The sequence below is a fragment of the Salmo trutta genome, chromosome 12, assembly GCF_901001165.1.
Source record: "Salmo trutta chromosome 12, fSalTru1.1, whole genome shotgun sequence".
Classification (NCBI taxonomy): Eukaryota; Metazoa; Chordata; class Actinopteri; order Salmoniformes; family Salmonidae; genus Salmo; species Salmo trutta.
Genome location: NC_042968.1, coordinates 72,649,027 through 72,899,178, shown reverse-complemented (window position 1 = coordinate 72,899,178; position 250,152 = coordinate 72,649,027). Strand labels below are relative to the sequence as shown.

At 43.3% G+C, this 250,152-nt stretch overlaps 6 protein-coding genes across 12 annotated transcripts in view; 1 reads left to right on the top strand and 5 right to left on the bottom strand.

The window, feature by feature from the left end:
- Window positions 1-10,982: 10,982 nt before the first annotated feature.
- LOC115204121 (colorectal mutant cancer protein) lies at window positions 10,983-132,669 on the bottom strand. Of its 5 annotated transcripts, none has more exons than XM_029769446.1 (19): window positions 132,331-132,669; window positions 130,512-130,756; window positions 129,651-129,886; window positions 89,368-89,481; window positions 84,652-84,794; window positions 82,428-82,570; window positions 74,093-74,256; window positions 68,089-68,295; window positions 60,955-61,101; window positions 59,417-59,506; window positions 54,345-54,493; window positions 50,025-50,165; window positions 47,685-47,785; window positions 42,289-42,472; window positions 29,560-29,794; window positions 28,619-28,831; window positions 14,282-14,373; window positions 14,056-14,178; window positions 10,983-13,546 (listed from the first exon to the last, which is right to left on the bottom strand). In XM_029769446.1, the coding sequence occupies exons 1-19, from the start codon at window positions 132,444-132,446 to the stop codon at window positions 13,366-13,368; spliced, it is 3,024 nt and encodes a 1,007-aa protein (XP_029625306.1). In that variant the 5' UTR covers window positions 132,447-132,669; the 3' UTR covers window positions 10,983-13,365. The 5 variants fall into 5 exon arrangements, with proteins under 5 accessions (XP_029625306.1, XP_029625307.1, XP_029625308.1 ...); XM_029769447.1 differs by having other exon boundaries at window positions 129,651-129,874; XM_029769448.1 differs by lacking the exon at window positions 132,331-132,669 and adding an exon at window positions 131,531-131,545.
- Window positions 132,670-157,532: 24,863 nt separating this feature from the next.
- Window positions 157,533-185,318, top strand: ythdc2 (YTH domain containing 2). Of its 2 annotated transcripts, XM_029769445.1 has the most exons (32): window positions 157,533-157,670; window positions 158,295-158,466; window positions 158,570-158,660; window positions 158,870-159,066; window positions 159,239-159,441; window positions 163,258-163,424; window positions 163,519-163,621; window positions 168,250-168,406; window positions 168,675-168,782; window positions 168,884-169,038; window positions 171,181-171,316; window positions 172,555-172,681; window positions 172,779-172,844; window positions 172,946-173,124; window positions 173,335-173,431; window positions 173,712-173,799; window positions 174,268-174,348; window positions 177,282-177,364; window positions 177,488-177,593; window positions 177,739-177,858; window positions 178,038-178,310; window positions 178,458-178,584; window positions 179,007-179,215; window positions 179,461-179,656; window positions 181,273-181,379; window positions 181,556-181,675; window positions 182,101-182,306; window positions 182,823-183,024; window positions 183,144-183,350; window positions 183,419-183,601; window positions 184,028-184,114; window positions 184,382-185,318. In XM_029769445.1, the coding sequence occupies exons 2-32, from the start codon at window positions 158,301-158,303 to the stop codon at window positions 184,385-184,387; spliced, it is 4,353 nt and encodes a 1,450-aa protein (XP_029625305.1). In that variant the 5' UTR covers window positions 157,533-157,670; window positions 158,295-158,300; the 3' UTR covers window positions 184,388-185,318. The 2 variants fall into 2 exon arrangements, with proteins under 2 accessions (XP_029625305.1, XP_029625304.1); XM_029769444.1 differs by lacking the exon at window positions 184,382-185,318 and having other exon boundaries at window positions 184,028-184,337.
- A 1,154-nt stretch (window positions 185,319-186,472) lies between these two features.
- LOC115204118 (vasotocin-neurophysin VT 1) lies at window positions 186,473-188,079 on the bottom strand. Its single transcript, XM_029769442.1, has 3 exons — window positions 187,840-188,079; window positions 187,108-187,309; window positions 186,473-186,944 (listed from the first exon to the last, which is right to left on the bottom strand). The coding sequence occupies exons 1-3, from the start codon at window positions 187,957-187,959 to the stop codon at window positions 186,805-186,807; spliced, it is 462 nt and encodes a 153-aa protein (XP_029625302.1). The 5' UTR covers window positions 187,960-188,079; the 3' UTR covers window positions 186,473-186,804.
- A 23,321-nt stretch (window positions 188,080-211,400) lies between these two features.
- On the bottom strand, window positions 211,401-214,946 carry fastkd5 (FAST kinase domains 5). Its single transcript, XM_029769441.1, has 2 exons — window positions 214,811-214,946; window positions 211,401-214,369 (listed from the first exon to the last, which is right to left on the bottom strand). The coding sequence occupies exon 2, from the start codon at window positions 214,355-214,357 to the stop codon at window positions 211,925-211,927; it is 2,433 nt and encodes an 810-aa protein (XP_029625301.1). The 5' UTR covers window positions 214,358-214,369; window positions 214,811-214,946; the 3' UTR covers window positions 211,401-211,924.
- A 3,260-nt stretch (window positions 214,947-218,206) lies between these two features.
- On the bottom strand, window positions 218,207-232,873 carry LOC115204116 (leucine zipper putative tumor suppressor 3-like). The gene is made up of 7 exons (XM_029769440.1): window positions 232,703-232,873; window positions 223,190-224,014; window positions 222,006-222,620; window positions 220,986-221,114; window positions 220,543-220,734; window positions 219,926-220,156; window positions 218,207-219,672 (listed from the first exon to the last, which is right to left on the bottom strand). The coding sequence occupies exons 2-7, from the start codon at window positions 223,850-223,852 to the stop codon at window positions 218,860-218,862; spliced, it is 2,643 nt and encodes an 880-aa protein (XP_029625300.1). The 5' UTR covers window positions 223,853-224,014; window positions 232,703-232,873; the 3' UTR covers window positions 218,207-218,859.
- Window positions 232,874-249,875: 17,002 nt separating this feature from the next.
- Window positions 249,876-250,152, bottom strand: part of LOC115204114 (uncharacterized) — a 1,869-nt gene continuing 1,592 nt past the window's right edge. For both annotated transcript variants that reach the window (XM_029769436.1, XM_029769437.1), the window contains one exon: window positions 249,876-250,027. In XM_029769436.1, coding sequence (XP_029625296.1) covers window positions 249,953-250,027 — 75 coding nt within the window. In that variant the 3' untranslated portion in view covers window positions 249,876-249,952. The remainder of the gene's footprint in view (window positions 250,028-250,152) is intronic.

The following is a 250,152-nucleotide window of genomic DNA, read 5'->3' as shown; positions in this document are numbered from 1 at the left end:
AACCATAACCCTAGCCTCAACCATAACCATAACCCTAGCCTCAACCATAACCCTAACCCTCAACCATAACCATAACCCTAACCTCAACCATAACCATAACCCTAGCCTCAACCATAACCCTAACCCTAACCTCAACCATAACCATAACCCTCAACCATAACCCTAACCCTCAACCATAACCATAACCTCAACCATAACCATAACCCTAGCCTCAACCATAACCATAACCCTAGCCTCAACCATAACCATAACCCTAGCCTCAACCATAACCATAACCCTAGCTTTTTGCTATTGAAGAACTGTGGAAACTGGCAAGAGAACATGTACTGTAACTACTTTTGTCACTGACAAGTGGCCTTCTGTCAGAGCCGTTTGACGAGCTCTACCCAGCTGCAGGTAGGCTGCTACAGAGGGTGGGGAGGGAGAGTGGCTGCTGTGTGGCAGCCATTTTGTTGATTCCACATCTAACAAACAGGAAGTCCATATGACTATGCAAATTATACAGTGTTGCATTGGTGTATGGGTTTTTATTATAATGTTTAAGGCCAGGCACCACAGGCTGAAATTACATTTTTGCATCTACTTTTAAATGTTGGGGCATTTTGGTCCATTAATATTAGTATTTAAAAAAAAAAAAAAAAAAAATGGCAGGTTTATCCCAGCTTCATGTCCACATCCTGGTTCAACCCTTGCCTCAACCACAACTCTAATCCTAGCTAGCAGTTAACCCACTGTTCCCTGGGCGCCGAAGACGTGAATGTCGATTAAGGCAGCCCCCACCTCTGATTCAGAGGGGTTGGGTTAAATGAGGAAGACACATTTCAGTTGAATACATTCTGTTGGACAACTTACTAGGTATCCCCCTTTCCCTTTCATGGACACATCCCGGTTCAACCCTAATCCTAGCCTCATTCACAACCCCAATCTAATCTTGGCATAACCTAAGCCTTATGTTCAATTCCTGGGTCAACCCTTACCCTAACTCTTCTAAATAGGGCCAAATTCTCAATGTAACCCATGGCCCTGACTCATTGGATAAGGACACCTTATGCTATTTCATAAGAATGGATTTGAAGTAGATTTATTTATAGCCACGACCACACTAAAATTATTAATCATACATTTAAGATGTGGTTGAACTTGAGACAAAAATGGCACCAACCAAACAAAAAGACATCTGTGAGTAAATATACTTTCCAATTTTTCATTCTCTCTCTACATTTCCTCCATCAGAATGGTTTATTAGGGCTATCATACAGTTGAAGTCGGAAGTTTACATACACCTTAGCCAAATACATTTAAACTCAGTTTTTCACAATTCCTGACATTTAATCCTAGTAAAAAATCCCCTGTCTTAGGTCAGTTAGGATCACCACTTTATTTTAAGAATGTGAAATGTCAGAATAATAGAAGAGAGAATGATTTATTTCATCTTTTATTTCTTTCATCACATCCCCAGTGGGTCAGAAGTTTACATACACTCAATTAGTATTTGGTAGCATTGCCTTTAAATTGTTTTACTTGGGTCAAATGTTTCGGGTAGCCTTCCACAAGTTTCCCACAATAAGTTGGGTGAATTTTGGCACATTCCTCCTGACAGACCTGGTGTAACTGAGTCAGGTTTGTAGGCCTCCTTGCTCGCACACACTTTTTCAGTTCTGCCCACAAATTTTCGATGGGGTTGAGGTCAGGGCTTTGTGATGGCCACTCCAATACCTTGACTTTGTGGTCCTTAAGCCATAACTTTGTAAGTATGCTTGGGGTCATTGTCCATTTGGAAGACCAACTTGTGACCAAGCTTTAACTTCCTGACTGATGTCTTGAGATGTTGCTTCAATATATCCACATAATTTTCTTTCCCCCATGATGCCATCTATTTTGTGAAGTGCACCAGCCCCTCCTGCAGCAAAGCACCCCCACAACATGATGCTGCCACCCCATGCTTCACGGTTGGGATGGTGTTCTTCGGCTTGCAAGCCTCCCCCTTTTTCCTCCAAACATAACGATGGTCATTATGGCAAACAGTTCTATTTTTGTTTCATCAGACCAGAGGACATTTCTCCAAAAAGTACGATCTTTGTCCCCATGTGCAGTTGCAAACCATAACCTGGCTTTTAATGGTGGTTTTGGAGCAGTGGCTTCTTCCTTGCTGAGCGACTTTTCAGGTTATGTCGATATAGGACTCGTTTTATTGTGGATATAGATACTTTTGTACCAGTTTCCTCCAGCATCTTCACAAGGTCCTTTGCTGTTGTTCTGGGATTGGTTTGCACTTTTCGTACCAAAGTACGTTAATCTCTAGGAGACAGAACGGGTATCCTTCCTGAGAGGTATGACGGCTGCGTGGTCCCATGGTGTTTATACTTGCGTAGTATTGTTTGTACAGATGAACATGATACCTTCAGGCGTTTGGAAATTGCTCCCAAGGATGAACCAGACTTGTGGTCTACAATTTTATTTCTTTTGATTTTCCCATGATGTCAAGCAAAGAGGCACTGAGTTTGAAGGTAGGTCTTGAAATACATCCACAGGTACACCTCCAATTGACTCAAATGATGTCAATTAGCCTATCAGAAGCTTCTAAAGCCATGACATAATTTTCTGGAATTTTCCAAGCTGTTTAAAGGCACAGTCAACTTAGTGTATGTAAACTTCTGACCCACTGGAATTGTGATACCATGAATTATAAGTGAAATAAATTGTCTGTAAACAATTGTTGGAAAAATTACTTGTGTCATGCAGAAAGTAGATGTCCTAATCAACTTGCCAATACTATAGTTTGTTAACAAGAAATTTGTGGAGTGGTTGAAAAACGAGTTTTAATGAGTCCAACCTAAGTGTATGTAAACTCCCGACTTCAACTGTATGTTTACTTATCGTATAATTTTAAGAAGTGCATAAGATTGCTGAACAATGTTGTATTTAGACTCCGACACCTGGGGTGCATCGCAATAGTCTAAAGGAGATTCCTTTCTCTGTCTGCTTCCCCTCGTCTGCACTGATATGAAAGAACCTGAGAGGTAATATCACATTTCTGAAATCCCCCATATTGCTATGTCTTACCCTTTGTTTTCAGATTAGTTCAGATGAAGTGCAGAAGACTATGAAAGGAAACCAATTTAGACTACCGTGATGAAGCCTCCATACAGGTAGTAGCCTACAGTCTATTGGACAAAAGCATTTGGATGAAGTCCACTAGGAGTCAAGTATCGAGTTAAAGCAGTCTCACTCTCGCCTATAAACCGAAACAGGTATCAGTTTACAGTCAGTGAAGATAATATAACAGAGCTACGTCAGAGAAGTTGGCCTAAATATTATGACGGAGTCAACAGAGTAGTCTTTATGACCAGCAATGAGAATGATGGTACAGTGATATTTCATGTATGATGTTATTTCCTTTTATCTTAGGCCCAATGTATGTGTTCAAGATTGTATGGTATATATTATGGACATAAAGTATACAATACAAGCATCTTTGTCTTTTCAAAAGTTATTTGAAAATACCTCAGACAAATTTAGAAAAAAAACTAAGCAGTTGTGTGGATCTTATGAGTTTAAAGTTGATTCCAGTCAAAGATGACCCTTCTCAGAATGATGATGATGATGAAACAGCCTTTCTTAAGCTGGCAGTGAGTGCTGAGGAGTCCTTTGCTCTGCCTGTACTGTCTGACAGGGCATAGGTGTCCTTCAGTCTGCCTGTTAAAATATTATTTCTTAGGGTGGGGACCTCTATTTAAATGTCAGTTTGTTGCTTTAAACATTTTGACTGCAAAAAAACAACAGGAAGAATACTGTATCTATTGCTACCCATTGCCCAGCTCAGGGTCCAATAACATCTTGTGCTGCTCACAAGATGCACACAGGAAACTGGAAGATCACACATGATCCCCAGGATGTCACTAAGACACCATTACACACTGACACTGTTCCATGTGAGGGTGTCATGAAACAACGTGAAGCCCTATCAAACCATACTACTGGTTCCTGGCCCACCATTTGGGAAATGTTGATTTTGATGAGAGAGATACAGGTAACTGCCAAAATAAAGCAAACACTTGGTTAAATGAGGGATACAAAGTATATTGAAAGCAGGTGCTTCCACAGAGGTGTGGTTTCTGAGTTAAGCAATTAACATCCCATCGTGCTTAGGTTCATATATAAAAATGCCCAGTTGCCCATTATTTTGGCTACCATTTATTTTGGCTGCAATCTGAGGTGCAGTTAACTTTAATGAACGTATCCTCTGCAGCAGAGGTAACTCTGGGTCTTCCTTTCCTGTGGCAGTCCTCATGAGAACCCGTTTCATCATAGCGCTTGATGGTTTTTGCGATTGCACTTGAAGAAACTTTCAAAGTTCTTGAAATGTTCCGAATGACTGACCTTCTAGTCTTAAAGTAATGATGGACTGTCGTTTCTCTTTGCTTATTTGAGCTGTTCTTGCCATAATATGGACTTGGACTTTTACCAAATAGGGCTATCTTCTGTATACCAATCCTACCTTGTCAGAACACAACTGATTGGCAACAACAACAAAAAAAGAGAGAGCGAGGACGGCGCCGAAGGAGATGGCTGCCATTTTACGATCCCGTAATCCCGTAACCAATCCCATAACTAATGTTTTTCATGTTATTTGCAAGTTAATTTGTACATAATGTTACTGCCACTGTGTCTTATGACCAAAAAGAGCTTCTAGATATCATGACAACGATTACTCACCCCATACTGTCGGACGGGAAGGATTTACTTCAGACGCCCGACAAGGCCCTCATCCCCGTCATTCGCAGGAGAAAGAGACAGAGGTATTGTGGACGAAGATCCGGGTGCCTTGTAAGGATCCGTTGCTGAGAGGGTAATCTACCTTTACCATTGGTCCTATTAGCCAACATACAATCAATCGATAATAAAATAAACAAACTATGATCACGTATATCCTACCAACGGGACATTAAAAACTGTAATATCTTATGTTTCACCGAGTCGTGGCTGATGGACGACATGAATAACATACAGCTGGCGGGTTTTAAGCTTTTTCAGTAGGATAGAACAGCGGCCTTTGGTAAGACAAGGGGTGGCAGTCTATGTATATTTGTAAACTACAGCTGGTGCACAAAATCTAAGGATGTCTCAAAGTTATCAAAGACTATCGCATAAGCTGTAGACCACACTTTTTACCAAAAGAGTTTTCATCTGTATTTTTCGTAGCTGTCTACATAACACCACAAACCGATGCTGAAACTAACACAATGCCCAAACTGGACGTGCGTGTGCGTCCGCAAATTGATTTTGTCCCCCCACACCAAACCCGATCACGACACGCAGGATGAAATATCAAAACAAACTTGACAAAGCCTATTCCCCCTCAGCAGACTGAAAAGATTTGGCACGGGTCCTCAGATCCTCAAAAGGTTCTACAGCTGCATCATCAAGAGCATCCTGACTGGTTGCATCACTGCCTGGTATGGCAACTGCTCGGCCTCTGACCGCAAGGCACTACAGAGGGTAGTGCGGACGGCCCAGTACATCACTGGGGCCAAGCTTCCTGCCATCCAGGACCTCTATAGCAGGCGGTGTCAGAGGAAGGCCCTAAAAATTGTCAGACTCCAGCCAGCCTCTCTCTCTACTACCACACGGCAAGTGGTACCGGAGAGCCAAGTCGAGGTCCAAAATAATTTTGCACTCCCAATTTTTCTGTTTTTTATTTGTTAAAAAAGTTTGAAATATCCAATAAATTTCGTTCCACTTCATGATTGTGTCCCACGTGTTGTTGATTCTTCACAAAAAATTACAGTTTTATATCTTTATGTTTGAAGCCTGAAATGTGGCAAAAGGTCGAAAAGTTCAAGGGGGCCGAATACTTTCGCAAGGCACTGTACGTATTACCTCAATTACCTCGACTAACCGGTGCCCCCGCACATTGACTCTGTACCGGTACCCCCTGTATATAGCTTCACTATTGTTATTTTTCTGCTGCTGTTGAATTATTTGTTACTTTTATTTTCCATTTTTTACTTATCTATTTTTTTTAACTTAAAACCTCTTAAGGATCTGACCCTTTTTTTCAATTTTCCCTAAAATGACATACCCAAAACTAACTGCCTGTAGCTCAGGACCTGAAGCAAGGATATGCATGTTCTTAATACCATTTGAAAGGAAATAAATGTGAAATTAATGTAGAAGAATATAACACATAGTTTTTTTCTTTTAGATCTGGTAAAAGATAATACAGACGCCTCACAAGTCCTCAACTGGCAGCTTCATTAAATAGTACCCGCAAAACACCAGTCTCAACATCAACAGTGAAGAGGCGACTCCGGGATGCTGGCCTTCTAGGTAGAGTTGCAAAGAAAAAGCTATATCTCAGACTGGCCAATAAAAATAAAAGATTAAGATGGGCAAAAGAACACAGACACTGGACAGAGGAACTCTGCCTTGAAGGCAAGCATCCTGGAGTCGCCTCTTCACTTTTGACGTTGAGACTGATGTTTTGCTGGTACTATTTAATGAAGCTGCCAGCTGAGGACTTGTGAGGCATCTGTTTCTCAAACTAGACACTCTAATGTACTTGTCCTCTTGCTCAGTTGTGCACCAGGGCCTCGCACTCCTCTTTCTATTCTGGTTAGAACCAGTTTGCAGTGTTCTATGAAGGGAGTTGTACACAGTATTGTACCAGATCTTCAGTTTCGGGCAGTGGAATGAAGTAGTTTGACAAGTGTTCAAAAGTCAGTAACAAGTCTTTAAAATGTAGCTTCAAATATTTTTATTTTATTTTCTAGAAACCTAGCTAACATGAGCTACACTGCAGTGACGGTGGAAGTTTGCTAGCTAAGTTAGCTTTCCCCCATCAGTTTCAATTTAGCTATCTTTGCTAATGACAATTATAATCAACTAAGTCAATCAGATGGTTAACTAACTTGCTTAAAAATCATTTGTTTTCCCTTCACATCTTAAGCTGCCTGATAAAGCTGGCCAGTTAATAGTAAAGCTGGAATGAACTAACGGAATAGCGGCTGTCAGTGCAATGAACCGAGGTAAAGACGGTATTCAACGTATATTCGCCTGTAGTTTTCCTTACGTCCACCAACAGAAGTTAGGGACCGTCAACATACATGTAGAGACAAATCACATTTTTCAAATTTCAATAGCTCTTTAACCATTACTCCTAAAAAAATTCAAACTGGTTCTAGCTAACCCGATGGCATAGACACACATTGCACACACTTGTTTTTTGTCGATTTACATCTCGCACTGTTTTAAATTATTTATTACAATAGTGCCTTGGTCATGTGACCTACTGACTTCAAACAAGGTTCAGAATGTCCACTCAGTGGGCCTACACATTGCACACCCTTTAGTTTGTCCATTTTCATCTCACTCAATTTGACATTAATTTTCAATGTTTCTAATTTCAATTGGTCCTTGGTCATGTGACCTACTGGACTCAAACAAGGTTCCGAATGTCCACTGACTACCCTTCTATATTGCACACCCTTTAGTTTGCCAATTTTCATCTCACACAATTTTACATACGTTTTTCAAACTTTCTAATAGCTCCTTGGTAATGTGACCTACTGACCTCAAACTACTTTCAGAATGTCCACGGGCTGGCGGAGACGGGCGCCGAGAGGCATCCAGTGCAGTAACGTGACCGGTCCCGGAGAAGCTGGTGGGAGCCACGGGGAGAGTTCTCTTTTCTTTGTGAAGGACAGGGCGCCCAGGAGTGGGTTTGCCCCAAGCCCTGGAAAGTGTTGCGGTTTTGGCTCTCCCTTGAAAATCCAGGGGAGAGGGTGTAAATCTCACGCCGGCCGTGCCCATATCCACAGCAGGTCTCCAAGGTGAACAGCCTCTGGCATGTGAAAACAACGTAGGTAAGGGAAGTTAGCTAAAAAGATCCGTAACATCGGGATAAGGATTGGCTCTAAGGGCTGGGTCGGTCAGGCTGGGGTGCGAAGCGAGGCTGGGCTCAAGCCGTGGCTGGGGGAGCAGTCGCTCCGTTGCCCTCCTCTCACCACCATTGGAAGTTATACCGGTGGGGGGGTTGGGTCCGGCGGTTGGCGGCGGCAACTCTGGACGCACGCCGGGGCCTTCTCGCGGATCTCCCCAGCTATGGCACTCGCCAGCCCCATACATTGTAGGTGGGGAGGTCTCCTCTACGCTCACTAGACTCAAGGCGGAGACTAAACCCATTGGCCCCGCAGTGATAGGACATTGCATGGATCAGGCTCATGCCCTACGAACTGGGGAGAGGTATCTCCATCTTGTCTGGGGAGGGAGGCCTACATCTGATGTGGGTAGTACCATCCACGCCCATTGATTTGCTACAGAACCATAAAAATGGACGGAAGAAGCCTAGCCACTGGGCACAGATCACTGAATGTCAACTTGATGAAATTCAAAAGGAGCGTATCTACCTGTCGCGGTCACACTCAAATCACCCGTGGGGTAACTGTGACCCCATCATGTCAAAGTAAGGAAATTCAATGAAGCGGGGGTAAACGGCGGGACATAATTTAGAGTCTCTTGAGGTAGCCAAACGCCTCGTCATCTAATTAGTGACCCGCATGAATGGATGAATGAGATTCCCACTGTCCGTACCTACTATCTAGCAAAACCACAGCCAAGGGAACGGGCTTGACGGAATCAGTGGGGAAAGAAGACCCTGTTGAGCTTGACTTAACAGGGTCTTGACTCTAGTCTGGCACTGTGAAGAGACATGAGAGGTGTAGAATAAGTGGGAGGCCTCGGCCGCCGGTGAAAAATACCACTGCTCTTATCGTTTTTCGCGCTGGGTGCGACCCACTCCGGGGACAGTGGCAGGTGGGGATTTTGACTGGGGCGGTACACCTGTCAAATGGTAACACAAGTGTCCTAAAGCGAGCTTAGGGAGGACAGAAACTTCCCCTGGAGCAGAAGGGCAAAAGCTCGGTTGATCTTGATTTTCAGTATGAATAAAGACCGTGAAAGCGGGGCCTCATGATCCTGCTGAATTTTTGGCTTGAAAGCAGGAAGTTTCAGAAAAGTTACCACAATGATAACTGGCTTGTGGCGGCCAAGCGTTAATAGCGACGTCGCTTTTTGATCCTTCGATGTTGGCTCTTCCCATCATTGCGAAGCAGAATTCACCAAGCGTTGGATTGTTCACAAACTAATGGGCAACGTGAGCTGTGTTTAGACCATCATGAGACAGGTTCATTTTACTTTACTGATGATGTGTTGTTGGAATGGTAATCCTGCTCAGTACGAGAGGAACCGCAGGTTCAGACATTTGGTGTATTTGCTTGGCTGATGAGCCAATGGTACGAAGCTACCATCTGTGGGATTACGAATGAACGCCTATAAGTAGCGCCATGGAGCTTCGGTTGGCCCGGGATAGCCTGCCTCTTTTGGCAGGTGAGTAGAGCCGTTTGTGACCGGTTTGGGGTGTTGCCGCCCCTCAACTGATGCGCACCGCATGTTTGTGGGGAACCTGGTGCTAAGTCACTCGTAGACGACCTGATTCGCTGTGATCTATTGAAAGTCAGCCCTCGATCCAAGCTTTTGTCGAGGACGGAAGGTGTCTTCCTCCACCTTCCTCCTTCTTTACTTACGGGTTACCAGGTGCACAGAGAAGGGCCAGGGGCCAGACACAGAGTTTGAGATATGCCTTCTACCCACCTGCCTGGGCTAAGACATTGGTCTCTGGATAGGTAGGGGGCTAGGTGGCGGTCACCCATCCGCCCGAGCCCGTCCTCTGGTGGGACTGTGAGTCAGGTTGGTACTCGTTGTGGAAGTCAAAAGGTCACCAGGTGCACAAGGAGGAATCCCCCAAGGCGGGGGGCACTCAGAGTCCAAGCAGGGGCGGACGGACTCAGGGGCTGGGGGCAGCACTCAGGTTGTGGAGTTTGGGTTGGGGTCTTAGTCTCTGAGTGGATAAAAGCAGGCGGGTCACTACGTGCACAGAGCTTGTTTCAGGTTACCAGGTGCACAGGGAGGCCTCCATCAAGGCGGGGGGCACTGTCCAAGCAGGGGCGGCCAGACTCGGGGGCTGGGGGCAGCACTCAGGCCATGGAGGTTGGAGTGGGGACTTAGTCTGTGAGCAGAAAAAAGCGGGTGTGTCACCAGTAGCACAGAGCCTGTTTCGGGTTACCAGGTGCACGTGGTTCCTGACAGCAGGACTATAATATGATTTAATTATAGAAGTCTTAGAGTATAGCTTACTCCCTGGAATTACTAAGGCCAAGGGAGAGGGGTGTTGACCGGGTAGGGAGAGTAAGTGTGGAGGCATGGAGGTCTGTAGTTCCAGGGAGTAAGCTATACACTCTCAGGCCCAGAGAGAGAGCAGGCAGGCGAGCAGGGAGTGTAGGCCTAGAGGCCAGGAGTCAGAGGTCACCAGGTCAATGGGGGCCTGCCTGGAGGTCAGGAAGGCCCCAGGGAATAGGTGTGTGAGTGACACTGTCCTTCAGGGGGGCAGAGCAGGCAAATTAATGTAAAATTGTGTGAGATGAAATTGGACAAACAAAAGGGTGTGCAATGTGTAGGCCCACTGAGTGGACATTCTGAACCTTGTTTGAAGTCAGTAGGTCACATGACCAATGAGCTATTGACATTTTTTTTTATTTTTTATTCATGTAAAATAGTTTGAGATGAAAAGGGACAAATTAAAGGGTGTGCAATATAGAAGGGTAGTCACTGGACATTCTGAACCTTGTTTGAGTCCAGTAGGTCACATGACCAAGGAGCTATTGAAATTAGAATGTTGGAAAAATTCATTCCTGGTCTCAAACCTGTGTAGCAATGTCACAGTGGGACCCTGGAGTATTGCGCCCTAGCGTCTGTGGAGTATGATTTACGCTTAACACTACAACAAGTATAATAAAATCTCGGAAGACAGACAGAGACATCTCATGCTTTTCTAAATTACACTTTATACTTAGTCTTCTGAATGAATAAATGCTTGTTTTTATGACAGGAGCATTGTAGCATAAGAAAAACAGACAAGCACTCAGTTAGCATTTATTTAAATTGGTTTATTACTTTATTATATAAACAAATACCTCTTAAAAATCAACAAAACAACGATTGCCAAGATTTGATTCCAAAACAGATCTGTGCAAATAAGGTCATTAGTTTGCCAACCCACCTTCCTTACCCCCAACCCCCTAACTTTGCCCACCCCGCTAATCCTTCTTGTCTCATTCACAGAACAGAAGATGAGACCAACCACTCCACTGGAGTACGCTCCAGATTCACTTGCGTTGTATGCCTGAGAAGCACGACAGAAACAGAATACAGGTACTGACTGGATTTGTGAGATAAGTCATAACTATGACAGTTTATTGAGAGGAAATTACATCACTCCTATACTTGTCTACACACCAGTGCTTGCTTTAGCAGTGACTCTTACCAAACAGCAGGACTGGGGTTAATACAAACAAACTCAGGAATTAAATGGAAAATTGGTTCGTGAATTGAAGCAAAGTATTGCCAATGACAATTTTCCAAATGAAATGAATTAGATGGAATTGATCCACCCCTGCCTAACCAAAACATCTGTATACCAGGCTACTGATGGTTATCTAGAAACATGGGTGTCACCTGGGTGCCAGGCTCCCGGTTTAAGCCGATTTATAGTAAATAGCAACAGTAGTGATGTTGAACGCAACAGCAGTCAGGTAGTGAGAATGCAGCATCTCAGATTGATATAGAATAGTAAGTATGTGGTTCCCTCGTCGAGGTCGAGAGAGAGCCATTGGTTAACATTGGAGGTCCGGGTTGTCCTCAACAAGGCAATGTGGTGTTATTGTCCAGCGGGAAGTGAAAAGTGCTTTGGCCGGAGAGGATGTTTTGTGTGTGTGCAACAAATCTGTGTTCATGAAGGGGATGACAAAATGAATAATCTTGGATCTCTGCTTTAAACATTCTTATACACTCTACCCTTTTCTCTCTCCTCACATACACACACACCCCTATTGTCATCTCCCCTCCATGTGCACACACCTACTAGTCTCTTGCGATTCACTGCTGTATAGTTGAAGGCTGAACCTGAAACACTGCCATTCATATTGGAAGGCCATTTTGCGCACTTTGAAGTATTGGCCTAGCGCCCTATCCAATCAAACCTCGGAAGCAGGTTTGCCGGTTACGTGAAATACACACATTTTACCTGTGTGGGGTTAAGTAAAATGCGGTTGCGTTTATTTTGATTTTACACTGACTGAATAAAAAATAAAAAAGCATTCTAACAGTGCAAGTAAGTCTTCACTATGGCAGAGTGTACTTTGTAGACTGAAAACTGGGAAGTTGTTAAGTAGAGCTGAAAGAAAGGTATTCCTTAAAAGGGAATCACCAGAAATAGTTCTAGATGGCAACAAAATGGAATAACTCTAAATGGCAACATTGATAAAAAATACTTTCAAAATAATTTGCAGTCAAACCCAAATCAAAGCTAACATTTGAAATAAACTGGGAGATAATAGTTAATAATTTGCCAGTAAGGATAGTTAGTTTATATTATATACTGGGTGGTTAGAGCCCTGAATGCTGATTGGCTGACAGCCGTGGTATATCAAAAAAATTATTTTTACAGCTCTAATTACGTTGGCAACAAGTTTATAATAGCAATAAGGCACCTCAGGGGTTTGTGGTATATAGCCAATATGCCACGTCTAAGGGCTGTGTCCAGGCACTCCACGATGCTTGGCCATATTCCACAAACCCCCGAGGTGCCTTATTGCTTACTTATAGTGCTCCTCTCAAAAAATATAAAATTACACTTTTCCTCTACCGGTTTCTGTGGTAAAAAATAATGTGTCGTTCTGCAGAGATGATTGATAGCTGTCATTTGTAGCGTCAACTCCAATTGGTCCTGGCAGTTTTACCTGTCCATCTGTTGGCCAATGAACTTGCAGCTATCACCGCAGAGTGTCCTCCCCAGACATGAAGTCTCCTAGCGTTGCTCACCCGGAGGTCCTGTTGGTGTGGCGCTGTGAGTTTTGGCTGCAAGTTCTCACACTGATGTCTCTCATTGTGAGTTCTGGTGAGTTCTCATAGCGACGTCTGGTGAGTTCTCATAGCGACGTCTGGTGAGTTCTCATAGCGACGTCTGGTGAGTTTCTGAAGCGACGTCTGGTGAGTTCTCATAGCGACGTCTGGTGAGTTCTCATAGCGACGTCTGGTGAGTTCTCATAGCGACGTCTGGTGAGTTTCTGAAGCGACGTCTGGTGAGTTTCTGAAGCGACGTCTGGTGAGTTTCTGAAGCGACGTCTGGTGAGTTTCTGAAGCGACGTCTGGTGAGTTTCTGAAGCGACGTCTGGTGAGTTTCTGAAGCGACGTCTGGTGAGTTCTCATAGTGATGCCTTGTGAGTTCTGATAGGGACGTCTCATCAGTTCTCATAGGGAGGTCTCATTGGTGTGTGGCCGTGAGTTTTCCTCCTCCAGCAGGGCGATGCGTTGTTTGAGCATGCGAACCTGTGTCTCGTGGCGCTCCACCATGGCCATCATCTGAGCCTCCAGCTTTTTCAGCTTGCCCTGGTGCTTTTTCTTGGCCTTCTCATATGCAGCCACCAGGTTACTGGAGAGAGAGGAATGAGAGGCGAGATAGAGAGGGACAGGTTAGAGAGGAGAGACGGAGTCAAATAGCTAGACAGGAAAATGCAGACAGATGAATTGACTTCAGTTGGTTTTGATGTGGTGAGTCAAGTCACAGAGGTACTAAGGGGTTGAAGTAAAATATAAATGGTTAGATGTAGCAACTAAGCGTCAATGTGTTTAAGAGGAGAATTGTGTTTGTGCTATCCATAAAGAATAGTGCATTAATTCACCCATTTCCCACTAGATGGCAACCCCTGTATTACAATGCAAGCCAACTACTGTTATAAAAGAACAGAATCCCAACAATATCTCCAATGTATTCATTCAACAGTCCAATGACTATCTTCTTTATATATGGGTAGCCATATACAACCCCCCCCCACCCAAACACACACACACAATAAAGCCAAATGTATTCACAACAAACATTTTCACTTTTAATCACAAAAAAGATTTCCTCCACCTTCTATGAGTGTTAACTATGGTTACCTGTTTGCCCGTTTCAGATCGTTGACGAACTCGGCACTCTGCTGGTGGCGGACCTCGCTACTCTTGGTTAGTCTTTCCAGGGCTGCCACTAGCTCCTGGACACGCCCCTTTAGCTTCTTCTCCCTGAGACACACACACGGGATGAGTCAGGAACAAACAAACATAGCAGATAGACAGACATCCACACAGAGATACACACGCACACACAGTGCGTTGGTTTTTTTACCGTCTCAGTGCGTTGGTGAGCTCTGCTGCCAGGTCGCTATCATTCAGTGTCCTCAGGTCTGATAGGCTGATGGCCGGAGAGTCTCCACAATCCTGGAACATAACAATACCATGAAAAGCTGGTCTACAACCATACAGTGCTAATATTGACCACTCTCATACTACGCCTGGTGAAGTGATGGGCTGAGATGATTAGGCTGCCTACAGATCAAACACTTAAGCGTAATTAACGGTGGTGTAGTCAATCGACTGCTCTTCCAGCCTCTGCCAGCCTCTAGCTGACTCAACGTTTAACCAGTCAACTTCTAGTGAATCTTTGTTTTCATTTTCAGAGATCCACTGGAGCTGACATGCTTGATCCATTTTTGCTGCAGCTCTCGGCTCCCGTTTTCTGAATCATTAACCCATATTTTTTACCTGACGATTATATCTGGGACTATTCCCAAGGTTTGGAAGGCGGCCCATGTACTCCCCCTTAACAAAGGTGGTGACCCTTGTGATCTAAATATATATATATATATATATATATATATATATATATATATATATATATATATATACATACACACACACACAAAGTTGAAGTCGGAGGTTTACATACACCTTAGCCAAATACATTTGAACTCAGTTTTTCACAATTCCTGACACTTAATCCGAGTAAAAATACCCTGTTTTAAGTCAGTTAGGATCACCACTTTATTTTATGAATGTGAAATGTCAGAATAATAGTAGAGAGAATGATTTATTTCAGTTTTTATTTCTTTCATCACATTCCCAGTGCACCAGTCCCTCCTGCAGCAAAGCACACCTACAACACGATGCTGCCACCCCCATGCACCCCACTTTTTTTCTGATGTCTTGGCTGATTTCTTTTGATTTTCCCATGATGTCAAGCAAAGAGGCACTGAGTTTGAAGGTAGGCCTTGAAATACATCCACAGGTACACCTCCAATTGACTCAAATGATGTCAATTAGCCTATCAGAAGCTTCTAAAGCCATGGCATCATTTTCCGCAATTTTCCAAGCTGTTTAAAGGCACAGTCAACTAAGTGTATGTAAACTTCTGACCCACTGAATTATAAGTGAAATAATCTGTCTGTAAACAATTGTTGGAAAAATTACTTGTGTCATGCACAAAGTAGATGTCCTAACCGACTTGCCAAAACTATAGTTCGTTAACAAGACTTTTGTGGAGTGGTTGAAAAACACGTTTTTTACGACTACAACCTAAGTGTATGTAAACTTCTGACTTCAACTGTGTGTGTGTGTGTGTGTATATATATATATATATATATATAAATAAAATGTTTACCCCCCCTTTTCTCCCCAATTTCATGATATCCAATTGGTAGTTACAGTCTTGTCCCATCGCTGCAACTCCCATATGGACTCGGGTATAGGCGAATGTTGAGAGCCCTGCATCCTCCGAAACACGACTCTGCCAAACCCCACTGCTTCTTGACACAATGCTCGCTTAACCTGGAAGCCAGCTACACAAATGTCAGAGGAAACACCGTACACCTGGCGACCGTGTCAGCGTGCATGCACCCGGCCCGCCACAGGAGTTGCTAGAGCGCGATGGGACAAGGACATCCCGGCTGGCCAAACCCTCCCCTAACCCGGACGACGCTAGGCCAATTGTGCGCTGCCTCATGGGTCTCCCGGTCGCGGCCGGCTGCAACACAGCCTGGAATCGAATCAGGATCTGTAGTGACACAGCTAGCACTGTGATGCAGTGCCTTAGACAGCTGCACCACTCAGGAGGCCCTGATCTAAATAATACAAAAATCAGCCTATTTGTAAACTTTCTTGCCTAGCTAAACTATTAGATTCCTTGATTAATTCTCAGCTAAGAGCTTTATTATCTTTGAAATATACATCAGTCGGGTTTTAGACCAGGTCATAGCACTATCTCTGCTGCATCCCTAGTTATAAATGATGTGGTTAATTGTATGGATAAAATACAACATTGTGCTCCCCTCTTCAATGACTGGAACGAACTACAAAATTCTCTGAAACTGGAAACACTTATCTCCCTCACTAGCTTTAAGCACCAACTGTCAGAGCAGCTCACAGATCACTGCACCTGTACATAGCCCATCTATTATTTAGCCCAAACAACTACCTCTTCCTCTAATGTATTTATTTATTTTGCTCCTTTGCACCCCATTATTTCTATTTCTACTTTGCACTTTCTTCCACTACAAATCTACCATTCCAGTGTTTTATTTGCTATATTGTATTTACTTTGCCACCATGGCCTTTTTTGCCTTTACCTCCCTTATCTCACCTCATTTGCTCACATTGTATATAGACTTATTTTTCTACTGTATTATTGACTGTATGTTTGTTTTACTCCATGTGTAACTGTGTTGTTGTATGTGTCGAACTGCTTTGCTTTATCTTGGCCAGGTCGCAATTGTAAATGAGAACTTGTTCTCAACTTGCCTACCTGGTTAAATAAAGGTGAAATAAATAAATAAAAATAAATTGACCTGCCAAAGGCTTTCGATACTTATCACTCACTGCTAATTCAGAGGCTTCCCTCAATTGGCCTAGACCAGGCTGTATGTAAAAGATTAAACAAATTACTTGACAGATACAACTCAATGTACAGTACTATATATCTACTGATGGTGTTAAATCAGGTTTCCTGGATATTACAAAAGGTGTCCCACAGGGGTCGATTCTGGGTCCTGTACCTTTTACTGTTTACACTAACAAAATCGACTTGTCTGTAAAAAATTGTAACCTGCACTTGTATGCCGATGATACTGTTGTGTATGCTATTGTCCCCATGGTTGACCATGCTCTAACCTACAATCTGCCTTCATTGTATTACAGAAACTTCCTTGACCTGAAATTAGTACTGAATGCAGATAAAACGATGTTGTTCTCTAGAGCGCATCAAAATAAGTCTGATGATATAAGCATGTGTACTTTGGATGGTGTCCATATTGATCGTGTCCCTGCTAACAAATATCTGGGCATCTGGATAGATGAAAAGCTGTCTTTTAAAAAGCATATTGATGAGTCTCTTCTATAGAAATATGTCCTGCCTCTCGCTAAATAGTAGAAATCAGATTATTCAGTTTAAATTCCTATCAGTCCTAGACTATAGCGACATCTATATGTTCACAGCTGCCACTACATTAAAGCCATCAGATGCAGTTTATCATAGCGCACTGCGCTTTATGACGGGCAACAATTTTAGTAATCATTACTGGATTCTCTACCAGAAAGTTGGTTGGCTGTCTTCGATGTCACATAGGTTGATACATTGCTATGTTTTAATTTATAAAGCCCTTTTACAAAAAGTCCCACTGTACCAAACATCATTACTAGACATACGAGTTTACCACCCCTGGTCTCAGAGATGGTTAACTCTAGAAATTCCTTTGGTCTCTACTGAGATAGCTAAAGCTGATATACCTTTTTTGCACCTTATTTGTGGAACAATCTTCAAAACGTTCTAAAATGTGATGTTCTGGTGTCTCTAGTGTAATTCAGAAAGTTGATTGAGAACATTATTACTGGTGAATGTGTGTTTTTTATGACAGATGTTTTTTCGTTTTGCTTGCATTTTGCATTTATATTTTCATGTGTGTATTTTCTGTAATTTATGTAATTCAGGGCTCATCTGTAAAATAGACCTTGGTCTCAGAACGACCCTGATAAAATACATTTAAATAAAAATCCACAAATGCAGAGACGTGATAGTCCGGCATCCCATTGTGACGTAACTACATGGCTCTGAGACCACCATCTACTGTATCGGGGGTGATAAGAGACTTAATAAAGCCTAGGCAACCGTACCACAGTGTGGCTGCCTTACTAACATCTGCGTTAAGCCTAGGCAACCGTACCACAGTGTGGCTGCCTTACTAACATCTGCGTTAAGCCTAGGCAACCGTACCACAGTGTGGCTGCCTTACTAACATCTGCGTTAAGCCTAGGCAACCGTACCACAGTGTGGCTGCCTTACTAACATCTGCGTTAAGCCTAGGCAACCGTACCACAGTGTGGCTGCCTTACTAACATCTGCGTTAAGCCTAGGCAACCGTACCACAGTGTGGCTGCCTTACTAACATCTGCGTTAAGCCTAGGCAACCGTACCACAGTGTGGCTGCCTTACTAACATCTGCGTTAAGCCTAGGCAACCATACCCCAGTGTGGCTGCCTTATTAACATCTGCGTTAAGCCTTGGCAACCGTACCACAGTGTGGCTGCCTTACTAACGTCTGCATTAAGCCTAGGCAACCGTACCACAGTGTGGCTGCCTTACTAAGATCTGCGCGACGCCTGCGTGTTAATGAAAGCCATAAGGTGCATAGTTTATATTTATACTAATTAAATCTCAACCATAAATGTTAGAAACTTACCGTTTTTCCCGTGTACGCCGGCATTCCGAAGTAGCCTCCAAGTGTAGCCTACGGCTTGTGTATTTCCTGTTATTGCTAATGGCCTAGAAAAGATTATGTCCAATCTATAGGTAATCTGTCTTTCCTTCAACACCTCATGGCATGGTATGTTATCTTATCTCGCTGTATACATATCTAAATGTTGTTACCAGTTCGCAGTAGCCTAAATCAGACAACCAATAAGAGTTGTGTCCCCAGCTTTCAGTCGAATAGAGTTCATAGGCTTTCCAGAGGGTCCTTGCTATTCGGGATTCTTGGCATGTCTCTACTTCTATCAAGTGTAAATGTAAAACGGTTATGTTTAGTGTTAGTTTTTAGGGTTCAGGGTAGGGACGTCCCAAGGAATCTGGATAGCAGTGGCCGTTCATAGAGTGAGAGACTGGCACGGTATTTGAGAGCTCGGCGGCGACACAGACATTCATTTTTTACAAGCGGCACAAGTGATTTTCGAGTGTCTGCTCCAGATAGTTTCCTTAGAGATCATAAAATAATTACCAATATATCCTTGATCCAATTGAGGAGCAAGTAGGCATATTTAAGTTGTGATATCGTTAGGAAATATTTAGGCCTACTGTGTTGATAAATGTGACTTTTTTTTAATAATACATTTTTATTGATAACGTATTGTAGAAAGCATGTTGGCAATATTATTTACTGTGTCGATAGGGGAGTAGGCTAGTGTACAATAACGTCATGGTTGAATTAAATTGTAAATGAAAATATACACGTGGTGCTATAGGATATATACATATTTTACATTGTAATACACTACCCCTACATGCCATTGTGTGCTGGAGCTATGGGTTTATTTTTCCACTGTCAGTAGGCCTACACATTCACACTCGAACTGAATTGAATGAGGGATGCTTAACTACTTTCACTGAAGGGAAACGAGGTACAACATACAACTTCGATTGAAGACCTAAAAGCATGCCTGACAAAATCACAACGGTATCCTAATATAGTGTGGATACAGTAGTAGCCTATTCTACAACAATGTGCTGGTAAATGTGTATGGGTACGCTACTTCATTCAATGATTACGGTATTGTACAAGGTAGATACAGGAGTAGTCTATAGTCTACAATAATAATGGAATGGAATGTGCTATAGTATAATATATTTCATTGATGAATGAAATTGTAAATGGGGATGGGTAGACTACTTCATTCAGTGAATACTTAATGTATTGCTATCTCTGGGAGTATGTTAATGACAGCTTTTCAGCTGTTGAACTATGGCAATGTCGAACTAATTTCTAAATCTCTTTTAGTCAAGATGTGATGAGCCAGAGCAACCAATCAGCTTCACTGCAGCTGTTCAACCCACCACCCCCACAAGAAACCACATCCTCTTCTCATATTCAACTACTTTGCCACTACACTAAAAATGACTGTACATATACCCCTTTGCCCATCTCAGTGCAACATGATCCATCCAAGGCCTCAGCTGGATGCCTAAAATGTGAGAAATGTAAACAAGATGCTACAGTAGTGTGTGTGTGTGTGTGTGTGTGTGTATGGAATTCCAAGAAAAGACATTAGAAGATGGCAAAGGAGACAGTGATGAGAGTGTTCTAGCATTAATGTATTGAGGCAAGCAGATCAGAGATGTCAAGGTGGTACCCAAGCATATGCCATGTGTATATGCGCCACACACAAATATGTACGGTCATATTTTTTATGTTTTATTTTGTTTGTTATTTTATGGAGCCTTTTCTAGGCCTCACAGGTATTTGCATTTAATGTATGTATATGATTACTGCCGCTAGGGGGAGCTGTGACGTCAATGCAGTGCGTTAGTGAGATCTTGGAGATTTCTTCATTCTTGGAGAATGATTAGTTTTGAAAACTAACGTTTCTTCGTCTCATCATTTTACCCTATTAATTCAGGTATGTAATGTGCAAAAGTGCAATATGACTTAAAATATTGAGGTAACATGGTTAATTACATAGTCCATGAGTTTGAAGGCAACTGAATAGAGTTTTAACCGAGTGAAAAACTGCTTGGTATTTTGAAGGTAATTAGCTTTGCACACAACAGCAGCGTCCAGGCCTCCAGAGTACTCAACCTATCGCCTGCTGTACGGACGGGAGCTGCTTACTGAGGTAAACAATGTAATTGTATTTACAAATATTGTATATACTGCAGTATAGAAAAAAACATGATTGACTTAGTGTTTTTCTATTGCAATTTTTGCATAACGTACTTTGAGATCACTGATACTCCACCTGATGTGGTGTAAGTTGTCGAACCAGATCAGAACGCCTTTGAGGACCACCTTCAGTCCTGAGAAGGATGTGGAGGTTCTTGACCAGGTAAAATGTTTTGTCCACTGCTCATTTATTTTCTGGCCTTCCAAGAGATATATGTATTTCTATAATCAATCAAGGTGAGACTGAACATGGACAAGGCGCATGAGAAAAAGGGGACCAAGTGCTTTGACATCCGGGCATATGACATGGCTTGGAAGAAGGAAGGCGAGACCTGGGAAAGCTTGGTGCTCTTTCGCTCCTAGCTGGGGTCACCATCCGTTAAAACCTCTTAGTGACCCCTTAACAGGCAGATCCTGTTAGCGGGATCGATTTGACAACAGCCAGTGAACTAGCAGAGTGCCAAATTCAAAACAGCAAAAATCTCATAATTAAAATTTCTCACACATACAAGTATTATACACCATTTTAAAGATAAGATTCTCCTTAATCTAACCACATTGTCCGATTTCAAAAAGGCTTTACGGCGAAAGCAAAACATTAGATTATGTTAGGACACCACCTAAACAAGAAAAGCCACACAGCCATTTACCTAGCCAGGAGAGACGTCACAAAAAACAGAAATACATCTCAAATTAAGCACTAACCTTTGATGATCTTCATCAGATGGCACTCATAGGACTTCATGTTACACAATACATGTATGTTTTGCTCGATAAAGTTCATATTTATATCCAAAAATCCCATTTTTACATTGGCGCATAATGTTCAGAAATGTTTTCCCTCCCAACCTCCCGGTGAATGAGCACCATGAGCACACATATTACAGAAATACTCAGAAATACTTTGATCAATATACAAGTGTTATGCACAGAATTATAGATACACTTCTCCTAAATGCAACCGCTTTGTCAGATTTCAAAAAAGGTTCACGGCGAAAGCACAATTTGCTATAATCTGAGTACAGCCCAGAATACACCAACAACAAGCAAACAGAAACCCGCCATCTTGGAGTCAATAAAACTAAGAAATGACATTATAAATATTCACTTACCTTTGATTATCTTCATCAGAATGCACTCCCAGGAATCCCAGCTCCACAATAAATGTTCGATAAAGTTTATCTTTATGTCCAAATACATTCATTTTGTTCGCGCGTTAGGTTCACTATCCAAATCCACAATGCGCGTGCTTACTTAGTCCAGACGAAAAGTCAAAAAAGTTATACTACAGTTTGTAGAAACATGTCAAACGATGTATAGAATCAATCTTTAGGTTGTTTTAAACATATATCTTCAATAAAATTCCAACCAGACCTATCCGTTCTCTTTAGGAATGAATATGAACTCAGCTCGCTCCCAAGTCTCTGCGCGTGACTGTACCCATGCCTTATAATGGGACACCTACTTCCTTGGGCTGTTATTCCCTTCAAATTCAACATAGAATCCTCAAACAAGGTTTTAAAGACTGTTGACATCTAGTGGAAGCCTTAAGAAGTGCAACATGACCCCTTTAACACTACAAATTGAATAGACAATGGTTTGAAAAACTACAATCCTCAGATTTCCCACTTCCTGGTTGGATTTTTCCCAGGTTTTTGCCTGCCATATGAGTTCTGTTATACTCACAGACATCATTCAAACAGTTTTAGAAACTTCAGAGTGTTCTCTGTCCAAATCTACTAATAATATGCATATCCTACCTCCTGGGCCCGAGTAGCAGGCAGTTTAATTTGGGTACGTTTTTCATCCGGCCGTGAAAATACTGCCCCCTATCCCTAAGAGGATTTATTAAAATTAAGGTGAATTTAAATCTCAGATAACTATTTGAATTTGCCTCCTCGTGGTGGGCGGCATCGCCATGGTGTCAGCAGTACCAACACTGGCCCAGGGGTTATCTCCAAATAGTCAATCTCAACGCTAACCACTGGGTCACGTTAAGTAACCGCCACTTCCAGGTACTGTTAAAGTGTATAACTCCAGTGGTCATGACACCACCCTGGACTTTCTCTCACAACTCATCGCTCTATCTTTTCCAGGGACCATCCCTGACCTCATCAACCCCACTGACATAAACAATTAGACAGGTATCCTTTATTTTCTGTCTGACATTAACATTATTGCATGTCTAATCAAACATTTAAATTAAATAATTAAATAACTGTATTTTTACATACCTGATAATCCTTTAACCTATGTGTTTGCTTGTTTACGTCTGTCTCCTACCCTGTTCCCTTTACTCTGCTCCTGTTCTCCAGGGCCTTGGGGTTCTGCCTAACACCCAGACATGGATCCACCTGATGTCCATTACCAACCACCCTCCAACTTTTCATTACATCAGCTACTATTATTGTCATATTGTCATTATCTGCTAAGAAAGAGCAAGACAACTATCATACTGGGCACATCATGTGAGATGCACAGATTAGCTAAAAACACTAGCACTGCAAACAGTCAGAACAAAAAGGGCAGCAGCACCTGGACTTTGCAGTTTCCCTCTTCGAGTCCACCTTCCAAGACTGACTACCTGTTGAAAACAAGTGACAAGCAGAACCTCCCATCCACACCCACCTCCTCTCTATTCCACACACCAGAATTCAGTATTTCAGTCTGATTGCCATGTGAGTATAAAAAATCTGAAAGTAAATTGACACACGTACCAGAAAAAACTACGTTTATGTATTTAAATCTAAAATATTGTCAGATTGGTTTTCACAGCTGTTTAATAAGGTGTTTATTATTGTAAATTGTAACGTATCCCTTGATGGTATTTGTTCGGTCAACATAATTAATTGTTGTATCATAAGACATACAATAGATATATATTCAACCACAAGAATGTACTTTTTAAGTCATAATAGAGGACTACTGAAAAAATGATTTCAGTGTAGATAATGGAAGGCCTGTTAAAATGAAAACATGTCAGCCAGATAAGCCAGTGTATGAATCAATTGTATTTACATATGAATGGAGTGGACATTAGCTGACTTTGTGAACAATGTATGGGGGGGTGGGGCATTTAAATGATGTATTTTTTTTGCCTGATGCCTGTTCATCCATAAAAAGCAGAAGATGGTAAATAACATGAATCGCAATGGTTAGCCTATGCAAATTAATAGGAATACATTTAGCCTAACTGGTAACAAATGACGTGTGGCAAAGTCAGGATCCTAGTCAGGCTTTTGTTTGTCAAATCCAGATTAAATATAGGTCATCGTGTGTAGGCGATTGTGGGCTAAATCAATGACAAACAGCTGAAATGTTCAGGCTTCGTAATGATCTGTGATCAAAACAGGCTGGGGTGTTTCGGTTCCATTTAGTCTAAGGATATGTGTAAGAACACAACTGCACTAAAATTAATAGCCTGATTCAATGGGATTCTCCTGAATAATACATGTTTTTATCTGTTAAGCTGTTTGGTCTATGCATAGACCCATACCAACGATTTGGTATTTTGCGGTAGGCATAGCTCTAAATTGCAGAGTATTTAATAAACCAACCACATTTTCCTGTGATGTTTAGGCTGAGCAAGACCTTCGATAGGCTAGTAGACTATATGGAAATAATTGTGGAGTTAATCATTGTTACTGCCTTGATCGCTTTATATAATCTGGAGCTTTGCTTTTCCTATGGCTAAGCAAACGAGTAGTAGCATATGCTTTTTGCCCGTCTCTATAACAAGGGTTAGGCCTACAGTAAATCCTCACAAACCCCTCAATTCGAAACCCTGCTGAAACCATAAAACATCTCCACAGAAATGTATAGCCTAAGGATTGCATGGTGACAGTGATTGTGTCTGTTAATCTGGTAAACTGGGAAGTGGGGTAAAAAAACCAAGATGAAATCATGACATCAGTGATTTTCAGGTTAGAGAAAGATGTCAGTTTCTGAATTGGATTTCCGAGTTGGATGACCTTTCAAAACAAACAAAAAGAATCCCAGTCTGAGCTCGTTTTTCCCCCAGAGTTCCCAGTTGTCTTGAACGCACTGAATTCGGAGATTACCGACTTCCGAGTTGTTTTGAATGCGCCAATAGAGACCTAGGCTACCTCTTATTTCTCAATAGGGCTACCTCCAACAAAGAAGCCCTTGTGTCTGTATTGATGTGAGAAATAGGCATATTGTATTTGCAAAAGGCCTTTAGCATTCACTGACAGCGCAAAGAGAAATAAAATCTATAGAAATAGAATCCATAGAACGAAAGTGCCCATTCAAGTCAGAACTGACAGCCATTTTGAGCATACCCATGAGTTTTGTTGACGCTGAGAACGGAATATATATACATTTTTAAATAACATTCTTAGAACGTTCTTTGAACGTTACCAATGTTTTCCTGTGGTTTTTATGGAAAGTTTTCTTAATGTTTTGAGAACAGGACTTTAAATTGAACAATGAGGAAACAATGCTGAAGTACTGAAATTCCTACAGAAGAACGTTGTTTCTCAACATTCTTTGAACGTTCTGAGAACTTTAAAAATAACCATGAGAAACCTGTAAAAAATGTTATGGGAAAGTTTTATGCAAAATGGCCATAGGACAACCACACTTTTAGCAAGCTCTAAGAAACATATGGTTCGCAGAACACAGTGGTGGAAAAAGTACCCAATTGTGATACTTGAGTAAAAGTATAGATACCTTAATAGAAAGTTACTCAAGTAAAAGTCAACTAGTAAAATACTACTTGAGTAAAAGTCTAAAAGTATTTGGTTTTAAATATACTTAAGTATCATATTAAATGTAATTGCTAAAATATACTTAAGTATAAAAAAGTCCTTATATTAAGCAAAATATGAACAATTTTCTTGTGTTTAAAATTTATGGATAGCCAGGGGCACACTCCAACACTATGACATTATTTACAAAAGATGCATTTGTGTTTAATGAGTCTGCCAGCCCAGAGGCAGTAGAGATGACCAAGTGTTAGCTTGATAAGTGAGTGAATTTGACAATTATGCTGGCGATTTGGAGAAGGTAATCTGATCCTAGATCTGTGGTCAGGGGCAACTTTTACCTCAAGCTGTCACATGCAGTAAAAAGCCTGGTCTTATGGGTGGCAGCACTACCACCAACCCAGGGGAGAACGACTGCCCTCTCTCATTGAAACCATGAAGTTCAAGGCCTTCCAGTGTACTGCAGGCTGTTGTTTCCAGAAAGCAGGGTCCCCCATTATAATGAATAGGAAAATGACAATCTTCGTGGTCAATATTAGTGTAAATAAAAACATTTTTAGAAGACAATCATGATACCAATAATTGCTTCTATTACACCAGATGTATGTCCTTGAAACAATTACTTTAAAATAACATACAAAAGTAATAAGGATAATTTAACAGCTAATGGCAGCCTGCAGTACACCGGTCAGCTTTCAACTTGAGATACTCAATAAGAGGGGGCAGCACTGAGCTAGCCTGCAATATCACTTCCTGGACTAGCTCAAACTGTGCATGTTATGTCTACATAAAACTCCCCTTGAGACTTCAAACATGGTGTGACGTCTTCAATGGCTTTGTCCATTCATATAGTCAATGCTTCAACCACTTATCCCTGTGTATTGCCTTACACTTGGACTACAAAACAATACAGCTCGACTCACACTGGACAAGCATGTCAGAGTATTCATTGAGCATGCTACATGACTTATCGAGTTACAGGTATGCTGTCATACATTCAGGGCCTGCTATCCTGCTAGCCTGATTTGATTACAGGGCTGTTGATGGAGATTGGAACATGGCTTCCATTAAGGTAGTGGGGAAATGGATATAGGAAGAGACAAGGGAGGAGGGGAAGATACTGGGAGATGCTGGTTAGTGTTGTGTGTGTGAGAGCGAGCGCGTGTTGGGTAATAGCCTTTGTGCTGTGTGCATTTTGCTTGATTAGGCTTGCAGTGTGTGTGTGTGTCACAAACATCCACTGCTCCAGGTGATGAATGGCTCTGATCATGGGCTCTGACAGAGCGGAATGATCTAACATAGTGTGTGTGAGTGAGAGAGAGCGTGCATGCGTATACACTCCCCCACAGCAGGAGGTATGTGTGGCTATTAGAGTCTTCCCCAGTGTGTGAAATACAATCAAACAGGCCATTTCTAGACCCTAACAATAAGAATTGGTCTGTAGATATAAAAGGTAGCTGGTTTGAAAGCAGAGGGGGGGGGGGGGGGGGGGGGTAGAAAGGCAATAATAGTGGCTGCTCTGTCTTTCACTCTGAAAAGCACCTGCATTTACAGATGGCCCTTTGATTGGCACGTTCAACGCTGGCTGCTCCTAGCAACCGAGGAGTAAGCCTTATTGAACAAACGGAGCTACAGTGATAGCAGGGAGAGAAGGGGGGGGGGGGGGGGGGTCGAGCTTTAAGGTAGTGTGTGTATGTGTGTCTGCACGTAAAGCTGTAAGGGTGTGTGTTGGAATGTTGTGTGCATGCCAAGTGTTGTGAAGTGCATGTGTGTGTTCACGTAATCCCTGTCCCTGCCGGGGGACATGGAAGGGCACTGTTATCGTATCCAGTGGATTACAAGACTAATGTAGTGCCACCAGCATTGGAAGCTCAAGGCTGTGATCAGAGAGAAGCACACCTCTATTCCATTCCCTTTCTTAATCCTGGCACACACACACTCACAAACACAACTGATCTCTGTCTATATGTATTAAAGAAATGGGCAGAAAAGACTATGGATGGTGTGAGGGGCTTAGTGCTCTGATATCTAATTGACCTCCCAGACCTCTTGGAGTCACACACACACACACACACACACACACACAAAGTCTTTGATAGTTTAGAATTGCACTTGGGACTCTGGAAGTCCTAATTTGTCTGCTTTCTCTTCCCATCCTCTCAGTTTCTTCTCCTCTTACGCAGTACAGTATCTCACTCTCAGACTTCACCTCCATTTGCCTTCTTTCCTCCTTTCCTTTCTTGTACTCACCATTCTCTTTTCTCTCCCCCCTTCTTCCACTTTTCCTCCCTCTCAATACTCTTGTACTCTCCCCATCTCCAGGTGTATTTTTTATCTCGTCACTGTGTGTATACAGTAGGACTCTCACAGACACACAATGGCCCCTTCTCTAGGGCCACATCTGAGTACAGACAGCTCCCCAGAGGAAAATCCCAACAGACTGAGAAAGTCTGAAGTAGAGACTTCTTTCTCACACAGGAGACTTTCACTAAGGGGAGCACTAGTGTGCAACTGCCAACCTTTCAGAGTGACATGCCCTCTCAGCTTTAGGACTGTTGTGTATGGGGGCTCAGAAGAATGGGGGCAACAAGACAGAGGAGGGAGAGAGGGGAAGAGATACACTCCAACGAGAGGAGATTAAGAGAGAGACAGGGAGAGAGAGACTCCAAAGAGAGGAGAGAGAGAAGGGAGTGGACAGAGCTGTGACTCAGCCTCCAGCCTCTTCAATGATTCATGTGACTGATTGGTTCAGAGTGAATGCTGCTGCGTACAGGAGAGAGACACACCGTCTACAGGCCTCAATCTCAATCCAAGCCTGAACCCCGCTCTGTGGTAGACCTGTTGGGTCTGGGGCTTGTGTTTCCATAGGTGGACGAGGTCTCTTTTCGGGTTGGAGAATTTAGAGGGCGTAAATGTGGGTGCACCCTGGCACTTGCCCCTGCCATGCGGCCAGTATACATCTTAGAGGCCACTGTTTTGGGGGGGGGGTGTTGTCTGGGCCAAGTGTGTGTGCATGCGTGTGTGTTGTCCACACACCTTAGCGGCTTGGCTCTTGTCTTTACTACTACTCCCAGTGGAGCTGAGGGATCTCCTGCGCTGCTCCTGCTGCTCCTCCACCTCGGCCTTGAGGTGCTCGATGTGCACCAGGTAGGCCTGCTCCTGGGCCTCCCGCGTGCTCAGCCGCAGCTCCACCGCCTTCTTCTCCTTCTCCAGCAGGTAGAGCTGGGCCTTCAACTCCGCCATCTCCTCCTGAGGGGGGAGGAGAAATACAAGCTACAAGTTATTTTTATCAAGGGGTGTTGTAACCATATGGAAGAAAGGGAAAAGGGAGGGAGGAAAGAAGGATAGACACTGAGTATACGAAACATCAAAGCTCATTACCGTGCCCTTTCACCACCCTATGAAGTTCATCATAACTCATTTCATCTGTAGCCTAATAAACTGCATGCTTTCCCAAGTCGTGGTGGGAGGACCACACAACATACCGTCACGTGACTCCAAGTTTACTTCGATATGATGGTTATTATATCGATATTTCTCACATAATTAATTTTATTGACACAGAAAGATCCCACCTCGTCTAGTGTATTTTGTTTTGTCGACATTTGGAAAGTTTACCGACACGGTTTCCAACAGGTCTGTTGTGACATTATTTATCCGACATGTACTTTACTCGCATAAAAAGGTTTGATGGAAACCTGGTTACAGACAGTGACTCAATTAGCCCAAGTCCAATTATTCTATTTTTTTTTTAGATCGGTAAGTTAGTCTAGCAGCCAGCTATCTGAACTTGTAGTAATCGTGGTTGAATTAACAACCGGGGGGGCCCCCACTCTCACTCAGATATCATATTAAAAACTGCAAAAATGTCTCTCCACCACATGGCAAAATGAGTAGAATTGCATGAAAAGGCCCGTGTGTATGCTCTCCCTCCCACTCTCCTCTCCCCGCGCTCCCTCCTTCTCCCTCCCTCTCACCTTCATGGCCATGAGCTCCTGCATCAGCACAGCGTTCTCCAGGTCCAGACGGTGCGTGTCTCCCCGGGGCTTGACCTCAAGGCTGAGGGGGTCGACGTGAACGCTCTCTAGCTCCAGCATGGTCAGCTTGACTGCCGCACGGTCATTCTTTAGCTGCTGCACGTAGTCTTTCAGTCGCTGTTCGTCCTCCTTGGAGAAGTCTGTGTCGCACGAGCTGGTCGTGGAACTGGTGGTGCTGTGTGTGCGCACACACACACACACACACACACACACAAAGATAGAGATGAGAGATACCATAACATTTTGCTCTGTTGGATGATAGCTAGCATCTAGAAAGTAGTCTTCATTTCCCCTTGAACAGTTAAGATCACAATTAGAGAAGCTAAACTGTTCCTAGTGCCTTGCGACACGGGAAGAAATTAAGTCACCAAATACTGTGTAGAAATCGTCCCAGAGACTTCCCCCCCCCCCGTTGTTTTTATTGAATATCTGAAACATACAATATACTTGCAGTGAAGCTGCTCAACAACTACATCATACCAGTCATCCAACAGACTCCCATTCAGAGCGACACACAGAAGCATCCAGGGTCAATGCCCTGCCATTCCTGAACCTGAGACCAGAAACAGGCTATTCTGTATCCTCACAACAAAATCTGCAGCGCTTCGATGATTTTATGCCCCAAATATTCAACATTTTGTTGGTGGCAAGAATTCTATATAATAATTTAAACTGAAAAGCACGGTCTTGAATCTTGTGTTGTTTTATATACACTGCTCAAAAAAATAAAGGGAACACTTAAACAACACAATGTAACTCCAAGTCAATCACACTTCTATGAAATCAAACTGTCCACGCAGGAAGCAACACTGATTGACAATAAATTTCACATGCTGTTGTGCAAATGGAATAGACAACAGGTGGAAATTATAGGCAATTAGCAAGACACCCCTAATAAAGGAGTGGTTCTGCAGGTGGGGACCACAGACCACTTCTCAGTTCCTATGCTTCCTGGCTGATGTTTTGGTCACTTTTGAATGCTGGCGTTGCTTTCACTCTAGTGGTACCATGAGACGGATTCTACAACCCACACAAGTGGCTCAGGTAGTGCAGCTCATCCAGGATGGCACATCAATGCGAGCTGTGGCAAGAAGGTTTGCTGTGTCTGTCAGCGTAGTGTCCAGAGCATGGAGGCGCTACCAGGAGACGTGGAGGAGGCCGTAGGAGGGCAACAACCCAGCAGCAGGACCGCTACCTCCGCCTTTGTGCAAGGAGGAGCAGGAGAAGCACTGCCAGAGCCCTGAAAAATGACCTCCAGCAGGCCACAAATGTGCATGTGTCTGCTCAAACGGTCAGAAACAGACTCCATGAGGGTGGTATGAGGGCCCGACATCCACAGGTGGGGGTTGTGCTTACAGCCCAACACCGTGCAGGACGTTTGGCATTTGCCAGAGAACACCAAGATTGGCAAATTCGCCACTGGCACCCTGTGCTCTTCACAGATGAAAGCAGGTTCACACTGAGCACGTGACAGAGTCTGGAGACGCCGTGGAGAACGTTCTGCTGCCTGCAACATCCTCCAGCATGACCAGTTTGGCGGTGGGTCAGTCATGGTGTGGGGTGGCATTTCTTTGGGGGGGCCGCACAGCCCTCCATGTGCTCGCCAGAGGTAGCCTGACTGCCATTAGGTACCGAGATGAGATCCTCAGACCCCTTGTGAGACCATATGCTGGTGCGGTTGGCCCTGGGTTCCTCCTAATGCAAGACAATGCTAGACCTCATGTGGCTGGAGTGTGTCAGCATTTCCTGCAAGAGTAAGGCATTGATGCTATGGACTGGCCCAGACCTGAATCCAATTGAGCACATCTGGGACATCATGTCTCGCTCCATCCACCAACGCCACGTTGCACCACAGACTGTCCAGGAGTTGGCGGATGCTTTAGTCCAGGTCTGGGAGGAGATCCCTCAGGAGACCATCCGCCACCTCTTCAGGAGCATGCCCAGCAGTTGTAGGGAGGTCATACAGGCACGTGGAGGCCACACACACTACTGAGCCTCATTTTCACTTGTTTTAAGGACATTACATCAAAGTTGGATCAGCCTGTAGTGTGGTTTTCCACTTTAATTTTGAGTGTGGCTCCAAATCCAGACCTCCATGGGTTGATAAATTGGATTTCCATTGATTATTTTTGTGTGATTTTGTTGTCAGCACATTCAACTATGTAAAGAAAAAAGTATTTAATAAGATTATTTCTTTCATTCAGTTCTAGGATGTGTTGTTTAAGTGTTCCCTTTATTTTTTGGAGCAGTATATCAACTCATACACCCTGTACCATGGAATCGGTACATCAAAAATCTCTTCCCAACTATTTTGCAATCTGTATGGCACAGTTGTCAACATCCTGGTCCTCCAATGAAACTGGTATACTTTCCTATTTTTAGTCCTCTGCCAGTTTTTATCCTTTATATTGGGCAGACAGACCAGTTCCTTACCTCCTCCCGCTGCCACAGGCCTCCTCCATTTTTGGGGTAATGCTGTAATCAATTGGTTGTACTCTTGGATTGAGCAGACCTTCCAGTACAATTCTGATAACTCTATGAAGGACATAACTCTCCCATTCCAATTTACAATATCATTTAAGAACAAAATACCCTTTTCAAACAGCTTTCCCATAAATACAGGTATTTTATCAACCAGCACATTTGAGTTTAGCCATAATATTTGTTCTATCTTTTCAGGGGGATGAAATTGAAATTGTAGCCAGCTCTGCAATGCTTGTTTGAAAAAGAGATATACTTTGAAATCATTTTATCGAAAATGAGACATGGCAATCTGCACAAAGGCAAAAAGGCAATTTTTAAACAATGGATGAGCTTTTCTTAATCTACTTGAGAACCATTTAGGGTTCAAATAACACTTTTGAATAAGTGAAGCTTTTAGAGAGAGGTTTAGTGTTTTTATATTTAATCATCTCAACCCACCCATTTCATATTCATTATATAGATAGGCACATTTTATTTTGTCTGGTTTAGCATCACAGATAAAGCAAAATATTTTTTGTTCATATGATTTGAAAAAACAAATCATCCTTTTTCCTCTTCATGGTTGCAGGATCTTGTCTATTTTTACAAGTTTTGTATTGAAATTCATTGTGGAGAGCTTATTTATATCTTTTGTGATATGAATACCAAGTATGTCTACTTCACCATCAGCCCATTTTATAGGTAAACTGCAGGGTAATGTAAAAGTTGTGTTTTTTAAAAGATCCAATATGTAATATTGTACACTTATCATAATTAGGTTTTAGTCCAGAGTACAGAAAAGTTATCTAGATTTTCAATGAGACATTGCAGGGATCTAGCTTGCGGACTTAATACAAAACTTGAGTCATCGGCATACATGGAGACCTTTGTTTTTAAGCCTTGGATTTCTACACCTCTAATGTTGTTATTGGATCTGATTTTAATAGCTAGCATTTCGATGACCATAACGAATAGATATGGTGACAGCGGCCACCCTTGTTTAACTCCTCTTGACAATTCAAAACTCTGAGAAGTAGCTGTTATTTACTATTTTACACCTGGGGTTGCTATACATTATCTTTACCCATTATATAAGAGAATTACCGAAATTGAAAAAAATCCAGGCATTTATAAATAAAATCCAGTCTTACTTTATCAAATGCCTTTTCAAAATCCGCTATAAATACCAGGCCTGGCTTCTTAGATGTTTCATGATGTTCTATTATTTCTAGTAGTTGTCGTATATTATCTCCAATGTATCGTCCATGTAACAAACCTGTCTGATCAGGATGAACAATAGCTGATAAAACCCTTTTAATTCTGAGTGCTATGCATTTCACTAATATTTTTGCATCACAACATTGAAGTGTAAGGGGCTTCCAGTTTTTTAGGTAGACTGGGTCTTTATATTTGCCATCTGGGTCTTGTTTTAATAATAGAGAACTCAGACCTTCCTGTTGAGTACCTGACAGACTACCATTTCTATAGGAGTAGTTAAAACAATCTAACAATGGAGCTTTTAGTATATAAAAAATGGCTTGATATACCTCTACCGGTATGCCATCAAGCCCTGGGGTTTTTCCAGACTGAAAGGATTTAATAGCCTCAAAAAGTTATTCCTCTGTAATTCGGCCTTCGCACTTATCTTTCTGTATATTTGTTAATTTTCTTATTTATATTTATATTATTTGGAAAGAATTCCTTACTGTAATCTTCATTCAGTGGGAGAGGAGGAGATGGAAAAGAGAACATCTGCCTAAAATAATTAGCTTCCTCTTTTAAAATATCATTCAGAGAATCATAGATGACTCCATCTTCAGTAATGATTTTCTGCAAATTCTTTTTGTTAGCATTCCTGTATTGGAGATTCAGGAAGAATTTTGGATCCACCTTCCTTACGAATCATTCCCGACTATTTGCACATTCAGACTGAAATTTTTGCTAATTAATATCATCACACCTTTTGAGTTCCTTTGTCCATGATAGAAAATTATTTCACCACCCCATTCATTTTCCCACACAACTTCATCTAAGGATGTATAGTGTGTTTCGTGTAAACAGTTATATTGTTATGTTATATTCCTTTTCTTTTAGCCATGTAAAGACTGATCTTTTTTTATAATCTGCTAAACCGTTACAATTATAACTAGCTATACTTATTTCCCCCCTTACCATAACTAGATACTATTCTCAGTCTAAATTGACCATAATTAGTGCTTGTAAAGTTACTGCCATCAGAGGTATTATGACGGTCAAAATTAGAGCTTTCAAATGTCTGATATTTAGAATTCAAGAAATAGGTTCTAGCAATATTTGTTTTACTCCCTTGCCTATTTGCCTGTGAGCCAATGCCACAGATGTTATAAAATTGAGACAAGATTTTATGTGTGTAGTAAATCTGAGTAGGTTGATGTGTATGATATTGGATGTGATTTAATGAGTGTGTACGATGTCTGTATAAGAGAAAGACTATAATGTCTTGTGTCCAAATAAATAATTACTCTGCCAATTTGCATGGTTGAGTGTCTATGTGTGTAACATAGACACTCAACATAGACACTTTGATTGTTTTTACTCTTTGCTGTACACAGTGTCCTTGGGAGACGATGATGAAAATTGTGCTGCAGTGGATACCACCTCTACCCTCCGTTCTGTTGGCGAATGTACAGTCACTAAAGAACAAACTGGACGAGCTCCAATCGAGACTATCCTATCAACAGGACCTGAAGAACTGTAAGATTCTATGTTTCACAGAGTAGAACACATCTCGTTGGCTTTTCCATGCATCGTCAAGACCGGTCGGCAGCTTTCTTTTTATTGGCCAGTCTGAGATATGGCTTTTTCTTTGCATCTCTGCCTAGAAGGCCAGCATCCTGGAGTCGCCTCTTCACTGTTGACGTTGAGACTGGTGTTTTGAGGGTACTATTTAATGAAGCTGCCCGTTGAGGACTTGTGAGGTGTCTGTTTTTCAAGCTAGACACTTGAATGTACTTGTCCTTTTGCTCAGTTGTGCTCCAGGGCCTCCCACTCCTCCTTCTATTCTGGTTAGAGACAGTTTGCGCTGTTCTGTGAAGGGAGTAGTACGCAGCGTTGTACGAGATCTTCAGTTTCTTTGCAATTTCTCGCATGGAATAGCCTTCATTTCTCAGAACAAGAATAGACTGACAAGTTTCAGAAGAAAGTTCTTTGTTTCTGGCCATTTTGAGCCTGTAATCAAACCCACAAATGCTGATGCTCCAGATACTCAACTAGTCTAAAGAAGGACAGTTTTATTGCTTCTTTAATCAGAACAACAGTTTTCAACTGTGCTAACATGATTGCAAAAGGGTTTTGTAATGATCAATTAGCCTTTTAAAATGATAAACTTGGATTAGCTAACACAACATCCCATTGGAACACCGGAGTGATGGTGGCTGATAATGGGCCTATGTGGATATTCCATTAAAAAAATCTGTTGTTGGTAGAACGCATCGGAGTAGGAATATATTGCATTGACATGCACAACTCAGCCGTACTCTACACACACACCGTGCAGCATAACCAAGATACGCTTGTTTTAAGATCAAAGCGAGAGCTGCATGTAGCCACGTGTGCACATTTGTTCATCCTTTGCTAGTTAGTGAGTTATTAGCCCAGTCATAGATCATTTGTAGTCCGCAATGGGGGAGTGATTGCTTCCTACAAGAGTACAAAACATAAACATTTCTAGACATCTTTGAAAAGCGAGTCTGGTAAAGAGCTTTTTTTTTTCTTAAAAGGGTAGTGTTGTATTTTGAGACAGGCTTGAATAAGCTAAGTAGCCAATAATCAGAGGGTAGCATCATTTGTCTGATTCTCTGTAATAATGGTATGGGAATAATATTTTGTAAAGTGGTTTCTTGCATCAAACACGACAACATCATTTTCAGTCACCTTGTCTGAAGGACAAGTGGATAAAAAGTTAATGTCAAGCACTGCGTGTTTTTTCTCTCCAAAAAGTAATGTAATGTAGGCCTACATTGAACATGACACCATTGGCTGCTACTGTAGGCTGAATGATAGAACAGTTATTTCCATGTTAAATTGTTTTGGGATGCATTTTCTCCATTGTTTTTATGGTAGACCACTCTTGTAGGCCTACATTATGATCAAATAGCCACAGTAGCCTACTTGACTACTGTCTGAAACTGTCATTTAAAGCGGGTACAGCCTTAGTGTGGCTAAAAGTTGCACAGAATTTTCACAATGTTCAAGTTAGCGCTCAGCAGACCTGACATATGCTCAATGCTGGGGAGGGAACATTGGCTGCAGAACATACTATTTACCAAGTTTTAATCTATATTTTTCGTAGCTGACTATTTACCACTACAAACCGATAATTGCACTAAGAGCGCACTCAACAAGCTGTATACGGCCATAAGCAAACAAGAAAACGCACACCCAGAGGCGGCACTTCTCGTGGCCAATGATTTTAATGTAGGAGAACTGAAATCTGTTTTACCTCAATTTTATATCAGCATGTCACCTGTGCAACTGGAAGCGACAAAATTCTACATCCCCTTTACTCCAAAGACAGAAACGCATACAAGGCTCTCCCTACCCTCCCTTTGGCAAATCTGACCATAACTCAAAACAGGAAGTACCAGCTCAATACCGAAGTGGCCCGATGAAGCAGATGCTAAGCTACAGGACTGTTTCGCTAGCACAAACTGGAATATGTTCCAGGATTCATCTGATAACATTGAAGAGTTACCACATCAGTCTCTTCATTAATAAGTGCATTGACGACGTCATCGCCACATTGACCGTAAGTAAATAATATCCAGGCAACATCCACACTGAGCTAAAGGCTACAGCTGCCACTTTCAAGGTGTGGGACACTAATCCGGAAGCTTATAAGAAATCCAACTATGAACTCCGACGAGCCATTATACAGGCAAAGCATCAATACAGGACTACTACGCTGGCTCTGAAGCTCGTCGGATGTGGCAGGGCTTGCAAACTTACAAAGGGAATTACAAAGGGAAACCCAGCCGCAAACTGCCCAGTGACGTGACACTACCAGACAAGCTAAATGCCTTCTATGCCCGCATCTTGACAAGTAAAGCTGAACCATGCATGAGAACCCAAGCTGTTCTGGATGACTTTGTGATCTCGCTCTCCGTAGCCTATGTGAGTAAGACCTTTAAACAGGTTAACATTCACAAGGCCGCACGGCCAGACGGATTACCAGGACAAGTACTCAGAGCATGCGCTGACCAGCTGACCAGGTGGTAAGGGTAGGTAACAACACATCCGCCACGCTGATCCTCAACACGGGGGCCCCTCAGGGGTGGGTGCTCAGTCCCCTCCTGTACTCGCTGTTCACTCATGACTGCACGGCCAGGCACGACTCCAACGCCATCATTAAGTTTGCTGATGACAAAACAGTGGTAGACCTGATCACAGACAACAATGAGACAGCCTATAGGGAGGTCAGAGACCTGACCGTGTGGTGCAAGGACAATAACCTCTCCCTCAACGTGATCAAGACAAAGGAGATGATTGTGGACTACAGGAAAAAGAAGAGCACACTCCTATTCTTATCGATGGGGCTGTAGTGGAGCAGGTTGAGAGCTTCAAGTTCCTTGGCGTCCACATCACCAACAAACTAACATTGTCCAAGCACACCAAGACAGTCGTGAAGAGGGCACGACAAAGCCTATTCCCCCTTAGGAGACTGAAAAGATTTGGCATGGGTCCTCAGATCATCAACATTTTTACAGCTGCACCATCGAGAGCATCCTGACGGGTTGCATCACTGCCTTGTATGGTAACTGCTAGGTCTCAGAACACAAGGTACTGCAGAGTAGAGGTTGACCGATTAATCGGAATGGCCGATTTCAAGTTTTCATAAGAATCGGTAATCGGCATTTTTGGACACCGATTATGGCCGATTACATTGCGCTCCACGAGCAGACTGCGTGGCAGGCTGACCACCTGTTATGCGAGTGCAGCAAGAAGCCAAGGTAAGTTGCTAACTAGCATTAAACTTATCTTATAAAAAACAATCAATCATAACATAATCACTAGTTAACCTGTTTGGTATAGGGGGCAGTATTGAGAATTTTGGAAAAAATATGTTCCCATTTTTAACGGCCTCCTACACCAACTCAGAAGCTAGAATATGCATATTATTGTTCAGGTTTGGATAGAAAACACTCTGAATTTTCTAAAACTGTTTGAATGGTGTCTGTGAGTATAACAGAACTCCTATGGCAGGCAAAAACCTGACAAGGCTTCAAGCAGGAAGTACCCTGTCTGACAAGGAGTCGTGCGTCTTACCTCTTTTTATTGAAAAGTAAGGATCTTAGCTGTAACGTGACAATTCCCAGGGCTCCAATAGGCTCTCAGAGCCCGCGAAATAACTGAAGGTTTACGAGGGAACCTCAGGTTGAAATATATTATCGCCTTTTGTAAGTGGATGCTCGGAGGACCTTTCAATGATGCGCGTGCATGAGTCGCTTCTGAGGAGAAATTTTATTCGGCTGTTTAGGCTCAATGCATACTCCCGGTCGGAATATTAACACTTCTCTATGACATAAATGGCATAAAAATTGGTTTTAAACAGCGGTTGACATGCTTCGAAGTACGGTAATGGAATATTTAGACATTTTTGACACGCCAATGCGCCATGCGCGACACCGCGAAAAAGCATTCTAGAACTCACGAACAAAACGTCGCTGTTGGAACATAACGATGGATTATTTGGGACCAAACCAACATTTGTTATTGAAGTAGAAGTCCTGGCAGTGTATTCTGATGAAGAACAAGCAAGGTAAGAACATCTTTCTTATAGGAAATGTGATTTTGGTGGATGCTGACCTGGGTGGGTATCTAAATAGCTAGCCCTGTAATGCCGGGCTATGTACTTAGATTATTGCAAAATGTGCTTCATCCGAAAAGCTATTTTAAAATCGGACATATCGAGTGCATAGAGGGGTAATGTATCTATAATTCTTAAAATAATTGTTATGCTTTTTGTGAACGTTTATCGTGAGTAATTTAGCAAACTGTTAGTAAATTCACCGGAAGTTTGCGGTGGTTATGCTTTTTCTGAACGTCACATGCTAATGTAAAAAGCTGGTTTTTGATATAAATATGAACTTGATTGAACAGACATGCATGTATTGTATAACACAATGTCCTAGGTGTGTCATCTGATGAAGATTATAAAAGGTTAGTGCTGCATTTAGCTGTGGTTTGGGTTTATGTGACATGATATGCTAGCTTGAAAAATGGCTGTGTGATTATTTCTGGCTGGGTACTCTGCTGACATAATCTAATGTTTTGCTTTTGTTGTAAAGCCTTTTTGAAATCGGACAGTGGGGTTAGATTAACGAGATTCTTGTCTTTAAATAGCTGTGAAATAGTCATATGTTTGAGAAATTGAAGTTATAGCATTTCTAACGATTCAAAAATCGCGCCACTGGATTTCAGTGGCTGTTACGTAGGTGGGACGAGTTCGTCCCACATGTACTAGAGAGGTTAACTACACATGGTTGATGATATTACTAGATTATCTAGCTTGTCCTGCGTTGCATATAATCGATGCGGTGCCTGTTAATTTATCATCAAATAACAGCCTACTTCGCCAAACGGCTGATGATTTAACAAGTGCATTCACGAAAAAAGCACTGTCATTGCACCAATGTGTACCTAATCATAAACATCAATGCCTTTCTTAAAATCAATACACAAGTATGTAGTTTTTAAACCTGCATATTTAGTTAATATTGCCTGCTAACATGAATTTCTTTTAACTAGGGAAATTGTGTCACTTCTCTTGCGTTCTGTGCAAGCAGAGTCCGGGTATATGCAGCAGTTTGGGCTGCCTTGCTCGTTGCGAACTGTGTGAAGACCATTTCAGTAATATTTAGACTTAGGGATGCCACCCGTTAGATAAAATACGGAACGGTTCCGTATTTCACTGAAAGAATAAATGTTTTGTTTTTTAAATTATAGTTTCCGGATTTGACCAAATGAATGACCTAAGGCTCGTATTTTTGCGTGTGATTATATTATAATTAAGTCTATGATTTGATATTTGATAGAGCAGTCTGACTGAGCGGTGGTAGGCAGCAGCAGGCTCGTAAGCATTCATTTAAACAGCACTTTCCTGCATTTGCCAGCAGCTCTTCGCTGTGCTTCAAGCATTGCGCTGTTTATGACTTCAAGCCTATCAACTCCCGAGATTAGGCTGGCAATACTATAGTGCCTATAAGAACATCCAATAGTCAAAGGTATATGAAATACAAATGGTATAGAGAGAAATAGTCCTATAATTCCTATAATAACTACAACATAGAACTTCTTAACTGGGAATATTGAAGACTCATGTTAAAATGAACCACCAGCTTTCATATGTTCTCATGTTCTGAGCAAGGAACCTAAACGTTAGCTTTTTTACATGGCAAATATTGCACTTTTACTTTCTTCTCCAAAACTTTGTTTTTGCATTATTTGAACCAAATTGAACATGTTTCATTATTTATTTGAGACTAAATAGATTTTATTGATGTATTATATTAAGTTAAAATAAAGGTGTTCATTCATTATTGTTGTAATTGTCATTATTACAAAAAAAAAAAATATATATATATATATATATATATATACATACATACACACACCCAAAAATCGGCCGATTAATCGGCATCGGCTTTTTTGGTCCTCCAATAATCGGTATCGACATGGAAAAATCATAATCGGTTGACCTCTACTACAGAGGGTAGTGCGTACAGCCCAGTACATCACCGGGGTCAAGCTTCCTGCCATCCAGGACCTCTACACTAGGCAGTGTCAGAGGAAGGCCCTAAAAAATTGTTAAAGACTCCAGCCACCCTAGTCATAGACTGTTCTCTCTGCTAGCGCACGGCAAATGGTACAGGAGTGCCAAGTCTAGGTCCAAGAGGCTTCTAAACAGCTTCTACCACCAAGCCATAAGACTCCTGAACAGCTAATCAAATGGCTACCCAGACTATTTGCTCCCGGCTACTATCCAATCAAATCTACATTGACATTATCCCATCCCAGTTAAGCCGCTATTGGCTTAATTAATTTCCAGCAATATTGCCTGTGTCTGTTTGGTGTGCACATTTTTCTATCACGCCGTATGTCGCCAGTTAACAACGCTAGTAAAGATACGTCGTCTGGGTAGACAGTAAGATCCCCAAAACCTTCTCAATTAATGTTAACTGCAAATTAGGCTTACCTGACAGACATATATAATAACTATTTGTATCAATTGGGTGGCCATTTCATTGCTAAACTCTGCCATGACATGTGCTGCAGCAGTGGGCCTAACAGCAGAAACGCCCCCACACATTCCTCGCTTTCTGAACGCGCAAATAAAGGTGATTACACTCTAATTCAAATGTATTCGTTTTTTTCCCTCAGACCTCAAAATTGGTTTTCGACGTGATTTAAGCATTGACCTTGACTCAGAATACTGTAATATTGAGAGTAATTAAAAAATATATATATAAAACAGAATTACGGGAAATCTAAAAAATAATTGTATGGGGCCCCTTAGAGTTGTTTATTAACCATTATTTTACCAGGTATATTGACAGAAAACACATCTCTTTTACACCAAGGACCCAGGGAAGAGTGGCAGGGTAGAGGAGAAGAATGTGCCTATTTAAAAGCTATAAAAAAAGTAAGAGTAGCTCACAACATGTTTAATTTTTGCTAGAAAAGGTTTGAGACCACTGCTCTAGAGTGTACTGCAGCCACTGCAGAGCACTGTAGACTCTCATCTCCTACACTAATTGTCCATTTTCTGCTGTGCCCCTGACTTACATGTGAGCCGCATTTGACTGTCATGTATTTTCTCTCCCAGAGCAGTGACTGTAGGTGAAAGCTTTGTTTATGGAGCGGCTTCCTTGGCTGAACTGTCATGGGCACTTGAGCAGAGGGTTGGCTTTAATTATGTTTCAATATGGATTGAAAGCATAAACTACAGCGGTTCCCAAACTGTGGGGGGCGCAAGGGATGGCAGGGGGCGTATGTGGGTATTATGAGTATTATGTACTATACTAAACCTATTAATGTTAAATTGAGCTGGGTGAATGGAATATGAATGACAGTCATCCAATATGCTGTAATAGAAATAAGGCCATGCTCATAAAAAAAAAAATTCCTCCATCTTAAACGGCACCAACTGCCACTGATATACACACATACCTAGTGTGACTATTGGAGGACAGGCTCTCCCATGGTTGAACACTGCAGCCAGTCACAGCGAATGCGGCTCCACAGCTACCGTCCAGCCTGCCCAGAAGATCCTTGGCTGCATTCTCTGCTGTCTTCCTGCAGTCATGGGCCCTCTTCAGGATTTGAGTGATGCTCTCCTCTCCCAACTTCTCGCCTACACACACAAGCACACACACACACACACACACACACACACACACACACACACACACACACACACACACACACACAGTAGAAAGAGAAGAGATGTCAAATAGCTTTTATTTGCTGGAGTCATTGTAATTGCCAGGGCTGTCACAAGGCCAAAATTTGGTTTTGAATATACTATATCTAAAAAAATACACCACATTAACCATGATTGAATGAAGTATTCAAACTGAAATTGTACTATACACATATGGCTATACAAGGCTGCAAATACTATATGTAATGTTAGTCAGCATTAGATGAATAAGGGGGGTTCATCTGAGATACTGTTTTGTGTTGAAGGAGAAAAGGGTAGGAAGGAGGTATGTGTTACAAGGGAGTTGTGATGCATGAAATGCCTCACTGAAGACATGACAGCTGAAGGAGTGATTGAGAAGAGTTGGGGAAGGAGGGAATCAAAGGAGTTGGAGATTAACACTTGATTTTTTTGTTAGGAGGAAGAATATTTAATATTGCAGATAGATTGTGGCTTCCATCAATGTAATTGTCCACATCATTTCCAATCCCCCATATAGATATATAGAATAATATACAGTTGAAGTCGGAAGTTTACATACACTTAGGTTGGAGTCATTAAAACTAGTTTTTCAACCACTCCACAAATTGTTAACAAACTATAGTTTTGGCAAGTCGGTTAGGACATCTACTTTGTGCATGACACAAGTGATTTTTCCAACAATTGTTTACAGACAGATTATTTCAATGTATCACAATTCAAGTGGTTCAGAAGTTTACATACACTCAGTTGACTGTCCCTTTAAACAGCTTGGAAAATTCCAGAAAATGTCATGGCTTTAGAATCTTCTGATTGGCTCATTGACATCATTTGAGTCAATTGGAGGTGTACCTGTGGATGTATTTCAAGGCCTACCTTCAAACTCAGTGCCTCTTTGCTTGATATTATGGGGAAATAAAAATAAATCAGCCAAGATGTCAGAAAAAAATTGTAGACCTCCACAAGTCTGGTTCATCCTTGGGAGCAATTTCCAAATGCCTAAAGGTACCACGTTCATCTGTACAAACAATAGTACGCAAGTATAAACACTATGGGACCACACAGCTGTCATACCACTCAGGAAGGAGACGTGTTGTGTCTCCTAGAGATGAATGTACTTTGGTGCGAAAAGTGCAAATTAATCCCAGAACAACAACAAAGGACCTTGTGAAGACGCTGGAGGAAACAGGTACAAAAGTATCTATATCCAAAGTAAAACGAGTCCTATATCGACATAACACGAAGACGCCACTACTCCAAAACCGCCATAAAAAAGCCAGACTACGGTTTGCAACTGCACATGGGGACAAAGATTGTACTTTTTGGAGAAATGTCCTCTGGTCTGATGAAAAAAAAATAGAACTGTTTGGCCATAATGACCATCGTTATGTTTGGAGGAAAAAGGGGGAGGCTTGCCAGCCGAAGAACACCATCCCAACCGTGAAGCACGGGGATGGCAGCGTCATGTTGTGGGGGTGATTTGCTGCAGGAGGGACTGGTGCACTTCACAAAATAGATGGCATCATGAGGAAGAAAAATTATGTGGATACATTGAAGCAACATCTCAAGACATCAGTCAGAAAGTTAAAGCTAGGTCGCAAATGGGTCTTCCAAATGGACAATGACCCCAAGCATACTTCCAAAGATGTGGCAAAATGGCTTAAGGACAACAAAGTCAAAGTATTGGAGTGGCCATCACAAAGCCCTGACCTCAATCCTATAGACAATTTGTGGGCAGAACTGAAAAAGCGTGTGCGAGCAAGGAGGCCTACAAACCTGACTGTGATGTGATGAAAAAAATAAAAGCTGAAATAAATCTTTCTCTCTGCTACTATTCTGACGTTTCACATTCTTAAAATAAAGTGGTGATCCTAACTGACCCAAGACAGGGAATTTTTACTATGATTAAATGCCAGGAATTGTGAAAAACTGAGTTTAAATGTATTTGGCAAAGGTTTAGGTAAACTTCCGACTTAAACTGTACAGTTCCATATTCTAAAATGGATTAAATAAATACACATCTACACACAATACCCCATAATGACAGTGAAAACAAGTTAAGAAATGTTTGCTAAACTATAAAAAAACAAAAACAGAAATACCTTATTTACATACGAATTCAGACCATTTGCTATCAGACTCGAAATTGAGCTCAGGTGAATCGTGTTTCCATTGATCATCCTTGAGATGTTTCCACAACTTGATTGGAGTCCACCTGTGGTGCATTCAATTGATTGGACTTGATTTGAAAAGGCACACACCTGTCTATATAAGGTCCCACAGTTGACAGTGCATGTCAGAGCAAAAACCAAGCCAGTATGTCGAAGGAATTGTCTATAGAGCTCCGAGACAGGATTGTGTCGAGGCACAGATCTGGGGAAGTGTACCAAAACAAAGTCTGCAACATTGAAAGTCCCCAAGAACACAGTGGCCTCCATTATTGAATGGAAGAAGTTTCGAACCACCAAGACTCTTCCTAGAGCTGGCCGCCCGGCCTAACTGAGCAATCGGGGGAGAAGGGACTTGGTCAGGGAGGTGACAAAGAACCCGATGGTCACTCTGACAGAGCTCTAGAGTGCCTCTGTGGAGATGCGAGAACATTCTAGAAGGACAACCATCTCTGCAGCACTCCACCAATCAGGCCAGGTGGAAGCCACTCCTCAGTAAAAGGCACATGACAGCCCGCTTGGTGTTTTCCAAAAGGCACCTAAAGATTCTCAGACCATGATAAACAAGATTCTCTGGTCTGATGAAACCAAGATTGAACTCTTTGGCCTGAATGCCAAGCATCACATCTGGAGGAAACCTGGCACCATCCATACGGTGAAGCATGGTGGTGGCAGCATCATGCTGTGGGGATGTTTTTCAACGGCAGTGACTGGAAGACTATTCAGGATCGAGGGAAAGATGAATGTAGCAAAGTACAGAAAGATCCTTCAGCATGAAGTGCTCAGGATCTCAGACTGGGGCGAAGGTTCACCTTCCTACAGGACAACGACCCTAAGCACACAGCCAAGACAACGTAGGACTGCCTTTGGGAAAAGTCTCTGAATGTCCTTGAGGGAACCAGCCAGAGCCCGGACTTGAACCAGATCGAACATCTCTGGAGAGACCTAAAAATAGCTGTGCAGCAACGCTCCTCATCCAACCTGACAGAGCTTGAGAGGATCTGCAGAGAAGAATGGGAGAAACTCCCCCAAATACAAGTGTGTTAAGCTTCTAGCGTCATGCCCAAGAAGACTCTGTAATCGCTGCCAAAGGTGCTTCAACAAAGTACTGAGTAAAGGGTCTGAATACTTATGCAAATGGTTTATTTCTGTTTTGTATTAGCAAACATTTCTAAAGACCTATTTTTGCTTTGACATTATGGGGTATTGTGTGTAGATTGATGAGGGGAAAAAACTATTTCATACATTTTAGAATAAGGCTATAACGTAACAAAATGTAGAAAAAGTCAAGCGGTCTGAATACTTTCCTACGGCTGTGTGTGTCTGTGTCTGTCTTTGTGTGTGTGTGTGTGTGTGTGTGTGTGTGTGTGTGTGTGTGTGTGTGTGTGTGTGTGTGTGTGTGTGTGTGTGTGTGTGTGTGTGTATATATATATATATATATATATATATATATATATATACACACACACAAAGGGTCTATATACACACAACTGTTCAAAATTTTGGGGTCACTTTGAAATGTCCTTGTTTTTGAAAGAAAAGCTATTTTTTTGTCAATTTAAAATAACATCAAGTTGATCAGAAATACAGTGTAGACATTGTTAATGTTGTAAATGACTATTGTAGCTGGAAACGGCTGAGTTTTTTAATGGAATATCTACATAGACGTACAGAGGCCCATTATCAGCAATCATCGCTCCTGTTTTCCAATGGCACGTTGTGTTAGCTAATCCACGTTTATCATTTTAAAAGGCTAATTGATCATTGCAATTATGTTAGCACAGCTGAAAACTGTTGTTCTGATTAAAGAAGCAATAAAACTGGCCTTCTTTAGACTAGTTGAGTATCTGGAATATCAGTATTTGTGGGTTTGATTACAGGCTCAAAATGGCCAGAAACAAAGAACTTTCTTCTGAAACTCGTCAGTCTATTCTTGTTCTGAGAAATGAAGGCTATTCCATGCGAGAAATTGCCAAGAAACTGAAGATCTCGTACAACGCTGCGTACTACTCCCTTCACAGAACAGCAGTACATTGAAAATCTCTTCCCAACTATTTCCCAATCTATATGGCACAGCTGTACATTTTTTGGTCCTTAAATGAAACTGGTATACTTTTTTTATTCATCACAATTTTCTTTTGCCAATTTTTGTCTTCAATGCTGGGTTGACAGACAAGTTCCTTACTTTTGCTGCAATTAGTTGGTTGTAATTTTGATATTTCCAATATATTTCCATATATTTATGTTAGCTGCATGTGACATAATTCCACCAGTCCTATTTATGATATCACTTACAAAGATACCTTTTTTATATTCAAAAATATTATTTCATACCAATTATTTGTATATTTCAGTTTAACCGTAATATTCGTTGTTTCTTTTCTGGTGGATTAAACTGAAATAGCAACCAACTTTCTATGGCTTGTTTACATTTTTTGGATAATATTTCATTTTCAAATAACCGAAAGTGAGAGGCATTTATAGATAAATTCCTGTTGTACTTCATCAAAAACCTTTTCAAAGTCCGCTATGAATACCAGGCCTGGTTTCCCAGATGCAAAAAACCTGTCTGATTAGAATGAATAATATCTGACAATACCTTTTTAATTCTAAGCGCTATTTACTTTGCTAGAATTTTTGCATCACAACACTGAAGTGTAAGGGGCCTCCAATTTTTTAAATGGACTGGATCTTTATATTTATTTAGTCTGATTAAAGTTTGTGATGGGAGGATGAAGTGAAGTGAAGAGAAAACAGAAGGAGTGATGGAGGTGAGGTTTGTAAAATAATGAAATGAGTGAGAGTGGAGCAATTTATAAAAGAGAGTATGTAATGAGTAATAGATTAAATGAGTATTTTTGAGAGGTGGCCTCTTTGCTTTGATTGGTTGAAGTTCAACTGTGGGTCTCTGAATGTAGGAAGAAAGAAATCAGCACTGATCAAAGAACAAACGAGCCTGTGTAGGCATGAAGAGTGAGTGTGTGTGTGTTACTCACCTACGTCGCCCACTCCGGCAGCTCTGAACTGGCCCAGTACCAGACTCTGTTCACTCTCCGCCAGCGTCAACAGCAGCTCATAGGCCTCTATACACTGTTCACTGGGAGAAAGAACACACATACGGGCTGACAAGGTGAAAAGTCTGTCGATGTGCCCTTGAGCAAGGCACTTAACCATAATTACTCCAGTGGCGCCGAACTTCTATGGCTGACCCTGTAAAACAACACATTTCACTGCACCTATGTGTATGTGACAATAAAACATCTTATTATTATTTTGGTTAACATTCACACACTTATAAAGTATCTCATAGGCCCCTGATCACTGATTAACAAAGAACCCATAGACAAATATGTGAGCTAAACCTATTTGCACTACTCAACAACTGAATGATAACACACATCAACTCTCTCTCTCACACACGCACACACACTCTTAGTGGAGGAATGCAGAGGCCTCTTGCGTCCACTTATTTGTGCTGCACTTTCATCAAGCGTTCAAAAGGACCATGGCTGAGAGGCGCTGATTTCTATTTAACTACAGTCATTATAGCATGTGTTGTGTGTGTGTGTGTTTGCCTGGGGCTCAGAGATGGAAGAAAAACAATCCTGTGGAAATCTTTTAGCGAGGCAATATCATTTAATCAGTCAATGATTACACATCAGGGGAAAAAAAACACCTCTACTCCAAACAAATACAGAGAGAGCCTGGGTAATTAACCAAGTATTACGCCTACAAAGAAAACTCCTCATTTGTCCAGAGGAAGTCTGAAGCCTGCACTCAATTTAGACATTGAACATATATTTAATTTATTTTGTCCTCATAGCTAGTCTCTTTATTCTTTATTTTGAGTGGATTTGAGGTAGGTCAGATGTTTGTGTGTGTGTGTGTGTGTGTGTGTGTGTGAGAGACTGTTGACACTAGAGGGCCAGACCTGATTTAAAGACACACGTTTCCCATTTACGCACTCACGCACACGACTGCTAGTTCAGCCGTACCAAAACAAATCCTGTGGAGACCTTTATACCCTTTAATAGCTCACACCAACACTATGAGTTAGTCACTCTCTCAAGAATGGAAAAAAAAAGTTTCTGCCTGAAAAACACCAAAGAATTGTCAGCATCACCACCAGAATACACTCTGATGTTTTATCTTACACACATAGAGAGAGCGAGTCTTGAAGAATCTTCCACCACATATCAGACACACACACACCGCAGTCCCCCATCCACCCTCGCTCCAATGAAAGTCTATCTCTTCCCAAATGGCCCAACGGGGTGACCTCGCTGACATTATACTCGGTGGGGCTGAATTCAATGAAAGCGCTGGCACCAGGGTTACAGGGGGAAATATATACATTGAGAGTGTGTGTTTGTGTGTAATGTAACTGGTGTGATATTAACAGTGTGTTGTGTACTCCGGTGTAATGGGCAAGACAATTAATTATCTTTTATTGCTATAATGTTTCTATTTCGGTGTCTGTCAGTCTATTTCGGTGTCTGTCAGTCTATTTCGGTGTCTGTCAGTTTACGCATCTGATCATAGCTAAGCTTTGCCGATGAGGCAACGTGAGTACCATCTTCCTGAGACATGCTATGGCAGAATGCCATGAGAAACACACGTAACATTACCATATCATGCCACCACAACATAACATTCACCCAACATCAACAGCTAAAAATGCTACTTTTTCCATTTGAGGTTGGCCATTGGCAGAAAGTCTCCCTAAATCTTGCCACGCAAGAAAAGGGTTCAAAACAGAACTTTTCTGCATCTCATAACATCACCACAGAATAAGCATAGTTGGATGATTAGCATTATGCTAATCATAAATACCACTCAGATTAGATCCGTTTTCCTTTCGTTTCTCGTTTGCGTTAGCTTTGCTGAATGGGCACCTTCAGGGCAACTTATCAGAGAAGAGCTCGCACACAAACACACAGACCTCTTGATTGGCCAAGGGGATGAGAATGCTAATGAGATGTGGATGGCTGCTACCTAAGGCAACGTACAAAAGAGGCCCTGACCTCTGCGAAAGCAGCCTAATTATAATTACCGGAAGAGGCTTCTAATGAGGTAGCATTAGCATGGCTCTGACGGTTACAGCTTGATAAAGGTTTTTGTTAGCTAAGCAAATTAAGCTTGTCCATAGATGTGGATGAAGACATTTGGATTCAGATTTTGACCTTGTTGACGTGTTTCTTTCTTTCTGTCTGGCACTTGAGCACAAGCATGAGTGTGGGAATGTGAGTAATATGTATTTTGCATGCTCCACTAAGTTAGGCCTTGCTTTGTATGTGCGCACGTGAGAGTGTGTCCATCCGTGTGTGTGTGTGTACCTGTACTGCAGTGCCAGTCGTAGGGCGGTGGCGTTGGACTCGTATTTGCCCACCAGCATGCTCATCCTCTCTGCGTTGCCCTTACACTCCTCCAACGTGATGGTCAAGAGGTCATTCTGAGACTTCAGGTGCTCGATGCGGCTGGAACACACACATTAGTCATCATTATTGGATTACATTTACTGTATAAAGTGCTTGTTATATCTCAAAGCACTTCACAGTGCAACTCACCCCTCCACCAGCGATTTAAAGCACCCACCTGGGTGATTCACGGCAGTTATTTTGTGCCAGATCGCTCATCACACATCAGCTATTGCAGTAAAGGGAGTGTTAGGGGACAAACGGACGGTGCAACTATAGCCACCCTCCTCTCTCTTACTCAAATGGCCTTGGTTTTATGGGTAGATTATATGAGAGTAGCTAGTGACACGTAACTATCCATATAATTAAGGTTGGCAATAAAGCACTCAGGGCTTAATGAAGAGAAAAGAGGGCGTGTCCGCAGCCTGGTGGTTAGACATCCCATAAAAACATGGGCCAAATAACAACCTTTAAGTAGACACACCCCAAAATCAAGGTCACAGGTTACCAGGTGCCAAGCTATCCCCTTCATTTTGGATTGGCGCACTTATGATGTATTATACCACTTATGAGGTATGAAAATGGTTTGATTTTAAGGTAAACTATCCCTTTAAGCGTACTTATCCATTTGGATAAACCTCAAAAAAAGAGTGCTCGTAATGTGTTCTTTGTTCGAAAAAATTGAAAACTGAACAATTACCGCGATCGTGACATTCGATTTGGCCTGAGAGACAGACCTACAGAACTGTATAAGAAGTGTTTCACAACATTTCAAACCCATCTGCTTTAAATGTCTACTAAGTCTGAAGCTCTGACTGGAATGAAGTGATAAAACGCAAAGGAATTACAAAGGATTACGACTTAAGCCCTCCTACTGAGAACACTCAGATCTCCACATCTCACTTCCAAATAGTCAGGATTATGAGGAAACGTCATAACATAATTCGCTAAGTTTGAAATCCCCCCAAAGATCCTAAAGTACACTGTTTGAAGAGTTACTACTTCATTCGCTTGGAACAGACTTCTGAAGGGAGTTTTTTGAGGAAAAGAAGAGCTGCAAATAAAACTGGTTTTATATAAATTCACCTGCATGTTGGAACACAACTATTGAACATGTGCCTGAATCGGGTTCATTCATAGGCTTGGGCTTTCTTAAAGGACCCATAATGAAGACTCGCTGATAGAAAAGTACCTCTAGTGTGAATCTCTAAACAACAGTGTAGGTTAGGGGGATGTCAATACTACAGTTTACATTTTAAACATGGCCTTTTTTATCCTACATCAATACAAAGCAAATTCGTGTATTTTACCGATGTAAACTTACATACAATGCATTCGGAAAGTATTCAGACCGTCCACTTTCTCCACATTTTGTTACGTTACAGCCTTATTCTAAAACTGATTAAAATGCCCCCCCCCATCATCTACACACAATACCCATAATGACAAGTGAAAACAGGTTTAGATTTTGTGGGAAATGTATAAAAAAAAAAAAAAAAAAAAAAATGTAACATTTACATAAGTATTCAGACCCTTTACTCAGTATTTTGTTGAAGCACCTTTGGCAGCGATTACAGCCTCGACTCTGCTTGGGTATGGCGCCAAAAGCTTGGCACACCTGTATTTGGAAAGTTTCTCCCATTCCTCTTTGCAGATCCTCTCAAGCTCTGTCAGGTTGGATGGGGAGCATCGCTGCACAACTATTTTCAGGTCTCTCCAGAGATGTTTAATCGGGTTCAAGTCCGGGCTCTGGCTGGGCCACTCAAAAACATTCAGAGACTTGTCCCAAAGACACTCCTGCGTTGTCTTGGCTGTGTGCTTAGGGTCGTTGTCCTGTTGAAAGATGCACCTTCGCCCCAGTCTCAGCGCTCTGGAGCAGGTTTTCATCAAGGATCTCTGTACTTTGCTCAGTTCGTCTTTCCCTCGATCCTGACTAGTCTCCCAGTCCCTGCCGCTGAAAAACATCCTCACAGCATGATGCTGCCACCACCATGCTTCACTGTAGGAATGGTGCCAGGTTTCCTCCAGACCTGACGCTTGGCATTCAGGACCTCTATACCAGGTGGTGTCAGAGGAAGGCACAAACAATTGTCACCTTGACTCATATTGTCAAAGACACCAGTCACCCTAGTCATAGACTGTTCTCTTTGCTACCAGATGGCAAGCGGTACCGGAGCGCCAAGTCTAAGTCCAAGAGGTTCTAAACAGCTTCTACCCCCAAGCCATAAGACTCGCATATTACCGCAATTACCTTGACTAACTGGTGCCCCCGCACATTGACTCTGTACCGGTACCATCTGTATATAGCCTTGCTATTATTATTTTACTGCTGCTCTTTAATTATTTGTTACTTTTATTTGTAACTTTTTTTGTTGTTATTTTCTTAAAACTGCATTGGGGCAGTATTTTCATTTTCTGATGAAAAGCGTACCCAGAGCAAACTGCCTAATACTCGGGCCAAGAGTCGAATATTTGCATATTATTAGTAGATTTGGATAGAAAACACTCTGAAGTTTCTAAAACTGTTTGAATGATGTCTGTGAGTATAACAGAACTCATATGGCAGGCAAAAATCTGAGAATTGTAGTTCTTCTTTTGAATCCCTATCGAAACTATAGTGTCTGTGGGGTCACGTTGCACTTCCTAAAGCTTCCATTGGCTGTCAACAGCAGATGGCAGAAAATAGGAGCTCAGTCAATGAGTGGACTCCCTGGGACCAGTGAGTTGTTTACTGCGCAGGCACGTTTGGTGCGCCGCTCCTTCTTTTTACTCTGTAATGAATACGCTATTGTCCGGTTGGAATATTATCGACGTTTTATCATACAAAGACCCTAAGGATTGAATGTAAACGTTTGACATGTTTCTACGAACGGTAATGGAACTATTTGACTTTTCGTGTCTGGATTTACGCTCGCGCACGAACAAAACGGAGGTATTTGGACATAAATATGGAGTATTTTCGAACAAAAATAACATTTCTTGTGGAAGTAGGAGTCCTGGGAGTGCATTCTGACGAAGATCAGCAAAGGTAAGAGGATATTTATAATACTAATTCTGAGTTTAGTTGACCCCAGAACTTGGTGGGTATCTGTATAGCTTGCTTTGATGGCTGAGCTATGTACTCAGAATATTGAAAAATGTGCTTTCTCCGTAAAGCTATTTTAAAATCTGACACAGCGGTTGCATTAAGGAGAAGTATATCTATCATTCTTTCAATAACTGTTGTAAATTTTATCAACGTTTATGATGAGTATTTTTGTAAATTGATGTGCTCATTCACCAGAGGTTTTCGTGGGAATACATTTTCTGAACATCCTATCGCCAATGTAAAATGGGGTTTTTGGATATAAATATGAACTTTATCGAGCAAAACATACATGTATTGTGTAACATGAAGTCCTATGAGTGCCATCTGATGAAGATCATCAAAGGTTACTGAATATTTTAGCTGTATTTTTGGTTTTTGTGATGCATGTCCTTGCTTGGAAAATGGCTGTGTGGTTTTTCTTGTGAAGTTTATGTCCTAACATAATCTAATATTAAAGCCTTTTTGAAATCGGACAATGTGGTTAGATTAACGAGAAGTTTATCTTTAAAATGGTGTAAAATAGTTGATTGTTTGAGAAAATGAAATTATGAGATTTTTGCTGTTTTGTATTTCGCGCCATGCTATTTCACTGGCTGTCCCGCCTAGCCCAGAGAAGTTAAGGGCTTGTAAGTAAGCATTACACTGTAAGGTCTAAACCTGTTGTATTCGGCGCACGTGACAAATACAATTCGATATGATTTGATTCTGAAAGGCTCTCCCATCTCTACAGAGTAACTTTGGAGCCCTGTCAGAGTGACCATCGGTTTCTTGGTCACCTCCCTGACCAAGGCCCTTATCCCCAGATTGCTCAGTTTGGCCAGGAGGCCAGATCTAGGAAGATACTTGATTGTTCCAAACTTATTTAATTTAAGAATGATGGAGGCCACTGCGTTTTTGGGGACCTTCAATGTTGCAGAAATGTTTTTGTACCTTTCCCCAGATTTGTGCCTCGACACAATCCGGTCTCGGAGAACTACGGACAATTCTTTCAACCTTGTGGCTTGGTTGCACTGTCAACTGTGGGACCTTATATAGACAGGTGTGTGTACATTTCGGCATTAATGGTGGGATACAGTATTACTTTAATATGACATTACTTATAAGGTGAAGATCAGGGCTGTAAGTGACAGGCAACGTGGATTGAGTGTCACCTGTTAAGTCTCTCCGTCTCCACCTCAAACTCCCTGATCTTGTTTTCAGAGATGGCTGATCCGTGGGAGTAGAGGGTCTGGAAGATCTCCTGAATGTTGGAGCAGTCCTGGAGGGAGTGTGCCAAGTGCTCCGCCACATTACTGGACACCTGGGAGGAGGAGGAACAGGGGTACATGGGGGAAAGACTGACATTTACATCAATGGAGGGGAGTAGACAGCGCTTCAACCAATGTGAGTCAAGGTGCAGCCAAAAATCACAATGTAAAAACAGCACAATGGGAATTTAATGGGTCAGGCAGACTGAGGGGATTTCTTTGTGATCCTCCACTCTCTTAATCCACATTGAGTTTATACAGAGTGTGTTTATAACCTTTAATTATACAGATTGGTTTTTATTGAGATTAAACTCTTTTTCAAGAGATTGTATACAGGTTTTCTATTGAACTTTGCTCTCCCTCCTTTACATAATCTGCCTCAGCCTAGTCCCAGAGGAATACTAACAGTCTGCATCTCTTTCTCGCTCTTCCCTCTCACTCTCTTTCAAGTCTATTTTGGGTCAGATGGGTTCCAGCTAAAGAGAATTTTGGTGGCCAGAGAAGCCCTGGAATCATTAGGATTGGTTCCCGTCACTCACACCTGAACACACACCAAGGGGAGAGAGGGAGAAATAAAAAGAGATGGAAGGAAAGGGAGAGAGGGAGGGAGGGAGGGAGGCACTAGAGAAAAGAGGGCATCAGAAGAGGATTGAAAGAGGAGAGCGATAAAACGATGTACAGTTGTGGCCAAAAGTTTTGAGAATGACACAAATATTAATTTCCACAAAGTTTGCTGCTTCAGAGTCTTTAGATATTTTTGTCAGATGTTACTATGGAATACTGGAGTATAATTACAAGCATTTCATAAGTGTCAAAGTATTTTATTGACAATTACATAAAGTTGATGCAGAGTCAATATTTGCAGTGTTGACCCTTCTTTTTCAAGACCTCTGCTATCCGCCCTGGCATGCTGTCAATTAACTTCTGGGCCACATCCTGACTGATGGCAGCCCATTCTTGCATAATCAATCCATGGAGTTTGTCAGAATTTGTGGGTTTTTGTTTGTCCACCCGCCTCTTGAGGATTGACTACAAGTTCTCAATGGGATTAAGGTCTGGGGAGTTTCCTGGCCATGGACCCAAAATATCGATGTTTTGTCCCCCGAGCCACTTTTGCCTTATGGCAAGGTGATCCATCATGCTGGAAAAGGCATTGTTCGTCACCAAACTGTTCCTGGATGGTTGGGAGAAGCTGCTCTCGGAGGATGTGTTGGTACCATTCTTTATTCATGGCAGTGTTCTTAGGCAAAATTGTGAGTGAGCCCACTCCCTTGGCTGAGAAGCAACCCCACACATGAATGGTCTCGGGATGCTTTACTGTTGGCATGAGACAGGACTGATGGTATTGCTCACCTTGTCTTCTCCGGACAAGCTTTTTTCCGGATGCCCCAAACAATCGGAAAGGGGATTCATCAGAGAAAATGACTTTACCCCAGTCCTCAGCAGTCCATTCCTGTACCTTTTGCAGATTATCAGTCTGTCCCTGATGTTTTTCCTGGAGAGAAGTGGCTTTTTTGCTGCCCTTCTTGACACCAGGCCATCCTCCAAAAGTCTTTGCCTCACTGTTCGTGCAGATGCACTCACACCTGCCTGCTGACATTCCTGAGCAAGCTCTGTACTGGTGGTGCCCCGATCCCGTAGCTGAATCAACTTTAGGAGACGGTCCTGGTGCTTGCTGGACTTTCTTGGGCGCCCTGAAGCCTTCTTCACAACAATTGAACCGCTCTCCTTGAAGTTCTTGATGATCCGATAAATGGTTGATTTAGGTGCAATATTACTGGCAGCAATATCCTTGCCTGTGAAGCCCTTTTTGTGCAAAGCAATGATGACAGCACTTGTTCCCTTGCAGGTAACCATTGTTGACAGATGAAGAACAATGATTCCAAGTACCACCCTCCTTTTGAAGCTTCCAGTCTGTTATTCAAACTCAATCAGCATGACAGAGTGATCTCCAGCCTTGTCCTCGTCAACACTCACACCTGTGTTAACGAGAGAATCACTGACATTTAACTAGGCAGGTCAGTTAAGAAAAAAATCTTATTTTCAATGGTGGGCTAGGAAAAGTGGGTTAACTGCCTTGTTCAGGGGCAGAACAACAGATTTGTACTTTGTCAGCTCAGGAATTCGAACTTGCAACCTTTCGATTACTACTCCAACACTCTAACCACTAGGCTACCCTGCCGCCAATGCAGTGGAAATGTTTTGGGGGGGATTCAGTTCATTTGCATGGCAAAGAGGGACTTTGCAATGAATTGCAATTCATCTGATCACTCTTCATAACATTCTGGAGTATATGCAAATTGCCATCACACAAACTGAGGCAGCAGACTTTGTGAAAATGTATATTTGTGTCATTCTCAAAACTTTTGGCCGCGACTGTACCTTTGGAAAGTATTAAGACCCCTTGACTTGTTCCACATTTTGTTATGTTACAGCCTTATTCTAAAATTGACTCAATTGCTTTTTTACTAACCAATCTATACACAATACCCCATAATGACAAAGCAAAAACAGGTTTAGATTTTTTAGCTAAATTATAAAAAATAAACTGAAATATCACATTTACATAAGTATTCAGACCCTTTACTCAGTACTTTGTTTAAGCACCTTTGGCAGAAATTACAGCATTGAGTCTTCTTGGGTATGATGCTACAAGCTTGGCACACCTGTATTTGGGAAGTTTCTCCCATTCTTCTCTGCAGATCATCTCAAGCTCTGTCCGGTTGGATGGGAAGCGTTGCTGCACAGCTATTTTCAGGTCTCTCCAGAGATGTTCGATCGGGTTCAAGTCCGGGCTCTGGCTGGGCCACTCAAGGACATTCAGAGACTTGTCCCGAATCCACTCCTGCGTTGTTTTGGCTGTGTGCTTAGGGTCATTGTCCTGTTGGATGGTGAACCTTCACCCCAGTCTGAGGTCCTGAGCACTCTGTAGCAGGTTTTCATCAAGGATCTCTCTGTACTTTTCTCTGTTCATCTTTGCCTCGGTGACCTGTTCCTGTAGGTTCATACTCTACAACATTCGAAGAGTACGACCCTGCCTCACACAGGAAGCGGCGCAGGTCCTAATCCAGGCACTTGTCATCTCCCGTCTGGATTACTGCAACTCGCTGTTGGCTGGGCTCCCTGCCTGTGCCATTAAACCCCTACAACTCATCCAGAACGCCGCAGCCCATCTGGTGTTCAACCTTCCCAAGTTCTCTCACGTCACCCCGCTCCTCCGCTCTCTCCACTGGCTTCCAGTTGAAGCTCGCATCCGCTACAAGACCATGGTGCTTGCCTACGGAGCTGTGAGGGGAACGGCACCTCCGTACCTTCAGGCTCTGATCAGGCCCTACACCCATACAAGGGCACTGCGTTCATCCACCTCTGGCCTGCCCGCCTCCCTACCTCTGAGGAAGTACAGTTCCCGCTCAGCCCAGTCAAAACTGTTCGCTGCTCTGGCACCCCAATGGTGGAACAAACTCCCTCACGACGCCAGGACAGCAGAGTCAATCACCACCTTCCGGAGACACCTGAAACCCCACCTCTTTAAGGAATACCTAGGATAGGATAAAGTAATTCTTCTAACCCCCCCCCTAAAAGATTTAGATGCACTATTGTAAAGTGGTTGTTCCACTGGATATCATAAGGTGAATGCACCAATTTGTAAGTCGCTCTGGATAAGAGCGCCTGCTAAATGACTTAAATGTAAATGTAAATGCCTTGATCCTGACTAGTCTCCCAGTCCCTGCTGCTGAAAAACATACTCACAGCATGATGCTGCCACCACCATGCTTCATCATAGGGATGGTGCAGGTTTCCTCCAGATGTGACGTTTGGCATTCAGGCCAAAGAGTTCAATCTTGGTTTCATCAGACTTGTTCCTCATGATTTGAGAGTCTTTAGGTGCCTTTTGGCAAACTCCAAGCAGGCTGTCATGTTCCTTTTACAGAGGAGTGGCTTCCATCTGGCCACTCTACCATAAAGGCCTGATTGGTGGAGTGCTGCAGAGATGGTTGTCCTTCTGGAAGGTTCTCCCATCTCAACAGACGAACTCTAGAGCTGGGTTCTTGGTGGCCCTTTTCCCAGGATTGCTCAGTTTGACTGGGATGCCAGCTCTAGGAAGAGTCTTGGTGGTTCGAAACTTCTTCCATTTAAGAATGATGGAAATCACTGTGTTCCTGGGGACCTTCAATGCTGGAGAAATGTTTTGGTACCCTTCCCCAGATCCATGCCTCAAAGCAATACAGTCTCGGAGCTCTACTGACAATTCCTTCAATCTCAATTGGTTTTTGATCTGACATGCACTGTCAACTGTGGGATGTTATATAAACAGATGTGTGCCTTTCCAAATCGTGTATAATCAATTGAATTTACCACAGGTGGACTCCAATCAAGTTGTAAAAACATCAAGGATGATCAATGGAAACAGGATGCACCTGAGCTCAAATTCGAGTCTCATAGTAAAGTGTCTGAATACTTATGTAAATAAGGTATTTCTGTTTTTAATATATTTGCAAAAATGTATACAAACCTGTTTTCGCTTTGTGATTATGGGCTTTGTGTGTAGATTACTGAGGACCTTTTTTTATTTAATCCATTTTAGAATAAGGCTGTAACGTAACAAACTGTGAAAGAGTAAAGGGGTTTGAATACTTTCCGATGGCACTGTAGCTGGGTCTGTTGATAGTCCCCCCGTTCGAGGTGACGTTGTCAGGTCAATCTTTAGTGTCAACGGGGCTTTGTGGGTGCAGAGGGAGGGAGCAGTGGGGTATGAGTTACACCAGGTCTGTCACACCATACTGGTGATAGATACCCATCTCTGACACTTCTGCAGATGCTGCGGTTATCATCGGCCAGCTGCTACAAGGAAATGTCCTACCTACTGTCGCTCTCTCTCTTACTCTGTCTACCCCTCTCTCTATACTACTTACTTTGCTTTAACATCTTCCCCCTCAAAGCCTTCAGTATTGAATAGGCATCCAGTAGCCCCTTACCCCGATGCTGCTGATCTCTGATCCCAGAACAGGTCTCTCGGTGGAGGAAGACTCCGACCTGGTTTTAGACAGTTTCACCCGCTCCGCCACCTAGCAACAAGACAACAAACTGCTTGATCTCCAAGGCATTCCTAGTCGATCGCAAAACATTTCTATAAAACACCCAAGGATATAGCCTTACATTCCTACTTTTTTCTGTCTCGCACTGTTGGGAGTAGGTGCACTTTTTTCAGCTGCCATGTGTCTGAAGGTACCAACTCTGCGTGCCCAGAGAGAAAATCAAGTGCACCTACAGGCCTACGCATTGCTCAGATCACTGTGTCTGTCTGCAGCTTTCTCGAGCGCACAGCAAAGGAAGTTGATACTGTGATTTAAAAGCATCTAAAACCATGACTAAAGAGAGACTGTCAACAATTACAGCAAAGAGCTGCTGTTTTTATGACTGAGTTCATGTTGAATTTTTATTCAGCACTTTTATAAGCCATGAAATGCGCTTAACCACTCACACTGCAGTTTCAATGAATGAGTAGCAAAGTGTATCGATAGGCTTGCATTGTTATTATTAGCGACTGTCTTCTTTTATGTCAAAGAATATTTCACTTACTCTGGTCATAAGAGCAACAACATGAATTTGTACATGAGGCAGAACTAATGCGGTGTGACTCGAGTTTTGCCATCAGCGCAAGTTTCGCCATCCCCTTTTTGGTCTTAGCGGAGTGGGGAGGGCTGAGGGATGGTCTGATGGTGAGAGGCGGACCCGCTGATGTGCTCCCTCCGCTGAGACTTAGAGGCAGGCACAAGCAGTCCAGTAACATAAAGAAAGCACATTATTTCAATGTATGCTCACTCAGCTGTGCCTCACAAGTAATACAACAAATTATGATCTATTACCAGTGTGAAATGTAATGTCTGAGAAGAACATCATTGGCAGGGCAATTCAAGCATTGCATAATGAATTGAGCATATAGCCTAATGCAAACTTCATTTCTACAGAACTGTTTTTAATAGGTTAATGTTGCATAGGTTTACATTTTTTTCATCTGGGGCATATCTCAGCCTTCATTTTGACTCAGAAAGTGATCTCGGCTCAGAAAAGGTCCACTGCTCTAATGTATTGTATTCCCTCTGAGGCTCAATGTCAAGGACACACACGGGACTGTGGAAGAGCGAATGGTTGCCTGATTACCACTGTCCCTCTCTGGCTGGACAAGCCAAAGGCTAGTATGCTGATTAGTGTGTGTGTGTGTGTGTGTGTGTGTGTGTGTGTGTGTGTGTGTGTGTGTGTGTGTGTGAGTGATCGAGACAGTACTATAAGAGATGGTGAAAATTGGAAAATAAAATGTTTATCCTTGGTCATTCCAGAGGAGAGTTCATAATGTCCCCAGAGAGACATTGCATTACCTCATATGAATGTACGATATTCCATTTCTTCAATTCTATTACTCAAGACCGTATGAGGTCTTAACCCTATAATGTACTTCCACATGCATAACTTTTTTTCCCCCCTTACTATGCATGTCATAGTGTGTGTGTTCTACCTTGGCCACAGGTATATCGTTACTGCTGCTGCTGGTGCTGAGTTCCCCAGTGCTGGGGTTGATTGGACGGGAGGTGGGGGTGAGACGCCCAGGGCTGGACAGGCCTGCAGGCTGGGAGCTCTGGAGACGCGTCTGCAGCTCTCGCACCTGGGGATAAGACACCATAGAGATATATTATATTACTATTTCATGTGAATGTGTTCTATTTAATTCTATGGCACACAAAGACACACATAAGCTGGTGGTCATGGGCATGGCAAAACATTAAAATAACATGAATAAAATATCAATAACACCCAAACCTGCTGAAAACACACAACTGCTTATGACCTCATCATACAGACGATTGACAAAAGGACTCAGTTAGTTGCAACTTTAACCACTTCTTGCTCCAGTTTTCGACAACGTGAGGATCCATCCCATCTCTTTAAAGCAGTGTGCAAAGGCAGGAATTTTGGGACAGTGATGATGTCATGAATGCAGAGGCAACAGGGTACTTGAGTCACTCTACTGCTGACAGGCTTCTCCTCACTCTATATTAAGCATCAAAAAGCTATTTGGTAAGGCTTGCCAGGTCTCGCAATGAATTTGTATGCAAGCTTGGATTTGTCTGTATTATGCTTGCAGCTTGTATACAAAATCCAAACGCTGTTGTTAATATGTTCTTACCTCTTCACAACCCAAAGCAGTTTAGGCTCCAGGTGTGTGTGTGTGGTTGTGTGCATGAATGTTGGGGTGTGTGTATGTGTCAGAGGGAGAGAGCTTCCTCTGCCAGGAAAAGCGTGGAAAAGAAAGAACATTAGTTTGACCCCTGGCTCATGAAAATACTGTATAAACAGTGAAAACTCGGCAAACTTGGTTTTGAAAACAATGGCCTTTTGTTCTTTACACAGCACACATTGTACACACAGAGACACCACAATATATACCCGCAAACAGTCAGCAACTGGCATGAGTTGTTGGCAGCACTGAATAGCTGAATACACATGACAAGTCAAAATCATGTTAGCTACCTGCATGTTGTCAATAATATAGGCAAACCTTTAAATTGCACACACACACACACACACACGTGGCATTATAGGCACAGGTAAATCTATCTACATCAAATGTATGGTCTGAAATGTAAATCAGGCTTCCTCTAGGGCAGACATACTGGCCTGGAAAACAGTTGAGGCGATAAGCCTGCATCTGCCACTAACTCTGTCTCTGCCTCTGCCTCCGCCAGCCAGACTGCGAGAACAGATTTTCCCCACCTCTATTTCCCTACGGACACCAGGGGAGAGGCGACTTTCAGAGACAGATAGAGAGAAAGGGATGAGCGGAAATAGAAGAGAAAGTGAGTGACAGAAAGAGGGGGGCGAGAGGAGAGTGGGGAAAGGTTGACAGTGAAGCAGAGACACTGGGAATGTGAGAGGGAGAGCAGGGACAGACAGGGTGTAGGAGAGAGGGAGAGATAGCAAGCTGGTCCTAGAAACACATTCAGACCCAACCAAATCATGAGAACACAAAACAATATTACTTGACACAATGGAAATATATATTTTTTAATGACTATGTACAGACTCAATGAGAATAGGCTTGCTATTGAGAAAGGTCGTCGTAGGCAGACCTGGCTGTGCACACTGCCCACAAAATCCATTGAAAACGGAGCTGCACTTCCTAACCTCCTGCCAAATGTATCAGCATATTAGAGATACAAAATACCCTCAGATTACACAGACCCACATAGAATTTGAAAACAAATACAATTCCAGACCCACAGCGTGCAATCACAGCAGCAAGATTTGTGACCTGTTAACAATGGTGTTTGAAGAAAAAGCAACACGTGTTCATGTTTATTTATTTTCCCTTTTCTACTTTAACTATTTGCACATTGTTACAACACTGTGCCATGACTGTCCTGTGAGGATCACAATGGGTCAGATCAGCTTGGGAATGGCTGACAATAACCAGTCCCTCTCCCACCGACAAATGAGGGGAGGAGGGAACTGTGGGGGGTTTTGACACCTCCACACCCGGTCGTAAATTTAAGCAGGAGAGAACTCTCTCTCTACCCTTTAGTATCAACCAAAGAAATACTGTTGTCTAGAGAGATTTTTGCCGCCCCAAAACTCTAACGTTAAAAAGTGAATCATGGAACAATATTTCTAACGTAACGAAATGGTCAGTGGGGAGACATAGGAAACTAATGTCATATTGTTTTTCATTTTGTGATGTTATTAAAAACGGTATGGACCAAATACTGTAACTTGGAAAGGATACCCACTTTATCTGTCAAGTTTTCATCCAATATTGTCACGTCGGTTGAAAGGAGAGGACCAAGGTGCAGCGTGGTGAGCGTACAGATTCTTTTTATTAGAAAAGACGCCGAACAAAACAATAAACACTACCCAACAAACCGTGAAGCTAAAGGCTATGTGTCATAAACAAAGTCAACTTCCCACAACACAAGGAGGGAAAAGGGCTACCTGAGTATGGTTCCCAATCAGAGACAACGATAGACAGCTGTCCCTGATTGAGAACCATACCCGGCCAAAACATAGAAAATAAAGAACATAGAAAAAGGAACATAGAATGCCCACCCTAGTCACACCCTGGCCTACCCAAAATAGAGAATAAAAAACCTCTCTATGGCCAGGGTGTGACAAATATGTTGTGAATAAAATATGAAAAATGATTCAAGTATGTTAGTTAAGATATGAAAGTGCTTTTAGGATGGGTAAGAGAGAACTTCTAATCATATCCTTTGCACATTAAGTAGCCACGCTCCGAGTGAGGTCAGAGAGCTTGTCAGCATGACGGAACGCCCCTTTTGGCCAGAGTGCATAAAAAGCCTTTGTTACGAAATTAACATTAGACCAGGAAGCGTGAGGCGAGAGCTACATGTTTTAAATGGTTGAAACGCTGAATCTCAACACGAGGTGAAGAAATACTCACCTTTCTTTAGACCAGAGAGACGAAGAGCTGCAGCTCATGTCTATTGTGGTCCGAATCCTGAATACCAACACGAGGAGGAAGAGGCGAGAAGCTCATCTCAGACAATCACTGGTACAGCTGTCTTAAGTCAGATATTGAGAAAAGCTCATCTAAGTGAGACTATCCTACTACGCTCATCACCAATTGGAACCATCGACATGGCTGTTATCTTCCAGAGTGAACAACAGTAGAAGACGGGAAAGCCCTTTCGGACAATCAGAGCCATACAGCTGGAAGCCTAACAACTTTCTGAGAAGGCTTGGTTCCGACCGAGATAAACGACAATCATAGGCATTTCACACTTAAATACATTCATGATTTCTTATTCCAAATTGGCGGCGGTTCGTGTGTAAAGTATATGTTTAATGGGAGAATAGTTATAGAATGTTTCCGTTTTTCTCGGTCTCTCTCTTTTTCCCCCTCTCCATCTCTGTGTAAAAGCCGTCATATTTTGTTAGTCCACTAGGGACCTTTGTCTCATGTAAAGTGTGTATGTTAATTCTGTGTTATTATTTAGTTAGCTAGCAAATAAATAATTAAACCCATGTGTAGTACTGAATAATGAGCAAGCCTGGTGGTTTTGCAGATCCAAGAACGTTACGATAGTACACAATAAGTATTTGATAAGAAGTACAGTGCCTAGCAAAAGTACTCATCCCCTTTGCATTTTTCCTATTTTGTTGCATTACAACCAGTAATTTAAATGGATTTCTATTTGGATTTCATGTAATGGACATACACAAAATAGTCCAAATTGGTGAAATGAAATTAAAAAAAGAACTTGTTTCAAACAATTCTAAAAAATAAAAAACTGAAAAGTGGTGCGTGCATATGGATTCAACCCCTTTGCTATGAAGCCCCTAAATAAGATCTGGTGCAACCAATTACCTTTAGAAGTCACATAATTAGTTAAATAAAGTCCACTTGTGTGAAATCTAAGTGTCACATGATCTGTCACATGATGTCAGTATATATACACACCTGTTCTGAAAGGCCTCAGAGTCTGTAACACCACTAAGCAAGGGGCACCACCAAGCAAGCGGCACCATGAAGACCAAGGAGCTCTCCAAACAGGTCAGGGACAAAGTTGTGGAGAAGTACAGATCAGGGTTGGGTTATAAAAAAAAAAAGAAGAAACTTTGAACATCCCACAGAGCACCATTAAATCCATTATTAAAAAATGGAAAGAATATGGCACCACAACAAACCTGCCAAGAGAGAGCCGCCCACCAAAACTCACAGACCAAGCATGCAGGGCATTAACCAGAGGCAACACAGATACCAAAGATAAACCTGAAGGAGCTGCAAAGCTCCATAGGACCACTTTAAGCCATACACTCCACAGAGTTGGGCTTTACGGAAGAGTGGCCAGAAAAAAGCCATTGCTCAAAGAAAAAAATAAGCAAACATGTTTGGTGTTCGCCAAAAGGCATGTGGGAGACTCCCCAAACATATGGAAGAAGGTACTCTGGTCAGATGAGACTAAAATTGAGCTTTTTGGACAACTGTATGTAGACATAATGACTGTTCACTTTGTATTGTTAATTTCACTTGCTTTGGCAATGTAAACATGTTTCCCAAGCCAATAAATGTGAGAGAGAGAAAGAAAGAGAGAATGCGAGAGAGCTTGGCCATGACTTTGAACACTGCTGTTTTTCCTGTTCTCCTCTCCTGAGAAACTCCCTGGGAGCCGAGGGTCTGAAAAAAGCCAACATGGCTGCCATGTGCTGCCAAAGGACACAGAGATGACTGCGACATCATGAACTAGTCCTCTAGCCAGCTTTCTCCCTCATGATCCCTGAGAAAAGAAACTGCAAAGAAAATGATTCTGGTTCTGTTTGGTTCTGGCCAGTTTATAAACCGAGGACTTTGTTTGACTCACATGCACATCTGTCCAGGACAGTTCTTGTATCCAGCTGATTTTAAAAAGTATACTGAACAACAATATAAAAGGCAATATGCAACATTTGAACAATTTTACTGAGTTAAAGTTCATATAAGGAAATCAGTCAATTGAAATACATTCATTAGGCCCTAATCCATGGATTTTACATGACTGGGAAGGGGCGCAGCCATGGGTGGGCCTGGGAGGGCATAGGCATACCCACTTGGGAGCCAGGTCCAGCCATTGCAGCGCCAGGCCAGCCAATCAGAATGAGTTTTTCCCCACAAAGAGCTTTATTACAGACAGAAATATTCCTCTGTTTCATCAGCTGTCCGAGTGGCAGGTCTCAGACAATCCTGCAGGTGAAGAAGCCGGAAGTGAAGATCCTGGGCTGGCGTGGTTACACGTGGTCTGCGGTTGTGAGGCTGGCAACAACTCTGGTGGACATTCCTGCAGTCAGCATGCCAATTGCACGGTCCCTCAAAACTTGAGACATCTGTGGCATTGTGTTGTGTGACAAAACAGCACATTTTAGAGTGGCTTGTTATTGTCCCCAGCACAAGGTGCATCTGTGTAATGATCATGCTGTTTAATCAGCTTCTTCATATGCAACAAATGTCAACTGGATGGATTATCTTGGCAAAGGAGAAATGGTAACCAAATTTGCACACAAAATTTGAGAGAAATAACCTTTTTGTACGTATGAAACATTTCTGTGATCTTTTATGTCAGCTCATGAAACATGGGACCAACACTTACCATGTTGCGTTTACATTTTGGTTCAATATACACTGCCTTATGCTGTGGTGTTTCACTGGAAGTGGTTGATTCCAACATACGTGATTCTTATTATGAGTGGAATGCATAGTAAAAGCTTAGAAGGCTTACAATGACATGCCAATATATAGTGTTCTGTATCTGGCCTTTAAAGTCAAACGCTCTTTTGTATCGTAAACAAAATGCTGACACAGCTGAATTATGTGGACAAGACACATACAGTACCGGTACTGTAAAAGGTGTAAAAGATGCTTACTACCACAGTAAATACCTGTCCTTCAATGGAGGGTAAAAGCCTAGGGAAGGAAAGTTAAGATCGTATCTGGACCTTGAGTCTCAAATGAGGGGGAATCCATATTTGAAAAGGCTGAGCGGGAGGAAGCAGGCCCCCAAGGACGCGCCGGTGTGTGCATAGCAAATCCTTTAAGGAGCCCCGCATTGAAACAGCAATGCAATGCATTTGTCCAATTTCTCTGTAAAACGGACAGATTTCATTAGAGGAAAGAGGAGAGGAGAAATTGAGAGGGTGGGAGGAACGAGTGCTCTGAGCTGAGCTGGGATGCTTTTTCTGCTGCGTCTAGGTCTCCTTTGAGGACCCGCCAGAATTAGTGAGGCTGGTTAGGTCGGCCTGACCGTTTTTCGCTCGATGCATCTCGTGGTCTAATCGCATTACGGTCCTAACTAGCTTCAGCAAGCCTTGGGAGGACACCAGATTTGATTATGTGTCTAAAAGCGCACAACGTATTGATTCAGATGGCTGCCCTAACCGGCGCACCATCCATAGTTCAGAAAGCAGAACTCAGTTCGCAGCTGGAAAATTCAAAGGGTTCATTCTTGCAGGAGCAAGGATAAATACACGTGTCTGGCCACTGGTGCCCAGTAATGTCTTCTTCTCCTTCAGACTTCCCTGAATAAACTTCCTGGAATTAGAAATGCTACGTGCGAGTGTCTGTCAATGCAGTGGCCTAGCGACAAAGCATCAGAGAACAAGTCTATATTTGAACTGATCGCCGCAGATCTTTCAATCCAACGGACATGGTGGACCATAATTACAGCTTAGAGCCTCTGTGCAGAGAATTTTTTTATTCTTTCGGATTCGGTCTTAGTTCTCTGCCTAGAACAGGTTCACACTAGGACACATTTACTAGAGATTTGGCAATAGGCTCAAGTTCTCACAACCTTTTCGAGATCTAATAAAAAAACAAGAAACCGAATGGAAAACTAAGAAACATACAGCTATGTTGAGTATCTTCTTTCTTCCTTCCACCTCACTAGATACCTTTTTGTATCGTATTGACTGTTATGGGTCAGATAAAATAAAAATGTATGTAAACCTGCCTTAGTAATAATAAGCAACGATGCACCCCAGTCTGTCAGCCACCAACACAGTCATGTGGAAAGGCTCAAAAAGGTACACGGGAAACGCACAAAACCCATAAACCAAATGACAGAAAATGTAAAAGAATCATAATAACAGGACCCAGCTGACTGACCCGTCGTCTCAAGCGGTCACGTTCCTCCCGGATGGCGTTCATGGTGGCCTTAGTGCGGTTTAGGTCCTCCTCCTTGGAGCACAGCATGGCCGTCAGGCTCTCGTTCTCTTCCCTCAGGCCGGACAGCTCCTTCTGCCAGTGCATACGCTCCTCCGACAGGCTGGGGTAGAAGTCCCGGCCCAAGGCCCCCTCGATCTCCTCCACCGTCTGGGGGAAAGGAGGAAAGAGGGGGAACATTATTTTATTTTAAAGTGCCGTATGTACAGTTGAAGTCGGAAGTTTACATACACTTAGGTTGGAGTCATTAAAACTCGTTTTTCAACCACTCCACAAATTTCTTGTTAACAAACTATAGTTTTGGCAAGTCGGTTGGGACATCTACTTTGTGCATGACACAAGTCATTTTTCCAACAATTGTTTACAAACAGATTATTTCACTTATAATTCACTGTATCACAATTCAAGTGGGCCACAAGTTTACATACACTAAGTTGACTGTGCCTTTAAAAATCTTCAAAAATTCCAGAAAACGATGACATGGCTTTAGAAGCTTCTGATAGGCTAATTGACATTATTTGAGTCAATTGGAGGTGTACCTGTGGATGTATTTCAAGGCCTACCTTCAAACTCAGTGCCGCTTTGCTTGACATCATGGGAAAATCAAAAGAAATCAGCCAAGACATCAAAACTAAATTGGAGACCTCCACAAGTCTGGTTCATCCTTGGGAGCAATTTCCAAATGCCTAAAGGTACCACGTTCATCTGTACAAACAATAGTACGCATTTATAAACACCATGGGACCACGCAGCCGTCATACCGCTCAGGAAGAAGACGTGTTCTGTCTCCTAGAGATGAACGTAATTTGGTGCGACAAGTTCAAATCAATCCCAGAACAACAGCAAAGGACCTTGTGAAGATGCTGGAGGAAACAGGTACAAAAGTATCTATAGCCACAGTAAAACGAGTCCTATATCGTCATAATCTGAAAGGCCGCTCAGCACGGAAGAAGCCACTGCTCCAAAACCACCATAAAAAGCCAGACTACGGTTTGCAACTGCACATGGGGACAAATATCGTACTTTTTGGAGAAATGTCCTCTGGCCTGATGAAACAAAAATAGAACTGTTTGCCCATAATGACCATCGTTATGTTTGGAGGAAAAAGGGGGAGTCTTGCAAGCCGAAGAACACCTTTCCAACCGTGAAGAACGGGGGTGGCAGCATCATGTTGTGGGGGTGATTTGCTGCAGGAGGGACTGGTGCACTTCACAAAATAGATGGCATCATGAGGGAGGAAAATGATGTGGATATATTGAAGCAACATCTCAAGACATCAGTCAGGAAGTTAAAGCTTGGTCGTAAATGGGTCTTCCAAATGGACAATGACCCCAAGCATACTTCCAAAGTTGGGGCAAAATGGCTTAAGGACAACAAAGCCAAGGTATTGGAGTGGCTATCACAAAGTCAGGAATTGTGAAAAACTGAGTTTAAATTTATTTGGCTAAGGTGTATGTAAACTTCACCTGTATATAGGGTGTTGTGTGTGGCGATTGATGAGGAAAAAATGTTATTTAATCGATTTTAAAATAAGGCTGTAACATAACAAAATGTGGGAAAAGTCAAGGGGTCTGAATACTTTCCAAATGCACTGAACATTCAGTTTTAATATGGCAGATATTGCATTCATTGTTGATACAAACTATTATTTGAAGTTTTCAATGTTTCATATATTCAACTTCTTGGATGCATTCAAATTCAGTTCTCTAAATTCAGATTCAAAACCAGAGATAACAGCTTGGGCTGTACATTATACAATGCTCAAAAAAATAAAGGGAACACTAAAATAACACATCCTAGATCTGAATGAATGAAATAATCTTATTAAATACTTTTTTCTTTACATAGTTGAATGTGCTGACAACAAAATCACACAAAAATAAATCAATGGAAATCCAATTTATCAACCCATGGAGGTCTGGATTTGGAGTCACACTCAAAATTAAAGTGGAAAACCACACTACAGGCTGATCCAACTTTGATGTAATGTCCTTAAAACAAGTCAAAATGAGGCTCAGTAGTGTGTGTGTGGCCTCCACGTGCCTGTATGACCTCCCTACAACGCCTGGGCATGCTCCTGATGAGGTGGCGGATGGTCTCCTGAGGGATCTCCTCCCAGACCTGGACTAAAGCATCCGCCAAGTCCTGGACAGTCTGTGGTGCAACATGGCGTTGGTGGATGGAGCGAGACATGATGTCCCAGATGTGCTCAATTGGATTCAGGTCTGGGGAACGGGCGGGCCAGTCCATACCATCAATGCCTTCCTCTTGCAGGAACTGCTGACACACTCCAGCCACATGAGGTCTTGCATTGTCTTGCATTAGGAGGAACCCAGGGCCAACCGCACCAGCATATGGTCTCACAAGGGGTCTGAAGACCTCATCTCGGTACCTAATGGCAGTCAGGCTACCTCTGGCGAGCACATGGAGGGCTGTGCGGCCCCCAAAGAAATGCCACCCCACACCATGACTGACCCACCGCCAAACCGGTCATGCTGGAGGATGTTGCAGGCAGCAGAAAGTTCTCCACGGCGTCTCCAGACTCTGTCACTGACTCCAGACTTCTGATCCCTCCTGTCTCAGCCTCCAGTATTTATGCTGCAGTAGTTCATGTGTCGGGGGGCTAGGGTCAGTCTGTTACATCTGGAGTATTTCTCGTCTTATCCGGTGTCCTGTGTGAATTTAAATATGCTCTCTCTAATTCTCTCTTTCTGTCTTTCTCTCGGAGGACCTGAGCCCTAGGACCATGCCTCAGGACTACCTGGCATGATGACTCCTTGCTGTCCTCAGTCCACCTGGCCGTGCTGCTGCTCCAGTTTCAACTGTTCTGCCTGCAGCTATGGAACCCTGACCTGTTCACCAGACGTGCTTGTTGCACCCTCGACAACTACTATGATTATTATTATTTGACCATGCTGGTCATTTATGAACATTTTAACATCTTGACCATGTTCTGTTATAATATCCACCCGGCACAGCCAGAAGAGGACTGGCCACCCCTCATAGCCTGGTTCCTCTCTAGGTTTCTTCCTAGGTTTTTGCCTTTCTAGGGAGTTTTTCCTAGGGAGTTTTTCCTAGCCACCGTGCTTCTTTCACATGCATTGCTTGCTGTTTGGGGTTTTAGGCTGGGTTTCTGTACAGCACTTTGAGATATCAGCTGATGTACGAAGGGCTATATAAATACATTTGATTTGACTTGATTTGTCACGTCTGTCACATGTGCTCAGTGTGAACCTGCTTTCATCTGTGAAGAGCACAGGGCGCCAGTGGCGAATTTGCCAATCTTGGTGTTCTCTGGCAAATGCCAAACGTCCTGCACGGTGTTGGGCTGCAAGCACAACCCCCACCTGTGGACGTCAGGCCCTCATACCACCCTCATGGAGTCTGTTTCTGACCATTTGAGCAGACACATGCACATTTGTGGCCTGCTGGAGGTCATTTTGCAGGGCTCGGCAGTGCTCCTCCTGCTTGCACAAAGGCGGAGGTAGCGGTCCTGCTGCTGGGTTGTTGCCCTCCTACGGCCTCCTCCACGTCTCCTGATGTACTGGCCTGTCTCCATGCTCTGGACACTACGCTGACAGACACAGCAAACCTTCTTGCCACAGCTCGCATTGATGTGCCATCCTGGATGAGCTGCACTACCTGAGCCACTTGTGTGGGTTGTAGACTCCGTCTCATGCTACCACTAGAGTGAAAGCACCGCCAGCATTCAAAAGTGACCAAAACATCAGCCAGGAAGCATAGGAACTGAGAAGTGGTCTGTGGTCACCACCTGCAGAACCACTCCTTTATTGGGGGTGTCTTGCTAATTGCCTATAATTTCCACCTGTTGTCTATTCCATTTGCACAGCAGCATGTGACATTTATTGTCAATCAGTGTTGCTTCCTAAGTGGACAGTTTGATTTCACAGAAGTGTGATTGACTTGGAGTTACATTGTGTTGTTTAAGTGTTCCCTTTATATTTTTGAGCAGTGTATAAAGTACGGTTTTATAAGCCCAGCTACTGCTATGGAACATGTGGAGTAACTTAAACTTGTCTGTGCCGCATGAACACCCAATATCAACAAATGGCCTTGGAGAAGATACATATTTGCCTGGGTGGTATTCTTTTTATAGGCTTAGTCAATGGTAATGGATTGGGTCCACACACAATGGGATACTGTAGCCCAATCCCAAACCCATCACTAGACCCTTGGCTGACTCCTCGCAAATCTGAAAGGCCTGGATACGTCGGTGTAGAAATCAGCTCCACCTCTCATACTCACTGGATAAGTGTTTCTATCAAATTGCAAAAATTCTGTTATTATAGATGTGTAAAAGAGACACCATTAGGACACTCAGTCTAGAAGAGAGGGATCTGTTTGGGATTAAGCCTCACAGCTGGAACTGTGAAGGTGTCTATTTTTCTTCACACAAAATGTAACTGGGTTAGCATTAAGTGGTCAGACTAGCACTGGTTGTGTCCACTGTGATCAGCCAACAAAAGGGGGTGAAATTGATAGCCAAGTTCAATTAGTTTATTAGAAAATGTAGATCACTAAATAAACGTTAAACATAGAGACCTTGATTTCTCTTTCTTTACAGTAATATGTCTCCATCTGTCCTCTATTGCAGCTCTGACACAACGGTTTGTAATGGAGGTCCATTCAGGCTGATAACATAAAGCCAAGTAAATCCATTCTCCCACCTTACAGTGAGTGGGCTATGACAGTCACTAATGCCAGTTAAAGTGATTGTCTGTTATGCCTTTAACAGTCTTAACACGGACATACACTATATATTCTAAATTATGTGGACACCCCTTCAAATTTGTGGATTCTGCCATTTCAGCCACACCTGTTGCTGACAGCTGTATAAAATCGAGCACACAGCCACGCAATCTCCATAGACAAATATTGGCAGTAGAATGGCCTTGCGAAGAGCTCAGTGACTTTCAATGAGGTATCATTATAGGATGCCACCTTTCCAACAAATCAGTTTGTCAAATTTCTTCCCTGCTAGAGCTGCCCCGGTCAACTGTAAGTGCAGTTATTGTGAAGTGGAAACGTCTAGGAGCAACAATGGCTCAGCCGCAAAGTGATAGGCCACACAAGCTCACAGAACCGCCGAGTTCTGAAGTTCGTAAAAATCGCCTGTCCTTGTTTGCAACACTCACTATTGACTTCCAAACTGCCTCTGGAAGCAACACCAGCAAAATAATTGCTATATTTCTCTGTCCTTCACTTTGCCTCTCTCCTTTCTATACCTCTTTCTTTAGCATAACTGTCTCTCGCTCACGGTTAATTTCTCTGCATCTCTGTCACATTCTGTGTCTATAGGTCTACTTCCCTTTCGCTCTCCCTCTCTCATTCTCCCACCTTTCCCTGTGTATGTGTGTGTGTGTGTTGTATTATCTATTTGCGAGGAAAGAAATAGCTAGCAGACTGAATTCCCCTTAGGACTGCTGACACTCCCATCGCTACGGAGACGACAGCCAGGCAGACAGGTTTCCATTACCAGAGCTGAGGCGTCACCGTGGGGACCACCATCTGGCCCCTCATCAGTCTATGACATCAGTCTGAATCACACAGGCGTCCCAGGCTGAGACGGGCTGTTACTGGTGGGTACAACCCAGGGTCACCCCAGGACCCCTGCTGACAGATTACTGGAAGTGGCTCAGGTCTTCCAGCAGGACAGTTCAACGTCATACAACAGTTATATTATAACTAATCTCACTGTATTTTCTATTTACCTTTCTTTAAGCATCTGTGAATGCATTTAATAGGAGATGCTTGTACCAGTATTAGGTTAACCTATTTTCATCTATCCTGCATATTTTTCTTTTGCTCCATCCGCTCTTTATCCTCCTTCACGCTTTCCTACCAATTAATTGTGTTTATATGGAAGGAAAAGGATTTCCTAAAACAAGTCTCAGTATTAGCCGCTAGTCATTTTCTGGTGTCTTACCTTGATGGCAAGGTCACAGTGTTGGCTGGCGGTGGTCAGCTGCTCTATGTGGCGGTCGACCTCGGCCACAGACAGGCTGCATGTGCTCTTCTTCCTCCCACACAGCACGCTCTCCAACCCCGTCAGAACCCGCTGCAGCTCTGAGTTCAGGTCACTGCAGTTGTCTACAGGGAGAAAGCACAGGTCCGGCTCAGACTGGTCTAGGAACATATTCATGTTTTAAAGCCTAATGTAATGTAACGTCAGGCAAACTGAGTTCAGGCCACTGCAGTACAGGGAAGATGTCCAGAGTCAAACGGATCTGGAATCAGATGAATGAATTCTAGTGTGCAAGATGCTGGTTAAAATAATAGGACTAGAGCCAGATACACTGATCTAGGAACAAATAATCAAACCTCAATGTGGCTAGAACAACACAGCTACTGTAGTCTGCATGAGCAAGGTGACCTTGGAGCATAGTGTTGATGTTTTGTGTGCTAGGGCCATACTGATAACCAGCCATGTACTAAATGCTCATGGTTTAACTGAGCGCCTGAGGGTGACTGGAGGAATGCTGCAGGCTAGTAACACACTCATTAAACCACATCACACACACACACATCTGCTGTTTAGAGAGAACACAACACGCACAACTATTTGAGAGAAAGACAATGATACAAGCAGGACAATTCTTTTTCATATAATATGACAATATTGAAATTCAGTACATTTATACACAGCGAACTACAGATAACACCTGTGGGAATCAAACCCACAACCCTGGGTTGCAAGGCAAGCAGCAAGCTCCAACCAACTGAGGCATGTAGGGCTGTCTCCGACTAAAACAATTATCTTGGTCGACCGAGGGTCGTCTGTTCTTTCGACCAATCGATTGGTCACCATTTTTAAACGTGTATTTTTCCATATATAGACACCCTACAGTATGTATTTTCATCAAATCAACCATAAAACACACACATGGCAAGAGGGAGCTGGACCACAATTGATTTGATTGTGCTGGCCGGGCTCCTCCCTGCTGCAGCAACCACCACAGAACATCAATAGTGTTTATTGCGTTGTCCGTGTTGCTGAAGCTGCAACATAATTACAGCCATTTCTGCCTGAAAAGTTCTGTTACCGAAATCCCTCATTTATTTAGGAAAAACATTTCCTATTGCCTCAACCCTGGCTCTTTTTACGTGACACGTATGCATCGCATACACGAGACCAATAGGGCCTGACCTATAGCAGATCATAATCACATCAATAAACTGGTTATAACAAACTCTGAACACCATAACACGTGACAGCAAGATGGATGCAGACGTGACAAATAAACTCTAAACTGGGGAATGTTTGGTTGCTCAGGAGGAAAAAGGGGAAGTCAGGTGTGGAATACATTTTACTAGTTGTGGAAAGTACTGGAGTTCAAGAAAAATAAAGTAAGGAGCCACCCCTGCGTGCATATTATGTGTGCCAAACAGGTGCTGTTAGATTACAATATCATTTCAATAAATTATAAGCGTACCAGAGAGTCTGTAAATTTCCACCGGTCTAATGTTCATTGCTCATGTTTCTTGGCCCAAGCAAGTATCTTCTTATTATTGGTGTCCTTTAGTAGTGGTTTCTTTGCAGAAATTCGACCATGAAGGCCTGATTCAGGCCTGATTCAGGCCTCTGAACAGTTGATGTTGAAATGTGTCTGTAACTTGAACTCTGTGAAGCATTTATTTGGGCTGCAATTTCTGAGGCTGGTAACTCTAATGAACTTATCCTTTGCAGCAGAGGTAACTCTGGGTCTTCCTTTCCTGTGGCGGTCCTCATGAGAGCCAGTTTCATCATAGCGCTTGATGGTTTTTGCGACTGCACTTGAAGAAACTTTCAAAGTTCTTGACATTTTCCATATTGACTGACCTTCATGTCTTAAAGTAATGATGGATTGTCGTTTCACTTTGCTTATTTGAGCTGTTCTTGCCATAATATGGACTTGGACTTTTACCAAATAGGGCTATCATCTGTATACCCCCCTACCTTCCCACAACACAACTGACTGGCTCAAACGCATTAAGAAGGAAAGAAATTCCACAAATTAACTTTTAAGAAGGCACACCAGTTAATTGAAATGCATTCCAGGTGACTACCTCATGAAGCTGGTTGAGAGAATGCCAAGTGTGCAAAGCTATCATCAAGGTGGCTACCTTTGTAACGCCCTGGCCATAGAGAGGGGTTTTTTGTTCTTTATTTTGGTTAGGCCAGGGTGTTACATTGGGTGGGCGTTCTATGTTCCTTTTTCTATGTTTTTGTATTTCTTTGTTTTGGGCCGTGTGTGGCTCCCAATCAGGCACAGCTGAAGCTCGTTGTTGCTGATTGGGAGTCACACATAAGGAGCATGTTTTTCCTTTGGGTTTTGTGGGTAATTGTTTCTGTTAGTGTTTTGCACCTGACAGGACTGTTTGGCTGTCAGTTTTCTTGTTTTTTTGTATAGTGTTCACGTTGTTTGTATTAAATTCTCATGATGAACACTAACTCCGCTGCACCTTGGTCTTCTTCCGACGACGGCCGTTACAACCTTGAAGAATCTCAAATTACTTCATGATTACTACATGATTCCTTATGTGTTATTTCATAGTTTTGAGGTCTTCACTATTATTCTACAATGTAGAAAATAGTAAAAATAAAGAAAAACCCTTGAATGAGTAGGTGTCCTAAAACTTTTGACCAGTAGTGTATATTTGCAAACATTTCTAAAACCCTGTTTTTTCTTTGTCATTATGGGGGAATGTGTTGATTTGTATTTGTATTTATTTATTATGGATCCTGGGGTCCAGCAAAATTAAGGCAGTTTATATGATTTTAAAAACATTACAATACATCTACAGATTTCACAACACACTGTGTGCCCTCAGGCCCCTGCTCCACCACTACCACATATCTACAGTACAAAATCCATGTGTACGTGCGTGTAGTGCGTATGTTATCGTGTGTGTGTGTGTATGCATGTGTCTGTGCCTATGTTTGTTGCTTCACAGTCCCTGCTGTTCCATAAGGTGCATTTTTAAATCTAATTTTACTCCTTGAATCAGTTACTTGATGTGGAATAGAGTTCCATGTAGTTATGGCTGTATGTAGTACTGTGCGCCTCCCATAGTCTGTTCTGGACTTGGAGACTGTGAAGAGAACTCATGGCTTGTTTTGGGGGGCATGCATGGGTGTCCGAGCTGTGCGCCAGTAGTTCAAACAGACAGCACGGTGCATTCAATATCTCAATACCTCTCATAAATACAAGTAGTGATAAAATCAATCTCTCCTCCACTTTGAGCCAGGAGAGATTGACATGCATATTAGCTCTTTATGTGCAGCCAAGGGTCAGCCGTGCTGCCCTGTTCTGAGCCAATTGCAATTTTCCTAAGTCCCTTTTTGTGGCACCTGACCACACGACGGAACAGTAGTCCAGGTGTGACAAAACTAGGCCCTGTAGGACCTGCCTTGTTGATAGTGCTGTTTAGTTAGAGCGGTGCTTTATTATGGACAGACTTCTTCCCATCTTAGCTACTGTTGTATCAATATGTTTTGACCATGACAGTTTACAATCCAGGGTTACTCCAAGCAGTTATATCACCTCAACTTGCTCAATTTCCACTTTATTTATTACAATATTTAGTTGAAGTTTAAGGTTTAGTGAATGATTTGTCCCAAATAAAATGATTGTAGTTAAAATAATATTTAGAACTAACTTATTCCTTGCCACCCATTCTGAAACTAACTGCAGCTCTTTGTTAAGTGTTGCAGTCATTTCAGTCGCTGTAGTAGCTGACGTGTATAGTGTTGAGTCATCTACATACATAGACACACTGGCTTTACTCAAGGCCAGTGGCATGTCATTAGTATTGAAGATTGAAAAAAGTAAGGGGCCTAGCAGCTGCCCTGGGGAATTCCTGATTCTACTTGGATTATGTTGGAGCGGCTTCCATTAAAGAACACCCTCTGTGTTCTGTTAGACAGGTAACTCTTTATCCACAATATAGCAGGGGGTGTAAAGCCATAACAAATATGTTTTTCGAGCAGCAGACTATGATCGATAATGTCAAAAGCTGCACTGAAGTCTAACAGAACAGCCTCCCCAATATTTTTATCATCAATTCCTCTCAGCCAATCAGTCATTTGTGTAAGTGCTGTACTTGTTGAATGTCCTTCCCTATAAGCATGCTGAAAGTTTGTTGTCAATTTGTTTACTGTAAAATAGCATTGTATCTGGTCAAACACCATTTTTTCAAAAAGTTTACTAAGGGTTGGTAACAGGCTGTTTGGTTGATCGGCTATTTGAGCCAGTAATGACTTTTGGTTCCCTCCAAGTCAAATCAAAGTTTATTTGTCACGTGCGCCGAATACTACAGGTGTAGACCTTACAGTGAAATGCTTACTTACAAGCCCTAACAAACAGTGCAATTTTAAGTAAAAAATAGGTATTAGGTAAACAATAGATAAGTAAAGAAAGAAAAAAAATACAGTAAAATGACAGTGAAAATAACAGTAGTGAGGCTATATACAGGTGGTACTGGTACAGAGTCAATGTGCGGGGGCACCGGTTAGTTGGGCTAATTGAGGTAATATCTACATGAATGTATAGTTAAAGTGACTATGCATAGATGATAAACAGAGCAGCAGCAGCGTAAAAGAGGGGTTGGGGGCACACACTTTCTAGTAGGCTTAGATTGAAGTTATGGCAAATAAGAGTGGCAATATCGTCCGCTATTATCCTCAGTAATTTTCCATCCAAGTTGTCAGACCCCTGTGGCTTGTCATTGTTGATAGACAACAACAAATTATTTACTTTCATAATTTGGTCAGATATACTTGGATGTGTAGTGTCAGTGTTTGTTGCTGTCATGTCATCCCTAAGTTTGTTAATCTTGCCAAAAGAAAAATCATTAAAAAGTAGTTGGCAATATCAGTTGGTTTTGTGATGAATCTGATTCAACGAATGATGGAGCTCAGTTTGCCTTTTTTCCCAAAATGTCATTTAAGGGGCTCCAAAGTTTTTTTCATTTATCTTTGTTTCATAGTGTAGTTTCTTCTTCTTTTTATTCAGTTTAGTCACATGATTACTCAATTTGCAATACGTTTGCCAATCGGTTGTGCAGCCAGACTTATTTGCCATTCCTTTTGCCTCATCCCTCAACCATACAATTTTTCAATTCCTCATCAATCCATAGGGATTTAACATGTTTTACAGTCATTTCCTTAAATGGGTGCATGCTTATTAGTAACTGGAATAAGCAATTTCATTAATGTATCAAGTGCAACATCTGTTGTTTGCTCCTCATTACACACCACGGACCAACAAATATTCTTTACATTAACAACATAGGAATCACTATAAAACTTATTGTATGACCTCTTATACACTATATTAGGCCCAGCCTTCGGAACATTGGTTTTCCTAGATATGGTTACTATATTGTGATCACTACATCCGATGATAAAACATTTTTAAAAGTATGTTGTTCTTTTTAATAAGGCTGTAATGAAACAAATGTGTAAAAAGTCAAGGGGTCTGAAAACTAGCCTTAGAGTGATGGACTGTGCCATCCCCACTGCCTCCACAATGGACCAGTCCACTCAGGCAGGCGCCAATCACACAGGTACCCCATGATTGAAACTATTTATTTTGCTACTGCCCGACTAAAGAAATCTTGGTCGACCAACAGCCTATCGGTAAACAATCAACCAGTCGACTAAATGGGGTCAGCCCTAAAAGGCATGTACCACTTTCAAAGCTTCAGTTCCCTATTCACTGTGTCAACTTCATATCTCCAGAGGGAATCAAATTGGCTCATCAGAAACTAATTTAAATTTGCATATAAATAAAAGCCCTGCAAAGCATCCAATACCCCCAAGCCGATGGTGAGCACCTGCTGCCATACTGCATCCACGATGATAATGATGATTATTAGTATCTATACCCAGACCTAGACAAACACAGCCTGGGTACATTGTGTGAAATATGAAAATGTGGCGAGCGACTGAGACGTATTTCCATATGTCCCCCCTTTTCCTACCGCTGGAGGGGCAAAGTAAGTGCAGGTTTTGCCAACAATTCGAAAGTAATTAGTGCTGTGCGAACGAACGTGATGATTAACAAAACGTATATTCCTGTTTCCTAAATGATTTCCTGACTGGTGAAATCCTTTTGTGTGTGTGTGTGTGTGTGTGTGAGGGGATAAGATTGCCCCGGCTACAGCTAGACAAAGACCTGTAATGAATGAAAAATGTGTTTTTCTTCTCGCTCTCTGCTCAACGTTGAGGATAAGGAAGAAGAGAAACCAATGAAGCTCTTCACCATTGACAAGTGATTGCTGGGTGCACTCAGCACCATTGATAGAGGGGAGTATAAATAGCGTCTCGAAGGAACTGCTGCACGGACTCTGCTGAATCAATTTTCCATTGTGGGAGTGTGCATGCGAGCACAAACGCGCACACACACAGTCACATACCCACACGCACATAACTGCTCCTCATTCGATCTCCGCTAAAAGCTGATAATTGTGTATTGGGTGCCATCAACCCTATAGCAGTTGGTTGGCAACGGGCCATCCATCAAGGGAGGACATGCACAGATACTGTAGGTCACAGAGTCCATCTATGGGCACAGATAGGTAACAGTCTCTCCATGGGAAAGATGATTCATATGAACCACTGATCGAAGCAGTTATTAGTGAAACAGAAAAGCGAAGATTAGCCTGAGAGCATAAACACATTCATTCTACTGATGGAGTGGAGCAAACTCCGGCTTGGTTGTGAATGTGTCCACTAAACCATAGAATGAGGGTATTCAGAGCAAGTCAAACTCATTTATCTTCTTACATCTACACGTTCCGCTAGCGGAACGTCTGCTCCAATATCCAATGATGGGCGGGGCGCGAAATTCAAACTCCTCTAAATCCGAAAACTTACACTTTTCAAACATATGACTATGTTACAGCTATTTAAAGACAAGACTCTCCTTTATCTAACCAAACTGTCCGATTTCAAAAAGGCTTTACAGCGAAAGCAAAACATTAGATTATGTCAGCAGAGTACCCAGCCAGGAATAATCACACAGCCATTTTTCAAGCTAGCATATCATGTCACATAAACCCAAACCATATCTAAATGCAGCACTAACCTTTGATGATCTTCATCAGATGACACACCTAGGACATTGTGTTATACAATACATGCATGTCTGTTCAATCAAGTTCATATTTATATCAAAAACCAGCTTTTTACATTAGCATGTGACGTTCAGAACTAGCATTCCCACCGAACACTTCCGGTGATTTTACTAAATTACTCACGATAAACGTTCACAAAAAGCATAACAATTATTTTAAGAATTATAGATACAGAACTCCTCTATGCACTCGATATGTCCGATTTTAAAATAGCTTTTCGGATGAAGCACATTTTGCAATAATGTAAGTACATAGCCCGGCGTTACAGGGCTAGCTATTTAGACACCCACCCAGTGTAGCCTTCACCAAAATCACATTTCCTATAAGAAAAATGTTCTTACCTTGCTTGTTCTTCATCAGAATACACTGCCAGGACTTCTACTTCAATAACAAATGTAGGTTTGGTCCCAAATAATCCATCGTTATATCCAAACAGCGACGTTTTGTTCGTGCGTTCTAGACACTATCCCAACGCTAAATCTCGGCCACGAGCATGACGCAAAATATGACAAAAAATTTCGAAATATTCCATTACCGTACTTCGAAGCATGTCAACCGCTGTTTAAAACCAATATTTATGCAATTTATCTCGTAGAGAAGCGATAATATTCCGACCGGGAATCTGCCTGTCTGTAAACTGAGGAAAAAACCAAAAGCCGGGGGCGGGGCGTGTCACGCGCCTAAGGCTTAGTCCATTGACTGACCACTCAGCATTTGCTCTCGTGTGCTTCAGCCAGGGCTTTGAATGACATCATTCCTGTTTTTCCCGGGCTGTGAGACTCCATTGTTGACGTGAGAATTGTCACGTAAGAGCAGAGATCCTTTGTAAACGACAGAGATAATAAAGAAGGGCAAGAAATGTTCAGACAGGGTACTTCCTGAACAGAAGCATCTCAGGTTTTTGCCTGCCATAGGAGTTCTGTTATACTCACAGACACCATTCAAACAGTTTCAGAAACTTTGGAGTGTTTTCTCTCCAAAGCTAATAATTATATGCATATTCCAGTTTCTGGGCAGGACTAATAATCAGATTAAATCGGGTACGTTTTTTATCCAGCCGTGAAATTACTGCCCCCTAGATGTAACAGGTTATAGGAGTTGTATGTGGGTTTACAGTCAAACACTACAGTGTCCTTTCTTACCCATGTTGGCGCTCGCCAGGGTGGAGTGGTTTTCAGCCAGTGAGACGGAGGCCACGTCCTGGTCGAGGCTGCGTCCGTCCTCGTTGACATCGTGCTGGCTGTGGCTGAGCTCTGAACGCAGCTCCGAAAACTCATCCTCCTCCCTGAGGGGCAGAGGGTCACTGAGTTATGTCGGAGTTAGGGCAAAGTCATATGACACTAGCCTTGTTGACAGATGTGTTTGTGGTTCGATAACGCTGTAATTTCTTGGCATGATGGCAAACAGACGAGTCAGCTAAAGCATAAAACTGATTTGGCAACCAGGCGGGTGTGACAATTCCCTGCGAGGTTTGTTTTTTACTTCAATGTTGTTGTCATGACCACACACACACACACACACACACACAAACACACACACACACACACCCATTACCAGATGATGCTGTATAGAATCGATCAGTGGGAATGAGAGATCATTTTGTTTTGTAGGGCATCAGCTATTCATCTAAAAATAGAAACAGTAAGCGTGTAGATGTACCATCATGCCAATGTTAAGCCTTGAGTATAGTTAACATGGTTAATATCTGGAAAAACAACCTGAGAAAACCTATAGTATAATAGGTCCTTTGATTCAAGCCCTCTGAGATCCAGCCTATATACTGTAAGTTTAGCATCAGTTGGCTGTATTTTGCCATTTTACAGGTTATTTCATGTGATTAGCTATGACTTACTAAACATGGAAATCTATGCCGTTCATATAAGGCGGTGGCGAGAATTTGTCCTTTTCAAATATGCACACTTTCCACGTGAATATGCAAGCTGATTAACCCTATACAGCAGGTATACGCGCACGTGTGTGTGTGTTCGTGCTTCAGATGAGAACCCGCCGCAATTAAGCAATAGTGACGTCCCAGTCTGAACTTCTCAGGCATAAGTATTTAAATATATGCACAAGCATGAAGATCATGTGTAGTTTTAATGAGAGGAAAGCTCTCGGTGTGACCAACCTGCAGGAGAAATGTCAGATCTAAGAAGTGCAGTGTTTACACGTCTGTGAGACTGAGCACATCGGATTAGCTATTAGATGAAGCACGGACACCCCACACCTATGTTGATACCACTTGTCCTCCCTTGCGATGACGGCTAGATACATTTATCGAGGAACATTCCTAGATCCGAATGAAAGCAGCATACATTTCCACATTTTGAATGAATGTTGATTCTTGTGCCTGTGTCTCAGATACTGTATTTTGTCTGCCACACATGCCTGGAGTTGCATTGGGATAATGGATTATATCCAAACTCTATCCAATAGGTCTATGTACGTAATACAGAAATAAACAATATTGGTGAAAGTAGTACTGCAGTAAACAACGTCACTGCTGCTACCAAACATTGATACGTAACATCTTGCCTGTAGCTCTGAATTATAGGGTCGTTTGGTGGCATTTCTTTGGTTTGACACAATCTTGATTGCACGTCTGTGAATTAAATAGCCGGGCAATAAATTCACATCACATAGTTCTCACAAGGTTGGCAAATAGCAAGTACTGACTCACGCTGTTATGTGCTGTTCTGACAACATGAAGCAAGATACACTGAATTGGCATGGCACCGTTTATACAAACATAAACACACACAAACAGAGAATGAAAGAAAACAGATTCGAAAGATTCCCCTTCTCCAAAATTCATAAGAATGTATTACCTAATAAAAAAAACAGGGTAACACTTTATTTGGATAGTCTGTAGAGCATCTACAGATGGACTAACAGTAATATTTCAACTAACTATCTATTAACCATTACTCTAGCCTTAACCCTTACACTAACCTTAACACTTACCCTAACCCTTATTCTAAACCTAACCCTAGCAAGCAGCTGCTTATCAACAGATAGTATGACCATCTGTAAAGCACCTACAGATGGACAAGCCGGACTATCCAAATAAAGTGTGAGCAAAATCAGTACGCATTTTGGAAATTGAGGAATTTTGGGGGGCTGCCATGCTTGAGTTCATTCTAATGAGTTGTTTGGTTAATGGTCCTGCTTAGCACTCAACCCGATGCCTATTTTGGAGTTTATTCCGGTGCACATCAGTGTGTTAAGCACCGGTGGAGAGGGCTGGAGAGGGCACTTGAGCTAGGAAAACAAACACTTACAAGGCCTCTGACGCAAATGCTGCGATTTTGAATTCACTACAATAAGTAAACAGCGTGTGTGTGTGTGTGTGTGTGTACCACCCACCTGATGGTAGTGCCTTGTAGCAGGTCGATCTTCTTGTTGAGCTCAGCGATGATGCTGTGCAGCTCTGTGATCCTCTCCTCGTATCGTAGGGTGGTCCGCTCCTGAACGTCCTCATGCTCCCGCATCAAATAGGACTGCTCACACTGACAAAACACACATTATAAATATGTTATTACTCAACTCAAGACCATGTTATCCCACTGAGCTGAAGCCTTAATATCCAAACGGCATCCTATTCTGTTATTTGCACATTTTTGAAAGGCGATTCTCTGTTGGTTTGCAAGGTTGGTTGTCTCTCGCGCACACACACACACACACACACACACACACACACACACACACACACACACACAATTGTGTGTGGGGTCGAAGGGCTTTTCTGGGGAATGTCTACATGAAGCCCAGAGGTTGGGACAGAGAGAAATGTATGAGCTTTCGCCTCAACTATATTACAAGTGTCAGCGGTTGAACATGTAAATGAAACAAAGCCAGACAAAGAGGGGTCTGCCTAGTGCTTTACACAATGGAACATTAATCAAGCACTAACATTACTGCAAACTATCTCCTACAACTACTATGGACTTATTCACAATGATTTAGCGTTTTGACAATAATTCCTGTGTTTATGAATACAGAAATCTCCCAAGTGGGGCTCCCGAGTGCCACAGCGGTCTAAGGCACTGCATGTCAGTGCTAGAGGCGTCACTACCGACCCTGGTTCGATTCCAGGCTGTATCACAACCGGCCGTGACTGGGCGCACAATTGGCCCAGCGTCGTCAGGTTAGGGTTTGGCTGGGGTAGGCCGTCATTGTAAATAAGAATTTGTTCTTAACTGACTTGCCTAGTTAAATAAAGGTTAAATAAGAAATAAATTAATTTTCTTTTTTTTCACACTGCCAAATGAATGTGACAAATATCATAGAATTGCATGAAGTTGATAGAAAAAACATAAACATCTGTCATGCGGAACATTGAGTCGTGTGGAATATTATAAGGGGGGGGGGGTTAGAAGGATTACTTTATCCTATCCCAGGTATTCCTTAAAGAGGTGGGGTTTCAGGTGTCTCCGGAAGGTGGTGATTGACTCCGCTGTCCTGGCGTCGTGAGGGAGCTTGTTCCACCATTGGGGTGCCAGAGCAGCGAACAGTTTTGACTGGGCTGAGCGGGAACTGTGCTTCCTCAGAGGTAGGGAGGCGAGCAGGCCAGAGGTGGATGAACGCAGTGCCCTTGTTTGGGTGTAGGGCCTGATCAGAGCCTGAAGGTACGGAGGTGCCGTTCCCCTCACAGCTCCGTAGGCAAGCACCATGGTCTTGTAGCAGATGCGAGCTTCAACTGGAAGCCAGTGGAGAGAGCGGAGGAGCGGGGTGACATGAGAGAACTTGGGAAGGTTGCGGCATTCTGGATGAGTTGTAGGGGTTTAATGGCACAGGCAGGGAGCCCAGCCAACAGCGAGTTGCAGTAGTCCAGACGGGAGATGACAAGTGCCTGGATTAGGACCTGCGCCGCTTCCTGTGTGAGGCAGGGTCGTACTCTGCGAATGTTGTAGAGCATGAACCTACAGGATCGGGTCACCGCCTTGATGTTAGTGGAGAACGACAGGGTGTTGTCCAGGATCACGCCAAGGTTCTTAGCACTCTGGGAGGAGGACACAAGGGAGTTGTCAACCGTGATGGCGAGATCATGGAACGGGCAGTCCTTCCCTGGGAGGAAGAGCAGCTCCGTCTTGCCGAGGTTCAGCTTGAGGTGGTGATCCGTCATCCACACTGATATGTCTGCCAGACATGCAGAGATGCGATTCACCGCCTGGTTATCAGAAGGGGGAAAGGAGTGACCATACGGATCACTTATCGCAGGCATTTTATTGACATCGTTCATTACGACGTGTAACCTATAGTAGAGAAATGTGAAGTTTGAAATGAAATATGTTTGCTAAAATGGGTGACTGTTAATGGGACAACTGATGGCTACAACCATCAAACTAGTACTAGTAGTTTAAAGGATAATTTATGGTGCACATTGTTATAACCTTATTGTTCTATTTATCGTTATGACAGAAATTCAGACAATATATTGCAATATGTCTTTTTGTCCATATTTCCCAGCTTTAGTGTGGAATCTTTCTATCCGCGACCTTCTAAACATTGCACCCCATTGAAAAAGTCTAAGACCCAGGTTTCTGAGAGTAGGATTCAAAGGTCAAAAGTCAGAAGCTTGGGGAGTCAGGGGTGTACTTCATCCTAAACAAAAACGTCTGTGTGTAAAAGGTCGGGGGTTCAGGTGACGAGGTATGTGCCTCAGGCTGACACAGCCATTAAAGTCCCCACGTTGAGACAAGAGCCCCAATGTGTGTGTGTGTGTGTGTGTGTTATCCTGGGTTGAGTCAGGAGTCCTCCAGTCAAATGGCCAGCAGTGGCAATTAAAATAGCTGAGTGGCTTTAGCTCCCTACCCCATGGAGAGCAGCAGGGACAAAGAGCAGCTTCCACTCAGCCATTATCAGGTCACACAGTGTGACGCGTGTCACCCACTGTCATAACACCCGTCCACTGATGCCCAGAGGCACAACAGTCACTGATAGGAAGTGACATGTGGTTTATGGCCAGGGCCAAAACATATTTTCAAAGCAGCTTGGCTCTGACCTTCATAGGCAACAACTTCTACAAGGACCAAAGGCTTGGTCTGTCTGTCCTCAATCAGAAGTACATTGTGAGGTGAAAAGCCCACCAAAACTCTAAAATTATTTTTGTGAGTGGGGAGTTCTGAACAAACGGTCACCCCAATACAACAGTCAAATGAAAAATCATCCACTTCAGGAAAGCATGCTCTTTTGGAGCCAAGCATCCTCCTTAGACTTCTAGGCACCACATATCATTTGCATAAACTTGTTTGACTGAAATGTCCTGCATATTTACGACTTTGTATTTTAGACCAATGAGAGGGTTCAAATGTCAAGAGTGGGCACATCTTACAACGGGTTTAGTTTTATATACAGGCTCCATAGCAACTGCCAGTACTTTGTCTGAGTTAGGACCTGACAGGCATCATTGACTTGTGTAGATCCTGACTTATAAGGATTCCAGTCATTACTCTCTATGCAGACACTAACAGAATGAGATGTGTAGATAGTTTGTATAATAAAAAAAGACACTGGAAAGTGGGAGCCAAATGTTTCAATTGTCTGCCAGTGCTGATAGAGGCCTAGTGCTATCTGTAGAATCTTGGTATGATGACATCACTATCTAATCGTTCAGTCTCTCTACAACTACCAATGTCAGGTTTCATTCTATTCACTCCTCTCCAAACACAATGGCATCCAGTGCAAGTACAGTTCAAGCTACTTCGTTATTTTCTTTAACTCATGGCCTATCCCTCTTCATCTAACTCCAGCAGAACAGGTGGGAAACCAACAAACCAAATAGCTTCTAGCATTAATATTTAACACAAATTACAGTACCAGATTGCCTTTTGTTTAAAAACATCACCACTAGGAAAATACCCATAGTCGATGTGGGTGCCAGCAGAGGTATTCCACAGCTCCATGAACCAGTGCTGTGTCTGTTTGTAGGGTTCCAGGGAGACACGCAGTGGTGGCCCACGGAGTGAGGCTGTCTAACAGCCTGAGGGAGATGCTTCAGAAGGCCATGTCTGAATAAACAGCTTCTTCATTTAAAGACAATTTATAGAACAGGTACTCACACAATGTCTCGCTTTTACACTCATTCCATTAGTTAAACAAATGTTAGCACACCCATTCATTCTGTCCACACACACACACACACACACACACACACACACACACACACACACAGAGAGAGAGAGAGAGATAGAGCCCAAAACTCCCTCCTAGGAAAGAGCCAGTGTCAATCACTGGGACTGGGAAAACTACAAAGCAGATCGAAGCTAAGCAGTTGGCATGGTTACCGAGGCTTCCTGGTTTCAGTGACATATGGGGAGTGTTGCTTCATGCCAAATCAATTTCCTCGTTATTTAAAAAGCAAAGCTTCTAGTAAATAATACGATACTATGAGCAATGTTATGGGAAGGTGATACCCGATTGCTGAAAATAAAGTAGTTCCTTTCGAGCGCATGCTAGATAGTAACAACCAAAAGATGATCTCCGTGATGATGTCATCAGAATTCTGCATCTATTCTGAGAAGAGTAACTACTCTGATTGGAGCATATGGACTGGTTGTTTTGGGAGGGAGGGGAGATTTCTGAACACATTTCAATAGGTAAGCCATGCAATTCAGTGCCTGTGTGACGTGTCAGCTATTCCTGGATATTCTTCAAAAAACATACATCGAAAGAATCTCTTATGTGAAGCCAGTTCAATTCCATTATACTGTAGTTCTTTAACATCCATCAGAGCAGTTTGGGTTATTATTCAAAGATACAAATCCTCCAAAGGAACTTTTACATACCAGAGAGTTCTAAACCACAGGTGCAGAAAAGAGGAAGGGGAATGAGGAACAATTTACAGTGTTTCACAAATGATGGATCATGATGAGAGATACACTGCAGCTGGCTAATGGACAAATATTATTCAGATTTGTAAGGCTTTAGATGGGGTGGTGGTGGTACCCGCAGCATTACAGCTATGTTCTTGGCATGGGACTTTGAATGGTAAGCTTAAGTGAAGGTAAAAGGTGAGTTTACAATACAGAATATGAATCCATGTGAAATTACTATATGTACATATATTGTCTGGTAGAGTACCTGTGCTTTGGCCAGTCTCTTCTCTAGCAGCTCTCTTTCTCTCTCCGTCTGCACCAGCCGCTTGTTCAGCTCCACCACGTCCCCCTTCCACGAGGCCAGGGCTGTCAGCTGGAGCTACAGAGACAGGAGAGAGGGTTAGAACCATAACACACACACACACCAAGTTACAACAGATACAATGAGTACAGAGCACACACACTTCCGATCTCCACACTCCCCCTCAAAGGGTTTAAGCCCTGATACAGAACAGTGAGAGTGCTAACACTTTAGCATGTGGAGCATGCAGACTTTTCACTTGGGTGGGCCGAGGTGTCACGCACACACAAGCCAGTTCAGCTGTCTGAGGGCTCTCTCACACACACACACACACACACACACACACACACACACACACACACACACACACACACACACACACACACACACACACACACACACACACACACACACACACACACACACACACACACACTCTCCTCTATTCAGTTAGCCTGCTAACAGTCAATCTTTAAGCCGTATGCATTTCTAATGCCAAAAATCGACTTAGGCTAACATTTTCCATGGAAAAATATGAACAAGGTTTTTAAATGGTAGATTAAGACTGACACAATAAACTAAAAAAACGCAGTCCTGCTTTCTCATATCGAGAAGAAGAAAGTCTCACAAAATACATGCCTAGGGGCATTAGAAAACTCTTACCCCTTACCTCAGCATACTGCAACAGAAAAACACAACAAACTTCTCTGCGACAACCTTTGTTTCATCCTGCAGTGTGGAGGCTTAACTTTCAGAGAGGAATTAGAGCTGTCATGACTAGGCAGAGACTGAGTGCAGATACAAATGGGGATGCATGCCACTAAGCTACAATGAGAGTCCTTTCCAAACTAGACAAAAGGAGCAGACTTGGTTTCAAGGGAAGAAAAAAAAAGACAGACCAACCTCCATATATACCCAACCCAGATCTGTGATGTTAAAGTTAGCCTCCACTGCTAACCTAACTCAAACCAGCCCCTGGGGATTTATTTTCACTACTTGAGTTCTATCTGTAGTATAGTGGTTCCAAAACCTTCTGAGACCAAACTAAACCACTTCTAATTTTCTTGTGGATCTCTAGACAAACAATGTTACTAGCCTAACCCTTGACCATTTTTTTTAATATCACCTTCATTTAACCAGGTAGGTCAGTTGACAACAAGTTCATTTACAACTGCGACCTGGCCAAGAATAAAGCAAGCAGTTCAACACATATAACAACACAGAGTTACACATGGAGTAAATAAACATACAGTCAAAAATACAGTAAAAAAAATCTATATACAGTGTGTGCAAATGAGGTAAGATAAGGGAGTTAAGGCAATAAATAGGCCATGGTGGCGAAGTAATTACAATATACCAACTAAACACTGGAGTGATTGATGTACAGAAGATGAATGTGCAAGTAGAGATACTGGGGTGCAAAGGAGCAAGATAAATAAATAAATACAGTATGGGGATGAGGTAGTTGGATGGGCTATATTACAGATGGGCTATGTACAGGTGCAGTGATCTGTGAGCTGCTCTGACAGCTGGTGCTTAAACCTAGTAAGGGAGATATGAGTCTCCAGCTTCAATGATTTTTGCAGTTCGTTCCAGTCATTGGCAGCAGAGAACTGGAAGGAAAGGCGGCCAAAAGAGGAATTGGCTTTGGGGGTGACCAGTGAGATATACCTGCTGGAGAGAGTGCAACGGGTGGCTGTTGCTATGGTGACCAGTGAGCTGAGATAAGGCGGGGCTTTACCTAGCAGAGACTTGTAGATGACCTGGAGCCAGTGGGTTTGACGACGAGTATGAAGCGAGGGCCAGCCAATGAGAGCGTACAGGTCGCAATGGTGGGTAGTATATGGGGCTTTGGTGACAAAACGGATGGCACTGTGATAGACTGCATCCAATTTGTTGAGTAGAGTGTTGGAGGCTATTTTGTAAATGACATCGCCGAAGTCAAGGATCGGAAGGATGGTCAGTTTTAGATTTAATTTTGGATTGGAGATGCTTAATGTGAGTCTGGTCCATCTCACAAAGGACATCTAGCCAACTTGACATGACTGTTGGAAGCATTGAAGTCAACATGGGCTAGCATCCTTGTGGAATGCTTTCGACACGGTGTAGTCCATGCCACGATAAATTTAGACTGTTCTGAAGGCAAAAGGGGGTTCAACTCAATATTGGGAAGGTGTTCCTAATGTTTTGTACACTGTGTACATGTCAGGCGGCTCAAGGAAGCAGGAGGGGTGAAGTCAAGCGCAGGAGACACAAGTCCGTGAACACACGTTTAATAGGTATCCACCCTTGTCCAAAAACTAGGTAGGGCAGGGCGACAATACAAAAAGCCCAAAATACCAGCCTGCACACAATGTAGGGACGCAGCCCACAATATACTCTGCAAAACCCACAGGCAGAGGGAAACACCTGTTCCCCAGACGAATCGTCCTGACGTAAAATAATCACACACAAAAAACAAACCTACATAGCAAGACTAAATACCCCCCCCCCCCCACACTAATGAACTAATACAAAACAGGTGCGTACCTAACCTAGACCTAACCAACAGAAAATGAAACAGAGGATCGGTGGCAGCTAGTGGCGCTCGGCGGCGAGGAGGGGCGCCACCTTCCGTCGATGTCGTGACAGTACATTATGATATAAAATAATTCTACATGAAGCAATTTCTTGCCTCTTTTCGTTTAATGTGCTAGGTGCTGTTGCATGAATTTTCAATACCAATCCAATTGCGAGCAGAAGCGGGGGGAATAAATGACTCTCGAACTGCATGTTTGAAACTCCTGTCCTAACTGTTAAGGCTCTGATTGTTAAGGGTAAAACTGACCCTATATCTGATTTCAATCAGGAGCGCAATGAATCTCAATACAGAAAAGCTTCAGCGTTAGCATTTTGCCAGCAGCCGGCAAGGCCACATTTTTCCACTTGCCCTGAAAAGAACTCTGCGGATTGCTGCAGCTTTGGCAAAATAAAATGTAGAACACAAGGACTGGCTGTAATGTATTAAATTAGTCTCAGCATTGAAGACTTCCCATGTGATCCATTTGTCTCTGTCTTCTGGCCATAACACAAATTAGACAAATTAATCACGTCAACTTCCCTCAGCATGTGGAGCACCAAACTATTTTTGGTAGTAGGCGGCGAGGTGAGAGATTGCTTCCAGCCTCTTTCGGAGCTTCTTTTTGTGGACCCTGACCGGGCAATTCATTGTTCCATTGGTTGAAGTTTTTAACTCTGGCCTGAGGAAGGGTAGCTATGCGACTCTAATGATGATTTGAAAAAAGTTGTTTGAAAGGCATGAGCCCTGCTTGTTTTCTTTGAGCAGGCTGTACACACTTCATTAGTCTCTCATTCACAATTTGACAAGCACTTGATAATGCTTCGGATTTCACTGTGGCCTTCCCTTTGTGGCCGTAATGCACCCTAAAAAATCTCTGCCTTTTGCGGTCAGTGGCCATTGTGCTCTTGGCCTGGAGTGCTGCGTTGTGCCCTTTTACCTAAGCACTGCACGCTCCTATGTACCTTTCACTCACATGGCTCTCCATCATGTGATCGGGTCTTTCTCACAGTAAAGACAAACACATTAGGGACGCAACTGCGTGCATCCTAATCCAATTCGGAGATCCATATTGAAGTTATTGGAAGATCTGTCCACATTTACTTTGTCAGCCAGCAAGATGAGTAGGCCTAACAAACAGCAAAAGCACTAGCCTATGTCAATCTACTATCCCCCATAGTACAAAATTCAACCTATTCTGTGGGAGAAATAAATATTTCAAACATAGTCTGGGACAGTTGTGGGATGCAATAGATCCCAAATTAATACAACCACGAGCATCAAACTTTTTACGCAACGTGGATGATGCAACAGATCAGAACATTTAGCTTAAAATGTTGATTTAACTATTAGGCTATTTCTTCACATTATAAGCGCGGCAATGCGCACATGGCAGTAGGCTATAAGCGTGAATGTTCCATTAGCGGGAAACACCATTATCAAAAGTAACCGCAAATGCGATTATGCATGTAATGCTTTTAATATAAGGGTACATTTTTATGGTGAAAATTGTCTTCCCCAAATTTGAAACTCACACGCTGCTTATGTATGTCAGTTAGCCTCTAAACCCATCGTAAAGCGGATTAATGTGCTTAATTTTAAGAAGTTATTTGGAAGCTTTAGTTGTGGTATGAACCTTATCAAAACATATAGGCTACATGAGGTGTGCAACTATGATTAGAAAAAGTCGCCCCCCAAAAAAGAGGTGTTGTTTCTCATGCTGGGCATCATTCACAAGTGATAGGCTAATATTCTCACCCATCAGACTATTCTTGATTTAATCTTGTCTTTGCATATACTAAATAATATGTGTGAAATTAGTTTTTCTTGAGAATGGAACATTATCATGCACCTGTCTCGAAGCAGTGGCAGCGGGAAAAAATACATGTCATCTAAGCACTTGAATGGCTAAAGGAGGACACTTTTCCCGTGGTTCATTTTCATGCCAGCCAGGTAAGCTATACTCCTGTTGTAAAGATATACAATGTGCTTAATATTAGGAAAGTTGAGAACTAAATATAGTAGCCTTGGCCCATAGAAAGCTGATATGACCCTCCTTTTTTTAGTAGAGGCCATCACTCTGTTTTCTCGCGCAATTGCATAGCCTATAGAAATGTTGCGCAACATGAGCTCATGGGCTCTCATTAAGTGTTTGATTAGATTTTCGATTACATTTGCATTGATGTCATAGGGATTAGAGGGACAATAGAGTGCTGAGTACCAGGCAGTTAGCAAGTTTGGTAGGCTACTAATGACCATCAGCAGCATCAGAGCTTGAAGAAGCCTAATTACCGTGACTAAACGGTTACGTGAAATTTGACTGCCTTCATGACTCATGACTGACAGTGTGGAGGTAATACGGTCACCGCAACAGCCCTACACATAAGAATTCAGACCCTTTACTCAGTACTTTGTTGAAGCACCTTTGGCAGCGACTACAGCCTTGAGTATGATGCGACAAGCTTGACACACCTGTATTTGGGGAGTTTCTTTTATTCTTCTCTGCAGATCCTCTCGAGCTCTGTCAGGTTGTATGGGGAATGTTGCTGCACAGCTATTTTCAGGTCTCTCCAGAGATGTTTGATCAGGTTCAAGTCCTGGCTCTTGCGGGACACTCAAGGACATTCAGAGACTTGTCCCGAAGCCACTCCTGTGTTGTTTTGGCTGTGTGCTTGGGGTTGTTGTCCTGTTGAAAGGTGAACTTTCGCCCCAGACTCAGTGCTCTGGAACAGGTTTTCATCAAGGATCTCGCTGTACTTTGCTCCATCTTTCCCTCAATCCTGACTAGTCTCCCAGTTCCTGCCGCTGAACAACATCCCCACAGTATGATGCTGCCACCGCCATGCATCACCTTAGGGATGGTCCCAGGTTTCCTCCAGACGTGACGATTGGCATTCAGTCCAAAGTGTTCAATCTTGATTTCATCAGACCAGAGAATTGTGTTTCTCATGGTCTGAGAGTCTTTAGGTGCTTTTTGGCAAACTCCAAGCGGGATGTCATGCCTTTTACTGAGGAGTGGCTTCCGTCTGGCCACTCAAGCCTGATTGGTGGAGTGCTGTAGAGAAGGTTGTCCGTCTGGAAGGTTCTCCCATCTCCACATAGGAACTCTGGAGCTCTGTTAGAGTGACCATTGGGTTCCTTCCTTCCCCAGATCTGTGCCTTGACACAATCCTGTGCTCTGACATGCACTGTCAACTGTGGGACCTTTATATAGACAGGTGTGTGCCTTTCCAAATCATGTCCAATCAATGGAATTCACCACAGGTGGACTCCAATCAAGTTATAGAAACATTTCAAGGATGATCAATGGAAACAGGATGCACCTGAGCTCATTTTCAAGTCTCATAGCAAAGGGTTTGAATACTTAGGTAAATAAGTATAAAACATTTTTTAATACATTTTCAAACATTTCTAAAAACCTGTTTTTGCTTTGTCATTATGGGGAATTGTGTGTAGATTGCTGAGGATAAAAAATCATGTTTAAACCATTTTAGAATAAGGCTGTAAAGTAACAAAATGTTGAAAGAGTCAAGGGGTCTGAATACCTTCTGAAGGCACTGTAATGTTAGGTATACTCAGTTTAGGTAAACTGTGGTGTAGGATTGCAAAATTCCAGGAACTTTAATAAATTCCCAAGTTCTCTCGATATCCCGGATACAGGAAAGAATAAGCAGGAAATCCAGTATCCTGCAAACCAGGATTTCTGGAAAACCAGGGAATTTTGCAACCCTACAGTGGCATACCTAGGGTAGAATTGTTTTGTTGTACTTGTTATTTTTCCCAGTATATGGCCTCCTGACAACTCCCTTCACAGGCATGGGCCCTTAGTCAAATTAACTTAACCTACTAGACACCCCTCTGCATTAGAAGATAACATACATCTGCAACCCTGTGTATGTGACTAAATCAAAATCTAATCTAATCTACAAAACTGATCTAGGATCAAATGGCTTTACTGAGGTATTTCTCATGAAAGTGCCAACAGGTTAGCATGTTAGGCTAGGCGGTGTTTTAAAGGCTCTCCTAGTGGTATGCGTCTGTGTGACATTCTGACAGCCTATATTCACACACATCCTATTTACTTTGATGAAATGTCCGGATGCCACATGGGAAGTGGCCTTCCCTCCTTTCGGCATTCCACCCATATGTCACTTGTCATTTCTCAGGGATTATAATTACCTTAAAAGCATTGGAATTTCCGGAGAAACCCACACACGCCACCCCTCCGACCCTTAATACCTCCACCTCTCCCCAATGCCACCACCCCATCTAGGCACACAGGTTTCTCACAAGGACATTGTTGTATTGTATCCCTAGGCATACTTTGTATACGAACATACCTGCCAAAACAAATGTTCAATAATTGTTGCTTACCATGACAGCTAGGCTACATTTGCCATGTTGGGAGTGGGATGGCATAAACACCAGGAATGGTCGTAGAGTGAGTCCCTAAATGAGATTTGAAAGTGTAGCCTTGAGCCCAGGGAGAGCTAACACCATGCTGATACAGACCCACCTGCCCATGAAAATGCTAATGGATAGCATGGCTATTCAAATAGAGCCTCACCGTGGAGATGTCATAATAACCATAAAACCCAGCAGTAAAACAGGGAAATGGTTGAAATCGTTTTTTCACCATTCATTTTTCCCATAGGGGATTTTAGAAACACTTAAAATAAGGGCTGTGTTTCATGTAGGCTTACCCTGGTGTATTGTTTTGATAACAATGTAAATCTCTCTAGGACAAGGTGACTTTAATCAATATATCCGTCTCTATTTACTCTCAAATTCAAATATGCTAATTAGCATCAAAGTAGATATCATGCACAATTATAAATCTCTGCAAGCTCCTGCACATCATCTCTAGCTGACACATTTGCTAACAGGTATTATATCAATTTTAAACTTTCAGAAGACTTTTCACAGAATTGTCCATTTAAATAAATATAGACAATTTATTCATTACTACATTTAACTAACGTCTAGAATGTCATTGTAGCGTTACAATTTCCCTTCACTGGAACTAAGGGACCTAGCCCGAACCATGAAAATCAGCCCCAGACCATTATTCCTCCTCCACCACACTTTACAGTTGGCACGATGCATTCGGGCAGGTAACATTCTCCTGGTATCTGCCAAACCCAGTTTCCATGGCTGCTCAGCCATGGAAACCGATTTCATGAAGGTCCCAATGAACAGTTCTTGTGGTGACGTTGCTTCCAGAGGCAGTTTGGAACTTGTTAGTGAGTGTTGCAAACGAGTACAGACGAGTTTACACACTACGCGCTTCAGAACTCGGCAGTCCCGTTCTGTGAGCTTGTGTGGCCTACCACTTCGCGGCTGAGCCGTTGTTTCTCCCAGACGTTTCCACTTCACAATAACAGCCCTAAAAGTTGACCAGGGCAGCTTTAGAAGGGAAGAAATTTGACGAACTGACTAGTTGGAAAGATGGCATCCTATGACGGTGCCACATTAAACGTCACTGAGCTCTTCAGTAAGGCCATTCTACTGCCAATGTTTGTCTATGGCGATTGCATGGCTGTGTGCTCAATTTTATACACCGGTTAGCAACAGGTGTGACTGAAATAGCCAAATACACTAATTTGAAGGGGTGTCCACATACTTTTGTATATTTTGTGTAGCATTTACAGGTAACAAACAAAATAAAGGAAACACCAACTGCTGTGTCTTAATAGGGCGTAGGGCCACCAGAACAGCTTCAATGTGCCTGAAACTCGTATTGGAGGGATGCAACACCAGTCTCACACAAGAAATTCCATAATTTGGTGATTTGTTGATGGTGGTGGAAAACGCTGTCTCAGGCGCCGCTCCAGAATCTCCCATAAGTGTTCAATTATACTGAACAAAATTATAAAACGCAACATGTAACAATTTCAAAGATTTTACTGAGTTATAGCTCACATAAGGAAATCAGTTAATTGAAACAAATTCAATAGGCCCTAATCTATGGATATCACATGACTGCGAATACAGATATGCAGCTGTTAGTCACAGACATCTTTAAAACAAAGTAGTGGCATGGATCAGAAAACCAGTATCTGGTGTGAGTGTTGATAGAGTTGATAAGGCTGTTGATTGTGGCCTGTGGAATGTTGTCCCACTCCTCTTCAATAGCAGTGCAAAGTTTCTGGATATTGGTGGGATCTGAAACGCGTGGTGATACACGTCAATCCAGAGCATCCCAAACATGCTCAAGGGGTGACATGTCTCGTGAGTATGCAGGCCATGGAAGAGCTGGGACATTTTTAGCTTCCAGGAATTGTGTACAGATACTTGTGACATGGGGCCATGCATTATCATGCTCAAACACAAGGTGATGGGGGCTGATGAATGGCACGACAATGGACCTCAGGATCTCGTCACAGCAGATTTGCATTCAAATTGCCACGTTGGAGGTGGCTTATGGTAGAGAAATGAACATTAAATTATCTGGAAACAGCTCTGGTGGACATTCCTGCAGTCAGCATGCCAATTACACACACCCTCAAAACTTAAGACATCTGTGGCATTGTGTTGTATGAAAAAACTGCACATTGTGGCCTTTTGTCCCCAGCACAAGGTGCACCTGTGTAATGATCATGCTGTTTAAACAGCTTCTTCATATGCCACACCTGTCAGGTGGATTGATTATCTAGGCAAAGGAGAAATGCTCACTAACAGGGATGTAAACAAATGTGTGCACAACATTTGAGAGAAATATTGTGAGTATCGAACATTTCTGGGATCTTTATTTTAGCTCAGGAAACATGGGACCAACACTTTACATGTTGCATTTATATTTTTGTTCCGCGTAGGTGGGAGATCTGTTGAATGAAACACCCACTCACACACACTTTAACCCCCTATGGCTCCGTTGAGACCCCTCTTTCAAAGTCACTGAGATCTCTTCTTCTAGCCATGGTAGCCAAAATAATGGGCAACTGGGCATTTTTATACATGACCTGAAGCATGATGGGATGTTAATTGCTTAAATAACTCAGGATCCACACCTGTGTGGAAGCACCTGCTTTCAATATACTTTGTATCCTTTATTTTGGCAGTTACATGAACACGGAGTGTACAAAACATGCTCTTTCCATGACAGACTGACCAGGTGAATCCAGGTGAAAGCTAAGATCCCTTATTGAGGTCACTTGTTAAATCCACTTCCAATCAGTCTATATGAAGGGGAGGATACCATTTTTAAGCCTTGAGACAATAGAGACATTAATTGTTTTTGTATGCCATTCAGAGGGTGAATGGGCAAGACAAAAGATGTAAGTGCCTTTGAATGGGGTATGGTAATAGGTGCCAGGCGCACTGGTTTGAGTGTGTCAAGAACTGCAGCGCTGTTGGGTTTTTCACTCTCAGCCGTTTCCCGTGTGTATCAAGAATGGTCCACCACCCAAAAGACATCCAGCCAACTTGACACAACTGTGAGAAGCATTGGAGTCAACATGGGCCCACATCCCTGTGTAACGCTTTCAACATGTGTGAGTCCATGCCCCGACAAATTGAGGCTGTTCTGAGGGTAAGAGGGTGCAACTACATATCAGGAAGGTGTCCCGAATGTTTTGTATATTTGGATATTAAAATACACAATAATGCCAATACTTTTGGTATTTCCCGAAAATTGTTTGCTGTCCGATTTACCTATACTCTCTATAATTCAAAAGCCTTTTTGACAGTTTAATTAATGAATTATAGCATTATTGTTTTACAGAAAGAGCAAACACAGATAAACGCTTTTAGAAGTATTGTCCTTTTATGAAAGATAACCACTGACAAGGGGGATAAGGAAGGACTATGTGACATCCTACAGGATAAATCTGATGAACAACCAATAACAGGCCATGTCCTAGGGACAAAGACATAGAGATAGGAAATAATCATCTTCATTACCATTCACACAAAGCCCTCCTCATTTAGCCTGTATAATACGAAACAAATCCAGCTTGTGTAGCTTAACGGTGCCGTAAAATAGAAAGATCACTGCAGCAGTTATTAGACGACAGACCTTAACAAAAACAAATTCCTCCATTAAAAACGTGAAAGAAAAACATTTGTTTGACAAAGTACGGCAATAAAACAACTGATGGGCTGAATAAATTAAAACTAGGTAGACTGGTCAAGAAAACGAAGTATGTCTGTCTACCACATCTCTTTAAGGGAAGCAGTCAACCTAACGCACCACCGCCTGTCAGAGACTACTACTGCTTCACCTCCACCCACTGTCACCCCTCTGAGCGTCTGTGCCCCCTCCCTGCATACATCTGCAGGCTCCTCAGCTGTGAATACCCACATGGTTGGCTGACAGGCATGAACAAACTCACCTTTCATAAACACACACAGACAGCTGTGGAGGAGCCTCATGGGGCCCTCCTCTCCTCCTCTCTCCCACCCTGTTCTGGCCTCTCCTCCCAAATCCTCTCGTTTGTTTCTCTTCCCCAAAGAGGGCCTCCCCTCAGTCTTCTCATTTGCGTCACTGCTCCAACTCCTCTTCTCTGAAACTACTCTTTACCCGTCTTCCCTCCATTACACACTTTGCTCCTCTGTCTCTTACTTCCTACTGTAAGTCTCACCTCATCCTCTCCTCTTGTCAAAGTCTCTCTTTGTTCTTCTCCTGTCTTTGCTCCTCTTTTCTCCTTACAGGTGCTCCCCCTCTTCCCCTGACCAAGGTGCTGTGTGTGTTTCTCCTCCAGGCAGTAGCTGGTCTTCATCTCCTACTCTTCATCTCCTACTCATAGGTAGCACACGGTCGCCCAGCATGCCATTATGTTTTCACCAACAGAACTACACTACTTCTGGAGAACAATGGCCTCAGGGTTCACCCTCCTAAAACTACAATATAAGCTCTCTCCCGGTGGTGTTCTGTCCACTGTGGAGGCTTTACTGTGTGAGTTCCCCCTGAAACAAAGGGCTGCTCTGCTCTCCTCTGTGTGTTTTTTCACCTTTTGTTGTTAGTGTCGCCCTTTCCTTCCTGTCCTGTTAGTCAGTGCAGCTGCCTTCTATTGGACTGAGCACTGAGAACGGTCCCTGGGCACTCTACTAGACTTCTAACCCCCTCCCTTTCCCTCCACAGAGCGAGGAAAAGGCAACACAAACTGAAACACAGCGTGGAGACAGGAATGCGGAATCAGAGCTGGTGTGTGTGTGTGTGTGTGTGTGTGTGTGTGTGTGTGTGTGTGTGTGTGTGTATATATAAAGGGGTAGAGAGACATTAGTGAAGTGGACAGGACAGGCTGTGTCCAGGGTGAAAGGTCAGGAGTGAGTAGCCATGACCTGGAACTCCTACTGGACACAGCAGACACACAGTCTGGACAGAGACCTCTCTTCCTGAGACCACAGATTCCAGGAATTAGCAGTGAAGCCTCCACCTTGAAAACAAGTACTTTACTTCATCAAAGTACATAAAGCTCTGAATCACTTATTCCTCCCACAAAAAAAACGAAATACTTTTATTTTAATTTAACCTTTATTTACCAAGGCAAGTCAGTTAAGAACAAATTTGTATTTACAATGACGGCCTACCCTGGCCAAACCCTAACCCGGATGATGCTGGGCCAATTGTGCGCCACCCTATGGCACTGCCAATCACGGCCAGTTGTGATACAGCCTGGAATCGAACCAGGGTCTGTAGTGACGCCTCTAGCACTGAGATGCAGTGTCTTAGACCGCTGCGCCACTCGGGATCCCCAAATAATAATAATACTCTGTTTCCCCCAGCAAAACCTCTCTCAGTGCAAAGTATACAAACAAAGTACTACCGTGCTCATTCCTCTCATGAGAAAACAGCAAATAGCACAAGGAGACATTTACACATCCCCTTTCATCTACTTTTACATAAAGCCTAGTCTAGCAGTAGATTTGTAATGGCATAATATATGAGAAATCCTCATTCTGCTAACGGCCAATTAAGGCAAATATGAATGGTAGCCTTGTTGCCTGAACACGGTTAGATCTCTAGAGGAAAAAACAGAGGTACTTTAAGTGTTCTGTGCTTATAGTCATACCTGAATATACCTGTATTTAAACATGATACAGTGCAAACACTTGCTGGACATGCTGAAGACACAATCACACTAATGAAAAAAACAAGACTGACTGTTTCAAAATGACAGCCTTCAAACCATAGACCATAGATGTGTTATTGTCACATACACCGGATAGGTGCAGTGAAATGTGTTGTTTTACAGGGTCAGCCATAGTAGTATGGTGCCCCTGGAGAAAATTCCTCTACCAATGCACTGTGGAGGTCAAAATAACAAAACTGTCTACCAAGTCTATTCATTTAAAAAATGTAATTACTTCTACTTGCCAGTATCATTTCATGTGATAAGACAAACATGTTTTTGCTAACATATGATGGGGGTCCCTGAATTTACTGGTATGCCTGGGCGAGGAAACTTTGAAAACCCCTGCTCTAAGCAACAGCTCTCAGCTTGGTCGACCAAGATTGCTTTTATTTTTTTATGTTGCAGAAGACACCTATCTGATTCGCGCCTGTCTCAGTGGACTAATCCATTGCGGAGGCCACAGGGATGTCGCAGTCCATCACTCTAAGACAGTGGTTCCCAAACGTTTTATAGTCCCGTACCCCTTCAAACATTCAACCTCCAGCTGCGTACCCCCTCTAGCACCAGGGTCAGCGCACTCTCAAATGTTGTTTTTTGCCAACATTGTAAGCCTGCCACACACACACAATACATTTATTAAACATAAGAATGAGTGTGAGTTTGTCACAATCCGGCTTGTGGGAAGTGACAAAAAGCTCTTATAGGACCAGGGCACAAATAATAATCAATCAGTTTGCTCTTTATTTAGCCATCTTACATACAGACGTGCTCAAATTTGTTGGTACCCTTACAGCTCATTGAAATAATGCTTCATTCCTCCTGAAAAGTGATGAAATGAAAAGGTATTTTATCATGTATACTTGCATGCCTTTGGTATGTCATAGAATAAAGCAAAGAAGCTGTGAAAAGAGATTCATTATTGCTTCTTCTACAAAGATGTTCTAGAATGGCCTGGACACACAATATAATAAATAAAATGGATTATAGTGATATTTCAAACTAATTATTTTCTTTAATTAGTATCACACATCTCCAATCTTGTAATCAGTCGGTCAGCCTATTTAAATGGAGAAAAGTAGTCACTGTGCTGTTTGGTATCATTGTGTGCACCACACTGAACATGGACCAGAGAAAGCAAAGCTGAGATTTGTCTGAGGAGATTAGAAAGAAAATAATAGACAAGCATGGTAAATGTAAAGTCCACAAGACCATCTCCAAGTAGCTTGATGTTCCTGTGACAACAGTTGCAAATATTAAGAACTTTAAGGTCCATGGAACTGTAGCCAACCTCCCTTGGCGCGGCCACAAGAGGAATATCGACCCCAGATTGAACAGAAGGATAGTGTGAATGGTAGAAAAAGAACCAAGGATAACTGCCAAAGAGATACAAGCGGAAATAAGGTGAAAGTATGTCAGTTTCTGATCACACCATCTGTCGAATTGTTCATCGGAAATTGTGAATAACTCACCCCAGAAGTTAATGAGAAGGGTGTGCTTGAAAGGATGCACATAACTCTGCAATGTTGGGTTGTATTGGAGAGAGTCTCAGTCTTAAATCATTTCCCACACACAGTCTGTGTCTGTATGTAGTTTTTATGCTAGTGAGGGCTGAGAATCCACTCTCACATAGGTACGTGGTTGCAAAGGGCATCAGTATCTTAATAGTGTGATTTGCCAAGGCAGGATACTCTGAGCGCAGCCCAATACAGAAATCTGGGAGTGGCTTCTGATTCAATTCAATTTTCACAGAACAGCTTGTTGCAATTTCGACGAGGCTCTCTTGTTCAGATATCGGTAAGTGGACTGGAGGGAGGACATGAAAGGGATAACGAATCCAGTTGTTTGTGTCATCGGTTTCTGGAAAGTACCTGCGTAATTGCGCATCCAACTCACTCAGGTGCTTCACTATATCACATTTGACATTGTCTGTAAGCTTGAGTTCATTGGCACACACAACAACAAAAAAATCATACAATGATGGAAAGCCCTGTGTGTTGTCCTTGTTAATGCAGACAGAGAAGAGCTCCAACTTCCTAGTCATAGCCTCAATTTTGTCCCGCATTAAATATAGTTGCGGAGAGTCCCTGTAATCCTAGATTCAGATCATTCAGGCGAGAAAAAACATCACCCAGATAGGCCAGTCGTGAGAAACTCGTCATCATGCAAGCGGTCAGACAGGTGAAAATTATGGTCAGTAAAGAAAACTTTAAGCTCGTCTCTCAATTAAAAAAAACGTGTCAATACTTTGCCCCCAGATAACCAGCGCACTTCTGTATGTTGTAAAAGCGTTACATGGTAGCTGCCCATATCATTGCATAGTGCAGAAAAAACATGACAGTTCGGGGGCCTTGCTTTAACAATGTTAACCATTTTCACTGTAGTGACCAAAACGTCTTTCTAGCTGTCAGGCATTCCCTTGGCAGCAAGAGCCTCTCGGCGGATGCTGCAGTGTACCCAAGTGGCATCGGGAGCAACTGCTTGCACGTGCATTAACACTCCACTATGTCTCCCTGTCATGGCTTTTGCGTAATCAGTACAGATACCAACACATCTTGACCACCAAAGTCCATTTGATGTCACAAAGCTGTCCAGTAATTAAAAAATATCCTCTCCTGTTGTCCTGGTTTCCAGAAGAGGATGTCTTCCTTAATTGACCCCCCGTAAACGTAACAGACACATACCAGGAGCTGTGCCAGGCCCGCCACGTCTGCTGACTCATCCAGCTGTAACGCATAGAATTCACTGGCTTGTATGCGAAGCAGTAACTGTTTCAAAACATCTCCTGCCACGTCACTGATGCGTCGTGAAACAGTGTTGTTTTATGAAGGGTATTGACTGTATATTTTTTGGGGCCTTTTCCCCCAGCATTGTCCCAGTCATATCCGCGGCAGCAGGAAGAATTAAGTCCTCCACAATAGTATGGGGCTTGCCTGTCCTAGACACTCGGTAGCTCACCATATAAGACGCTTCTAGACCCTTCTTATTAATGGTATCTGTTGCTTTTATACATGTCTTACTACTCAAAAGTCGTCTTAATTCTCGCTCCAAAAACTCTGGTGGTTTATTTTTCAAATTTGCATGTTTTGTTTCTAAATGTCTGCGCAAGAGTGAAGGTTTCATCGAGATGTGAGAAAGTACTGTTGTTTGGTGTTTTCCCGGGTAAGGGGGCAGTAGCTCTTCGCCTGCATCAGATTCACAACTGTCAGTGTCCATGCTAGCTGGGCTAACAACAAATGGATTTGCCCGTGGAAGCAGAACAACTTGTCGTCGATAGGTGCAGGTGTAGTACTGCTGGTACTACCAGAAGAGCTGGTATGTGTCTCTATGGACGCAGGCCTAACATTTTTTAACCATTTATCCATTTTCGAGCAAATGGAATGAGCAGCAGCTATGTTTTGCTACATACAGACCGTTAGTGGAATTCCCACGAGGGTGTAACGGTTAATATGACTGGATGTTCATTATTTGACTAGGCTACATGTATTTGACATTGTGTTGTTATTTCGCTCAACACTAGATGGTTTAATTTTATTTTTGGCAGTGAAACGAGGCTACTCAGGTGAGAAAAAAACATCACCCAAATGTATAGCCCCGTTGGAAAATATAAATGGACTGTTTCAAAATGTGAAGAAAAATGTGAATCACATTTTTATTTGGCGTACCCCCGACGGCATTGCGTACCCCAGTTTAGGAATACCTGTTCTAAGACATGTGATACTGAAATTGAATATGGTTATATTATGTAAAAATAAATGGTGCAACACTAATAAATGTAATATTATTTTATAACAAATTCGCTTTCTCCCGTGTTGGATATGGTCACTGTCCGCAGTTGTGAAACAATCTTCAGTGCGCCATAGAATTGGTGCATTTCTCTATGTTGCTATGTGCATAATGGGATTGAGAACAATATGGCGGCGGAGGCAGATGCAGCAGCACCAGAGACAATCAGAAAACCATGGCGGCACATTTCAGCATCTGCCCAAACATAGGCTTACGATCTTGAAAGGGCTTGTCAAGATCTGTGAGAGCACGGGGAATCAACTCAATTTCTGCATGCTTGCTCATTCCCTGCTCGTTCCCTCTCATCACCCCCCCCCCCCAAGGTACTGTTATATAACCCGAGCTGAAAACACAAGCACACACAAAGAACAGTCTGCTCAATTACAGAGACTTGTGCCCAGAGATACAAAAAAAAAAATACATCATCATGGCATTTGTTTTTTCACTTTCCTGTTAACTGTCTCAATGAGTAGTATTAGAGGTTTATCCTTTCAAAATATAGCTCTATAAATAGCCATGTTTGTTTTGACTGGGAGGAGAGAGAGAAAGAAGGAGAAAGGCTCTACCCTTGGTTTTGCAGCTTACTGGACTATGAAAAGGTGAATTCTCCCTCTCCTCACTCTCAGGCCTCATTTCAAAGAGTCAAATGCTCCAGGTCCATTACAAATACATTGGCAGTGGCTCTACCCAGCCTCTCATCTCTGATGGGGGAGAATGGCAGAGAGAATGAGAAAGACAGTGAGAGGGGAAAAGTCAGTGTGAGTGAATTTGAGAGATACAAAAAACTGTGTATTTGTGTAATTATGTTTCTGAATGTGTGTCTCCGAAAGTGTGTGACTTTGTAAATCTAAGTGTGTGTGCGCACGTGCATGGCATACGTGTGTGTGTGATTCTCAGTGCTCCTCTCGTCGCTCTGAGGCCCAGGTATTTCCCTCTAATTACCTACAAAAGATTTAGAGAAGGGAGTTAGAGGGCTAAATTAATGATTTCAATTAGGCAGCTACAGCTTCGGACTGACGTGGGTCATTAAACAGGGGAAACCTTGGCATACTTCCCTTCTTTCAGCCACGCATTTTCAAATTCATCACAGAAATACAGTATCATCCCGAATCCTTCAGTCATTTAAAGTGGGATTTATGACAGAGATGGAATTGAAATGCATTGGCTGAAATGTGTTACTGTAGCTTGTCAGAGTTAGCCTCGTTTTTAGTGGCAAGGAGTTGGATAATTAGCAGATTTCTATGGCAATGTACCACAATGTACCAGTGGCTATGTCCATGATTTGTCTTTAACCTAAAGTTAAACTGATGACAGACAGAAGAACAAGAACTGACCATGACTCAATTCTTCAAACATAGTTAAAATTGCTCTCTATGAACATTAACATATGACAACTATAAACGTCTACATGACAAACATAAAAGGCCTATGGCTTTGATTAGTGAGCGGTTTGTTCTGATAAATGTTAAGTATATAAAATCTTGATTCTCCTTTTAAAATTACATGTTGTCTCCTTCAAAGCACTTGTATAATGACAGCTGGATTGACCACAGCACTTTAGGAGCAGCTGCACTGGAAATGCTTTTCTAGGACTAGCTAATAAACACGCTGTGCTTCAATAGAACATATTGATGATGGTGCATCTAGTGAAAGAAGTGTATACGTTTGTTAGTTGACATTTTTTGTGGTAGTTGATGATAAATAAGTCGTGAAGACCTTAAAAAAGCTTACACTAAAAATCAGACTGTTGCTAGTCTGTTGGATGCTGTTGCTTGTTCGAAAGCCATTTGCTTGGTCATCGGAATTTAGAAGTAGGAGATCCCACCGGCTAAGGATGCAAAAGCCTAAACAGCCCTCTCTACGCATTGAGGCCTCTTGCTGTTCAAGACCATGCCCTATTGTTTTGAGAGTGATATTTCAACCACATGATTATGTCCTCCCCCCCCCCCCACAGAACTAGAGCAGGGCCAGTGGTGTGTGTCTGTGCTTCCAAGGATGCCATCGCTTTCTAGAGAGGCTCTAGCCCTCCTCATCATTACATTGTGCCTATGGAGAGAGGTAACGGAGAGCGAGAGATATAGAGAACCACTTAGCGAGTAATTATAAACAAGCACACGGCCATATCTGACTGTGCAGCATGGGAACATTATGCATGCTGCTCGAGCACTATCGCCACGACGACACACCTCTAGTGTGCTGGCGCTGGCTTTCTAAAGGAACGCATGGGTGAGCGCTCTGGAGGTGGAATGGTTAGGGGAGAAGAACGCTCAATGATTCCCATTTGAGGGGGAGTTTTAGTGATGCTGGTCAGTGGCTTTGCCAAGTGAACCCTAGGGAGGTGAAAGAAACAGTGATCTATACCCAGTGTATATGTTCTATGTAAAAGGAGTAGCTGAGTCCACATGCTCTCTCTCCCCCTCCCTGTAAACGAGTAGACATGATGTATAGCACAATCTCCCCCCGAGCATTTGTGTGATGAATGGTGTATCCCTACATACAGCCTTCTGACATTCGTACAGAGCACTCAACGAGTTAATAACCTCTGTGGCTAGAGACTGCCAGGGTTAAGAAAAACAGTCTGTTACAGTTACTGATGCCTTGGTCAATATATAGGCCTGGAGACGGCACACTTCGGAGACTGAAGTGTTTCACTATGCAGACTCCATGAGGGAATATAAATCCACATCTACTATCAATAACTCCATTTTTATATTCATGGCATAACACTTTCTGTAGTGTAGTCAGTGCACATTAAGCGCTAAGCAAACTGATATATAAAATGAAAAGGTAAGCCTAGTCAGGGGTGAAAGTAAGCCCCAACGGCCCAGTACAGTCTCTCTTGGCTAAAAGTACTGACTGCATCAATTATTTTTTATAAGAAACAATGTGTTGAAACTTCCAAATTGTTTGCATAGTCAACTTAGACAGAGCTCTGACACACACACTTACCCCACCAGACATGCCAACAGGGGTCTTTTCACAGTCTCCAAATCCAGAACAAATTCAAATTCAGTCTTATATAGAGCCATGATTGTATGGAACTCCCATCTCAGATATCCAGATGCTTCATAGCGTCAAAAGATGTATTTTTACGTGCAAAACACTTTAGGCAACAGGGATCTTGAACGTCTGTGCCGTAACCAAGAAACTTGATCTTGACATCTTTCCAAATGCATAGCTGGAACCTTGAGCTGGATATCATTTATTTGACACATCTTAGATTTCTTAGTTATACTTAATTTATAGTTATAAGCAGTGATGTAGCACGCACCCCCACGAATCATAGTCTGTATTTAGAAATACGCTGGTATACGGTATATCGCCCAAGCCTAATCTCAGATTGCTTAAGTGAACAGCAAACCAGGTTTAAAAAAAATAGATAAAGCAACACCTCACGGCACAACGCCGATGTTTGACCAATATATTTTTGTTGTGTATGTACTGATATGTTGGCTGTGTGTGACGTTTTACATTTATGTAGTTCTGTCCTTGAGCTGTTCTTGTCTATTAAAATGTTAGCAACAGCTAATGGGGGATCCTAATAAAATAGCAAACGTTGCTTCAATCAATATTTTTCCTTCCTTCCCATAATTCATTCAGAAATGTAGAAAAGTCATAAATATGTGACAGCACATTTTATTAAAGACCCTCAATTATACTGAGGGGACCCATCAATAAGTATGGGGATAAAGAAATACAGGGCCACGGTTATTCATTCCTACACTGGGTCATTTTTCTGGTTTATGCTACCTACCAGGAGGAGCTCATAAATTCGACCTACAGGCCCCGCTTCGCTTGTGTTTTCCAGTTGAGTGAGTTAGATGACCACTTTAGAGGGGCAGTAAATCCAGGTTGCCTACCAACCGCTGGCTGCACAGGGACTAAGGCTCTACGCTCCTGCAGCCTCCAGTGTTACGCCATCTCTTCCTCCCTGCATCGATTGAGTGCCTCAACCGTTGTTTATGATTCTCTAGAACATCAGCGGCGCAAACGATGACTGAGTCCTACACTTACAATGCTGCGGCCGTTAAGTCAGACAGATCCAGTTTGCTTTCCCTTGCCATAAATTGAAGGTAAAGACGCCCCTAAAACATCTGCCCGGACAAGAAAACATTTTGAGTTGATGTGAGGGGAGTGAAGAAATAAAATGACATGGAAAACACGCTGTCTTTGATCATCTAAGTATGGTTCATCTAATAAGGAAGAGTATGATTTCCCCGATTTAGGTTGGGAGTGGGCGCTCATGCAGGCAGAAATGTGGTTTGCTTTAGATCCTAGTTTGGCTCTAGAGGGAACGTCAGCGTTGTGCTTGAAGTGGCTGGGGGAAATACCCTAAGCCCCTGAACATTGCTTTACCAGAGCTGCAGGGTTAGTGAGGGGAAGAAGTACAAGTTGACACGTTCATGCATCGTTTTATAGGTGAATGCACCATTATAGGTGAATGCACCAATTTGTAAGTCGCTCTGGATAAGAGCGTCTGCTAAATGACTTAAATGTAATGTAATGTTTTCTCTCTAACCCTGCTCTGTCCCAAAAGAGCTCTAACACACATTGTTGGTTACGAAAACTGAACTCCTTCTCCCCCTTGAAATTGTCTCCACTGAAATAGCACGTGTCAAACTCATTCCACGGAGGGCCGAATGTCTGCAGGTTTTTGCTCCACCCTTGTACTTGATAGATGAATTAAGAAGGTCAATAACTGGTAAGGCACTCCCCTCACCTGGTTGTCTAGGTCTTAATTGAAAGGAAAACGCAAAAACCTGCAGACACTAGGCCATCGGTGGAATGAGTTTGACACCCCTGCTCCGTAGGGTTGAAACATAGATATAGAAAGTCTCTAGACAGGAGTCTGGATACCTGCCTTCTGCTCCCTACATTTGTCTTCTCCAGGCAGCCCTCCCTGGACAGCCAAGATAGAATACCTCAACCTCACTCTGTTTCTAGTCTATACAGCGCCACTCTACGTTTATTTGGCCGATGCTGCCCAGTGCCTACTCCCTAGACGTTTATTTGGGTAGCTCTAGTCTGGCCTGGGAGTTAAAACACTAACCATGACTGTCTTTAGTCGGGCTAGAATAGACAATAAAACACTGCTGCAAAGCCCTCTGAGCAAACTGTGACCAAAATAATCTGCCAAAGTTTTGTTCTAAACAAATTCCAGCAGCTTTTCAAACAATGTCTTATTCTTTACTCAGAATCCATTCTACAAATGATTCATAACCAATCCCTTCAACGACCAGAATCTAATCGACACCATCAACTACAAATCAAAGTCAAAATGACACTGAACAGCTCTATTAAGATGACAGGATACAGCAGTGTGGAAGAGACAGCTGGCTACAACCCCGTTAGACCACAACGCCCTCATCCCAAATTCAACTCATTTGGAGAACTGGAGACCGAGTGGCATTTTGGGTGATTTCTCTGTCTACCTGCTAAGTGTTGTCATATGTTGCTCTGTATGTGTTCCTTATCTGTCCATATTGTAATTTAACGTGTTTTTAAATAACCTGACCAGGGACTGCGGTCGAAAATTTGCCATTTTACTGAAATGTTCATTAAAATATGCACTGTCCCTGCAAAAATAAAGCTAATAAAGTAAAGTAAAAGTGAGGGTCCCCGGGGGACTCGATCCACTCGACAACGTGCTTCTACAAGGAGCCACACTTCCTGTGTCTTCATAAAACAGAAAGCCATTGTGACTCTCTGGGAGTTTTAACAGTTCTCATCTGTAGACGATGTGGGGGTAAAGGTGTCCGCATGCTCCTAGCCAAAACAGTTTGGAAGAGTTTGTGCACATATTATGACAACATTTTGTGATGTTTTGGACTTTAGTAAGGCTTTTTTCAGCTGTTCAGGCACACCAAAAAAAATTGAGGCCAGCCGAAGTTCAGGAGCCGAAGTCTACACCCTTTTTTCGTTGAGAAATACTGCACCAAACATCTTAGTTAGATGTAAAATTGCACTACTTAGAACTCCTCTGCAAAAACGTCAGTGATTTTTTTTAACCTTTATTTAACCAGGTAGGCCAGTTGAAAACAAGTTCTCATTTACAACTACGACCTGGCCAAGATAAAGCAAAGCAGTACAACATGCATGAATTACCGATTTCTTTAGAAAATAGGGTGCTAGTTAGCAAGCAAGCTAATATTTTATTTTCTGTGTGGAGCTTTATACACCCGAAGCATTTGATCCAAATTCACTTCCCCCTATCCTCCCCCACTTTCAGAAGTATTTAGCCTAAACCGAATTTCCCCCCCACCAGGATTTAATATGCTGCAGGCAGGGGGGCGGCAGGGAAGAGAGAAAGGGGGTAGAGGACTAGCCCAGATGACTCAGATGTCTGTCAACTCGATGCCTTGAGACTCAGTGAGCTGTGCGCTGCCCACATGGAAGGCAAAAGTGTTTATAGGGGGACGAAAGACAGAATGACAGCTCTGACTGAAACCTTCCAGAAATGACAGCCAACTCGCTTGGGATATAAGAAAGGAGACCTACCTCTTTGCCAAACCTTGAAATAACCTAGAAATGAGTGACAACGAGATTTCACAGAAACCCTAAAAGACATGAGTGACCACTTCCAACCCAAACTTTTTAGAAATAAAGATAACTCATCTTACCTTGCCCCCTTCGATCTGGGATTCACTCCCAAATTTCCCAACTGCTCCGGAAGAGTTCATGATTTTCCCAAACTCTCCAAACAGATTAAGATTGCAGGGCTCGCCCCCTCCTGATGGTGAAGAAGGAGAGACGGACGAAGGGAAGAACGAAAAGGGACGAAAGAAAAAAGCAGTCCCTTAGTTCCTTGTCTTCAGCTGCTTGTCGTCTCCAGTTTCCACTGGCTGCCGTGGCCAGCCATCTTCATTCAGAAAAATACCCTTATTCCACACCGTGATCAGAGTGAACACACACACAGACCGACCAAAGGTGGAGGTATATACACACACACACACTCACACACACCATTCAGAGGTGCACAGTCACAGACACAGGCACATGTTCCATGATCCGTTATCTGTTAAATCAGTAGCGCCCCTGCTGCCCCTCAGGCGAACCATTCCTGAGTGTATCTGAGGAAAACTGCAGGAGTCTCTCCTAGCTGGCTCGCCTTCTCCCTGCCGCTCCCCCTGGTCATCTCCACGCGCTGCCACCACGGCCAGAGTGTGTGTGGAGAGAACTCCCCGGGGCCAGGCTCAGCGTGTGTGTCTAGCAGGGGGCGTTCCCCAGTGTGTCAGCGTCTCTGCATGTTGGCTGCCTGTCAGATTGCAGTTTGCCTGTCGGGTTCCTCCGGACACCCCTCCTCTCTCTGCTACCCCTCTCCGATACAAATTCAAGTTTTAGCAGCACCCCCTCCCTCACTTCCTCCTATTCCTTAAGTTACTCTGTGCCTTTCCCAGACCATCCAATCGCAGATCTCTCACTTCCTCACTCTAGCTCTCACTCCCTATCCCTCCCTCTCTCTCTCACTCCAACTCTCTCACTGCTTATCCCTCCCTCTCTGCTTGTCCCTCCCTCCCTCTGCTTGTCCCTCCCTCCCTCCTTATCCCTCCCTCTCTGCTCGACCCTCCCTCCCTCTCTCTCTGCTTGTCCCTCCCTCTATGGCTCCACCTCCCTCTATGGCTCCACCTCCCTCTACTCCCTCTATGGCTCCACCTCCCTCTATGGCTCCACCTCCCTCTATGGCTCCACCTCCCTCTATGGCTCCACCTCCCTCTATGGCTCCACCTCCCTCCAGTTGTAGGAGTTTCTCTCACAGCTTTTGGCAGGTTTTTGTAGCTTACACTCAGACCAGTACTCACACAAAAAAGACTGTCCGACTGCCCCAGCACTAAATGGCCAAAAGGATATGCACACCCCTACAAATTAGTGGATTTGACTATTTCAGCCACAACTGTTGCTGACAGGTGTATAAAATTAAGCACACAGCCATGCAATCTCCATAAAGAAACATTGGCAGTAGAATTGCCTTACTGAAGAGCTCAGTGACTTTCAATGTTGTATGGTCATAGGATGCCACCTTTCCAACAAGTCAGATTGTCAAATTTCTGCCAGAGCTGCCCGGATGAACTGTAAGTGCTGTTTTTGTGGAGACGTCTAGGAGCAATAACGGCTCAGCCGCAAAGTGGTAGGCAACACAAGCTCACAGAATGGGACTGCCTAGCGCTGAAGTGCGTAGCTTGTAAAAATCGTCTATCATCGGTTGCAACACTGACTACCGAGTTCCAAACCGCCTCTAGATGCAACGTCACCACAAGAACTGCTTGTCAGGAGCTTCATTAAATGAGTTTCCATGGCCGAGCAGCTGTACACAAGTGCAATGCCAAGCGTCAGCTGGAGTGGTGTAAAGCTCGCCCGCCATTTGACTCTAAAGCAGTGGAAACGCATTCACTGGAGTGATGAATTACTCTTCACCATCTGGCGGTCCGATGGACAAATCTGGGTTTGGCAGATGCCAGGAGAACACTACCTGCCCCCAATGTATAGTGCCAACTGTAAAGTTTGGTGGAGGAGGAATAATGGTCTGGGGCTGTTTTTCATGGTTCGGGCTAGGCCCCTTAGTTCCAGTGAAGGGAAATCTTAACACTACAGCATACAATGACATTCTAGACGATTCTGTGCTTCAACTTTGTGGCAACAGTTTGGGGATTCCCTTTCCTGCGAGCCTGGCCTAATTGGCCAACATCAGGGCCCGACTCCCCTAATGCTCGTGGCTGAATGGAAGCAAGTCCCCGCAGCAATGTTCCAACATCTAGTGGAAAGCCTTCCCAAACGAGTGGAGGCTGTTATACCAGCAAAAGGGGCCGACCTCCATATTAATGTCCATGCTTTTAGAACGAGATGTTCGACAAGCAAGTGTCCATATACTTTTGGCCATGTAGTGTATGTTCAACAGAGTGCATCCATTCTCCCCCCCCCCCCTCTTTTCCTCCATGAAGCTCTAGAAATGACACTGTTCCAGAACATTCCCTTCATCTCTTCTCTGAGGCTGTTCAAGCTATTAAAGTGCACTTCTAACATTGTGGCTCCTTTCGTATCTTAATTTGAGTGTGTAAGGCGCACTAGTAGACCAGTTCATTAGCGTCTCATTCAGGCCTCATTAAATATGAACAGATTGGAGCACTTTATTAATATATTGATGACCAGTGTTTAGAGCAACCAGTAATTAATATTTGACTACTTGGTTCAATGATGGATGATAATCTAACCTATCTGAATTAGTCTAAATTGACAAGGGGAAAGGCAGTCACTTAAGGATTTTTTTAATTGGCAGAACGGCCACCTCTTGCCCACCGCTTTGAATGGAAAAGAATCAACAGCTCCCCCTAGGGCTGGGCGATATGGCCAAAATCTCATATCCCGATATAGGTAATTTCATGTCATGATAACGATACATATCACGATAACGATACATATCACGATGTAGCACATTTTCTGTAATAAATAAATAGTTTATATAAAATTACCACATGTAAAAGGCCTACTTCTTATTACATTTTGAATTATACTCAACAAATAAAAGGTACTTACTCATATTTGATTATTTCTCCTTTTATTTAGAACCTTTGTGCAACTTTTCAATTAAGCATGTAACAAAATATAAAATATGAACGTATAAAATCTAAAAAAGTTAAATAGAAAACACTTCAACTATAGTTGCAAACAAAATAAATATAGCCCTAAAATAAATAAATATAACGTTGTATGGTCATAGGATGCCACCTTTCCCACAAGTCAGATTGTCAAATTTCTGCTAGAGCTGCCCGGGTCAACTGTAAGTGCTGTTTTTGTGGAGACGTCTAGGAGCAATAACGGCTCAGCCGCAAAGTGGTAGGCAACACAAGCTCACAGAATGGGACTGCCTAGCGCTGAAGTGCGTAGCTTGTAAAAATCGTCTATCCTTGGTTGCATCACTGACTACCGAGTGCCAAACTGCCTCTAGATGCAATGTCACCACAATAACTGCTTGTCAGGAGCTTCATTAAATGAGTTTCCATGGCCGAGCAGCTGTACACATATATATATATTTTGGGGAGCTTGCCTGTTTTGCATGTTATTTTTGCATTAATACGTATCACATCAATTTGCATTTGGTACCTATTTGGTACCTTGGGTCGAGTGTATAGCACCAACTCCCGAAACCCCCATTTCTCGACCGTGTAAATTGGGGCCATGCCGTTACAACTTACATCTGCAAAGACAGCTGTTATCTCCTTCCATCTTCGTGATTTTTTTGCCATATGGTGTGGCGCGGGCAAAAGCCTCTTGCAACGTCTGAGTCTGGGGTTTATTTTGAGCACTCAACTGTACTTTTTTGGGTCTCATCCGTAGACTCGCTCCGTACTGTTTCACGTGATTCTTGCGTAGGTGGTAAAAGAGGTTAGTGGTGTTTGAGCCTGTTGTCGGAACCGGCCTGCGACACATTTTGCAGAAGACGGTTTTATGGTCTGAGTCAGACTTTTCATACCCAAACCAAGTCCATGTGACCAAAGTAGCCCCTCTTTTAGGTACGAGCTCCATGTCTCTGTCATGTTCACTCTCCTCCATGTTTGTTTGTGTTGCAAATATCCTTCCACACGGCACATGTGGGAGAACTCAAAGCGACGTCCAATTGACGAAAAAAATTGCCGTAAACAGTGTGATTTGAGACACAACGAAATAAACGATAGAGCATAATATGAAACAACAGAAAAACGTCTATCGTCACACGATATATATATATATATATATCGTCATACCGCCCAGCCCTAGCTCCCCCTATTGATATTGGTTGGATGTTTTAAATGACATGTGATGTGGCAGGAAGCTACAATAAAGGAACAACCAAGGTGCCAAGGAGACCACATAGCAGAGTAGCATACACACACACGCACAAAGATGAGGATGGACACAGCAGCGTCAGGAGAATCACAATAATCTAATTTAGACGTGCTCACACACAGCAGGGGTGTTAGGAAGCACTTGGATGATCCTGACCTTTCAGCTCAGCTACAAATCACGCTGCTCCCCAAGCTGGACACTGCTCATCAGCATGCAAACACACAAAAACAGAATGAAGAGGGGAAACACACACACACACACACACACACACTGACATATTCCCCTAATTGGAACTCTCCCTTACTTCCCATGCAAATTAGAAAATGAACCAACAATAATTTAAACTCACAATGCCCTGATCACTGAATTCAAAGTCAATAGTAATACTTCAAAGCAAGGCAGTATAAATACTTAAAACTGTCATCATTTAGCACAAAGCTTCACCACAGCATCAAACAGAAATTCATATTTCATTGCAAATGTTATAAATTCCCAGGCTAATGTCCTCCCATTTATTTCACTAGGGGGTCAAAAAAGAACTGTGCTCAAACCACTTCCATGTTGATATTCTAAGAGGACGATATTTAAATAAAATGAAAAGAATTCAAACAGCATGAGACAAATTGGGAAGATGAGCTGTAGCAGGAGACAAAACGATAAACTCTGCACTCAGAGTATATCAGAGGTGCTGCCGGGCTAGGTTTAGACAGAACTGCTCTAGCTCTACCAAAAGACCTGCATGTATGATTCATGAAGCGGTACACTGGGAGCTGGTTTACTTTCTAATTGAGAGACTCAAAGAAATGGTATGGAGTGTGTAGTCTAGTCCGTCTCCCTCTCTCGCTGCCCAGTGAGAATTAAATGAGAACAATGATATGGAGAATAGACCCCTTCTTTCCTCAAAATGTTCTCTTTTTCCTGAGAAGTTTTCTAGGCAGATAGAAATAATGTGTTCACATAATGGCACTTGGCTGTTACTAGTGCAGATCCAACAGGTTAGCAGTGGAAGAAAGCTCACATACCAATCACTACACAACATGGAAATACAATCTCCCAGAACAATGTAAAGCAATATAGTACAGCATGTAGGTAGACAATTTAAATGTTTTATTTTATTTAACCTTTATTTAACTAGGCAAGTCAGTTAATAACAAATTATTTTTTACAAATGACGGCCTACCCCGGCCAAACCCTAACCCAGACAACGTTGGGCCAATTGTGCGCCGCACTATGGGACTCCCAATCACGGCCGGTTGTGATACAGCCTGGAATCGAACCAGGGTCTGTAGTAACACCTCGAGCACTGAGATGCAGTGCCTTAGACCGCTGCGCCACTCGGGAGCCCCAAAATACATGTATGTAATAAAATATGCCCAAACAGAAAGCGATTCTCCAACCAGACTAAAATGAGAGCCATCCCTGAAGATAGATTGCATGTTACTCATCCAATCTACACAGCAGTATATAACAGCCAACATCCTCTCCCCTCGCCCACATAGATATCCAAGACCCACTGCCTATGCAGTGGTCTCTGGTCTGGTCTCTAGCTACATCCACTCCAACCTGGCAACCCAGCTCTATGCTACAGGGCTGACATGACCTAGAGACTTTCCCCACAAAAATACCATCCATCTCTTTCATCCTCCTGTCCCGTCACCTCTTAAGCTTTACTTACCTCATCACTAACACACAGTCCCCTCAACAGCCTTCCAACACCCACAGGTTATTCCAAAAGAGCCATTACAACTTCAAACTAGGCCAACACATCACAGCTAACACCTTGTTAACAACTGACCGAGCTTGGAGGACAGTGTCTGTGCAGTGCAGTGATGCTGGCTGGGCAGATGTATTGGAGATTCGCTAATGCTTTTCTGGGCACTTTTCCAAGAGGTAGAGAAAAGTGGAGTGGCACTGGGAGAGGGACAGAGTCAGTGACACAGTGAAACCCAACTTGCTTGCGTGTGAAATCAAATCAGCTGCAGGGCAGATGGCAATAAAGCTAGCAGAACTAGCACACAAGGAGGGCTAGGAGTTGTCGGCAGATAGCGATAGGCCTAGCCTTGCACACAGGGAGAGCTAAGGTTTGAGGGCAGATAGCGTTAAGGCTAGCCCAGCACACAGGGAGGGCTAAGGTTTGAGGGCAGATAGCGATAAGGCTAGCCCAGCACACAGGGGGGGCTATGGGTTTAGGGCTATCCAGAGATACAGACACTTATCCAAACAGTGCAGCAGCTAGCCCCCATAGAGGAAGGACTGGCTAAGGGCCAGGCTGGTGGTGCCATTCTTTCTCTACCTGCTGAGTAAAGGCTTTTAATAACAGTGTCTGATCTATTGAAAAACTCCCACTAAAGCAGGAAGACATAATGCTGCTATAAGACTGACATAACACCTGTCACAACTGGTTATGACATCCACAACTGGACACGTCTATTAATTGTGCGTTTTGACCACGAGTTAGGCACAAATTGATTCAGCTCTTCCTCAGCTCAGCTGTAAGGTCAAAACAACATCTGCCATTTTGAAAGAAGTGACTGAGAAGGATAGCTTTATTGTGCTACTATCCTGTGGACGTTCCACAACTTAGTCTAACTTAATTCCTTTTGTACTTAGGGTAATTGAATGTTTTCCCTTTGACATTTCACAATGATAAATACATTTACCAGTCCAGGAAGAGTGGGCCATGTCATTTCTACTCCCTGGCTCATTGAATGCCAGAGGTCAAGTTGAGGCTGACCTCTGGGCTTAATGCCTGGACAAAAGTAATTATTGTCATCAAGTAATGGGTAAATACAATTACTCACATGCAGTGACATACAGCACACAGAGAGATAGATGGCAGAGAGCTTTCCTGTGATCGATGCTAAGATCAGGATTAGTGCCTGCTTAGGAATGGCTGAGGCTTGTGCTTTTTAAAGAGCAATCTAAGGCACATATAACTCATCCATTACAGCTTTATACCACATAGTGCTGATGGAGACTTAAACAGAGGCGCCAGAATAACCAAGCTGCTTCAGACTGATACATGTGCCATGTATCAGCCTGCCTGTGTCTGGATTCATACTGGGTAGGCTATGTAGAAACTTGAGTGCTCTTTGGGAGGATGGTAAAAATGGGGGAACAGGCTTTATAAGACCACTAGCCAGGCTAGCTTACAACTCACAACTCACAAACATCAAACAAGACATGAACCAAGGCTGGTGTGGAAAAGGGATAGCCTGCTGTGTGTGTGTGTGTGTGTGTGTGTGTGTGTGTGTTCCCTGAGGCAAGAGAAGAAACAGGAGGCTCAGGATGCACATTCCTGTTCTGGATCATTCCCCTGGTGACTGTGTATCTTCCTCCCCTACCTACCCCTCTACCTATTCCTCTCCCCGTCTTCCTTCCCCTCCTCCATTAACATGTGGCAAGACTGCTCGGCTGTGTCTACATCCTCTCAGCATGACTGCTCCTCCTCCCCTCATCCTCCAAGCACTTCTCTTCCTCTGGTAAAAACACTGTTCCCTCCGTAAGCTAATTTTGTCAAAATACAAGTCCTCCTCCCTACACTCATCAAACACTGCATAGTTAACTAACATACAGTACCAGTCAAAAGTTTGGACACACCTACTCATTCAAGGGTTTTTCCTTACTTTTACTATATTCTACATTTTAAATTAATAGAGAAGACATCAAAACTATGCAATAACACATATGGAATCATGTAGTAAGCCCAAAAAAAGGGTTAAATCAAAATATATTTTATATTCTTCAAAGTAGCCACCCTTTGCCTTGATGACCAGCTCTGCACACTCTTGGCATTCTCTCAACCAGCATTACCTGGAACGTTTTTCCAACAGTCTTGAAGGTGTTCACACATATGCTGAGCACTTGTTGGCTGCTTTTCCTTCACTCTGCAGTCCAACTCATCCCAAACCATCTCAATTGGGTTGAGGTCAGGTGTTTGTCGAAGCCAGGTCATCTGATGCAGCACTCCATCACTCTCCTTCCTGATCAAATAGCCCTTACACATCCTGGAGGTGTGTTGGGTTATTGTCCTGTTGAAAAACAAATGATAGTGGAACTAAGCGTAAACCAGATGGGATGGCGTATCACTGCAGAATGCTGTGGTAGACATGCTGGTAAAGTGTGCCTTGAATTCAAAATGAATCACTGACAGTGTTATCAGCAAATCACCCCCTCACCATCACACCTCCTCCTCCATGCTTCATGGTGGGAACAACACATGCAGAGATCATCCGTTCACCTACTCCGCGTCTCACAAAGACACGGCGGTTGGAACCAAAAATCTCACATTTGGACTCATCAGACCAAAGGTCAGATTTCCACCCATCTAACAGCCATTGCTCGTGTTTCTTGGCCTAAGCAAGTCTCTTCTTATTATTGGTGTCCTTTAATAGTGGTTTCTTTTCAGCAATTCGACCATGATGGCCTGATTCATGCAGCCTCCTCTGAACAGTTGATGTTGAGATGTCTGTTACTTGAACTCTGTGAAGCATTTAATTGGGCTGCAATTTATGAGGCTGGTAACTCTTATGAACTTATCCTCTGCAGCAGAGGTAACTCTGGGTCTTCCATTCCAGTGGTAGTCCTCATGAGAGCCAGTTTCATCATAGGGCTTGATAGTTTTTGTAACTGCACTTGAACAAACTTTCAAAGTTAGACATTTTCTTGATTGGCTGACCTTCATGCCTTAAAGTAATGAGGACTGTCGTTTCCTCTTTGCTTATTTGAGCTGTTCTTGCCGTAATATGGACTTGGTCTTTTACCAAATAGGGCTATCTTCTGTATACCACCCCTACCTTGTCACAACACAACCGATTGGCTCAAACACATTAAGAAATAAATGAATTCCACATATTAACAAGGCATACCTGTTAATTGAAATGCATTCGAGGTGACTACCTCATGAAGCTGGTTGAGAGACTGCCAAGAGTGTGCAAAGCTGTCATCAAGACAAAGGGTGGCTATTTTTTTCATGTTGTTTGTCTGTAATTTTTGTAATGACTTGGTGCTGCCTATCTTGGCCAGGACGCTCTTGAAAATAGATTTTAAATCTCAATGAGCCCTTCCTGGTTAAATAAAGGTTAAATTAAATAAATAAAAAATAAAAAATGTAAGAATATCAAATATATTTTGATTTGTTTAACACTTTTTTGGTTACTACATGATTCCATTTATGTTATTTCATAGTTTTGATGTCTTCACTATTATTCTACAATGCAGAAAATAGTAAAACAAATAAAAATAAAAAACGAATGAGTAGGTGTGTACAAACTTTTGACTGGTACTGTATATTAATTTGTCTTTATGCTGTCTTGGATGTCTAGAAACTATACATTAGTAACTGTATATTAATGTATTAGGATTACTTGGCTCTATTTTGGGGCTTGGCTGAGGCCCTGGTGTCATATCATAGGAGGATTTCATACTGAGACACCAGATGGAGACCAGTAGTGAGAAAGATACAGCAAGCTCGGCACTTCCGCAATGGACAAAACCTTACCATCCACACCAGTGGGAATATTACACATGTATGATCCTTAAGAGAAACTGCCATATACAGTGAGGGAAAAAAGTATTTGATCCCCTGCTGATTTTGTATGTTTGCCCACTGACAAAGAAATGATCAGTCTATAATTTTAATGGTAGGTTTATTTGAACAGTGAGAGAGAATAACAACAAAAAATTCCAGAAAAACGCATGTCAAAAATGTTATAAAATGATTTGCATTTTAATGAGGGAAATAAGTATTTGACCCCTCTGCAAAACATGACTTAGTACTTGGTGGCAAAACCCTTGTTAGCAATCACAGAGGTCAGACGTTTCTTGTAGTTGGCCACCAGGTTTGCACACATCTCAGGAGGGATTTTGTCCCACTCCTCTTTGCAGATCTTCTCCAAGTCATTAAGGTTTCGAGGCTGACGTGTGGCAACTCGAACCTTCAGCTCCCTCCACAGATTTTCTATGGGATTAAGGTCTGGAGACTGGCTAGGCTACTCCAGGACCTTAATGTGCTTCTTCTTGAGCCACTCCTTCGTTGCCGTGGACGTGTGTTTTGGGTCATTGTCATGCTGGAATACCCATCCACGACCCATTTTCAATGCCCTGGCTGAGGGAAGGAGGTTCTCACCCAAGATTTGACGGTACATGGCCCCGTCCATCGTCCCTTTGATGCGGTGAAGTTGTCCTGTCCCCTTAGCAGAAAAACACCCCCAAAGCATAATGTTTCCACCTCCATGTTTGACGGTGGGGATGCTGTTCTTGGGGTCATAGGCAGCATTCCTCCTCTTCCAAATACGGCGCATTGAGTTGATGCCAAAGAGCTCCATTTTGGTCTCATCTGACCACAACACTTTCACACAGTTGTCCTCTGAATGATTCAGATGTTCATTGACAAACTTCAGACGGGCATGTCTTTGTGCTTTCTTGAGCAGGGGGACCTTGCGGGCGCTGCAGGATTTCAGTCCTTCACAGCGTAGTGTGTTACCAATTGTTTTCTTGGTGACTATGGTCCCAGCTGCCTTGAGATCATTGACAAGATCCTCCCGTGTAGTTCTGGGCTGATTCCTCACCGTTCTCATGATCATTGCAACTCCACGAGGTGAGATCTTGCATGGAGCCCCAGGCCGAGGGAGATTGACAGTTTTTTTGTGTTTCTTCCATTTGCGAATAATCACACCAACTGTTGTCACCTTCTCACCAAGCTGCTTGGCGATGGTCTTGTAGCCCATTCCAGCCTTGTGTAGGTCTACAATCTTGTCCCTGACATCCTTGGAGAGCTCTTTGGTCTTGGCCATGGTGGAGAGTTTGGAATCTGATTGATTGATTGCTTCTGTGGACAGGTATCATTTATACAGGTAACTAGCTGAGATTAGGAGCACTCCCTTTAAGAGTGTGCTCCTAATCTCAGCTCGTTACCTGTATAAAAGACACCTGGGAGCCAGAAATCTTTCTGATTGAGAGGGGGTCAAATACTTATTTCCCTCATTAAAATGCAAATCAATTTATAACATTTTTGACATGCGTCTTTCTGGATTCTTTTGTTGTTATTCTGTCTCTCACTGTTCAAATAAACCTACCATTAAAATTATAGACTGATCATTTCTTTGTCAGTGGGCAAATGTACAAAATCAGCAGGGGATCAAATACTTTTTTCCCTCACTGTAGAGGCTGTTTAAACAGGTCTATATACTGTACAGTGCCTTCCAAAAGTATTCATCCCCCTTGGCATTTTTCCTATTTTGTTGCATTACAACTGGTAATTTAAATAGATTTTTATTTGGATGTCATGTCATGGACATACACAAAACAGTCCAAATTGGTGAAGTGAAAAAAATAACTTGTTTAAAAAAATTACAAACTGAAAAGTGGTGCATGCATATGTATTCACCCCCTTTGCTATGAAGCCCCTAAATAAGATCTGGTGCAACCAATTACCTTCAGAAGTCACATAATTAGTTAAATAAAGTCCACCTGTGTGCAATCTAAGTGTCACATGAGATATATCTATATATACTGCTCAAAAAAATAAAGGGAACACTAAAATAACACATCCTAGATCTGAATGAATGAAATAATCTTATTAAATACTTTTTTCTTTACATAGTTGAATGTGCTGACAACAAAATCACACAAAAATAATCAATGGAAATCCAATTTATCAACCCATGGAGGTCTGGATTTGGAGTCACACTCAAAATTGAAGTGGAAAACCACACTACAGGCTGATCCAACTTTGATGTAATGTCCTTAAAACAAGTCAAAATGAGGCTCAGTAGTGTGTGTGGCCTCCACGTGCCTGTATGACCTCCCTACAACGCCTGGGCATGCTCCTGATGAGGTGGCGGATGGTCTCCTGAGGGATCTCCTCCCAGACCTGGACTAAAGCATCCGCCAACTCCTGGACAGTCTGTGGTGCAACGTGGCGTTGGTGGATGGAGCGAGACATGATGTCCCAGATGTGCTCAATTGGATTCAGGTCTGGGGAACGGGCGGGCCAGTCCATACCATCAATGCCTTCCTCTTGCAGGAACTGCTGACACACTCCAGCCACATGAGGTCTAGCATTGTCTTGCATTAGGAGGAACCCAGGGCCAACCACACCAGCATATGGTCTCACAAGGGGTCTGAGGATCTCATCTCGGTACCTAATGGCAGTCAGGCTACCTCTGGCGAGCACATGGAGGGCTGTGCGGCCCCCCAAAGAAATGCCACCCCACACCATGACTGACCCACCGCCAAACCGGTCATGCTGGAGGATGTTGCAGGCAGCAGAACGTTCTCCACGGCGTCTCCAGACTCTGTCACGTCTGTCACGTGCTCAGTGTGAACCTGCTTTCATCTGTGAAGAGCACAGGGCGCCAGTGGCGAATTTGCCAATCTTGGTGTTCTCTGGCAAATGCCAAACGTCCTGCACGGTGTTGGGCTGTAAGCACAACCCCCACCTGTGGACGTCGGGCCCTCATACCACCCTCATGGAGTCTGTTTCTGACCGTTTGAGCAGACACATGCACATTTGTGGCCTGTTGGAGGTCATTTTGCAGGGCTCTGGCAGTGCTCCTCCTGCTCCTCCTTGCACAAAGGCGGAGGTAGCGGTCCTGCTGCTGGGTTGTTGCCCTCCTACGGCCTCCTCCACGTCTCCTGATGTACTGGCCTGTCTCCTGGTAGCGCCTCCATGCTCTGGACACTACGCTGACAGACACAGCAAACCTTCTTGCCACAGCTTGCATTGATGTGCCATCCTGGATGAGCTGCACTACCTGAGCCACTTGTGTGGGTTGTAGACTCAGTCTCATGCTACCACTAGAGTGAAAGCACCGCCAGCATTCAAAAGTGACCAAAACATCAGCCAGGAAGCATAGGAACTGAGAAGTGGTCTGTGGTCCCCACCTGCAGAACCACTCCTTTATTGGGGGTGTCTTGCTAATTGCCTATAATTTCCACCTGTTGTCTATTCCATTTGCACAACAGCATGTGAAATTTATTGCCAATCAGTGTTGCTTCCTAAGTGGACAGTTTGATTTCACAGAAGTGTGATTGACTTGGAGTTACATTGTGTTGTTTAAGTGTTCCCTTTATTTTTTTGAGCAGTGTATATATATATATATATATATATATATATATATAAAAACAACAAAATAGGAAAAATGCCAAGGGGGATGAATACTTTCGCAAGCCACTGTAAGTGGCATGGAATTTAGATCAGACAAAAGTGTCTTCCAAAACACTAGTGTAAAGAGAGATCTGACTATGGATAGCCTATTTCAGCCTGCATGGTTGCAACCTGTGGCTTTAGCTTACCATACATCAGGTTGTAAAGTACTAGAGCATGCTGCACATGAATGGAATTAATAAATGACAGTGGCCTTCTCATGAATGGGAGGTTATATACTAGTGCTGCCGCTGCCAGTATACAGTATTCAAGGAGGATGGGATTTAATGTAATGGTGGAGGAACAAGTGTGAGTGTGTGTGTGTGTGTGTGTGTGTGTGTGTGTGTGTGTATGGGCGGACAGCATTACAGAGCAAAACATCTCTTTACAACCCTGTTTCAGTGTTTGTGGAGTTAATATTGAATCACGTATTAAAGCATTACCCACTATGAGATTGAAACCCCATGCTATCTCAGGTCGCAACCACTGTTTTCAAGAAACCGTTAAATAGACAACATTTATCTCACTTTGCAATAATCAAGTGTCACAACCATTTGACTCAAGGAATCTTGATTTTCAAGGCCAATCTCAGGTTGCATGAAGATAGAACTACTTGAGCGTTTCGAAATCGACAATCAACTAGCATAAAAGTTGCTGAATGCAGTGGGCCTGCTGGGCCGAGTGATTGGTGGGTCAACGGCTAATGAGCCCAATAATGAGATGGCACTAAACTGTGTGTGTGTTTGTGTGTGTGAGGCATGAATCATGGGTATGATCAGTGAGTGTATCCCAGCAGCGCTGATGAGATGGCACTTAACTGTGTGTGCGCACACGTGTGTATCCATGTGAGCATGTCGTGTGTGTTACAGGCATGAATCATGCCTGCAATCCCGGGGAACATGTATGTTAGGGATGATAAGATGGTGTATGAGAGAGAGAGAGAATGAGGGAGAGAGGAGGCATGCGTCCCAACACTAACGAGATGGGCCTGTGTGCGCTGGGCTCAGCATATTGGCCAGGTTTTTAATCTAGAGTACCCTCACAGCCAACCTTTATACAATCAGGAGGGGTGATGGAAAGAGCTTGGCTGAAAGGCAACAACACTTGAGTGTTCCAGTACATATGTACTTCCGCAAAAAAGGGAGAGGAATACCAAGATGTGCTCAACTGAGACAACCCACCACAGTAAAGTATTTACCGAAGGGCTAGAAAATATATTACAAAGCCACACAGTGTACTCAAGAATGGTGTAGCGTGGGATTTCTTTGTTTAACCTATGAGGCAGCTAGGCCCGAAAGAAGCTCAGCTCTCAGGCTAAAGACAACTGCAACGAGTAATCATGAATCAAACCAGGGCCCTGTCTCAATACTTAGGCCTACAAATTCTCCTTTCCTTCCTCCCTTGCAGTTATCACAGAGACAAAGACATGGTTGAAATAATAGCAAAATAAGTGAAACTGTCACAAGGGTTGGATTGATGACAGCAACAGGTGTTTTCACTTATCCAAACCCCAACAGACTACCACAAGGAAAGAAAGAAGGGTGCAAGTACTCAAACAGGGTCTGAGACTCTTCAGAAAGAGTCCTCTTTTCGGGGTCAAAGTGCACAGAGCTGTCCAAATAAAAAAGGGATTTGAAAAGTTTAGGTTTCAGTTCAATATGGTCAGAAATTCCCATTGACAGTGATATACCATCCTCATTGTTTAATCTGTTTACGTCCGCTGCATGTGTCCAATGATTCCATTGACAGTGTTAAACTGCCTTTACAGCTCTTGTTGGATGCTGGCTACAGCCAACAGGGTAACAGCATTGCCTTAATCCCCCCTAACTAGCCAATAAAATACCAGCTAATGAATAGGAGTGTGAATGAACTCTAGCTGCAATAGAAAGCAATCTGCAAACCCAGGAATTAAGTTTCTTCTCAGGGAGATAATGACGGACACATTATTTCCCCCAAAACACAATGTTGTTTGCTAAGTGTAGAGGGAGATGAAGTTGGGTAATGAGTGTTGGGTGAGGGGGCATGGGATTCTATTCAACCAGGGAAGGCAATGTATTCTCTGCTATACATGACGCTGACTGATGCACATAAACATTCACTCACTCTCACACACGCACTTCTATTCACACAGGAGTGTGGACTCATCAGCTGATGTATAAAACCATCTCTTAATATTAATAAATGGCCTTCAACAACAGAACGTAATACAAGGCCTCCACATACTAACAAGTCACATGGTCTATGTGAGTGCATGAAGGAAGTTAAGACATCCTAAATCACACGTTTAGACCTTTTACATGTAGGCCTTTCATAAACATATATAAAAAAGGACTAACCCTGGCATGAAAAGAAAATCATTGGCTACATAGCATCCATTCTGTACGTTCTCCCTAGTCTGAAAACATCCAAAAACATGACACGAACACGTCCATAAAGTCCCAGGTCGACCTACAGACAACCAAAGCATTGATAGTTACACATCCTCCCTGTGTCAGCAACCAGATGTTCCATTAGGGCTGTAATCGAAACGGCTGTATATAGCAGTGCCAGCAGGACAAGCCTGTAAAGTGGGGCTCCAAATTGCATGTGGGGGGGGGGGGGGGGGGGTGACTAGTGACAACAGACACAAACATCACGCTCTGTCACTGACAACTGATAACGTTCAACCTCCCATTCTCTCCGGTGCCTGTGCTAATCTACACAGAGACGGTGTCGTGATGTTAATCTCAGTAACAAACCACTAAATGATTTATGTGGGTCCATAAGGGCGCCCAGCCCTGAAAGCTGATATAGGAAGGGGACATGGCAGCTCATGAGACTGCCCCATATGATTCATAATAAATATGGATGCATTAATGAAGGGGTGTGATGGTGTGAGCACTGCTCAGGGAAGGTGATGGAGATTATGCTGATACCCTTATGATGATACTCCTCAAAGCTGACAAGGAGAGCCCTGATCAACACTTAGGGAGAGTTGGAATCCCTACCCGGACCAAGCAGAAAATATATTGCGATACACCACTGTGTTTCTATAGTCATAAGAGTTCTGTGGGATTGACAAGTTATCTTGCTGAAGAGTAAAGACACAGGGATGGTGTCACAGTTAGAATACATGTAATTTCAACTTAATCAATACAGGAAGTAAACTTAAATTAAATTCACTTCTGGAATTGAAAAATCCTCATTATAGATGAATGGCTACGTTGCCCAGTCATATGCACAGCTCTAGAATTAACCTCCCCTAATCATAAACAGGGGGTACCATGATGTCAAGCCATACAGGCCGGTGGCTACTATAAACAGGAGAGGAGAATGTGAGAAAATTGCGTTATCATAAACAGCACTGCCCTCTAGAGCATTACCAGGCTTACTACACCTACCCTCAATTCATTCCCCCCTTTTTTACAGCGACAGTCCCTCCCCAGAAGGAGATTATATTTCTTTTCAATGGTTCAACATTCACACAGCATGACAACCCTACTCAGGGTTCTGTGTGTTACCTACTACACAGAGTATGAGGGTTGGAGGTGCCATGACAGCTTACATAAACACTGTTGTCTGTTCTGGAATTCCAATTTCTTCAGACCACCATTCATTACACACTCATTCCTTCATCATTGGCCGTAATAAAGACCTCATAACTCAGAGGCTAATCCCTGATCTTACCGTTATGTCCTATATCAGTGTTTACCAAATGGTGGGTGGCACTGGCAGCCAATTTGTACTGGGCCGGAGAATGGCTTGTGACTAGAAACAACTAGGCCTAATTTGCTCATTGGGTGGCTTACAAGAAAATTCTAAAGGAAACATACCAGGAATCAATAGAATGCAATACTACCACCAGCATCACCAGAGGCATACTCACTGTGTTGGCCAGCTCCAGGTAATTCCCCCCCAGGGGGGCACAGCGGGCGCTGGTCTGGGACAGGAGCATATGAAGGGCAGCCTGCTGTTCTAGGACAGTCACAGGCGGTTCCAGGACCTTCTGGAGGATGGCTGGCTGCTGCTGGGTCTGTGTTTGCCGAGGCTGGATGTCTGGACTCTGGAGGTCCCTGGCCCCAGAGTCGTACTCCCAGCTCTCTCTGGCCCCTGACAGGGCCCCTAGGGGACACATGTTATAAATCAAAACTAAACAGGTAGTAACTCATAAGCACTGTGAAGGGTTTACACTCCCAACCAGATCTGATTCAAGAGAACCTCAGACTACATATTTTTTTGCATGCCTTATTGCTTCCCTGTGCAAGTAGATTTACATTTTTTGTTCTCTGGATTACTTTTGAAGTGGTTTCATGCACATGTAAAGTGTGCAAAGTGAATTAGTCACTATAAATGGCCCATGTCCGTGAATGGGCTTGAGGTAAACATTCCTGGTCATTATGCTCTCATTTCATTACACAATAATGAGGACTCGCCGATGTTCCAGGAACAATTAAAACAAAGGTCACTGAAGGTTTAGGCTAGCAACAAAGCTAAAAACCCTAGCCTCAGTCATGCAGGTTATGTTGTAGTTGTTAGAGGTTTGGTGTCAGTTGTTTATGGTTAATGACTGTGGTATAAGAGTAAGTGGTAGTTTGTGGTTAGTTGTTGAATGTTAGGTTTAGTTGTTTGGTGTTGCCTGTTCTTAGTTGGTTTTATGCTTGTAGGCAGCTGTGATTAGTTGCCGTCTCTTGTTCAACAATACCGTTTACAATTGTGCCTAATCGTGATTGGCTATCTCCAAACTCACCCAGGCTGTTCTCGCTGCTGGTTGGCCAAGAGGCGATGTGTTCCCTGAGCTTCCTAGTTTCAGAGTCCTGGGAGCGTTGGGAGAGCTCGCCCTCTTCCTTGCGGATCTCGTTGACCAGCTGCATGCGGCAGCGGGTGAAGTCCTCGAAGGAGATCTTGCCTCGCTCATCCGCTCCCAGCTGGCCCATGATCTCTGCCACAGACTCCTCCATGTTTAGCTGTCTGCACACCATCAGCAGGTCATTCCTAACAGGAGAGAGGGAGATGGAAAAAGAAAGGGAGAAGGACATAAGATGGAGAAGGAAAGAAAGGCAGAGGGAAAAGGAGAGGGAGAGAGGGGAAGAGAATGGTTTTCAATTGTCTGAAGAGTGGCAGCACTAACCTGAATTTCTGGTACATTAACCAGGGCACCAGCCTGAGAAATGTGCTTCACTTCTCAAAGAAGTGAAAAGTAATATTAGGAAATGTTTAGAGGGGGTAAATATGTTTCTTAGATGAAGTTGAAAAGCACACAATTCGGTTCAGGCAACATATATTCCCCTAGACACGGGATTTGATCCCTGTATGCCCTTCAAGTTGTAGTTATTTAGCACAATGGATATCTTATTCATCAGTTTCATGTCTAAGGGTTTGTATGCATGGTTCAATTTGTCACTTTTAATGCCTTACAGAGGCAACCAATCCATTTTATACAGTGCATTCTAGGCCACAAATAGTATCTCAAGTGGCTAAGCAAACTATGGGTTTCTCTGTAAAAACAGAAGAACAGATGTGTTTGAGTTGAGTCAAAAGTGCCAATACTCTTAAGCTCTCGCTCCTCTCCTGCATGTTTTAATTTTCCTCACTGCTCACTCTGCTTATGTATAGCCTTCAGCAGGCCTACTTTATTTACTAACAAGAACAATCAACACTTCAGAGTTCATAAACATCTTATAATTAGAGACCACTACTGTGATTATAACTCATATCGCTGTGTAAGCTGTAACTTAATAACTTACTGCCACCATAACTCACACTCACAAGACTATGTTAGGACAGGAATAGGCCTAGATTCTTATCCCGAGGTATGGGCAAATGTTCAACTTCAGTTCCCTGTGCTCAGGAGTCTTCTCTGCGATCTTGACTGGCTCATGCCATCTTGATGTGTCTTTGGGTGCTGCATCAAAACCAATTGCTGTGATCGGCGTTGGAGGGTTGGTGTTTATTTACACTATGTAGGCTAAGGCCTCGTCAATAAACAAATAAACATGGGGCCGCGGGAAAGCAGTAATGAACAGCATTAGTACATAAACTATTAGAACATGAGCATCGATACATTTTCTTGTAACAAGCTAAAAAACTGGATGGTAATTATTAATGTATTGTTGGTCACATAATAAGAAGAACAGTATGTTATTGGTCAACCGTTTATTCTATTCTGGAGCTAGTCAGTGGTCTACTGTCTGGGGGTCTAGTTTCATCTAGCTAGATCACTGTTGCAACATTTCCATCGTCAAACGGAAATTTGAGTAGCTAGCGAACTTTCAAAACCTCAAGCCAACGCCATGGGATGCAGATGTTTTGTAGGTTGCCTTTGCCAGTTGTCGAGCCTGAGCATATTTCGAATACCGAGGTATGGTTTCGAAGCGGTCAAAACAAAATCTGAGAAATTGTTCGCTACTGAACTCACCGGAAAATGAAATGAGTTTATATTACAAAACTAAAGCAAAGAATCGCAGCTAAATAAATTGTAATATTTCCAGCTCGTAGCTAACGTTAGATGTATGGACAATATGTAACATTGAATTCTAAATCCACTTTGTAGTTAATAAATAGCCTACCTGTTGATGTATCCATCACCGTCGCCGTCGCAAGTCAGAAACAACCGCCTCATCCTCTCCTCTTCGCCGGTGCTAGATGTGTCACTACTACCGCTACTCACACTCACAGCCGCCATGAGCTTCCCTCAATAAGTACTGTAACTTGGCTACTACCGCGTCTAGTATCCAATCTCAACAAAGTAACTGCTCCTTCATCACACTTCCCGTAAGTGTAGGCTAATACCCGACACTGGGTGGAATAGAATCAAATGTAAACTTGGGTTTAGGTCACTTCTGCGAAAAGAAGGGTGCAGCATGTGTCGTAAAAGTTAAGCTCGATATCTGTTGGGGGTCAGCGAGGGCGTTAAAATGCTTTTGGGTAAACTGTTGGTGAGGCGGAGTGGGTTGGTCTTTCGGCAGTCTTGCAGAGTATTGCAATGCACTTTGTAGGATATTGCCCTGTGCAGCATTTGAACTATGCACAAGGATTACACATTTGATAGTTCAAATATCAAAACTATTGATAACTGTTTATAATTTAAACAAGAGGACTCTCAATAAAGTTACCACATGTATGTTGTTGCAAAGTAACAAAGCATTTCATTGATGAAACATGAATACCTGAAGTAATATAGGCCTAGCTAGGTCATAGACCAGTATGTAATAGCTGTGAGCTATTTACAGAATACATTTGCCTAATGATCCATGTGGTACAGCAAACTGTCCATAGAATTCAAGATAACATAAATATAATAGATGTAGGCTATGATGTAGGCCTGGCTATCTCTATGAAACCATCTTTCCCAGCAAAGAACAGGAGACTTCATCATGTCTAAAGTCTGGATTCTGAACAAATGTAGTTTGTGGATGGATCTTTTCCCCCTCTTGTACTCTACTCTGCCTTTGCTCAGCTCCTTGGTTTAACTGCTGTAACTGACCAGATAGTGAACCTGGTTGTCTGCTTGACTCGTGACTTTGCATTAGCCAACTGAGCTGACTCCTAGGTGCCTTCAGGTCGAAATGTCACACAAGGTCCCCTGACTATAGTTCACCGAACCACCTCTGCTTTCACCCCTTCCAACTCCTACATTGGTGCTGTGACTCTACATCAAATTTTTTTAATGTTTTTATTTATTTATTTCACCTTTATTTAACCAGGTAGGCAAGTTGAGAACAAGTTCTCATTTACAATTGCAACCTGGCCAAGATAAAGGAAAGCAGTTTGACACATACAACAACACAGAGTTACACATGGAGTAAAACAAACATACAGTCAATAATATAGTAGAAAAATAAGTCTATATACAATGTGAGCAAACGAGATGAGATAAGGGAGGTAAAGGCAAAAAAGGCCATGGTGGCAAAGTAAATACAATATAGCAAGTAAAACACTGGAATGGTAGATTTGCAGAAAGTGCAAAGTAGAAATAGAAATAATGGGGTGCAAAGGAGCAAAATAAATAAATACAGTAGGGGAAGTGGTAGTTGTTTGGGCTAAATTATAGATGGGCTATGTACAGGTGCAGTGATCTGTGAGCTGCTCTGACAGTTGGTGCTTAAAGCTAGTGAGGGAGATAAGTGTTTCCAGTTTCAGAGAATTTTGTAGTTCTTTCCAGTCATTGGCAGCAGAGAACTGGAAGGAGAGACGGCCAAAGGAGGAATTGGCTTTGGGGGTGACCAGAGCGATATACCTGCTGGAGCGAGTGCTACAGGTGAGTGCTGCTATGGTAACCAGTTAGCGGAGATAAGGGGGACTTTACCTAGCACGGTCTTGTAGATGACCTGGAGCCAGTGGGTTTGGCGACGAGTATGAAGCGAGGGCCAGCCAACAAGAGCGTACAGGTCGCAGTGGTGGGTAGTATATGGGGCTTTGGTGACAAAACGGATGGCACTGTGATAGACTGCATCCAGTTTATTGAGTAGGGTATTGGAGGCTATTTTGTAAATGACATCGCCGAAGTCGAGGATCGGTAGTATGGTCAGTTTTACGAGGGTATGTTTGGCAGCATGAGTGAAGGATGCTTTGTTGCGAAATAGGAAGCCAATTCTAGATTTAACTTTGGATTGGAGATGTTTGATTGCTCAAGTTTCTTCAAAGAGGAGGTGCTTCGGTCTATAGCCAGAGGACTCCTGATATCTCCAGGAGTGATACTGTTAGTATAATTTTTGTCTTAATTTGTTGTTGTCTAGTACTATCTTTTTGCTTGCTAGGGCTATCTACTTTAAGTACTGTCTGTCTTCCCAGTAGCCTACTTGGTGTGTGAACTGCTGAGAGCTCATAACCTGCAGTTGACACATCAACCAGGATTAGGGGGCAGGGCAATTTGTTACTGTTGTTGTTTTCGTAATCAGTGGCTGTATTGGAGGGGGAGTGGCTTCTTCTCTCCTAGGCAATTAGTAGTGGGAAGTGTACTCTTCCCCTCTGCTAGGCAATTAGCAATTACGGTTAGTGCTTCAGTCTCCCCTGTTTTCTCAGCGGTGGTCTCGTTGCCAAAACTAAGACGGTTCTGCCGAGTTGATCTGCGGAAAGAGAGGACGGCGCCATTAGTTATAAATGTCTCCAGCGAACAAAACATAAACAACATTTGTAAAGTTTTACCTTCTATTTCAAGCAAGGCTTGGTCTCCAGCATCATTTGGAACTGCCGATCTGCAGTCAAGAACACCAAGTTCATCTCAGCCGATGCTGCCCTTCAGTCCCGAGACATTTTGGCCCCGATGGAGACATGGATCACCCAAGAGAACACTGCTACTCCAGCTGGTCTCTCTTCATCTGACTACGTGTTATCTCATAGTCCAATAGCATCTGGTCGTCGCGGTGGTGGCACAGGTCCACTCTTTTCTCCCTCACTCACCTGTCCATCTCCTCATTTGAAATCCATACTGTCACTTGTCCACTCAAGATGAACATTGTTTTCATCTATCACCCACTGGGTGCCCTTAGAGTTTCTCAACGAGCTTGACAACTTGATAAGCTCATTTCCTGATGATGGTTCACTGCTCTTTGTACTGGGCGACTTCAACCTCCCGATATCTGCCTTCAATTAATTTCTTTCTGCCTCTTTCTTTCCCCTCCTTGACTCTTTTGACCTCACCATTTCCCAGTCCCCTCCCACTCACAAGACAGGCAATACACTCGACCGCATCTTTACTAGAGGCTGTTCGCCTACTAATCACAGTGCAACCTCCTTCCAGGTCTCTGATCACTACTTTGTTTACTTTTCTGTCTCTCTCTCCTCCAGATGGTCATGCGCCATGTCAATCTTCGCTCTCGCTCTCCCACTCCTTTCTCCTCTTCTATCCTATCATATCTCCCTTCTGTAAGTCCTTCTCCCTCCTGTCTCCTGATTCTGCCTCTTCAACCCTACTCGCCTCCCTTTCCACATCCTATGATTCGCACTGTCCCCTTTCCTCCCGGCCGGCTCGGACCTCCCCCTCCTTCTCCATGGCTGAGAGACTCATGGTGAGCTTACGGAACAGGGCTGCAGGCAGCTAAACGAAAATGGAGGAAAGGTCCTCCGGAAGTTATCATCCTTTCACTCACTCCTCTCTATCTTCTCTTCCAATGTATCTGCTGCTAAAGCCACTTTTTTTGTATAATTCAATTTCAATTTTTGCTTCTTTTTTTGTAAACAAAAACATACAAACTAACATTTACTTACATTTCCACAAACATTAATGACATCACACTTGCTCAGACCCCATGTTCCCACCGTATTCACACCCAATGTTGTTTTCAATACCTGTAAGACTCTACCCTATTTGACTTCAAATTGTGTTATGTTTCTGTCTGCAGACAGATTTTTATATATATATACTACCGTTCAAAAGTTTGGGGTCACTTAGATATGTCCTTATTTTTTAAAGAAAAGCTCATTTTTTTGTCCATTAAAATAACATAAAATTGATCAGAAATACAGTGTAAACATTGATAATGTTGTAAATGACTATTGTAGCTGGAAATGGCTGATTTTCTCATGGAATATCTACATAGGCATACAGAGGCCCATTATCAGTAACCATCACTCCTGTGTTCCAATGGCACGTTGTGTTAGTTAATCCAAGTTTATCATTTTAAAAGGCTAATTGATCATTAGAAAACCCTTTTGCAATTATGTTAGCACAGCTGAAAACTGTTATGCTGATTAAATAAAACGGCCTTCTTTAGACTAGTTGAGTATCTGGAGCATCAGCATTTGTGGGTTCGATTACAGGCTCAAAATGGCCAGAAACAAAGACTTTCTTCTGAAACTCGTCAGCCTATTCTTGTTCTGAGAAATGAAGGCTATTCCATGCGAGAAATTGCCAAGAAACTGAAGATCTCGTACAACGCTGTGTGCTACTCCCTTCACAGAACAGCACAAACTGGCTCTAACCAGAATAGAAGGTGGAGTGGGAGGCCCCGATGCACAACTGAGCAAGAGGACAAGTACATTAGAGTGTCTAGTTTGAGAAACAGACGCCTCACAAGTCCTCAACTGGCAGCTTCATTAAATAGTACCCGCAAAACACCAGTCTCAACGTCCACAGTGAAGAGGCAACTGCTGGCCTTCATATAGATAAGAACTCCCTTGGTAGATAGTGTGGTCTACAGCTTATCATGAGGTATTTTACCTCAGGTGAGCAATACCTCGAGACTTCTTTAATATTAGACTTCACCACCAGCAGTTATTGACTAATAGACATACACCCCCGCCCCTCGTCTTACCAGACGTAGCTGCTCTGTCCTGCCGATGCATGGAGAAGCCAGCCAGCTTTATATTATCTGTGTCGTCGTTTAGCCACGGTTCGGTGAAACATAAGATATTACAGTTTTTAATGTCCCGTTGGTAGGATAGTCTTAATCGTAGATCGTCCAGTTTGTTTTCCAATGATTGCATATTGGCCAATAATACAGAGGGTAGTGATGGTTAACTACTCGTCGGCAAATTCTTAGAAATTCTTGTCTTTTCTTCACGCAGATGACTGGGATTTGGGCCTTGTCTCGACAAAGCAGTATATCCTTCGCGTCGGACTCATTAAAGAAAAAATATTTTTCCAGTTCGAGGTGAGTAATCTCTGTTCTGATGTCCAGAAGCTCTTTTCGGTCATAAGATACATTATGTACAAAATGAGTTACAAACAATGCGAAAAAAACAAACAAAATAGCACAGTTGGTTAGGAGCCCGTAAAACGACAGCCATCACTTCTGGCGCCATTATCACTCATCACATGGTCTCTCCGATCATTGCTATGCGATTGACACTCAAATAATGGCTGAACCTTGGCCGTGACCCCACTCTCTGAGGGTGTCTCAGGGGGAGTGGGATATGCAAAAAACGAATTTTGAAACGTGTATAATACATACTTGTACATGTGGGAAATATGATGAATGTAAGCACCCACCTACAGTAATTATGAAAAACTTTACTGAATGTTCTACTCGTCCTTGTAGTAATTTAGTGGTTGATGGGGAACTAGAACTGAAGCGGTCTACAAATTTTTATGTTCCAACCCCCGACCACCCGCTCAAGGAAAAATTGTCCCATGCTGAATCTAGTTGATGATCCCTGACCTATATGGTATTAGTCAAAAATGCGTACGATATGATGTGGAAGGAGGGGGTTGCTAAACAAGCTTAATCTTTTGGAGGTAGGAGTAAGAATGTACAATTGGATAAAGGACTTCCTGTTTGGAAGATCTATCGAGGTGAGGGTGGGGAAGTCTCTGTCAGGCAGTTACTTGGTGGATAATGGTACACCGCAGGGGTGTGTGATTAGTCCTCTTTTGTTCTCAATCATGATCAATGATGTTTACTCTCAGGTACGGACGGATATTGGTAGGTCTTTATTTGCAGATGATGGGGCCTAATGGAAGAGGCGAAGAAATGTACCAAACAAAGTCAGGATGGTATATGAAACGATTGAGGTAGAGCGGTGGGCATTGAAGTGGGGATTCAGGTTTTCTGTAGAGAAACTCAGTGTTTTTTAGGTGGGAGGTGGGAGATGAAATATGCCTGAGGTTGCATAGGAGACATTTGGAGAGGGTGGGGTCCTTCATGTTTCTTGTGGTGTACTTTGATACTAAGTTGACCTGGGCAGAACACATGTAGAGAGTGGTGGGAAAATGTAAAAAGGTTCTAAATGTGGCACTCTCTGACAGGGACAGAGTGGGGGGCTGGGCGTTCCTCACTGAGGACCATGTATGTTGCTTTGATCCAACCTGTAATAGACTATGGAAGTATAGTGTATGGTTCAGCAGCCAGGATATCACTGGAAAGGCTTGATGTCATATAGGCACAAGGTAGTAGAATATGTAGTGGGGCCTCTAGTGTCAGCTCTACAGGTGGAGATGGGGGAGATGCTATTACATATAAGAAGGCAAAAGCTGACAATGAACTAGTGGGTTAACTTAAAGGGGCATGGGGTGTTTGAACCCCACGAAAGGGTTGTTACAGGCATGTTGGGAACATGAACATGGACAGAATAAAAGTTTTAGATGGGTGGGTGATAACCAGGCGAGACAGATGAGATTGTATGGCATGGACTTTAGCCCCACGGTACCTATCCCTATGAGTCCACCATGGCTACTCCCACCTCCAGTAGTTGATTTAAGTGTTGGAGAGAGTACGGAAAGACAGGGAGGGGGTTGATCCATCCAAGTTATTTAAAAGACAACTGGATACAGTATATATGGATTTTTTACCAATATATACAGATGGATCAAAAGATCCAAGGACAGGTCGGACTGGTTCAGCCTTTGTTGTACAGGAAAGTTGGGTCGCAGTAAGGAAATGTATTACAGGCCACCTGGCTGTATACACAGCAGAGCTGATGGCTGTACTGTTGGCCTTGCAGTGGGTGGAGGAAGTTCCAAAAAGAGTAAAGTAAACCTGTAAAGTAAAGTAAACCTGTCCCAGACCTGCTGTTTTCAACTCTCTAGAGACAGCAGGAGCGGTAGAGATACTCTGAATGATCGGCTATGAAAAGCCAACTGATATTTACTCCTGAGGTGCTGACCTGTTGCACCCTCGACAACCACTGTGATTATTATTATTTGACCCTGCTGGTCATCTATGAACATTTGAACATCTTGGCCATGTTCTGTTATAATCTCCACCCAGCACAGCCAGAAGAGGTTTGGCCACCCTTCGATAGCCTGGTTCCTCTCTAGGTTTCTAACTAGGTTCTGGCCTTTCTAGGGAGTTTTTCCTAGCCACCGTGCTTCTACACCTGCATTGCTTGCTGTTTGGGGTTTTATGCTGGGTTTCTGTACAGCACTTTGAGATATCAGCTGATGTAAGAAGGGCTTTATAAATACATTTGATTTGATTTAAAGTTAGAGTATATGCTCTTACTCGTGCTATGTTGATGAGTCTGCAAGCATTTAGCTACAGTATATGAGGTACTCACAATTCATGCCCACAGAGACAGTGGAGCATGTGCTAATACAGTGTGGGCAGTATGATGGGGAAAGAGATACTGAGATCCAATATGAGGGAGAAGGGGTCACAGGAATTGACTTTAAAGAGCATAGTGAGTAGAACATTGTTAGATACAGTCAAAAAATGTTGTTATATTTTTTAAGAGAAAAGGGGCTGACAGGTGGGATTTAGTCCTTCCCTGTCGCTGGCGTACACTCCAGTACAGTAGGTGGCGGTAATGCCCCATAACATTTGATGCCAACCGCCGATAAACCCCACAGAAGTAGAAGCGTCGAGGAAGCAAACATTAAAACCTAGCAGTCAAACACAGAAATGGTTCCAATCATTTATCCACTATTCATTTTTTCCATAGGATATTTTAGAACCACTTCAAATTAAGTATATGTTTAGTGTAAGCTTACCTTGGCGTGACGTTTTGATAACCGTTTAATTATTTCTCGGGACAAGGTGAGTTTTACCAATATATTCGCCTCAAAATATAAAAGTTATATTTTTTTGTGATCCAATACGTAATATAGAACATAATCCAGAGAGGTTAGAAAAAGTATCTAGATCCTCTATGAGGCTGTGGAGGGATACAAATTGTGGATTTAAAAGAAAACATGAATCATCAGCGTATAATGACGCCTTTGTTTTTAAGCCCTGGATTTCTAACCCCTTGATAATATTGTTAGATCTGATTTTAATAGCTGACATTTTGTAGGCCATAATAAATAGATATACCGATAGTGGACAACCTTGTTTTTCTCCTCTTGACAGTTTACAGCTTTCTGAGAAGTAGCCATTATTTACTATTTTACACCTAGGGTTACTATACATGACGTTAAACACATTTTATAAGAGATTCTCCAAAATTGAAATATTCCAGTCGCACTTTATCAAAAGCCTTTTCAAATGACTCCGTCATTTGTAACATGTTTCAGTCAATTCTTTTTGGTAGCATTTCTATATTGAAGATAAAAAAATTATTTGGTGCATTTTTCGTCATATTCTCTCATTTTGCTTTAATTTTTAAAATATATTGCACCTGATTTTTCTTTATTAAGTTCCATTTCTTTTTGTTTTTCCTCTTACTTATTCTGAGCCTCTATGGTACAGTTTCTATTGCTATCTATCTGTTCTGTTAGACCTTCTATTTCCTTTGTTATTACAGACTACTGAATTGGCCTCTAAAGGCACATTTAAAAGTGTCCCATACAGTAAGGGGATCTGCTGTACCTATGTTATGTCAGAAAAATTCAGTTATAAATTCCTCTGTCCTTATTAAAAACAAGTTATCATCCAATAGGCTTTGATTACATTTCCAATATCCTCGCCCATGTGGAAATTCAGTAAGAGTAATTTATATGCTAATTATCTGATGGACCTTTTTTTAAACTTTTGGTGCCAACGAGAATGACATAAGAAAGTAATCAAGACGACTAGCTTGATTGAGCCTCCGTCATGAACATCTCACTAGGTCAGGATATTTAAGCCTCCATATATGCACTAGTTCCAATATATCCATGACATTTGTGATTTCCTTAAGAGCATGAAGGTGATCGTTTATAGTGTGATTTCCTTTACGGTCCATTGAGGCATTTAAAACAGTATTATAATCTCCCACCATAATAATAGCGTCTTGCATTGCTTGTAGGGTTGATCATTTATTGAATATATTTTCAAAGAAATGTGGATCATCATTATTTGGTCCGTTAAGGTTTATGGTCCAATAACATATTTAAAATCATCCATCTACCTTACGGATCTGTTTGGACAATTTACACATTCGGATCAAAATTACTGTTAATTAACATCATCACCCCTTTTGAGTTTCTTTGCCCATGGGAGAAGTATATTTCACCCCCCCCCCCTAGTCGTTTTTCCACATAACTTAATCTAAAATTGTTGAATGAGTTTCCTGTAAACAATAGAAATTATAATCCTTCTCTTTAAACCAGGTCATTCTTTTTTGTCTTTTCTTATTATCTGCTTAGCCATTACAATTATAACTGGCTATACTTATTTCACCAATTACCATAATGAGAAAAACTCAACAAAAAAATAAACGTCCCTTTTTCAGGACCCTGTCTTTCAAAGATAATTCGTAAAAATCCAAATAACTTCACAGATCTTCATTGTAAAAGGTTAAAACACTGTTTCCCATGCTTGTTCAATGAACCATAAACAATTAATGAACATGTACTTGTGGAATGGTCGTTAAGACATTAACAGCTCATAGACGATAGGCAATTAAGGTCGCAGTTATGAAAACTTAGGACACTAAAGAGGCCTTTCTACTGACTGAAAAACACCAAAAGAAAGATGCCCAGGGTCCCTGTTCATCTGCGTGAACGTGTCTTAGGCATGCTGCAAGGAGGCATGAGGACTCCAGATGTGGCCAGGGCAATAAATCGCAGTGTCCGTACTGTGAGATGCCTAAGACATCGCTACAGGGAGACAGGATCGGTACATCTGAACATCACACCTGCGGGACAGGTACAGGATGGCAACAACAACTGCCCGAGTTACACCAGGAACGCACAATCCCTCCATCAGTGCTCAGACTGTCCGCAATAGGCTGAGAGAGGCTGAACTGAGGGCTTGTAGGCCTGTTGTAAGACAGGTCCTCACCAGACATTCCCGGCAACAACGTCGCCTATGGGTACAAACCCAACGTCACTGGACCAGACACGACTGGCAAAAAGTGCTCTTCACTGACGAGTCGCGGTTTTGTCTCACCAGGGGTGATGGCCTGATTCACGTTTATCGTCGAAGGAATGAGCGTTACACCGAGGCCTGTACTCTGGAGCGGGATCGATTTGGAGGTGGAGGGTCCGGCATGGTCTGGGGCGGTGTGTCACAGCATCATCGGACTGAGCTTGTTGTCATTGCAGGCAATCTCAACGCTGTGCGTTACAGGGAAGACATCCTCCTCCCTCATGTGGTACCCTTCCTGCAGGCTCATCCTGACATGACCCTCCAGCATGACAATGCCACCAGCCATACTGCTTGTTCTGTGTGTGATTTCCTGCAAGACAGGAATGTCAGTGTTCTACCATGGCCAGTGAAGAGCCCAGATCTCAATCCCATTGAGCACATCTGGGACCTGTTGGATCGAAGGGTGAGGGCTAGGGCCATTCCCAACAGAAATGCCCGGGAACTTGCAGGTGCCTTGGTGGAAGAGGGGAGTAACATCTCACAGTAAGAACTGGCAAATCTGGTGCAGTCCATGAGGAGGAGATGCACTGCGGTACTTAATGCAGCTGGTGGCCACACCAGATACTGACTGTTACTTTTGATTTTGACCCCCCCTTTGTTTGTTCAGGGACACATTATTCCATTTCTGTTAGTCACATGTCTGTGGAATTTGTTCAGTTTATGTCTCAGTTGTTGAATCTTGTTATGTTCATACAAATATTTACACATGTTAGGTTTGATGAAAATAAACGCAGTTGACAGTGAGAGGACATTTCTTTTTTTGCAGAGTTTACAAGTTTAAAATGTATTTATCATAATATACGTTTCTAAATGTACCATTAAAAAGTACCATAGTGATTGAGTGTCCATATTGCTCTACAATGATATTTGCATTGCTACTAAGTAACCCTCCAATTGTTCTCCACTACCCCACCCGCTAAAGCCCCTCCCCACCCCAAGTTAGGTTATCATCACAGTGACTGGCAGGCCACCCTCGTCCCTCTGGATCCCTAGCCCCCCCCCCCCCCCCCCCCCCCCGAGAGGCCACGACCTATCCTTCGAAAAGTGCACACAGTGCCATCCACAGAACAGAAGCAGATCAAACGCTAAAAACATTTCCAGTGCTCTCACCTCAATTTGCTTTATATATAGCTATTAAAAACTATATATATTCCAAAATCTTGCATATTTTAATTTCCATCATTAACAATTAATATGCATAATAATGTTGACAGTCCATGCAAAGGATTGTTACCTATACCAGGATTGCCATCGCATTACATTTTTCTCAAGCAATTATTATATTAGCAAACAATTATTGTGATTCATCGTATATTGTCCCTAACATCCTTACCCCCTTGCAACAGAGCCCTCGGGGGTGTCGGGCTCCCCAGTATTATGCACTCCTGCCACCATCATTACGCACACCTGCTTCCTTCATCACGCGCATCAGTGATCATTTGGACTCAATCACCAGTGTCATTTCCTTCCCTATATCTGTCTGTCCTACAGCTCTGTTACCCGCTTCAGCATTAATGTTCGTGTCATTTTGTTACCCATGTGCTGACGCTGTTCCTGTCTTGTCCTTGTCTGTTCCTCATTAAATGTTTGACTCCCCGTACCTGCTTCTCGACTCCAGCGTCAGTCCTTACATAGTCTTACACACTCAACCCCTTTCCCCCACAATAAACCACAAGCTCAGATGCTCAACGATTGTTACATCCCAGAGTCCAACTCAAGAAAGGATTTTGGTTTGTTGAGCTTTTTTTCTATTGGCATTTACTTGGATATGACCATGAAAATTATGTTGATGCATGATTTCTATGAAGTTAAAATTGTGCCTTAAGTGTACAAGGATGTAAAGTATGATTTTCACATGTAAAATATGAGTTAATAATCAGTTTTGTAGTTGCAAAAAATATTTGCAAACTTAACTTATTTTGAGAATAAATGCAACAACACTTGCAAGTGCATAATGTGATGTGTAAGTTGATATGTGAATAAATTCAATAAGGTTTGCAAGCATGCAACTACATTTGAGAATGAATGCAACTAATTTACTAAACTTGCAATTGGTGAATCTTCTGTGAATAAAAACGGCATTTACCATGTTGAATCTGCTAGCTAGCCTCTTTTCTATTGGCATTACGTGGTTGGTTACCTAGCTAGCTAGCATTAGAGCCTTATGGCTAGCCTGTATCTAGTGGTTCTTACGTTGTGTATCAGAGGAATAGGTCTACTTGTTATTTGGTTGAGACTAACATTAGTTTAGAAAATAATTGTTTGCTCTGTGTATATTTGGTGTGTAGTTGGTTGGCTTTGCTAGTTAGCAAGCTTTCTAATAATGTTTTGAGGAGAACAGGCTAGCCCCCTGTAGAATCAAGACAAGAGGGGATGGAGAAGAAGATTAGATGTTCAGTTTCTTGATCTGGCTGATACAGTGACCAGACGAGATGAGAGCTAACTGCTACAGAGATTAAAAAGGTGAGATCTCTTTGATTCTGTTTAGATTAACTAGCTATATGTCAATGTCGAACAAATGCAATGATATTCATTTTATTGGATTGCTACATGAGCTGCTTTCCCTGAAAATGTATATCTGATATAGCTAGCTAGTTGTTGTTCTAGTGTCCGTTAAATGTTACAGCCACAACAACATGATCATGTAGTCATGCATCTGCAGACCAGTTAGGAGGAGAAAAGCATGCTTTGGGTGAGCTAGCTAGAACAATATCCACTAGCTAATATGAGATAAACATTTTCAGGAATAGATATTGCTACCTGTAGTAATTTTGTTATTTTAAACCACCTCATGCACCTCATCTGTATCTGTGTTACATTCCATGTTATGTTTTAATATATTTATACTGTATTGCTATCTGTCTCAAGTTGTACAACTCATCAGCATGAAGAATCCTGAATTCTATTTGAATTGTCAAGTGGACGGAATTAACATTAAAATAATGTTGTGCCTCTCTTTCAGATCTGCTAAGCACACCTCTGCCTCTGCTAGCCACACAACCACTGCCTCAGAGTGATTGGGTAAGCTCCTTCCTGGCTGGCCCGATCCAGGGGTGACATTGGCCTGTTTTCACTGGGCATTCTACCTTGTCCCGGTCCTCAGCTGATCAAGTTTAGCCAGGTAGTCACTGTGATTTGCCTCTGCATTGCTTGCTCTTTTGGGTTTTACATTGGACATTGGAAAGGGCCACAGTGTATCACACCCCTCCTGTCTCAGTAATTATTCTGCAATAGTTCAAGTGCCGGGGGGCTAAGCTCAACTTGTCTTATCTGGACCTGTATTCACAAAGCGTCTTAGAGCAGGAGTGCTGATCTAGGATCCTTTTTTAATTTTAGATCATAATTAAACAAATGATATTGACTGGTGGGACCTGACCCTAGATCAGCACTCCTAGTCTTGTGGGGCATTTCCATACAGTGTTTACCCCAGTGTTTTACCTCAAAAGGCTCAGACTTTTCTGTTTCCATCTACGCGTGCCGGCACCCGTGTCTCACTGGGCCATGGTTCTGGCGGACCTGCTGGGGCCGAAGCCAGGCCACTGGTACTTTTCAGCCTGCATTTACATGACAATGGCTAACTGTGAACATGAACATATTACAAAGCAACTGTTTTGATTATGCAGAGGTTGTTGATTCTGCACAAGTCCTCACTACCAGCCCTAGCTATGGAAACAATTTCCCTAGTATAACATAAGGGTGAATACACTATTATAAACCGGGTCGTTCGAGCCATGAATGCTGATTGGCTGAAAGCCATGGTATATCAGACCGTATACCACGGGTATGATACAAATTAGTTTACTGTTCTAATTACGTTGATAACCAGTTACTCCACGTTGCGTTGTGCGTAACAGCCCTTAGCCGTGGTGTATTGGCCATATACCACACCCCCTCGGGCCTTATTGCTTAAGTATAACACTGATGTTTCAGTCAAAAAGCAATATTCGATGCTTTGTGAATATGGGCCGTGGTGTAATGTGTGATCTTAGGCAGTGCCTGAATACACCCCTTAACTGTGCTATGTTGGCCATATACCACAAATCCCGAAGGTGCCTTATTGCTAATCTAAACTGGTTACCAACGTAATTAGAACACTAAACAAGTGATTTGTGTCAATCCGGTGGTATACAGGACACTCTCAATGCCTCAAAAACCACAGAGATAGCCATAGACTACAAGAAAAGAAAGAACCCCAAGGCCCCTGTCATAATCTCTGACAAACCAATAACCCTGACAGATTATTTCAAATTCCGCTGCACTTACATCAGCGACTCACTGAATTGGGACATCAACTCCAACCACATCATCAAGAAGGCCCAGCAGAGACTGTACTTTATAAGGCAACTGAAAAAGTACAGGGTTAAACAACAGCTGATGGTTCAGTTTTACACAGCCATCATACAGAGCATTCTCACATCATCTATTACAGTTTGGTATGGGAACACGGACAGGGTTGTTTCAAAAGCGTTAAAGATCACTGGCTGGGACCTTCCCTCTGTGAGCTCTCTGTACACCAAGCACCCCCCCCCCCCAAGCACACTCTTTATATCTATCCTACCCTGCCTTTCTAAGGTCTTCGAAAGCCAAGTCAACAAACAGATTACCGACCATTTCGAATCCCACCGCACCTTCTCTGCTATGCAATCTGGTTTCAGAGCTGGTCATGGGTGCACCTCAGCCACGCTCAAGGTCCTAAACGATATCGTAACCGCCATCGATAAGAAACAATACTGTGCTGCCATATTCATTGACCTGGCCAAGGCTTTCGACTCTGTCAATCATCACATCCTCATCTGCAGACTCAATAGCCTTGGTTTCTCAAATGATTGCCTCACCTGGTTCACCAACTACTTCTCTGATAGAGTTCAACATGTCAAATCGGAGGGCCTGTTGTCCGAACCTCTGGCAGTCTCTATGGGGGTGCCACAGGGTTCAATTCTTGGGCCAACTCTTTTCTCTGTATACATCAATGATGTCTCTGATCCACCTCTACGCAGACGACACCATTCTGTATACTTCTGGCCCTTCTTTGGACACTGTGTTAACAACCCTCCAGACGAGCTTCAATGCCATACAACTCTCCTTCTGTAGCCTCCAACTGCTCTTAAATACAAGTAAAACTAAATGCATGCTCTTCAACCGATCGCTGCCCACACCTGCCCGCCCGTCCAGCATCACTACTCTGGACGGTTCTGACTTAGAATATGTGGACAACTACAAATACCTAGGTGTCTGGTTAGACTGTAAGCTCTCCTTCCAGACTCACATCAAACATCTCCAATCCAAAGTTAAATCTAGAATTGGCTTCCTATTTCGCAACAAAGTGTCATGAGCGTCGTAAGGATTGGACCAAGGCTCAGCGGGTATAGTGCTCATCTTCTTCATTTATTAAAGTAACGTGAACACTTAAACAAAAATAACAACAAATGACTAAACAGTTCTATAAGGCACACAGGCTATACAGAAAATAACCACCCACAAAACACAAGTGAAAACAAACACAACTAAATGTGGCCTCCAATTAGAGACAACGACAACCAGCTGCCACTAATTGGAGGTCATTGACAAAAACCCAACATAGAAATAGAAAACTAGATATACACATAGAAATAGAAAATATAGAACATAAACCAAAAAACCCGAAACACACAAAACAAACACCCCCTGCCACGCCCTGACCAAACTACAATGACAAATAACCCCTTTTACTGGTCAGGACGTGACACAAAGCATCCTTCACTCATGCTGCCAAACATACCCTCGTAAAACTGACCATCCTACCGATCCTCGACTTCGACGATGTCATTTACAAAATAGCCTCCAATACCCTACTCAATAAACTGGATGCAGTCTATCACAGTGCCATCCGTTTTGTCACCAAAGCCCCATATTACTATCCACCACTGCGACCTGTACGCTCTCGTTGGCTGGCCCTCGCTTCATACTCGTCGCCAAACCCACTGGCTCCAGGTCATCTACAAGACCCTGCTAGGTAAAGTCCCCCCTTATCTCAGCTCACTGGTCACCATAGCAGCACCCACCTGTAGCACGCGCTCCAGCAGGTATATCTCTCTGGTCACCCCCAAAGCCATTTCCTCCTTTGGCCGTCTCTCCTTCCAGTTCTCTGCTGCAAATGACTGGAACGAACTACAAAAATCTCTGAAACTGGAAACACTTATCTCCCTCACTAGCTTTAAGCACCAGCTGTCAGAGCAGCTCACATATCACTGCACCTGTACATAGCCCATCTATAATTTAGCCCAAACAACTACCACTTCCCCTACTGTATTTATTTATTTTGCTCCTTTGCACCCCATTATTTCTATTTCTACTTTGCGCTTTCTTCCACTACAAATCTACCATTCCAGTGTTTTACTTACTATATTGTATTTACTTTGCCACCATGGGCTGTTTTGCCTTTACCTCCCTTATCTCACCTCATTTGCTCACATTGTATATAGACTTATTTTTCTACTGTATTATTGACTGTATGTTTGTTTTACTCCATGTGTAACTCTGTGTTGTTGTATGTGTCGAACTGCTTTGCTTTATCTTGGTCAGGTCGCAATTGTAAATGAGAACTTGTTCTCAACTTGCCTACCTGGTTAAATAAAGGTGAAATAAAAACATTTAAAAATAAATTACAGACAGAATTACTCCTCAGCACCACCTCCAACCCCACCACCAGACAATCCCACAGGTAAAGAAGCCGGATGTGGGGTCCTGGACTGGCGTTGTTACACGTAGTCTGCGGTTGGGAGGCCGGTTGGACCTACTGCATAATTCTCTAAAATGACATTGGAGGAAAGTTATGGTAGAGAAATGAACATTTAATTCTCTGGCCACAGCTCTGGTGGACATTCCTGCAGTCAGCATGCCAATTTCACGCTCCCTCAACTTGTGACATCTGTGGCATTGTGTTGTGCGACAAAACTGCAGATTTTAAAGTTGCCTTTTATAAGGTGTGACTGTGTTATGATCATGCTGTTTAATCAGCTTGTTGACTTTCGCACGTGTCAGATGGATGGATTATCTTGGCAAAGGACAAATGCTCACTAACAGGGATATAAACAAATTTGTAGACAAAATTTGAGAGAAATAAGCTTTTTGTGCGTATTAAAAATGTCTGCGATTTTTTTATATCAGCTCATGAAACATGGGACCAACACTTTACATGTTGTGTTTATATTTTTGTTCAGTGTATATTTGTCACTTCAGATCTACCATGCGGTACCGTAAACAAATACCACCAATCTGGAGTGGACTACATTTGAATTAAAATGATTCTCTAGGATGACTAACATCCATCATTATCCATGACTACCATCCACATGCAATCCACCACCACTTTTGTAATGAACATACCTTCTCAATCTATTGTACATAGAACAACAACGTGTTCTATGTATTCATGATTAATATTCCCATTTGTCAATAACAGCATCTACACATCATGGCAATATGCTTGACTGCAAAAATATTTAAACATGTCTTTAGACTTTATCTTTAGACTTTATGCCCATCAGATTTCATATTATGCCAATATGTAAAAGTTATCAATTAGGAAGATGGTGCTGTTCAGAATGACAAGTTCATGACTGTTGATGTTCACAGGACTCTCCTAATGCTATGCTGAACGAGCACCACGGATGAAGGAGGGGAAGGAAAACAGACAGCTTCTCTCTACCACCCCTTCAGCAAGGCCTCCGCACTTCAGGAGCACACAAAAAAACTAAAATATGCATGCCATCAATATTTTCAACTGACTCGACTCGCTATTACCACACTACAAACGTGCATTTATTCAAATCTGATAAAATTCCTATTGAGAGGGGTGGCTGGAAATAGCCAATGAATCTGCCAAAGTTTGCCAAAAGCTTCAGCACTGTGTTTGTTAAAGTAAAAATCAATAGACACCCTATTTGTTTAAGCTCCTCTGAAAAAAGCTGTTACAGAGTCTAGCCTTGCGTAGTGTGGCACTGTTGTTGGCTCCCTTGTAAAGAGGAAGAATATGAGCACCATGATCATGGTGAAGTAGAGGATGGAAGTGGCCGCACTGATGATCTGCAGCTTGGAGAAGTAGTGCAGGTCGTAGACAGGTAGACTGTCATTAAAGGACTGGTCAGCAAGGAATGACACCTGTGAATCGTATACAAAACACAACACACTAGGTTTGGCTCAATATTTTTTGGGGACACTGTAGTGAGGTCTAAATGCTTGGATCGATGAGCAGAGAAATTTTGTGAAATGAGACAGAAACATTTGCATCATTTAGAATGTTTTCTTATAACTAAAATAGATTTACTGTTGACACGAAGACTTCACCCTTGGTAGCTAAACATAATGGCACAGATAATCTGGCAAACTGTAAATGTTAGAAATCTGTTTTACAAATATTACACACTGCATTTACATCCAAAGAGATAGAGCACAGTATGCAATTATTGTGATAACCAGATCCAAGTGGAAGTAACACAGCATGATGGTGGCCTTGGAGCAGGTGGTGAGGAAAATGATGAACACCAGGAACCGGAACCCAAAAATTGTAGTACATCTGGTGAGATAAAATGTTGAACAAATACTCAAAAATCAACCAGATTTAGTGTCCTTGCCTAAACATATGTGCAGTTAGCTTAAAGCCAATCAGAATTCAGGACTCAAACCACCTAGTTTAGAATTTAAAAATGTAGTCACTTGGCAGACACTCAAATGCATACACATTTTCTTATTTGCTCATACTGTTCCCCCATGGGAATCGAACCCATGACCCTGGTGTTGCAAGTGCCATGCTCTACCAACTGAGCCACAATTTACACACAGTTATCAAAACGTCACACCAGGGTAAGCCTACACGAAACACAGACCTTATTTAAAGTGGTTCTAATATCCCCTATGGAAAAAATTAATGGTGGAAAAACGATTGGAAACATTTCGGTGTTTGACCGCTAGTTTTTAGGGGTATTATGACTCATAATGTGGTGGAATATGCTAGAACTATTAGAGAAATGAGGGGAGAGGAAACCCATTGGGCAATAAATGGAGGAACTTATAACGCACCACCCAGCAGACTATCGACTAATCACGTTCACGTTGTCATTCTGCGTCACGTTGTCCCTTCAATTCAATTCGATTCAAGGGGCTTTATTAGCATGGGAAACATATGTTAACATTGCCAAAGCAAGTGAAGTAGATAATATACAAAAGTGAAATAAACAAAAATGAACAGTAAACATTACACTCACAGAAGTTCCAAAATAATAAAGACATTACAAATGTCATATTATGTATATATACAGTGTTGTAACAATGTGCAAATGGTTAAAGTACAAAAGGGAAAATAAATAAACATAAATATGGGTTGTATTTACAATGGTGTTTGTTCTTCACTGGTTGCCATTTTCTTGAGGCAACAGGTCACAAATCTTGCTGCTGTGATGGCACACTGGTATTTCACCCAGTAAATATGGGAGTTTATCAAAATCGGGTTTGTTTTCAAAATCTTTGTGGATCTGTGTAATCTGAGGGAAATATGTGTCTCTAATATGGTCATACATTTGGCAGGAGGTTAGGAAGTGCAGCTCGGTTTCCACCTCATTTTGCGGGCAGTGTGCACATAGCCTGTCTTCTCCTGAGAGCCAGGTCTGCCTACGGCGGCCTTTCTCAATAACAAGACTACGCTCACTGAGTCTGTGCATATGTAACAGTGTAGGTTCCGTCCCTCTCTTCGCCCCAACCCGGGCTCGAACCAGGGACCCTTGCACACATCAACAACTGACACCCCACGAAGCATCGTTACCCATCGCGCCACAAAAGCCGCGGCCCTTGCAACGCAAGGGGAAACCCTACTTCAAGTCTCAGAGCGAGTGACGTCACTGATTGAAACGCTATTAGCGCGCACCACCGCTAACTAACTAGCCATTTCACATCGGTTACACATAGTCAAAGCTTTCCTTAAGTTTGGTTCAGTCCCAGTGTTCAGGTATTCTGCCACTGTGTACTACTCTCTGTTTAGGGCCAAATAGCATTCTAGTTTGCTCTGTTTTTTCGTTAATTCTTTCCAATGTGTCAAGTAATTATCTTTTTGTTTTCTCATGATTTGGTTGGGTCTAATTGTGTTGCTGTCCTGGGGCTCTGGGGGGTCTGTTTGTGTTTGTGAACAGAGCCCCAGGACCAGCTTCGTTTACGGGTCTCTTCTCCAGGTTCATCTCTCTGTAGGTGATGGTTTTGTTATGGAAGGTTTGGGAATCGCTTCCTTTTAGGTGGTTGCAGAATTTAACAGCTCTTTTCTGGAGTTTGATAATTAGCGGGTATCGGCCTAATTCTGCTCTGCATTCAGAGTCTCAATTTGGTGTTTGTCCCATTTTGTGAATTCTTGGTTGGTGAGCGGACCCCAGACCTCACAACCATAAAGGGCAATGGGTTCTATAACTGATTCAAGTATTTTTAGCCAGATCCTAATTGGCATGTCAAATTTTATGTTCCTTTTGATGGCATAGAATGCCCTTCTTGCCTTGTCTCTCAGATCGTTCACAGCTTTGTGGAAGTTACCTGTGGCTCTGATGTTTAGGCCATGGTATGTATAGTTTTTTGTGTGCTCTAGGGCAATGGTGTCTAGATGGAATTTGTATTTGTGGTCCTGGCGACTGAACCTTTTTTGCAACACCCTTATTTTGGTATTACTGACATTTACTGTCAGAGTCCAGGTCTGGCAGAATATGTGCAGAAAATCTAGGTGCTGCTGTAGGCCCTCCTTGGTTGGTGACAGAAGCACCAAATCATCAGCAAACAGTGGACATTTGACTTCAGAATCTAGTAGGGTGAGGCCGGGTGCTGCAGACTTTTCTAGTGCCCTCGCCAATTCGTTGATTTACAGTTGAAGTCAGAAGTTTACATACACCTTAGCCAAATACATTTAAACTCAGTTTTTCCACAATTCCTGACATTTAATCCTAGTAAAAATTCCATGTCTTAGGTCAGTTAGGATCACCACTTTATTTTAAGAATGTGAAATGTCAGAATAATAGTAGAGAGATTGATTTATTTCCACTTTTATTTCTTTCATCACATTACCAGTGGGTCAGAAGTTTACATACACTCAATTCATATTTGGCAGCATTGCCTTTAAATTGTTTAACTTGGGTCAAACATTTCAGGTAGCCTTCCACAAGCATCCCACAATAAGTTGGGTGAATTGTGGCCCATTCCTCCTGACAGAGCTGGTGTAACTGAGTCAGGTTTGTAGGCCTCCTTGCTCGCATACACTTTTTCAGTTCTGTCCACAAATTCTCTATAAGATTGAGGTCAGGGCTTTGTGATGGCCACTCCAATACCTTGGCTTTGTTGTCCTTAAGCCATTTTGCCACAACTTTGGAAGTATGCTTGGGGTCATTGTCCATTTGGAAGACCCATTTGTGATCAAGCTTGAACTTCCTGACTGATGTCTTGAGATGTTGCTTCAATATATCCACATAATTTTCATCCCTCATGATGCCATCTATTTTGTGAAGTGCACCAGTCCCTCCTGCAGCAAATCACCCCAACAACATGATGTTGCCACCCCCGTTCTTCACGGTTGGGATTGTGTTCTTCGGCTTGCAAGCCTCTCCCTTTTTCCTCCAAACATAACCATGGTCATTATGGCCAAACAGTTCTATTTTTGTTTCATCAGACCAGAGGACATTTCTCCAAAAAGTACGATATTTGTCCCCATGTGCAGTTGCAAACTGTAGTCTGGCTTTTTATGGTGGTTTTGGAGCAGTGGCTTCTTCCTTGCTGAGCGGCCTTTCAGGTTATGATGATATAGGACTCGTTTTACTGTGGCTATAGATACTTTTGTACCTGTTTCCTCCAGCATCTTCACAAGGTCCTTTGCTGTTGTTCTGGGATTGATTTTCACTTTTCGCACCAAAGTACGTTCATCTCTAGGAGACAGAACGCGTCTCCTTCCTGAGCGGTATGACAGCTGCGTGGTCCCATGGTGTTTATACTTGCGTACTATTGTTTGTACAGATGAACATGGTACCTTCAGGCATTTGGAAATTGCTCCCAAGGATGAACCAGACTTGTGGAGGTCTCCAATTTTTTGTTGTTGATGTCTTGGCTGATTTCTTTTGATTTTCCCATGATGTCAAGCAAAGAGGCACTGAGTTTGAAGGTAGGCCTTGAAATACATCCACAGGTACACCTCCAATTGACTTAAATGATGTCAATTAGCCTGTAAGAAGCTTCTAAAGCCATGACATCATTTTCTGGAATTTTCCAAGCTGTTTAAAGGCACAGTCAACTTAGTGTATGTAAACTTCTGACCCACTGGAATTGTGATATATTGAATTATAAGTGAAATAATCTGTCTGTAAACAATTGTTGGAAAAATTACTTGTGTCATGCACAAAGTAGATGTCCTAACCGACTTGCCAAAACTATAGTTTGTTAACAAGAAATTTGTGGAGTGGTTGAAAAATGAGTTTTAATGACTCCAACCTAAGTGTATGTAAACTTCCGACTTCAACTGTATATTTTGAAGAGGGTGGGGCTTAAGCTGCATTCCTGTCTCACCCTACGGCCCTGTGGGAAGAAATGTGTGTATTTTTTGACTATTTTAACTGCACACTTGTTGTTTGTGTATATGGATTTTATAATGTCGTATGTTTTTCCCCCAACACCACTTTCCTTCAATTTGTATAGCAGACCCTCATGCCAAATTGAGTCGAAAGCTTTTTTGAAATCAACAAAGCATGAGAAGACTTTGCCTTTGTTTTGGTTTGTTTGTTTTGTCAATTAGGGTGTGCAGGGTGAATATGTGGTCTGTTGTACGATAATTTGGTAAAAAGCCAATTTGACATTTGCTCAGTACATTGTTTTCTCTGAGGAAATGTACGAGTCTGCTGTTAATGATAATGCAGAGGATTTTCCCAAGGTTGCTGTTGACGCATACCCCACGGTAGTTATTGGGGTCAATTTTGTCTCCACTTTTGTGGATTGGGGTGATCAGTCCTTGGTTCCAAATATTGGGGAAGATGACAGAGCTAAGGGTGATGTTAAAGAGTTTTAGTATAGCCAATTGGAATTTGTTGTCTGTATATTTTATCATTTCATTGAGGATACCATCAACACCTCAGGCCGTTTTGGGTTGGAGGGTCTTTATTTCATCCTGTAGTTCATTCAAGGTAATTGGATAATCCAGTGGGTTCTGGTAGTCTGTAATAGTTGATTCTAAGATTTTTATTTGAACATGTATATGTTTTTGCTGTTTGTTCTTTGTTATAGAGCCAAAAAGATTGGAGAATTGGTTTCCCCATACAACTCCATTTTGGATAGATAATTCTTCGTGTTGTTGTTTGTTTAGTGTTTTCCAATTTTCCCAGAAGTGGTTAGAGTCTACGAATTATTCAATTACATTGAGCTGATTTCTGATGTGCTGATGCATTGTTTTAGTGATTCACCATAGTGAAGTTGTAGACTCAGGTTTTTAGGGTCTCTGTTTTTGGTTGGACAGGTTTCTCAATTTCTTTCTTAGGTTTTTGCATTCTTCATCAAACCATTTGTCATTGTTGTTCATTTTCTTCGGTTTTCAGTTTGACATTTTTAGATTAGATAGGGAAGCTGAGAGGTCAAATATACTGTTAACATTTTCTACTGCCAAATGTACACCTTCACTATTACAGTGAAACATTTTGTCCAGGAAGTTGTTTAGAAGGGATTGCATTTGCTGTTGCCTAACTGTTTTTTTGGTAGGTTTCCACACTACATTCCTTCCATCTATAGCATTTCTTAATATTACTCAGTTCCTTTGGCTTTGATGCCTCATGACTGAGTATTGCTCTGTTCAAGTAGACTGTGATTTTGCTGTGATCTGATAGGGGTGTCAGTGGGCTGACTGTGAACGCTCTGAGAGACTCTGGTTTGAGGTCAGTGATAAAGTAGTCTACAGTCCTACTGCCAAGAGATGAGCTATAGGTGTACCACCTACCGTAGGAGTGCCCTCGAAGCCTACCATTGACTATGTACATACCCAGCATGCGACAGAGCTGCAGGAGTTGTGACCCGTTTTTGTTGGTTATGTTGTCATAGTTGTGCCTAGGGGAGCATATGAGGGTGGGAATGCTGTCACCTCCAGGCAGGTGTTTGTCCCCCTGTGTGCTGAGCGTGTCATGTTCTTGTCCAGTTCTGGCATTTAAGTCGCCACAGACTAGTACATGTCCCTGGGCCTGGAAATTATTGAGAAGCTGTCTTCATTAAAGTATGGGGATTCTAGTGGGGGGATATAGGTAGCACACAGGAGGTCATTGTTCTCTGTTAAGATGATTTCCCTTTGAATTTCTAGCCAAATGTAAAATGTTCCTGTTTTGATTAATTTAATGGAGTGAGTTAGGTCTGCTCTATACCAAATTAGCATACCCCCTTAGTCCCTTCCCTGTTACACACCTGGTAGTTTGGTGGATGGGACGACCAGCTCTCTGTAACCTAGAGGGCAACCAATTGGTCCGTCTCCTCTATACTATGTTTCTTGTAGGATGACAATGTCTGTATTTCCGATTTCTTTCATGAAGTCCAGGTTCCTGCTCTTTAGGCCAAAGGCAGATGACCTCAGGCCTTGGATATTCCAGGATGAGATAGTGGAGGCTTTGTGTTCCATAAAGTGTCCAATGTTGTTGGTTGTGTGGTTTGGTCTCAGGACAGTAAGTGTGAGCAGAGCCTGCTGAGCATCTGGTACATGCCATTGGCTTGGGCTAGTGTAAGAGTGGGGGTTGGGCCTGTTTGCCTGCTCACAGCCTGGGCAGATGTGTGACTTCTCCAAGTCAAGGTATGAGTTGAGAAACGTGCCTATTTTCATCGAAAGTACATAATGTCACGATTCCAAAGCTGTACAATATTACATATAGCAAGTTAATTATATCACATCTCGGAAAATATTTGTAGTATTGTAATTCTTGTTGATGCAATTCATGCTAATGTTTATGTTGTTGTTGAACTAACCTCCAATTAACTCCCATTCACTCCTTGAATGAGAGCTCTCCTTGTCCCTGATTCACCCAGAATGCTCCGCGCGGCCCATTGACGTAGCATGTGCAACGCACACAATGGACATCAATACGATTCCAATGGTGTTTTCCATCTCTTCTAAAGTATCTCTGATCATGCACCTCTAGTGGTGATTTATCTGAATCTCATGAAGTCGGTCAGCGTTTACAAACTGCTGGATTAGACGAACAGAGGCGCACGAGCGGGATCTGACATCGGTATTAGCTAGTTAAAACGTTACCAAGCTATATGTGAGACATTGTATCTATGACATGCTTGTATAATTAACTCAAGGATGGATAAAGTTCAATGACACGTTTGCTATGTCTCTGTAGCTATGCTAACTCGTTAAGGTTAGCTAGCTTAACTCCGCTAGCTAGCAACTTGGCTAACGATAGCTAGCTACCTGTAACATTACTGGGTTAGCTAACATTCGTTTTTGCTTGCAGATAATAGCTAGCTAGCTATGTTTCTTAGTTACTAACGAGTTAGCTAAGGTGGCTAACAAAATCAACACATGTCATTAGTTCGATTTTTACTCAAAGATTTGCTAAAAGTAATGTATGGCTCACACTGTCAGTCACAAAAGCGCAGCCTCTGGTGAAAGCTATGGCTAACTAAGTTATGTCCGAGTTTATGAATAACTAACGTTAGGTAGAGGAGAGTCAGTCAGAAGTAGCTAACAGTGAATCTTTGTCAGCATCTGGCCACTTGCATAGTAGCTCAACCCTTTTGTCTCTACTTAGCTAGTCCAAGTAACTAAAATGTGACCGTCATCTAGGGAGACTGCAGGTTGGTTGCTTATTAGCTAGCTACATCTTATTAACACTTGTGTTCTACAGTGCATCATGTCACGTCCTAGTAATGCCTCACCCAAGCCTGCCATGGGCAAATCAAAACACTCTGGTGGTGGGGGGCCCAGGGGGAAAGGGCTGAAAGACATACGCATTGACGAAGAAGTTAAGATTGCTGTGAACATCTCCCTTGAGAGGTTTCAGTACAGTGAGCAAAAAGGTAACATAAAATGTTCATTCTACTCATGTGATGAAGTGGTGCTTCATGGAGACATTTGGATTATGTGATGTAGAATACTACATTAGTTCTTTTGATTTTACAGAAATGGAGTTTCCTTCCTCCCTGTCCAGTACTGAGAGAGCCTTCATCCATCGCTTTGCACAGTCCCTTGGATATGTCTCTAAAAGCAGAGGGTAAGTGATACAACTTGACATCAGGTGTCAGAGCCCGTAGTCTTAGGTCAACCTTGGATACTCCTGTTTTAAAAGCGGTACTTGAATAGAAAAGTTTGTGTATCCTTCCTCAATATTGTACTGGAAATGTAACTCCCTAAAAGCATCCATCAGGTTTACTAAAGTGTGCTGTGCTTCAAGTCTAACCTCCTTATTTCATTCATTTTCAGAAAAGGATCAAGCCGGACCCTCACTATCAGAAAGAAGGATGGCTCGGAGACGGCCCAGTCCATCATGACTTTCAACCTTTCCCACAATTCCAAGCACGCGGTGCGGAGCCTGCTGCAGAGGTTCCCCATCACCAACAAGGAGCGCACAGACCTACTGCCTCGCACTGAGAGGGGCCTGTCTGTGGCCATTGAGGCTGGTGAGTGGCAGTTATATTTCAGGGTTAATAATGCATTGATGTCAATGGGAGACCTTGTCAACCTTTGTTTTTAATAACAATGTACTGATGAATGAATAAATTATCTGTTAAAATGTGTTGACAATTCAAAGTTTTAACATTCCTCTGCCCCTCTTCTTTTTTTCTCCACCAGAGAGCAGCCGTGACAAGAACAGGACCAGCGGGCGGCTCAACAACGGCATTCCCCAAGTGCCCCAGAAGAGGGGCCCATCTGAACTGGACTTCTTCCGCCGCTCGCTTCCTGTGTACGAGCGCCAGGAGGAGATCGTCCAGGTCATCAAAGACAACCGTGTTGTCCTAGTGGTGGGGGAGACCGGCTCGGGAAAAACTACACAGGTGAGGGGGAGAAACATTTTACATCACTGTCCACATAAAGTACCATAAAGAATTCCCGCCACTTGACTTTTTCAACATTTTATTGTGTCTGAATTGAAAATTGATTTAGATTTTGTGTCACTGACCTCCAAACAATACCCCATAATGTTAAAGTGGAATTATGTTTAGAATTTCTTTTTACATATTAATAACAAATGAAAAGCTGAAATGTCTTTACTCAATAAGTATTCAACCTCTTTGTTATGGTAAGCAAAAATTGTTCAGGAGTAATAATGTGCTTAATAAGTCACCATCAGTTGCATGGACTCATTCTGTGTGCAATAATAGTGTTTAACATGATTTTTGAATGACTACCTCATCTCTGTACCCCACACATACAGTTATCTGTAAGGTCCCTCAGTGGAGCAGTGAATTTCAAACCGATTCAACCTCAAAGACCAAGGAGGTTTTTCAGTGCCTCGCGAAGAAGGGCACCTATTGGTAGATGGGTAAAAAAATTATAACTGACATGAAAATGTCCTTTTGATCATGGTGAAGTTATTAATTACACTTTGGATGGTGTATCAATACACCCAGTCACTACAAAGATACAGGCGTCCTTCTTAACTCAATTGCCGGAGAGGAAGGAAACCGCTCAGGGATTTCACCATGAGGCCAATAAGGTCTTTAAAACATTTACTGAGTTTAAATGCTGTGATAGGAAAAAAACAGGAAATTATAGTTACTTCCCAATACTAACCTAATTGAGACAGAAGGAAGCCTGAACAGAATAAAAAATATTCCAAAACATGCATTCTGTTTGCAACAAGGCACTAAAGTAATACAACAAAAAGATTTGACAAAGCAGTTCACTTTTTGTCCTGAATACAAAGTGTTATGTTTGGGGCAAATCCAATACAACACATTGCTGAGTACCACTCTCTATATTTTCAAGCATAGTGATTCCTGTATCATGTTATGGGTTTGCTTGTAATCGTTAAGGACTGGGGAGTTTTTCAGGATAAAAAATCAGCAGAATGGAGTTATGCACAGGCAAAATCTTAGAGGAAACCTGGTTCAGTCTACTTTCCACCAGACACTGCAAGATAAATTCACCTTACAAAAGAACAATAACCTAAAACACAAGGCCTAATCTACACTGGAGTTGCTTACCAAGAAGTTTGTGAATGTTCCTGAGTGGCTGAGTTTTGACTTAAATCTATGGCAAGACATAAAAATGGTTGTCTAGCAATGATCAACAACTAATTTGACAGAGCTTGAAGAATTTTCAAAAGAATAATGGGCACACCCCTGAGTCAATACATGTTAGAATCACCTTTCACAGCGATTACAGCTGTGAGTCTTAATGGGTAAGTCTGGTTTGTACAGTATTTGCACATTTTATTATTTAAAACTTCATTAGGGTAGGGGGAACTATTTTCACCTCCGGATGAAAAGCATGCCCAAAGTAAACTGCCTGCTACTCAGGCCCAGAAGCTAGGATATGCACATAATTGGTGAAAACCTGAGAGAAATTCATCCAGGAAGTGGGATTTGTTTTATTTTTGTAGTTTTCTATTGAATGCCATTACAGTATCCATTGACCTAGGACTCAAATTGCACTTCCTATGGCTTCCACTAGATGTCAACAGTCTTTAGAAATTGTTTCAGGCTTGTATTCTGAAAAATGAGGGAGTAAGACCACTTTGAATGAGTGGACCATTCAGTGTCCCTGAGGTTTTTCATGCGGGCGACCGAGAGCACGCCTTTCTTGTTTTCCTTTTATATTGACAAAGCTTTTGTCCGGTTGAAATGTTATTGATTATTATGACTAAAAACAACATGAGGATTGATTATAAACATCGTTTGACATGTTTCTACGAACTTTACTGATACTTTTCGGATTTTTTGTCTGTCTGTTGTGACTGCCTTTGAGCCTGTGGATTACTGAACAAAACGCGTGAACAAAACAGAGGTTTTTGGATATAAAGAGGGACTTTATCGAACAAAACAAACATTTATTGAGTAAATGGGAGTCTTGTGAATGCAACCATACGAAGATCATCAAAGGTAAGTGATTAATTTTAGCAGTATTTCTGACTTATGTAACTCCTCTACTTGGCAGGTAACTGTTTGTAATGATTTGTCTGCTGGGCGCTGTTCTCAGATAATCGCATGGTATGCTTTCGCCGTAAAGCCTTTTTGAAATCTGACACCGTGGTTGGATTAACAAGAAGTTAATCTTTAAACCGATGTATAACACTTGTATGTTTTATGAATTTCTATAATGAGTGTTTTTGAATTTGGCGCTCTGCAATTTCACTGGATGTTGGCCAGGTGGGACGGTAGCGTCCCACACCCCCTAGAGGGGTTAAAACATTTTTCATACTCTGTCAAGTTGGTTGCTGATCATTGCTAGACAGACATTTTCAAGTCTTGTCAGAAATTTTCAAGCATTCAATGTCGTCTTGGTAAGCAACTCCAGTGTATATTTTATATTTATATATATTTATTTGTATTCTGTACAGGCTTCCTTCTTTTCACTCCGTCATTTAGGTTAGCATTGTGGAGTACCTACAATGTTGTTGATCTGTTCTCAGTTTTCTCCTATCACTGCCATTAAACTCTGTAACGGTTTTAATGTCACCATTGGCCTCCATAGTGAAGTCCCTGAGCGGTTTTCTTCCACTCCGGCAACTGAGTTAGGAAGGACGCCTGCATCTATGTGGTGATTGGGTGTATTGATACACCATACAAAGTGTAATATAAAATAAACAAATATTATTCTCCCCAATTTCGTGATATCTCATTAGTAGTTATGGTCTTGTCCCATCTCTGCAACTCCCATACGGACTCGGGAGAGGCGAAGGTCGAGAACCGTGCGTCCCCCGAAACACAACCCATCCAAGCCACACTGCTTCTTGAAACAATGCCCACTTAACCCGGAAGCCAACCGCACCAATGTGTTGGAGGAAACGTTGTACACCTGGCGACCGCGTCAGCGTGCTCTGCGCCCGGACCTGCCACAGGAATCACTAGTGTGCGACGGGACAAGGACATCCCTGCTGGCCAAACCCTCCCCTAACGACGCTGGATCAATTGTGTGGCTCCTCATGGGTCTCCCGGTCGCGGCCAGCTGCGACGGAGCCTGGACTCAAACCCACAATCTCTAGTGGCACAGCTAACACTGCGATGCAGTGTCTTAGACCACTGCGCCACTCGGGAGGCAATTAATATTTTCACCATGCTCAAAGGGATATTCAATGTCTGCTTTGTATTTATTTTTAACCATCTACCAATAGGTGCCCTTCTTTGCGAGACATTGGAAAATCTCTCTGGTCTTTGTGGTTGAATGGGTTTGAAATTCACTGTTCGACTGAGGGACCTTATCGTTATCTGTATGTATGGGGTGCAAAGTTGAGGTAGTCTTTCAAAAATAATGTTTAACACTATTGCACATAAGTTGCATGGACTCATTCTGAGTTGGTAAGCACATTTTTACTGCTCAACTTACCTTGCCATAACAATGGGATTGGATACTTCTTGACTCGAGACATTTCAGCCTTTCGTTTGTAATTAATTTGTAACATTTTCTAAAAACGTAATTCCGCTGACATTATGGGGTATGGTGTGTAGGCCAGTGACACAAAATCGAAATGTAATCAAATTTGAATTCAGCCTGTAACACAACAGCATTTGGGAAAAGTGAAGTGGGAATACTTTCTGAAGGCACTGTATGGCCTACAAAGGCATTGCATTGGTATGATAAGGTATTACATTTGTAAATAGAGTTCCTGGTCATCTAGAAACTAAATGGGAAGTGTTTTGCCATTCCAGATCCCACAGTTCCTCTTGGACGACTGCAGCCGAAATGGGATCCCCTGTCGGATTTTCTGCACACAGCCCCGGCGTCTGGCAGCCATCGCTGTGGCAGAGCGGGTTGCTGCGGAGAGAGGGGAGAGCATCGGTCAGACCATTGGCTACCAGATCCGCCTGGAGAGCAGGTAGGAGCAAAGAGATGGAGTGAGGGAGGCACTGACTCGGTCTACTTTGGCTGAGTTACTGTGAGGAAATTAATGACTCTGGTTGACCCTTTAGAGTTTCTCCTAAGACGCTGCTGACCTTCTGCACCAGCGGAGTCCTGCTGAGAACACTGATGGCCGGAGACACCACAATGTCCACTGTTACTCACGTCATTGTGGTGAGTACAAGTTATTGTTGCCCTTTTGTTATCGTTCACTGCCTTGACTGTATGCAGACCTGTCAACCTGCATGCATTTTACCTACCATGCACGCAATTTGATGTCAAAGTACACTGGTATGAAAAACTACCCAAAAATAAGCTTCTAGTTGGCCCATTGTGGATTTTGACTCAACCGGAACTGAGCCTATCAGATGACTTGGGCAAGGAGAAAAAATCTCTAGCTCTCCGCTCTGGCACGCCGCCATAGTTGTAGTACTAAACTCAGCAAAAAAAGAAACGTCCTCTCACTGTCAACTGCGTTTATTTTCATCAAACTTAACATGTGTAAATATTTGTATGAACATAACAAGATTCATCAACTGAAACATAAACTGAACAAGTTCCACAGACATGTGACTAACAGAAATTGAATAATGTGTCCCTGAACAAAGGGGGGTCAAAATCAAAAGTAACAGTCATTATCTGGTGTGGCCACCAGCTGCATTAAGTACTGAAGTGCATCTCCTCCTCATGGACTGCACCAGATTTGCCAGTTCTTACTGTGAGATGTTACTCCCCTCTTCCACCAAGGCACCTGCAAGTTCCCGGGCATTTCTGTGGGGAATGGCCCTAGCCCTCACCCTCCGATCCAACAGGTCCCAGACGTGCTTAATGGGATTGAGATCTGGGCTCTTCGTTGGCCATGGTAGAACACTGACATTCCTGTCTTGCAGGAAATCACGCACAGAACAAGCAGTATGGCTGGTGGCATTGTCATGCTGGAGGGTCATGTCAGGATGAGCCTGCAGGAAAGGTACCTTCATGAGGGAGGAGGATGTCTTCCCTGTAACGCACAGTGTTGAGATTGCCTGCAATGACAACAAGCTCAGTCCGATGATGCTGTGACACACCGCCCCAGACCATGCCGGACCCTCCACCTCCAAATCGATCCCGCTCCAGAGTACAGGCCTCGGTGTAACGCTCATTCCTTCGACGATAAACGCGAATCCGGCCATCACCCCTGGTGAGAAAAACCATGAACTCGTCAGTGAAGAGCACTTTTTGCAGTCCTGTCTGGTCCAGCGACGGTGGGTTTGTGCCCATAGGCGACGTTGTTGCCGGTGATGTCTGGTGAGGACCTGCCTTACAACAGGCCTACAAGCCCTCAGTCCAGCTTCTCTCAGCCTATTGCGGACAGTCTGAGCACTGATGGAGGGATTGTGCGTTCCTGGTGTAACTCGGGCAGTTGTTGTTGCCATCCTGTACCTGTCTCGCAGGTGTGATGTTCGGATGTACCGATCCTGTAGCGGGTGTTGTTATACGTGGTCTGCCAATGCGAGGACAATCAACTGTCCGTCCTGTCTCCTTGTAGCCCTGTCTTAGGCATCTCAGAGTACGGACATTGCAATTTATTGCCCTGGCCACATCTGCAGTCCTCATGCCTCCTTGCAGCATGCCTAAGACATGTTCACGCAGATGAGCAGGGACCCTGGGCATCTTTCTTTTAGTGTTTTTCAGACTCAGTAGAAAGGCCTCTTTAGTGTCCTAAGTTTTCATAACTGTGACCTTAATTGCCTACCGTCTGTAAGCTGTTAGTGTCTTAACGACCGTTCCACAGGTGCATGTTCATTAATTGTTTAGGTTTCATTGACCATGCATGGGAAACAGTGTTTCAACCCTTTACAATGAAGATCTGTGAAGTTATTTGGATTTTTACGAATTATCTTTGAAAGACTTAAAAAGGACGTTTCTTTTTTTGCTGAGTTTATTTTCCTCCCTGGAGCTGGATGGTAGCTCTCCTCTTTGTCTGTTGATGCATCTGTTGTGTGAGTTAAAAGGGTAGGAAAAAATGGAGAACGAACTGTTTGCCAAATACAATTTTGGAAAATGTATTTGGCAAACAGTTCGTTCTGTTTTTTCCTACCTTTTTCAGTGTTAGTAAAGCACATTTTGTTGAAGGTAGTTAGCTACAGCGTTTAGTAAATTAAGCAAGGACACTTTCTTGCCCGCACATCCTTTGATCTCCGCAACCGTAGTAGGCACACGCACATTGACGAGCAAGGTAACATTTGTCGTGTTGCGGTAGTTCAGTGCACTTCGCTATGTGGATGGAAACTGACATGGCAGACAGAGCTATTCCGCTAATACCATCCTTCACAGAAAGTTAAATTACACTGTTAAAGATTAGTATGCCTATGTTAATAAATCTGTTCTTGATCTCCTCTTCATATAGCTGTCAACAGTAGGCTGCTAATGATGTGATAGTCAGTTTGCCAATGACAACAAGGCATGCCGAATGAATGGTAGCTGAGTAGTCAGACCCGACTAGATGGATGAGGTCAGGAATGGAGATCTGAAACAAGCTCATATAGGCCTAGTCCAGTTGTTTCATATTCCAAATAGCCTAGAGTAAGCTAGACTACTACATTGCATCCAGTAATTGAATTACCGTAAATTCCGGACTATAAGCTGCAACTTTTTCCCACGCTTTGAACCTCGCAGATTAAACAATGACGCGGCTAATATATCGATTTTGTTTTTTTCCCGCTTTCTATTTTTTTTTCCCCAAAAAAACATTCTGTGACGTGCTCAGTTTTTTGGCGGCATGAAGCTTTCATTAGACCAATGAAATTGCCGAACGGGTTAAAGTCAAACAGTGACGAGAGCGACAATGAAAACGATCCAATATCGGATGAAGCAATTCTGAGGCTATTCAACTCCGACACCGAAGGAGATGACTTCAGTGGTTTCAGTGCACAGGAGGAGGAAGATGGTGACCAATGACTTTCTTGGTAGGCTACTGTTTACTGCAAATTTTGTTACAAGCCGTGTTTCGTTAAAGCCTATTTATTTTTGTTACAAGCCGTGTTTCATTAAAGCCTGTGTAAAGTTCATTTGTTTCAATGTACCGGTAGGCACCTGCGGCTTATAGACATGTGCGGCTTATTTATGTTCAAAATAATATTATTTTTTTAATTCAGTGGGTGCGGCTTATATTCAGGTGCGCTCAATAGTCCGGAAATTACGGTAAGCATTTTCTCCCCAAGAAAAATTAAGCCAGTTTACATTTTCTATCCACATAAAGACACCTATTAAATAGAATTTAGAGCTTGTAGAAAAGGCATTTCACTGTATTTGTGCAAGTGACATTAAAACTTGAAACTATAATCATTACAGACCACCTCAATTTCCTTTAGGATCAGACACAAGACTTCTGTGTTGGCTACAATTGCAGTTACAGGTTTTTCAAAAATACAAAATGCTTCAACTTCCTGAGGGACGAATTGACTGACCACCCCCGGACCTCCCCCCTACCAACCATAGTCCTACATCAGCACCACCTTATCAGAACATCCTAAGGATAGCCCTGATTGTAAATTTAAACATATATATTTAAAGTTAGCTACTGAAGAGCAGCCAGTTACATTTACGTTTTAGTCATTTAGCAGATGCTCTTATCCAGAGTGACTTACAGTTAGTGCATTCATCTTAAAATAGATAGGTGGGACAACCACCTGTCGTAGTAAGTACATTTTCCCTCAAAGTAGCTATCAGTAAATTCGGAGCTAGTAAGGGGAGGTAAGAAAGTCAAGTGTGATTGTTAGTTCACGAAAGACAATCTTTGGTCTGGGTCTTCTGGGATTATTTAACATACTCTTTGAAGAGGTAGGGTTTCAGATGTTTTTAGAGGATGGGCAGGGACTCTGCTCTCCTAGCTTCATGGGGAAGCTGGTTCCACCATTGGAGTGCCAGGGTAGAGAAGAGCTTGGACTGGGCTGAATGGGAGCTGCATTCCCAAAGGGGTAGGAGCGCCAAGAAACCAGAGGTGGCAGAACAGAGTACTCAAGTTGGGCTGTAGGGTTTGAGCATAACCTGAAGGTAGGGAGGGGCAGCACCTCTTGCTGCACTGTAGGCAAGTACCATGGTGTTGTAGTACCAAGTACCCATAACAGTCTATAGCTTACCATTCCTACTAAGGCAGTCTTCTGCCAACATCATTATTAGGCAAAAAATAATAATTGCCTACGATTTGAGCAGTGTGGTACTCATAAAAAATCTTCAAAGTTGTCAGGTCTGCCACAGAGAACATTGAGCCAGATGTTTCAACGGATGTATAAATCTGAAGCATCTGGTTGGCATTTCCTCTCACCACCAAATATGGTGATGAGGAAGTCCAGTGGGAGAAGATGGAGCGAGATTAATTTTGGCCGACATTAAGTACATTTTGTCATCAATGAAACATTTTGATCTCCAATATAGTTTTCTCTTCCCAAAACTAAAATCTGTTATGAACAGAATGGACTAAGTTTTGTAGACTTTACCCTTTGCCAAAGTTTCAAAAAATGATATTGTTTAGGAGTCCAAGGGCGAATTTAGCTATTGCACATACGCACTTCACAGAGTAGGTGTTCCCTAACAGAAATATGAAGAAGCATGCTAGAACACGCTAATAAGATCTCGCTAGTTTGTGCTTGGATCTGCCCACCTCCTTGCTTGTTCTACCCACTATGATTAATTTGCTCCCATTGGAAACGACAGGCGGTGGTCGATCTTGGGTTAGTTATAAAAATCTCTGGGTCTGGTGCGTGAAATCATGTCAATGACTGAATCCTGTTGCCTGTACTTCCAACCTCTTATCCAATCAGGATGAGGTTCACGAGCGGGACGGTCTGAGTGACTTCCTGCTGACCAAGATGAGGGACATGCTCCAGACGATGCCTAATCTGAAGCTCATCCTGTCCAGTGCTGCCCTGGATGTGGAGCTGTTCCTCCGCTACTTTGGCTCCTGTCCTGTCATCCACAGTAAGTCATCTCAATGTGTTTGGATAGACCACCTACAGAGACGAGAGTGCAGAAATCACTACAGAATCACTTAATCTATTCATTTGAAATTGGGACGGGGATTCACCAGTGAAACCATTACCTGCAAAAGCCAGGTAATTGCAGGGGAAGACCTCTGTATGGAAGGGGCTAGTGCCTGTCTTGACTGGTCCTGCCAGCACTGATTTGTTTAGGGAAATTAGTAAAAATGAGAAATTATGAATGTATACATTTCTCTGCTTTTATCTAGTCAAAGGAAGACCATTTGAGGTGAAGCAACTTTTCCTGGAAGACATCTTGAGGACAACAGGCTATTCAAACAAAGACATGAGGAAATACAAAAAGGAGATCCAGAGGGGTAACTACCAACCATTGGTCATTTATTGTTTCTTTGATTTCCACTTTGATGTCCAGTGTCTCCCAGAATGAACGAGTGTATGCGTGTGTCGTCCCTGGCAGAGGAAAAGCAACAGACGTCTTTGACAGAGTGGTGTAAGGTGCGTGAGGGCGGCTTCCGCCAGGAGCCCCAGAGGGAGAAGACCACCTCGGCCTCCTGTGTCCTTCAGGAGAACGACCTGCTGGACGACGGAGGGGACAGTGTTTTCAGCCAGCTGGTGAGAACAAGTGGATATGGGCCATGCTCATTTCTCAATATCCATGTTTTCTAGGGATGTGTGTCTTTCCGTTTCAAGACAATTCAATGCGTATCTAGATATGTGGGCTCTTGTACGATACAGGAACGATACATTTAAGTTTCAAACTATTTGGTTTGATTAGAGGAACGAATCCATGCGTTACAATTCAATGCACTATCACTTGTTGCGTAAACACGTTAATTTTCCATTCTAAATTTAAAATCTGCTGCTGAATGGAGCTCATGCGCTGCACCTCTCTGAGCTTGGGCCTCTCTGAGCTTGGGCCTTTCTGAGCTTTCTGATTAAAAGTGTTAGAGCTACTAATGTATCAATATTTATCTTAAAAGATTAGCTATGAGATAGCCAATGAATATAAATATATAGTGTGAAGGAAAAGTTAAGCTTAATGACAATTGTGTTAGACAGCTGTACTGCTTTAAAGCTATTATCCAAGTTGAAGCTTTGAGGTCCAGAGTTGAGTTTTGAGGTCTCAGGAGTGAGCTCGTTTTGGCTAGATGTGATACATCTTATGTCAAATTTGACTTTTCTTTGCGGGTTAGGAGAACATACGCAGCAGGTTAGGATAATTATGTTAAGGTTAGCTAAAATGCAAAAGAAATGTGTACTTTTATGATTTCATTTGACTAAAGTTGTATCCCTTCTAGCCATGACAGAGTGAGTGAGTTTCTCTTGTCCTTCTTGTCCTTGTTATGAAATTATCAACTTTACCTTGTATATCTAAAAATGACTATGTATTGAAGAGTTCAAATAAAACTACCTACCAACTATTGCTGATGGTTAACCTGAACAATCAAAATAAATTTGAATGTAAGCCCTGATCATGTATAGCCAGATAAAATGTAAATAACCTAGAAAATGACATTAGTTGTCACTCAACTAATAAAGCATAATATTGCGCAAGCCATTTTACCAAGGTGACTCGCAGATGTGCCAGATAAGGAATAACATGCTGACCACGCTGCTCGTGTCGCGTGCGCAAGCTTTGCAAAATAAATGTACACATGTTATTCAATCATTGCACCCACACTGCTCGCTCACGTCAACGAGCGTCTGCGCCGCCAGGTGCTGCAAGTCCCGCCTCTCCTATCTCATTTGTTTTTAGGAGCATATCCCCTCAAGGGTGATTTGAAAGATGAACTGAGGTCCACAGTTCAGTTGGTAGTGGTAATGCTCTTTAAAGTTGGTTGCCAACTGCCATATAAAGTTCAAAGAAGAATAAGAAGCCTCAAGGAGGACGGATTACTAGAAACAAACTTTTACCCTTTATCTGTAGATGAATTGTCAGAGTAGAGGACCTTGTCCATTTCAGGTAAAATAACAACCCGATGTTTATATTCCAGGACAAACTAGCTAGCAACAGCAAGCTAGCTAGCTAAATTGGCATACATGTTTAATGCTTTTCGACCTGTCCCCAAATTAATATAGTTGGTTCAGAGTTCGTTTTGATATTTCAACCTGCGTGTCCTGATCGCGTCTGGTGTGGGTGGACTAAATCAACATGCGCGCAATGGCACAGGCACGCAAGCGGTCTGGTCAGCAAAGCCTACCTCTCCTTGGTCAACGCGCAAAGCTGCACACAACTGATATTGCCTCGGGTTGTTAAGCATTCAAAATTATTCAATTACTTGTAGATCAATGACTGTCAACACAATTACATGCTTGCTTTGACACTAAAGGAGAGAACCCAGTTGTCACAAAAGATGAGAGGTATTTTTGGAAGGTAGAAAGAAAGTAATTTGGAGAAAATAAATTTAGTGAACCAGCGATTCATAAGGTTTAAATCGATTTCCTGACCGATGCAGGCTACATTTTGGATCTGTTAGGGGTCCCGCAGACCGATGCACTCATATCTTCGGCATCGGTCCCCGGTTCAAATGTTTATTGGTGAATCATTACATCCTTAATGATTTTGATGTTATTTTCTCCCAGTTGCTTCAGTTATTTTCAGTATATACTCTGGATGCATCAAAGTGATACCACTACTTATTTTCTGATTATTCACTCTTTAGTTCACCAACGTCACAGAGGGTATATTTTCTGGTTCTTACTAAAAGTGGCACTGGGTTTGCTATTAGTTTGATACAGGATGTCTTGTTCCAGAATGAGAAAGATGTGGCATCATTGGACCCGTGGCTGCTGAAGGAGATGGATGCCTGCATCTCAGACATCTTCCTCAACCAGGACGCTGATGCCTTCGTCCAGCTCTTCAATCTCATCCTGAGTGAGAACGTCAGCGGTAAGTTGGGTTTTATGTGCATCTTTAATTATGTGCCACAGTTTATTCTTGTATCTACACTACATGACCAAAAGTATGTGGACACCGGCTTTTCGAACATCTCATTCCAAAATCGTTGGGATTTTGCTGCTATAACAGCCTCCACTCTTCTGGGAAGGCTTTCCACTAGATGTTGGAACATTGCTGTGGGACTTGCTTCCATTCAGAAACGAGCATTAGTGAGGTCGGGCACAGTCGGCGTTCCAATTCATCCCAAGGAGTTCGATGGGGATGACGTCAGGGCTCTGTGTAGGCCAGTCAAGTTCTTCCACACCGATCTCGACAAACCATTTCTGTATGGACCTCGCTTTGTGCACGAAGGCATTGTCATGCTAAAACGGGAAAGGTTGTTTCCCAAACTATTGCCACAAAGTTGAATCGTCAAGAATGTCATTGTATGCTGGTAGCATTAAGATTTCCCTTCATTAGAACTAAGAAACCTAGCCCGAACCAGGAAAAACAGCCCCAGACCATTATTCTTCCTCCGCCAAACTTTACAGTTGGCACTATGCATTGGCGCAGGTAGAGTTCTCCTGGCATCCGCCAAACCCAGATTGGTGAAGCGTGATTCATCACTCTAGAGAACACGTTTCCACTGCTCCAGAGTCCAATGGCGGGCGAGCTTTACATCAACCAACGCTTGGCATTGGGCTTGAGTGTGGCTGCTCGGCCATGGAAACCCATTTCATGAAGCTCCCGACGAACAGTTCTTGTGCTGACATTGCTTCCAGAGGCAGTTTAGAACTCAGTAGTGAGTGTTGCAAACGAGGACAGATGATTTTTAAGTGCTTCAGCACTCGGTGTTCCCGTTCTGTGAGTTTGTGTGGCCTACCACTTCACGGCTAAGCCGTTGTTGCTCCTAGACGTTTCCACTTCGCAATAACATTCCTTACAGTTGACTGGGGAGATTTGACGAATTGACTTGTTGGAAAAGTGGCATCCTATGACAATGCCACATTGAAAGTCACTGAGCTCCTCAGTAATGCCATTCTACTGACAATGTTTGTCTATGGAGATTGCATGGCTTTGTGCTTGATTTTATACACCTGTTAGCAACTGATTTGAAGGGTTGTCCACATGCTTTTGTTTATATAGTGTCTTATTTGTGTAAAAAATGACACCAATGTTATCAAAAATGTATATTTTTGAGAGTAATATTTTCAATAGTTATCAGCCCGATATGTCCTTCTGCTCCTCAGTGGACTACATGCACAGTGAAACGAGCGCCACTCCACTCATGGTGGCAGCAGGTCGAGGCTTCCTCAGTCAGATTGAGCAGCTTTTGAGTATGGGAGCCAGTGTCAGAATCAAGGCCTCCAATGGCTGGTACGGGTTTTTTAAATAACTGTATAAATGCATCCTATTTTTACTCAATAAACCATTACTAAGTCTGAAATCTTGATCAGTATTTGGTTTGTTTCAGGACTGCGCTGGACTGGGCCAAGCACTTCCAGCAGGCAGAAGTGGTGGATCTACTAGAATCCTACCTGTAAGAGCACCATTTATCACTATCATTATTATGAATGACCACATGGAAACCCTGGCATTGTTTGTGGAGGTTGATAACAGAAAGCCTCATTCCCTTGGTAGCTCATCCCTGGAGGCGGGGAAGCTGGACGAGTGGTCCCTGGTGCAGGCTGCCACCACAGAGATGAGCCCGGAGGACCAGGAGCTGCTCAAGGAATACCACCACAGCTTTGACGATGAGAGGGTGGACCTGGACCTCATCATGCACCTGCTGCACAACATTTGCACCAGCTCAGAAGACGGTGAGAGATTCTCTTGTCTAGTGACTACTGGATGTCTTGTATTTTTTTACTTTTCAAAATGTTTGATGCAAAGTGTCATTGCCAATTTTACATTTACATTTTAATCATTTAGCAGAGCGACTTACAGTAGTGAATGCATACATTTCATACATTTTTATTTTCCTTGCTTGTATAGAATGACAAGTTTAATTTAAATATTTTCCATGTCAGGTGCGGTTTTGATCTTCCTCCCCGGATACGATGAGATCGTGGGTCTGAGGGACCGTATCCTGTACGACGATAAAAGATTCACAGACCACTCTCAAAGGTACCGTCAGTTAAATGACTGGCAAGAGCAATGTGTCACTCTCAACAGTTCATAATTGGGCCATCGGTATTTCAACATAGTTCTTGTCAATTATTCTGTACGTCAATCTATTTGGTTTTATTCTTATTTTCCATGCTGTTACTCCATGTTCCTGTTTATGCAACCCAAATGTTGATTTACACCCAACACATTAGCAAGTCAGATTAGTAAACCTCACTAGATTGACAGAAATGGCCAAACCACATCTAGAACCTCAGATCTGTGTGTTGTTTTTCCATAGGTACCAGGTCTTTACACTCCACTCCAACATGCAGACCTCGGATCAGAAGAAAGTGCTGAGGAACACTCCTGCTGGAGTCCGGAAAATAGTGTGTATTTTTACGTCTACTGTGCTGGCTAACACACCAAAGATCAATTTGACCACTTGGGTCCAAAGTGTTCCTTAAAGTGACAGTCAGCAGTAGAAACAATAACAAAGCGTACTCCTCGCCCCTGTTTCTGTAAAAAGCTTAGGAACGGGGATGGTGAAATGTAATCACACTCAAATTCATAGTTATGATATCAAAATTATGGTTTTAATCATGTTTTGAAGCTATGTAGTGTTTGTTTACAAACACAGTAAAACAAGCTTATATTTTGGGTTCTGATGGGGTCCGAGACTTGAACTAAGCTCATGAGGCATTTATAAGTTATATTCTCAAAGAATCAATGGTAAATATCAATAATTTATATGTAAAACAATTTTTACTTGCAACTGCTGATTTCCCCTGTAAACCAAAATACCATTCAACCCCAGCTTCTTGTTCAGAAATCAAGTCTTTTCCTCTCTTCCTCAGATTCTCTCCACTAACATCGCGGAGACAAGTATCACTGTCAATGATGTCGTATTTGTCATTGACGCAGGAAAAGTAAAAGAGGTTTGAAAACAAGTCTACTGCACACATTTTACATTGACATTTGTCATTTAGCAGACTCATATCCAGAGTGACGTAGTTAGTGCTTTCATATTAAGATAGCTAGATGGGCCAACCACATATCACACTCCTAGTAAGTACATTTTTGCGAGGCGGGGTGGCATTATTTAAGATGCTCTTTTGAAGAGGTATGGTTTCAGATGTTTTCCGAAGATGGGCAGAGACTCTGCTGTCCTAGTTTCAGGAGGAAGCTGGTTCCACCATTGGAGTGCCAGGAAAGATAAGAGCTTGGGGAGAGACCATGTGAGGACGGAACCGATTGACTTGGTGTATGAAGAGGAGAGGGCCTAGAACCGAGCCCTGGGGGACACCAGTAGTGAGAGTATGTGGTGCGGGGGGTGGAGGAATAACGAGGGAGGAGAAATTGGAAAATAATTTCCTGGGGTTAGAGGCAGAAGCTTGACATTTTGAGTGATAGAAAGTGGCTTTAGCAGTGGATACAGAGGAACAGAAGGTAGAGAGGAGGGAGTGAAAGGATGATAGGTCCTCCGGAAGTGCCAGTAGAGCAGTTCTGTAAGGTCGCATTAAGTCACTCAGCCACGGCGCGGGCCAAGTCGGCCGGGAGGAAAGGGGACAAGAGGGAGAAGTATTTAGCAGAAGGGAGAGATGATAGGATTGATGAGGAGAGAGTAGTGGGAGAGCGAAGATTGCGACAGCGCATGACTATCTGGGTATGGGTTGAATGTCTAGGTTTGGAGGGGAGACAGCCTATAGGGAGGAGGTCAGAGACCTGACCGTGTGGTGCAAGGACAACAAGCTCTCCCTCAACGTGATCAAGACAAAAGAGATGATTGTGGACTACAGGAGAAGTAGGAACGAGCACGTCCCCGTGCTCATCGACGGGGCTGTAGTGGAACAGGTTGAGAGCTTCAAGTTCCTTGGCGTCCACATCACCATCAGACTAACATGGTCCAAGCACACCAAGACAGTCGTGAAGCGGGCACGAGAAAACCTATTCCCCCTCAGCAGACTGAAAAGATTGGGCATGGGTCCTCAGATCCTCAAAAGGTTTTACAGCTGCACCACCGAGAGCATCCTGACGGGTTGCATCACTGCCTTGTATGGCAACTGCTCGACCTCCGACCGCAAGGCACTACAGAGGGTAGTGCGAACGGCTCAGTACATCACCGGGGCCAAGCTTCCTGCCATCCAGGACCTCTTTACAAGGCGGTGTCAGAGGAAAGCCCTAAAAATTGTCAAAGACTACAGCCAACCTAGTCATAGACTGTTCTCTCTGCTACCGTATGGCAAGCGGTACCGGAGCGCCAAGTCTAGGTCCAAGAGGCTTCTAAACAGCTTCTGCCCCCAAGCCATAAGACTCCTGAACGGCTAATCAAATGGCTACCCAGACTATTTGCATTGCCCCCCCCCCTTCTATGCTGCTGCTACTCTTTGTTATTATCTATGCATAGTCACTTTAATAACTCTACCTACATGTACATATTACCTCAATTACCTCGACACCGGTGCCCCCACACATTGACTCTGTACCGGTACCCCCTGTATATAGCCCTGCTATTATTCTTTACTGCTGCTCTTTAATTATTTGATATTCTTATCTCTTACTTTTTTATAGGTATTTTCTTAACTGCATTGTTGGTTAAGGGCTTGTAAGTAAGCATTTCACTGTAAGGTCTACAACTGTTGTATTCGGCGCATGTGACAAATAACATTTGAGACCGAGAAGGAAACAAAGTAGTGATCAGAGACTTGGAGGGGGGTTGCAGTGAGCTTAGTAGGTGGACAGCTTAGGCTTGGCGGTATCCAGATTGGCATACCTTCATACCGACACTGAACACAAGGGGCACTGTTTTCAAATGTCTATGTAATCCCAAGGTTACCAATTTTAACAAGTACATGTAAAATCCAATTGAGAATGATAACTAAATGCTAACGAGCGCATTGCGGGCATTTTATACAGTGTCTGACCGAAACTATACAAGTAACAAAAAAAATGCGACTTATGTGTGCACAAAACAAATATTAGACTGCAAGGCTCTTGATCCAGGAAGGGATTCTCTGCTTGATTTCGGAAGAAGCCAACTGCTTAGCTAGATAGTTAACTAGCTACTAAATTAGCAAACCAAATGCCCAACTGCAGTGCATTTAGCACATTTTAGACAGTTTAACTTAATAGTTATAAGAAATCTAGCTGACAAACATTTCGTTGAATTCCATACTGTAATTAGATTACCTGGGGCATGCTGCACAACAATAAGTGACTCGAGGCTCCGGTCTCTCATCGTTGTGTGCTGGTGGTGTATATACAATGCCTTCAGAACGTATTCAGCCCCCGTGACTTTTTCCACATTTTGTTAGGTTACAGCCTTATTCTAAAATATATTATTTATTTTTTCCCCTCATCAATTTACACACAATACCCCATAATGACAAAGCAAAAAAACTGATTTTACATGTATAAAAAATGGAAATATCACATTTACAAAAGTATTCAGACCCTTTACTCAGTTCTTTGTTGAAGCACCTTTGGCAGCGATTACAGCCTCGATTCTTCTTGGGTGTGACTCTACAAGATAGCACACCTGTATTTGGGGAGTTTCTCCTGTTCTTTTCGATCAGGTTTAAGTCCGGGCTCTGGCTGTGTGCTTAGGGTCATTGTCCTGTTGGAAGGTGAACCTTCACACCAGTCTGTCCTGAGCACTCTGGAGCAGGTTTCCATCAAGGGTCTCTGTACTTTGCTCCATTCATCTTTCTCTCGATCCTGACTAGTCTCCCAGTCCATGCCACTGAAAAGCATCCCCACAGCATGATGCTGCCACCACGATGTTTCACCGTAGGGATGGTGCCAGACAGAGTATGGCACGCCTCCCTGAGAGAATAGCAAATCTGATACATGATTTGTTTCACCATCACAGAAGTCCTTTGATGCCCTGAACCATGTGACCATGCTGAAGATGGTGTGGATCTCCAAGGCCAGCTCTCTGCAGAGGAAGGGCAGGTGAGGCACAGTGTACATCTGAGCCCTACCACAGAAACATATCATGATACGGGAGTATCATCTCTTATGAAGCCTCATAATGTCTTAAGCCCTCTTCTGAATGAGTCCTGTGTTGTTTGACAGAGCTGGACGTTGCCGACCAGGGATCTGCTTCCACCTCTTCAGTCGTCTCCGCTTCAACAACATGCTGGAGTACCAGGTCCCCCAGCTACTGAGGATGCCCCTGCAGGTACACACACTTCAAGCAGAATGTATGAAACATACTTTATACAGATAAAGTTATTATAAACCCTTGCATGCAAACATACCCCTCACACACTCATAAGGCAGTGTTGATTGTGTTAACTCCTCCCATTTCTCTCTCTCTCTTTCAGGAACTATGTCTCCACACCAAGCTGTTGGCCCCAATCACCTGTTCCATCGCTGAATTCCTGTCTAAAGCACCCGAACCACCTCCCATCCTCATTGTCAAAAACGCAGTGCAGATGCTCAAGGTGAAAGCTATTTTAGGTTTTGAACCAATCATGACCTGAATAATATTTTATCTTCTGTCCTTTATCATTGACTATTTTTGTTATTGAGGTGGAGGGCATTAGTTCTTGGCACTGTGACTCTACATAATGACCATAGATAGAACACAACATTAACCATTGAATTGATCCCCCATCCATAGACCATAGACGCCATGGACCCGTGGGAGGACCTGACGGAGCTGGGCTACCACCTGGCTGACCTGCCTGTGGAGCCCCACCTTGGCAAGATGGTGCTGTGTGCCGTGGTGCTCAAGTGCCTAGACCCCATCTTGACCATCGCCTGCACGCTGGCCCATCGCGACCCTTTTGTGCTGCCCTCCCAGGCCTCCCAGAAGAGGGCATCCATGCTGTGCCGGAAGCGCTTTACTGCAGGGACCTTCAGCGACCATATGGCCCTGCTCCGAGCCTTCCAGGTAATGGGGGGAAAAACTCTGTCAAATTGCTGTTGAGATGTTTAGAGCTAAATGTTTTTCATTTGTTATTAACCTGCACAAATCGTATTGAAGAAAACACTGTCCAAGCGACATGTTCCAAACTACATCTCTCTTGCTGTGTTGTAGGCTTGGCAGAAGGCCCGCACCGATGGCTGGGAAAGGTCCTTCTGTGAGAAGAACTTCCTGTCCCAGGCTACCATGGAGATCATCATAGGGATGAGGACCCAGCTGCTAGGACAGCTCCGAGCCATAGGTCAGCCTTATCTATCTTGTTGTATGCTCTCCTTCTCAGTAATACAGTGGTTCTGAGGGCTCAGGTGGAGCATGGTGGACCAAGGTTGTTTCTATACTGAATGTATTCATTTAACTGTAAGTGGTGTTGGATAAAGACTAATGTTCTACTGAAGCCCACACAACCTCCAACTAACCCTCTGTGAAATGAATAGCCTTGAGTCATCCACATGTCTTGGTGCCCACCATGTCCTGTGCCCCCACCCCCCACACACACACACAGCACCACTGCGACTCATATCCTGTGGAATTGTTCTTTGTCCCTCCCACCTCCCCCTACACTCTCTCACACACAGCACCACTACGGCTCCCTCGAAGGACAGCTCCTTCACAGAACATTTTTTCAGAAAGAAAAATATTTTCCATTGTGTATTCCGCCACCAGGCTTTGTGCGGGCACGGGGCGGCGGGGACATCCGTGACGTGAATCTGAACTCTGAGAACTGGTCAGTGGTGAAGGCAGCCCTGGTGGCCGGAATGTACCCCAACCTGATCCATGTGGACCGTGAGAGCTGTTCTCTCTCTGGGGCCAAGGAGAAGAGGGTCCGCTTCCACCCCACCTCCATCCTCAGCCAGCCACAGCCCCACAAGAAGGTAGCTAGCACACATCCTCTCTTCACCTACTTGACTGACTTCTTATTTAACTCCTAGTGGAGCAAAGGGTCTTCTTCAGTGAACCCTGTTTAGTGCAGTTTTCTTAAATACAGTAGGTGCTTCCTGTCATCTTTTTTTTTTTTTACTGTATGCTTACATTTAGTCCAAACCATATATACTCAAACCAACCCTGACTCAAAGCAACAAACTAAAAACATGTTTGTACTTGTTCCTTCATCTCGTAGATCCCCCCAGCCAATGGTCAGGTGGCAGCCGTCCAGTCCCTGCCCACCGATTGGTTGATCTATGACGAGATGACGCGAGCCCATAGGATAGCCAGCATCCGCTGCTGCTCTGTGGTCTCCCCCATAACCGTAGCCATCTTCGGGGGCTGTGCCAAACTGCCCAGCACAGCCCTACAAGAACCTGCTGTTCAGAAAGGTCGGGTTATCTAACTGAAGGAAACATCCTTTGCTACATGTTGTGTATAATATTTTAATTTAACTAAATTTAAGAATTGAGTTACTCAAGTTTTGCCTGTATTTGTACTACACTTAAAGGGATAGTTCACCCAAATTACAATGATATATTGCTTTCCTTACACTGTAAGCGGTCTATGGACAAGGTATGACAGTAATCCATGCTGTGGTTTAGTTTCCCTGGCACAGTTTTCACATGCTAACATTTTAGCATTTGTGGCACAAATCCCAAAAACCTCTTAAGGATCAGATTTTATTTTTTTAAATGCCAAAAATGACATACCCAAATCTAACTGCCTGTAGCTCAGAATCTGAAGCAAGGATATGCATATTCTTGATACCATTTGAAAGGAAACACTTTGAAGTTTGTGGAAATGTGAAATTAATGTAGGATAATATAACACATTAGATCTGGTAAAAGATAATACAAAGAGAGAAAAAAACATGCATTTGGTACAATCTTTGAAAACCAAGAGAAATGCAGGCCATAATGTATTATTCCAGCACAGGCGCAATTTAGATTTGGGCCACTAGATGGCAGCAGTTTGTGTGCAAAGTTTTACACTAATCCAATGAACCATTGCATTTCTGTTCAAAATGTTGTACCAAGACTGCCCAAATGTGCCTATTTGGTTTATTAATACATTTTCAAGTTCATAACTGTGCACTCTCCTCATTCAATAGCATGGCATTCTTTCACTGTAATAGCTACTAAAAATTGGACAGTGTCGTTAGATTAACAAGAATTTAAGCTTTCTGCCCATATCAGATATGTCTATGTCCTGGGGAAAAAATGTGTTTCTTACAACCTCATGCTATTCACAATGGCCTACTTAACTCAACCGACCTGCAGGGGGGACACCGATCCCGTGGAGGTTTTAAGTAATGGGAACGATTTTTAGCATTTTTCACGCATCATGTTCAAAACCTCTATAGTGACTTTGTTGAGCTTCACAATCAATTTTAGATACTTTCGGATGATTTGGACATGATGTGCGAGAAATGCTAATAGCGGTCCCATGACATGAATGGGATTTGTGCCACAAATGTAAAAACATTAGCATGTGGGAACAGTGCCAGAGAAACTAAACCAAAGCATGGATTGCTGTCATACCCTGTCCATAGACTGCTTGCAAGGTAAGGAAACCAATGTGTCATGACTGCTCCAAAGAGACTTGTAGATAGGGCTGGGTGGTATATCGTGAATACCAGTGGATTTTTACAATATTGTCTAATGATAGGTTGATCCAGTGCTAAATAAATGAAAGTTCTCTAAATATGACTACTTTTCTGTCAGTTTTGTCCTAGTTTGGTTGTGTATAAAATAATCATTGGAGAATGCCTTTAAAACCACTAAGAATCCATTTGTTGCCATCCTAGGGTCAAGCACTACTCTTTAATATATTTACAACTTTTATTCAGAAGCATAAAATACTGTCAAACATGAGAGAAATGTTGTGATATATTTTGACTGTATCGCCCAGCCCTACTTGTAGATAACACTCTCTGCCTGTATGGTCACTAGATGATGTGTATTCTGTAAACAACGAAACCTAACCTCCCATGTTTCTGCTGTAGATGACGTGGTGAATGAGAGCAGTGACAGTGAGATGGAGGATCGCTCCACAGCCAACCTGGCTCAGATGAAGATCGACGAGTGGCTCAACTTCAAACTGGACAAAGAGGTGAGGATCAAGGTTGGTTATTTTGCAGTGCTGATATACTCAACGTGCCCTTCAAGCAATACAACTGGGCATTTCATTTAAACAGCAGTTTGCATTTAGTGCTCATTAAATTCTTAGCTGTGTAACCCACTCTCCTCCCTCACTACTTTCCTCCCTCCAATCCTTCTGTCTGTCAGATGGTGGGTCTGGTGTTCCAGCTGAGGCAGAAGTGGCACGGTTTGTTCCTGAGGAGGATCCGCTCCCCCTCCAAGCCCTGGTCCCAGCTGGATGAGGCCACCATACGGGCCCTGGTGTCGGTCAGTTCTACACTCTGGCTTAAATTATGAAAGAAATGCTGGAAATACCACAGTAAATGGGCCTGTAAGCCTGTTAGCTGTCCCGCCTGTTAGCTGTCCCGCCTGTTAGCTGTCCCGCCTGTTAGCTGTCCCGCCTGTTAGCTGTTCCGCCTGTTAGCTGTTCCGCCTGTTAGCTGTCCCGCCTGTTAGCTGTCCCGCCTGTTAGCTGTCCCGCCTGTTAGCTGTCCCCCCTGTCAGCTGTCCCCCCTGTCAGCTGTCCCCCCTGTCAGCTGTCCCCCCTGTCAGCTGCCCCCCCTGTCAGCTGTCCCCGCATGTTAGCTGTCCCCCATGTCAGCTGTCCCCCATGTCAGCTGTCCCCCATGTCAGCTGTCCCCGCATGTTAGCTGTCCCTGTCACTGACCCATCCATCCTCATCCTGTCTCCAGGTGCTGGGGGCTGAGGATCAGACTGCAGGGCTGCAGCAGCCCACAGGGATTGGCCAGAGGCCCCGGCCCATGTCCTCTGAGGAGCCCCCCCAGACCTCCTCCTGGAGGAATGCCAACAGCAGGAGAACCTCCGGCCCCACAGCCAGCCCTGACATCCCGGAGCTCCCTGACGAACCCCTCATCCCCACCCCCTCACACACAGACAGGTGAGGAGAGGGGTTTAGATGTCAGTATGGGAAATGGACCAACTATGATCAAATGTTTTATCTCAGTATTTACAGTACAATGCCTTATAGCAGGGGTCGGCAACAGGCAGCCCGCAGACCAAACTGGCCTGCAAGATATATATTGGGGGGGGCAAAAAAAGAAATCACAAGGAATTCAGCAAAAAAGTTGTTTAATTTTGGAAATCTGTTCCCAAGTATTCCCACAAATAAATAAAAAAAGACACGATCGTGTCTCAATGTAATCAAGGTATGAAATAGTTGTAGTCAATTTGCAGTGTACAAATTATTATAATTATGTTCTGGCTTCCCGACCATCTGCTCCAACAAGAATCTGCCCGTGGCTGAGTCTAGTTGCCTACATAGGTTAGCCTTATAGGTTAGCTCAGGCTATATCAACCTGTTAATTACATTTTTGTAAACCTGATCTATGTCCAGTTCCAGGCCCGTCCTCTAACCCCCCAGACCGTCCACCCCTCCCCTCCCCTCTTCCTCCAGGTCCTCCAGACTCTCCCCTGCCTCCAGACTGTCCCCTGCCTCAGCCCTCCTGCACCCCAAAGGCCCCAATGGCAGCAGGGACAAGGGCTCCAGGCGCCCCACAGACGACCACTCCTCCACCCCCAAGTCTCCTGAATCGGCTTCACTAGGCTTCCCCAGCCCCAGCCCCTGTCCCAGCCCCTCCCCCACCTCATCAGGAAAGGTACACAAATAATCAATATTTTTATTACTACAGGTTTGTCTCCAGCAACGGTTAAAGTCCTTTATCCCAGTGTGTAAATCTAAATATATCATAGTTTCTCAACTCAATGTCTCCCTCAGTGCTCCAAGTCTCCGTCCCCAAGGCCAGGTTTTGCACCGGTGCGTTACTTCATCATGAAGAGCAGCAACCTGAGGAACCTTGACATCTCCCAGCAGAAAGGCATCTGGTCCACCACGCCCAGCAACGAGCTCAAACTCAACAGAGCCTTCCTGGAGAGCAGCCTGGTCTTCCTGGTCTTCTCTGTGCAGGGCTCTGGACACTTCCAGGTGTGTGTGTGTATAAGTGAGAGGAAATGGAGAATGGCAGGCTGTGACATGACATTTTCGTACCTCAGGGCTATGCACGGATGACGTCGGTCATTGGACAGGAGCGCTGTCAGGACTGGGGCTCCACAGGGCTGGGGGGGGTCTTCAGTGTGGAGTGGACCAGGAAGGAGAGCCTGCCCTTCCAGTGTACCCACCAGCTGCTCAACCCCTGGAACGACAACAAGAAGGTGCAGATCAGCAGAGACGGACAGGTGGGTTACCTGACTAACATCAATACAGTCACAACATTTCCAAAGACTAGGACTAATATAGAACCAATATAATCAAATGAACAAACAGATATGTTACACAGCTAATATGGTCAGAATGACCTCACAGACTACTGTTAAGATGTGGGTTCAAGATGATCCCACTATCAGAGAACAATATTGTCAACAAACAAGATTCAATAGTTGAAGACTCATTAAACCATCTTGCCAAAACACACCCACTAAAATGCCCTGCAAGACATCAAGTGAGAAGAGTAGTTTATTTGTCGGGGAGGATGCACAACCAATATATTGCTAAATAGCTCATTTCCATCTATGGTCTGTATATTTCTATGACTGAAATGTAACTAATTTTGTTTTCATCTCACCCTCCTTCCTCACTTCTCCTCCCTCTGCTTCCTGGTGTAGGAGTTGGAGCCCCAGGCTGGAGGCCAGCTGCTGCAGCTGTGGGAGAGACTCTCAGGGAAACCACAGCAACCACAACAGCAACACGAGGTACAACAGGCCTCATCTTTATCATCAGATAACCACAGGTTACACACAACGTGACTCCAGAAATAGAATTTGCAGTGTTTAAGAAAATATGACAAAATAACTGCTCACTCTTGGATAGTCCCATTTCTCATTTTACAATGCACCAAACTATGGTTTAATTTTACTGAGCCTTGACCTGTTGTTTTGCTATGTACATTTGATAATTAAAAAAAAAATACCATTACTAGTTGGCAATGTGGTCATTACATGTATTTCCTCCCTCTTTAGCCATGAGAGATTGCACTGACCTTCAGGACCTCACCACTTGACTTGGCTATGTGTCATTATAACAGATCGAAGACAGCATTATAACAGATCGAGGGCTAGTTTTATTCCTAAATGTGTTTTGAACCACCTCCACACACACTTCTTTGTCAGTGGTCCACAATCAGTTACCCAATGTGTTTGTATTTGGCAAAAAAAATTGATTGAATTGTAACTGGGATTCATGTTCTGAAGTTGTTAACCTTTTCAGATGCTATAATGTTTTGTTCAAGAATATCTAAGTGCAGAAAGCTGTGTTAACATGAAGTGACCTCACGAGAAAAGTGATTTGTTTTTCATTTTAATTTTCCTGGTGTTTTTTTGAAGCAAATTATAACTATGATGACAAGACTGACATCTACTCTAATTCCCAGTGACATATAAGGGACTACAGTGAAATGTAATGATGATTGGGACATTCAGTGAGGAATCGTGTTTTTTTTCCCCCCAATGCTTCTCACAGCACATGAGTTGCATGTACCATAGCACTCCATGGCACACAATGTGTTGAATGTTATTTGTTAACATGTTTGAATGTGTGTCACTGCACAAGGTCGCTCAGACTGGAGCAACCGAAACCATAGCAACCATAATGTAACCTTGTACTGTAGCTAAGCTGTGCCTGGTGAGACCTTACTAGAGGTCATGTCTTTCTCTGTCAATGACCAAAATGTTTGTTTTTATTCATTTCAATAGATTTATGGATAAAATAATTGCTTTTATCCAGTTTTTGGATACAAAATGTTCCGAGCGTTTCGATTTTTTTCTCTGTTCATTTTAGCCCTGGTAAAGCAGGGGGTTACATATTACGATTGACTGACAAGTCTGTGTTCGTTTTGAGTTTTTTTTATGGTTGTATTATTGAAGTAAGAAATAGATATAAAGAATTTTTATCAATAGACTCTTAGCTTTTTTTTATACACCCACATTGCAGTATCACCTGAAAGGGAAAGTTCACCCTAAAATCAAAGATATGGTGCCAAATCTTAATAATAATAATTTGGTGGGTGCTTATATTTGTCCTTTCACACATGTACAAGTGTATATTAATACGCATTTGTGAATTGTACATGTATTTTCTACTTAGCCCACTCTCCCTGAGACACCCTCAGAGAGTGGGGTCACGGCCAGGGTCTGCTATTATCAACGGGGACCCTCAAGCAATTATTGTTAAGTGCCTTGCTCAAGGGTATATCAACAGATTTTTCACCTTGTTGGCTCGGGGATTCGAACTAGCGATCTTTCGGTTACTGGCCCACCGCTCTAACTGCTAGGCTACCTGCCGCCCATAAAATATTTTCTACCTACCGTAATTTCCGGACTATAAGTCGCAACTTTTTTCCCACGCTTTGAACCTCTCGGCTTAAACAATGGCGCGGCTAATATATGGATTTGCCAGTGGGTCCTGACAGCGTGGAGCATTGTCAAAAAATCCACTATCAACGGGTTTCGAAAGGCTGGACTGCTGCGTGTTGAAGAGGGCTCAGCGGGGGATTTGCCTCCGGATGAAAGTGACAATGAAAACGATCCAATATCGGATGAAGCAATTCTGAGGCTATTCAACTCCGACACCGAAGGAGATGACTTAAGTGGTTTCAGTGCACAGGAGGAGGAAGATGGTGACCAATGACTTTCTTGGTAGGCTACTGTTTACTGCTAATTTTTTCTTTTTTGTTACAAGCCGTGTTTCGTTAAAGCCTATTTATTTTTGTTACAAGCCGTGTTTCGTTAAAGCCTGTGTAAAGTTCATTTGTTTCAATGTACCGGTAGGCACCTGCGGCTTATAGACATGTGCGGCTTATTTATGTTCAAAATAAAAATTCAGTGGGTGCGGCTTATATTCAGGTGCGCTTAATAGTCCGGAAGGTACGGTATTTGGTATTCCAGACTTGAATAAAAAAATGTGGTCCATAGGAATGCAAATCAATTAATAAATTCACTTGAATTTAGACAGTCATTGGCACCAACCCTGACAAGAACCCCTTTGTTTTTGTGGTGAACGATCCCTATAAAGCTGCTGTTTGCCTGTTACTGTACCTCCTCAGTAAGCCATAGAAAATACACATTTTAATAGTGCAAGAAAATATTTAATAACTACATATTTACATCCCTTCCACCCCAGTAGATTGTACAATGCATATTTGAGTTGAAGCATTAGAAATGACAACTTACTGAAGGCTACTGAGCACACAGTAAACATTCATGTGGAGCTGATCGATTTCCCCCTTATGTAGCAAGCCTGCTCTCTACCTCTGCTGTGTGTCTGTCCTGTTGTATGTGAATGTGTGTATGCTGTGTGTGAGATTTGTTTTTGTAGTAGTGAATGTGAAATGGTGAATTTAAGCGCTCTTCTGGGTGTGTTCAGGTGAGGGATGGCCAGTGGTTGGTTACTGAGGTCTCCCTCTGCTGGTGGCATGTAGGATCCGCAGCAGGTCTCCTGCCAAACCGCCCATTAAGGCAGCGTTCTGTTCGCTGGGTGACTGACGTTTACTGTCCTCTAGGCAGTCTGGGTCTAGCACACAACTCTCTGTAAAAAAGTTAAATAGTATTATGACCAGTGGATGATGCAAAAGGGTATATGCAAAAAATATTTGGGTTCAAGTAAGTACACAAGTCACCTCCCATTAGTAAAACATTTTAGCAACTGTTTCAAAGCTCACCTTTCCATTTACTGACTTTAACTGTCTTACCTGAGTCACAGCAGACCCCGGGTGCAGCACAGCTTCCCTCAGAGCCACACACTCTTCCTCCAGCCTCACAGGGGGAGGACAGGTAGTTCTCCTCCACACAACCAGCTGCCTCGGGGGAGCCCACATAGCAGCCCATCCCCTCCCCACAGCAGATACTTGGGCCAAAGCAGCGGCCCCTGTCCCCGGGGCCACACGACATGCACTGGAAATGAAAGCATCCATTGTTAATCCCTGTGCATATGGTAGAGGGGCCAGCAGACGGTGCCTTTTGGCCATTACGCACGACCATAGCGCATTGGAAACACGGCTACACAACACCTGAATGTATAATTCCCGCTGATTACTGCATTTGAGGTTGAAATGAATAGTATCTAGCCTACTTTGAGTCATGATTGAATATTGCAAGCATGAGCAAGGAGTCACATGAAGGACCATTTTCTCGCCAAAATCATCCCTATTTTGCGCAATGAATGTGGCAGCATATAGGCTATCCACATGAAGCTGCTTTGATGCTAATCTGACAATTATTTTATTTTCATCAATAGGCCAAATTTATTAGAAGAAATATGCTCCTTAATTCAAGCAATGGATTATTTGCACCAATAACATTTCTTAAAACACCAAAGCACTCGTTACTATAACTATAACGAACTACGAAATAAAGTTTTTTTTTTTTTTAATTGGAACCCAATTCAGTAACTTTACATCCCATTTTAAATCGACTGAACTCACCTGTCGTGGAAGATCAGGAAAAGAGCGCTTCCCGCCTCGCGGACAGTTCTGGATGTAGCACGCGGAGGAGAGCGCGAGGAGCCCCAGGACCCACAGCAGTGGAAATGTAGAATATGGCATCTTGTTCAGTCTGAAGTGCTTCTTCCAATTGATACTGTCGGCTACAACTGAACTCTTTCAAAGGGCTCGGTTTTCTTTTCGAATGTCTGCTAGGAACTTTCCGTTATTTATAGGGATCGTCCCAACTGATAAGGCTTACGCTTTGCGCCTACGTCATCACAACCCTTTGCACCTCAATTGGACCACCCCCAATGTCCGATCTGATATTTGATGACTCAGCTGTCAAAATTCATCTCTCTCCCATTTGGATTATAAAAAGTATATTAGAATAGACGAATGACACTTAGAATAGGTGGATGAGACTGACCGTTTGACACCGTCTCTGTATACTTCAAGGAGTTGACGGGAGAATGCGCTTTATACCTGTCCACTGTCAGACCAAATGGATATTGCCTTGAAATGATGTGACGCCATGGACATTCCAATAAGATGTATTACAAAGAAATGGAACTATTCAACTCCATATATTGCCAATGAGGTTAATAATTGTCTCTAAAAAAAATAATCCTGAACCTGTATTTCTATAACATACAAGATAATTCGTTCTTAACTCTCATTTTAGGTATTGCAAGTTGTCTCCCCTTAATTAAACCTTTGCATTCCAATCATAATACAAGAGACTGAGAAGAGGGATGGCCAAAAAATAACAGTGAGTGATGGAGAAACAAAAGGTGTGACATTGATCCAGAGTGGTGTGCTTGCAACAAGCTATTAGACAGACAGACAGAGCAAGCAGCGAAGACCCAGAGTGATGAGCTGCATCAGAAATGTTCCATTTTGTTTAAGGCACATCAAGCAGGACCTCTGATCGTGAGAAGATGCTGTCAGTCCCTTTACAGGGATGCCAAGGCTAATTGCTCTGAATATTTATGATTGTTACACTAAACCAGCCATTCATATGCAAGGTAGCAAACAAAATGGAGCAACAGTGAGAAGTCATGGGGAGCCATCAAACAGATGGAGCAAAAAGAACAATTTCTACCCCTACCCCTATGGCTGCATGGTAATGCTGTGATGTAAAAAATACAGCCAGTACCACTAGTACAGTTTAGTACAGCACGTTCAGAAGATACGGGCTTCCTAATGATGTTGGGTAGATTAGCCAATGGTGCAGCTTGGCACACACATTTCTTAGACTGTCCAATGATTCCATACATAGTCTACTGTGGAGCTATGGAAGTGGTGAGAGAACTGGGAAAGAAACAATTCTGAATGTAACAATCGTCTATATGAGACTAGCTCTCGAATACCTTGGAATAAACCTTGAAACCAACCATATCAGTAGGACATGACATGGACAGATAAAATAAGCTACAGCTAGTGTACGGTTTTAAACAACCATGTTTATGCAGTGCCATTTGACACCATTATTTAGAAATATATCAAGCTATTGGAAATTCAAATGGGTCTTTCTAAATGAGTGTTAATTCTCAATGTCATAACAGGTGGCTTGTTGTGTGTCATACTGGCATTGGAATAGTAACATCTCAATAAGTGTCTCGTTACAACAATTACTCAGAGAAGAAGTGACAAACAAGGCATCAAAGACCATCTCTGAAGAGGGCCAAAGGTCAGACTCCAACGCAGAGATGCGTCAGGGGACAGTGTGTGCCTGTGCGTGTCTTTGCGTGTGTGTGGAGAGACCGTCATTGTACAGCACTTACAGCGCAATCGGAAAGTATTCAGACCCCTTCACTTTTCCAGATTTAGTTAATTAAGTTAGTCTTGTTCTAAAGCAGATTTTTTTTTAATCCCTCAGTCTACACACAATACCCCATAATGACAAAGCAAAAACAGGTTTTTAGAAATGTTAGCAAATTTATTCAAAATAAAAAACATCACATTCACATAAGTATTCAGACCCTTTACTGAGTACTTTGTTGAAGCACCTTTGACAGATATTACAGCCTTGAGTCTTCTTGGGTATGACGCTACAAGCCTGGCATACCTGTATTTGGGGAGTTTCTCCTATTCTTCTCTGCAGATCCTCTCAAGCTCTGTCAGGTTGGATGGGGAGCATCGCTGCACAGCTATTTTCAGGTCTCTCCAGAGATGTTCGATAGGGTTCAAGTCCGGGCTCTGGCTGGCCCACTCAAGGACATTTAGAGACTTGTCCCGAAGCCACTCCTGCGTTGTCTTGGCTGTGTGCTTAGGGTAATTAACCCGGAAGCCAGCCACACCAATGTGTCGGAGGAAACACCGTACAGCTGGCAACCAAAGTCAGTGTGCATGCGCCTGGGCACCACAAGGAGTTGCTAGAGCGTGATGGGACAAGGACATCCCAGCTTGGCCAAACTTTCCCCTAACCCGGGCGACGCTGGGCCAATTGTGCGCCGCCTCATGAGTCTCCCAGTCGCAGCCAGCTGCGACACAGCCCAGGATCGAGCCCGTATCTGTAGTAACGCCTCTAGCACTGTGATGCAGTGCCTTAGAGCGCCACTCAGCCCCACTTTTCCAGCATGATGGAGCACCTTGCCATAAGGCAAAAGTGATAACTAAGTGGCCCATGGAACAAAACATCGATATTTTGGGTCCATGGCCAGGAAACTCCCCAGACCTTAATCCCATTGAGAACTTGTGGTCAATCCTCAAGAGGCGGGTGGACAAACAAATACCCAGAATTCTGACCAACTCCAAGCATTGATTATGCAAGAATGGGCTGCCATCAGTCAGGATGTGGCCCAGAAGTTAATTAACAGCATGCCAGGGCAGATTGCAGAGGCCTTGAGAAAGAAGGGTCAACACTGCAAATATTGACTCTTTGCATCAACTTCATGTAATTGTCAATAAAAGCCTTTGACACTTATGAAATGCTTGTAATTATACTTCAGTATTCCATAGTAACATCTGACAAAAATATCTAAAGACACTGAAGCAGCAGACTTTGTGAAAATGTATATTTGTGTCATTCTCAAAACTTTTGGCCACGACTGTAGAAACATCTCAAGGATGATCAATAGAAGCAGGATGCACCTGAGCTTAAGAACAGTATGGTGAACAGTATGGTGAACAGTATGGCGCCAACATACTGCTCGCCATACTGGCGACCATCTCTGGAGCTGACAGATGGTCATCAAGCTGGAGGCCCTGGGTCTCGACCCCGCCCTGTGCAATTGGGTCCTGGACTTTCTGACGGGCCGCCCCCAGGTGGTGAAGGTAGGAAACAACACTTCCACTTCGCTGATCCTCAACACTGGGGCCCCACATGGGTGCGTGCTCAGCCCCCTCCTGTACTCCCTGTTCACCCACGTCTGCATGACCATGCACGCCTCCAACTCAATCATCAAGTTTGCAGACGACACAACAGTAGTGGGCTTGATTACCAACAACGATGAGACGGCCTACAGGGAGGAGGTGAGGGCCCTCGGAGTGTGGTGTCAGGAAAACAACCTCTCACTCAATGTCAACAAAACAAAAGGAGATAATCGTGGACTTCAGGAAACAGCAGAGGGAGCACCCCCTTATCCACATCGAAGGGACAGCAGTGGAGAAGGTGGAAAGTTTTAAGTTCCTTGGCGTACACATCAGACAAACTGAAATGGTCCACTCACACATACAGTGTGGTGAAGAAGGAGCAACAGCACCTCTTCAACCTCAGGAGGCTGAAGAAATTTGGCTGGTCACCTAAAACACTCACAAACTTTTACAGATGCACAATCGAGAGCATCCTGTCGGGCTGTATCACAGCTTGGTACGGCAATTGCACCGCCCTCAACCGCAAGTCTCGCCAGAGGGTGGTGCGGTCTGCACAACACATCACCGTGGGCAAACTACCTGCCCTCCAGGACACTTACAGCACCCAATGTCACAGGAAGGCCAAAAAGATCATCCAGGACATCAACCACCCGAGCCACTGCCTGTTCACACCGCTACCATCCAGAAGGCGAAGTCAGTACAGGTGCATCAAAGCGGGGACCGAGAGACTGAAAAACAGCTTCTATCTCAAGGCCATCAGACTGCTAAACAGCAATCACTAATTCAGAGAGGATGCTGCTTACATTGAGACCCAATCACTGGCCACTTTAATAAATGGATCACAAGTCACTTTATACAATGCACTCTAAATAATGCCACATTAATAATGTTTACATTATCTTACATTGCATATCACATGTCTATACTGTATTTTATACCATCTATTGTACCTTGCCTATGCCACTCGACCATCGCTCATCCATATACTTACATGTACATATTTTCATTCACCCCTTTAGATTTGTGTGTATTAGGTAGTTGTTGGGGAATTGTTAGATTACTTGTTAGATATTATTGCACTGTCGGAACTAAAAGCCCAAGCATTTCGCTACAATCGCATTAACATCAGCTAACCATGTGAATGTGACAAATACAATTCGATTTGATTTTGAGTCTCATAGCAAAGGGTCTGACTACTTATGCAAATAAGGTATTTCTGTTTTTTAGCAAAGAAATCTAAAAACCTGTTTTCACTTTATCATTGTTGTATTGTGTGTAGATTGATGAGGAACATTTGTAATTTTATTTATTTAATACATTTTCGAATAAGGCTGTGACTTAACAAAATGTGGAAAAGTGATGTGTGCAGCTGACAGAAACCTTGGTGATATCAAAAGCTTTGATGCTGGTTCATGCTACTGCCTATCTGTTAACACCCTTACAATTTCTCCCTGTTTTAACTGAAATACACATTTTAAATGTCCTCATTCGTTAAAAAGTTATTCAATAAATAATGTATGCGTTAAATGTATTGATATACTTTATATATAACTTAAACTAACAATTAATGAAAAAACAATTATCCAAACATTAAGGCCTAGATTCAATCAGATCAAGAGTTAATGGTGACAAGCAAACACCCGCATAGCAGCATTGCTGATGTTTTTGTTGGAGGTGGAACTGCTTTGGAGCTGTCCAATTGGGTTAGCAGCTGCTCTTGCGATCATTGTCATGAAGCCACACCTGCCCCACTCACGTTAGAAGTTCAGAACAAGAAAGTGGAGGCTATATATAAATAATTAAGCTCAAATTGAAAAATCATTCAACAAAATAATGAGGATTTATATCATCTTAGTCATGGTGTAAATTACATCTCACCTTCCAGTGTTCAAACTTGTAAACAAGGCTGCATGGGATTTCTGTTAATGCAACTCCGTGCAGCCAATGGCAATGTTGGCTTTAGGTATAAGCTAATGTCAGGAGCCACTTGCGGATTTGATAGCTCTAACGCAGTTCCACCTCTGACACAGCCTAAACATCCGCTATGCAGATGTAGGCTAAAGTGGATCTGATTGAATAGAGCCCTAAGTCAACCTATTGTTCCTGCCCTTTATCATGGTTTTCATGTGAACAATCTGTTGTCTATCATGAAGCCCTGTTATTGAAATTATTCAGTGTATATGAAAATGAGATTTCCGTTCCACAATAGTCTATTTGTTTCTGAACCTTGAGCACAGAGCTGGAAACTTTGCAAACAACCTCTTCTATAACTCCCTCCACATCCTTCACTGACTCTATGTCATGACACACTTCATTTCAATTTGACAATCCACTTAAAAGGACCAGCGGCCTCTGGCACAAGTCCTCTACTTTGAGAAGGACATAGGAAATCGGGACGTAATTGAATAAATGCGTCATACCCACCTTAAACCATGTTGCTTGTGGCCTAGACAATGTCTTTGCCAAGAAACTAAACCCTGCGTCACGCATGGAGTTTTAGAAGTACTAGACAAGTTCAGAAAAGCATAGGTCATGCACGCCTTCTTGTATAGATGCGGTAAAAAAGAGGCCAATTGAACTCGACCAAAACAATGGAAACACGTGGGGGAAAGACCCTGAGTCTGTCTCCTCATTGCCCCCCAGCAAAATTTGCCTACATTTAGAATATTGATTAATAATGTGTATTTCACACTATGTTGAGGTGAAGATCGGAGTATAACGCTTGTATGGATGTCAACCACAAACACATGTTCATGTCATCGTTACCAATCAACTGCATTACAGTTAAAACTGAATTTGACTACCACCACTGATTTCTGTATGGTAGCTATGCTAACCAGTTTATAAAAACGGGAGTTAGCATTTAGCAGTCACTTATACTAAACCCGCTGCATGTTATGCAGCGAAAACAGACAAATCAGACTTAATTAACCATATTATGGGCCTGTTACAATACATCAATCACGACGGATTTGACAAATATCCACTCTGTAAGATCAGATTTGTTGAATGTGCACCAATCTGGTTAATTGAACATCTGTGTTCTATTGACTCCTTTAGTGCATTTATTCAGTTGTATCTGAGTGCAGTGAAATTGTATTTTTTTTTATTTAACTAGGCAAGTCAGTGAAGAACAAATTCTTATTTACAATGACGGCCAAGGAACAGTGGGTTAACTGCCTTATTCAGAACGACAGATTTGTACATTGTCATCTTGGGGATTTGATCTAGCAACCTTTTAGTTACTGGCCCAACACTCTAACCACTAGGCTACCTGCTGCCCCAAATGCAGTGAAAGAAGGAATAATATTCTGGTTACCTTCCAGTTACAGTGGCAAGAAAAATATGTGAACCCTTTGGAATTACCTGTATTTCTGATCTTCATCTTAGTCACAACAAACACAGTGTGCTTAAACTAAAAATTGTATATTGAATACATCATTTAAACATTCACAGTGTATGTTGGAAAAAGTATGTGAACTCCTAGGCTAATGATTTTTCCAAAAGCTTATTGGAGTCAGGAGTCAGCTAACCTGGAGTCCAATCAATGAGACGAGATTGGAGATGTTGGTTAGAACTGCCCTATAAAAAACACTCACAAAATTTGAGTTTGCTACTCACAAGAAGCATTGCCTGATGTGAACCATGGCTTAAACAAAATAGATCTCAGAAGACCTAAGATTAAGAATGGTTGACTTGCATAAAGCTGGAAAGGGTTACAAAAGTATTTCTAAAGCCTTGATGTTCATCAGTCCACGGTAAGACAAATTGTTTATAAATGGAGAAAGTTGAGCACTATTGCTACTCTCCCTAGGAGTGGCCGTCCTACAAAGATGACCTCAAGAGAACAGTGCAGAATGCTCAATGAGGTTAAGAAGAATCCTAGCGTGTCAGCTAAAGACTTACAGAAATCTCTGAAACCTGCTAACATCTCATTTGACAGGTCTACGATACATAAAACACTAAACAAGAATGGTGTTCATGGGAGGACACCATGGAAAAAGCCACTGTTGTCCAAAAAAACCCATTGCTGCACGTCTGAAGTTAGCAAAAGAGCACCTGGATGTTCCACAGCGATTATGGACAAATATTCTGTGGACAGATTAAACTAAAGTTAAGTTGTTTGGAAGGAACACACAACAATACATGTGGAGAAAAAAAAGCACAGCACACCAACATCAAAACCTCATCCCAACTGTAAAAGTATGGTGGAGGGAGCATCATGGTTTCGGGCTGCTTTGCTGCCTTAGGGCCTGGACAGCTTGCTATCATCGACGGAAACCACATATCCTGAGGTGGAAACCACATATCCTGAGGCTCATTTATTGTAGCTGGGGATTTTAACAAGGCTAATCTGAAAACAAGGCTCCCTAAATTTTATCAGCATATCAATTGCGCGACCCGGGCTGGCAAAACCCTGGATCATTGTTATTCTAACTTCCGCGACGCATATAAGGCCCTCCCCCGCCCTCCTTTCGGGCAAAGCTGACCACAACTCCATTTTGTTGCTCCCAGCCTATATACAGAAACTAAAACAGGAAGCAACCATGCTCAGGTCTGTTCAACGCTGGTCCGACCAATCGGATTCCACGCTTCAAGATTGCTTCAATCACGTGGACTGGGATATGTTCCGCATAGCATCGAACAACAACATCGATGAATACGCAGATTCGGTGAGCGAGATTATTAGCAGAAACCGTGGATTGATGGCAGCATTTGCGCAAAACTGAAAGCGCGAACCACTGCTTTTAGTCAGGGCAAGGTGACCGGAAACATGGCCGAATACAAACAGTGTAGCTATTCCCTCCGCAAGGCAATCAAACAAGCTAAGCGTCAGTATAGAGACAAAGTAGAGTCGCAATTCAACGGCTCAGACACAAGAGTTATGTGGCAGGGTCTACAGTCAATCACGGACTACAAAAGAAAAACCAGCCCCGTCGCCGACCACGATGTCTTGCTCCCAGACAAACTAAACAACTTCTTTGCTCGCTTTGAGGACAATACAGTGCCACTGACACGGCCCGTACCAAAACCTGCGGGCTCTCCTTCACTGCAGCCAACGTGAGTAAAACATTTAAACATGTTAACCCTCGCAAGGCTGCAGGCCCAGACGGCATCCCCAGCCACATCCAGCTGGCTGGTGTGTTTATGGACATATTCAATCAATCCTTATCCCAGTCTGCTGTTCCCACATGCTTCAAGAGGGCCACCATTGTTCCTGTTCCCAAGAAAGCTAAGTTAACTGAGCTAAATGACTACCGCCCCGTAGCACTCACTTCCGTCATCATGAAGTGCTTTGAGAGACTAGTCAAGGACCCTATCACCTCCACCCTACCTGACACCCTAGACCCACTCCAATTTGCTTACCGCCCCAATAGGTCCACAGACGACGCAATCACACTGCACACTGCCCTAACCCATCTGGACAAGAGGAATACCTATGTAAGAATGCTGTTCATCGACTACAGCTCAGCATTTAACACCATAGTACCCTCCAAACTCGTTATTAAGCTTGAGACCCTGGGTCTCGACCCCGCCCTGTGCAACTGGATCTTGGACTTCCTGATGGGCTGCCCCCAGGTGGTGAGGGTAGGTAACAACATCTCCAACCCGCTAATCCTCAACACCTGGGGCCCCACAACGGTGCGTTCTCAGCCCTCTCCTGTACTCCCTGTTCACCCATGACTGCGTGGCTATGCACGCCTCCAACTCAATCATCAAGTTTGCAGACGACACTACAGCGGTAGGCTTGATTACCAACAACGACGAGACGGCCTACAGGGAGGAGGTGAGGGCCCTCGGAGTGTGGTGTCAGGAAAATAACCTCACACTCAATGTCAACAAAACAAAGGAGATGATCGTGGAATTCAGGAAACAGCAGAGAGAGCAGCCCCCTATCCACATCGACGGGACAGTAGTGGAGAAGGTGGAAAGTTTTAAGTTCCTCGGCGTACACATCACAGACAAACTGAAATGGTCCACCCACACAGACAGCATGATGAAGAAGGCGCAGCAGCGACTCTTCAACCTCAGGAGGCTGAAGAAATTTGGCTTGTCACCAAAAACCCTGACAAACTTTTACAGATGCACAATCGAGAGCATCCTGTCGGGCTGTATCACCGCCTGGTACGGCAACTGCTCTGCCCACAACCGTAAGGCTCTCCAGAGGGTAGTGAGGTCTGCACAACGCATCACCGGGGGCAAACTACCTGCCCTCCAGGACACCTACACCACCCGATGTCACAGGAAGGCCAAAAAGATCATCCAGGACAACAACCACCCGAGCCACTGCCTGTTCACCCCGCTATCATCCAGAAGGTGAGGTCAGTACAGGTGCATCAAAGCAGGGACCGAGAGACTGAAAAACAGCTTCTATCTCAAGGCCATCAGACTGCTAAACAGCCATCACTAACATTGAGTGGCTGCTGCCAACATACTGACTCAACTCTAGCCACTTTAATAACAGAAAATTGATGTAATAAATGTATCACTAGCCACTTTAAACAATGCCACTTTATATAATGTTTACATACCCTTCATTACTCATCTCATATGTGTATACTGTACTCTATACCATCTACTGCATCTTGATGTAATGTATCACTAGCCACTTTAAACAATGCCATTTTATATCATGTTTACATACCCTACATTACTCATCTCATATGCATATTCTGTATTCTATACCATCTACTGCATCTTGCCTATGCCGTTCGGCCATCACGCATTCATATATTTTTATGTACATATTCTTATTCATTCCTTTACACTTGTGTGTATAAGGTAGTTGTGAAATTGTTAGGTTAGATTACTTCTTAGATATTACTGCATGGTCGGAACTAGAAGCACAAGCATTTCGCTACACTCGCATTAACATCTGCTAACCATGTGTATGTGACAAATACATTTTGATTTGATTTGAAAAATTAATTCCCAAGTTTATCGACACATTTTGCTATCTGTCCGCCAATTGAAGTTCAACAGAAGTTGGGTGATGCAACAGGACAACAACACAAAACACAGAAGTAAATCAACAACAAAATGGTGTCAACAGAAGAAAATACACCTTCTGGAGTGGCCCAGTCAGAGTCCTGACCTCAACCTGATTTTAAAATGCTGTGGCATGACCTCGAGAGCGGTTCACACCAGACATCCTAAGAATATTGCTGAACTGAAACAGTTTTGTAAAGATGAATGGTTCAAAATTCCTCCTGACCGTTGTGCAGGTCTGATCCGCAACTACAGAAAACATTTGGTTGAGTTTATTACTGCCAAAGGGTCAACCAGTTATTCAATCCAAGGGTTCACATACTTTTCCCACCCTGCACTGTGAATGTTTACACGGTGTGTTCAATCAAGACATGAAAACATGTCATTATTAGTTTAAGCAGACTGTGTTTGTCTATTGTTGTGATTTAGATGATCAGATCAAATGTTTTGACCAATTTATGTAGAAATCCAGGTAATTCCAAAGGGATCACATACTTCTTCTTGCAACTGTATGTAGCTAGCTGAAATAGAACCAGATAAATAGAACCATATGAAACGTTTAAATCTGGTATAAAAAGTTTAACGTTACAACTCCCAAAAAACATTTATTTTACATCAGTACTTTGTTGACATTGTGCAGAGCTGACTCTAGATAGTGGATGGATAATGACAGCAAATATCCAATAGGCTTTAAAGGCCACAACACACAAAGCATGGTCTTTGCTCAGGATTTTACTAATTTCCTTCAAGGCGACTGAAGGAACTAACCTTAGTTGGATGGGCCCTTGAACCACATTGGTAATCTCACAGAGAATGATTTTAAAGATGAATTAATACATTTTGTTCCTCCGCTCTCTATTGTGCCTGTTTAACCTTTGACCCCCAACCAAGGTGACCAAAGGCCTTGATCAAAGGAACATGATGTATGGGGTTGATGACATCATTTAATACAGGGTAAGATTGGTTAGCGAGGGAGAGTTCGACATTTACTGGGGTGGGTCTGGTCTGGTCCAAAATAGGGGAGGGTTGCCTAACCTTTTTTTGCTTTGGGAGCGTTGTTTTTTTTTATTGAGCACAGGGGAGGGTAGTGCTTTTTTCCCCATGATTTACATTTGCAGATTTTACTATATAAATGTCCTCATCTGTTTGCATGTGCCTCCCCTATAAATGTGTTTTGGCACTTCCCATATGCACTACTCCTTTCCACGTGCTTACCGTAATTTCCGGACTATAAGCCGCAACTTTTTCCCAGGCTTTGAACCTCGGGGCTTAAACAATGACGCGGCTAATATATGGATTTTTCCCCTTTCACATTTAAAAAAAAAAAAAAACACATTCTGTGACGTGCTCAGTTTTTTGGCGGCATGAAGCTTTCATTAGACCAATGAAATTGCCGAATGGGTTAAGGTCAAACAACTTTTTTGTTTACTGTTTAGATTAAATCGAGCGCTCTCAAACTTCCCATCATTCTGATTACGGTAGTCATTTTGTCACCCTCATCATGGCAAAGACATGGAGAAATGCATATGATGCAGCTTTCAAGTTGAAGGCGATTGATCTGGCTGTTGGAAAAGGAAATAGAGCTGCTGCACGGGAGCTTGGTCTTAATGAGTCGATGACAAGCCGTGTTTCGTTAAAGCCTATTTATTTTTGTTACAAGCCGTGTTTCATTAAAGCCTATTTATTTTTGTTACAAGCCGTGTTTCGTTAAAGCCTGTGTAAAGTTAATTTGTTTCAATGTACTTATAGACATGTGCGGCTTATTTATGTTCAAAATAAGAATTATTTTGAAATTAGCATTGAATGTCCCCAAGAACATAGTGGCCTCCATCATTCTTAAATGGAAGACATTTGAAACCCCCAAGACTCTTCCTAGAGCTGGCCGCCCGGGCCAAACTGAGCAATCGGGGGAGAGGAGCCTTGGTCAGGGAGGTGACCAAGAACCTGATGGTCACTCTGACAGTGCTCCAGAGTTCCTCTGTCGAAATGGGAGAACCATCCAGAAGAACAACCATCTCTGCAGAACTCCACCAATCAGGCCTTTATGGTAGAGTGGATAGAAGGAAGCCAGTCCTCAGTAAAAGGCACATGACAGCCCGCTTAGAGTTTGACAAAAGGCACCTAAAGACTCTAAGACCATGAGAAAAAAGTTTATTTGGTCTGATGAAATGAAGATTGAACTCTTTGGCCTGAATGCCAAGTGTCAAGTCTGGAGGAAAACAGGCCCCATCCCTACAGTGAAGCATGGTGGTGGCAGCATCATGCTGTGGGGATGTTGTTCAGCGGCAGGGACTGGGAGACTAGTTAGGATCAAGGGAAAGCTGAACAGAACAAAGTACAGAGACATCCTTGATGAAAACCAGCTCCAGAGCGCTCAGGACCTCCGACTGGGGCAAAGGTTTACTTTCCAACAGGACAACAACCCTAAGCACACAGCTAAGACAACGCAGGAGTGGCTTCGGGACAAGTCTCTGAATGTCCTTGAGTGGCCCAGCCAGAACCCGGACTTGAACCCTATCGAACATCTCTGGAGAGACCTGAAAATATCTGTGCAGCAACGCACCACATCCAACCTGACATAGCTTGAGAGGATCTGCAGAGAAGAATGGGAGAAACTCCCCAAATGCAGGGGTGCCAAGCTTGTAGTGTCATACCCAAGAAGACTCAAGGCTGCAATCACTGCCAAAGGTTCTTCAGCAAAGTACTGAGTAAAGGGTCTGAATACTTATCTAAATGTGATATTTCCGTTTTTTCAATTTTTATACATTTGCAAAAAGTATTGTGTGTAGATTGAGCAGGGAAAAAACTATTTAATTCATTTTAGAAGAAGGCTGTAACAACAAAAACTGGAAAAGGTCAAAGGGTTTAAATACTTTCCGAAAGCACCATATAGTAAACAATAGTGGTAGTTTTTGTCAATATCTGCAATACGTTAACTAGCAATCATACCACACATAAAATCTTTCAAATCTTCACTAATCTTCTATATAAATCCACAAGATAGAGGAATAGCTGATTAGCAGCCGAGAGGCCAGGTGCGTCATTGCGTATTAAATAACAGTGAAGACAAAGCTCCCCTATTGATCCTATTTTGGGACAATAAACTTATCGTACCTAGACTAACCTACAACACTCCAATTCAGCATTTTTATTATATTTAACTAGGCAAGTAAGATAAGAATGAATTCTTATTTACAAAGACGGCCTACCCCGGCGACGCTGGGCCAATTGTGCGCCGCCCTATGGGACTCCCAATCACGGCCGGATGCGATACAGCCTGTATTCGAACCAGGGACTGTAGTGACATTTCTTGCACTGAGATGCAGTGCCTTAGACCGCTGCGCCACTCGGGAACTATAATTGCATTATAGTTGAAGTGAAAATATAATTTTAATAATGCTGCGAAAGGCCTCTTATTTTTATGTTTTATTCCATTTGGATCAGTTGTGGGTCGACAGATTATAGAATGGCACAGTAGCAGGCCAGTCTGGCTGTATTTCTACTTCTGATGCGTTGTCTGTGCCGATCATCATTCTCCTATATAATGTGGCCACATAGGCTTATGTTCCCAGCAGGCCCATTAAATCAGGAAAGCATAACATGCGTTCTCAAATCCGAGTAGCTATTCCTCGACCTTGAATCTAACGCTTCAATATAGCCTAAATATTTAACTTTTAAAATGTATTACCTTTTATGTGTGGCATAAACACAACTAGTTACAATGTTTTAATCTGATTAGCCTACTTCAAAAGTCTCCTGTAGGCTACCTGTGGATGTTCATACACTATTATTCCAACATAATTCCAACTGATATTGGCCTCCCAAGTGATGCAGTGGTCAAAGGCACTGCATCACAGTTGCTAGCTGTGTCACTAGAGATCCTGGTTCGAGTCCAGGCTCTGTCGCAGCTGGCCGTGACTGGGAGACCCATGGGGCGGTGCACAATCGGCCCAGCGTCGTCTGGGTTAGGGGAGGGTTTGGCCAGCACAGTCTAGCGACTCCTGTGGTGGGATGGGCGCATGCATGCTGACACTATCACCAGGTGTACAGTGTTTCCTCCAACACATTGGTGTGACTGGCTTCTGGGTTAAGTGGGCATTGTGTCAAGAAGCAGTATGGCTTGGCTTGGTTGGGTTGTGTTTTGGAGGATACATGGCTCTTGACCTTTGCCTCTCCCAAGTCAGTACGGGAGTTGCAGCGATGAGACAAGATGGTAACTACAAATTAGGGAGAAAAAGGGATGAAAGTAAAAAATTATAATTCCAGCATCCAAACTATGCAATGGCCATACGATTAATCGAGACAACGGTTTCAAAACACCAAAAAGTTTCATTACAATCAGAGATTCTCAAACCAAGCCTCCAATGCTGAGTAGGGAGTGATGTATTTTCTGTTTGTCGAGATTGACATACTCTACTTGATTGTGGTGTTGCATTGCTTATTGGTTGTGTATGGTGCATTGGCACAGAAACCGTTTGGTGGTAAATCTGCTGCATATATTTTATATCATTATAAATACAGCATCAAAATGTGGAAAATTAGATTTTCCCGCTGATCATTGTCTGCAGCCGGCACTGATTGTAGTGTAATGAGACAGGCAGGGAGAGTGAGCTAGTCCATGGTGTAGTCGCAAAAACCATCAAGCGCTATGATGAAACTGGCACCACAGGAAAGGAAGACCCAGAGTTACCTCTGATGCAGAGGATAAGTTAATTGGAGTTAAGTGCGCTTCAGAGTTCAAGTAATAGACATATTTCAGTGTCAACTGTTCAGAGGAGACTGCGTGAATCAGGCCTTTATGGTCGAATTGTTGCAAAGAAACTACTACTAAAGGACATCAATAAGAAGAAGAGACTTGCTTGGGCCAAGAAACACGAGCAAAGGACATTAGACCAGTGGAAATCTGTCCATTGGTCTGATGAGTCGAAATTTGAGATTTTTGGTTCTTAGTGAGACGCGGAGTAGGTGAACGGATGATCTCTGCATGTGTGGTTCCCACCGTGAAGCATGGAGGAGGAGGTGTTATGGTGTGGGGGTGCTTTGCTGGAGACAGTGTCTGTGATTTATTTAGAATTCAAGGCACACTTAAACAGCATGGCTACCACAGCATTCTGCAGCAATACGCCATCCCATCTGGTTTGCGATTTAGTGGAATTATCATTTGTTTTTCAACAGGACAATGACCCAAAACACACCTCCAGGCTATGTAAGGGCTGTGTCCAAGGAGAGTGATGAGTGCTGCATCAGATGACCTGGCCTCCACAATCACCCGACCTCAACCCAATTGAGATGGTTTAGGATGAGTTGGACCGCAAAGTGAAGGAAAAGCAGCCAACAAGTGCTCAGCATATGTGGGACTGTTGGAAAAGCATTCCAAATTACTACCTCATGAAGCTGGTTGAGAGAATGCCAAGAGTGTACAAAGCTGTCATCAAGGCAAAGGGTGGCTACTTTGAAGAATCTCAAATATAAAATATATTTTGATTTAACACTTTTTTTGGTTACTACATGATTCCATATGTATTATTATATAGAGTTTTGTTGTCTTCACTATTATTCTACGATGTAGAAAATAGTCAAAATAAAAAAAAACCTTGAATGAGTAGGTGTGTCCAAACTATTGACTGGTTCTGTATATGAAATATTGAATTTTGTCTTACTCCTATTAGCCCATAGAAACCTATTGAATAACAGATTCATACAAGGATAGTCAAAAAAATAAATGAAAAGGAAGTACGCTATATATACAAAAGTATGTGGTCACTCCTTCAAATTAGTGGATTTCGCTAATTCAGCCACACCCGTTGCTGACAGGTGTATAAAATCGAGCACACAGCCATGCAATCTCCATAGTCAAACATTGGCAGTAGAATGGCCTTCCTGAATAGCTCAGTGACTTTCAACGTGGCACCATCATAGGATGCCGCCTTTCCAACAAGTTAACTTGCCAAATTTCTGCCCTGCTAGAGCTGCCCCGGTCAACTGCAAGTGCTTTTATTATGAGGTGGAAACGTCTAAGAGCAACAACGGCTCAGCCACAAAGTGGTAGACCACACAAGCTCACAGAACGGGACCACAGAGTGCTGAAGAGTGTAAAAATCGTCTGTCCTCAACACTCACTACCAAGTTCCAAACTGCCTCTGGAAGCAACGTCAGCACAAGAACTGTTCGTCAGGCGCATCATGAAATGGGTTTCCATGGCCGAGCAGTGGAAACGCATTCTCTGGAGTGATGAATCAAGCTTCACCATCTGGCAGTCTGACGGACAAATCTGGGTTTGGCGGATGCCAGAAGAACGCTATCTACCCGAATGCATAGTGCCAACTGTAAAGTTTGGTGGAGGAGGAATAATGGTCTGGGGTTGTTTTTCATTGTTCGGGCTAGGCCCTTAGTTCCAGTGAAGGGAAACCTTAACACTATAGCATACAATGACATTCTAGACTATTTTGTGCTTCCAACTTTGTGGCAACAGTTTGGGAAAGGCCCTTTCCTGTTTCAGTATGACAGTGCCCCCGTGCACAAAGCAAGGTCCATACAGAAATTATTTGTTGAGATCGATGTGGAAGAACTTGACTGGCCTGCACAGATCCCTGACCTCATCCACATCGAACACCTTTGGGATGAATTGGAACGCCAACTGCAAGCCAGGCCTAATCGCCCAACATCAGTGCCCGACCTCAATAATGCCCTTGTGGCTAAATGGAAGCAAGTCTTCGCAGCAATATTCCAACATCTAGTGGAAAGCCTTCCCAGAAAAGTGGAGGCTGTTATAGCAGCAAAGGGGGTACCATATTAATGCCCATGATTTTGGAATGAGATATTCGACAAGCAGGTGTCCACATACTTTTGGTCATGTGTAGGTTTTGAAATGTCTGTCCTATATCTGAGAGATACAAGAATGATCAGGAATATTTTTTTACTGTGGAATAACCTGTATACCTTTGACATGGAAATGCCCTATTCACTTTCATACATTTTTCGGCACAGTACCGAGTTACCTTCAGACGAGTCCCGTGACACTGGTGGGGGTCATAGAGCAAAACGGAGAACACCATCATGTTCGTGAGTGTCATCTTTAAAGGGGTCATATTAGTGTGTAGCCCAAACTGTTCGGACTCTATAGACGTTTTCGTGAGAAGACCGATTTTCAGGATGTATCCTGGTCTGACAAAAACTGCTGTAGCTCTGCCACCTTCCACTGCAGATGCAAAAGGCCAACATCGGCAGATGCGGTGGAAGACGCAGCCTATTCAAATAACCCAGATATCTCTAGCTTAAACAGACAAACTTGCACATGGCAGTGCAAACACTTGGTAAATCTGTCCTATAGATTAACACAAAATTCACATTCAATAAATCCAAATCCAGATAGCTGATATTCTGAAAGAGCTGCAAAATCTGGACCCGTACAAATCAGCCGGGCTAGACAATCTGGACCCTCTCTTTATAAAATGATCCGCCGAAATTGTTGCAACCCCTATTACTAGCCTGTTCAACCTCTCTTTCGTATCGTCTGAGATCCAAAAAGATTGGAACGCTGCCGCGGTCATCTTCCTCTTCAAAGGGGGAGAAACTCTAGACACAAACTGCTACAGACCTATATCTATCCTAGCCTGCCTTTCTAAGGTCTTCGAAAGCCAAGTTAACAAACAGATTACCGACCATTTCGAATCCCACCGTACCTTCTCTGCTATGCAATCTGGTTTCAGAGCTGGTCATGGGTGCACCTCAGCCATGCACAAGGTCCTAAACGATATCATAACCGCCATTGATAAGAGACAATACTGTGCAGCTGTATTCATTGACCTGGCCAAGGCTATCAACTCTGTCAATCCCCACATTCTTATCAAAAGACTCAACAGCCTTGGTTTCTCAAATGACTGCCTCGCCTGGTTCACCAACTACTTCTCTGACAGAGTTCAGTGTGTCAAATCAGAGGGCCTGTTGTCCGGACCTCTGGCAGTCTCTATGGGGGTGCCACAGGGTTCAATTCTCGGGCCGACTCTTTTGTCAGAATACATCAATGATGTCGCTCTTGCTGCTGGTGATTCTCTGATCCACCTCTACGCAGACGACACCATTCTGTATACTTCTGGCCCTTCTTTGGACACTGTGTTAACTAACCTCCAGATGAGCTTCAATGCCATACAACTGCTCTTAAATGCGATCGCTGCTTCAACCGATCGCTGCCCACACCTGCCCGCCCGTCCAGCATCACTACTTTGGACGGTTCTGACTTAGAATATGTGGACAACTACAAATACCTAGGTGTCTGGTTAGACTGTAAACTCTCCTTCCAGACTCACATTAAGCATCTCCAATCCAAAATTACATCTAGAATCGGCTTCCTATTTCGCAACAAAGCATCCTTCACTCATGCTGTCAAACATACCCTCGTAAAACTGACTATCCTACCGATCCTTGACTTCGGCGGTCATTTACAAAATAGCCTCCAACACTCTACTCAGCAAATTGGATGCAGTCTATCACAGTGCCATCCATTTTGTCACCAAAGCCCCATATACTACCCACCACTGCAACCTGTATGCTCTCGTTGGTTGGCCCTCGCTTCATACTCGTCGCCAGACCCACTGGCTCCAGGTCATAAGTCTTTGCTAGGTAAAGTCCCGCCTTATCTCAGCTCACTGATCACCATAGCAGCACCCACCCGTAGCACGCACTTCAGCAGGTATATTTCACTGGTCACCCCCAAAGCCAATTCCTCCTTCGGAAGCCTTTCCTTCCAGTTCCCTGCTGCCAATGACTGGAACGAACTGCAAAAATCACTGATGCTGGAGACTCATATCTCCCTCACTAGCTTTAAGCACCAGCTGTCAGAGCAGCTCACAGATCACTGCACCTGTACATAGCCCATCCAACTACCTCATCCCCATACTGTTATTGTATTTATTTGGCTCCTTTGCACCCCAGTATCTCTACTTGCACACTCATCTTCTGCACATTTATCACTCGTGTTTAATTGCTATATTGTAATTATTTAGCCACTATGGCCTATTCATTGCACACACTGTATATAGACTTTTTCTATTGTATTATTGACGGTATGTTTGTTATTCCATGTGTAACTGTGTTGTTGTTTGTGTCACACTGCTTTGCTTTATCTTGGCCAGGTCACAGTTGTAAATGAGAAATTGTTCTCAACTAGCCTACCTAGTTAAATAAAGGTGAACTAAATAAAAAATAGCACTGCCGTATTGGAGAATGAAATTCTGTCCGTAATACACACATCTCAGTCACTTTTTTTCCTGAACATTCTCATGATTTTGTTCATAAACATCCCCACTTAATGTCAATACCTCAAAACTAAGCTACATACTATGTTAAATATTCACATGACGGACATATCATAGGGTGGGAGGTAGCCTAGCAGAAACAGCGTTGGGCCAGTAACCCGAAAGGTCGCTGGTTCGAATACCTGAGCAAACAAGGTGAAAAATCTGTCAATGTGCCCTTGAGCAAGGGGGTGCCGTATTACTATGGTTGATCCTGTATAATGCTTATACAAAGGTAGGACAGACATTTATTCCGTTCCAGTGTGTAGGTTGAAGCAACAATATTGGCGAAGATGTATTTTCAGTACTTGAATCCACGAGGAACAAACACGAGACATAGTGGATATGGCTACAGGGAGAAAAGAACATCACAACTTCCTCTCCAAGGACAGTTCTGACTCATGCTTCGTCTCCTTCTGAAAAGGAAGGGTATATGACGTGGAGGATAGAGACATGGTGTAAGAGACGCAGACACAGGCAGGATAAAGGATAAGACACACTTAAGAACCTCTTAAATCACAGAAAGCAAAGGAGACAAAAGCATAATAAACAATTCACTATTGACCACATTCCAAAGTGACAAATAACAGCTTTCGCAATGGCAAAATGTCACAATTTCTGTCACGTTGAGCCTATGCAATTACAATTGAGAAACCCAACATGCCAGTCAAAATTTGTGTGTAGAAATGTTCACCTTCCTCCATTCCTTCCAGTAATGGGGCATAGCAGCGTAGCCTAGTGAGGAGGCAGCATAGCCTAGTGGTTAGAGTATTGGACTAGTGACCCAAAGGTTGCAAGATCAAAACCCCAAGCTGACAAGGTACAAAATCTGTCGTTCTGCCCCTAAATAAGGCATTTAACCCACTGTTCCAAGGCTGTTGTTGAAAATAAGAATTTGTTCTTAACTGACTTGCCTAGTTAAATAAAGGTCAAGAGTTCTTCCTGACCAGGTCAGACCAATTAAGGTAACAGGTGGTTCAGTGAACTACGGTCGCATGATGAGAGACCTGACAACTTGCTCTAGCCTCCAAAGCTAATGCCTAGGCTTTAGCTCAGCATGCTAACATAGTCTTGCATTGTGCAGATGACGTCAGTCAGGTCACTGGCTTACACAAACGTGGACTAAGGGTACGGACACTTTTATTGTGTTGGTGTATGCTGTTGAGTTATGAAGACACCTTCAAAGGGACATTGAAAAGCTTTGACCTTCATAGAACGAGTAAACATGATGGAGAACAGTTTGTCACCAAGTTTCAAAAGACTCATTCAGAGATAATGACTGTGACCCTGCTCTCTATAAGAAACAGCTGACATTGTGAGGTGAAGTCTTTGTCTTTTGAGAAAACAATGAAACACTCGAACGACCTCATTCAGAGAGAGACATAAGTAAAATATACAGCGATGCGTTGAGACTTTCGTAAGATTTGACACAACCTATTTCTTGACTGAATAGCCTCTTTTTTAAAGGGCCATGTAAATTAAAACATGAAATGAAGAATACGCCTATGACAAATGTGAAAACCTTCACGTTCACAGTAATTGTTTATGCCATGCCTTGTGTACTTTGTTTCTGATTTAAAACACTTTGTCAAAGAAAAGGATGTATAGTTGTTGATAGGTAGCAAATAGAAAATCTGCTATAAATAACACATGCTGTGCCTTTTTATACTTCCTGCCTCAAGAACACACCTGGATAAATAAAGGTGAATCAATTCTGGTCATGAAGTTGCCCCACACCTCTGATTATCGTTTAGTGTTCTTCATTTTGTACGCTCGGCCTTCGATTACTCTCACCCACACGCAAACAAACTCGCACACTAATAACTAAAATCTGGAGAACCAGGTGTATGAACAGTCAATCATGAATATTTTATTTTCCTACATGTACAAAAGGGCACACGGGCTTTAGATTGAAGATGCTACTTTGAATTCCTGATTAACATTAATGAATGGTAATTTAAACCCTCCACATATGTGCTTCCCTCAAAAACATGAAAACCTCATACTTTTTCTTAATTAAATGAAATACATGAATGCACGTGCATAGTGAAGCAGAAATACATAGCTGGGAGAAAGAAACTGCTGTATTTAGGGGTTGGCGAATTATAAGACAACATTTTAGGCCAAATCACATATGTGGTAGACATGAATCAGATAGCTATCTATACTGTATAGACAGCTGGACTGAGGGCAAATTGCACAAAACGTACAGGTTATAAGCCGTTAAACATCGCAATATTTAAAACCCATAAAATCGAGGGGGAAAAAGCCTAATGATAGGCTACAGTGCCTTTGGAAAGTTATCAGACCCCTTGACTTTTTCCACATTGTTACGTTTCAGCCTTATTCTAAAATTGATTTTTTTTTTTTAAACTCAGCAATCTACACACAAAACCTGTTTTTGCTTTGTCATTATGGAGTTTTCAGAAATGTTTGCAAATTTATTAAAAAAAAAAAGTATTCAGACCCTTTGCTATGAGACTCGAAATTGAGCTCAGGTGCAGCCTCTTTCCATCGATCATCCTTGATATGTTTCTACAACTTGATTGTAGTCCATCTGTGGTAAATTCAATTGATTGGACATGATTTGGAAAGGCACACACCTGTCTATATAAGGTCCCACAGTTGACAGTGCATGTCAGAGCAAAAACCAAGCAATGAGGTCGAAGGAATTGTCCGTAGAGCTCCGAGACAGGATTGTGTCGAGGCACAGATCTGGGGAAGGGTACCAAAACATTTCTGCAGCATTGATGGTCCCCAAAAACAAAGAGTCATCCATAATTCTTAAATGGAAGAAGTTTGGAACCACCAAGGCTCTTCCTAGAGCTGGCCACCCAGGCCAAACTAAGCAATCGGGGGACAAGGGCCTTGGTCAGGGACCAAGAACCTGATGGTCACTGACAGAGCTCCTCTGTGGAGATGGGAGAACCTTCCAGAAGGACAACCATCTCTGCAGCACTCCACAAATCAGGCCTTTATGGTAGAGTGGACAGATGGAAGCCACTCTTCAGTAAAATACACAACAGCCCTCTTGGAGTTTGCCAAAAGGCACCTAAAAAGGACTCTGACCATGAGAGAAAGTAATCTCTAGTCTGATGAAATCAAGATTGAACTCTTGGCCTGAATGCAAAGTGTCACGTCTGGAGAAAACCAGGTATATCCCTACGGCGAAGCATGGTGGTGACAGCATCATGCTGTGGGGATGTTTTTCAGCGGCAGTGACTGGGAGACCAGTACAAAAAAAAATGTATAAAATGTATGCATTCACTACTGTATGTCGCTCTGGATAAGAGCGTCTGCTAAATTACAAAAAATGTAAAAATGTAGTCAGAATCGAGGCAAAGATGAACGGAGCAAAGTACAGAGAGTTCCTTGATGAACCTGCTCCAGAGTGCGCTAAACTTCAGACTGGGGCGAAGGTTCACCTTCCAACAGGACAGCGACCCTAAGCACACAGCCAAGACAACGCAGGGGTGGCTTCGGGACCAGTCTTTGAATGTCCTTGAGTGGCCCAGCCAGAAACCAGACGTAAACCCAATCAAACATCTCTGGAGAGTCCTGAAAATAGATGTGCAGCAACTCTCCCCATCCAACCTGACAGAGCTTGAGAGGATCTGCAGAGAAGAAATGGAGAAACTCCCCAAATAGGTGTGCCACGCTTGTAGAGTCCTATCCAAGAAGACTTGATGCTGTAATCGCTGCCAAAGGTGCTTCAACAAAGTACTGAGTATAGGGTCTGAATACTTCTAAATGTAATGTCTTTTACTTTTAATAAAAAAAACTTTTTAGAAATGGGCTATTGTTTGTAGATTGATGAGGGGGGGGATTCATCAATTTTAGAATAAAGCTGGTTTCAAAATGTGAAAAAAGTAAAGGGGTCTGAATACTTTCCGAAAGTACTGTATATCGCCTACCACCCCGAGTTATGACACAGAAGATACTAAAAGGAGTTCTCTGAAGCGGTTTTTAATGGACCATCAAACATTTAATGGAATACATGTCAACAGTGGGGTGATATGTACTGTACATTCAAAGTATTCACACATTACGGTCGCTTAATAGATCCTCTTACCATTTAGCTTAGGCCTAGCAACAAAAAAATGGCCCATCCCACACATGAAGAACATGCAGAAGTCATGTTTGGCTGCTGTTCAAAATCTTGCAGTCATAACATTTCTTTTTGACACCTCTCACACTGATCAGGGGTGGCAGGCAGCCTAGTGGTTAGAGCGTTGGGCCAGTAACCGAAAGGTTGCTGGAACGAATCCCCGAGCTGACAAGGTAAAAATCTGACACATTATATTCAACAGCCTTTCAACAAGGATTGCCCATAAGCGTACAAAAAAAACCACTGCCCTGGTAAGCCTTGGGCCTGGTTTCATTTCAGTTCCTAGCCTCTATCACTTCAGTGTTCAGAGATCTAAAAGCACTGGATAGGTGTTAGCTAAAATGTTAATCTCCACCTAGCCCTTCAACATGTGAACACGTCAGTCAAGGGTGCCGTAAACCTTGCAGTGCATATAGGCCAGTTTCTCAGCGTGGGTTCGCCTCAGCAGAGGGAACCACTCACGGTGAGGCAGCTCCACCACTCGGTATCCAGTCAGCTTCAGCTGCCTCCTTTTCATGGCGTGCAGCCCCAGCAGCTGTGGAGAGCGGTAGCAGTAGTGGTTCCTGTTCGTCACCTGGATGGCCAGTCTGATGGGGGCTATGGAGGCTTTGTGGGAGTCCCTGGGGAGTGGGCCTGGGTTGTTACGTTTGGTCAGAGCCCCCACAAGCCCGTCTGTCAGGTCGACTCCCACACTGAACAGCCCCCCTCCCTCATCCGGCTCTGTCCTTCGGAGGAGGGGCAGCTGAGAAGCTAGGGTTGGGGGAAGGGGGGTCTTTCTGCCATTGGTAAGTTGAGTCAAAAGGTCCTCGGTGAGAGTGACTCCTGTGTTGATCTTCTCCCAGCCCTGAGTAGAAGAGCCAGAAGAAGTGCTCCAATCCTGGGAGGAAATGGGATATGTCTGCGCTGAGGTCACAGGTAGCGGCTGTCCGACAGGGTTCAAATGCACCTCCAGGTCGATGGAGCGGGTGTGAGGCAGGATCATTCGTTTGCTCACAAACTCCTCTCCACCCAGAAGGTCCCGTAACATGGCCTCTGCCTCCAGGACCTCAACCTTCTGACACACGTCCTTCTGGGCAAAGCGCCACAGAATCTCCGTTGTCTCCTCCCGCAGCTCTCTACTCAGCCGCGGACCAGTCCAGTGAGGCAGCTCCAACGCCACCGTCCCATCCAGAGTGAACAAGTCTTTCTTCAGATCCAGCTGTTTAGACCTGGTGGCTAGGCTAACAAACTCGGGGCTCAAAGCTAACGCCACAAGGTCCTCAGGGAGCTGACAGATGAAAGCCAGGCCGAGGAGGCCGGTTAGGAGGTGCTCAGGATAGCGCTGGAACTCAGCCTCTCTCTGCCGGAGGGCCTCAATGAGGCTGGGGTAGAAGTTAGGGCACTGGCTAGGCAGGACACCTAGGGTCCCAAAGGCCCATATCAGCTTGCCTGAGTCTTTGCTCCGACAGTGTGGCGCTAACGATGGCAGGCGCTCAGCAACAGCCAGGAGGATGCGTTCGTTGCGGTAATGCAGGGCCGAGCAGGCCAGTGCCACATGCATCAGCCCCTGGACGCCCATGCTGGGGGCGCGGCGAGGCACCTCATGCGCCATGACCTCAAGCCATGCCCGATGGTCCAAGTAGCTAAAACGGAGCAGCTTCATCACGTTCACCATGGCAAAGTCACTCATCTCATACACAACCGAGTGGGCCCTGTCCACCAGCCGGTTCACCGCTCCTTCCGAGAGAGCTGTCTGGGACTTGAACAGGCCCAGGCACACGGCACCTACCTCCTCTGGCTCCAGCTGGTCCAGGTGACGCATCAGTATCTGCTCTAAGGGGTGAACTAGCTCTTTGGGGCAGCGCCTGCCCTCCCCCATCACATACAGAAGCTGGACTATCTCAGGGACACCTACCTCGCCTAAGTGCAGGCTGGCGCAGTCATACAGGCACTGCAGGTACTGAGGCACAGACCTCCCCAGGCAGCGCCACAGGTCTGCGGCCAGCAGCAGCTGGTGGAGGCCCATCTCCCTGGCCCTGCGGACCAGCTCGGCCTCATACAGCCCCAGCATGCTGTGAGTGGGGGGCAGGCCCAGCCAAACGAAAGACCTCAGCACCTTCAGTAGCTGGGAGTGGCTGAAGTGACTCAGGTTTTCCACTGCGTAGCGGAGCAGCATGATGAATCGCGTGTCACCCCTCACTAAAGGTGTCTGGTCAGGGTGCAGGTGGCTAAGCTTGGTGAGGAAACCAATTACGTCCACAGGCTCCATGCTGCCCTTCAGGACGGTCACTTTGTGCAGCAGGAAAAAGGCCTGCTTGGAATGGACTGGGGCAGGCCGCTGGGACAGGTCAAGGGTCATGGCTGAGTACTCTGGGCGGCATGTCTGGAAGGCACGGGGGTCGCCTTTGACGTCTGGGGTTAGAGGTTCTGTGCGGTAGGGGGGTGCCCTTTCTACCTTAGCCCCAGTGCCTCTGTTGAAGGCCAGGTCCAGCAGAGTGTTCTTGGTGCTGGAGAGGCGGCGTGAGGAGCTGACACTGTAGCGGTTACTCTGCTGTCTGAAGGCAGAGGTGACGGTGGACTGACACTGCTCCTCCATCTCCAACCTGCTCAGGGAGGCTCCAGGGTTATGCTGGGGCCGATAGTAAGAGGAGGGGTTGTACTGTAACCTGTAGTCCCCAGGAAGTACCCCTTCCCTCCCGTCCTCCTCATCGAGTCCCTCCGTTTCAGGTTCTCCATAAGCGGTGTGCAGATGCTGAGCCCTGAGGAACTGCCTGTGGAGGGCTAGGGAGAGATGGCGTAGCCTAGCCACACGGCATAATGATCCCGCAGACATCCACCTCAGAAGCTGAAAGGCAGAGAATATGCAGGAATGATTAACTATAGATATATTGTTCCTAAAATGTAATGTGCATGCTGCTTCAATTCTAGCGATGACATTTCTACTTCATCCATATTAACTAACAGAACAGCCTATACGAGGGCCATGTGGAATCTTGTTCAGGATATAGCTAGCTGGGTTTACTATAGCTAACTAACGTTAGGATATTAATATACATAATTGATAACGCAGGGAAAGCAATAACATTGGTGGCAAAGAAGAACATAGCACAGTACAGTAGACTGGCGAGCTCTCCCCTGAAGTTCTCAGTAGCTAATGTTAGCTAACCAGGTAGCCACTTTGGAATGAGTTGCTAGCTAAGTATGCTAAATTGCATTAGCTAGCGAATTTATTCCACAATACTAGCCAGTTGCTGTTTGCCATATATACAAAACAAGGCAAACTCACCGATAATAGCAATATCTTGCACAAGGAAAAATATATATCATTTTTTATGACATTTCAGAAACATCCTTGTCTTTAAGGTCTGACCTACGGCGCTGTGCAGGTACATGCAGGCTGATGAGCTCTGACCTACGGCGCTGTGCAGGTACAAACATAGTAGCGTCAGCGAAAGCGAACTCTTTGTCGAAGTAGCTGTGCACTAGACCGCTGTCCTACTATATATTAAATGAATGCTGCAGATGTGGAAAGCAGGGTTTTCCTACTTATGCAGTTGCTCAAAAGAATGTGAAACCATGCAATCAATCGATAATCAATATATTACATGATACTATCCTAATACTGAAATTGGCCGTAATTGGCCAACTGTATCCAATTATCCCAACTTGACCACGATTGGCCAACTGTATTTCTAATAAGAGATTGGAACTACTTCAACATGTTTAAAATTGAAAGTCAGATATTGAGTATTGAGCTTTATTCATAGTGAGCATGTGTAAACACCATGTGGGCAAAAAAAGGAGTTATTCAAGATGATTTAATCACGTCTTTAATCATTAAATTCATATTTGCTAAGATGTTTTCTTCAAGCCATTTTTCTGTAACACAAAATAAATAATACAAAAAGAAACTTGATAGCATTTTGTCTTTTAAGACATTACAAGAGTTGAAACACAAAAAAAACAAACACATTGGTTTTTGAACAATCGCTTTAGTTGTACTGTACCATGTAGTAGATCAAAATTAAAAAGATGTCATATATATGTATATATTTATATATTTATATAGTTTAAAAAATAAAAGCGGAAATGTCTGTCTCATTAATTCATAATAATCCTCTTAAATTATTCACACGTAATAAGCTTGATATATTTGAATATATATGTACACATAATAAATAACAATAATATTTACATCCAAGTACACTGTCTTTCTGTTTCTACTAAGAACACAGCAGGACACAACAAAAGTACATAGCAGCAAATGTTGCCCCAAAACTGAGGGGGTGGGCCCTCCATCCCTCGCTCTACCTCTCTTTTCTTCTATTCTTATCCTCTCTTTAACATTCATTCTTTTTTTAAGTCCTCACTTCTTTCACCCCTGACTTCAAAGTTATTCTATAAATTGCCCAGACCCATGAAAAAATATATGTCAACATATACTGTACACACTAATGTTTAGAACAGTTTAATATATTGTAAAATGTCCCATATAGCCAAATATATTCTAGAGATCTATAAAGGTAGTATATATTGACATATACATACTTTTTTCAAATAAGGGTGGGTCCTGTTCAAACAAGTACACCACACAAGTACACTCCATATCTCAAAAAATCATTCCAAAAATGCATTACTCTTCCTATAAAGTCTGAATCTTACAATTAGTATCTAACACCATCAAGTCTGCTGGCTCAGCTACCACCTGCTGCTAGTGATCTTAAATATACACTTTGCTCAGATAAGCAGCTTCATTGACCAACCTTTATGTTTAAGTAATCATTAATTAATCACTAACACACCCTTTTCTGTCACTTTAAGAAATATCAATGGAGACCAAAAGCATCTAGAACGTCAACAAATTACAAGCTGCTTTTAGCTGTCGCCTACGTAGTTTCGAAACAAAATTAAATGCTAAGAGGTTTGCAGCTGATTCGTCATCCTGGGATTGATTGAGCCATTTTGTGTCAGTTGTTGTCGCCACAACGTGGCTGTCCTCAGTCACTGCAGCTACTGATAGCAGAGGAATCTACATGTGCGGCATCACTGGAGATGGAGGAAACAAAGCCTTCTAAACCCAGCAAATACAATGTGCCGTCAATCATTCACAGCTGCAGACCCATCAAAGCTTTGGAGATCACTGATTGGTTTATACAACTGATCCTGTCATGCAATCCCGGCCCTTAGCGTTCCGAAGCCTCATTTCCCCATCTCATCCAAGCACATTATTAAACCCCCCCCCCCTAACACAATGCAACACACTCCTGAAAAACACATCTCACATCCCTTAAAACAGCTTCTGTATCTTAACCTTTTGGTTTGTTTCCTTAGTGATTTGGTGTGGTGGTGTGTTCTTATAGCACCAATAAAGCCACAGTGGGAGGCTGTATGGATGGATCTCCCCCTGTTTACCTGAATCATATCTTGTTTCTAATGTTAACCATGTGAATTAAACAGAAGAACTGGCCCTGGCCAAGTTGTTAAGGGCATACAGTAACCAGTAACCCAACAGTCATGCCGCAAATCTGACACTTACACCAGTAGTATTCAATGTTGTTCTTCAAGACCCTTTATGTACAGAGGTTGATAAAGCTGTGTTTTACGCCATACAACACTCCTTCCGTGGCCTCCAACTGCTCTTAAATGCTAGTAAAACCAAATGCATGCTCTTCAACCGATCGCTACCCGTCTGCCCGACTAGCATCACTACTACAAATACCTAGGTGTCTGGCTAGACTGTAAACTTTCCTTCCAGACTCACATTAAGCATCTCCAATCCAAAGTTAAATCTGGAATCGGCTTCCTATTTCTCAACAAAGTCTCCTTCAAACATACCCTCGTAAAACTGACTATCCTACCGATCCTTGACTTCGGCGATGTCATTTACAAAATAGCCTCCAACAATCTACTTAGCAAATTGGATGCAGTCTATCACAGTGCCATCCATTTTGTCACCAAAGCCCCATATACTACCCACCACTGCGACCTGTATGCTCTCGTTGGCTGGTCCTCGCTACATATTCATCGCTAAACCCACTGGCTACAGGTCATCTATAAGTCTTTGCTAGGTAAAGCTCCGCCTTATCTCAGCTCACTGGTCACCATAGCAACACCCACCCGTAGCATGTGCTCCAGCAGGTATATTTCATTGGTCATCCCCAAAGCCAACACCCCCTTTGGCCGCCTTTCCTTCCAGTTCTGCTGCCAATGACTGGAACGAATTGCAAAAAAAAAAATCACTTAAGTTGGAGACATTTCTCCCTCACTAACTTTAATCGTCAGCTGTCAGAGCAGCTTACCGATCACTGCAGCTGTATACAGCTCATCTGTAAATAGCCCATCCCACCAACTACCTACCTCATCCCCATATTTGTTTTTCTGCTCTTCTGCATACCAGTATTTTTACCTGCACATCCTCATCTGCACATATATCACTCCAGTATAAATTGCTAAATTGTAATTTCTTCGCCACTATTGGCCTATTTATTGCCTTACCTCCTTACTTAATTTTGCACACACTGTGTACAGATTTTTCTATTGTGTTATTGACTGTACGTTTGTTTATTCCATGTGTAACTCTGTGTTGTTTTTGTCGCACTGCTTTGCTTTATCTTGGCCAGGTCGCAGTTGTAAATGAGAACTTGTTCTCAACTGGCCTACCTGGTTAAATAAAGGTGAAATTAATTCTACATTTTTTTTTATTAAACTCTATATCATACATTCTCGGTCTTTACACTGTCAGTTGTTGTGACAATTTACAAATAGGCCCAGACAGAATCTGCAGGGTAGTTATCCCTACCTTTACAGTATTTGACAACTATAGTAGTACATGTTTAGTAGTAGTATTTGGCTTGATTTAAATTGAGTTTTTTTTTTTCACATCATCTTTAGAGGCTGCCTTGAGGAGAATCTTTCTCCCACAGACTGTCTTCGCTTTATAATATATTCATATCATGCTAATGACAATGCAACAATAGCTTTTCCAATAGTGTGTTACTCTTGACCCCAATATTCACCCCAACCTAAATGTTCAGTGGATTGCCGATCAATAGAACTAAAACCTGCATACAGGGTGGCTTGAAGAGCGTCTTTGAAAACCAGTGTAAACTGTCCTTTTCCTCCCCCTTTCCCAATGGTCGTCCATGCCTCTCTCTGCCATCCATAGTGCAGTGCGTCCTAGGACCGCCCCGAGGTTGCAGTGAGTATAACTATTTAGGACTACAAAATGAATGCTATTGATATGTGCTACTGTTTAATTATTGTAAAATTGTGTATAAGTTGAATTGAACTGATCTGCAGTGTTCTGGAGGACTATGGATCTAGAGCACATAGAATCTAGATCTCTGTGGATTCTATCCTCTCCAGACGGGTGAGTACCGGCCAGGGAGGGGCCAGCTGGTGGAGGGCGGGAGGGAGCTTCTTGTCCTCAGCAAGGGGAGGTGGGGAGAGAGAGAGGGAGGGTAGGGGAGTGACGGGGGCAGGCAGGGGGATGGGGGACAGTGGGGGTGGCGAGGTGGGCGAGGGGGTGGTGTTGGTGGAGGTGAGCTTGGAGCCCAGCTGGCCCACGCGGAGCTCCAGGGCCTGGTTCTTCTGCAGGGTCTCCACATAGCTGAGCTGCAGCTGGGCCTGGTACTTGAGCACATGCTCCTTCTCGTCCATCCACACGTGGCGCTCCTTCTTGAAGGTGAGTGCCTGTCGCTCACGCTGCTGTCGCTCCAGACGCAGCTCGCCTTGGAGGTGCTCCAGCTGCCGGCGCAGGTCCCCTGCCTCCTCCCACTGCTGGTGGGCCTCCTGGCGCTGCTGGTGGATTTCCTGCCGCAGTTGGGCCTCTTGACGCTGATGAGCTTCCTGACGCAAGTGAGCCTCCTGGCGATGGTGGGCATCCTGACACTGAACCTCATCACTCTGCAAACTCACTATGGCATCTGGGGGGGGTACGGGGGGTGGAGGCAGGGCCGGGTAGGAGAAGGCGGAGCCTTCAGGTGGGCTGTGTGGCGAGGGAAGCCCCACTCTGGTCCTGGATGCTTCCCTGCTCCCTCCACCACTAGCCTCGACAGCCCTATCCCTCACACTGAGCTCACCCAGGGCCCGCTTCAGCCCTACCACCTCAGCCTCAAACATTCCCAGCTTGTCCCTCAGCTGAGAGACCTGGAGAGACACAGGGTGGAGAGGCCGGAGAGTCAATCAGGAGTTAAAGAGAGAGGAAGTGGGGATTAATTAATTTAATGCGTGTCGTGTGAGTGAGAGAGTATTGTTTGTGTCTTTCAAAGTGTATTTGAATGCCTGTATCTGTACTGTATGCATGCAAGTGACTCAAGAGCTTAAAACGTGTGGTGCACAGACCAGAACAACCCTTCAAGTTGTAGTTAGTGTTTCAGGTCTGTCTCTGACTCAACCCTACCTCGGTCAGCGTCTTCTGCAGCTCCCCCTCGCAGCGCTCCAGCTCCAGGGTCTTGGTGCTGTAGGAGTCCTTGAGGCCCAACATGGCCTCTTCCCAGTCCCTCAACTGGGCGTTGGCCTCCTTCAGCTGGCCCCGCAGGGCCACCATCTCCCCCGCCCGTTGGGTCACCTCCGCCTGGCTCTCCCTCAGCTGCTGCTTCAGCAGGGAGATCTCCCCTGCCTTCTGACACACCTGAGAGGGAGGGGGAGGAAAGATATGGACATGGTTGAAATAGAGATCAACAAGCACCCATGTAAAGGGCGTGAGTCTGTGTAATGGATGTGCACTTACAGTATAGGACAGCTACTGCTGCATTGTGTGCTAATGATCAAAAAGCATTTGCGCAGAACAAATAGGACACATCTGACCATTGGTTTAGACAGTATTGCCCTTTGGTCATTTTTAGCATGGACATCTAGTATATATTCTCAGAACTCCTTTTCGCATTCTCACTCTCACTTGTCATGCCCCCTAAAGTTTACCTTTCTCCCAGTTAACTTGTAAACCTCACCCATCTCGCTAGTATCCCACACCCAGCCATACACACCACCCTCTTAACCCCGGGTCCCCTCTCTCACCTCCCATTTGGTCTCCTCCAGGCGTGGCAGGATGTCAGCCTGCTCCTTCCTGTAGTCCAGGCACTTCCTCTCCAGCTCCTCTCTCTGGGCCAGCAGAGCAGCCATCTCCTCATGCAGGCGTCGCTTGTCCTGCGACAGACGGCTGATCTGGGCCTGCAAGGCACTCTGGGAGCGCTGGGCGCGACGCGTCACCTGTGTTGAAATACATTTGGTAGAATGGAGATTCCCGATTCAAATCAACATTTGACAGCGGGTATACTGGAGGCAGCCATATTGAGTGCACTATTTGAAATAAGGTAAGTGGGAAAATCTTTGCACAGAATTTTACTAAACTACTCCTTAACGCTCATTCTTTGCCTTTCTCAGTGTTTGCCACGCAGCCATGGCAAATGCTATTGGGTATATCCTACGACCTCACCATCTGTGAACTAAGGAGCCATTACCTGCTGCAGGCGTGAGGCATAATTCTGCCGCAGCTCGTCCATTTGGCGCTCCCACACGCGCTGCTTCTCCTCAAACACCTGGACGATGGCCGCCTCACTCTGGTCTAGGTTACGGCGCATGTGGAGCACCTGGGAGAGGAGGAAAGGAAGTAACTCAGCTGTAATTCACATGTAGCTGCAGGAGGTGATGGGGAATTCACAAAATGGCTGCCATCCATCAGAGGTTACTGTCTTTCATATTTCTTTGTACTTCTCATTTGCAATGTCAACAGATGCTGAATATTAATTGATTGCTTTTTAGGTGTTCCACTATGTCTCCTTGCATTGCATGTGGGTAACACACCTCATTCACCATCTACCACCAAGGTGTACCACCCCACTATCACATATCGCTACCTCCAAGCCCTCAGTACTTGAATAACTTGCACTACTATTTCAGACCAAAGACCTAATGTGTCTTACCTGCTTGACCGTCAGTTAATAAAAATACAGTTGTCTGCTCAGTGAGTTTAGGGCACACACACCTGACCAGTTTATCAACTCGCCCAACCAGTTTCCCAGCGGTTTTAGTTTCAAGTTTTATTTGTCACATGCACAAGTACTGTGAAATGCTTAACTTTCAAGCCCTTCCCAACAGTGCCGTATTCAATATCAAAATAGTATAACAAAAAAAACAAGAGAAATAAGAAAAGAAGAATAAAACAGGAAGGTGTAAGCTATGTACGGGTTATTCTTAAGCCATAGACAGTATTAGGTAAACAGTAAGATCACTAGTACAGTTACCTATGCCCTCTATGGGTCATGCAAACTCCTCAAATTTCAAATAACAATTTCTTGTGATTATATAAAATAACTGCATTAACTGTCCTATAGTTGTGATCATTTGCACTACTGGCACTATTTGTTTGTTGCTTTCTTCTACAATTATAATCTATAAAATCTCCTCCTGCAACCCCCCGCTAGTATCCACTCTTTCTTCTCCCTTTTCCTCTCTCGTCATCTACCTCTGTCTCTACTCACCTCTTGCTCTCTCTCCCATAGCCGATCCTCCAGGTCCTGGATGACGTCATCGGAGGAGGGCGAGGGGCGGAGGGGCGGGGGGGCGTCACTCAGGTGGCTGAGCCTCTGATAGGACGAGGAGCTCTTCCCAGAGGAGGAGCGACCACTATCCGAGGTGCTCAGTCCGTTCTGGTATCCACTATTACCGCTAACGCCACCAGGCTTGTCCAACTTCTCCAGGGCCCCTGTGGTCCCCAGGCGGTTGATGTGGCTGGTGGAGGCGCTCAGGGGCCCTAGAACAGGCGGGGGCCCGTAGCCCGAGCTGGAGCCAGCATAGGTGGGCAGGCTGGTTAGAGAGTTCCTCCCTGAGTCGGAGAGGCTCCCCTGGCCTCCGCCCCTGCTGCCACCACCTTCCCCGCCTCTGGTACCTCCACCCCGGCCGCCAGAGTTGTCTGTGTCTCTGAGGGGTCCTGGTACACTGGGACCCCCACCACCTCCAGCCCCACCTCTGGCCCCTCCTCCGGCGCTGCGGCCCCCTCCTCCGGCCTGGGGGGGGCACACCAGATTCTGCATGGAATGGAAGCTCTTGGGCACTACAGGCTTGAAGGCAGAGGGGCGGACCAATCCATCGTTGCTCTGGATGGGGGAGGATGGAAAATTACATTGGTTTTTGAAATATAACACAAGGATTGTATAACATACATTATCTGACAATTAGGTTGACAGAGATTATGAATATGCTGCTATACGTGTAATTAATTAAACAGCAAGCATACCGACGCTAAATGTGAATTTCAAATGGGGATTAAGAGCATTTACTGTGTTTTTTTAATGTACCGGTACACAAATTATATGCAGATATACAAAAAAACAAATGTCCAGTATGAGAGACCTTTTCAGAAATCTAACATAAAGAACAGTAACAGCTAAGTAAAGGCTAATGCTATTAGAAGGAGGAGGAGTTGACGGGAGAGGAGAAATAACTCGGGCAGCTTGGTAACAAAGTGCAGTATATCAATTTATGACAGCTTTTTATTGCCTGCACCCTAACTCATGTATACACATTCCTGTACAAATGCATAAACACACACATGCACAACACACACTTTCAACATGCACCCTCATACTCAACTTACAGCCTGTATTTGGACACACACACACACACACACACACACACACACACACACACACAGAGAGAGACTCACCTGAACCTTCTCCAGCTTCCCAGAGATGGGGAGGATGTTGGGGGGGTTGTTATGGTTATCCAGTTTGGCTGCGCTGGCGCCCGCCTCCTTGTACTGAGCTAGTTGTTGGCTACTGTTTCGATCATTGTTCAGCGAGACCTCGTTGTTCCCGCAAATGTCCAAACTCACTGCCCCTCTCGGCACTTCTCGCCCCCCATCACGCCCATCCCTCTGGTACCGCCCATCCCTCTGGTCCCGTCCATCACGCCGCCCGCCTCCATTCAAAAACACTGCATTGGACACCTGCCTCTCACTGTTACCCACCGCTGCCGCTGCTCGGTTCCCATTGGAAACGCCCCTATTGCCATTGGAGACTTGTCTGTTTCCATTGTTATGGGCGGGGGGCCTCTCTCGCTCTGCTCTCTCGCAGAGCGGCGGCGGACGCTCGCTGCTGTAGTAAGAAGAAGAGTGCTCCACCGTGGCAAAGCTGCGTTCGTCAGCCGTAGTCCCCTTAGCATGGGTCAGGGGAGGAGGTTGCTGAGAGGACCTCTCGATGCTGTAACACCTATCTGCCAAGCCCCTGCCCCTGTGGGTGGAAGTGGAGGAGGAAGAGGAGGAGGGGGGTGGTGGGGGGGCACGAGGCAGGCTGTTCTGCTGGGTGGTGCGGGTGCCCACGCTCCGCATGGCGATCTCCTGCTGCTATTGCTGCTGGCCAGAGGTGGTGGTCGAGGAGAATACCCCGCTGGCCACAATTCCCATGCCCTGGGGGCGCACCCCCTCACTCATCCCCCCGCGCTCCACACTTGCCATGATGAAGGACAGGGAGGTAGCACCAGCCGACACACACTGCAGGACACACAGAGACATCGAGAGGAGAGGGAGAAATGTAAAGAGACACACAAACTGTAAGTACACACACAAGCACGTGCCCACACACAAACACACACTGTACGTAACAGAAGGAGGATGAAGAAGTCCTCCAACTGCGATATCTGAGACCATCAGTGCTTGACTTGGGCAGGAGCCGAGTATCGGCACTTCAAATGTTCTACTGCTTGAGCTCATGTTCTTCTTATAGAATATTTGCTCAAAAGTATTGTGGAGCTCCTGCACCTAAAATGTAAACAGTAAATGTAAACAGTACGGCACCAAATGAGTACCGGCACCTACAATGCCTTCAGAAAGTATTCATACTCCTTGACTTGTTCCACATTTTGTTGTGTTACAGCCTGAATTCAAAATTGATTAAATTAAAAAAAAAAATTTCACCAGCTACACACAATACCCCATAATGACAAAGTGAAAAAAATGTGCTTATAATTTGATTTTACATTTATTGAAAATGACATACATAAATATCTAATTTCATATGTAGTCACACCCCTTTCTTGGGCATTACATGTTAGAATCACCTTTGGCAGAAATGACAGTTTTTCTAGGTAAGTCTCTAAGAGCTTTGCACACCTGGATTGTACAGTATTTGCCCATTATTATTTTCAGAATTCTTCAAGCCCTGTCAAATTGGTTGTTGATCATTGCTAGACAATCATTTTCAAGTCTTGCATTAGATATTCAAGCAGATTTAAGTCAAAACTGTAACTCGGCCACTCAGGAACATTCACTGTCTTCTTGATAAGCAACTCCAGTGTATATTTGGCCTTGTGTTTTAGGTTATTGTCCTGCTGAAAGGTGAATACATCTCCCAGTGTCTGGTGGAAAGCAGACTGAAACAGGATTTTCTCTAGGATTTTGCCTGTGCTTAGCTCCAAACCGTTTCTTTTTTTATCCTGAAAAACTTCCCAGTCCTTAATTAACAATTACAAGCATACCCATAACATGATACAGCCACCACTATGCTTGAAAATATGGAGAGTGGTACTCAGCAATTGGATTCGCTCAAAACATAACACTTTGTATTCAGGACATTGCAGTATTACTTTAGTGCCCTGTTGCAAACATGATGCATGTTTTTGGAATTCTTCCTTCTTTTCACTCTGTCAATTAGATTAGTATTGTGGAGTTCTCTCCTATCACAGCTATTAAACTCTAGAACGGTTTTAAAGTCCCCATTGGCCTCATGGTGAAATCCCTGAGCAGTTCCCTTCCTTTCTGTAAACCGAGTTAGAAAAGATGCCTGTATCTTTGATGTGACTGGGTGTATTGATAAACCATCCAAAGTGTAATTAATAACTTCACCATGCTCATATGGATATTCAGTGTCTGTTTTTTAAATGTTTACTCATCTACCAATAGGTGCCCTTCTTTGCAAAGCATTGGAAAACCTTCCTGGTCTTTGTGGTTGAATGTGTTTGAAATCCACTGCTTGACTGAGGGACCTTACAGATAATTGTATGTGTGGGGTACAAAGACGAGGTAGTCATTGGAAAATCATGTTAAACACTATTATTGCACACAGAGTGAGTCCATGCAACTGGTGGTGACTTATTAAGCACATTTTTACACCTGAATTTATTTAGGCTTGCCATAACAAAGGGGTTGAATACCTATTGACAAGACATTTCAGCTTCTCATGTTTAATAAATGTGTAAAAAAATTGAAAAAACGAGGCACACAATGGTTTCAGACGGCACTCTATCTCCGCTCTTCCAAAGAGAAAGTGACATTTTTTAGTTCGGTGTGGCGACAGAGCAGTGTTTGAACCAGGGCTAAGGTTACTATTGAGACCACAAACTGACTGACACCAAAAAATATTGGTTAATTATATACTACACACAAACACAAGGAAGAGAGTAAAGGGCACTCCACCAATCAGGCCTTTATGCTAGAGTGGACAGACGGAAGCCACTCCTCAGTAAAAGGCATATGACAGCCACTTGGAGTTTGCCAAAAGGCACCTAAAGACTCTCAGACCATGAGAAACAAGAATCTCTAGTCTGATGAAACCAAGATTGAACACTCTGGCCTGAATGCCAACATCACATCTGGAGGAAACCTGAAACCATCCCTATGGGGAAGCATGGTGGTGTCAGCATCATGCTGTGGGGATGATTTTCAGCAGCAGGGACTGGGAGACTAGTCAGGATCGATGGAAAGATGAACGGACTAAAGTACAGCGAGATCCTTGATAAAAACCTGCTCCAGAGCGCTCAGGACCTCAGATTGGGGTGAAGGTTCACCAGGACAACAACCCGAAGCACACAGCCAAGATAATGTAGGAGTGGCTTCGGGACAAGTCTGAATTTTCTTGAGTGGCCCAGCCAGAGCCCGGACTTGAACCCAATCTAACATCTCTGGAGAGACCTGAAAATAGCTGTGCAGCGACACTCCCTATCCAACCTGACAAAGCTTGAGAGGATCTGCAGAGAAGAATGGGAGAAACTCCCTAAATACAGGTGTGCCAAGCTTGTAGCGTCATACCAAAGAAAACTCGAGGCTGTAATCGCTTCCAAAGGTGCTTCAACAAAGTGGTCTGAATACTTATGTAAATGTGATATTTCAGTGTTTTTTTTATACATTTGCAAAAATGTATAAAAACCTGTTTTTGCTTTGTCATTATGGAGTATTGTGTGTAGATGTATTAAAAAAAAAAAAAATCTCATCAATTTATTGTAACAAAAGCTAGAAAAAGTCAAGGGGTCTAAATAGTTTCCGAATGCACTATACATGTATATGAAGTACATTGAATATTATCCCCAAAAATACGTAAAGGCTAACAATAAAGGACAATTTGCGGTATCAATTTCAGCAGGAATTCCCCCTTATACAGTTGCACCTTATTCCAAATCATATGAAAATTAATATTCAAATGTATTTTTTCAGTTGAGAAAATTGTTTATGCAATACAAATGAAAGCACATCTCATATAACTAAAAACTGTTGATATTAAAGTGGAACTGACATAATTTTAGCAACATGAAATCTTTAAAAAAAATCTGTTCATATACACCTCTAAGAAGAATATGACACCTTTTTTTTTTGCATTTGCTGACAAGCCAGACCCTTAGATATGGTCATTTTCACTCTTTCATAAGTTCATAGAATGTTTGGGAATTCAGTGTAGTAAGGCATTTGTGAAAATTCTATAGCAATATAGTGGGAAAGCAGCCTTGCGTTTGGACAATTAATAGACACTGCAGCAAATAAAACCTAATAAAAACAACTGTCTTGTCCAGGACCAGCGTCTACGCAGAACGATGCGCCATAGCCAATCAGAGTTACAGTAGGCCTATATGCAAATAAGCCATTTGCCACACAGACTTGCCATCATTCCCTTTGAACTGGACTGTGTTTTAATAGGCAGCAGCATCAGCGCGACATTTGATAATTTTAACGCATTCATCAAAAGCCACAAAACACACCTGAATGGATTTCTGTAAATATGTTAAAACCACAGGAGTCCTCTTACATTTGGGAATTTCACAGCCCTATTGATCAAACAGCCATGAAAAGGTAGGCTCTCTCTCCCTCAGTTGCATATGCACATCAACAACAAGATCAACTAATGGTAGTCAGAGCGAGATGAGCTAAAATCTAACAACGGAACATTAGATAAACCCTCGCAAACTTGTTAAGCTAGTTGGCTAAAAAATTGCACTGAGAAACAGAAAAGTAACCTGCTCGTCCTTCTGCAGTTTGCCTGCCAGTGCATGCTTGTCCCAACCTTACGTTTTAACATCTGAATGGGAACCTGCCTGCCTTCCCGCCCATTTGATCGATGCCAAATGCATTTGATTGACGACTAAGAGATATGCTAACTGTGGATAACAGTTGTTCAAGTTCAGCATAGCTAGCTAAGCGATATACATTTTTTGCTAGCTAACCATATGACACCTGGATCACTAGCTGTAGCCACTGAAAAACGATATAAGGGGGGAAAAGTCAGTCACTCACCCACTCCTCCAATGACATGCCATCCTCCCAGCAGCTAGCTAGCTAAAGTTAGGCTCTATGTTTCTAGCTCACTAAATAAATAGCTAGCTACATAAATAGATACGCTAGTTCAGGGGTGTCAAACTCAATCCGTGCACGGGCCATATTGAAGAAAAAAGAAAGAAATTAAGGCCAGACATGGAACTGCGACCCAAACTGGCTATTGTTTTATTTGGAAAAAAATATGGCCCTTTATTTATTTATATATATATACACTGCTCAAAAAAATAAAGGGAACACTTAAACAACACAATGTAACTCCAAGTTAATCACATTTCTGTGAAATCAAACTGTCCACTTAGGAAGCAACACTGATTGACAATACATTTCACATGCTGTTGTGCAAATGGAATAGACAACAGGTGGAAATTATAGGCAATTAGCAAGACACCCCCAATAAAGGAGTGGTTCTGCAGGTGGTGACCACTTCTCAGTTCCTATGCTTCCTGGCTGATGTTTTGGTCACTTTTGAATGCTGGCGGTGCTTTCACTCTAGTGGTAGCATGAGACGGAGTCTACAACCCACACAAGTGGCTCAGGTAGTGCAGCTCATCCAGGATGGCACATCAATGCGAGCTGTGGCAAGAAGGTTTGCTGTGTCTGTCAGCGTAGTGTCCAGAGCATGGAGGCGCTACCAGGAGACAGGCCAGTACATCAGGAGACGTGGAGGAGGCCGTAGGAGGGCAACAACCCAGCAGCTGGACCGCTACCTCCGCCTTTGTGCAAGGAGGAGCAGGAGGAGCACTGCCAGAGCCCTGCAAAATGACCTCCAGCAGGCCACAAATGTGCATGTGTCTGCTCAAACGGTCAGAAACAGACTCCATGAGGGTGGTATGAGGGCCCGACGTCCACAGGTGAGGGTTGTGCTTACAGCCCAACACCGTGCAGGACGTTTGGCATTTGCCAGAGAACACCAAGATTGGCAAATTCGCCACTGGCGCCCTGTGCTCTTCACAGATGAAAGCAGGTTCACACTGAGCACATGTGACAGACGTGACAGAGTCTGGAGACGACGTGGATAATGTTCTGCTGCCTGCAACATCCTCCAGCATGACCGGTTTGGCGCTGGGTCAGTCATGGTGTGGGGTGGCATTTCTTTGGGGGGCCGCACAGCCCTCCATGTGCTCGCCAGAGGTAGCCTGACTGCCATTAGGTACCGAGATGAGATCCTCAGACCCCTTGTGAGACCATATGCTGGTGCGGTTGGCCCTGGGTTCCTCCTAATGCAAGACAATGCTAAACCTCATGTGGCTGGAGTGTGTCAGCAGTTCCTGCAAGAGGAAGGCATTGATGCTATGGACTGGCCCGTCCGTTCCCCAGACCTGAATCCAATTGAGCACATCTGGGACATCATGTCTCGCTCCATCCACCAACGCCACGTTGCACCACAGACTGTCCAGGAGTTGGCGGATGCTTTAGTCCAGGTCTGGGAGGAGATCCCTCAGGAGACCATCCGCCACCTCATCAGGAGCATGCCCAGGCGTTGTAGGGAGGTCATACAGGCACGTGGAGGCCACACACACTACTGAGCCTCATTTTGACTTGTTTTAAGGACATTACATCAAAGTTGGATCAGCCTGTAGTGTGGTTTTCCACTTTAATTTTGAGTGTGACTCCAAATCCAGACCTCCATGGGTTGATAAATTGGATTTCCATTGATTATTTTTGTGTGATTTTGTTGTCAGCCCATTCAACTATATAAAGAAAAGTATTTAATAAGATTATTTCATTCATTCAGATCTAGGATGTTATTTTAGTGTTCCCTTTATTTTTTTGAGCAGTGTGTGTATATATATATATATATATATATATATATATATATATATATATATGGCCCAATGTCCACGTATGTACATAGGAAGCTGTATAGTATTTTAACATGAAAACAAAAGAGATAAATGCTAAGCTTGCAGATGGGCATAATAGGCTGCGACCCTAACCAAAAAGTATTCATGGTATTTGAGTCAAATATAAACTTTTTTTTTTTAAACTCTTATAAAGTTGGTTTTGAAGCATAAACTGGGAATTGTATATTTTTGACTGATATTACGATTGTCTGTTTGTTTAATATCTGCAAAGTAGTTAATGCTGTCAGTTTAACTTTAAAGGGTTAACAAATAGCCTAGCTCATCAATAGGATTTATTTGAGTTAATACACGGGATTACTACTTGATTAGTGTTCAATCAAAACATCAAAATATTAACTACATTCCACATCTACATTAACAGATTATATATTCAGGATTTGCAATTGAGGTACGATCATAGAAAGAAAGCACATCACACAATCTTCTTGTGTTGTTTGTTTCACACCCTTTCTCTCACACTATTTGTTGATGGTTAGCAGAGCAGGTTTTTTGCACACCTGGTACATTTGCATATACCTATGCCTTCTGTCTTATACACACACGCAAACCGATAAAACACACACACACAAATGCAAACAAATATTCTGTCCCTGAACCACACCCACAGGGAACACTATCTGATTACTCAACTATCACCGATAGAACATTGACCTAAAGGTAATATCTGGATTTATAGTGCATTGTACCAAGTGTAGCCTACTACTCCTATCTGAGCAAAGATGCAGCCAAACCATTGTGCAAATTCTCTCTCTCCATTGTCTCTTCATGCCTGAAAACACACACACACACACGCAAACAAATGCAAACACTCACACCGAGACAAGTTCTTCCCCCTGTGCCAATGATAATGACAAAAAATTTTATTTATCAACTGTCTGACTAATAGAAGGAAAAATATGGGAGTCAATCGTCAATACTTCATTGAGAATAAGGTAATGCAAAGTATTTGTGCATATAAAGAGAGTACATCATGTCTGTGTATGCATCCCTGAGTGCAATAAGGAATACACACTATATTATCATCATTATTTCGCTGTCCCCTAAACCACAGACAGAACACTCTGATTACTCAACTATCACTGATAGAACATTGACCTAAAGGTAATATCTGGATTTATAGTGCATTGTACCAAGTGTAGCCTACTACTCCTATCTGAGCAAAGATGCAGCCAAACCATTGTGCAAATTCTCTCTCTCCATTGTCTCTTCATGCCTGAATCCAAGACGGTGCACATGAATCTACTATGCTACTTTGCTATAGTAAGGTAAGAATTAACATTCCATCTCAGGTAGGACATGGGAACAGAACCAAATGTGAAAGGGTGAGTATTGAATCCTTAGGATAATGTGCTGTTCAAAACTAGATAGGGTGCGTTACTGCCTCAGGGCCAGTAGAGGGACCTGTTCCAGTGTTGGCTGAGCTGTGGCACGTGCCTACACTCTCCTCAGTGCCACAGTTACACACTCCTAGGCATTACATCATCGGCTCCATGCTTCATACAGAGAGAGAGAGCGCATACACACTCCTCTCTCAAACGGGTAATTCTTCTCAATCTCTTGTCCTGTGCTGAAATGCAGTATGAGGTATACATGTTCTCCCCATATTGTCACTGCATTGTCCATACATATACCCCTATATACACACACAACGCAAATGCAAACAAACTGCCCCCCAAACAAAGTGACCACGGTTTCCACTACACACACACACACACACACACTTCACTTCACTTCATTTCATTCAAGGCCTCATATAAGCCAGGTCTAGAAGACCTCCAGAGCAGTAACACTGAGCACAGAGGTAAACACTACACAGTAGAATATATTCAATAGGCCTATTTTATCAGAGCTCCCTTGCCATTATCATCAAATTACTGTCCATATACCTACAACTGACATGTTAGCCCACACTTTCAGTTCACACACATATGCATACACACATATATACTTATAATATGCTTCATGACATGTCAATAACACAATATTTGCTACATCTGTTAGGTAGTGATGTAGGCCTAATAAATCAGCTTATTGCCTATGCAAGCTATTCAAGTGTATTCCTGTTAAGTGCCAAGGTAGGTCTAAATTCTACTGTAGGACATTTGCTCTTGGTCTGTCAATTTATACTGTTAATATATTAAAATTCTCTTCATTATTTTTGCAGCAGCTAAAACAACCTCCGTCAACCCTTTCACCGCACAGATGTGCACAGGCAGGGTGACTGTCAGCTGACGCGGCGATGCTAGAGCACAATGGAGAAACATCACTCGTTTCTCCATACTTGCGAAAAAACCCTAACCCAGCAACGAAGGGCGAGAAGAACGAGATAATTAACATGATCTACCCATTTACCACTGCATTTCTTTCCGTTCACGAATTAGGCCTGCATAATGTGCGTGTAGGTCAGGGAAATAGCTCTCCCCGTGGGGGAAGCGGAGGGTCGTGCTCGAGTGAGCGTCGTAAGCTACAACCCGCGCGCACAACCGCTTTTGCCACATTCCCATCTCGCCGTCTACTTTCACTCCAATAAGCAATATGAACAAGAACGGTATCCCTCTCCCTCATCGCTCTGCCAGAACATTTGAATCACCAAAATCCTTCTCCCCGTCAGCGTGCAACATGTAAAGCGGCAGGATAATGGATTGGCAATGCAGTGAATGGCGATAAAAATAGAAAAACGCAGGTGTCGTAGTAGGCGCTGCGTTGCCTACTAGGTGCGCGTATTTCTCTGTGGAAATGATGGAGCGCTCCGCTCCAACAGCAGCTCCACACTTACTATTAGCGGCAGGCGCAGCACAGACAACGCCGAATTATGTCGCCGCACTGCTTCTCGGCGAGCTGTCCGATTCGGGGTTCGCAGATAGCGACCGTGGAGCGGGAGTATAGCCTAGGCCTACTCGTGTGGCTCTGGTCGGGGAAGGCTGCAGCCGCTAGTACCCGTAGCAAAGATCGGGTGATTGAGGCATCGAGAGGATGCGTGCATCAGCTGTGTCACACACCCACCTCCGCCCCGCCCCTTCTGATGACCACGACACCGCCCCCTTCCCAGAACGGCATTGCGCCTGCGCCCACACCAGCAACAAAGGTGTGAATTCTTCCTCCACATCAGAATAGCACACAATGTATTGATTTTGTTCCACACAGAATAAGTGGATAACAAATACAGTGGCTATTGCTGGAAAATGGGGACCCTTGCCAATCATGCAAGTTGTCTTTCTGTGTCTCTATGTATATATTCCTTTGAGTACTGTACAACGTAATTACATATGGCCGGGCAGGATAAGTGTGTGTGTGTGTGTGCGTACTAGTATACGTGCATAATAAGTGTGTGTGTAGCTCAGAATGCAGTTCTTAGTACCGAGGGCAAGCGAGGCCTTGGACAAACATGATTGCCAGTTCCCAGGGGCAGAGACAGAGCAGAGCTGGCTGTGTTTGTGTAGGTGAGGAACTGGAGCCTGAAAATCAGCCTCACTCAGGACTAGTCAAGACAGAGAGGAGGGGTAGGCAGGGTGAAATTGCACAAAGAGACAAAAGAGAGAGATATCAAAAGATGAGCAGGGAGAGGGCAGAGCGAGAGAAACTAGCCTATGTTGAAGCTGTAACAGAACAGGACTGTTAACTTGTCTGTAGATGGATAAGAAGGACCATGTCCTCTCTTCTTAAACTCTGACTGGGTTTACCAAATGCACATGCAGGCATTGAGTTCAAAATCAGAGCTCACACACAAAAAATGCCTTTATAGGGATTCAAAAACATTACATCATACATTCCAAGCAAAACATAATGAAAGGGTCGATGAGTATGAGAGTTTCTGGTTTCATTTGGAGTAAATCACATTATTTTCACTAGCCTTTCCAATGTCAAGAATTGTGTGACTTATTTCCCAGTCATAATGCCTTCTTCATACACACTCCACTGTTTGCACACAGTCAGAACTATTACAAGCAGTCTTCCACACATAACCCTGTCAACATGATCAGAAAACAGCCATGGTCCTTCACGTCAGAGGAGGCTGGTGGGAGGAAATATAGGAGGACATTTTCATTGTAATGGCCTGAATGGAATGGTACCAGACACATGTTTAAGTACAATAGCTTTGGTCCAGTTTTTCTCAAGTACTCATTCAAATTGTTGCTAGTGGTTGTACTAAATGATCTTCTAATTACACAAGTTGCTTTTGTTTACATTGTGAACCTAGCAAGTCAATGTAGCTAGCTAGTGTTCATATGCAACCAAAATCAACTTTATTTTGAATTATTTCAATTCACAAGATAGAGTGAAAGAGAGCGTCAGTCATCAATTATTTAACTTCTGCAATTCTTGAGCTTGGACTCTGCCATCAGACGCGATGCAACGTGAGCTCAACACGGGCAGTGAAGCAGCTTTCATTCATTTCATAGGAAGCATTTTCTCAACGGCTGACGGCAATGCCGGACACCCGATGGCTATAGTGTTGCAGGGCCGTAACACAGACCTGCACACAAGCCACTCTCAAACTCAAATCACCTATTCAGCACACACACGGCTCACTTTCCCAGTTGTATAGGGACAAACAGGACTGTCAAGAGTACACAAACACACAATCGCTGAGCCAGGTTAGCAGAAAAAATGGTTAATGCTTGCATAGCACACACACACACAAAAAGCAAATATATGACTGTTGTCGCCACGCATATGGTGATCCACATCCAATCTGGACATTAAAACACACAACATGCATTCACATTTCATGCTGTACTGATCTACTACTACAGCTCACACACCTGTCAGTTCTCTTGGGGCTCCCGAGTGGTGCAGTGGTCTAAGGCACTGAAAGAAAGATGTGATGGTATCGAGTAATTGTCTCTGGCCCCCTCCCAGTTAGGGGGAGTGATGAGCTCTACAGCAGAGTCTCACAACTCAGTCACTGGTTGAAAACGGTTTTCTGCCCCTCCCAAAAGATTGAATTTGTAGATAATTGGCCCTCTTTCTGGGACTCACCAACAAACAGGACCAAGCCTGGCCTGTTGAGGAGTGACGGACTCCATCCTAGCTGGAGGGGTGCTCTCATCTTATCTACGAACATAGACAGGGCTCTAACACCCCTAGCTCCACAATAGGGTGCAGGCCAGGCAGCAGGCTGTTAGCCAGCCCGCCAGCTTAGTGGAGTCTGCCATTAGCACAGTCAGTGTAGTCAGCTCAGCTATGCTATGAGACCGTGTCTGTGCCTCGACCTAGGTTGAGCAAAACTAAACATGGATGTGTTTGCTTTACCAATCTCACTGGAATAAAAACCTGCTCCATTCCTGCCATTATTGAAAGAGATTGTGATACCTCACATCTCAAAATAGGGCTATTTAATGTTAGATCCCTCACTTCCAAGGCAGTTATAGTCAATGAACTAATCACTGATCATAATCTTGATGTGATTGGCCTGACTGATACATGGCTTAAGCCTGATTAATTTACTGTGTTAAATGAGGCCTCACCTCCTGGTTACACTAGTGACCATATCCCCCACGCATCCCGAAAAGGCATTTATGATAGCAAATTTCAATTCACAAAAAAACCCCAGACGTTTTCGTCTTTTGAGCTTCTAGTCATGAAATCTATGCAGCCTACTCAATCACTTTTTATAGCTACTGTTTACAAGCCTCCTGGGCCATATACAGCGTTCCTCACTGAGTTCCCTGAATTCCTATTGGACCTTGTAGTCATGGCAAATTATATTCACATTTTTGGTGACTTTAATATTCACTTGGAAAAGTCCACAGACCCACTCCAAAAGGCTTTTGGAGCCATCATCGACTCAGTGGGTTTTGTCCAACATGTCTCCGGACCTACTCAATGCCACAGTCATACTCTGGACCTAGTTTTGTCCCGTGGAATAAATGTTGTGGTTCTTAATGTTTTTCCCCATAATCCTGGACTATCGGACCACCATTTTATTAGGTTTGCAATCGCAACAAATAATCTGCTCGGGCCCCAACCAAGGATCATCAAAAGTCGTGCTATAAATTCTCGGACAACCCAAAGATTCCTAGATGCCCTTCCAGTCTCCCTCCGCCTACCCAAGGACGTCAGAGTACAAAAATCATTTAACCACCTAACTGAGGAACTCAATTTAACCTTGCGCAATACCCTAGATGCAGTCGCACCCCTAAAAACAAAAAACATTTGTCATAAGAAACTAGCTCCCTGGTATACAGAAAATACCTGAGCTCTGAAGCAAGCTTCCAGAAAATTGGAACGGAAATGGAGTCACACCAAACAGGAAGTCTTCCAACTAGCTTGGAAAGACAGTACCGTGCAGTATCGAAGAGCCCTCACTGCTGCCCGATCATCCTATTTTTCCAACTTAATTGAGGACAATAAGAACAATCCCAAATTTATTTTTGATACTGTCGCAAAGCTAACTAAAAAATAACATTCCACAAGAAAGGATGGCTTTCACTTCAGCAGTGATAAATTCATGAACTTCTTTGAGGAAAAGATCATGATCATTAGAAAGCAAATTACGGACTCCTCTTTAAATCTGCGTATTCCTCCAAAGCTCAGTTGTCCTGAGTCTGCACAACTCTGCCAGGACCTAGGATCAAGGGAGACACTCAAGTGTTTAAGTACTATATCTCTTGACACAATGATGAAAATCATCATGGCCTCTAAACCTTCAAGCTGCATACTGGACCCTATTCCAACTAAACTCCTGAAAGAGCTGCTTCCTGTGCTTGGCCCTCCTATGTTGAACATAATAAACGGCTCTCTATCCACCGGATGTGTACCAAACTCACTAAAAGTGGCAGTAATAAAGCCTCTCTTGAAAAAGTCAAACCTTGACCCAGAAATTATAAAAACTATTGGCCTATATCGAATCTCCCATTCCTCTCAAAACATTTTGAAAAAGCTGTTGCGCAGCAACTCACTGCCTTCCTGAAGACAAACAATGTATACGAAACACTTCAGTCTGGTTTTAGACCCCATCATAGCACTGAGACTGCACTTGTGAAGGTGGTAAATTACCTTTTAATGGCTTCAGACCAAGGCTCTGCATCTATCCTCGTGCTCCTAGACCTTAGTGCTGCTTTTGATACCATCGATCCCCACATTCTTTTGGAGAGATTGGAAACCCAAATTGGTCTACACGGACAAGTTCTGGCCTGGTTTAGATCTGATCTGTCGGAAAGATATCAGTTTGTCTCTGTGGATGGTTTGTCCTCTGACAAATCAACTGTACATTTTGGTGTTCCTCAACGTTCCGTTTTAGGACCACTATTGTTTTCACTATATACACTGCTCAAAAAAATAAATGGAACACTAAAATAACACATCCTAGATCTGAATGAATGAAATAATCTTATTAAATACTTTTTTCTTTACATAGTTGAATGTGCTGACAACAAAATCACACAAAAATAATCAATGGAAATCCAATTTATCAACCCATGGAGGTCTGGACTTGGAGTCACACTCAAAATTAAAGTGGAAAACCACACTACAGGCTGATCCAACTTTGATGTAATGTCCTTAAAACAAGTCAAAATGAGGCTCAGTAGTGTGTGTGGCCTCCACGTGCCTGTATGACCTCCCTACAACGCCTGGGCATGCTCCTGATGAGGTGGCGGATGGTCTCCTGAGGGATCTCCTCCCAGACCTGGACTAAAGCATCCGCCAACTCCTGGACAGTCTGTGGTGCAACGTGGCATTGGTGGATGGAGCGAGACATGATGTCCCAGATGTCCTCAATTGGATTCAGGTCTGGGGAATGGGCGGGCCAGTCCATAGCATCAATGCCTTCCTCTTGCAGGAACTGCTGACACACTCCAGCCACATGAGGTCTAGCATTGTCTTGCATTAGGAGGAACCCAGGGCCAACCGCACCAGCATATGGTCTCACAAGGGGTCTGAGGATCTCATCTCGGTACCTAATGGCAGTCAGGCTACCTCTGGCGAGCACATGGAGGGCTGTGCGGCCCCCCAAAGAAATGTCACCCCACACCATGACTGACCCACCGCCAAATCGGTCATGCTGGAGGATGTTGCAGGCAGTAGAACGTTCTCCACAGCGTCTCCAGACTCTGTCACGTCTGTCATATGTGCTCAGTGTGAACCTGCTTTCATCTGTGAAGAGCACAGGGCGCCAGTGGCGAATTTGCCAATCTTGGTGTTCTCTGGCAAATGCCAAACGTCCTGCACGGTGTTGGGCTGTAAGCACAACCCCCACCTGTGGACGTCGGGCCCTCATACCACCCTCATGGAGTCTGTTTCTGACCGTTTGAGCAGACACATACACATTTGTGGCCTGCTGGAGGTCATTTTGTAGGGCTCTGGCAGTGCTCCTCCTGCTCCTCCTTGCACAAAGGCGGAGGCAGCGGTCCTGCTGCTGGGTTGTTGCCCTCCTACGGCCTCCTCCACGTCTCCTGATGTACTGGCCTGTCTCCTGGTAGCGCCTCCATGCTCTGAACACTACGCTGACAGACACAGCAAACCTTCTTGCCACAGCTCGCATTGATGTGCCATCCTGGATGAGCTGCACTACCTGAGCCACTTGTGTGGGTTGTAGACTCCGTCTCATGCTACCACTAGAGTGAAAGCACCGCCAGCATTCAAAAGTGACCAAAACATCAGCCAGGAAGCATAGGAACTGAGAAGTGGTCACCACCTGCAGAACCACTCCTTTATTGGGGGTGTCTTGCTAATTGCCTATAATTTCCACGTGTTGTCTATTCCATTTGCACAACAGCATGTGAAATGTATTGTCAATCAGTGTTGCTTCCTAAGTGGACAGTTTGATTTCACAGAAGTGTGATTGACTTGGAGTTACATTGTGTTGTTTAAGTGTTCCCTTTATTTTTTTGAGCAGTATATTTTACCTCTTGGTGATGTCACACAGCTGTACATTTCGATGAAACATGGTGAAGTCTCAAAATTGCCCTCACTGGAAGCCTGTGTTTCAGACATAAGGAAGTGGATGGCTACAAATGTTCTACTTTTAAACTCGGACAAAACAGAGATGCTTGTTCTAGGTCCCAAGAAACAAAGAGAGCTTCTGTTGAATCCGACAATTAATTTTGATGGTTGTACAGTTGTCTCAAATAAAACTGTGAAGGACCTCGGCGTTACTCTGGACCCTGATCTCTCTTTTGACGAACATATCAAGACTGTTTCAAGGACAGCTTTATTCCATCTACGTAACATTGCAAAAATCAGAAACTTTCGGTCAAAAAATTATGCAGAAAAATGAATCCATGCTTTTGTCACTTCTAGATTAGACTACTGCAATGCGCTACTGTCCAGCTACCCGGATAAAGCACTAAATAAACTTCAGTTAGTGCTAAACACGGCTGCTAGAATCTTGACTAGAACCAAAAAAGTTGATCATATTACTCCAGTGCTAGCATCTTTACATTGGCTTCCTGTTAAGGCAAGGGCTGATTTCAAGGTTTACTGCTAACCTACAAAGCATTACATGGGCTTGCTCCTACCTATCTTTCCGAGTTGGTCCTGCCGTACATACCTACACGTACGCTACGGTCACAAGACGCAGGCCTCCTAACTGTCCCTAGAATTTCTAAGCAAACAGCTGGAGGCAGGGCTTTCTTCTATAGAGATCCATTTTTATGGAATGGTCTGCCTACCCATGTGAGAGACGCAGACTTGGTCTCAATCTTTAAGTCTTTATTGAAGACTCATCTCTTCAGTAGGTCCTATGATTGAGTGTAGTCTGGCCCAGGAGTGTGAAGGTGAACGGAAAGGCACTGGAGCAACGAACCGCCCTTGCTGTCTCTGCCTGGCCGGTTCCCCTCTCTCCACTGGGATTCTCTGCCTCTAACCCTATTACAGGGGCTGAGTCACTGGCTTACTGGTGCTCTTCCATGCCGTCCCTATGAGGGGTGCGTCACTTGAGTGGGTTGAGTCACTGACGTGATCTTCTTGTCTGGGTTGGCGTGCCCCCTTGGGTTGTGCCGTGGAGGAGATCTTTGTGGGCTATACTCGGCCTTGTCTTAGGATGGTAAGTTGGTGGTTGAAGATATCCCTCTAGTGGTGTGGGGGCTGTGCTTTGGCAAAGTGGGTGGGTTTATATCCTGCCTGTTTGGCCCTGTCCGGGGGTATCTTCGGATGGGGCCACAGTGTCTCTCTCTCTCTCTCTCTCTCTCTCTCTCTCTCTCTCTCTCTCTCTCTCTCTCTCTCTCTCTCTCTCTCTCTCGACGTTGAGACTGGTGTTTTGCGGGTACTATTTAATGAAGCTGCCAGTTTAGGACTTGTGAGGAGTCTGTTTCTCAAACTAGACACTCTAATGTACTTGTCCTCTTGCTCAGCACCGGGGCCCCCCACTCTTCCGGATACTCAACTAGTCTAAGAAAGGCCAGTTTTATTGCTAATTTAAAATCAGCACAACAGTGTTCAGCTGTGCTAACATAATTGCTAAAGGGTTTTCTAACGATGAATTATCTTGCTAAACTTGGATTAGCTAACACAACGTACCATTGGAACACAGGAGTGATGGTTGCTGATAATGGGCCATTGTACGCCTATGTAGATATTCCATAAAAAATCTGCCATTTCCTGCTACAATAGTAATTTCAAATCAAATAAAATGTTGTTAGTCACATGCGGCGAATACAACAGGTGTAGACCTTACAGTGAAATGCTTATTTACGAGCCCCTAACCTACAGTGCAGTTAAAACAAATACAGGTAAGAATAAGAGATACAAGCAACAAGAAATTAAAGAGCAGCAATAAAAAATAACATATACAGGGTGCCGGTACAGAGTCAAGTGACTGTGCATAGATGACAACAGAGAGTGGCAGTGGTGTGGAGAGGGGTGGGGGCAATGCAAATAGTCTGGGTAGCCATTTGACTAGATGTTCAGGAGTCTTATGGCTTGGGGGTAGAAGCTGTTTAGGAGGCTCTTAGACCTAGACTTTGCGCTCCGGTACCGCTTGCCGTGCGGTAGCAGAGAGAACACTTTATGACTAGGTTGGCTGGAGTCTGACAATTTTTAGGGCCTTCCTCTGACACTGCCAGGTATAGAGGTCCTGGATGGTGATGTCTTGGGTCGTTCGCACTACCCTCTGTAGTGCCTTGCGGTCGAAGGCCAAGCAGTTGCCATACCAGGCAGTGATGCAACCTGTCAGGATGCTCTAGATGGTGCAACAGTAGAACCTTTTGAGGATCTGAGGACCCATGCCAAATCTTTTCCGTCTGCTGAGGGGGGAATAGGTTTTGTCGTGCCCTCTTCATGACTGTCTTGGTGTGCTTGGACCATGTTAGTTTGTTGGTGATGTGGACACCAAGGAACTTGAAGCTCTCAACCTGCTCCACTGCAGCCCTGTCGATGAGAATGGGGGAGTGCTCGGTCCTCTTTTTCCTGTAGTCCACAACCATCTCCTTTGTCTTGATCACGTTGAGGGAGAGGTTGTTGTCCTGGCACCACACGGCCAGGTCTCTGACCTCCTCCCTATAGGCTGTCTCGTTGTTGTCGGTGATCAGGCTTGCCACTGTTGTGTCATCAGCAAATTTAATGGTGTTGGATTCGTGCCTGGCCGTGCAGTCATGAGTGAACAGCGAGTACAGGAGGGGGCTGAGCACTCACCCTTGAGGGGCCCCTGTGTTGAAGATCAGCGTGGCGGATGTGTTGTTACCTACTCTTACCACCTGGGGGCGGCCGTCAGGAAGTCCAGGATCCTGTTGCAGAGGGAGGTGTTTAGTCCCAGGGTCCTTAGCTTATTGATGAGCTTTGAGGGCACTATGGTGTTGAACATTGAGCTATAGTTAATGAATAGCATTCTCACATAGGTATTCCTTTTGTCCAAGTGGAAAAGGGTAGTGTGGAGTGCAATAGAAATGCCGTCATCTGTGGATCTGTTGGGGCGGTATGCAAATTGGAATGGGTCTAGGATTTCTGGGATGATGGTGTTGATGTGAGCCATGACCAGACTTTCAAAGCACTTCATGGCTACAGACGTGAGTACTACTTTAGTGTTCTTGGGCACAGGCATTATGGTGGTCTGCTTAAAACATGTTGATATTACAGATTCGGACAGGGAGAGGTTGAAAATGTCAGTGAAGACACTTGCTAGTTGGTCAGCGTATGCTCGCAGTACACGTCCAGGTAATCCGTCTGGCCCTGTGGTCTTGTGAATGCTGACCTGTTTAAAAGGTCTTACTCACATCGGCTGCGGAGAGCGTGATCACACAGTCTTCCTGTACAGCTGGTGCTCTCATGCATGTTTCAGTGTTATTTGCCTCGAAGCGAGCGTAGAAGTAGTTTAGCTGATCTGGTAGGCTCGTGTCACTGGGCAGCTCTCGGCTGTGCCTCCCTTTGTAGTCTGTAATGGTTTGCAAGCCCTGCCACATCGGACAAGCATCAGAGCCGGTGTAGTACGACTCGATCTTAGTCCTGTATTGACGCTTTGCCTGTTTGATCCTTCGTCGGAGGGCATAGCGGGATTCCTTATAAGCTTCTGGGTCAAAGTCCTGCTCCTTGAAAGCGGCAGCTCTAGCCTTTAGCTCAGTGCGGATGATGCCTGTAATGATTTGGCATGGGTCCTGAGATCCTCAAAAGGTTCTACAGCTGCACCATCGAGAGCATCCTGACCGGTTGCATCACTGCCTGGTACGGCAATTGCTCGGCCTCCGACCGCAAGGCACTTCAGATGGTAGTGCGTAAGGCCCAGTACATCCCTGGGGCAAAGCTGCTTGCCATCCAGGACCTCTACACCAGGCGGTGCCAGAGGAAGGCCCTAAAAATTGTCAAAGACCCCAGCCACCCCAGTCATAGGCTGTTCTCTGCGGTACCGGAGTGCCAAGTCTAGGACAAAAAGGCTTCTCAACAGTTTTTACCCCCAAGCCATAAGACTCCTGAACAGGTAACCAAATGGTTACCGGAACTATTTGCATTGTGTGCCCCCCCCAACCCCTGTTTTACGCTGCTGCTACTCTCTGTTTATCTTATATGCATAGTCACTTTAACTATATCTTCATGTACATACTACCTCAATTGGCCCGACCAACCACTGCTCCCACACATTGGCTAACCGGGCTATCTGCATTGTGTCCCACCACCCGCCAACCTCTCTTTTTACGCTACTGCTACTCTCTGTTCATCATATATGCATAGTCACTTTAACCATACCTACATGTACATACTACCTCAATAAGCCTGACTAACCGGTGTCTGTATATAGCCTTGCTACTCTTATTTCCAAATGTGTTTTTACTGTTGTTTTATTTCTTTACTTACCTACACACACACCACACACACACAACCTTTTTTTCGCACTATTGGTTAGAGCCTGTAAGTAAGCATTTCACTGTAAGGTCTACACCTGTTGTATTTGGCGCACGTGACAAATAAACTTTTATTTGATTTGATTTGTAATCCATGGCTTCTGGTTGGGGTATGTACGTATGGTCACTGTGGGTACGACGCAGGAATCAGGAGGATGAAATTATGGTCAGATTTGCCAAATGGAGAGCGAGGGAGAGCTTTGTTTGCGTCTCTGTGTGTGGAGTATAGGTGGTTCATAGTTCTTTTCCCTCTGGTTGCACATTTAACATGCTGATAGAAATTTGGTAAAACTGATTTAAGTTTCCCTGCATTAAAGTCCCCAGCTACTAGTAGCACCGCCTCTGGGTGAGCGTTTTCTTGTTTGCTTATGGCGGAATACAACTCATTCAATGCTATTTTAGTGCCAACCTCTGAGGTGGTATGTAAACAGCTATGAAGAATACAGATGAGAACTCTCTCGGTAGGTAGTGTGGTCTTCAGCGTATCATGATATACTCAAACTCAGGCGAGCAATAGCTCAAGACTTCCTTAGATAGTGCACCAGCTGTTATTTACAAAAATACATAGTCCACCACCTCTTGTCTTACCAGACGCCGTGGTTCTATCCTGCCAGTACATTGTATAACCAGCCAGCTGTATGTTGATATTGTCATCATTCAGCCACGACTCCGTGAAGCATAAGATGCTACAGTTTTTAATGTCCCGTTGGTAGTTTAATCTTCCCCGTAACTCTGCGATTTTATTGTCCAAAGATTGCACGTTTGCTAGCAGAATTGAGGGAAGTGGGGGTTTATTCAATCGCCTTCGAATTCTCCAGCCTCTCTTTCTCCACCTCCTCTTCACGCAGATCATGGGAGTCGGGGCCTGTTCCCGAGGAAGCCGTATATCCTCCGTCTCGGGCTCGTCAGAGTCATGAAAGAAGTAAAAAGATTCTGCTAGTCTGTGGTGAGTAATTGCAGTCCTGATGTCTAGAAGTTAACAATGTTAATGTGTACACTGTATTTCTGATCAATTTGATGTTATTTTAAATGGACAAAAAAAAATTGCTTTTCTTTTAAAAACAAGGACATTTCTAAGTGACCCCAAACCTTTGAACGGTAGTGTGTGTGTGTGTGTATATATATATATATAAACACACACACACACAGATAGGCTACTAAGAGAAGGAACCGCATTCAAGTATGCTAGTAAAACAGGATCTGACATCCATCTTGAATAACACCACTGTTCTTTCTCTTTCCTCTTTTTTAATTTATGAGCAGCCATGGCTGAATGTCACTAAAGAGAAGAGAGAGAGGAAAACTGAGGAAGAAGGGATACAAAGAGGAATTTCACAGCTCCACTAGTAGGTTCGTCCGTCGCTTCCCTCCTAATCCCTCTCTCCACTCCTCCATGTAGATGAACTCCACATGCACGCATAACTCAGGAAGCTCTGTTGAAGGAATGGTCCACTTGCCTCACAGAAGACTGAATATTAGGGTTGTAAAATAAATACATAATTGTAAAAGAGCACCATCAACTGGGGGTGGACTCAGATAGAGGTGCCAGTTTAGATATAGGTAGAATTGTCCTAGCACCCCAGTGAAGACGTAAGTGACCAATAGGAGACAGGGATACAATTCACACTTTATTACCACACACCAAACAGACACACACAGCACACAGGAAGAGGAGACGAATAGAAGTGTAAGTGATAGTGGTTGTGTGGTCAAAGATGCACTAAACACCGGTGAGGAAGTCCAGAGGCTGGATTGTCTATATGAACATTTCCAGATGTCAAATCAAATGAAATTTTATTGGTCACATACACATGGTTAGCAGATGTTAATGCGAGTGTAGCGAAATGCTTGTGCTTCTAGTTACGACCATGCAGTAATATCTAACAAGTAATCTAACAATTTCACAACAATGAATGAATAAGAATATGTACATATAGATATATGGATGAGCGATGGCCAAACAGCATAGGCAAGACGCAGTAGATGGTATAGAGTACAGTATATACATATGAGATGAGTAATGTAGGGTATGTAAACATTATATATGTTTACATACCCATACCCAACTCCACATGTGAGTTGATGTGGAGGACAGGAGTTTACAGAGGTTGTCTCAACCTGCCCTCCTCCTGGAAACAACTAAAGAGTTGAGGGGCAGACTGGGGTCTCCAACCCCAGACTAGGCCACTGATTGGCTGACCCGGTCATGTGATTCTGGTTACCCTAAGCAACACAATGTTCCAGGAGAGGGCCCTCTTATCCTCTCTGAGACACAACTCTTACGCTTTGAACACACCGACTGTGTATTTGCGTTTTGATACACCAGAAGTACATTAATTTCCAATGGAACGCTTAGTTTGCCTTGCAGCATTGAAAAAGGTTCCAAAAGTGTCCTGCTTTTCCCATAGGATAACCATTTTTGGTTCCAGGTATAAACCTTTGGGGAAAGTGTTATACATGGAACCCAATAGGGGTACTACCTGGAACCAAAAAGGGATCTCCTATGGGGACAGCCGGAGAACCCTTTTAAGTAGATAGTACCATTCTTTCTAAGAGTAGAGTTGGCCTGGGCTTCAGTTTATTGATATAGTCATAGACTGAATTGTACTGTTTCAAGGAAGTGTTAATGATGGTTGATGAGTATTACAATGTAATTAGTAGAGCATAATAAACTGTAATGAGGTAGCTAAATGAGTAGATATAATATGTGGGTGGAATTCAAGTTACACACAATATTGATCATTATTTTGAATTATATTTCCGATTATTGGCGACAGGGGACTCCTACAGGACCATAGGATTCAGCTTCCGAGTTGGACGGTCTACGGTGGCAGGCATTGTCCCCTCTGTGGCACAAGCCATTTGGGACTGTCTGGTTGGTGAATACATACCTGTCCCCAAGGAGGAAGACTGGAGGGCCATCGCTGCTGAGTTCCTGTAGAGGTGGAATTTCCTCAACTGTCTTGGCTCTATTGACGGGAAACGTAGTAATCCAGGCTCCACCGTGCTCAGGTTCGCAATTCTACAACTACAAGGGTACATATTCAGTTGTACTCTTGGCTGTAGTAGATGCCATCTACTGTTTCTGTGTTGGGAAGTGATGGCGGGTCCCTCCGGGACTCTGCCTTCGGCCAGGCACTTCAGGAGGGCACCCTGGAGATTCCACCACCTGCATCACTCCCTGGGGCTGAAGACCTGGGACCTGTTCCCCACGTCTTCGTCGGCGACGAGGCCTTCCCTTTAAGACCCAACCTCATGAGACCCTACGCTGGACGCCAGCTGCCATTGCCAAAGCCTGTAAGGATCTTTAACAAACGACTGTCCAGGGCAAGGTTAGTTGTTGAATGCGCCTTTGGGATTCTGGCAGCCCGATGGAGAATGTATCGGAGAGTGCTTGGTCTCAGCCCCTCAAATGTCGATGCCTGTGTGAAGGCCACGTGTTCTCCACAACTACCTGCGGAGGTCATTCCAGGAGCCGCTCCGGATGGAGATGGGCACGCCAAATGATCACCTACCTGATGTCACCAGGGCAGGTGCCAACAACGCCCCCAGACAGGCACTCCAGGTGAGGGAGAAGCTGACCACCTACTTCTCATCGCCAGCAGGTGAAGTCCCATGGCAGTATGCCGTGGAGTGAAACAGCTCTTTTAAGAGCCCCATAACACAAAGGTTATTTTAAGAACCATCCACCATTGTCCATAAAATTGCATTTTTTCCCCCAGATTACTTTATGTATTACATTTACATTTTAGTCATTTAGCAGACGCTCTTATCCAGAGCGACTTACAGTAGTGAATGCATACATTTCATTTCATGTATTTTTTTTTCTTCTCTTTTGTACTGGCCCCCCGTGGGAATCGAACCCACAACCCTGGCGTTGCACACACCATGCTGGCGTTGCACACACCATGCTGGCGTTGCACACACCATGCTCTACCAACTGAGCCGCAGGGAAGGCCGTGGCTCAATGTATCATTGTCTCTCTTCATTTGGAAGCTATATTTAAGTGACATTTGGGAGTAAAGACCACACCTTAACCCCTTCCCTCTCCCATTAACGTCAGTATTATACACACCTGGCATGGTACATCAGGTGAGCGGGAGCACTAATTAAGGTTATACGACATACAGTTAGTATGATAAAGGGAAAGGGTAACCTAGGGTCCATACAAATAGTACAGTTTACCACCATGTTCACTGGCCTGACAAAATACAGGTGGAAAAAAACAAATTAGGAAGAGAATGTGTTTTTACTTTCATCTTGTCTTAGATCTGCAAAGGTGTAGGGAAGAAATAAGCAGATTAAGTCTAAATGAGATATTAATAAACAACTGACTATGAAAACATAATTTAATATGTAATCAAGCACAGGAAAGAACATGACAGGTATTTGTGTTGTAAAAATGTTTAAAAAAATAAAACTATTGAAAGAGGTGTGCGTGTAATTTAAAAAAAAAATGAATGTAATCTGGAAGAGAACAACAAGAGCATGTATTTTTGGCACAACTGCAGACCGATACAGGGACTACTCATAAAGCCTAGACGTAGTAGGGGAACTGCAGACAGATACAGGGACTCTACTCATAAAGCCTAGACGTAGTAGAGGAACTGCAGACAGATACAGGGACTACTCATAAAGCCTAGACGTAGTAGGGGAACTGCAGACAGATACAGGGACTACTCATAAAGCCTAGACGTAGTAGGGGAACTGCAGACAGATACAGGGACTACTCATAAAGCCTAGACGTAGTAGGGGAACTTCAGACAGATACAGGGACTACTCATAAAGCCTAGACGTAGTAGGGGAACTGCAGACAGATACAGGGACTACTCATAAAGCCTAGACGTAGTAGGGGAACTGCAGACAGATACAGGGACTCTACTCATAAAGCCTAGACATAGTAGGGGAACTTCAGACAGATACAGGGACTACTCATAAAGCCTAGACGTAGTAGGGGAACTTCAGACAGATACAGGGACTCTACTCATAAAGCCTAGACGTAGTAGGGGAACTGCAGACAGATACAGGGACTACTCATAAAGCCTAGACGTAGTAGGGGAACTTCAGACAGATACAGGGACTACTCATAAAGCCTAGACGTAGTAGGGGAACTGCAGACAGATACAGGGACTCTAGTCATAAAGCCTAGACGTAGTAGGGGAACTTCAGACAGATACAGGGACTACTCATAAAGCCTAGACGTAGTAGGGGAACTGCAGACAGATACAGGGACTACTCATAAAGCCTAGACGTAGTAGGGGAACTGCAGACAGATACAGGGACTACTCATAAAGCCTAGACGTAGTAGGGGAACTGCAGACAGATACAGGGACTACTCATAAAGCCTAGACGTAGTAGAGGAACTGCAGACAGATACAGGGACTACTCATAAAGCCTAGACGTAGTAGGGGAACTGCAGACAGATACAGGGACTACTCATAAAGCCTAGACGTAGTAGGGGAACTGCAGACAGATACAGGGACTCTACTCATAAAGCCTAGACATAGTAGGGGAACTTCAAACAGATACAGGGACTACTCATAAAGCCTAGACGTAGTAGGGGAACTTCAGACAGATACAGGGACTACTCATAAAGCCTAGACGTAGTAGGGGAACTGCAGACAGATACAGGGACTACTCAAAAAGCCTAGACGTAGTAGGGGAACTGCAGACAGATACAGGGACTACTCATAAAGCCTAGACGTAGTAGGGGAACTGCAGACAGATACAGGGACTACTCATAAAGCCTAGACGTAGTAGGGGAACTTCAGACAGATACAGGGACTCTACTCATAAAGCCTAGACGTAGTAGGGGAACTTCAGACAGATACAGGGACTCTACTCATAAAGCCTAGACGTAGTAGGGGAACTGCAGACAGATACAGGGACTCTACTCATAAAGCCTAGACGTAGTAGAGGAACTGCAGACAGATACAGGGACTACTCATAAAGCCTAGACGTAGTAGGGGAACTGCAGACAGATACAGGGACTCTACTCATAAAGCCTAGACGTAGTAGGGGAACTTCAGACAGATACAGGGACTACTCATAAAGCCTAGACGTAGTAGGGGAACTGCAGACAGATACAGGGATTACTCATAAAGCCTAGACGTAGTAGGGGAACTGCAGACAGATACAGGGACTACTCATAAAGCCTAGACGTAGTAGGGGAACTGCAGACAGATACAGGGACTACTCATAAAGCCTAGACGTAGTAGGGGAACTTCAGACAGATACAGGGACTACTCATAAAGCCTAGACGTAGTAGGGGAACTTCAGACAGATACAGCGACTACTCATAAAGCCTAGACGTAGTAGGGGAACTTCAGACATGGCCATAAAGAGAGAGGGCAGGGCACTGGAGATCTGAGGTACAGAGAGGAGTGGACGAGAAGTGTGTGTGTGTCTCTATCTCTGAAAATAAATAAATAATGTGTAACCATAACACAGCTAAACAAACAAAATGGCCGCTGGACGTCATGGACCAGTTGATGGAACATAACTTCACAAACAGTTTCAACACCCTGGTTTTCAAGTGGTTTTAAATGAAAGAAATATGTTGACCTTTAGTCTCGTAAGAGACTAACAAGAGCATCTGAATTCTCCAGTGTGTGAGTTTCAATTCTGTCAATTCAGAAATGTATGTAACACTAATAATGAATGCTATCCTAAGACTTTATAAACAAATGACTTTATGAATTGACTGAATTTAAACGGAACTGACGTGTGTGAAAAGAAACGTACAATGAGGGAGGTCAAAACAACAACCAGACAACTCCTCTCCTCTTCCTGTCCTTCCTGTGAGCTGCTCGGCTAAATTGACTCCATCTCTGGAAGGGAAAAGAAAAACAACACATACAAGCATTACATAATATAACACCATAGACGGTGAGATTTATGTTAACTAAATACTGCTTGTATAGTGTAGTTAGAGGCATAAATATTGGAACAGTGC

Excerpts from the sequence above, each read along its gene's own strand:
- LOC115204116 (XM_029769440.1), bottom strand. The coding sequence starts at position 223,852 with ATGCGGAGCGTGGGCACCCGCACCACCCAGCAGAACAGCCTGCCTCGT. Across the intron at positions 220,735-220,985 it reads ATGCCTCACGCCTGCAGCAG|GTGACGCGTCGCGCCCAGCG; the intron begins GTAATGGCTCCT and ends ATTTCAACACAG. Across the intron at positions 220,157-220,542 it reads TGGAGGAGACCAAATGGGAG|GTGTGTCAGAAGGCAGGGGA; the intron begins GTGAGAGAGGGG and ends CCTCCCTCTCAG.
- fastkd5 (XM_029769441.1), bottom strand. The coding sequence starts at position 214,357 with ATGTCTGCGGGATCATTATGCCGTGTGGCTAGGCTACGCCATCTCTCC.
- LOC115204121 (XM_029769446.1), bottom strand. The coding sequence starts at position 132,446 with ATGGCGGCTGTGAGTGTGAGTAGCGGTAGTAGTGACACATCTAGCACC. Across the intron at positions 47,786-50,024 it reads CGACTGGCACTGCAGTACAG|TGAACAGTGTATAGAGGCCT; the intron begins GTACACACACAC and ends TCTTTCTCCCAG. Across the intron at positions 14,179-14,281 it reads CTCACCAACGCACTGAGACG|GGAGAAGAAGCTAAAGGGGC; the intron begins GTAAAAAAACCA and ends TGTGTGTCTCAG.
- LOC115204118 (XM_029769442.1), bottom strand. The coding sequence starts at position 187,959 with ATGCCATATTCTACATTTCCACTGCTGTGGGTCCTGGGGCTCCTCGCG. Across the intron at positions 187,310-187,839 it reads TTCCTGATCTTCCACGACAG|TGCATGTCGTGTGGCCCCGG; the intron begins GTGAGTTCAGTC and ends TTTCATTTCCAG. Across the intron at positions 186,945-187,107 it reads CGGGGTCTGCTGTGACTCAG|AGAGTTGTGTGCTAGACCCA; the intron begins GTAAGACAGTTA and ends ACTTTTTTACAG.
- ythdc2 (XM_029769444.1), top strand. The coding sequence starts at position 158,301 with ATGTCACGTCCTAGTAATGCCTCACCCAAGCCTGCCATGGGCAAATCA. Across the intron at positions 179,216-179,460 it reads AGCCACAGCCCCACAAGAAG|ATCCCCCCAGCCAATGGTCA; the intron begins GTAGCTAGCACA and ends TTCATCTCGTAG. Across the intron at positions 181,380-181,555 it reads ACTTCAAACTGGACAAAGAG|ATGGTGGGTCTGGTGTTCCA; the intron begins GTGAGGATCAAG and ends TCTGTCTGTCAG.